This window comes from Hippocampus guttulatus, chromosome 1 (assembly GCF_054856545.1).
Source record: "Hippocampus guttulatus isolate MCC_2025c chromosome 1, RoL_Hgut_1.0, whole genome shotgun sequence".
NCBI lineage: Eukaryota > Metazoa > Chordata > Actinopteri > Syngnathiformes > Syngnathidae > Hippocampus > Hippocampus guttulatus.
The window spans coordinates 5694636-5977719 of record NC_141261.1 but is presented as its reverse complement, the minus strand read 5'-3'; the positions used below and the strand labels follow the sequence as shown (position 1 = coordinate 5977719).

Below are 283084 nucleotides of genomic sequence, written 5' to 3'. Positions count from 1 at the left end.
CACCAAAGGGAACTGCTTTGCTTGCTTCTTGTGCCAGCTGCAAGCTACCCAATTGCTAGCTATCTAGCCACCGAATGGCTAGCTGCCATATGCTTGTCACTTGTGAGCAAAAAGTAGGGTTTTCTTTGTGTGAATTATGTTTTGAGATTTTACGTTACATTAGGGATTGATTTTTACACTTGTATAAAAGTGTGAAATAGAAGAAATTGGTTAGATGCATCAGCGGCGTTGCCCCTATTCATTTGTCATTGAAGGAACGATTCAAAATCGTTCTAAAACATTCATAAAATATAACTGTAGATGTAAAATATAAATGTTACACTGAAAGAATGAACTAGCATATGTGTTTTTTCTGGTTTTACATACAAAATAATAGTTTTGTACTATGGATGGGTTGGCTGTAAAACTGAATTGTCCTTCTGGGACTAAGAAATGATTCTGAATTTGAATACGAAAGCCAAAATATAACACAAGTGTTGCCAAAAGTCAAAGTAAAGGATGAATCCAAACAACAAATCAGATGTGATTTTTAAAAATTGACACTTTCAAAAGACGAAAGTGATGCATGAAGGTCATTCTAAGGTCAATCAAGGTTCGGTAGTTCACAAGATCACAACTAATAAGAAACTGTCACATTACCATCTTTTTGTTCCTTCCGTTGTCATTCCCGCGATTCAAAGCAGCATCGCTCACTGAGCTGCCCCGAGCTGTCCAAGCTTGAGAATTGGGACTGAGAGCTAAATGACAACTTTCAACAAGCCTTCGCCAAGTTCTCTGCTTCAGCTTCATGTACTCACTCATTTCTCATTTCTACCCTCTGCCTCTCTATCCTCTGAAATTCAGTCTCCCTGAGCACTCTCTTTCTGCGGCTCCGTGTCGAATGGCGCCCGCTAAGCTGGTCGGAAAATGACAGTGTGACCAAACATGAGGAGAGGTGAGAGTGAGAGAGGGAGGAAGGCAAAGAGAGGGCGGGAGAGAGCTAGTAGCCAATCCAAGTACATTTTTTTTCCACTCTTTTTTTTCCCTCTAATACCTACACAGAGGCTTGTTAATGTTCATGTTTGTCCCAAAAGCAGCACACACAGCGGAAATCATTCATCTTTCATATTTAATATTTTCACAATGCAAATAACATTTAAATTATTTCATATTCACGTGGCCACTTGTTGCTAGCGAGTAATAATAATAATAACTTGTGTGGGGCTTCTCAAAATACTGAAAGATGCTTTTACACACCAGAAACTCCTACTATGGCCAGGGGTGTCAAAATCATTTTTGTCACTGGCCACATTGTACAGCTCGTTGCGGTTTCCCTCACAGGGCTATTATGACTGCGAAATCACATAAATGTTTAATTGTGTTACTGTAGTTACCATAAAAGGTGGTGTAGCAACAAAATAAATGTATGCAATATCTCAAAATTGTTATTGTTTTCATATATGGAATTTTGGTAGAGATTTTAGTCACAATCATGGAAGGGGACACACATGATTTGCTTTCGCTGGCCACATAAAATGATGTGTCGGGACGGATCTGGCCCCCCGGCCTTGAGTTTGACATCTGTGTACACCAAAAACAACACTTACATTTATGAGATCTTAGCACTAATCCACAATTAAGATACCCTTCCATGGTGCACATTTCTACAGATGCCTTGACTGTTTACTTTTTCTGTATGTTCTTATGTCTATGTTCATAGTATACTGCCCCCAGGTGGCCAAGTTGAGCACATCAGCAGGAGCAACATCATGACCAATGAATTGAAGCAAAAAAAAAAAAAGTGACAAAAACGATGTCATTCTTAAAATTCTGTTAAAATTATTGCTGTATGTTTTCATAAAATAAAATTTTTATTTTGTTGTTTTTTCCACATTAAAATACATGTTTTCCATTTTTGGGGAAGGCTGAGATATATTCATGGGATTTAGATCAATTTCAATGGGACAAGATGATTGGAGATACACAAGTGTTCTGCGTTATAATCGTAGTCAAGGAACGAATTAATAATGTCATATCGCAAGCCCTCACAAACTGAAAGACACCTTTCAAAGCATCAATACTTAAGCACTGGGACTGAAAACACGAGATTCTGAATCATTGTGATGCTACGCTGGCTTGTCATGAATAGAATAACATCGCTGCTGCTGCCATGGTGACCGGGTATCAGCTACTTAAGGTCCATATAGTATAGCCTTTTGTATGTGTGTGCTCATGTCTCCAAAGAAATAATGTATGTGTTCAGCAATTGACTTTTCTATTAACCATAGCGCAGTAGCTTAATTGTTTTATAACACAGGTGTCAAACTCAAGGCCTGGGGGCCAGATCTGGCCCGCCACATCATTTGATGTGGCCCGCAAAAGCAAATTAAACATGTCAACTTCCATGATGCTGACTAAAATCGCTACCATAATTTTTAATTCTCATATGGAATAAATAAGAGACAAGCATTTTCCTGTCAACAAACCCCTCATTACAGTAGCAAACAAAAGTTGAATAAACCGTTATTATCGACTTTTTAAATTTGGTTTCAGTCATAACGGCACTGCTATTGGGTGAAACATCATACCAAAGTGCAGCTGCGGTAAACCGGCGGCAACGTCTTGTCTTAGTTGATCTGAACTGACCAGATGGAGACAAGTCAGACAAAAAAAAAAGACGCTGACTGGCAATAAAGTCCATCAGAAGAATTCCACCTATGTACAAGTGTGAAACATGCCGGTGAGAATGCAACCTCAACGTTTAAATGTCAATTGCTTTCACGCCTATTTTAGTTAGCTTCTCTTCTCATCTCTGTTCTTAACGCTTTTTTCTCATAGGCACTGTGTAAAAAGAAAGTGAGATGTAAAGTACTGTGGACATGTTTTCTCCAGACATTTCCTGCTTCGAGTTCAGCGCTAGCTAACGGCCGTTCAGTTAATTGGATGTTTGGATTTATTAGCCCTATAAAGACATACAGTATATGGAATTGGTAATCTGGTCCCCCATTAGCTGTGGAGCTTTTGATGCACGCAGAAAAAAAAAACACACATCCAATGTGACGGAAAGGAAATCAAGTCTTAACTCTTGCGTGTTTTGTTGTTTTTGTTGCTATTGCTTTTAATGTTGTTCTCTTAGTGCCTCGGTTGCTCGGGTCCTCCTGCGGCCTTTGCTAATGCACTGACTCTTCTGGGTGACATGGCAAATATGCAGTGGTCACAATGGAGAGTGACGTTTAGTGTGTGTGTGTGTGTGTGTGTGTGTGTGTGTGTGTGTGTGTGTGTGTGTGTGTGTGTGTGTGTGTGTGTGTATTTGTGATTGCCAGAGGAGACAAGCTGTTGAATCAAGCGGACACAGAGAAGGCTTTATTGCCCTTGTCCCATTTCCTTGCATTCCCATCTTACATCGACATATCAAGTACATAAGCAATACATTTGACTGAAGTCTCCTCCCCAGCTTGAGCATTTCAGGATTGAATGAGAAAGGAACAAGAAAATCGCTTTTGAGCAATACTTATTCCAAATGAAGGTGCAGCTCCGACAAGGGAAAAAGAGAAGAACGTAAAAAGAATATGCTTTACACAAAAGTAAGCAAGACTTACAAAAAGTTAAAGACGCATTACCCCTGTGTCAACATACACGCCGATCCTGAAGATAACCGACAGCCATCAAAATCCTAATAGCTGTAATGGTTCCGAAAGTATGAGCAGCAGCAGGGTGTGTAATCATATTCCCCATGGCCTGTTATCGTTGTGTCTTCATCTTTACATGAATTCAAGCAGACATTAAAACAAAACTGCGTGATCATAATGTAGTGTGTCAGAACACGGCACGCATGCGTCTGTGGATGTTATAACCTTAATGTAGCGGGGTGTTTAGAAACTGCTAATCCCAGCCAGTGATGGAACTAATGAATCTCAGGCCCGGGCAATCTATTTTTAACTCCAAAAATCTTCAGAACTTCAAGCTTGCATCTTCAAGCTCTGACTTAGCAACTCACACCTCATTAGTATTCTGTACGACACTTAGCATAGCTGCAGACAAATCTCCTACAGCGAGCAAGCCTGGGGTCAATGCAGGGCTACGCAGAAAGTGCTTGGAGTTGACAGTTCGAGAACGAAATAGGTTTGTGCTGCTTTTCCTATTGCACTCACCTCATTCTTTCATCCACCAGTTTAGTTTTGGACAACATCTCATGTACTTTAGTTAACCGGTTATCCCATTTTGGTAGAAGGAATCGTTTCTTAAGTTAGAATATTGGTTGATTGCTAACCTTTTCTCCACTGTGCTACCTGTGGTGTATAAAAGCAGTCAAAATAAACAGGCTGAAACAGAGACTGGTGCAGGACACACACACACACACACACACCGTATTTTCCACACTATAAGGCGCATCAAAAAGCATTCAATTTTCTCAAAATCTGACAGTGCACCTAATAATTCGATGCACCTCATATATTGGTCAATATTCAGATTTCTTGGACGTAGTATTTCAAATGTTCTGTAAAGTGCTTTGTTACAGCTGCAGCGGTTGTGAAAGCTCCATAAATAAAGCTGTATTGTATTGCGTTCCTTTAGTGTAGCTCCCTCTAGTGGATGCACAACTTAACTGGAGCCACTATTGCGGCTTTTACTCTATGTGCCTTATAATGCGGTGCGTCCTATATATGAAAACAGTTTTAAAAGAGGCCATTCATTGAAAGTGCGCCTTATACTCCGAAGCGCCTTATCGTGCGGAAAATACAGTACTCAGTATTTCTTTAGTATATGAAGTTTGAAATCTCTGTTTTACTTTGTATTAATTGGTTAGGTCAAACAATTACACAAACTCACGCCCCTGACCGATATGCACATACTTTTAAGAGTGATGCGTATTGTAGACGGTTTAAAATTCCATGTCCTTCTTAGGTCTTATCTCCAACCTCTGTCATTTGATCTTTTTGGATGCTAAATGATAACAGACTGCTCCATATAGTATTTACACCGTTACTTTTTTTTTAAACCTCAGTTTACTGCCTTTTGGCCGATATTTAAAATGTATTGGGCTCTTGAACAAATTTTCAATGAATCGTGTTTTTACATCGACATATTTAAAAAAAAATCCTCACAGTGAGAACATCGGTCCAATGAGCTGATCTCTAACAAGAGCATCATAAAACCCTTGTGTATGGCGACCATCAAACAAGCTGAAAACGGCTACTTAGCCATGCAAACTGCATAACTAAGGACCACAAAAAAAAACAACAACAACTTAACCACACAGTCTAAAGAATAGAATGGTGGGAAAGACACGATATCCACAACATTCAACTTGAACTTAAAATACTGACAGTTTTTCAGCGCTGTCTCCTCGTGCGTGTGTAGATATATAATCAAGTGGTCAGCAGACAGTAAAAAAATGAGACTATCCTGGTAAAGTTCATGTGTGTGTCCCTGTATGCGTTTTCTCCCACCAAAACAGAGGCTGCAATCCAAACAGTAGCCTCTGGCAGTACAATGCGGCGCCTCTCCAAACCACACTACTGTACGTCCTGTATGAGTAAAACACAAAATTTCTTAAAGCTAAAGCAATGGCTGATATCTTGTCACCCGGGTTCAGTCTACTGTGTGTGTTATTTTAAACGGAAGGCCTCAGGTGGAGGGATGCTTTGGGGTGGGCTGTGCTGTGCGCTCTTTAACCCTCAGCTGTGTTGGGCGCGCCAGTTCATGCTGCCACAATGAGGCACATACATATATGGACTTACTTGGGGCATACCCCCAAATTAAGTCCAACAATGCAACTTCTAAAGTTGAACGCAAGGCGTTCCAGTATGATCTCAGGCTTGTTCCGCTTTTTTTTCTATGTATATAGAAATTATATGTTCTCGGGTCAAACTGTCGTGAAACTATGCAGGCAGTGTTTTCATTTCAACAATCTTAAGTGTCGTACAGGTGTAAAAATAAGTTAACCACTGGAAATTTTTTTAAAAGTGCTATTTCTTTCTTCATTGTCATACAAATGGTAGAAGATAGACAGTAATGTGCAAAACCAATAAATTATCACTTGCTTCACATAACACACAGAAAGTCAAAGGAAAGCAACATAATAGCAAAGTAGGAATTTCACAGGTTATGCTAACATCTGTCTTTTTACTGGGAATGTGACAAGAAAACACTTGAATGTCGAGTCATTTTCAAATGATCTTTATTTTAACTTTGCTGTTACTTTGCAACTAGTTGTTCATTAGTTTGCTTCTAAAATATATTAATATACTGTCAACACTGTAAGACAACATGATAGAAAGCAGACGTAAGGAACCGGAACTTAAGTCAAAATGAATACTGCACACCTAAAGATACTGTATGTGTGTTTGCATTTTCTCAACATGTTTGCGTGTTTTTCAGTGGGTACTCTGGCTTCCTCCCACATTCCAATTGTTCGGTTAATGAATGTGAGTTTGAATGGTCGTTTGTCGACAGTAAATAGTAGGTGCCCTGGAACGGACTGGCAACCAGTCCAGGATGAAACACGCTTCCTCCCAAAGTCATTTGGCATAGCTAACGGCTCACCATCGAACCTGCAGGGAATTGGGTCTTTGCTGACTTTGATTGTAAGACAGCGAAATGCTCAAATTTGGCCCGATCATGAAATGTGTCTACTAAGCTTCAGGAGAATGGAAGATGAGTGACATACTGGCAGTGTAACGACAGCTCAGGGTCATAAGATTTGACAGATTGAGCTCTCAGAGGGCCTGAAAGTGACCCGCTCATCTATTTTGGCCACCCAACTGACGCTGTGAAACCTTGTCACCCTGCTGGTCATAAATCATCATGAGATGTTTAGCTCTGTCAGATTAACGAAGAAGTGGATGAGGTCTTTACAAAAAAAAAAAAAAACATCACTTCAACAGCCATGTTTTCATTTTTGTGCAGGGGGGAGTAGAGTTCGCTGTGTTTGTGAATTTGATAGACACGATATGCCTCGCTGGGCGTTCAACCTGCAGCAGCTGCCGTGCCCCTCGGACACATACGAATGTACAGCCGTGGCTGCAAAGGTTGCCCACGTCACATGCGTGGCCGACAACACCATCCGCAATGGAGGATCTTGCGGTTTACCTGTATGAATCAGCTCCGTAAATTTGACACACCACAGAAAAGGGGATTGTTAACATCCCTGCCAGACTTCAATGATTTAAAAAAAAAGTTCGCAGTAAAATTGGTCGATTAATTTAACCCTTTCATGCACCAATAATGATAACTGTCCGCCATAGTAACCGCTGTCCCTGAAAGGGTTAACACACACACACACACACACACACACACACACACACACACACACACACACACACACACACACGGTATAAATACAGTATATGGGAAGCACTATGCTCCAGCACAGAGACAGCCGATGCCACTGAATCACAAATAGCACAACTTGCGCAAAGCCTTGAAGTAAGCTTTCAACAGGGCCCAAGAAGCGCATCAAGAGGCCAGCCAGGGAGTACACCTGTACTGAGACAAAACAAACACGCTCAGCAGCTGACCAAACACACACTTGCAAAAAAAAAGAAAAAAACCCCTCCCCCCAGCGTCTTATTTATAACCTCACGCTTACGGCCGAGAAAACGCAGACAGACAGTAGCAGCTGGTTCGACCAGTGAAGTTTTCAGGTCACATAGGAGGAGCACTTCAAGGAACACTTGAAGTCTTCAATTACGTTGTGGTTCTGTGATAATAGGTATTGTAATGACACTTCGTTCATGCATATTTCAGTGAATTCCTCAACTATTTGTAGGGGATAGGGACAGGGCCCTGTTGCGAAAATCTGTGAGTAATTGACACCCCCTACAAGGCCGGTACACTGTAAATACAATTGCATTGTATGAATAGTCTCATGTCAATGCTGTGCAATAATAATCCATACATCCATTTTCAACAACGCTTATCTTGAACAGGGTCACGGAGAGTTTCTGGAGCCTATCTCAGCTGAATTCAGGCAGAAAGATGCAATAACTATCAGCCTGTATAAGAGACGGCAAGATGATCCGACTGGTTAGCACATCTGCCTCACAGTGCAGAGGTGATGGGTTTGATTCCGGCTCCGGCCTTCCTGTGTGGAGTTTGCATGTTCCCCCCATGTCTGAGTGGGTATTCTCTAGGTACCCCGGTTTCCTCCCATGTGGCAGGCTAATGGAACACTCTAAAACTGTATCTAGGTGTGATTGTGATTGCAAATGGTTGTTTCTCTATGCGTGCCCCGCGATTCACTGGAAACCATTCCAGGGTGTACCCCGTCTACTCAGTGGCGGTTCTGGGGGGGGGGGCCAACGGGGGCCAGTGCCCCTGTAGCACCGATTCTGGCCCCCCTGTGGCCCCCCCTCCGAGCGTAGATTACGCAGTCGTGCCGAGTCGCCGACGCGAAAGGTGGAACCAAAGTGCGTGATTTAACATTCTAGTCGGACCCTTTAGTGCGCTGCGCCACTTAAAAATGAGCGGGAAAATGAGAAGCAGTCCGCAGAGAAGGAAATTACCACGACACGAGTGCTATTTGCGTGTGTGCGTGCGTGTGTGTGTGTGTGTGTGTGTGTGTGTGTGTGTGTGTGCGCGCGTCTGTGTGTGTGTGTGTGTGTGTGTAACTTTTTTAGTCTCCCTTTTTATTTTAATTTTTATTTAACAGGATCAATATATATGACATTGCCTTTTAAAATTTGGATGATTATATGCATGTAAAACATCTAGCTTCCGTGTATTTGCAATTTTTGTCCCCGGCAGGCTGGTACCATATCATCCCCTGGCTTGAATATTCTCAACAGACGTATTGTTACGCTTGCAGACATTTTAGACCTCCTAATACTGTTTTTTTCTCATCACTGTAATGTTATGACTACAATTTCAAAGTCTGAAGAAATAAAAAGTCAAATAAGATTTTGAATCTGTCTTTTTAGCCCTGGGTTGAATGTGCCCCCCCATCAAAACCCCTGGCCCCAGCCCGGCCCCCTCAGTGAAATTGATCCAGAACCGCCCCTGCGTCTACTGCCTGAAGACGCCAGCGACAGTGGTGAAGACTGGTGGATTAAAGAATAGATGGATGGATGTACCGTATATGAGACAGAAAGAGAAACAGCGCCATCTCGGGGTAGACTGTTTAAATGCAGAATCTACCCGGCGCATGCGCAGTACAGTAGTTTGTAACGGGCAGACGACCGAATACTTTATGTCCGTCCATACTATAACGTCAGCTACAATTATAATGTAGGTGGGCGGACCACGCGTTAGAACCCGATAAAAAGGCTATATTTTCAAACCATTCGAATTAACAATGTCTCCTTAACGCCTTCTTTCACTCGTTTGTAACACTATTTATTTTGAAAATCAAATGACTTGGCTTGATTCGAAGCTAATGGATTGAATTGAACGAGAGTCGTACCTGGCGCCTCGTGGAGTTAATGGAGCTTGACAAACAGGTGCAGTGAGGGAGCACAAAACAGACTCAGCTTCCTTGAAGTTTACCCGGAGACGAGGAAAGGAAAGAGGGTCGTGGCTCGTGAGGGGGCAGGGGAGGGAGGTCGTCCGGTCCAAGGTCTTGCTTGTCTTCCCGGCGTGTGAATCCACAGTGTGATGACGAGAACGCGCAAAAGGGCACGAGCACGGACCAAGTTGACTCGTGTACAAAACAATATTGGAAGCAAAAATGCCTCAAGATTTGATTGGCCAAAGCTATTATAAAACTAACGCTTTGTACATGTATTGGACTTTTGAGTAAAATTATGGGATGAACCTAAAATGCAACCAGAATTTGACTTTGTCTAAATATTTGAATGCGGTCCACGTTACTTTGTACAACTTGCTGCTCCCCAATTTACTAAATATTCTCTGGTGTTTCTTGGTCTCATGATGTTAAAATTTGAATGCATATTTGTGGTTAAAAAAAAATCACTCTGCATTCATGATGATGCTTCTCTAAATTCTGTTTACATCACCACTTCCTTTCTCATGGGAACCATACTGAGCTGCTCATTATGAAGGAATTTCCTCTGTCCACCAGGGCTGTCACTTGAATTATAAGTACAGTAATTCAAAACATTTGAGATGGTATAATACCGTTTTTACGATTGTATTTTATGTCTCACACACTCGGGTGGCAAAGTACTCACATTCTGTCATTATTAGTACAAATACTTGTGTAAAAAGGACGAGTCAAAGTACAAATTAAACTCCTTTAGAAACAAATGCAGACTCGAATGTACAATGTTAAAAATGCATTTTTACTGTCGGCGATATTATTTGATAGCTTGGAAGGACAAATATATATTTTTTAATGTTTTTAATTCTGCTTTTTATTTGTTGTTTTTGTGACATGTACAGCAATGTGGTGCTAACTTTTTTTTTTTTTTTTTGCCTTTTCAATGTGTTATACAAAATAAATTGGTATGGTATGGTATACGTTGGCGTTGCGCCTTACGTCTATGAACAGCTCGCTTCTCTTTTGCGAAGATCTTCAACAAGATGTCGCACTGTGTCCGTGGGGATTGTTGGCCATGCACGCAGAAGAACCTCAGTCCCGTTCTCCCAAATTTATTAAACTTGAACGACAACACGATGAGTCACATACAATGTGGTACATACGGATATTTACAAACGGGAGTCTTGCACAGTGGTTATCATAGGATGTTAACGCTACAGTACAGGCCTACGGAAATAAATAGAACCAATATTTTTTGATTTCCAGCGTAGCAATCTCTTGCAGGTCACTATGTCTTAATTACAAGATGAACAATAAATAGCACATATATATACTGTATACATATAAGATATGTTTAAACCAGACTGGAAATAGCAGATGACAGTACTGTAATGTACAAACCCATTTTCTTTTGACGTATTGTCTTCACATACAGTCGATCATATTTGCAACACGATGTCAAATAGAGGGTCTGCTTGGACAAATTGCAGGCTCTGATCAGGTTGAAACACTCCTCATATAGTGACGGGGGGGGGGGGGGGTGTAGTGGGAGAGTGTAAATCAAATCCTGGTGCAGGTCAATGTGTTAACATTGAAAATGATAAGGCTATTTTTCCACATTTTCCAAATTTTTCCGTGAATAATATTTAAATTTTCATGATAAAATTTAGACATGAAGAGCCATATGTATGAATGCGTATAATTTGGTGTGTCCCTTTAGTCTTTAATTTCACTGAGCTGAATCCACATCATGCATCTATTCCCTTACAACATGCAGTGTTCTTCCCTCCTGATTGGTTGGTCAGGATTTAGGACAGAAGAATCACAGCGTGAATTGTCATACAACAAACACGTTACTGCCGGTCCAAACCAGACTGGTGACTGCTCAGCTGAGGACTTTCGTGAACATGTTCTGTCAGCATTTGGACTTTTCTTGGTTCTCAATGAAAGACTGAAACACTTGCCAGCTTTTCAAATATTTTCCAATGAATTTACACGGATGATGAAAATTAGTTTGTGAAATTCTCCAAAACAGTAAACATTGACCAGTGTGCATAACAGCAGCAGTAAATGCGCCCTGCAATGGCAACAAACTGAAGCGTCACAATATTAAAGCACATAAATGATTTACCGATCTATTCTTCTTTTGCCCTTTAAGAGGAGGGCTGTTTGTGGGTGATTCACTTTATATGCCGCATGAAGACACCTACGAAGACATTTGCTTTAAACAAAGCGCCGGTATCAGAATAGGGATGACGAGGAGCACTCATTGGCGGAATTAGCTCCCGATTCCACTTTTGTGCTTATTGTATATCAGATCTGCTTTCTACTTTCCAAATAACGCAAACCACACATAAAAAAATCAAATAAAAACAGAGCATTGTTTTTTTTAAACTCTGTCCTGTCGTGTATTTTGGGTAGACGTGTCAGTGTAAGTCATTGGACGGCATATTTTGATGATGTCTGATTTGTAGTGACCGGGAATATCTGATCAGTCCCTTTACGCTGCAGTCACGCATTTATATATACATTTTTTTCAAACTTGGGGGCTGCTGCAGATCTGAAGATATCCAATTCCTCGTTTTTTTTTCTGCTTACACTGACATGCGTATCCAAACCGGGTCTCGTGGGAGACAGAAAATCTGCATTTGGTCAGCGAGGCCATACATTCATTGCCTTTCCCTTTCTGTTACATATCCGTGAGGTCAACTGGACGGCTCACTCCTGACTGGAATCAAAACACATGCAAATATTTGGAAGCTAACCCGCTAAGTGACATGCATGCTGTGTACGTGTGTGTTGGTATTTTGGGGGCGGGGAGGACTTCTGTTAGGTGCAGGCATTAGGGACACCGTGGCCCTATTTACCACATGAGGCCCTTTAAGAAGACGACATGTACAGAAGGGAAGTTGTACATTAACACAAAAAGATGCTGGTCAAAAAAATCTCAACTAGAGTATAAACCACCACTTTTCTGCAAGAGTTCGAGTCCAAAATATCCCAGGGGCAACTTGATTAGTTTTGGGATTGCGGCGTTTTTTATTTACAAAAAAATAAATTCCTGCACTGACTTAACTGTTGGCCGCCCGCCTATTCGAAGTAAATGGGTGGGGCTTAAAGAAGGAAGAGGAGAAGATTTATCTACTTAAAGGACTACAAAGCTAGAGGTCACCATCGTCATCGTAGTCACTGGCGATGCGGTGGGGGAACGGCTAGAGGAAGGCAGCATGCAGATTGGTGGGGTAGACGGTGTGGTTCCTCGAACATGTACAGTGTTTGGTCATCACCTGCGGAGAGAACGACGAAAATAAATAAAATCATTCTTGGGACAAATTGATCATTGTATACGTGCACATTTTAGATACCCCTCAGATAATAATAATAATAATACAGCAGAACCTGAATAATATTGAATGGAAAACCTCAAAGACTTGTAAATGATTAGCTCCGCAAGTGTCTTTTTGTTCTTCTTTTTTTTTTTCTGTGATACCACCACAGAATGGTACAATATCATTATTGGTGAAAAAAGAAAACTGATAATGTACAATGTACATAGATCAGGAACTGGGACTTCATGTGATGAAGGAAAGTGTTCCCCTCGTCTCTGCCCTCGCTGCTTAGCACAATATGGTGAAAGTGACGTTAAGTTGATAGTATTAAGAACAGAATATGCACCCGAAAGTGAGCCACATTTATTTTGAAGGTGCAAGCAGTTAACACAATCCGCGCAGTAATCTCGACTTTCACTAACTGCAACCTTGCTCTATTGCAGTTTCTTTGCTGTCGGGAAGGAGAGCCACGGTTGGGAGCATGCACTTTTCAGCTGTTTATAATTCAATGAGCACACTTATGCAGAAGCTGCTATCGGCCACGGCTCACGCCCTGACACTCACATGCAGAAACACCTTAGTTGAGCCAAAGGCTAACTACGTCTATCATAATCAAGTGTTTGTAAATAAGGGTAACGAAGGTAAACTATTAAAACTGCTTTTTTTTTTTTAACAGTATATGGTCTACCTCAGAGGTGGGCAAACTACGGCCCGCGGGCCGAATCCGGCCCGTTGGTCTTTTTAATCCGGCCCGCCGAAGGTCGGTCTACAATTAAGGTTCGATGTGAATGATTGCATTCATTTCAATTGGACTTGTAATGACAGGCATTTCACCGCCAGGTGGCACATTGACTTGAAGTTGCAGAACACTGGGGGGGGGCGGGATCTTTTCGACCACCTAGGACCTCTGTATCGCTCTACTTCTACTGGTCTGATCACAACCCATCTGCAGAAATGCACAGGCTAAAATAGGTCATCAACAACACTGTCGTCATTTTAAAAAAGTATATTAATACAGTACGTTCATGCTTTTGTTCTGTTGATGTTTGATATGGACTGTCAACAAATGCAGTTTTTTTTTTTTAATGTACCATAGCTCGTGCTGACCTGGCCCTTCCGTCAGATTTTAAAAGTCAATGCGGCCCCCGAGCCAAAAGGTTTGCCCACCCCTGGTCTACCTACATCATACGTTTCGCATATTGTAGGTGGGTCTTGAAAATATATCCCATGATGAACAGGGGGTTCATCGCACTGCTACATAGATGTACCATTACTGGGTTTGGCGAATCCCGAAGAATTGAAAGTAAATGTCGATCATGTCAAACGTCTGCATCTTGTTACCTTGGTATTAACTTGCAGCTGTCTCCTGGTGAACGATGAAGTGTCTATTTGAATCGTCCACCTCGCTACCACAGTGCACATCACTCCTGTTTCCAAACACACGAACACCCAATAAAACGACACCTCCAACAACTGGACAAAATTGGTTACTTCATTTCACGAGCGGCAGGGGGAACTCCGGCTCCCTCCCACATTCCGAAACATACATTTTCTGGTTAATTGAAGACTCAATTGTGGGTGTGTAGCTCGGTGGAATAGCATTTGACTGCAGATCAAGATGTCTGTACTCATGTACTCGACCCTCCCTCACGCTCTTGCAAATGCCCTTATTGTGGAATTAACAAAGTTCTAAAGTGTATCTTAAACTGTGCATTGATGGGACTGTGAATGTTTGCTTGTCTGTATGAGTTCTGTGATAAACTGGCAGGCAATCCAAGATGTACTCTGCCTTTTTGACCCGAATGACGGCAAACAGTTCTGCATCACGGTAAAACTACAATAACAAACCTTTTGTTGAATGAATAGCTCCCCGACCTTATCAATCTGATCATTATTGTGGAAGCATTTTTTTTTTAAATACAGCTCTTGTATTGGATCTTATTGTTCGACGGTGCCTAATATTGAGGATGTCAGTGTTATATTTTTACAGTGAAAAAGTTCAACAATATCTTCACCTGTTGTCATTGATGTCTCTTGAGTCACTGATGCCGTTTCCCGCTAAAACAAAACAAAAGTAGTTTAACACATCATTTCTGAATCAGTGAATTCAACGACTGGGGAGAAATCATATGATGGCAATTCAAGACCGCAACATTTAACTGAACTCTTAATAATTTTACTTTGAAATTGGATGGGCGACAGTATTATGAAATGTTTGGCTACATTGTACATGAACTGCATTTGCATGCTTACCGTTGTCAATGTTAAGTGGGAAGGATTCCAGTATGTCGCCATTGTATCTGCCCGCTCGGTAGCCCAGTGCTGTCGAAACTCTGCAAAACAACAAAAGGGAGCATCACGATAAATCTGTTCCAAACCCGACTTGTCGTGAACTTAACTAGACCACTTGGTGAAAAGGTGGTCTTTGGCAAGAGACAGGACAAAATACTGTCATTTTGAAACACACGTGTTGGTCTGAACAGAGTTCGGGTTGCAGTTGATGCTGGCGGAGTTGTTCGGCGTCAAGTTGCTCTGAAAGACGGCGTTGCTGTAGGTGTTGGCCTGCTCGGTGGCCCGGATGTACGAGTAGAATGGGTTGCTGGGAGAGCAGACGGGCATTTGCTTCGGCCTCACGGGCTTGGCTGGGAAGGAAAGGAGTAGGATTGTACATCATTTGCTCCGCACATTCGTGAAACATCCAAAAGTGTGCATCAAACTGGTAGCTCTTCGGATTAATCAGAACGCAAAAAATAGCTCTTCGTTTCACAAAGTCTTCGTTTCCTTTGCTCTATGCTCATCCAAGTTAAGACGGTTCACACAACTAAACATGCACGTAACTAATGCCAGCTTTTCTTCCAAAATTTTGTATGTAACTTGAAAAGTCCGTAAATAAAAGTTTTTGTAACTCATGGTTCCACTACACGTGTTTTTGTAAATGTTAAATACAAACAGCATGGGAGAGATGCATCTCCATTCTCATCAACCTCTAGAACCAATACCAATTTGCGCGGCATGAGGGCGTCGTAGGGCGTTTTTCGCCCTCATGGCGTCTTTTATGCGGTCAACTTCCTGCTGGTAGCGACGGCGGTCCATCATGGCGCCCTCCTTGGCATCCCTCAGTGCAGTCTCCAGGGCCTTAACTCTCTCAGCAGTAGACCGAAGACGTTTCTCCAGCTTTGGAAGCTCACAACGCAGATCTGCATTGTCACGAACCAGCTGCATGGATGTGAGGAAGGAGAGACGGACAATCTTTCTTTTTTTTCTGTCCAAGTCACTCGATGGATGTTGAAAAAAGAAAAGATGCGCCACGCGTGTTCTCACCTGTTTGTGAACCTTTGTAAGTTGGTCCAGGTTATTCTCAAGAAAGGAAATCTTCTGCTTCTGGGTGCAAGACCCCCCGCTATCATCAGGTTCCATTTCGGAACTCTGGAAATTGGAGTATTCATGGAAGGAAGCCAAATATACCGTATTTTCCGTACGATAAGGAGCACCGAAAAGCATTGAATTTTCTCAAAAGCCTTATAATTCGAGGCGCCTTATATATGGATCAATATTCTGCTTTCTTGGACGTAGCATTTTAAATGTTCTGTAAAGAGCTTGTTACAGCTGCAGCGGTTCTGAAATCGCTATATAAATAAAGATGTATTTCATTGTATTGCATTCTCTTTAGCATAGCTCCATCTAGTGGATGCATAACGCAACCGCAGCCACTATTGTAGCTTCTATTCTATGCACCTTATAATGCGGAGCGTCTTATATATGAAAACTGTTTTAAAATCGGCCATTCATTGACGGTGCGCCTTATACTCCAAAGTGCCTTATAGGGCGGAAAATACGGTAGTCATAATGGAGATCAAGAGTTCCATCATTTGTAAACTACAAGAAAGATCTTCCACGATTTTTGAAAAGAAATTAAAAGGGCAAAAACATAGTCGCTAACCCTGACCAGCCACTAAAATGGATGCCCTTGCTATTTCAAAAAAATGTTTGATTCAAATGTGTCAGGGAGGTTTTATTCAACAATATATTTATTATTTAAGTTGTACTTTGGGAGAGGGTTAAAAAATACGAGGAAAAACAATGCGAACCTGTCTGATTAGGCCATTATGATGTTAACATATGACTTACTGGTGATTTTATCACAAAGTCTTTCATGAAGGTGTGCAATTGGATGTGAAGGCAAATGATCATAGTTGTGCCTTGGTGGCGGTCTTCTATCTTGGCATTATTAGATACAGGTATTTTTGTACAGGCAGAATTTTTGGTTTGCATGAGATCGTGCAGTTGTACCTAATTATTTCTGGCTAGTATTGTTGAATCCTTAAGACAATATCCTGACTTACTTTTTTAACCCGCGACGTGAGGTCTTGAACAAACAGCTTGCGAAGGTTGTGGAGGGTCTGGAGTTCACGGGCCTTAGGCAAGAACGGATGGAGAGAAGGTTAGAGGGCTAAACTTAAGAAATCGAATATTACAGAAAGAATAGAAAGGAATGGCATGTTGATTATGTATGAACAAAGTCCTTTGAAGACTAAGCCTAGTTGCAGGTTTACTCACGACAGTGTCTTCCAGACCCTTCAAATCCTGTTTAGTCTGCTCATGGCGCTCGTGCAGGAATCTGACAGTGAGAGGGAAAATATCATATAAAGTATTTAAAGGCAAACAAACAAGATAATACAGTATGAAAGACTTACGAGAGCTCCTCCAGGCGCTCGCTCTTGGTATTGTCCTGACTCTTCAGACGCTCAAAGTCGGAGCGAACCTGAGCCAGCTCCAGCTCCATCTTGGAATTGCGACTAGGCATGACACGTGTTCTATGAATGTCATGTTCTACGATGGCAAGCATAGCAATGCGCATTCATAGCGCAAACAATATTTTGCACGTTAAAGAGTATACAGACTCGGTGAGTTCGTCGATGAGCCTCTGTTTCTCATTGATCTCATCACGCAGACGCGCCAGCTGCTTGTGATGGAGGCCACGGTGAGACTCGCCCTGCTGGCGGGTGATCTTCTGCAGAGTTTCATATTGAATTGGAAAGAAAGAAACACGCACGGACAAAATTGAATTCAAACAGAACGTCTTCATCCTTTGTGTATTTTCATGCAGAAATATCAGAGATGTTTTATTAAGACACCTGGTAACTGTTGTTGAATTTAAAAACTATACATCGTATGTCTCCTTAAACCTTGGACGTCAACATGCGAATAACAAAACTGCCTCACTTTTTTTTTCTTTTTTCTTTTTTGCCAGAATCAGAATCTGATTTGCTCTTTGGATAGGCATTTTTGCAGCAAGTGCAATGGGGTACGGTGAGTCATTTCCTGCAAAAACTTGACTTTGGCAAAAGACATGAGGTGGGTGTATTTTTTTTTACCTTCACATTTCCATCTTCAGTCTCTCCCTTCTCTCCATCTTTGTCCTCCAGAAGAGAATTATCTTGTAGAAGAGGAGAAAATGGGAAAGAAAGGGTTGGACACTGAACACAAACACCCACACAAATAAAATGATGGTGCCGAGGAGTTGTTTTTGTGGAAAGATATTCATCCAGGGATGTTCACATGCACTCGAAACCGGAGTACCCGGAGAAAACCCAAGCAGGCAACATGCAAACTCCACACAGGGAGGCCGGAGGTAACGCGGAGGACGTGCTAACCAGTCAACCACTGGGCCGCCCAAGCCATCCATCCATCCATCCATTTTTCAATCCCTTTAATCCTCACAAGGGTCGCGCGGGGGGTGCTGGAGCCTATCTCAGCTGTTTTCAGGCAGTAGGCGGGGGACACCCTGAACCGGTTGCCCGCCAATCGCAGGGCACACAGAAAGGAACAACCATCCGCGCTCACACTCACACCTAGGGACAATTTAGAGTGTTCAATCAGCCTGCCATGAATGTTTTTGGAATGTGGGAGGAAACCAGAGTACCCGGAGAAAACCCACTCTGGCACTGGGAGAACATGCAAACTCCACACAGGAAGGCCGGAGCCGGGATCGAACCTACAACCTCTTCACTGTGAGGTCGACGCGCTAACCACTCGACCACCGGGCCGCCCGCCCAAGCCAGTGATGTGAGAAAAAAAAAGACTCAAACGAATGAAGATGAGCCTGAAGCGTTTAAGAGTTCTTTTGCCTGTTTACATGATCATGTTACACTGAGTGTGTCTTGAGCATTACCTTGGTCTTGCAGCTTGGCCAACTCTTCGCTAAGAGAGTCGTGACTCTCCTCCAGCAGCCTCTTCTTATGCTCTACGCTCTGCATGTACTCAGTCAACGAGCGGATCTTAGCTTCATGCTGCAATGCAATGTTAGCATTCGCAACAGTTGCACGATAACCATGGCAGAAACCTCTTTGATTCATGACACCAGTTTCTTTCTTGTCCCCTCGTGTGGGTCTCACCTGAGAGATGAGAAGGTGGCAGGAGGAGAGCTCTCTCCCAGTCTCCTCCATCTTGCGGTGGCACTCCAGCTGCATGTTCTCCAGCTGCCGGCAACGTTTAACCATGCTCTTCACCTCCGACTTGATCTTGCTGATGTAGAGGCGCGCCACTGTGAACTCCTCCTCGATGGCGCCGCTGATCTCCACCGGCTGAGCGGAGTAGGAAACATATTCCACATTTATTTTTTTAATCATGTCTCATATTTGCAGTCAAGACGTTGAATGCCCTAAAGGTCAAATAATTCGCATTTGTGGGTGGGTGGTGCAGGGATAGTTTTCTGAAGTTACACAAAGAATCCATCCTTCTATTCATCCATCTATCCTTCATCCAACTCACCAGCTTGATTTCGCCATTGCCCACAATGGAGCTGAACTCGCTCAGGTCCCTCATCAGCCCATTGAGCACGTCGGCTATACGTTTCCTCTGCTGACCGCTCACTTCCTGCATGCGAGATAGCTCCGCCTCCAGCTCCATCAAACTCGCCTGGTTCAGAGAGCACAGTTTGGGGTGACGGAATGTAGCCGTTGTTGTTGTGACCCATCTGTAAAGGTAATCTAATCATATCAAATACAAACTACAATAGCTCGTGAAATATGAACGACGTCAATTTCATCCACACACCTTTTGGAAAAATATATCATAGGCCTCAGTAAACACAAATAAAAATAATTCTGTACTGAAGACACTCTTCATTAGTGTAATGATGTCATTTCATTTAATTAAATGTTATCTTTTTACAATTTTCATCTCGTTCTTCGTTAAATGGATTGGCATCAGTTTTGTTTTATTGCCTCACAGTGGCCATGGACATCTATTGGACACATAAAGAGGACATATGAAAAATGGACTTTTTCATTTCTTGTGTACAAATAGCCGGGTCACTGCGGTGCCTGCCTTTCCAAAAGTCATGAAAACAAACAACAAAGGGTTTTTTTTTGTTTTTTTTTCCGGCAACCAAAGCTGAAAATGTGTTGGTGAGTGAGCTGGGAACTGTTTTAAATTCTAGAGGAAAAAAAGTGTGACTTTTCTCCTTAATGTTGTGGCGACATTCATCTTGTCCCATCAGAGGCCGCCACCACAGCAGGTCACACGCATGATTTGTTTGTCAGCTTCTACATTAAATGCGGCCTGACGCAACAAACTCTTTTTTTTTTAATATCCATGCTTGGGACTGGGTCGACAGTGGATGATGATTAGGGCAATGACCTGGAATCGCACTTGCGCCGTCGACACAAAAGGCACCAGCAACCAGCGCAGTGTGTCTGCTTTATTACCTTAACAAATGTACACACGTCTTGGTAAACGGAGCATATTTCTGTCACGCTCCTTCTCTTGAACGTACCATTTTCTGGGACAGCTGGTCGGCCAGCAGTTGGTTTTGCAGGCCTTTCTCCTCCACCTCCTGGCTTTTTTGGTCATAGTTGATAGCCAGCTCCTCCAGAGCCTGCAGCACCTCCTTCACCTCCGCCTTTGCGCAGTCGCTTTCCACTTGCAGCCTGCCGAGTTCCGCCTGCACTTTGTCGCCATCCCCACGCGAAGACGCCAAGAGCTGCCGGTAAAGATGACACACGTAAGAAAGAGGACTTGACGATTTTTTTTTGTGTGCAAATCCGCGTGTGTAACTTAGTGTGTACCTCATCCTGATCCAACATTTGTTGCTTCAGTTTCTCCACCAGCTGACACTGCAGGTTGATCTCATCGTCCTGTAATACACATCACATCTCCGTGACAACACGCCGCAACATGTCCATCCATCCATTTTCTCTCACATTTTAGCCTGTGAAGGGTTACAGAAAGCTGGACTTTATCCCAGCCGACTTTGGGAGATAGGCAGACCACAGCCTGGACCAGTCACCAGTCGATCACAGGGCACACAGAAAGTTTTAAAAAATTTGCATTCCAGTGGTCCCTCATTTATGATGATGGCTACATTTCAAAAATTAAGATAAGATAAGTTAAGAAAACCTTTATTAGTCTGGCAATGGAGAAATTCCCGATTCACAGCAGCAAAGTTATGAAAGGAAGAAGTAGAACAACAAAATATAGGAGCTGCTGGAAAGGCAGCCACTCACGCGGCGCCATTTTGAAGTCAAAATAAAAATAACACAACGCAACACGGAGGACACAGACAGTCGTGCAATCTTCACCACTTTTCTGCATACACTTTGTTCTCTACCCACAAAAAGCAAAATCCGCGATGCAGGGGGTTGTCTGAAGCCAACCCTCACATGGTTTCAAGCATTCTAAAGGTTTGTTCCCCTTAATAAATGCAACTTTTAAGATGCAAAATGAAGAATAAATACTGCCGCCGTGAGTCTTTGTACTTCCGACGGCAGTTCGAAGAAGGAGACGAAGAAGATGGAGAAGAAGACGCATTAACCCACCAGGATTTTCTAACTTCGCGACGACGACGCGGGATTCTGGTTACGGTAAGCCATTTCAAGCGAAGGAAATGTATTTAGAAAGCGGCGTTTCGTCATCATCATGTGATGCGGGAGGGAGAGCGTGCTCTGCTACCATGAATTTCTGATTACAGCCAATAATCATCAGCTTGTGTTTCAATTGTTTACGACTGCCTGATGCGCTGGGCTCAGTAACGCAAAATTTTGGGGCACTGTGGATCACCAAACAGCACATTTCCACAACGTTCTGAGTAGTTTTTGAATGGTTTGAGTGAAGCAGCGCACTCAAAGTGTATTTAGCACAGAGAGAGGGAATTACAGTCTTTATTTCCTCTCGAGCTAATGTGCCAAGAATGCCAAAGGCTACCTTGTCATCCAGCTGCTTGTACAGTTTGCGGATCTCCTCTTCATATTTTTGGCGCTCCTCCTCAGAAATACGGACCACAATGGAAGAGGTGTCATTATCCAAGATGGGCCGCTCTTCCACCGACTCATAACGGGTCACGATCTCCGGTTGGGTCCTCTCCGTCTCGGGTACATCCTCTCCTGGAGGAAGTGACAATGGCACGGATTTAGGGAGTGTCAACATTTTTCAAAGAATGTTCACTTGGTCCGCGGCTGTTCCTAACCATTCCTCCAGCGGTTGAGCTCAGCCTCCAGCTTTTGGATGCTGTCCTTCAACGTCTTGTTCTTCTCCTTCTCCTTTTCGTACTTCCTCTTCCACTGCTCAGCTGTCAGTTCCAAGTTGATGGAGGCCGTGTTTCGAATAGTCTTAGCACTGATGTGCATCGTATGGGACAAAAAGAGGCGCAATGAGATGGTATTTTAATGAGTGAATACAAATGAATTAATGTTCAAAATGTTGAAATGAAGAATTAATTTCACAGTTAAAGAACCGATGAAGTCTAACTCAAAGCTACTGATATGGAGTGTGTACCGGTTATTTAAAGAATAATTTCCCAGTGAGTAAAAAGAAACAATCCGTATCGTTGTACCGTTGTCCAAACATCAGTGTGGACTTTGTCTCTGCGTCGTTATAGCTGGAGGGTGAGCAGCAGATGAACATGGTGGTGCGACAATTCCCCCCGAGAGAGTCCTGCAGGATGCGGGTCATTTTGCTGTCACGGTATGGCACGTGGCTTTTCTGGGAGAGAAGAAGATGTGCACGTCGTCTTTGGATAAGAGGCAGAAACAAGGAGGGAAGTGAAAAAGGGAGAGTCATGCCGGTGAAAACTCACCGTGCCCTCAGCCAAGGCCGAGATGACATTTCCCAGGGCTGACAGAGACTTGTTGATGTTTTTGGCCTCATCCAGCACGGCTCCTGCAGCCCCCGTCTTACTGACCTGGCGCACAGAGCGTATGGTCACAAGTCAAATACAGCACTTGACATCTCCTATTAGGAGGTGATGTTTGTACATGAGTAGATGTATTTTTTGTTCCGTGTTTGAACAAGATTTAGAATGCTATTAACCCTTTCCTGCACCCTGTAACCTGATAACATGATAAGCTGTCCACTGCGGTAACCGCTGTCCCTGAAAGGGTGAAATCAATTTCAACAAACCGTGAAACGTGCATTTAATTCATCAGCACAATGGCCAGGTCTAGTTAGCACTGAAGTAGTTCAGTATGGACTGCAATTTTTGTAAAAGTCACTCAACCTTAGTTGGATGTTTGATTTTCATCAAGAATATTGCTTAGAAGGTATACTACAGTATAAACATTCACATACCGGGCTGTTTCTCCTTCCTACTATTAACATCTTACACTTATTGCATAGCTCAGGGTGAGCGACTGTATCTACAACTATCTGGCATTCTTCTTTGGCTTGGGAATCGTTGATGTTGAGTTTTAACTCACCTTCTCGCTTCCTGCCAGGTCCACCAGATAGAGTTTGCCGCAAAGCTTCTGCTCGGTCTCCACGTGCTCCTGCTTGATGTTGATGAGGAAGATACTGTGGCTGCGAGAGCTGTGCTCATTCATGTCTGCGCAAATACAGAAATAACAACAACAATTATAAACATACTGTAGATATATATCTTTATGTATGTATATATAATCCGCAGACTCTGCATCACTGTTGGCACTCCACTGATCGCTGTTTAATGAGTCTTATATATTTCTATATTTGATGGTATACTGTATATGTAATAATGATAACTGATAATAAAAAAAATATTTAAAAAAAGAAAAATGTGCAGTTACCCCAAGGAATTTTGCTTATGTGGACCCTTTTTATTTTTTATTTTTTGCATATTCCCGGGCAGCAGTTGAATAGCCATTGCAGATGGACTACTATGGAATGTGATACTGGCTGTTGGAGGGAAGCCAATTGACTTTGGAGCATGGCTAAGGTGCCCCCGAGCAATGCACCAAACTCCTGACTTCGGCGTCCTAAGCCATCTGCGAGAGGCAAAAACCTTCCCTGTAGCCCTGATCAGGCTAAGTGTACAGAAAATGGATCGATGATGTGGCTTCACAATGTCACTCTGGTATTTCATAGATATTTCAGAATTACCGTGAATGCTGATGAACTGTGAAAAAAAAAACCCAGATCCTTAAAGAGAATACATTCAATAGAGTCTGAGAGGACTCTTTTTACACGAACTAAACTCATCAAATCCCAAGCCGTAAATGCAGCAAGGTGACCTCACCATGCAGAGGATCAGCAGGACTATCTGACTATGTTTTCCCAGAAACAATGTTCAAGTTTCAGAACTCAGAACACTGTCCTTGCAGCACAGTGAGTCAGCATGAGAAGACTGTGATGACAGCAGCATCGTTATAATTGACTGTGGATTGTGACACTTTCACAAGCTTTGGAGTGTGTCTGCTCTATCGTCCTCTGGGCGTGCAGTGAGCGTGTTGCCGTAGCAACGTGTTCTTCCCATCCACTGAACGTTCTTGATTTTTTCTAACACACAAAACCATGTAATCCATAAAGTACATATGCAATCCCTTGGTCCTAATCAGAGTGTTCATCAGCCTTGTGGTTTATGGATGAGTCATCACAGTTCCTCAAACACAATATCAGAGGGACACATAAACTGACTCCAATAACGTTAAGGCTAAATGACAAGAACGGATTGTATCACATGAATCAAAGAAAACACATGGTATTTGCTGTCAATGCCCGAGCAATTACCGTATTGGCCCGAATATAAGACGGTGTTTTTTGCACTCAAATAAGACTGAAAAAGTGGGGGTCGTCTTATATTCGGGGTCTAGACATTATACCCATTTACGACGCTAGGTGGCGCCAGATATCGTTGAAGCGAATGCTGAACCAGGCCAAAGTGAGCCCCTGTCACGAAGAATAAAAATAAAAATAGCGGTAGCATGAAGAAGAAAAATAAAAATCGCGGTAAGAAAGAAAAGAGAAGAAAATAATAGAAGAGATAAGAGAAAATGGAGAAACGTCGCGACAGTCTGGAGAAAAGTGGGTCCAAGATCGGCCTGGTTAACCGGCAGCTGAGGAGAAGTTATGATGTAATTTACATTTCAAAAACCAGAAGCCATTCATTTACGAATGTGATTGCACTTCAGTTCACATATTTAAATGTTCAGATATTAAGATTTGAATGAGGCAAAATAACATGCTTTTTCTCTCAAATATATTTTTATAATCATTTGTTTCAGATGTACTGTAATTATTTTCTGTATAAAAATTAATTTGGTGTTCAAAAAGTCTTATTTCAAACTTGAGTCTTGAAAAAGAGGGGGTCGTCTTATAATCAGGGCCGTCTTATATTCGGGCCAATACGGTAGTGGGTGTGGTTGTCTTGCCTTGTTATTTTTGTAGTGTTGAACAGTGTAGATGTTGACAAATACTTTGGTCTCTAGGTAGGTAAGCAATTTGCGCCAACGTGGATGAGTCTGTTTCTGTTGCTGACAAGCTGAAGAAGACACTTACTGGTAACGGCAACATGGCGGTTTGATTTGCCCTCGTCAATCACGTCCATCACCTCATCCGGGCTGGAGACAAAGCGCTCGGTGCATCCCTGAGGATTGCAAGACCAGGTTTAACATTTAATGGATGATTGCGGGATGACTCGTACACTGTATTCATGTTCAAAGCCTAGTTGTCACACACCTTGACATATGGCACACGGTTTTTATCCTCGTGGACAGACAGGTTGGTCTTTGTCACTACGAAAAAAAATGATTTCAAATGATGAAATATTGCATGAATGCTGCTATTTACTGAATATTATTTTAGGCACTCACCATCCAGCAAGTCACGAATTTTGTCCATGTAGATTTCAAAATATGAAACCTTTTAGAGACAAAGTAAGAGAAAAAAGATTATGCCAGATGAGCAGACTAGACAAACATAAAACCAATCCAACAGATGGCAACATTAAAACCTTGATGTGGAATTCCAGGTTTTCATCCATGGCAAAGATGTGGTTGAAGATGTCCTCTGCAATGCGAGGGATGATGCCCATCTGGTGAGGGTCGTGCAGCTTGCCCTGGAACAGCAAGTTACGTCATAAAATGGGCACAACTGTTAAGACTTGAACTTTAAAAGGACACTTGGATGGGCTGAAAAATGGGACTTATCCCAGGTCTGGAAGTAATAATAATGGTAGCACTAAAATTTACCCCCAAGAAGAACCTTTTTTTTTTGTGATGCCTCAAGCCACAGATTGGCACGCACCAAAAGGGGGCGTGGCTTGTTTTTTGTTGTTGTTGTTTTTTTTCATCTTAGCCTGTCTATGTCAGAGAAGCGGAGGCATTGTACTGTACTAAATCATTTCATATAGTAAATCATAGAACTTCTCATTGCACATAGAACTCACTGTAACATAACTTATCATTGTAAGAAAAGTGGTGATTTTGTATACTATGCCAAGCACATATGCAGTCAAAATAAAGTAACTATGCTATCTGTACCTCCATGGTGTGAGTCTTGCCAGAAGAGGTTTGTCCATACGCGAAGATGGTGCCATTGTAGCCACCCAGCACATCTATAAGGGTAGAAAAATTCAATAACAGGGAGATGTGAGGAAACACATCTCACTAATGCTAGATACGTTGATGAAGTGGTTTGGACGCGTACCCTTTACAATCTGCTTAGCACAGGTGTTGTACACTTGCTCTTGGGTGGTGTTGGTTGGAAACACTCGATCAAATACATAGGACTTGCCCTGCAAACAACAAACATGTGAAGTTGCTCCTGTATGTCATGAAGAAAGCAGCATGAGGAGACAGACCACAGCGTGGTGAAACAAAACCTATGCGAGACAGTAACATGGGACTAAAAGGTATACAACAAAGCCATCTTCCAATAGTGGACCAAAAGGAGCAAAGTGGAAGCAAGGAAGTAACTGTGTGTATCTGTTAAGTGTATTGACCATAGTGACCACTCCTAAGACCAGAATCATTTCCTTCGTGCTGGTGAATAAGCTAAAACCCATGCTAATTGCTAAGCTAACCTCACTAGCATATTATCCATTGTCAATTTGAAATGATGGCGGCCCGGTAGTCCAGTGGTTAGCACGTCGACTTCGCAGTGCAGGGTTCAATTCCAGCTCCGGCCTCCCTGTGTGGAGTTTGCATGTTCTCCCCGGGCCTGCGTGGGTTTTCTCCGGGTACTCCGGTTTCCTCCCACATTCCAAAAACATGCATGGCAGGCTGATTGATCACTCTAAATTGTCCCCAGGTGTGATTGAGGGCGTTCATGGTTGTTTGTCTCAGTGTGCCCTGTGATTGGCTGGCAACCAATTCGGGGTGTCCCCCGCCTACTGCCTGAAGACAGCTGGGATAGGCTCCAGCACCCCCCACGACCCTAGTGAGGATAAAGCGGTTCGGATGATGAATGAATGAATTTGAAATGATGTCCTGTTTTTGAAAAAAAATAAAAAGCGATGGAAATTATTCTTTTTTAAAATTGGATACATCAGTTATTTGAAAAAAAATCATTGACAGATCAACCAACTATGACAACGATCCTTAATTGCAGCCCTGAAATAACAGTGTGGCTCGTTCGATATGATTTGAATGAACAGTATGCAAAACGGCATTGGCCATCTGTGATAACTGTTCACTGTGATTGCCTGTTAGTTCGCGAATCAGTGCATTAAATTAAAGTACTATATGAAACAAAAAAGCAGAGCCACTGCAAAGAAAACTGCATTATCTAGTAAATTAAGCTCAATAAAATGTGGCTTTTTACCTCAATATTTTCCGGCTTAATTATGAGTGCAATGGACATTGTTCTGCATATGTGTTAATTTATTTCATGATACCCTGACTGTGGATGGAATGATTAAGAATGGCTAAACTCGTGCACCCAAGTCAGGTTTATGTACACGCGTGCGCGCGCACACACACACACACACGCACGCACACAGTTTCATGCTTGAAATTTAATTGTGTTCCCCAGACAAAATGTCCACAAAGTCTGTTGTCAACAGTTGTAAAGCTCAAAGACAGAAAGACACGCATCTACAGACACACGTTAATAAGGCCCATAGACATGATTAATTGATGAGGGGCCCTGCGTGCACAACAAGGCGACTCCCTTTTCTCTTTGATTTTTTTTTTTTTTTTTGGCTTACCGCGACAACGACAGTGTCATCTCCTTGGAATTTGGGCAGAAAGAGGTCCCCCCGAATGATCTCGGACTGGTTGAGAGGGCGAAAGCGACACAGCACTTTTATGTTGCACTCGGCTGGGACGTCGGCCATGGCGCAGGTTGGAGGAGGAGGATGAAGAGGATGAGGAGGGGGATGCTGACGAAGATGCTGGTGGCGGCCTGAAGCCGAGGCGTCGAGAAAAGAACAAAACAAAATACACGACAAGAGATCCACACGGGTCGCTCCTTCTTCTTCCAAGGAGACTGTAAAAAAGCTTCGGTTGCTCTTTTTAGTTTTTTTCTAGACTATTTAAGCGTCGAAAAGGCAAACGAAGCCAGCGGCGTTTCCGTGTCGCAGTGAGCAGGAACGGCGCTAATTAGTCGTCAAAACGCCAAACGACCGGCCTACATCATTAAAAAAACGGATGAAAATGTGCCCTCCGCTTCTCTGAAAGAGATATAAGATGTCTGCCTTTTCTGTCTTTTGGGTGCGTCAGTCCGGCTGAAGGTGAGCGATGCTGTTGGAAGGGCAGTGAGGTAGAAGGGTACTGTAACGCCCCCTGTCGGCGAGGTCCGCTACGGGCGTGGCCTGCATCCTACTTAAAGTGGTACCCACAGATAGCTTTCCGATGAAGATATAGATTTGAACAAGGATGCGTACCTGACGTCGGCGCCATATTGGGTGTGGAAAAGCCGAGGATCGGCGGCGAGCTCATTCAGAATTCGGCCAACTCGTGATGCAAGTTGTGATTTCCTAGGAATGCTGTCGAAACGATCAGTTGAATATGTAAACACTTTATTGAAAAAATGTTGCATCTGGACGGATTTTGATATTCATCATTTTCCTTAATTGCCCTCGTCAACATTTATTTACTAATCGGTTTACTATGAGATGCAAGTACATTTTGGTCGACAATTTTTTTTGCGCTGAAATATTTCGTGTTTAACTAAAATTCTCCAAAGTACTTCCATTGATTATTGTTAATAACTTAGCTAATATTTCTCATTCTATATGGGTTTCCCAAAGCTGAAGTCCATTTTCAGTAATTGCCATTATGACATTTAAATGAAAGTAATGGCAGGATATTGCAAATTTCCCCAGTGTGGAACAGATAAAGGTTTTCTTATCTCATATTATCTTATCTTATCTTCACCCATCCACCATCCAGAACACTTATCTAAATAAATAAAAAACATTCTTCAAAACCAGGTCAATTAAGGTCCCCAATAACAAGCCACGATCAGCCTGCATTAAAAATGGTATTTTGCATCAGGAAGGACATCTAGCAAAATGAACCAAACAAATCCTGTGTGTAATCTGTTGTAGCAACGTAATCTCCCAATTGTATTCGTGTGTGCGCTGGGTGCAAATGCGTGAATGAGAGGCATCAAGTTTTTGTGCCCTTTGTACTAGGTTATCGCTTTAAAAGAAGTTCAGTCCATTGACTTGCATTGGCTGTTTATGGGCAGATGCGCCACATTCAATATGGCGGATTCACTGGCTCATCAATAGACCAATCTGCTCAAGGCAGTGTCTCTATATGTATTTTTGTGGTGGTACCCACCTCGTCACCATGGCTCAGCATCCTTCTCATGCAAAAGCTGCAGCTCATCTTGATTCTCCAGGGAAATTAGACAACGCAACCAGCAGGCGGGGTGATGCAGCGTCTCGTCATCAGCATTCATACTGAAGCCATGATTTCAGTTAGGCCAAATGAAACAAGAATGTTAATGGAAGACAACAACAACAAAAAACACAATATGTAAAAATACTATCAGCAAGCAAAATTAAACTCCGGCATGTTTGTAACATGTCACATAAATCTGACGCTCATTTAATGTGGTTAGGTTCCTTTCTTTTAAACGGGTCATGAATATTTCAGATAAAACGTAAAAGAAAATGTTCAGGAAGTTAGCGGTATCTGTGGTAGGTTGTGTCTAACTGGTAAAGAGACTTTATGGACACCCTTTACATTGGTTATCACTGCAGGTGTTGCTCACATTTGAAAGTCATTCGAGAAATGCAACAAACGAGGAGCGAGTCCATAACACAGTGCCCTTCGCAGAATAAATCTGCATCAGAGGTTATATATTGCAGAGAAATTATCTTAAAGCGTGTTAAAAGGTATTTCCTAAGACCGTCGATGCCAACAAATGTAATCGTTAAACCAGTTCAATGTGTTTAATACATCGTACCAGTCAAAAGTTTGGAAAAACATGAAGTGATCAAGGGCAAAGAAGTTTAGATGTTAAGCACGTGTGTAAAAATGAAATCAACAGCAGTTTCTGTAAATAGTTTTAATATTAAATAAAAAAAAAGACTCCCATATAAAAAAAGAAAGCTACGGTCCACAATTTAATCGCCTTTTTTAAACATAAGTATTGAAAGCCAGGGTGTAGTATGAGAAAAATACTCCCAGAAAATTCACAATTGTTTGCACTCATCTCTTTTCTCTAAACCATATAAAATAATAAAACACATTAATTGTACATATATACAAATCTCCAAGTGAATAGAAATTGCATAATTTGCTTTTTTTTTCTTCATTTTTTTGTTAAATACAGCGAGAGATGACAGTATTTTGAGGGGAGGGCAGTGTAAGGATATTTTCTACAGTTAGGCAGACTCATCAAATCCACATGAGCTATCACAGCTCTGGCTTTTAAGAATCCCCATTTTGTTCATGACAAAGGGGGAGGGGCTACATGACGGATGGCCGTCTACTCAAGGGAGGAAGTAAAATAAATCCAAATACGGTGGCTTTATACTATAAGAGAAAAATAAAAATCATACATCTACGTTTCCAGCACCATCTGAAAACATTAGGAGTGTGCCTTCAAGAGTCCTTTCTTTCTTTAAACAGAGGGTCTCATGAGAGGGTGTCATCCATGACATGACCAGAATTCCAACTAAACCACGAGTGAGGGGCTCAGCAATAGCTCTGTTGTCCAACACAATCAACATATTAAAAAAGACACACGCACGCACACATACATACAGCTACATACACACTTTCCACAGAGAGCATGGTTCAAGTAGACGGGCTTCATTGCGACTCACAGTAACAGATACATGAGAACAGTACTCTTGTTTTGTCTGTGTAAAAAATAAAAATAAAAAGATATGACGCTAACATCGTGAAGAGAGCTGTGATCACACCAACACAACCATTATTGTGTTAACTAGACCTAAGAGTGAGAAAATATCCACATTTATTTTTAAAAATTTCTTTTAAAAAATGGTTTCCCCCCAGTCTGGAGCTCGACCGATGCTGTATTTTTCCACTGGTTTTCATGGCATTGGTTCACATGAACAGCATGATTAGTGCAGTTGACTGAGAATGACACTAAAAAAATAAAAATAAAAAAATCATAAGTGATGTGGGTGGATTGGGATGCATGGGTGGAGTCAGGAAGTGAAGTCTGATTGGTGGAACAGCTGTGACTGACAGCTCCCTGCAACAATCACTGCCTCTGAGACCTCACCCCTCGTCTCCTCCTGCCTCGGACTGATGTGTCGGGCTTCAACAGGGCCGTCTGCAACAGGAAGGAGGGGAAAAAAAGGCTATTCAAGCTTCAAATGTACATTACACGGTGGCGAATATTTATCAGTTGGAACAATAAATATAGTTATATATAGAAAATAAGTTAGCAAATTTCCCCTTTACAGAACATTTCAATTTGAACATGGGATTTGTACATTTGGGGAAATATTTGGACGAGACATAATTTCAGCAGTTTCTACACATTATGATCAGAGATTGTACTTGTTCACACAATAAGAAAGATGACAAATGTTTGGGCCTTGGTAGACTTTTTTTTTTTTAAAGTACGTAACTTGTTTCCATTATCTCCCCAGACACTTGCACAGTACTCTACTCTCACAATAAAAAAAACTGTGAATAATACGATCACCTTTGTCCCTTGAAAGGCGCTGTACAAAAATACATACAAGATGTTTTTAAAAAAATAAACGTTTCAGGTCTGGTGTCACAAAAGATATATTTCAAACCAAATTACAGGTTCCACCTTCAAATTGGGCCAGGTGATCACCTAGCGCGTCTACAATTACATCCTGAGCCCTTTGCTTCGTTCAATGCGTGAGAAGAGGCAAGAGCACTGCATGGCTGCGTCACCATGACAATGCGCCTTCTCAGAATGCCAGCTCTCTGCTCACCTGTCCTGGCTCCGTGAGATTTTTTTTTCCTCTTTCCAAAGCTCAAGTTGGTCATCCAAGGGACCCGTTTTGAAGAAGCGGACGACAACAAGATGGACCTGACAGCGGAGCTGTGGAAAATCTTTGAAGAATCCTTCCAGGAGTGCAGGTGAATGCTGGGAAAGTGCCTTAGATTCCAGGGTGATGACTGGAAAACTTGTAGTTTGAATTTGAAATACAACTTTTGTGACACAAGTCTTGGAATTTTTCGGATACACCTCAAATAGTATTTTATTCAACCACACTGAAGGAATTGTTTATGTCACAAGGATACTAAATAAATAGCGCCGAGAAGGTCAGGGTTAGTCTAATATTAAGCTTCTGTGATCCTATAATCAATTAACGCTTGCATCAATTGTGCATCCAGTGTGCAGCCGCCAGTTCCGGCAATAAAGGAGTCATACCGTAGTAGCCTTTGTTTCTTCGAGTGCTGTTGTAGCATCCACGTCTCTGAAGTCCTCCAACACATTCTGCAGCCTGATGCACAAAATACGAATCAGTGAGACATTGACAGGGTGGAAAAACATGACGCTGAAAGCTCAGCTCAAGAATCACTGACAATGCAACTTACGTCTGTTTTCTTTTTCTCCCTCGACGGACTCCAGACACAGTTCCTGATTGTTCCTTGGTGAAAAATGCATCATTGTGACATCGTTGGTCAGATACTTAAAAATGCACCATTACAGTCCAACAGTTGATTGAACATTGCAAAGAAAATAAAAGTTCAAACCACTAACATTGAGTTTTATAGTAATAATCCCTGATGAATCAATGATGCTACAATCGCAACAGCCAGAGGATGCCAGACGATGTACACTGATGACAATAACTGTACTTACTTGACATTGATTACTACATTTCTATTAGCCAGGGCTTTGGTGCCATCTTGTGGCACATTATGGGGGAGGGCAAGTAAAAAAAAAAAACTCTTTACAATAATACATTATGTTCTGTGTGTCGCCACTGGTCTTAAAACAGCATTCTGATTAACCATTTCATGCACCAATAATGATAACCTGTAACCTGATAACCTGATAAGCTGTCCACTGGAGCAACCGCTGTCCCTGAAAGTGTTAATATGACGTTTTTGGAATATGAACTCAGCAAAATAAATAAATAGTTAATTAATTTAAAAAAAAAAATTCAACCACTTTTTAGCCATCTCTGAACATTTTGCCACTTCCTGTCAACTGAAAATGACATCGCATTTGCCCAGGGCTCAAATAACGACCAATCACAGCTCATCTGTTGTCCGAGTTTGGTCATGTAACATTTGCAAGTTGAGGCATGATTGTTTGTTAACGGAGGCCTGCGCAATGTGGTGTCATTTTCAGTTGACAGCAGGTGGCAAAATGGCGGCCCTTGAGATGGATTAAAACCGGTGAATTTTGCCTGATTTAAAAGACAAACGGCAGACACTCACCCTTCCCTGTTCACTGTGCAACAATGTCCCAGGTGCATCCTTATGCGGTCTCCCACTGCAACCATCCCCAGGACTCAGATAACCTGCCTGTCTATCCACCCCAGTACAGTCCGTCTTGGCTTCCTCCAAGTATATGGATGGTAAGGGGGGCTCTGGATGGGTGTGTCCCTCCACCATGACTGTTTTTCTTTGTAGAGGCGATGTGGCCACATCCTCGGTGGGTTTGGGCGTACCCTGGGCTGGAGAATGAGCTGCCGCTTCCAAGCTGAGGCGTGACAAGTCCGGGTTTCGCAGGGAGCAAGCCCGCCGTGGGCTGAGGGAGACCGGGGCACTCGCCTGGTGCTGAGTTGGGGCAGGTGTGGAGAGAGTGTGGTGCTCCATGGGGAAAGTGACAGGCGGTAAGGCACAGAAAGGTGATGTAGGGTCAGACGGCCCAGAGTGGACCCCATCTTCCTGCTCTTTAGCGTTAATTTGAAGGAAAGAGGTGTAAATTGTATCCATGAAAGAGGTGTAGGGGTCAATAACTGGCCTGCCATCAGACCCTCGATGTGGCGGTCGGCTCGTTTCTTGGGCAGGTGTTGGAGGCGGACTGGCAACCTCTTCAGGAGAGATCTGAGAGGCTGGAATGTCACAGTGAGGGGCGGGGCTCTCCATTTCCTGCAACGAGTCGGACTTCTCTCCTTCAGAGGATGGCGCAAGATTCAGCTGAAGGGAGAAAGGCAAAAAAATACAAGTTTCAATTAACTGCGAACACAGTTGGTAAGGCTGGCCAAACTCTAAGATTTTACCTGTGATCGTTTTGAATTCCATCTCACATTGTCTAAGTTAATTGTCAGTGACCGAAAGTCACATTTTATGAGTGGTCACACCATATAGACCGACTCAAAGACGTGCATTAACTTCTCACAACTGTAGGTCAGGTTAGTTGTTGCTTAACGGCAACTACATACTGTACAGTGCTGTCAATGTTGAAAGCCCACTTTCAAACGGTTATCGACTGTCAAAACAGATCAAGCAAGATGGCATTTCCTTTGCCCGTGCCCCCACAAAGCTAAAGTTAAAAACAAAGCAATGTGCATCTCTTAACAGTGTGCGACGATCTGCACCGAAAATAAAGAGACCCATAGTTTTGTGTAAGTATGCCTCATGTGTTCAATGAGCATATTTGACAAAACAGATTAGATCGAATTTTTGAAAAACATGTCAGTTACTTACCTGAATGTTGTTGAGCAAGTTGATGGTCCCATCAGGACCTTGCAGGAGAGGCATCCCCAAAGATGAGGTCTGGACTGAGGGCAGGAGTAAAGAACCGGCTCCGATACCCACCATGTTATGGAGCCCGGCAATGCCAGAAATGTCTCCTAGAAAGCAGTGTTCCATAAATAATTGAATGGGATAATAATCGTGGGCCATCTATCCTCAGATGTATGTTACTTGTCACTCACCTAACACAGCAGGGTTAAGTAAAGTGGGAAGTAATTGCTGGAGAATGGGGTTTTCCTTGCCTTGAAGAGAAAGGGGGATGAGGGTGTCCACACCAGCATCTGACAGTTCCTGTAAGATCGCAATGCACTGATCAAAATTAGGTCGAGGGCCACAATAACTAATATTTTATAGGTATGCATCAGTGCTTTGGATTTGTCGTTTCATGTTTATTTCATTTTGACTTTAAATTCAGTTAGTTGCAATTAGTTTAGATGATTTGTTTTTTTTTCCAGTTCAATGCTTGATTTCAGTTATTGCTGCCAATCCTTGAGTAGGTTCAGAGCGCAATTACTTTTTTATAATGGGACGGGCAGGCTTGAATTTTTTTTTTTTTGGTGTGCCTTAACTTAAATTGGTATTTAGAAACTGCATTTTGTATTTCCTTGGTAGTCTATGTAATATTAAAATCTGTTTGATGAACTGAAACATTGGTGTGTGACAAATATGGAATGAACACAGAAATCAGGAGGGGGGCAAATACCTTTTCACAGCACTGTCACGCTAACAGTATCTATCGAAAATTTGCATTTTAAAATTAAAAGAACAAAATAGAACTGCCATTACAGGTGGCAATTGGTGGTGGTCTGCAATGTAAGAGAGATACAAATTACTTTTTATGTATTCACGTGAAAGCATCACGAACAAAAAGGCAATTTTGGAAAATGCATGATTAATCGATAACATGAAACTAATAAGGTTAGAAAATCAGTGTAATGGAAGGAAACTACGACGAGCTAAGAGGAAAGAACCTCAGGACACGGGCAGCCTACCTGAGGTTGGGTATGCTGAACAGGAGTTAACTGGGTATGGGGTAAGTCAGCTGTGTTTAGAGCAGCTGTAAGGAGGGCGGGGCTAAAAGGCAGGAAGGTAGCCGGGTGAGGAGGAAGGAGCAGGGACTGCAGAGCTTGGACAGACCCTTCCGCTCCAGGCGGGAGGGGAAGACCCTGGGTGACTTCCAGAAGCCCCGAACCGTGAAGAGTTGAAGGATCCAAGAGAGCAGCGGCCTTATCCAACATGAGGCCCTCCAAAGAGGCGGGGATCTGTGGCGGCTGCTGAAGAGGAACCTCCAAGCTGACCTGACCCACCTGACTCAGTCCAGATAAGGGTAACAAAGGCGCCTGGTGTTGCCCGAGCAGCAAGGACGCCATAAGCAGAGCTTGGTGACTTGGTTTTTCTGTTAGCCCCAAATCAGATTCCTGTCCTGTGGCAGAAGCTGAGGCTGGAGGTGGGATTGGGTTTAGAAGGCCCAACAGATTAAGAGGTATGTCCCCTTGCACACCGCTCAACAGAGGCAACAACGGAAAGAGAGGATTACTGTTTATCTGTTGCTGCTTCTGTTGCTGATCCTGGCTTTGCTGCTGTGTCTCGGATTGGATCATTACTGGCTGTTGCTCGACAAGATTTTGTGTTGCAGCACTGGAAGGTGTCTGTGCATTTTGCCCACCCAACCACAGCCCTCCGAGGTGTAATGAGGACAGGACCGTAGGGTCCAGGATGGATGGCAGGCCTCCTGTGGAAGACAGCAGCTGAAGAAGCTGATCTTGGTTCATGAAAGGGAAGGCCTCTGCCAGAGGTAAAGGGGCGGTCGAGTCGCTCATCGCCGAAGGTGTCTGAGGACGGTCCTCCCCAAGCTGAGAAGAGGCGACGACCTCCGAACTGGTGGGTGTCAGAGGTTTCGTTGATGCGGAGTTCTTCAAGTCTCCACGTTCAGAGTCACCGGAACCTGGAAAAGAATAAGCAAAAACATCTTCGCCACAGTGTAAATGACTTCATCAATTCCCACGACCTTCGTGAGGATGGGATGGATTTTAGACACACACACCATATATGTATACAATAGAGCTAGCTAGTACTGGCGATATAAACAAAATATGCAGTGATAACATTTCAGTTTTTATTACCACTGTCACTAATACTGTATTTAGTGTCTTAAAATCAAATTAGCTGTCTTAAGACACCTGTACATCAGAAGACTGAGATTTGGAAAAGACCCTTGGAAAATTAACATCTGACACCTGCTCACATTTCAAGACATGTTAGAGTTTTTAGTCAAAGCCCGGTCTAAGACTGAAAATTTTGCAAGGTCACTATTACAAGATTTGATTCTTCAGCCATTTTATCCCTTCAAGGCAACTTTTTTCTCATCATGTGACTGGTCGTTCATCTTTATGTGCACTGCGTTGCTCTAGCGACCAGTCCTGGGTGTACCCTGCCGACCACCCGAAGACAGCTGGGATAGGCTCCAGCATGCCTGCGACCCTCGTGAAGATAAGCGGTTCTGAAAAGAGTTGGCTGGCTGGATGCTCTTGGTATATACATAAATCCTGTGAAGATTACTCACCTGGAGAGCGATTTTCTTGGGAAGACATCACTATATCTGTTGTATGGTCAGCTGAGCTGCGTTCCTCCTGCCGTGCAGTGGAGGATGCTGCAAGAAGGGCTAGAACATGATTGCTGAGATCAAGAGGCTTTGGCGAGGTGGATAATGCCACAGAAACGTCGCTTTGTGGGTGACTCGGGTCTGCTGTTGACCGATCATTACCGATCATGCTCTGTGGCGATGCTTCTGGTGAAAGCACCCGGGAAAAAGTGTCAGTTGCTGGAATATGATTCTCAGTTGGATGGTGCCTGTCAAGTGGAGTAGGGGCCACGTGTGACAGAGATGGGCTGCTGCTGTTGTGTAAAGCTAAATTGGAGCGTGACAACATTGAGGATGTCGAAGAATGTCTTTGTGGAGGACTTAATCTCAGAGACTGAGATTGTGACTGCACTGAACTGAAATGAGCGGAGGTGCGAGTGGGAGAAAGCGTTTCTGGAACCAACAATATCATATTAGTGTTACTGGTTCGGCATGGTGACGGAGGCTGCGGGCGGTTGCCGCTGGAATGAGGGGATATAGGAGAGGGCGATGGTGTGGGGCTCTGCGTCTTAGTGTGTCCACCCCCTTCTACAGACAAAGATCCCAAATGAGCTGGAGCGGGGTTAGAAGCCGAGGCTGCGGCCTGAGCATTCTGTACACTGAGTAAGTGCAAAAGAGCAGAAAGGGGCTGAGTTGGAGGATCCAAGCTAAGGGATGTTGGTGCCAAGCCTGTAGTGATATCCAGGCCTTCTGCCTGTCGGGGAGTTCCAGAAAGATGTGCCGTCTGTTTGGAAGTCAAGAACTTGGATGTCTGCCCCAGTGGCAGATGATGGTGGCGCTCGGGCGTGCCGCTATTCGGGTTCTGCGCATCTGAGGTAGAGGCAGAGACAGAGCGAGGGAAAGCCAAAGATGATAGGTTCAGAGCAATAGCGGAGACGCATTCTCCAGGCTGGGGCTTCTGCGGCCCATTGGCCAGCTGCTGGGTGTCTTTGATCGTGCTCAGAACAGTGGGAGATCGCCGCCGCCTTTTCCTGTGCGATGCATTTTGCTCTGTTTTAGGAGGCAATTGGGGCAAGGAAGAAGCCAGGGACTGGGCTAGGGAGTGGGGTGAAGGAAAGAGGACAGAAGACGCTGCTGCTAGAGCGGGACAGTGAGGCCTAAAGGCAACAATAGGGGAGGAAAGGTGGCTGTTTTTTAAAGTGCTGTTTGTTACCTTGGTCGACTGTCTTTGCTGTGCCTCTGTCACGATTTCCAAGGAGGAGGACCCACTTGTTTGGCTGCAGGCCACATTTGAGCCCTGACCATGAGTTACCTGGCTAGCCAGCTGAGCTTTTGCAGCCGCGGAGAGCAGACTACTTGCAGGAAAAGAAGTTGAGGCCGGCAGCTGGCCCTGGTGACTGTGGTGGTTCAAAAACGGTGCCGCGATAGTGTTGGAAATCCCCGCAGGATTCAAGCCAAAACCTGGTGGGGCTGCGCCGAGACTTGCTGTACTGTTTGCGGGTTTCAGTGGGGGAGCATGAGGACTGTGACTGCTTTGGTTAGTCAATGTGCTGGGATTTGTAGGGTTTGCGAGGCGGTGGTTATTAGTGCTACCGTTGCCAGGGTTCTTAAACTGCTCCAAGATGTCTTCCAGCTTAAACTTGAAGATGTGGGGGCTGGGGTTTGGCGAACCACAAGGCAGAGGGGAGTGTGGAGAGGAAGAGCAGGACTTCCTCCTCCGTGACAAATTACTTGCCGTCAGCCCTTCAGCCGCTGCGGTGGAGATTCCGCCCTGATCAGAGACATGAGAGGGGGAGGCCGAAGGGTAGTGGGACCGCTGCTGAGGAGACACAGAATTCATGTGAAGGACAGAGGGAGAGAGGATGGGGGAGGGCGAGAGGGGAGAGCCTCCACATATGACCCCATGTGGATGCTGCGCTTGAGTCTGTGAAACTCTTCCTCCAATGACAAAGCTTTTAGGAGAAGAGCAAGGAGGTGAAGATAGGGGCCTTAGGAGAGGAGAGGCTGGAGTTTCAGGAGTTTGGGGCAGTTTTTGACCTTGACTGACATTTTGAGGGGTGGGAGTGCGGGGTGACCTTTGGGCAACGTGGTAAGCGGGGCTGCTGGAAGTGGTAAAGGGCACCGTTTGAGAAAGAGGAGGATGGTGATGCCTCCGTAAAGCATCAAGGGGATGGTGAGAGTTTCCGCCTGTGTGAGCACCTGGGGAGGAGCCATTATAAGGATAAATAAACTTGTGAGAGGAATTGGGGCTGGCACTGGGGTTAGGGTGGGCGTTATTCTGAGGTGGCGCAGGAGCCGGACGAAATCTAGGATGGTAAATGCCTCGGTCCTCTTCTTCATGCTCAACAAGAGCCCTCTTTGGGATGCAATTGCCCACTCCCTTGCTCACCTCTGGAAAAAGAAAAGCAAAATGTTTGCTAATTGAAAATGATCAAATGTATTGTTGTGTTCTGATGACAACCTAAGTGGGGCCTGACCAAATAATCTGCCGGCCAATGACATTGGCGGATACTAGGCCTTTTCAAAATAACTATTGGCTGGAATTTAGCTTTCCTATTGCTTTCTTTTCACATCCAAGATATCGGGGCGCTTAACAGTGAACCGCCAGGCTTCCCATTCTTTCTCCCCTTGTTGGTCATTGTTTTGTACATGTTCCTCTGGATGGATTATAACTGGCAAAGCGAATTCCTTGGTTGGTAGGACTTACCCGGGTTATGAAGGTGACCAAAAGGCAGGTGTGACGCCTGCATACTGCGACACAGAGCGGCCATTGCCACCACTTTCCTACGATGGTTACACAGTTTGGTCATGTCCTGCTCTGCTTTGCCTAGGGGCTGCTTGTGCTGCTCTACCTTTACCCCCAATGTAAAGTTGAAAACCTGTTGGAGAGAAAAAAAAATAGACCATGTTGCTGTACTGACACTAAACTATATTCTTTGCGAGTTAAAAATTACAAAATATTTCATAGCCTGAACAACTCAAGGCAAATAGAAAAAAAAATCCAATGATTTAGATGAAAAACATTCAACACCATAAAAATTCCATTGCAAATAAGTGTGGAAAATATGGTACTTTATTGTGGCGGTACATCCTGCTGCCTTTAGCGTAGATAGCGCAGGTTTGATCTCCATTCAGCGCCCGAATAGCTAGCCAGAGCCGGTCCCAAACTCAGGTTAAAAAAAATGAATAAAAATAACATACATCACACGAGTGACTTGTGTTTAGTGTGACGCTTGGTGTGGCAAAAATCATCAAAATCTAATTCCCGAAGTTAATGAATACAATTTTCCAATCAAATATTGCATTCAAAATCATATTCATAGCGGACATTTAGATCACAGGTTGATCCAATGTCTGTAAATTTCCGACGATGAATTGCTGATGCTCTTCCTTGGAGATCTCCTCCCAGACCAAAATCAGCTCATTAATCAGCACTGCGATGTAACAATACACGAGGTCCCAGAGGTACTGGGTGCCATAGCAAACACGATCGCCACTGCGTGTATGGATGTACCCCCTTGAGGAGCTGTGCTACTTGAACAACAAACGTGAGCGACAGACACTGCCTCACGCTACTAATGACAACGACAAAGGTCCGTGGCCACGCCGGGATTGTCTTGACAATTGCCTCTTTTTTTTCCAGATAATTATAATTTGCACACCAGCAGTTGAAATTGGTTCAAAATGGTTACGATTGTAGTCATCTGAAATGACTACAATCGCCACACACAGCCATAAATATCCTCTTGTTTTGTGAATAGTCTATTTTGCTCTCGTTTGTCAGACTTGATCCTGTGAAGGGAATTAGTTTTTTTGCTCAAAGGGTCTTCAACGGTGCTCAGGAAGGAGACCATTATCTCTTACATCAGACTTTGACTAATTGAGCTGCGCACAGTCAGTACGTTTTTCCATCTTTTTGCCCATTCTTGCAAAATACACAATAGCCCGAGCAAACAGATTTACCTTGCTGATGACAAGCGGGCACTCCAGACCACATTTACATGTGCCATCAGTCAACAGGTAGGTCTTCACCTCATCCAGGGATGACAGAGAAGTTCCACTGGGACTACATAAACATAGACATATGCACATGTAAGTAAGTATCTCCCCTCTGATTGATATCGGGGATGGATTAAGAGGTTCAAGTCAAAGTTGCAGTCATTTTGAAACACAACACAGATCTTTGTTGTTTCTGTAAATGTGTGATTCATGAAAACAGAAGTGAATTTGATGAATTTATAGTTATGCAGTCATGTAAAATGTTTAGCCACAGTGTGCTTCTGTAACTGGAAAGTAGGAATGGCCAATACCACTTTTTGATCTCATAAACCAATATTGTAACCTTCGGCCAATACCGAACGGATTGTCTTTGCCACCTCGTCCATTGTACAACAACTGCTCACGTGACGAAAACACATGGCAACCATGGCAAAAGCTCATCTGTCACGCAAAGTTGAGTATATAAGCGATAGTTTGGGTTTAAGGATTGGAATTGGATCGGACTCAATAGCAATCCAGGTGATCGGATTGGGACTATCCCTACGAGAAAGGCGCCGAGTGAAAAAGTGTGTGGCTTGGCTGCCCACTAAGGAGTAAAGATGAGTTTTTTAAAAAATGGTTCATGACAAATTTGCTTCACGAAAAATATTAATTAAATAAAACGGACTGCACGCACAATGAGAATGACACAATTTGGATGATGTTGCCTGGATACTCAACATTATCTATCGACACATTTTCTTCTATATAATCAACACACCTGACATACACAACCTGGCCGCCATGCACTCTCCTCTGCCAGCCGATTGGGACATGTACAGCAGCGGAGACCACCTCATCCTTGTCCCCACTGCCAGTGTCACTTCCTCCCATCATTCTGTAGCTGCAGCCTGCCAGCGGCTTGGTACATTAAAAAAAAGAAGAAGAATAAAATAAAGTCAAATTTAAAGACTCAAACCATTACGGCTCTTTGACGGGTGTAGCTACAAAGTCGAGCAACTTTAAACTTATTTTTGTTTGAACCAAGTTTGGGGTGGGGTTGCTTTTAATGTGGTACAGATTTTGAACAATGATCTCACATGAGGCATACACGCACACACGCACACATATGTAGTGAGCTATCAGCACACCACACAGAACAGCATTTTAGCCAGCATGAAAGTTTTTTATCTCTTTAGATTAGAACATGCGAAGAAAATGCAACTCATGTTACCCTGAAATAAGCGGACTAATTTAAACCATCAATAATCTACAGTATGTTCAAGTACATTTGATGCTATTTCTATGTACTGTTTTAGAAGTAGCCGTGGAGAGTGCAGTGGTACACTCGCCTGACTTGTGTGCGGGCAGTGTGGGATTGCTTCCCACTCAGTGATGGTGGCAAGGTGGGTGTGGTTATTTGTCTCCTTATGTGTCCTGTGACTGACTTGCAACCAGTTCTGCTCCTTTGTATGCCTTTGCTTTTGCGCTGTCTGCTTTGTCAATCAATTTGTTGCCTTTTGATGACGTATAGGACGGATGATTGTAACCTGAGCATCCAGTCTGCAGTCGTATTGGATAAATATCTGATATATATCCACATACGAAAGAAGCCTGGGTTCTGAATTGTACTATATTGTTATACCAACCTATTGTACTATATGACTGACATGAAAAAAAATTATGTATGATTAGATGCCTCAAGGAGATGCCCCTTTCTAGGGAAATAGGGGTGTGTTTTTTGCAGCCTGCAACTGCCCGCATTCAGAATTCTGATTCACCAACATGCACAGCACTGAGAAAAAAAACTGTCAAGTGCACATGTGACATGAATCCATGTGCACAGAGTAATCACATTTCTATGATTTTATTAGTCAAGGAGGACCATCGTCTCTGTACTGTCAATAGTTTTATTATGGTGACAGTGTGAGCGTAGAACTCACATTACAGTTCTGAAATAATTACGAGTGTGAACTTCGGAGGTCCCACTGTAATCACTTGAGGATTAAAAAAATCTTAAATAGAAGATGAAGATATAAATAAAAATACCTTGTCATCTTTGTGAGGCCAGGCTCGGGTTTGGCTAGGGTATTGACTGTCGGATGAACATGCTGGTGGGTTAGAAGCACACAGACTGCCAGTTAACCTGACCCAATGTCCAAAGTGTCCCCAGCAACCAGGCTGCACGAAGAATGAACGCTGCAAGACGTTTATTCAGTTCACATCCAAGGAGGAGCTGATATGAGGATGATGATCCTGCAACAGAAGTGTGGAGGTGGATTATGTAATATGGGAAGTCCCACAGTCGCAGACCATTTGGAAGATTTTTAAATACACGTTTTAATTTAGATCATAAATATTAACATGTAATGGTCTGTCCTCACAAAGAAGAGAAAAACATGGGAAGTTCCTCACATGTTGCCGCTACTTTTAGGTGGGAGGGTGTGTTAAAATATAGGCCTGTTTTAGTGGGTGTCCAGTCGCATAAATAAGTCGCATGTAAAACAATTACTGCACACGTTTTAAGAAAGCAAGCACGGGTAGACGTGCCTGATAAATGGAATAATTCAACGGTGCAGCATTACATGTCTGAAGTGTCGAGTCGGGGTAAAAACAGAATCTAAACACTACGGCTGACACGACAGGCTAAAATGCTAGGCTAACAGCTAAGCTAGCAACCGCGTCCACTTTGTGGTGTTGTCGTGACAGCTGTCAGGCGCACTAAACTCTTGCACATTAGCTACGACAATATGCACACGCGACTGTGCGACAGACACACAGTTAGAAATACGTGAAATTGATTGATCACTAAAGCACGGAAATGTTGCAGGCACGACAGGGGTGAACCTATCTACCTTACTCGGCGCCGGGCTCTCTGTGTTGGCGAAGTTTTGAAGTCTTCCCTTTGCTGGCTCGCGGGAGAATCAAGTTAGCTGGCTAGCTAACGACTGCTTTTTGACGGACACAACGTTGACACAAACATCAAGAAACACTCCCAGCGTAGTTCGCGTAAAACTGCGACGAGCGGCCGACGTGTGAACAACGTCTGCAAGTTCAGTTTACAGACAAAGGGCAATAACGCCGCAATTTGACTGCGCCTTGGGTAATGGAGGCTAAAGCTAGCACAGAGACTAGCGAAGCATAGCTAGCTGACTGAATTTACTTGATTTGGAGTGTCCCGACAAGAGTAGAGGCTGCCCCGCTGACTCATGCAAGACGTTGTTTTCGTCTCACTACTTCTCGGCCGTCTTGCTTGCAGATTTATTCCCATAACCATCGCGAGCCATGTAATCCAAAATTCACAGTTGCCTTGTTTTTTTTGTTGTTTTTTTTTTTTACATTCCCAGCCAACAAAATAAATAAATAATGGAGTTTTCTAACGCGCATGCGCACTCTGAGCTCGAGGAGTATTGTACCCAACATGCAACGGGGAGCTTTGTCACCTTCCAAGTGGACATGGGCCATGCAGTTAGAAATAATAACTGCGCTTTGGGATAAAGTCGTGATCACAATAATGACAGGCGAAAAAAATATTATTTTATAATGAGTGAATGCGTCTCAAGCATCTGAATGCTTGAGACGATAAGCGTTTGTTTATGAAATTGTATGTCTTACAATCTCTTACATATGAAATTTTGAATGAAGATTATAAAGTTCACAAATCACCTTTCTTTTCCAACCCCACTTCCATGTTTGTTTGTGCTGCACTGGTAACCCATGTAATCTAATTCCATTAATTACTTAACAGATGCTGTGATCCGATTGTTTATTATTAATAATGAGTGCGCAAATCAATAATAATAATTAGTAAAGTAACTATATTGCAGTTGAGTCACAAAGAGTAGTCTACTGTGCAGACTGATAGTGTACTATGCTTATCATATTTATAAATAAGATTAGTGACTATGGAAATTGGGGAGTGGTTTGCACATTGACCTCACAGTGCAGAGGTACCGGGTTCGATTCCAGCTCCGGCCTTCCTGTGTGGAGTTTGCATGTTCTCCCCGTGCCTGCGTGGGTTTTCTCTGGGTTCTCCGGCGAGACCATGCAAATTCCTCACAGGAAGGTCGGACCTCGGATTTTGAACACCCAACCTCAGAACTGTGTGACCATGCCACCCAAACAATAAACTGTCTTCCAAAAACAAGTGAGGTCCATCGTGAGGAGTCTTGCTATCCTTTTGTTTGAAGGTAAGTCCAAGTCTTTTATTTTCACGCTCTTCTTCTTTTAACACCCCTTATAAAGACCACTCCCTCATTGGGACTAAAGATCACAAAAGCCTGAAGAAAAAGAGGAACATGTGCAAAGCGGTCTTTCAGTACTGTATTGCAATAAAGCCCCCCAAAAAAGAAGCTAAACGCACACACACACACACACACACACACACACACATCTCAGGGACAGGAATATTAACAAACATTTTTGTGCCAGAAATAGCCAGAAGGCTATTTTTCATCTGCAGTCCCTAGACAGATGGTCAACCTTTAGACTACGAATAAAATACATCACAATAACAATAATGACTTTTACTAAAAGTACAGGTTTCGGTCGGTTTAATCCAAGTTGTTATTTTCGAATCTATAGAGGTTCAAACGGTACAACAGAAGAATTTCCAAAAACTGAGGCCCTGATTGGATGGCAGTAATTGATATTTGTGATTTATTTGGCAGTGAGTAGAAAAGATGGATATGTTTGTCGGCTTGGTTGGTCAAACATGTCGAAAAGATGAAAGGGGACATGTGACGGAGATGGAGGGATAGAGAAGGTATCTAATTTCTCCTGATCCCCGGACCACAGTCTGAGGTCTGCAGCTGTCCCAAACAGTCAGCTTGACACATGAGTGCTCAGCTTGGCATTTACATCGTCATAGTCGGCCATCAACTCACATGAGGACTCTGGGAATTGGAAATCGCCGAAAGCAAACTATGGACATGCAAAGATTGCGTTAGCATGAGCCAAGAAAAAGCATCGCTTGGTCAGGTGGGTTATCGGACTCTGATCCACTGAACACCCCCCCCCCCCCCCACACACACACACAAATCACTGTAGTTATTGACAACAACTGAAGGACTTGGGAACGGAAACTTTCAACGGAAACCTCTGCTGTGACCTTCCACATAAAGGTATGCCTGTCCCACCTTCCTTTTTTTTTTTTTAAATGAAAAATACAGCAAATGTCAACACATCGCACATGAACATATTTTGTTGTTTTGTTGCTGCAGTAATTATGTAACAAATTGAGAAGAGTGCAACAGCAACAAAAAGAAATTTTTTGGTCGTTCTATCTGCTTTGATAACCTGGCACCCACTTTAGTTCTGATGAGATTCAATTTCAGAAGCCTGGAATATTTTAGGTCAAGTGCACAAGTGCCGTATGAATGTATGTCTCATGGAAAAGTCATGTCCAACTTTTTTTTCTCTGATGTCATTTGTTGCTGCTTTGGAAGGTGACCTTTAGTCCTTTGAAATGTTCCTAAAAGCAAAATGGATTAATGTATGCATTACATTATTATGATTATTAGTAGCAGTATTAACAGAAGTTTTACTTTTGTGCTATCTGCCATTAATTGTACAAGGTGTAATTATTTTGATTTAGTAGAAAAAAAATGAAAACATTTAGACTTCCTCTATTTGCATGGCCAACATTTTAACTCTACACAGAAAGGTTGGAGCCAGAATCAAACCCTGCACCTCTGCCCTGTGAGGCAGACGTGCTAACCAGTCGACCACCATGCCGCCCAATAAAACTACGACTAATAATACTAATAATAATAACCAATAGTATATAAGATGAGGTGGCCCGGTGATCCAGTGGTTAGCGCGTCGACCTCACAGTGCAGAGGTACCGGGTTCAATCCCAGGTCCGGCCTCCCTGTGTGGAGTTTGCATGTTCTTCCCAGGCCTGCGTGGTTTTTCTTTGGGTACTCCGGTTTCCTCCCACGTTCCAAAAGCAAGCACGGTAGGCTGCTTGGAGACTCTAAATTGTCCCTAGGTGTGAGTGTGAGCGCAGATGGTTGTTCGTCTCTGTGTGCCCTGCGATTGGTTGGCAACCGGTTCAGGGTGTCCTCCGCCTACTGCCCGGAGACAGCTGGGTTAGGCTCCAGCACCCCCCCCCCCCCCCCCGCAACCCTTGTGAGGATAAAGCGGATCGGAAAATGAATGAATGAATGGTATATAAGATTAAATACATCTACTGTCTATCATTGTAGGTGTAGCAGTGGTGACAGAACATAATGGACCAGTGAGTATACTTCCGGGAATCTGTTTCAGTTTCATTTGCCATGGGAATAACTGAAGTATCGTTGTTTGCTTAGCTTCCATTTGGCTGTCTTTCTATTCACAAGAATACAATTTTTTAATCTATTTAAGTGTACTGCACATGCGGCTTTCTGTTCATATGAGAAGGTATCGAATTCCCTTGTGATCATTGTGTGAATAAATGAAAATAAATGCAGCCTTCAATTTGAAGCCCTTTCTGGGCTTTTCGGGAACACCATGTCATGAATAAAGTCTTGTTGATTTTATTTGTTTATTTTTAATCAGGAATCCACTTCTACAAATCTATAAAACTGAATTTACAATTTTGTGTTAAATACATAAAACAGGAATACTGGCGCTATGATATTGTTTTGTCTCATCTACCAGGGAAGATGACAAAAACTCGGTGGATATTCATGACAATCCTCCAGCACCTGACAATGTTGTAAGGGAGGACGGAGACACGGTGAGTGACAGGGTGACAGTGCCAAGCCAACACAGTCAACATGGGCGCCCGCTTGAAAATAGCCAGGAACACGGGGCAGCGTCAACTACAAAAATGTACTGACGGAATTATTGTGCCACTTTTGAAGACCTTTTCCAAGAAGACATTCTGAAAATAACCAATAGCTCAATAAACATTCTGACTATACCAGGTATTGGTATTGGCCTTATTTTAAGGTATTGGGTTTCGTGGAGGCAGCCGACACCAGGCACCAATACTTAAGGAGAAAAAAAAAATCGGACATTGTTTAAATCGAATTTGGCCGTGGTTGGCGCTCTACCGTGTCAGTTTTAATGCAGCAGCATATCATCATTTGCGTCAGAAAGGTTTTCCTTCGCAATGTTTTGTCACTGTGTTAATTTGTAAACATTAAAAGAACTAATCTGTATCGTGAGTACTCAAAAAGTGAATACCTGTATTGGTATCGGTACCTGTATTGAATACCTGTATTGGTATCGGTCTGAAAAAAGTGGTATCAAACATCCATCATTACTATATATTGTGTGGGCTCCAGGTATACTTTATATATGAAGAGGAAGTGGAGGTGGAGGAGAAGGAACCAGAACCTGCAGAACCTGTCATCCGTGTCAATGACAAGCCCCACAAGTTCAAGGACCACTACTGCAAGAAGCCCAAGTTCTGTGACGTCTGTGCTCGAATGATAGTCTGTATGTATTGGAAAATAATGACAACATCTTTGCTTTTCTAACCTGAAAGCTCCAATGTATTTCGAACATGTTTTGTTGATCTTACAGTGAACAACAAGTTTGCTCTGAGGTGTAAAAACTGCAAGACCAACATCCACCATTCATGTCAGTCCTATGTTGAGTTCCAGAAGTGCTTTGGCAAAATAGTAAGTCTCTCTTGTCTGTGTCTTGACATGTAACACACTGGGAATTAAGGCAGGACAATGGTGGAAAAAAAATAATAATGCAAATTATTTTGAGTGAGTTTGGAATCACAATTAATAAAAGGATTATTAGTTGACATTAGCAATTGAAAATGCTCTAAATATGAAGAAAATGCTCCACTCTAAGTACCACTCAGATGGAATAAAAATACCTTTATTCTGCTGTTTTTACTCCTGGTATTTGTTCTTCAAATGTGACTATTAAATTTTTGTCTCTGTAGCCACCAGGCTTCAGGCGGGCGTACAGTTCCCCTCTGTACGGCAGCGACCAACCAGATCCAAGTGGGTTTTTCCTGATGTTAAATCATAAAACATCTGTGATTGCCTGTGAAGTGGGATTTTGAGACTTGCATTTTTGTCTCCAATATTGCTCTTGGATGCACAACCTGCATAACTGCTGTCATCAATCCATCAACTATCATCAGACAATCCAAATCGGAATGACCCGGTCTTTGACACCCTAAGGGTGGGTGTCATCATGGCGAATAAAGAACGCAAAAAGAATGAAAATGACAAGAAAAATGTAAGTGACCTGTTTTATGATTATGAAATGTCTCGTTTGTCCAACACCGTCAACGCTTTCCAGTTCATAATAAACAAACGGTCATTCAAAGAAAAGAAACGTACTTTTTCTACAAGATGCTGATGATGATGGAGGAAGAGGAAGATGACAATCAACAACCCAAAGAAAATGAGGATGGAGGAGAAGGTACAAAAAAAAAAAAAAAAAAAAAAAACAAGGTCCCACCCGAGGTCTTATCAGATTCACTTTTAAACATGGAACACAGCATGGAATTGATCATACTGGCAAAACCTTCATGGAATGAGTCTGGTGTCTGGTGGTTATGCAGGGAAGCCTGAAGAGAAGAAAGAGAAAGGAGGAGAAAAAGCAGATGACAAGGTAAGCTAAAAGAGTTGCACAAACTCATTTTTTTAATTTGAAATGTTTTTGGAGTTCACCTTGGAGTTTGCATTGTTGTGGCATGGCAAGTTTACAACACACAATGCTTTTTTTGTTTTTTTTTTAGAAAAGAGACATGAATACATGTTCATAGACTTACAAGCAGCATGGTGGAATAGTGGTTAGTTTATATGCTTCAGTCAAGACGACCTGGGTTAGAATCTGTCTGTTTTGAAATCATCATTTCTCATCATGCACAACGAGTTTTGTATTATATTTCTCCATTTATTAGTGGTATTGAGGCCACAATGTATTTTTTAAGCACATTATTATTCAGCCGTTGGAATTATTTTGAAATTAAAAACACAATTGTATCTGTGCTCCATTAAAAACAGCAAAAAGGAACCTTTTCCCAGTCACACTACTACTTGGCTCTCTACCGCTTCAAGGCCATAGAAAAGGATGATCTGGACTTTCAGTAAGTATGACAAAATTAGTTCATTTATATTCAACTGAGCTCTAAAATATCAGTATGCATACAAACCAAGGATATCCTGTCTGTTTTCTGTTAGCCCTGGTGATCGCATCACAGTCCTAGATGACTCCAATGAAGAGTGGTGGAGGGTGAGGTCAACCTCTTAAAGTCAATCCAAGCTTTTCTCTCTCTCTCTCTCTCTCTCTCTCTCTCTCTCTCTCTCTCTCTCTCTCTCACTCTCTCTCTCTCTCTCTCCAAAGGGTGACACAACCCATTATTAGGTTCAGGGGCAATTACTTTTTCACATATGGGACTAGTAGGTTTGTACTTTATTTTATTTTTGTATGCCTTCATAAACTAAATTGGCATTCAGAAACTGCATTTTGTATTTCCTTGCATTGTCTGTGTGTGATATTAAAATGGGTTTGATTAACTGAAATCTTTGCGGGTGACAAATAAATTAATAAGGAACAAAGAAATCAGGAAGGGGGCAAATACTTTTTCACAGCGTTGTAAGTATAGTATCGACAATGGCTGCGTGGCTGTTGATGATGACAAAATGTGCAAACAGGAAGAACAAACACAATGAAATAACGCTGAGCAGAATTATCTGTAGAAAATGAGTGACTTCATGAAATGAAATGCTCTTCAACTTTACAGGGAAAGATGGGAGAGAAAAGCGGCTATTTTCCCACCAACTACCTCATTAAAGTGCGTGCCTCAGAGAGGGTTTACAAGGTCACGCGCTCTTTTGTTGGGAACAGAGAGATGGGACAAATCACACTGAAGAAAGACCAGGTAAGAAAACACAAATTTAGCATGCTACGGCGTTGTTCACCTGTCATGATGGCAAATATCTACATTGGTATGTTGCTAAAGGTGCACCGCAAGAGAGTGTGTTGCAAGTGCTTCTCATCACCAGGCCGTGGCGTTGTTGCTCTACCTCTTTCAGATTGTGGTGAAAAAAGGTGACGAGAAAGGTGGCTACTTGAAGGTCAGCACTGGACGCAAGTTGGGCTACTTCCCCTTAAATCTGCTGCAGGAGATCACTGTGATATAAGAAGGGGGAAAAAAAAGATACATCAAAACACTTGTGTGCAAATGACAAAGTCAAAGAGTCAATGTTTTTATTCTGGCAGGTGACCTACAGCATTCTGTATATTTTAAATATCAGAAAAGAGTGAGTAGCCATTTATTTGTGTTATTTTAGATAGTGTTGCACCAATACCGATACCGATACCAGTATCAGGAGGGGCCCTGATGCGGCATTAAAACGCTGTCATCAGTGTCTGAGAGTACTAACAAATGTATATGTAGAAAGATTGAAGTTGGTTGAATGGAAAGACAACTGGAAAACGCTGATTCCTCTGATAAATTTTCAAAATCAGACTGGTCAAATTAAGCCAGTTTTGGAGTCTTTTACAATCACTACCAGTATCGCAAAATAAAATTTCGCATCTCGAGTTGACCAGTGAGAGCAACCATCAACAGCATCGCTGTTCACCGTAGTTCGGAACACATAACGGACTTAGCAACTATCTTGCCTCTGTTATCACACTTGACCGCCTGCACTCAGGCTGTACACAGCATACAAATGTGACTTTACACGGTAGGGGTCTATTTGAATCACACAATATAATATTTTAGATGTCCAAATGTTGCACCTTGCTTTATTACAAATGCGCATTCATGAGAATATCTGACCCATGTTTCACTCTCAACAATAAGAAGAGCGATGGAAATAGGCTGTTGATTCAACACATGTACTGTATTCTGTTAATATCTGACTGCAGATACTTCTTAAAGGATGATTTAACTATGAACTATGAATGAGTTTACATCCATGTGAGGATGCAGTTTGTTGGAAGTACTGTACATGAAAAAAAAGTTATTATATTTTAGGGGGTTTTTTTCAAACGGCGTGATATTGGTACGGTATCGGCTTCGGCCGATACTGCACGAGTATTGGAATCGGTATCGTGGGCAAAAAATGGCATTGGAACAACACTAATTTTAGATGTGGATGGGGGGTTTTGATTTTCTAGTGTGGTCAATGTAATGTTTTCATGAACAGGGGCAGCAGGCACAGTTAATTAAACACACCAAGCATCCATCCATTTTCTACACCTGCCCTACCAGCGACCTGTTGTCAGGGTAGGCAAGTGAGGCAGTGCCCCTTCCTGCATGTGAAGAGAAAAAAAAAAACGTAAAATGACTACATTATGTTTTAGTTCTACGGTCCGTGCTTTTTACATAGATTTTCTTTTCAATCTAATAATTATGAATGATTTCATCATTAAAGCAGCTGAATTTGCATATGTCGTGTTCAAACGCATGGGAAGAGCAGCTGGGAAAATCACCGGAATCATAGCTCCCTTTGCGCCTCGAGCAAGTAACACACGTGTCAATTAATCCAGCAGTTACTGGCACGTGAGCTCACACCGGAGACATTGGTGTTTCTGATTTCATCGCCAATAAACTGCGGTGACATACTATTCCAACCTTACAATGACTTTTTTGTTATAATTATTGTCTGACTTCATAGGATGGCTGCATCAGTAAATGAAACCAAAGGCATTCATTTTGTGGTGTTGATGCTTGACACATTTGTATCAGTTACTCAAATATTAAGCAAGACTTGTCTAGTTTGTTCACGCAATGGCTTTTCCGCATTCTCACCGACGGATTTGTCATAACATTAGCTGACTTGTCAGTCTAATTTTTTACAAATCCTCTTATATGGATGAATCCACTTTATCAGGCTTACGGTGGTTTAAATGTGCAAGGACAGTGAGTGGCTGCCGGAGCAGAGCCCACCAGAGACGTGTGTGTGTATGTGTGTGTTCAGTGGAGAAATACCTCACTTTGAAAGCGTGGGGGGAGGGGGGGGTGTGTATTGGAGGTTCAGTCTGTCACTGCAGAACGTCCTCACTTAGTCTTGAGGCTTTAACTGAGTAAAAGCCACCTTCTTGAGTCACGCTTGCTCTCCGAATGGATCTTTGGTTGTACAAGATGGTGTCCGTGGGTTTGAAGTTGATCATCACCTGCCTGTGGCTTCTCCCTTCAGCGGTGAGTTAACAACCTTGACTCTTATACGTCAGAGTTTAAAACAATATTTTATGTTATATTTTTTTGCAAGCTGTGATTGGCATTTATGAAATAATTATTCCTGGAATGGGCTCTGATTTAAGTTTTGTGATGAAATTCCTCTCAGGTTACAATGAGGGACAAAGGCTTAAGTAGCCTTGTTACCTGGAAAATAACCCTACACTTGAACAGTCTGGTGCAGCATTTTTGTGTCACTATTGTTTTGCAAATTCACAAGTGGTTAAAAAAAAAAGCTATCTGATGCAGATAGTTTACTTCGTGCAAAAAAGATTTACCGGTATATAATCACAAATGCTTCTATTTTTTTTTCATCGTTTATGTCAGAGCCTACCAAGTGTTGCCATCTGAAAAACGATGTGGCTCTGGGGCTAGATTTGCACTGCCAGTGGCACATTTAATATTATTTGTTGTCAAGTAGCATAAGTGGGCTATGCATCATGGCAGCAGAAATACTTATAGAAAAAAAAACAACAACAAAACATGGTCTTTGGGCACCTTCAGATCCAAGTCAGGCCTCCAGAAAATGCAAATAAGAATGTGATTCACACCGACAAGTGTCGCGTAAACATACAGATTGGGTTTATACCCGTCAATGCAAGCTGGACTTCATCAAAATATGCCGATTTGTGATACAAAATATAAATTGTACACCCTGCGTCTACATATAAGACATTTTTTAAATCAGTGTGAAACTTTTGTTCAGGGACACAAAAAGCCATCTTTGATTAAAAACTGCTGTTGATCAGTGTCATTAAAGGTAATTTGAGCAAATGTATTATTTTAGAAGCGTGTCTCGAAGTGTTAGCCCTTCACATTAATCAGAACCCAAACAGGAGCTCTCACTTCAAAAATGTTGGAGACCCCTGTTTTGGAGTAATTTATTTTTAGTCCCCCCGCCAACCCCCACTGTCAGATGCCAAATTTGACAAGTGAGCTCCCATATATGTTGCCTGGCAATCAGTGGTCGTACAAACATGGTTGCTTGAGACAAACCTTTTCTAGCCACTGACAAAATAATATCCAAAGTAATTATACATCTCAGGCCTTCTTTAGGTATTCATCCCCCGTCCCCTGCCGGTGTTGGGCTGACTCCGAAAAACTCTCACTCCGAAAAACTTTGCGCTGGCATGGCGTCACAGATCCACTGACATGGTTGTCACATTGTACACTCTAATTGGGCTCGGTGAGAGCAGCCCATGTCGCGGCAGCGCCTGCCTGTGACACAGCATACAACAGCGGATGTGAATTGATAACGTGGCCAAGGTGGCTGGAGGTGATGCCGTTTAATGACATCCCGCATGAGACATGTTGATTCCAAAAATATCGAGGGGAATGCAAACCTACGATGGCTGTGGGCAAGTTTTCACAGAAGAAGTTTTGCTTCATTGCTTCCATCCATGCATTAAAATGTTATACCTGTCTCTCACACCGGAGTCAAACTTTTACTTGCAAGTAGTTTTTAATGAGAAGAACTCCAGAATGAGAAGTGGATTTCATGCAATTCATTTGGCAGCCTACTCATAATTCTGTGTTTTGTCAGCATTGCTATTTTAGGTTAAAAAAAAAAGTACCGGTACACTTTTTCCATCAGTACACAATATTGGTCAATAAGGAGAAACGGGAATCACCCTTCAATTTTATTCATATTTGTATATTACAATAGATACAAATTAGATGGCTTCCTCTTCTTCTGGAGTGATGCTTCATTAAAAAAATAAAATAAAACTCATATTCGTTTAATATAGTGCAGAATTTCAAATACAATTCATTGTCAAAAGCAACAAACTAATTTGTTGATCAACTCTTGATTTTTCCCTATGGGGAAACAATTTTACATGTTTTTTTAATGATGCATTACAAACAATTGTAGGTTCCGTTTTGTTTTGTTTTTTGTTTTGTTTTGTTTCAATTCCTCTGGGATTTGCTACTGTTCCAAATTGCATGGCCAGCCAGATCAGATGTTCTCACGTTCTCATATTTCATCCAATGTATATTCATATAACAATAAGCTCAAAAACAGGGGTGTCCATTCTGCAGATCGTGAGCTACCAGTAGCTTGCAAAGATGGTGTCAGTCGATCGCATGGCATGAACTCAATCACTAACAGCCCTACCAGTTTTCTGCTGTTGATATAGCTGCCTGTCATTGGCAGTGACTGAGTTAAAATTAAAAAAAAGAAAGAAAAAAAATAGACTCACGCCAATCATTAGGGCAGCCAATCATACGCCTGTGCATGTCTCACCGTATCTTTTTTGGAGTTCATGCAGTGATGTGGGGTACAATAACATATATCGTACATATAAATAATACATAGTAAAAGTTCAAATAAATAAATACATAAATACATACATACATATATACATAAGGTAGGGTAGCGGTACGGTCGTCGACTGGTTAGCACGCCGCCCTCAGAGTGCAGTGGTCCAGGGTTCGATTCCGGCTCTGGCCTTCCTGTGTGGAGTTTGCATGCTCTCCCCGTGCCTGTGTGGGTTTTCTCCGGGTACTCTGGTTTCCTCCCACATTCCCAAAACAAGCATGGCAGGTTAATGGAACACTCTAAATTGTCCCTCGGTGTGATTGTGACCACAAATGGTTGTCCGTCTATATGTGCCTTCCGATTGGCTTGAAACCGGTTCAGGGTGCACCCTGCCTACTGCACACCCTTGAGAGGATAAGTGGCTCCGACAGATCACTTGGTCGTGGTCATTTTATCAGTAGCCCTCATATTGAAAAAGTGTGAGCACAGCTGTCACTTTCTTTTGTGACAAGTAATTGTTCATTCATGTTTTGTTCCTCAAAGGGCCAAGAAACAACCAAAGCCTCCGACTTGCCTAGCCAACAATGGAGAACAGCTGAAGTAGAAAGAGGTGCCGCTGTTGGAGCGGCATTGAAGGTGAAGCACATCTCCAAGGACTTACAGATCATCTCCACCAAATACAAAACACCCGCATATGGATCTCTTGGTCCGTACGGCTGGTCACAGAACGTTTCTCAAGTTCTCGACCAACAGCTTTACAATCCTCAGTCCAAACCTCACCCAAAGGTTTCTCCGAAATCCAAGAAGATTTTGGGCTGGGGTGACTTTTACTTCAATGTGAGGACATTAAAATTCAGTCTTCTAGTGACCGGGAAAATCGTGGACCACATCAACGGCACGTTCAGTGTCTACTTCCGCCACAACTCTTCTCATTTAGGGAACATATCGGTCAGTATTGTTCCACCTTCGAAAGCTGTTGGCTTGGAGGTTCTGGATCCAGGACTGCCAAGTATTCAGACCAGGAATTCGGTACTGTTACCAGATCTGGCTTCCCCCTTGCAATCCACAAGCTCCGCCTCTCCAGATAAGCACAAGCAGCAGCAGCAGCAGGACTTAATGGTGACGACTGAACTCAACTGCCGCATCGAGTACCAGAGAACAAACCGGTCCAAGAAGACCAAGCCCTGTATGTACGACCCGGGTCAGACGTGCTACTCCGAAAACACTCAGTCCCAGGCAGCATGGATCTGTGCTAAACCTTTTAAGGTGATATGCATCTTCATCGCCTTCACTGGTACTGACTACAGACTGGTGCAGAAAGTTTGCCCGGATCGCAACTTTCAGGCAGACCAGAACCATCAGCACTTTGGATGACTGGTTCAAGCTGTTTGTTTGTTTGTTTGTTTATTGGCTGATGAATTAAACTGTTCTTCAGTTTTTAAATTGGTTGAATTGACAGTGTAATGATCCATTCCACTGAATTATTGTAATTTGTGTCTCCTGAAAAATAAAATGATTGTGCAATAACATCAACTGTATTTATTTTTAACAAAACAAAATGTCCTGCGCATTGATCTGATTGCATTTGAATACAATACAGAAGATTCATTTTAGCTACATTTACCACTGAACATTTTGGAATAGTCCACTAGTCACATGATCCTCTGGAAGTAGCATCGTTCAGATGCTCTGCAAGCCATGAGAAGGCTAAAAGTAAGTTCACTCATTTACTTTCCTTATGATTACGATATTTTAACTACCACTGGGGCAGTTCAAGTCTCAGCACACGTGTGTGCCAACAAGCTATTTCATGTATCTCTGTATTCGATACATTAAAAAGTGCCTCCTGATTACCTTCAGTCCTGTTATCAAACGTAGGAGTTTCAATATAATAAACAATTACATATACAAATAAGGGCGGCTCGGTGGGCAGAGAACATATATTAGCAAGATGGATCGATGGGAGCGGGATTTGAAGCACACGCTAATTTAGCTTGACTAGCACGACGGCTTGTTTTCCCCTCTTCCGGCAGCGTTTCCATGCTCCATACGGTGCAGCCGTGAAAAGAGTCCAAGTGTAGACTCCCTAAAACTTGGCACGTCTTCTCTCGAGGAAGTAAGCTGCGTAGGGGCGACAAAAAACGAATGAGAATGACAAAAACAAAGACAATACTCTGCCACTAGTCGGCGCCATCTTAGTGAATCGCTGACATCGATCCACCTTCCGTTACACCTGCTGTAAATTGAGACGACTAGAAAAGCAAAAAAAAAAAAAGCAAATACTATTAAATACGGTGTAAATATTCAATATAAATATTGTGTCTGCCAAGGTTAGCTTTATTTAAATGAATGAGAAAGGAAAAGCTATATAATGTTTACGAGTTGTATGATGCATTATTGTTCTATCTTGTCGCTTGGAGAGCTATTTTTGTGCAATTTGTGCGTCTGTACATGTGGGTTGTTTCAAGTGTGTAAAAAAAATTGGATCCTTGATAAACATTTAACTGCACAATTGATTTCAATGAGACGTTGTGAAGGTATGGAACATTTTCCAATGAAGAATTAATTAAATAGTCATAGAAATCTTGTGGGGCGGCCCGGTAGTCCAGTGGTTAGCACGTCGACTTCACAGTGCAGAGGTACCGGGTTCAATTCCAGCTCCGGCCTCCCTGTGTGGAGTTTGCATGTTCTCCCCGGGCCTGCGTGGGTTTTCTCCGGGTACTCCGGTTTCCTCCCACATTCCAAAGACATGCATGGCAGGCTGATTGGACGCTCTAAAATTGTCCGTAGGTGTGAGTGTGGGCGTGGATGGTTGTTCGTCTCTGTGTGCCCTGCGATTGGCTGGCAACTGATTCAGGGTGTCCCCCGCCTACTGCCCGGAGACGGCTGGGATAGGCTCCAGCACCCCCCGCGACCCTAGTGAGGATCAAGCGGTTCGGAAAATGGATGGATGGATGGATGGATGGATGGATAGAAATCTTGTTTTGGGTTGGTCCCGTCATTTTACATCGATATCACACGTTAGGAAGCATCAGTGAGTTTATCTCGGTGTGTGTTTGATAGCTGTGATTATCTCAGGTCAGCAAAAGGGGAAACCAGCGCTGCAGACTATTTTGCTTTGAACGACGGTTGACTGTACAGCCTGCTGCGCTTTACGTAAGACGTAATACAGTACACCAAAGGCTTAGGAAACATAATGACGCCAAAAGATGAAAGGAGACACACTTCAATTATGCTGCAACAATAATTTCTTGTGTTTGGACAAAGCAACACACAACTAGAAGCTAACTGACAAACAAGCTCGAACATATTAACCATAACAAATTTTCATTATCTTCCATAAGCACGTCAATGAAGAAAAAAAAACACATTTAGGCTTGAGCTGCCTTTTATTCAGTGAATTGTTTAGAACTTCAAAAGGTCCATTAGTTCCACTCCCCTTGTTTCCAACCCCCTGGGTGAAAGTGTATTATGCGGTGTGATGAAAGTGTTTTTGCACAGGCTCGCTTGCCATGTTTACCAAAGACGCAAGCTGAGCAATCACGCACAAACAACAACAAGAGGCAAAACGTTTTTAGTTGAGAAAAACATTGGCGGCAAAATGAAAAGTTGCGCTGTATTCTGCTTAGCAATCGTCCTTTCAATTTTCATTTAGTCATCAAAAAAGTTACTGATTATGCTGTAATTATAATCATAGTAATAAAAAAAGTGATTGATTTTCCTCAATTACATTTTTAGGCTGAGATCAACAATATTAAATGAAAAATAAACCACAGGACTGAGTTGCTCCGGTTTACATGCCCCATGCAGCCGTTTGGTAGCAAGTGTCAGTAACGATTACATTAAAACGTTTGCTTTCTTGCTGCCGCAATAATTCAGGACCACGACCGCCATCTTGCAAAAGATCCATCAGTCAGCTTCTGCCTTGAACTGACTCAAAGCGGCACACTGACATGTCAAGTGGTTTCATGCACGATGGTACTTGACCGCCACTTTTTAAATTTTTTTTTAATTGCCTCACATTGGGCAATACCTGTATGTGGCATTTTATGTCACTCGGGCAAGTTTTGAGGCATGAGACATCTCTGGAAAGTTGGATGCAGCAGAGGAAGTGCAGTGCCAGAAAGGATGAACACAAGTGTCAAAACTGACTGAGAGGTTGAGATTGTTTTTGGGTTTTTTTACTTCCTTTTCCACAGTTCCACCACACCATCTGTCTCGCGATTGAGATTTGACACATGGTTTCACTCTGAGTGTGTGTCGTGATTTTGTTTAGATTACATTTGATTTTGTTCCATAGTTTTGTGTCCTCGTGTGCTTTTGTCTTCCTTGTTTGGTTTTGTTCCCAACAGAACAATGACATACTTTTCCACTATAGATAGCCGTTATTATATAGCTGTAAATTTCCCCAGTGTGGGACAAATAAAGGATATCTTAATCATAATCTTAATCTGTGAATCCACTGTGACTATTTTTGGTGGTGTGCTGCATTATTTTTGTTCCCCCAATGTCAAATATGTACCTTGGCTAAATTAAATTTGGGAAATAATGATTTAGAGGATGCTGGTATGGCTTAATCCCTCCCAGTATTACTGCAGGAAGGACTGGAGTTTCCCTTTGCCATCCAACAAGAACAGCTGGAAACACCCTCACTCTGCAGGAGAATTCAAACTCTGCACTTCAAATGTGCTGCAGGTTGCTTCTGTAGAATCCTTCAACAATAGCCAGCACTTTTGGGATTGTTTTTATTTATTTTTTTCCTTTTCAAAGCTGTGGGGGCATTTTCTGTGTCTTTGTGGCTCACTGCCACTGTCCCAGCCTTGGTGCAGAACAGTCATCTAGCTACTTTGGTCAGTCACACCATCATGCAACCAGACTGCTTTCAGATGAACTCGAGCGCCAACTTCCTGACAGCTGAAGAAGGCAGGTTTTTCGTTATGCAGACTGTCATTGCATGCTGTGGAGGCCTGGCGATGAAGGCTACGAAACAAAAAATGTAAGCTTAACCTTATTTCCTTTAAGTACTACTTTTGTACTACAATTGTGGGTTCAATCAAACAAGTGGGTGCCGCTCATATCAACTTTAAACATCTAAAATAATTTTTGAAATGTGAGAAAACACATGATGGGAGGGAAAATCATCTTCACTCTAACTCCAGTCTACGAATTTCTTTGAAGGCTCTTTTGCTGTGAATGAATGTAGCACATTCCACTTAACAGTGGCATTACCAATGATATAATAGATTAGAAGCAGATAAAGAAGTAGGTCATCATCAATTTCCCCGCAGAACTTGACAGCTCAAAGAACTCAAAAGTAGTGCTTTCACTCCAATCCCATGGCACCAGTGCCACCAGTAGGCGGAGCTATCCGCCAAGACCTTCCCCTGTGGAGAGGCTACAGTAAACGAACTCACTGACCATGTGGCTGCAGGGCGCATCAGATTGCTCCATGGGAACATATTCTCCCATATATCAGAGAAAAATGCTGCTGTGTACTCTTTTGCTACGGAAATATACCTAAATAAATAAAATAATAATAATTAAATGATGTGGAAAAACAATTGTAAATAGCACTGCGATTTATCCATTTTGTATTTATATTGCACTTAATTGAACGGTGTTTGTTTGTTTTTTCTTCTTTCTTCTTTCTACCCACATTCTTGCTGCTGGAGGCTCTAAATTTCCCCAGTGTGGGACAAATAAAGGATATCTTATCTTATCTTAAATTCTCCCATCGATTTCATTATTTCAAAAACCCACTATTATTTCCAATAATATGCAAAACAATTTTGTCACATCAATTTTTCTTTTTTTTTTTAGGCTACAGGAGGCTGCCATGCTTCGCCACCAACTTTCTGCTACGGATACAGAAAGGAGACAAACTTGGCGAATGTAGTTCCTCAACATGACAATCACAGTGTGCGAAAAAAAATCACGCGCTTACTTCGTCACTTAAGGGACTCCTAGATGTCGTTTGGGGTGACATTTTGCTTGCACTGAGGCTGAAAGAACTGGTGCTGGGCATTTTGATGCGCTTTAAAAATAGGTCATTGAATTCCTTTAGTTCACCACTAGAGGACACTAAATTATACACACTGTTCCTTTAAATTACCCGAATGTATCGTAACTATAGAATGCATATATACATGCTCCTTCAAAGTAGCCTGTTCGATGAGTTTATATGTCACTGGCCATGGACTCAGACTCAAAATTTGTGTTTGCTATTTGTATTTACATGAATGAACAGGGACGAAATGACCTCAAATGAGTTGCTAATTGCACTTTACCCGAAAAACACTTCATAGTCCCAACAAATGAAAAATCAAATTTGATTAAACTAGTAAATGGTAATTGCAGTTCACTTATGGAGCACTTTGGTGTCTGAAGTGCTTTATAAAGCCTCATTCATTCACATTAGAATATGTATGTATTGAACCAGAATGTACGCCGACGTATTGACGCAGCAGCGTTAACATATGGAAAGGTTTTCTGTTTTAGTTTAAAACAGATAACTTCAATTTGCACTCGTGGCAAATCCAGGTCGAGCAAGTGAAAACCCTCCCACATTTTCGCTTAAGCCACAGGTGCTTCTACTCGATGGGTATGCTGGTATGACGGCATGAGAGGGCAGCAGTCAAGTTACAAAACCAAAGCCGTTGATACACTCCCTAACTGGGTTGTATTGGCTGAGTTTGTGAACTTAATGCTCATCCATCTACCCATGAACTGCTTTATCCTCAGGAGGCTCATTGGGAGAGCATGCAAACCCCACACCGGAAAGCCGGGGCCCGAAATCAAACCCGTGACCTCTGCACTGTGGGGCGGACGCGCTAACGAGTCATCCACCATGCCGGCCTTAATCCTCATAAATTGGCCAAATATTCCCTATATACACGCAAGCGCTTCCAGGTGCCCGAATGTAGCACACTCCCACGCATGTGCACTCCCCACACACATTTATGTACATTTTCAAGTAGTATTCATCCTTTGCCGCCCACTCTGTTAAAGTGGGTTGTATTGTTTGCTTTCCAAAAACAGCACAAGTACCTTTAGGGGTTTGGGCTTTTTGTCACTAAGCCCCTTTTCAAATTCTTGAGGGTGCCATGCAGGCTTTGTTGCTGGCTTTGGCAACTAAACTCCACTGCTTATATTGCAGCACTTGAAATTTTTAAACATTCGTTGTTGTTTTTTTAGCATGACAACATCAATGTACATCTGTGCTGTGATTGTGAATTGATGGCAAAGTGTGATTTGCCTTGAAAATGCGAAAAAGAAGGAGGCAGGGATCTTTGTAAATGATCAACACAGAACCAGCATGTTACACTGCTGGCATTTCCTGTGGTCATTTCCTTTCAAAGAAATAACATTTGGGAACAGTTCAAAGAAAAAAAACAGATATAAGATACTGTAACTAGAATTACAGCATCACACTAGGAAGAAAATAAATAAGAAATTTTCACGACACCATATTTGCTTACTTAAGCCCTCAGTTGGTGTTTTATTCCTTGTAAAAGGAAAGAAAATGGGTTTCATTTGATCTTGCCGGCCATTTTATGTAACCTTTGTTGTCATTGCTGCACCACCACCCCTTTGAAAGGATATTGGTTTGTTTCTTGCACCGCTGTTGTCTTTACAGAACGTGCAGGACTCAAGGTTGTGTGTGCGTGTGTGTGTGTATATATATATATATTTGGCATAGCATTAAAAAATAAATCTACTCAAAGCTAAAAAAACCACTATGAATTCATAAAAACTATCAGAATTAAAAGAAAAAACTAAACTCCAAACTAAATGAAAATTAACTACCGGTACAATGAAAAATCTGAAACTATTATTACCCTCGTACTAGGACTGCAATTCCTTTTTTTCTTCCTTTTCTTCAAGGAGCTATCAATTCAAATCTTTTTCACAAAACCAAACCAAACAAAATTTTGAAACATTTCTTGAATGTGATAATGAGTTTTTTTTAAAATATCTCAATGAAAGAAATGCAAAACCTCAAGTCCACTGTATGCTGCTGCTGCCTCGTGGAGCATGTAATAATTATTTTGCCCCCAAAATGAATGGACCTTTGTTCCATGCCTCATTGCTTTGCATTCGAGCTCAGCCTTTCCAGTTTTCCTCCCCAGTGGAATTTGTCACATCCACAGAGGCTGACCAGCTGAAGCACGGATCAAAGGTCGGGGGAGCGTTCAGTCCGGTCTTTGGCAAACACACATAAACAGACGCAAGGATGCACGTCCTCAGAGATGCACAAGCAACATTACAAGACAAATAGTGTCTCATCCCGCGTCGCATCCGCGCCTGCTTCTCACGACCTGACTGCTGCTTTGACGCGGCATGTGGGCGTCCCTCAGGGAAGACTCCTATACCCGCAGACATTCTTCGTGCGTAAGCTTATTTACCTCACTTCAACTCCACTTGAGATAAAAGGAAATACTTCTCATTCAGATTACTCACATTGTTGTTGTTGTTCTTTCGGGGGGGGGGGGGAACAAATGTGATAAAAGAAATTAGCCAGAGAAGACAATTAATCCTTTATACGGCAGTATTGTTATTTTACACACATTTTTCAATGGTAAACATGAGCTGGTAAGAACCAAAATTTGAGAGTGAATGATTTTAGTTCAATATTAATTGCACACTGTTTTAATATTCAATTTGGAGGCATTAAAGTACTGCTTAAATTATAAACTGTTGATGAAGATGGGAACAATGGTAGCGTAATTGCTACTATGTCAGCCTCACGCATCTGTGTGCGTGTGTGTGCCAAGTTTTTCCAATGTATCAACAGCCCTGTCCAGGGGGACTGCTGCATCTCTTTTTCTGATCACAAGAAATTTGAATAACAAGCGTGCTGTGCTGTACACACACCGCTCTGGGTGGTAAACACAGACACACACACACACACACGCACGCACACGCACACACAGTTAACAGATGGACCTATAGCGTATCGTGGAAAAAGATTCTTATCTGACACCAATCGTTGACTCCAGTCAAATTCAGTTGGGATCGAGTGCATCTCACACAACTGCGTGCGACAGAAAATGGATGCTTGTACGTTGCTTCTATCAATGACAGCCTATTTAAATATTCAACTAATAACTCTGCGGCTGTTTTCATGAAATTGCTAATCAAATGAATCTGTGAGTTTTGTAATACACACATGAAAGAACCTAGCATTATGTTGCATGCTTCCAACTCGGGGCGGAATTGAAAAATGGCTCGCTCGCGGTCATATTTTCAGAAATACTGTCGTAACAAAGTCACAAAGATGTACTCGGTTGTATAGTTTCACATTTATTGAGTGGATAGGCACTACAGAGACCCAACTCTTTGTATACTGTTCAAGCAATTCAGAAATCTTTTTTTTCCTATAATATGTCCCCTTTATATATAAATCTGAAAACTGAATTTAATAAAGAGTGAGTAAAATAAAAGAGGAATATTTTATTTTAGATATTTTTATTTCTTCCTTAATAACAAAGTAACAGTTCTGAAACATTTGAAAAGAAATTAAATGTGAAGTGGTTACAGTATGTGCATGCGAGTGTTTAGATTGCCTGGGCGTGGCGGAAAGAATTCAGAATTCAGGTCCATCCTTCTTCAGATTTTTATAGTCAGTATTGATGGTCACAAACTAAGGCAGAAAAGAGGAAGTTTCACAGGTTTGTTAGCATTGTCTTGATACAGTGTGTGAGTGTGTGGTTGCTTTTTTTACCTTGTACTTGTATGTGGGGTCAAGTTTATTCCAGGGCTCAGGGTTATTGGTTTTATCCCAGCTAAAACAAAGATTGATGTCAAAATATTAATCTCCGATCATCTTTAAATTGACAGTCTTTCAAAGAATTGAGCTACATGCCATCCATCCATCCATCCATTTTCCAATCCGCTTTATCCTCACAAGGGTCGCGGGGGGTGCTGGAGCTTATCCCAGCTATCTTCAGGTAGTAGGCGGGGGGACACCCTGAACCAGTTGCCAGCCAATCGCAAGGCACACAGAGACGAACAACCAATTTAGAGTGTTCCATTAACCTGCCACGCATGTTTTTGGAGTGTGGGAGGAAACCGGAGTTCCCGGAGAAAACCCACGCAGGCACGGGGAGAACATGCAAACACCACACAGGAAGGCCAGAGCGGGAATCGAAACTCGTACCTCTGCACTGTGAGGTCAAAGCGCTAACCACTGGTCTACCGAGCCGCCAAGCTACATGCCAATCAATTAATTCATCAATCAGGAATTGGAGTAGGTCGCTTATTTCTCATTTCTTCATCTAAACAACACATTCTTTTTACACAATTCACTGACGCCATGCTGCGTAAACTAGGTCAGGGTCCTTACGTGACATGAGGTCCTTTGGCCAGTCGGACCAGGTATAGACTAGCACCACCCATTCCCAAGCAGATGAAGAAAAATTGGGGGATTAGCTGAGGGAGATAGACAACAGCGAGAAAACATGTCATGAATCTTCTCTCTGTGAAGGGCACATACGAATGCTCGATTATCATTATTATTATTATCATTATTAGCATCACTATGACTATTATCGATAAACAATCCTCTTCATGTAATCATCATCATAATGAAAAAAATATATATGTACAGTGCTAATAATTGTATTAGAGCTGTGCCTAATATTTTGGGTCTACATCAACTGGTTACATGAGACAGTCAAAATTGTGCAAGCATGTGTAAAAGCAAAATATTACATTGAGACACAGTACAGCTATTTGACAGTACAGCTATATATTGCATGTATTGCGCAAGTGATCATATTCTTGCGGCTGGTCTGTGTATACTGTACATGTAGCAATAATGATAACACACATATATATATATACTGTATATATATATATATATATATAGTATATATTTTTTTTTTTGCAGAAATGAATGAGATTACTCACACCAGGGTGCTTCTTGGCATGCTCTACTGCTGTCCGAAACATCATTGCACTGCACTACTTTCAAATAAAAGGGGGCGTAAGTCAGCTCCTTGCGTTTGCTCCGTCCCTGTTAGTCGGTTAGTTAGGTCTCATCTAGACCTGTTGCACGGAACAAGGAGGTAGGGGGAGGGAGGAGGAGTGGGAGGAGAAACAGGTCCTTTTCTATCTGATTACAGCTGGCTCAGATCTCTCGTTGGTGCCATTAATTTTTTTCTGTTCAAGGTCTTCATAACTCGTGCTCATAAAAATTATTAGATTTGAATTCTTATCTTATGTGGATGCTGTGTAGTCACGGAAGCTGCTGTAGCGAGTCAAAAATCTTTGCGCCCTTGCTTCGTTGACTTCAGGGCCCTTTGGGAGCAAACTGGAGGAAATGGGAAAGCGCACAAACGACGGTGCCGACGTAGACCCTCTCACTCACGACGTATCAGTTACAGAGACAGCACAGGAAGATGTGAAGTCTCACGAGAACTGCAACGCAACAGAGAGCTGAAAAAACAAATACAAAGAGAGGCAGGAATGAAGCTCCAGCAGCTTAAAAATGTCAAATAAAAATCAAACAAAAGAACTTAAACAAAACTGAAAAAGAGCTTCACTCGATACTCAAAAGAACAAAGATATTGAAGATATGCTGACACAGCATTTAGTTTCTCCACGACAGCAATAATCAAATAATCAACACACATGCACACACACATGAAATCACACTCACAGTTAAGTACTCGTAACCTCCACAAGTGATTCTACCAAAGTATTCCAATCACGGTCAAATTATTTAAAGTGGTCATGATTACTAAAGTACTGGTAATCCAAAACAGAATTCAGGACTGCACCCAATATCTTACGCATCTAATTAGGACTAATCAGAAAGAAAACAATGCATTGTGTTTGTTGCAATGTTTTTGGAACACTGTCAATCGGAGTTGCTGCAAGAACAAACAGAAATAGCCATTAGTCTTTTCACCCTTCATTTTATCCCATCTTTGCAATGGGCAAGACTGAATAAATTACACTATATGCTACAGTTTAGTCCTTGTGGAATTGTGTGCAATCGTTCCAACACTCATATTGGTCACTGGAAATTTAATATGGCACCTCATGGCAAATAACTCTACGGGGATCTGTTAAAATATGAATTGATGCTCTACAAAAAGATGGCCTTGGCCAGGGTTCGGCACCCCCCGTGATACGATCCGGAATAATCCGGATAGGAGTGGATCCCACAAACGTATTCTTTGACAAAAATGTTTATTTACAAAAAGGCGCAAGGCCGACAAAGTACAAATAGGAATAATGACACAACATGTAATCGCCTGTCAATGACAAGAAAATTAAATCATGAGAAAACACAAAATCGCAATGTGAATTAGTAACTTCAATTCTAATACGGCAAAAACAATTATGACAAGAACAAGAACAGAGAAACAAGATTGTGAGTGTCTCGAGAATTGCACTTGGTATGTGTCGTGAGCAAGGCAAATAATCGGACAACAAGTGACCGGCATGGCAGTCCTTAATTGGTCCACTGATGATTCAGGAAGGGTGCACCGCTGGAGGGAACGGCCTCCACTCCAGCAGGAATAGATGAAAACCATGACACCTTGCTCCTGAGCTCCACGCGTCTCTTTAATCTTTCTGATCTGGCTCCCTGTCAACTAACTGAAAATGACATTACAGTTGCTCAGTCACGAACAATCATGGCTCACCTGTTTTCTGAGTTTGGCCGTGTGGCATTTGCAAGCTGAGCTGTGATTGGTCGTTAACCGAGCCATGGGTAACTTTGATGTCATTTTCAGTCGACAGCAAGTGGCAAAATAGCAGCCCCGCAGAGATGGATAAAATTGGGTGAATTTTGCTGCTCAATTCCTATTCCACAAATACAATGTTAATCAAAACATCGGGTTTAGACTAGTGGGGGCGCATAGAACAAATTATTGTAAAGTATTGTTTTGGGCTGACTTCCCCTTTAAATACAAAAGAATATTGGAGAGTCTGCATGCATGGTTATCCAGTTACATTGGATTTATAGATATTGTCTATGTAGAAATTGTTTTGTGTACATGAACAGACGCCGCTGTCTCGTTGTGCTTGCATCATTGCGGTCAGCAACCAGGTAGTCTATGTCTAGTGCTACCAGTTGTTGTGAATGTTTGCCAGCGTTCCTGTTGTTAAACTCTTGTTCTGTTTTCTGTTTTTCTGAGTGCCTGATGTGACCGCAGCACACCATTAATCCTCCTAAGTGACATAAAGAGATCCCCGTTTAAAAATAAACACAACCTGCATGATGTAGCAGAAAGCCTTGCGCTGAAGACCTTGTAATGCTGACACGTATTAGTCATAGCAGTTCATCAGACTTAAAAAATAAAATAAAATAAAAAAAGAGGCGGGGGTCCAAGGGGAATTATAACGCAAAAGGGAGTCCAAACTAACACTGCATCTGAGGGAGAAAAAAAAAAGTATCAATTGAACCTAAAATTTTGCAATGTCATGAATTTGCATCAGCGGTTTTCTGTGACAATTGGTAATGCCATGAAGGGTTGTAGGCACAGAAATAAATACTTGCACATAAATATGGCCTTGTTTTTCTATTTTTAATCAGCCTTGTTAAATTTGTGCCAAACATCCTGCAGTCTCAACTCACAAGACTGGTTTGGCTACGATTAGCCTCCCTGTGCCCCCGCTGAGTGTGTGTGTGTGTGGTTTGAGGAAAAACAGTTACAGGCTGGCAGAGGGTTTGAAGCTCGATCGGTGGCAGTTTCACACTCCTTAACACTATTAGACTGCAGATGTCTGCTGGGTTGACAACATGCACTGGCTGTGTCAAGCAAATACACCTGCAATAAATACCCCACAATAATGCATGTGTGTGTGTATGTATATATATATATATATATCACTGCTCTATGCAACTTATTGGTTCTCACCAGTCTGTCTCGGTTCCTGCACTTCTCCAAACATTTAGTTTTTAACTCCAACCTCACTTGATATAAATTGTAATACAGTAAACCACCATATATACACAAGGAGGAAAAAAAAGCTTTGCCGTTGTTTTGTGGCATTGATAAGCAATTATTTACTTTATTGAGGAGGGGGGGGTGTCAATTACTCCCAGATGTTTGCTATTAGCAGCCGAGCTTGATCTCAGTCCTGTGAATAGCAGGGCAAACATTACAGACAAATATTGACTCTGCCACGATTTAATTTTCTTTGATGACTGGCTGACATACGGTGAAATGTGGTGGCCATTTTTAATTTCTTGCCCTGTAAAGAACAATGCAGCTTTTGTGTGATCCTGCGCACAAATGCATAAGCGGTCCCAGTTACCATTGTCACTTTAGGATGAAACCATGGGAACATCTGAAGTCAAAGAAGAGGAAGTTGGAGAGGACGTAACCATTCTGACCAGTCCGGAAGCTTCCGTCGGCAAGGTAACAGAGGGCTCGGCCTGCCGAGCGTGAAGCGTCTTGTTGATCTTGATGGGGAAGAAGACGTTGGAGGCGCAGTGCTCACTGAGGTACTCGCCTCCCTTCTCCTCGTAGTCCTGCCGACTGATCCATCCCGCCACTCCTCTTCCACCACAACCGGGAGGGTGCTCCAGGGCCCAGTCTCTTGCCCCGAGCCATGCGCCCAAAGTCGGCTGCGTCGCCAAGGTCACCTGGGGGAAAGAGCCCCGTCATTGAGAAAGCACATCATTTGGCCAGCAATATGTGTAAAATAGGAAGTCAGACATTTTTGACGAGCGCAACCATGAGGAATTGAATACTACTCTAAATTTGTACTTCCGCCACAAAATGGTGGCACACAGTACTGCTTGATTTCACTTTCCTTTTTTTTTTTTGCCTTTTTCCTCACTTATAGCAGCTTCTCGTGTATCTTCTCGCTCACTTTTTGAGGGCCCGTGGTGAGAAGGAAAGAAACAGAAAATGTGAGCACTAAACAACAAACTCACTGCAAGGTAAGCATGTCCAGTGATGGAAGACGGATTCTGGGAAGTTTGCTGCCGCCATCTAGTGGCCATCTAGTCAACAACTCGTCCCGGAAAAAAATGCCTCAGATCGGACATTTGTAAATCAAGTTACCGGTACAGTATCTGCATTTTCACTATTTTCCTTACTTGATATGGAAAACACCTGTTTTAAATCGTATTAACAAGTAAGTCAGAGTATCAGCTGCACATTAGGTTGATTCCTTAACAAAAAAATAGAAAACAAAACCAAGAAGCCAAAAAGACACTGTCACAATTTTTTTCACATGCATCGTTCTATTAATTTGATACACCGTATATATTCAAAGAAGATTAAAAAAAGATTAAAATATCGTAATATGTCCATATTACGACATTTTAATCTGTTTTTAAATTATTTCAACACAAACAGTTTGTCTGTCTGGAGAGCCTGCCCGACCATTGTCAAATTAATATTTCACTATCGCGTCGTAAAATGTGTCTGAAAGCGAACCGTTGTGAATTTCGACAAAAAGAAAGATGTGTACTCATTTTTGTGAAATACTCAATAACCCTGAGAGCATACACACAAAGCAAGCCTCATCATCAATTTAGGGTAAAAAAAAAAAAAAAAGAGTACAGTACTGTACCTTGAAGTGAGACTGGAAGGGTCTTATGGCCAGCAGCTCCCTCTCCACTCTTTCCTTCATCCCGGGATATTGCATATTTCCTCCGGTCAGGAACACATTGCTCACCAGCGCCTCCTGCTGCTCAGGAGTATACCTGAACATCGACAAGAAGATAAGCAAACAATGCTTGAATCATGCAACTGCCAAACCAGCTAAGAGTGTGTGACATTATTTTATTATTATTGGGGTTTTTTTTGCATTGCAACCTTCTAAAACTGTCATTTTAGATAGATTAGATTTGAATAGTTTATTCCTCCTGTGAAGGATTTACGACATCATTACCTGGCCAACACATACTGAAGCGTCTCCATCATTCCCATCTGGTCTTCTCCAGTCAGTGAGGGTTGGAAGAGGATCTCTGGACAGCGCAGACGCTCGGTGCCCACAAACAGTTGGTGGTATTCTGCCATGTTGAAGGCCGGCTGGAGAGAGGTCGTTATTTAGTCATCTTTACAGGTGATCGAAAGTCATCTTGACACGTTTCCATACACGAGGAGAAATGGGAGTAATGTCTTAGAAAGTAATGATTTACTTGAATATTTCCATTTTTTACAGTAATAACTAATTGAATGTGCTATTTTTCGCAGTGAAGTAATCTGACTACGGTGACTTTGCACGGTCACTACTCGTTCTTGTACAGCAACTAATAATGATGAAATCAGCTCAGAATCTTACTAATTATTTACAATTCACTATCAAACGGTAATGCCACTAACTGCCTCTTGGGTGCAGCAGAGAGTGACATTAAAGGTTAAAAAACCTTTTTTGTTTTTATTCTAACACTCATGTTTATTGGTGCCAATCACCAATTAAAGCTTTATTTGCCGGTAAGTAAAAGTAAAAAATGTCTGAAATATTAAATGTCTTTGTTGTTCTTTGTTTTTCAATAAAAGAAGGAAATTAAAAACCTCAAAACAGTATTTGCATGGCTGTGAGCTTCTGACAAAACCAAATATTGTATATCTTTTGTGTAAACACTTTCAGTGAATTCCAAAGAATCCCCTACATTCATAAAAAAATGCCCATTTGGAATAATAGATTAAAGTAATAATACGTTATTTTTCATAATCTAGAAAGTCCCACCCTACCTGGACCACATTTAAATTAGGTTTTTCTGTCAACGTGTCCTCAGAAAAGTCAGGATACATCATCACGATGCCGTCGCCCTCCTCCATTTGCTGCTCCAACTCGGACACCTGGTGGGAAGAGTGAGCAAGACGTCAAGTCAACCAGAGCTCCACAGGGCATTTTGAAAACTTCAGGACCGTCTCCGTCCGCCTCACCTCTGTCTTTCCCTCGGCGCCGTCGCTGTGCAACAGTTTCTGGCGGCCCTGCTCCACGGCCAGCTGCAGTTTGCTGATGTATGACTGCAGCTCCTCAGCCGAGTCCATGTTGAGCTCGACCAGGCTCTTGTGGAATTGATCCAAGAAGCCATCCTCCAGCAGCTCCTGCACACACACGCGCACACAATGAAAACAAGTGCTACCAAAAATGGACGAGAAGTTGAGCGTGTAGACAGACGCCACGTTTCTTACCTGTACGCCCATCAATCTGTCCAGCCTCTCCTGATCCTGATGGAGTTTCTCACCGCGACGTCGAGCGTTGCTCTCCTGAAGCCGCCTGAGCTGCTGCGCTCTCCTCTCTTGCCTCTCTTCCACGCTCACACAGCCTCCAGGCAACTTACCCGAGAAGGGAAGTTGCATTCGGTGAACTTCGCGCTCGTAAAATTCCGGGCTGCGCCACTTTTCCAACTCTGGAGATGAGCGCAAGACAATAGAAACAATAGATCGTCATTTAGCTTTTGAGGGCGTGACAGAAAAAAACGAGGGTGTAACAACGCTTGAAATTCACTCTCTCTCTACTCATGAACACACTGCCTCCCACAGCACCTTCTTGATAATCCACAGCAGTGTAGCTGTGTTCATGCAGCAGCTCTTCCATGCGGCCGAGTGTGATGGCAGCCAAGTGACCGGGATATTTGAGCTGCAGGAGCCTCTGCAGGTAGGCTGCTGCCTGGCCTCCCGCCACATTCACACGCTTAGAGTTCACCGCATCCAATCTAGAGGGGAGGCCGTGTCAAAATAAGAGCGACATTAGAACAATTAATGCTAATCTGATGAGTTTCTGATAAAAAGCCATCAGGAAAAATACAACAATTCAGCTTTTACTCTGTTTTGAGCGACACGATCGAAGAGGCGTGACTTCAACATTTTATTTGGGATTGTGCCGGTAGTTTGCAGAGCTGTACGATACTGCATCATCCCAAGACCTGTAAATCAATGTACCACCATACATGATCTCAAAATATTAGGGACAGCAGTTCAAACTGCAAACAGTCCACTTCCACAAACCCCAGTGGAACTGCAAAGGTTGCATGGTGGTTATCTTTTGATTTGCTGGGATTTTGAAACATTTTCCCATGGGAATTCAATTGAGATGAAAAACAAAACATCTGTTCCAGGTTGGAGCTGCCATGAGCATTTCACATGTACAGATCATGTCTTGAGTAACTTGAACATTCCTGTTTCACACAGACGTAAAAAGAATTTGAAAAATCTGGAGGAAAAAAAAAACAAAACAAAAAAACAATAAAAGCATGACGAAATGTAGACTTTACACAGAGCGGATAGGCTGGATCGAACGGGCTGATTGTTTATATGTTATGCAAAATCTGTGAATTAAATGTTTATCAATGTTTTAGGGAGAATTTTTACGCATTTCAATGGCCTTTAATTCTACATTCATTTTGGCTATTCGTGGTCCCAATCCCCTGTGAATGGTGAGATTTGACCATACAGTAAATAAGTCAGTCTTTTATAGATCAGATAGATTGGTGCAGCCTCTGATCGGATCAATTACCTTTTATCGTATTCTTTTTTTAACTTGCTGATCGGTAATCTGCCTATATGACCTCTGAAAAATGTGGCCAAATTTCAAATTGTCTCAGGGATATTCAAATTGAGAGAATTAACAATACAACCACAATAATAATGCATATTGTTAACAGCTGTTTACATGTGTCAATAAAAACTGGGAATATTACCCCAATAAATATTTCTAAAGAATTAAAAACAAACACATTTTAAAATTAATCGCGTTTGAAGGTAATTCGACAACAAACAGAACAGGGTGATGAGAGCAGAGCCTCACCTGCCATTGAGAACAGGCAAGATGTGCGAGCAGTGGTACCCAGAGGACAAAATGATCCCGGTCTGTCGTGGCCGCAGGTTCTTATGATTGTTGGTGTGAAGGAAACTGTACAAAGCGTCCACTCCGTAGGAGACATGAGGGACGCCATAGCACTCGAATAGCAATTCCGACATCATCTGGCGGCAGTGCAGAGGGTTGCAGGGTGCCTCAGTCAGCACAATGGGATGCTCCACACGGCCCTAAAACACGTGGAACAGGAGGACAGGACAGCTCAGATCATGAGGAAACAGCAAATAAAGAAATTAAACACTGTCATTTGTAATCAAGTCAGAACCTAATGTAGTCAATCAGTAATGTGCGCTAACACAGTAGTAAAATCATATTGACAGTAAATTGTTGTGTGAATTAAAACTTATGGTCAATAAATAAATAATAGAGAAATGAAATTTAAAAAATATATAAAAATAAGGCCGAGAAAAATGTCAACCAATCCGGATAACTTGAACACAAAAACAGGACATCATAAAAAATGTTTAACCGAGGCTTTGTCGATACTACTTTACGAAATCTGACAATTGAATTGGCAACAGGAATTTTTTTGGTGAGTATTGTAGTTTATGGACAGTTATGTGTTCATGCATTGCACACAGATAGAGTTTAATGTGTGGAACGTAATCGCGTATTTAAACTCAATATTTCCCCAAAGAGCAAGAAGTGAACCCACTGACTAGAACGACAGCCAAGGTGCTCATGGCACTAACCTCGGAGGTGATGCCCAGGTGAGTAAACACATGGTCGAAAATCAACTCCTGGATTTCGAAATTGACCACGACATTCCGGTCGAACTGACTCTTGAGCAGCCACCGTAGAGGCTCCAGATTGGGAATGTCGTTCCCGATCTGGGTGTCGCTCCGGGCAGCTCCTCTGCTGCGCGCCGCCACTGACCGAAAGAGCAGCCGCGGAGAGTCCAAATCCATCGTCGCCCAGTCGGCCCTGGTCTGGAAGGAGCCGTTGTCGATCACGATCGGGGTCGCTGTCCCACATGAGGTTACCAAGGGGTCTAAAATCGGATCGGGAGAATTTTTACAGTCCCGAAATGAGAAAATTTGGCATACCGGCTGTTGCTGTGTGGCCATTTTGGAAGTGTGTTACAGCAAAATAAATCCGAGTGGAACTGAAAGTGCAAGTTAAAATTTCCATTTTAATTGACAACGCTTGCCTGAATGATATCTATTAAAACACAGAGATGGTGCAAAACAACGTACAAACATTTCTTTTGTGTACTCAAGTCGATTTTTCACATATTTTATTTTTACTTTAGTATTTACTTTCATGGCGACTTTGACATGACTTACTATGTTACGATGAAATATGTTTTATTTTTGTTGTTTATGTTGATGCAAGCTAATGCTAAGGGAAAACAAGTTTCAGGATTTTAAAAAAATCCAACAACGGAATAAATTAAAGTCCAAAACTTTCTTTGCATAAGGTCACACTCATTTGCCATTTCTATACACATGGTGGAAAGAAACTGTTAAAATCTGAAACTGGGATTGGCATTTTATTTTAACACCATACTACGAAGCAAACTCCACGTAGGAGCCCGGAGCTGAAACGTCATCTTCAGGATACCAAAGGGGGGTCTGGCACAGTGCGTCATTCAAGATAGGACCGCCACGACATGCACGGAGAGAACATGCAAATGCCACACAGCTTCTGGACAGAATGGCAGACATTTTAATCAATTGTCGACTCTGCAGCACTTTTAACTATTCTTAATTCAGTAAAATAACAAGATTTTCCAAAGCTGCACATATTGAAATGCATTGCATTACACTCCAACGTGATATGTCGTGCATTTGTTCGGAACATCAGTTCACCTTCAGGCTCTTTAGTATGAATGACAAGAAATCTGGAATACAGAAAACAGTATTGTTGTTCACATTTATTTTCCTGGGCATCGCTGTCATTTGAGGTACAAGATTGAGTAGAAGATGATGAAGGCAGGAAAAGTGTCTGTGTGTGTGTGTGTGTGTGTGTGTGTGTGTGTGTGTGTGTGTGTGTGTGTGTGTGTGTGTGTGTGTGTGTGTGTGTGTGTGTGTGTGGAGAAGGAATACTGTATGATAGTGTGTCACCAAAACATGAGCACAGTTCACTGCTCAGGCACAAAGCTCTAAGTGACTGCTGTACCCCCCCACCCCCCCCCCACCCCCCTTCTTGATGCTAATAAGCAGATCTGGGTCAACTCACCCTCTCAAACTCTCACAGTCACACACAAACACATTGACATACTCGCTTACGGACACAGAACATGCTTACTTTCCCTCAATGCATACTTTAACTGTGCATGCCCTCATGCGCGCGGACACACACACACACACACGCACACGCGCGCGCACACACACACACGCACACACACACGCACAAACACACACCCAGGATGCACCCCTTGAAGATCTGATATAAATGTCCATGCTGCTTGTACAGCTTGGCACTATTGTAATGCCTCCATTTTGTTGAGGGACAAAGGGACAGTTAGTCTCCAACGAGGCGTGCGGGGTAGCAGAGGGCAGAAGGAGAGCTGCACAAACGGGAACATTTTGCACTCAATTCACAAAAAAAGGCTGGGTGTGCTGTCATACAATCCACAAACATGGTGGATGTGACGCACACACGCACACAAGCGTATACACACACACACACACACACACACACACAGACATACAGACACACACAGACCACGAACATGGTGGAAAGTCAACTCCTAATTTTTATTATACTACTTTCCCTTAATCTTTATGGAAAACGTCATTGAATCAAGGAGAAACGAAAAAGTGCTTCCTTTTCGGAAAGGACAGCATTTTTTAAAACTAAAATCACGGCACAACGCTAAGTATTGCTGACATAAATCTCCAACATGAAACTCATATTTTACAAAGAATGTCTAGAAAAAGGACTCATTCGATCCACGCGTGCGTCATTCTCACCAAAGGTGACAATCACTTAATAGGCTAAAATGATGTTGATGTGAAAATTCACTCGCCCTTAAATGTGAAGTTGATGTTTAATTTTCTTATGGTGTAAATGAGGCGGTCAGCTCATTCGCCTCACAGTCTGTGGTTCGGGGTTTCAGCTCCAGTCTTTCTGTGTGGATGAGATCAAATGACACAGAAAATGTATAGATGGAGCAACTTAATCATTGGATGTTAAGTTCATAACGATTCGAACAACAAAGCGTTTTTGAAGTGAATTGAATAATGCCATATTTGGTTCCATTTGGTGGACAGACTTGAAGGTTTGACTCAGGGCACGTTTTGATATTTCAGAGCCACACTGCAAATCCACCACCGCCACCTCCCCTTCAACCTCCGTGACTTTCCTCCACACCCTGTCATGTCTGTGAGCGCACATACCCACGCATCACGCACACTGACACGCGCACGAGCACGCGCAGCACACACACACACGCACACAAATCGCTATCTCTCCATGACAATCAAAACCACACACTCATTCTGAGACCCCCTCCACGAGAGAGTCTGTCACTCCAGCTTTCTTCACGCTGTGGCTCTTCGAGCTCTATACTTCCTTTTTTTGGGGCCAAAGGGTGATTCATGTGTTTATGCACCTGTCACTATTCATGCATTTACATGTATCAGAATGTATGTGCAGTCATAAGATGTAAAGCTCACAAATATTAGGTTCCGTAAATGGAACATTCCACTGTCATAAATCTGTCATCTTTTTAACGAATAAGTAAAAAAAAAAAAAAAAAAAAAAAAGAGCTGCTTTCCGTAAATTTAGTTGTACGTGAGAAGTTAATTCAATATTATTTTACTCATATCTATTTTTGTTAATTTCACTTAAAGATAGATTTTTTTTAATAAACAGATCAAGCATTCAGAGATAGAGAAAGCGTGATGAGAGAATTACGTTTCTATGAAATAACACACACGCACACACACACACGCACAGACACGCGCGACCCACGCCCGCTTGTCCAATTACTGTGACCATGGCAACTATCAGAGATTATTGCTCCCAGTCAGCAGTGTTGAGTCGCAACTAAAGCCCTCCGTATCAGGCCTCCACACAGGCGCGCGTGTGAGCACGCTCATACGGGGTAGAATTAATCCTTTTTGTAGCGACAGAATGTAAATCAGTCGCCTTGGTAACCAATTTAAAAAGACTTTTTTTTTTAAAGAAAAGAAAATCATCAAAGTAAATCTGGAACAGATTAAAAAAAATCTTCATGTTGAAGAAGTACCCAAGAATGTGCTGTTTAATTTCTAAATGATACAAAAAATGTTGAAATCATACAGTATATACGATTAATGGTTAATTGTGCATGTATTTAACTATTATTGCTTTTCAATTCCCGAAATAATCTGTGCTCATATTTAATTATTTTGACATTGCGCGTGCACATGTGACATTTGCAGGCGATCCAGTTTGTGCATGATGTGATGGTGAAGGAAGGGGGGAGGGGAGAGATGCCTGCAGGACTCTCCCTATATCTCCTCAGCGCACGCACACACACACACACACACACACACACACACACACACACACACACACACACACACACACACACGGACGCACGATCACACGCTCACACGCACACATTCACGCGTGCACGTAGCCCCAGACGTGGGTGACACACTAACAAATCAACTCTGTGTGAGCATGACCACAAATAGCAGCTGGGCCATGCACAGAAGCCAAAGCATGCAAGCCAAGCATGAAAATATGCACAACTTTCTCTTATCCTCTGGCTGCTTTCTACAATTAGTCACGTCCTCCTCCGTGTGACTATTTTTATTTTGATTTTTTATTTAATAACGCTGTTAATGTTTTATTATTATAATAATAATTATTATAATTATGTATCAGGTCAAACTCACAACAAGATCTTCCTTGGCTTGAAAACGCACGTGCACAAAATGAATGCCTTCTTCGTATTCCCCCTGACCCCGATTTTTTTTTTGTACAAGCAAGCTTGGGGAAAAATGATGACAGTTTTGCCCAGCCTTGTCACAGCAGATTATGGAGCGGAGATGCCCAAGAGACACCCTCACACTACGATCCATCCCACGAGCGCATGTCGTAGAATAAAAGAAGAGTCCCAATTATTTTTACATATTGAAGCGTATACTTAATACACAAAACAAAATATATTTTAAAAAAAATACGCCTTGGTAAAATGTACAATCCGTTGCGGGATTTTGCCCGTGTGCGTGCATGAGCGCGGGTGGGAGCTGTCCACGGTGCCTGCTTTCTCGCTGCGGGCCATGTTCATCATATCAGCAACGAGTTGCATCCTCGCAGCCTGCTGCTGCTACATGCTGCTCATCTGCAACCAAGATGTTTAAATTGCGAATCTGCAGAGTGCACGCATGAGCAAACGCCTCGTTGAGAGAAGCCTTTGTTTCTGGTTGATTTAAAAATTGCGCGGAAACAGGGGGCGAGTCAGCTAAGAAAACTGCAGTATCGCCCTTCCCAAGGTAAAATGCGAAAAGCCCGTCTTTCATACTTGCAGACACGAAATAATCTTTAAAACAATATTTTTTCTTAGTGTTAGACATAGGACTTTATAGAGCCAGCGGTAAGTGGAGTTCAAATCCCTTCCAGACGTCTTTGCAGGCAAAAGAACGGCAATGTGGAATATGTCCCCATAAATTTTCATATGGCATGAATGGCAAGATGCGTACAGTTCTTTAAAGAAAACATGAGGCATCTGGTGAAACACATTTATTTCATTTGTAATTGGTTTCATTAAACAAACAGGAAAACAATAATAAGGCACCCACCCGTTCAATCGTAAGTCACATTTCAATCAAAATGTCAATATTTCACAAATTCTGCCAGGTTATGTGCATTTATGGAGAAAACTCCTCATTGAAATAAATCTATGTAGTACAGGTATCCCTATAAATTCAGTTAAAATATGATTGACATTTTTTACTTGCGGTAAATAGCAGTCTTGCGCGCAATCATCTCAATGCTCGCAGTTTTATGGCCTGAATGATACTAAATCATATTTATATATTCTTTCCTTCAAATATGTCACAGCGTCGTTCCAACACTGACAATACTGACTTTTTTTTTTTACTTTCCACGTGATTTGTCGTGACTGACCGTCGTGACATTTCTCTCTCTCTCTCTCTCTCTCTCTCTCTCTCTCTCTCTCTCTCTCTCTCTCTCTCTCTCGTTATTCGCTCACGACGCAGTCACACATCATAGCGCTGCACCAACAAGCTATTAAATATATATTTGATTATTCCACAGATTTTTTTTTTTTTGCGGGGACAAATGAAGACATCTTTCAATTTGGATTTTTTTTTCACTACAAAATATTTTAAGGTGGGGTTTGGACAATGGAAGAGCGAACCCAGAGTAGAGGCTAAGGATTTTTGAGTGCGTGTCGGTTTTGGGACTTGAGGACAACAGGCATGACTTTGCAGCATCCGCAGCACTGAACACAGGCTAATAATCCATCATTTCGCTCTCTCTTCTCCACCGAGGCCATTTTTGTTTTCTGGATTAAATATTTCGAGTAGAGAAAATGGCTCACCTGATCCGCCACAAACTGACCAACAAGCTGACCAACGCGGCCCACACGGTCTCCAACAAGTCCCAGGCCAAGGTCAGCGGGGTGTTCGCCCGCCTCGGTTTCCAGGCCGCCACGGACGAAGAGGGTTTGGGATTTGCCGAATGCGACGACCTGGACTACGACTACAGGCAAGGCATGCAAATGGACGTCATCCAGGGGGACGAAGAGGGCGGAGAGTGCGGCCTGGAGGACGGGGACACTCATTACCAGAGGGACGGTACCGGCCACAGGCCCCAGGCCCTTAAAACTGAGGGATCACTGGTTGAGGACAAACCCAAAATCACGTCTTGGGAGGCTGGGTGGAACGTCACCAACGCCATTCAGGTACGCGGTGTGCTTGTGAACGAGCCCCCCCCCCCCCCCCCCCCCCCCGCCAGGCTGCGACTTCAGGAGTCACCTTGAAGGCATTTCACACTTACGGTTTAAATATGCCATTCTGAACCCGCGCATTTCATTGCTCGCTTCAGAAGCAACCGTAAATGAATCCGATTGCATTTATTTTCAAGCGATTGTCATATTTGGTGTGATGAGTGGGCGTTCAATCGCAGTCAAGATGCGTGATTTCTCTGAGCCAATCAGCAAAAAAACGAATAATAAAATAATGAAAAACAACATATAATATAAGTGTCTTAACACATAAAATAGTCAAGAAATGGTGGCGTTGTAGTATAGATAACGATGAAAAAACCTGATAACAGCACATTATTTAAACGCATAAAACCACTCTTCAAAATTGGTTTTATACTCCCCGGAAATCCACCAAAGCTTTCATTATTATTATTATTATTATTATGACTATTATTTTATTTTTATTATGATGGAACACAGTCGTAAATGTAAGCGTCGGAATGAAATCGCTAATCTTGGCAAGGAGGTTAAGCGTAAAGGCTAATTATGTAAATCCTTTTATCAGTGAATTCAAGGTAATGTTTAACATCCCAAAGGGCCTCTTTTGTCACAGAGCCAGCAAGAACACAATGAATGAATCCATATAAAAACAAACAAAATATAGTCCGTTGTAGAGGCTCATCGTAAGAAATTCTTTTTTAAAAAAGAAGAAATGAAAACTGGACTTTTCCTCGGTTTGATTGTAGCTCAGGGGCGGTTCTGGATCAATTCCACTGAGGGGGCCGGGCTGGGGCCAGGGGTTTTGATGGGGGGGCACATTCAACCCAGGGCTAAAAAGACAGATTCGAAATCTTATTTGACTTTTTATTGCTTCAGACTTTGAAATTGTAGTCATAACATTACAGTGATGAGAAAAAAACAGTATTAGGAGGGCTAAAATGTCTGCAAGCGTAACAATACGTCTGTTGAGAATATTCAAGCCAGGGGATGATATGGTACCAGCCTACCGGGGACAAAAATTGCAAATACACTGAAGCTTGATGTTTTACATGCATATAATTATCCAAATTTTAAAAGGCAATGTCTTATATATTGATCCTGTTAAATAAAAATTTAAATAAAAAGGGAGACTAAAAAAGTTACACACACACACACAAACACGCGCGCACACACGCACACACACACAAACACGCACACACGCGTGTGCGCACACACGCAAATAGCACTCGTGTCGTGGTAATTTCCTTCTCTGCGGACTGCTTCTCATTTTCCCGCTCATTTTTAAATAGCGCAGCGCACTAAAGGGTCCGACTAGAATGTTAAATCACGCACTTTGGTTCCACCTTTCGCGTCGGCGACTCGGCACGACTGCGTAATCTGCGCTCGGAGGGGGGGCCACAGGGGGGCCAGAATCGGTGCTACAGGGGCACTGGCCCCCGTTGCCCCCCCCCCCAGAACCGCCACTGCTGTAGCTACTTGCAATTCAAATGCTTCCTCTCGTCTTTGCCGTAGTGTGTGACACTGAGATGACATAAAGTGTGTGTGGGTGTGGAGCTGCTTGCTCGCACGCTCCGTGACCACCCCCCCGCCGCGCTGGTTTCGTCCGCAGGGCATGTTCGTCCTCGGCCTGCCCTACGCCATCCTGCACGGCGGCTACCTGGGCCTCTTCCTCATCATCTTCGCCGCCGTGGTGTGCTGCTACACGGGCAAGATCCTCATCGCGTGTCTCTACGAGGAGAACGAAGACGGCATCAAGGTGCGCGTTCGCGACTCCTACGTTGACGTGGCCAACGCGTGCTGCGCGCCCCGTTTCCCAGCGCTGGGCGGCCACGTGGTCAACGTGGCTCAGATCATCGAGCTGGTGATGACGTGCATCCTGTACGTGGTGGTGAGTGGCAACTTGATGTACAACAGCTTCCCGGGGCTGCCCGTCTCGCAGAAGGCGTGGTCGGTGGTGGCCACCGCCGCTTTGCTCCCCTGCGCCTTCCTCAAGAACCTGAAGGCCGTGTCCAAGTTCAGCCTGCTGTGCACGCTGGCCCACTTCGTCATCAACGTCCTGGTGATCGCCTACTGCCTATCGCGGGCTCGGGAGTGGGCGTGGGAGAAGGTTAAGTTCTACATCGATGTCAAGAAGTTCCCCATCTCCATCGGCATCATCGTGTTCAGCTACACCTCGCAGATCTTCCTCCCCTCCCTGGAGGGCAACATGCAGAAGCCCAGCGAGTTCCACTGCATGATGGACTGGACCCACATCGCCGCCTGCGTCCTCAAGGGCCTCTTTGCCCTGGTGGCTTACCTGACGTGGGCCGACGCCACCAAGGAGGTCATCACGGATAACCTGCCCAGCGCCATCCGCGCGGTGGTCAACCTGTTCCTTGTGTCCAAGGCGCTGCTCTCCTACCCGCTGCCTTTCTTCGCCGCTGTGGAGGTCCTGGAGAAGTCGCTGTTCCAAGACGGCGGACGGGCCTTGTTCCCGGACTGCTACGGGCCAAACGGCCAGTTAAAATCGTGGGGTCTGGGCCTCAGAGTGGGCCTGGTGGTCTTCACTTTGCTCATGGCCGTCTTCGTCCCTCATTTCGCCCTCCTCATGGGTCTGACCGGCAGCCTGACGGGCGCCGGCCTCTGCTTCCTACTGCCCAGCCTCTTCCATCTGAAGCTCCAGTGGAGGAACCTCCTGTGGCACCACGTCTTCTTCGATGTCGCCATTTTCGTCATCGGGGGCATTTGCGCCATATCGGGCTTCATCCACTCCATCGAAGGGCTCATAGAGGCATTCAAGTACAATATCCATGACTGAGAGCTTTGAGGCGCCGACCTTTTATGCCCCGCCCCCTTCCCTACCCGCCTCCTCGTCCCGCTCTGCTCCCCGCTTTGTGGGTCATGATGACAAAGAAGCCCACGAGGAGGATCCCGTGTGTGAATTTTTTTTTTAATTTTGCCTTTGTGAAAACGTGCAATAACAAACTGTACAATCATGGTGTAAAATAGGCTCCTATGGTAAAATGGACAGAAGGACACAACAGGGGTGTCCAAAGTTGTGAAGCAGTGAAGCACGGCCCAAATTAAGTGTGTGTGTGTGTGCGTGCGTGCGTGTGTGTGTGTGTGTCTGTGTGTGTGTGTGTCTGTGTGTGTGTGTAGTAATATTTGGGCTGGGTTTTGAGTTTATTGACAAATACAGCAAAGCCTCAGTTTAAGACAACGTAAACCGATTTTGTCTGCAATGCGGAATGGGGCATAATTTGATATTGCCATTGTGGAATATGAGTTGTGCAGCAAAACCCACCCGTTTTTCTCTCTTTCGGAGGGCAGCCATTTTGCCACTTGCCGTCGACTGAAAATGACATCACGGGGCCGAAGGGCTCGTCGGCCAATCATGACTCACTTGTTTTCTGAATTTGGTCATGTGACATTCGCAAGCCGAGCCGTTATCGATCGTGACCCAAGTCCTGAGGGACTGTGATGTCATTTTCATGTTGACAGCCAGTGGCAAAATGGCCGCCCTCTGAAATGACTAAAAACAGGTGGATTTGCTGCTTAATTCATATTTGACAAACACAATATAAATCAGAATACTGTGTTTAGACTAGTTGGGACTCGTAGAATAAAGTATTGTAAAGATTTATTTTTTTTACTTTCCCCTTAAATGAACATATAGCGATAGTTTTTTTATTTTTAAATAACATTGCACAATCATGAGGTATTATTTATCTCTATGCAAGTGATACAAACTGTATTCTGAAATATCTCCACCCTGGCCAGAATTTGCATGAGGGTACGAAAAAAGCCTTTTATGTCTGAGTGTGTGTGTGTGTGTTTTGACAGCTGTATTCGTGTGGACAATGCCCAAATCTTTCCACGAAAATTCCAGTCCAGTACGGTTCACCTCATGCTGAAAAATAAATCCAGATCTGGATTTTGTTTCCACTTCGGGGGCCTAACGGTGGTGGCTGGTGATAGTCTCAGCTACCTAAACGGTGTGACATCATCTCAAGGCAGCCAAGCAGAATTCCATGTGGTGATGGTGAATGACATCTTCAAATTTAATGGATCACACATTACAATATTTCTAGCGCCACCTGATAGTACCATTCCACGGCGGTAGAAGTGGTATTGTGCCAAAAATTTGATACCCTTTAACCACTTTTGGCAAGAGGAGCACTCAAAAGACTGAACTGAACTGCGTGGTAGAAATGGGCAAGCACCCTTCAGTCAAGGTGGTGCACATTAAAAAAAACAAAAAACAACTGAATATCTTCTGTGTAGTTTGAATAATACTTCTCTTTTGTCAGTTTGTTTTGTGCTTTTATTTTTTCCACCTCGGTAGAGCTCGTCGGTTTGTTTGTTTTCTCGGTGTTTCCAACGTTTTTCTGGATGGAGTGAATTTTAACGTGCAAGCAAGTGGGTCCTTCTCGTGTCATATGCAAAGTATTTGTCGGACGATATTCTCTCCCTGTTGAACCTGTCGTTTGTGATTTAATGCAACTAATCATGGTGTGTGAGACAAAGAGTATTTGTTGAATCAAGAGATAAATAAATGTAATATTTTATGGCTGGCGATTCTGTTTGCTTTCAAATAGTGGGCCGGAAGTCATCTCTGGACTGCTATGGCCTCCTGTTTTTTTTTTTTAATTTGTTTTGGTTGCTTGGTTGTTTGGTTCCGAACAGCTTATCCTCACAAGCGTCGCGGCCTACCCCAGCCGTCTTCGGGCAGTAGGCGGGGGACACCGTGAACCGGTTCCCAGCCAATCGCAGGGCACATCTAGACAAACAACCATCCACGCTCACACTCACACCTAGGGACAATTTGGAGTGTTCAATCATACTGCCATGCATGTTTTTGGAATGTGGGAGGAAATCGGAGTACCCGGAGAAAACCCACGCAGGCCCAGGGAAAACATGCAAACTCCACACAGGGAGGCCGGAGCTGGAATTGAACCCGGTACCTCCACACTGTGAGGTCTATGTGCTAACCACTGGACCACCGGGGCGCCCAGGGCTGAATTTATAAGCCATAAAAAATGAGTTCCTACCTTTTTCCCCCCGCTACATAATTTGACTTGGGGACCCAATAAGAAATGATCCAGGGTCTTGGTACAAGTCTAATTGGCTGTTTTTATTGAAATTAAAATAAAATACTGCCCATATTGGAGGCTTATATACATGTAATGCAAGAAACTGTTAATTTGATGAAGAATTAGAAAGTTAGCAGTTGGACCCAAAGTTCCTCTTCTATTTAGCGCGTGTTTTGTCTTGGCCACCCACATAAATGTGCAGTCATATGTTGTATTAAGTTTCACTTCTCAGTTCTAACTCATACAGGAAGCGTCACAACGTCTTCTGTCAGCTGATCTTCAAACGTACACCCGTTACTACCCAGTCCACGCCTTAAAAACGAGTGCACCCAAATCAAGTCATCCGCTGTCCGTTTGTTGTCACGCTCACATTCCTGATACAAAATGCTTGCATGTGTGCTCATAGCGCTCACATTTATCTCTTGCGACTGCGGAGAAAATCCTGCAATACAAGTCATCCTGACCAACAAAGGACTTCAGTCTGGTAAGATACTGCTGGTAATGCAATTCAATCTCAAATTTTAAGGGTGACATATTATGGCAAATTGACAGATACTTTCAAATGATGGCTAACATCTGTCTCCTTGCCTCCAATGTCTGAAATCCAAGTGACTCGACTTTTCAATTTCTCTAAGATATGAGCAGGCCCTCTGACAATCTTTTGCTTTGACTTGCAAGCGCAGGCTTGAGATACGAGCACCGTATGGTTGCCGTGAACTCAATTCAAACCACGTGACAAATAAGCTTCCGCTTGGAAACTAGTTAACAATTCAGCAAAGACTTCAAGTTCTTTATTGCCATTCCCCAGTGAGGTTGATTGTCAAACTAAACATCAAACAAAGAGAATTAAACTTTGTGTATTTACCTTGTAAAACAGCCACATAATGGATAGCTTTACAGTTTATTGCTATGTAGCATCAATGTTGTGGTGTTATAACCGTTTTAGTAACCCATTGAACACATAAGGTAGATATATAGACAGATTTCTCGGTTGCATCCCAAGATTTTGTGAAACTGTTGTGCATGTGCTCTCTCTCCCAGGTAGGCATGTGGCTGCAGGGTGGATTCAGGAGAAGTTGGAACACGTCACCCTGCCTGACATTAGTGGTAAAATACGTGTCGGTTTCCTGTTCCACATAGGTTACAAGCTTACTGGGTAAGATGACATCTTATGAGGAGTTTGGATCAAAAAACGCATTGTGCTACTTTTGGTGCAGAACTTATTTTTGTTGTATTAAAAACATCCTTATCATACATGTATCATTAAATATCATTGAATGTACTATATTATAAATTAATAATACATGCTTCTTTTTAATTCATGAATAAATAATAAAATAATACATTTCCAGTATTGGATTGTCAATGTTGACCAGGGTTAATTCACTCAAGTGAACAAAAACGAACACAATAACGAAGCAAACATTTTCATGAATGACATAAAAAAAAAAGAAGAGAGTGCTTCAAAAAAAAAGAAAACTAACTGAAACTACATTTTACATTTACAAAGGTAAATTATTGGTCATAAAAATATACACTACACAGTAAAATATTTAATGCATGTCCTGTATTTGTGGATAGATACTAGCCCTGTGTCTCTCTGCCTCTTCTAGCATCACCATAATAAAGTCTGACTTTCCGGAACCATCCGTCGAGTTCTACCAAGGCTTCTCCGGCTTGAAAACGTCCATTGAAGGCCTCAATGTTGCCCTCACAGGAAGCTGGGAGGCCCACAGTGGGTTCGTGTGAGTGGGAGGATTAATTTATTCCATCATTAAGCACTGGTCCATAGTCAATTTATTACCAGGTTGCACAGACAGATTGATTTTTTTTTTTTGGGGGGTCATAAACATCCTGATCGCCAATATACATCCGCTGCCCCCCGCAACGCATATTTCACCACCATATTTTAACACTCATTTTCTGTAACTGTCAATGAGACTTGCACACCCATCGCCCTCTCCTTGTCTCAGGTTTGAAGAGACCTATCTATCTATAGATATAGATATAGATATAGATATAGATATAGATAGAAGACAACAGGCAGCACATTTGGCTCCAGTGTGCCTCGATACTTGGTGATGTTGCACAGATTCAAGTCCCGCTGTCCCACATGTCCTCCATGCTTGATAGTAGGCAAGTATTAGCATTACTTGTGCACTTTCAGACACGGAGGTGGATCTTTTGACATGGCCTTGTTTGGAGTGGGCGTGGTCTCCATAGTGCAACTCGGGAGGGATGCCGGTGGACGTCTGTCTTTAACCAGCGTGAATTGCAACGCTCAGTTGGGCGACTTAAATACACATTTCTATGGCAACAGAAGGTACTACACTCAGATCACATGAATCTTATTTCACATTTGGAGTGAAATGTAAAGAAGCTGCAGTCTCGCATGTCTACAGCTGGCTGCTCCGCCTTGTTGAGGGCCACTTCAAGAAAACTCTCAGAGGTCAAATAGAGAACATGGTGAGCATTTCTCTGTTGATTGTCGCCTTAACCAACATTTATTAAAACGAGGCATATACATATTTTACGTTTGAAAAATTATCATGGAGACCACCTGATAAAAATGTCACAAAAAGTGGAAACACGTCTTAATAGCTTTCCAGTGGAAAACCATTTCATTGTTGTGCCTGTCTTTACATGTTGCTGTCATAAAGACGGATAAACAATTTTTTTTTATTATTTGTCGTACTGTAAATAAATTGATTTCGGATCAATTAAGTGAAATTGAATCATTCTCCCGTTACACTGATTGGGAATCACTCGTCTAATCCTCCCAGATTTGCCCTGCGGTGGATGAACTCATTGCCAACCTGGAGAGCCACTTAAAGGACATGAGAGGTATTGCAGCATGCTCTGTGATATTTACTGGAAAAGCGGTTTTACTTCTTTTCCCGAAATACAAAAAAGGGAACATAAACCCCAGGTTTTTAAAGTAGAAACGAACAATTTGAATGATTAAAACTCTCGTTGAAGTTAACTTTCAGGTGAATCAAGACCTCACTTTGGATCTCCCTCTCATTGGCCCGCCTGTTGTCAGCACTTCGAGCCTTCAACTCGGGCTCAAGGTCAGGAAACATACGTAAAAAGTTCTTTCATATTTTTTGTGTTATTGTTGGTCAATTGCCTTAAAAAATACTATAAATTATTTAAACCAGGAGTGTCAAACTAATTTCAAATTGTGGGCCACATACGGCCTCGGTAGATGTAATTTTGTGATCCTGTGGGCCTTATCGAACCTCCTAGGGGTTCCGGCCCGTGTGCCGTATGTTTGACACCCCCGATTTAAACAGTTAATGACTGTGCCTCGGCAAATATTAAAACAATAATGTATTATTATACTAATAATCAAATTATGGCTATTTTTTTAACCTGTGTTTGACATGTATTTAAAGGGACAATTCTACAGTGTCAAATGTCCGAAGGAACCCCCGTTTGTGGCCATGCCCTTCGCCACACCTGAACAGCCAGCTTACATGCTGTCAGTAGGCTTGTCTGACTTCACCGTCAACTCAGGCTCCTTCAGCTACTTCTCAGCTGATTTACTGCAGGCTTTCATCAATGACAGCATGGTGAGTTCACCTGAAAGACAAAAGTGATCATTCGAGTTTGTTTCAAAGACATCATCCAACAACGCACTGCTCCAGGAGCAACAATAATTGTTTGGGTTTTTTTCTTCAAAATATTTCATATTCAAAAAATAACTTTGCTTTCTCTCCTCAGATACCCCCAAGCTCCCCCGTACGCCTAAACACAACCTCACTGGGTCCCTTTATTCCACAGGTAATTTGGTCGCTTTAAAATTACACACTTGACTTGTACTGTGCAGAAGGGACGTGCAGAGGGGGTGGGGGGGGGGATGGGATGGGTGCCGAGCCCTTGATACCCAAACTGCATTTTTGCACGTGCTTTTTTTGGAAAGTCTGTTTAGAGTCTTATCATCGTAAAATATGTTTCTCAGCCCATTACATATATTCATTGCTAGCCATTAAATAGATGTAATGGGGGGACAAAATACTAACTTGTTGATTAATTTTTTTATCCTGGACTTAAATTATCCTCAGAAGAGGATAGTTCGAGCGTGGTTTTTTTCCCCCTCTCCCTACCCAGCGTTTTCCTTTCTGAATTCTGATTGTAATTTCCCCATTGCGGGACAAATAAAGGATATCTTAAAATTCTCACAAACAACTTTGACATCTGGGTAAGAAAATGGCAATCGGCTGTTCTCATCAACAACCTACCACATCATGTCAGACTCAAGCACATTTCCAAGCACGCACCTGCTGCAGGTATGCATTTTAACCTGAAAATGATTCTTCTGCAGCTTCCCAAGATGTTTCCAGATTTACTGATGACACTGCAGATTTACGCCACATACTTTCCCGTGTTTTCCTTCCGCTCCGGTGCTGTCGTGCTGAGCTCATCTGGTGGGGTCAAGGCCTTCGCCATTCAACGCAATGCCACTCTGACCCCGCTGTTTAAACTCCAAGTGGTGAGCGCTTGTTTCTTTCTTGCATTTACTGGTATAAAAGTCCTCCTCTTTGTGTTTTAAAAAAATCAGCCCGTGAAACTTCTCATCTCTGTAGAACACAAAAAGGTCATCTACTATGACTCAGTGTTCCAGTTACAAAGCAGCCATCCCTAATAGTCGGGCCTGCCTCCGTTTTTGACCTTTCTCTGCATTTCTCCATAATAGCCATATGCAACATTCCCACTTGAAGCACACAGTAAATTCTACTTTTCAGGATGTCCCCCCCCAAAAATGATTGTTGTTTTTTTGCACCTTATTTCCTGTGAAATTGGTGATAAAATCCTTTTGAATATGTTGTTGGAATGTCTTTAAATAAGTCCTTCTTTTTCTCAACATAGAGCCTGTTTAATTTTATTTCCCTGTGACATGTAGTTGTTTCGATATTCATATTTCAAAAGGATGTCAGTAGATTCAAAAACATGATTCCATACAAAATCCATCCATCCATCCATCCATTTTCCGAACCGCTTGATCCTCACTAGGGTCGCGGGGGGTGCTGGAGCCTATCCCAGCCGTCTTCGGGCAGTAGGCGGGGGACACCCTGAATCAGTTGCCAGCCAATCGCAGGGCACACAGAGACGAACAACCATCCACGCCCACACTCACACCTAGGGACAATTTAGAGCTTCCAATCAACCTGCCAAGCATGCTTTTGGAATGTGGGAGGAAACCGGAGCACCCGGAGAAAACCCACGCAGGCCCGGGGAGAACATGTGAACTGTGAAGCCGACGTGCTAACCACTGGACTACCGGGCCGCCCTTCCATACAAAATCTTTTTCTAAAATGCATTCCTATGGAGAAAAGCAAACTCAACGCAACCGGTAGTTTAATTGATAAATGCAACAAACCAGTTAACCGACAGTAAATGATGAAGTGTTATCATGATTTTTTTTTTTTGGGGGGGGTGAGGTTCAAAATGGATGATGAAACAAGTTCATCTCTCCATAATCATTTCTTTTCACTGTGGTGCACGTAAAATGCAACGAGCAGTTGTTCGGAAAAAAAAAAATCTTGTGGGACACTGAAGCATATTTCTTTTAGGACTCAGACTTCACTGGCAAAGTGTGGGTGGCTGATGGACGGCTGAAGGGCTCGGTGACAATGGACAAGTGAGTGCAGCAATGCCCTTAAGATTTCAAAAGTCAAAGTAATGATCAATAACGTAATGAAGCGGCCTCTTTTCCTCAGTTTCACTCTGAGTCTGGAAACAACTGAGATTGGACCGTTTAAGGTACTGCTCCACCAGGCAAATCATCCGGCGTAATAGCTGCCTCATGACTTTTGCTTCCCTTTGCAGACTGATCCTTTGAAAAACATGACACAGACGATAATAGAGAGGACCATCCTGCCACAACTGAATGGTGAGTTTTGATATTTTCCCAAATTCATTGAGGAGCGCCAAGTTTACACCAACAAATATTGCAGGACTGTTGTTTATGTCAATGTTCAGTGAGCCAGATTAAAGACCGGAATGAACCGTACGCTTTTGTTCTTGGAACCATTTTTGCATTTGTGTTCCAGAGAAACTTGCCACAGGCTTTGCGTTACCTCACACAAAACACGCACAGCTGGTCAACCCAGTTCTGACAGTAGAAGAGGTAGGTACCAAAAGTAAATGAATGGAGATAATTGTCTTTGGACTGATTTTTGGCTCTTTGCTCCTTCAAACAGGGATTTGTAGCTTTCAATTCGGACGTCACGCTGCTGGAGAACGACACTATTTTCAACTGAGTACAATCCTGGCCCGTTGTGACCATGTGAAAAATCACAACGCAGTATTCCCATGAATCATATTCTCACATTTGTGCTTCTTTCAAATGTTTTTTTCCTATTTCATAAATCCACAAAATGTTGAGGCTGCAGAAAATTGCTTTCGCATTTGCATCACAAATACCACAGTCAATTCAACAACTACAAACAAGATGGCTATAGATGACAACAATGCTTTTTTTGTTTGTTTCCAATGTATTATGTTGATTTTAGTGTTCTTGGTTGTGTTGAAAGGTGTCTTTAAATAAAATGCATTTTTTTTCTTGCAATGTATCCCACATGATACCTACATTTATTCATTCTAATAAAAGCACAATTAAGAGTATCACTGTTCTCCCTTGTGGGCAAGTTAAGTTTCATCAAGCTTTTTGACAAAATAACCATAAGGTATAGGCTTACAAATTTACCTAGATCTACTTAAGAAGGGCTGGTAAACAACATCATCAACAGTTTACACATTAAAGAAAGTACAAGCCAGTCAATTCCACCGCCATCATCATGAAACAATGGCATTCTTTTATTTTGAAACAAAGTCAGTGTGCTGTTTTTCCTTTTTTTAAGCTACATGTTCACATTCTTGGAAGGTAACATCACCGTAATATAAATATAACCCTATTTACAGCCGTTTGTTCTTAAAACGTTCCCTGTAAGAAAAGCATCGGAGTTCGTTAAAGGTGCTTCACTGCATGAATGGATGGCTGAGCATGACAGAGACCTTCATATGAAAAATAAAAACTTGAGGCTCCTTTGGAAAGGGAAAGAAAAACAAAGCTGCCGTTTTGTAGACTGAGACCATCTCAGGATACTTGCAACGTAGACTAAAGCATGTTAGCTCCCCCAACTGGCCCCGACAATAGGAATACCTGCACAACCAAACGTACCGCATGTTGTCGCGAACCATTGGCACTTGAAGCTCTGCATGGTGAAGCTAGAAACAAAAGCACAACCTGGATGGCGGCGTGTGAACATGAACGTAAAGACTCGAGGTTCGCTCAGCCAGCTTTCAATTCTTCATATGCCACGTGAACTCAAACTGAAAAATCAGCTCTAACACATGAGTGAATGGCACCGCGGAATAAAAGAAGACGAGGAATCCGGTTATCCAGACGGAAGGAATACTTCTGCTAACGTCCCAAATGTTCTGAAACGCTCCAACCATACAGAGAGGCATTTAAAGATAAGAGCTGTTGACAGTGCTTTCATGACGTTTGTTAAAAAGGGGATGAGAGGTACTGAAGGAGTGAGCTTGTGGCACAATGTGACTAAAATAAATCACAAGAACCAGCGTTACTTGCGCGTCGGCCTCGTTGGCTTGCTTTCTCAGGCACACACAATTCCTCACAATTTTCCACACGCTCGCATACAAACACAACGCAAACACTCATTCTCAAACTCACTCCCACGCGCACAAAAGTGGCTCGGAAAGGCTGTGGTAATTAGGCTGTACTGGCTGATGAGGTGCGCCACCAATCAGAGAGGCGGGTCACTTCATGATGGGCGGAGGCCCGCGATCATTTGTCCGCGACAGCCGCCACCATGGGCACACGTATGCTCCCGCGGGCCGTCGCCGCCAGCTCCTCGATTTCCGTGTTTAACCGCCGGATGACCCATTCCATCGCCTCGCGGCCCTGAAACCGCCAAACGGGACAACGGGTTAGGGAAAACGAGATGAGGTGAGAGAGAGAGGCGATAAGGAAAGTTTACGGGTCATCCTCACCTTGCCGGCGTTGACAGACATGGTTTTGGCCATAAGGCCCTCGAGGTAGCTACTCAAACTGACACCTTTCACACTGATCAGAGCCTCCTGCGTCAGCACCGTCCTGCTCAACAACGGAGAGAATACGTTCGGTGGTTATTAAACACCCCGTATCATTGTACATGTTACATTTTATTATGGATAAAAATTAATTCAAATGTAACCACAGGCAATTTTGTGAGTTCAAACCACCATCTCACAAGAAATCGATGTGTTGGAATATTTTCACCCGATATACGGTGCCCTCTAGAATTATTGGCACGGTTGGTTAAGATGTGTGAAAAGCCTTAAAATGAATTGAATTTTTACTGCACGCACATTCTCAGACTGAAAATTGGAGACATGGTTTACCAGACACCAAATCAAGCCCCTCCTATAGCCATCTCAGTCCCCAGACCTTAATCCTACTGAAAACCTGTGGAGTGGGCTAAAGTGTAGAGTTTAGAGGAGAGGACCCAGGCCACCCACTATTGATTTTTTTAAGACGTTATCCTCCTCCAACACACCTGATTCAAATGATCATGATCGTTATCAGGCTCCTGCAGAGGATGCAATCGGTTAAAATCGGAAATCTGAGTTTTAATGTGTGTGTGTGGGGGGGATTCAAGACCATGTCGCCCAGCACTGTGATCCCTGTAGTGAAATATGAGCATGTCAACATGTGAAAGTTGACATGCCAACTTTAGGGGGACCTGACTGTAATCTATTTGCAGCTTCAACATGACGATTGTACACTTCTCAATCAGATTTTACTGCAATATTGCTTCTTTTTTGGAAAATAATGGCATGATAACCCAAGGATAAATGATCATCATCATAAGTCAAGGGGACTGTAATTTGCAGAGGTATTTGCATAGAGCTGGGCCTCCATTCATTTTGTTAGTATCAAAAAATGAGTCCGAATGTGCATTGGCAAGTATTCACACTCAAGACAGAAGAAGAAAACGTACTTGTCAGGATGCTGTGGATGAGGTTTATACGTCAACTTCTCATCTACAGAGACCAGGTTAGTGAAGGAGATCTGAAGACATTAAAAAAACAGTTTAAGTATCTGTATCAAGTCAAAATTATTAGTGGCTTGTAGGTCACTGATATCCTAAATTCATTTTTTTATGTCAACAGGAAGGTGTGTCTCAATAAATTAGAATATCATGGAAAACAATTACATTTGAGTCATTCTCCATCCATCCATCCATCCATCATCTACCGCTTATCCGGGGCCGGGTCGCGGGGGCAACAGCTTTAGCAGGGAAGCCCAGACTTCCCTCTCCCTAGCTACTTCTTCCAGCTCTCCCCGGGGGATTCCGAGACGTTCCCAGGCCAGCTGGGTGACATAGTCTCTCCAGCGTGTCCTGGGTCTTCCTCGGGGTCTCCTCCCGGTGGGACATGCCCGGAACACCTCACCAGGGAGGCGCTCAGGGGGCAACCGAATCAGATGCCCAAGCCACCTCATCTGGCTCCTCTCGATGTGGAGGAGAAGCGGCTCGACTCTGAGCCCCTCCCGGATGACCGAGCTTCTCACCTTATCTCTAAGGGAGAGCCCGGACACCCTGCGGAGAAAACTCATTTCGGCCGCTTGTAACCGGGATCTCGTTCTTTCGGTCACGACCCATAGCTCGTGACCATAGATGAGGGTTGGAACGTAGATCGACCGGTAAATTGAGAGCTTCGCCCTTTGGCTCAGCTCCTTCTTCACCACGACAGACCGATACAACGTCCGCATCACAGCAGACGCTGCACCGATCCGCCTGTCGATCTCCCGCTCCGTCCTGCCCCCACTCGTGAACAAGACCCCAAGATACTTGAACTCCTCCACTTGGGGCAAGATCTCCTCCCCGACCCGGAGGGGACACTCCACCCTTTTCCGACTGAGGACCATGGTTTCAGATTTGGAGGTGCTGATCTTCATCCCAACCGCTTCACACTCGGCTGCGAAACGCTCCAGTGAGAGTTGGAGAGACCCGTTTGAAGGAGCCAACAGCACCACATCATCTGCAAAAAGCAGGGATGCAATACTGAGGCCCCCAAAACGGATCCCCTCAACGCTTCGGCTGCGCCTAGAAATTCTGTCCATAAAGGTTATGAACAGAATCGGCGACAAAGGGCAGCCGTGGCGGAGTCCTACCCCCACTGGAAACGATTCCGACTTACTGCCGGCAATGCGAACCAAACTCTGACATCGGTGGTATAGTGACCGAACAGCCCGTATCAGGGGGTTCGGTACCCCATACCCACGAAGCACCCCCCACAGAACTCCCCGAGGGACGCGGTCAAACGCCTTCTCCAAGTCCACAAAACACATGTAGACTGGTTGGGCGAATTCCCACATACCCTCGAGGACCCTGCTAAGGGTGTAGAGCTGGTCCACTGTTCCACGGCCGGGACGAAAACCACACTGCTCCTCCTCAATCTGAGGCTCGACTTCCTGACGGACCCTCCTCTCCAGCACCCCTGAATAGACCTTACCAGGGAGGCTGAGGAGTGTGATCCCTCTGTAGTTGGAACACACCCTCCGGTCCCCCTTTTTAAAAAGAGGGACTACCACCCTGGTCTGCCAATCCAGAGGCACTCTCCCTGTTGACCACGCGATGTTGCAGAGGCGTGTCAACCAGGACAGCCCCACAACATCCAGAGCCTTGAGGAACTCCGGGCGGATCTCATCCACCCCCGGGGCCTTGCCACCGAGGAGCTTTATAACCACATCGGTGACTTCAACCACAGAGATAGGAGAGCCCACCTCAGAGTCCCCAGGCTCTGCTTCCTCCAAGGAAGGCGTGTTGGTGGAGTTGAGGAGGTCTTCGAAGTACTCTGCCCACCGATTCACAACGTCCCGAGTCGAAGTCAGCAGCGCCCCATCCCCACTGTACACAGTGTTAGTGGTGCACTGCTTCCCCCTCCTGAGACGTCGGATGGTGGACCAGAATTACCTCGAAGCCGTCCGGAAGTCGGCGTCCATGGCCTCACCGAACTCTTCCCACGCTCTGGTTTTTGCCTCTGCGACCACCGAAGCTGCCTTCCGCTTGGCCAGTCGATACCCGTCAGCTGCCTCTGGGGTCCCACAGGCCATAAAGGCTCGATAGGACTCCTTCTTCAGCTTGACGGCATCCCTTACTGCTGGTGTCCACCAGCGAGTACGGGGGTTGCCGCCACGACAGGCACTAACCACCTTACGGCCACAACTCAGATTGGCCGCCTCAACAATAGAGGCACGGAACATGGTCCACTCGGGCTAAATGTCCCCCGCCTCCCCCGGAACATGGGAAAAGCTCTGTCGGAGGTGGGAGTTGAAACTCCTTCTGACAGGGGATTCCGCCAGACGCTCCCAACAAAGCCTCACAATACGTTTGGGTCTGCCAGGACGGACCGGCATCTTCCCCCACCATCGGAGCCTACTCACCACCAGGTGGTGATCAGTTGACAGCTCCGCCCCTCTCTTCACCCGAGTGTCCAGAACATGCGGCCGCAAATCCGATGATACAACTACAAAGTCGATCATCGAACTGCGGCCTAGGGTGTCCTGGTGCCAAGTGCACATATGGACACCCTTATGCTTGAACAAGGTGTTCGTTATGGACAATCCGTGGCGAGCACAGAAGTCCAATAACAAAACACCACTCGAGTTCTGATCGGGGGGGCCGTTCCTCCCAATCACGCCCCTCCAGGTCTCACTGTCATTGCCCACGTGAGCATTGAAGTCCCCCAGCAGAACAAGGGAGTCCCCAGCAGGAGTACTCTCCAGCACACCCTCCAAGGACTACAAAAAGGGTGGGTATGCTGAGCTGCTGTTTGGTGCATATGCACAAACAACAGTCAGGACCCGTCCGCCCACCCGAAGGCGGAGGGAGGCAACCCTCTCGTCTACCGGTGTGAACCCCAATGTACAGGCACTGAGCCGGGGGGCAATGAGTATGCCCACACCTGCTCTGCGCCTCTCACCTTGAGCAACTCCAGAGTGGAAGAGAGTCCAACCCCTCTCGAGAGAACTGGTACCAGAACCCAGGCTGTGTATGGAGGCAAGTCCGACTATATCCAGTCGGAAATTCTCTGCCTCACACACCAGCTCGGGCTCCTTCCCTGCCAGAGAGGTGACATTCCATGTCCCAAGAGCTAGCTTCTGCAGCCGAGGATCGGACCGCCAGGGTCCCCGCCTTTGGCTGCCGCCCAGCTCACATTGCACCCGACCCCTTTGGCCCCTCTCATGGGTGGTGAGCCCATGGGAAGGGGAACCCACGTTGCCTCTTCGGGCTGTGCCCGGCCGGGCCCCATGGGTGTAGGCCCGGCCACCAGGCGCTTGCCAACGAGCCCCACCTCCAGGCCTGGCTCCAGAGGAGGGCCCCGGTGACCCGCGTCCGGGCAAGGGAAACCTTGGTCCATATATTTTTGTCATCATAAGGGGTCTTTGAGCCGTGCTTTGTCTGGCCCCTCACCTAGAACCTGTTTGCCATGGGTGACCCTGCCAGGGGCATAAAGCCCCAGACAACTTAGCTCCTAGGATCATTGGGACACACAAACCCCTCCACCACGGTAAGGTGACGAGTCATTCTATTCAACTCAAATAGGCCTTATGAATATTTTCTCATGGGTATAATGCATCTATGTGAGTTTCCCTTTTGGATTGAACTACTGAATGAACCTTTGTACCGTATTCTAAAGTATTAAGATGCACAAGTATGTAAGTGGCCACTCACATTTGTAGATTTGAGCTCAAAGATCTTCTGTTTGGGGTCCACTACTGAATGTTCTTGGACATAAGTGCACGTTCTTGTTAAGCCAATGATCTACAGGGAAAAAGACATGTCAGAAAATATTCCTATTATGATTCAAGTCCTTTTTTTTCATGAAAATGTGCACTTACAGACTTGGCGATGGCGGGAAGACCCCACTCTGTGCTGAGCAGTCTTTTACTGTGTAAGCGGCCCTCCGTGTCCACATGTCTGTCCAGAACATCCACACCAAACACACTAGGGTTCATAGGGTTGGGGTACTTCTGCATTGCTGCCTTGGTCACCGTCTCCCATGGGTGGCTGGTAAAACACGTGGAACATTATGTCAACTTTGAAATGATGGAAAATTTACTTTTCATATTTTCAGCAATGTGCTCATGCTTTTAATACATAGCAAAAAAAAAAAACATCCTCCAATGTCCCCAAACCTTTGAGCAGAGTAGTTCTTAAAAAAAGAACAACTTCCGGATTTTGTTAATATTATGGTCGAATTTTGACCATCAAGTGACATCTGAACATTTCATGTTTTTTAACTGTTCGTGTAATGCCCAGTAGAAAATGAAAATGCTATAGTGTTTGTATTGGCAATTAAAGGATTAGAGTCTCGCTAAAGAGCAAAGCATACCTTTAATGTGTGGATGGGAGGGAGGAGTATTTATCGTTATCGGTCACTATTCCAGTAGAGTACAATGTGTTTCTGTCAGCTGTTTACAAGGTAAACGCCCCCTGCTGTTACGTCTCGCCAAGCAGACTGTTATGTAATAGTGGTTATGTCAGATTCTAGTTTAGTAAATTATCACATTTGATCATTTAATAAAAAAATTAACATCTGCATTTTTCCAGACTAATATTCGATATGTGGAAAGCGAAATTCTGGATAGCTAAAATGCTTGAAGCGCAAAGCTAACAAAGAGTTGCCGAACTTACTTAGCGTTTCACTCCGGAGGCTTCCCAGCTACGAACCGACTGGTTGTGACGCCAAGCTGAGCTACGGCCTCTGTCGTAACAACACCAACAACGACTTGGGAAACTTTTACCAATGCTTTCTTCAACTCAAGTTGTCCGACTTAACTAAAGTGGCTAGCCTTCCGGTTATAAGGACGCGGCGAAATAAACGATTTTCGATAGTGGTGTGAATATGTGGCTGAGCGCGCGGCAAATGTGGCGAGACAAAAAGCACTCACTTGAAAATATGTTCTGACGCCCAGATCTTCATTTTTGTCGGCAGGTTTGTCTGTCAGACCTCGGGAACCGGGCCGGCAAAAAGACAGCGTGACCGCAGAAAGGAAGGAGAAAGGACGGGAAGTCGAAAGGGACAAACCTAACATTGTGGCCTCAACTCACTGACTCTCTCCTGCGGTTGACACTGGGACAACTTCAGTTTACAGTATTTTACAGTGTGCTACTGTATTTGGTTTTAATTACAGTATTGGCCGACCGTATTATTGGAATGGAAAGTTGCAAGTTATTCTAATTCAAAATTTTTATTTACCAGCTGGGCTCTATGCCAGCCATTTTTATCCACCTCATCCACTTTTGTAACCATCTTAGCTATGGTAATGCAAATGTTCCCAACGGATTTTTGTGCGGATTTTTCTGATTACGTTACTTTGATTGTCTCGATATGTGCCCTGGGACTGACTGGCGACCAGTTAAGGGTCTAGTCTGCCTTCTGCCCAAGTCAGCTGGGATAGGCTCCAGCACCCCCGTCCCCCGCCTCCCGCCTTCTGTTCAGGGTAAACGGTGTAGATTGTAGAAAATAAATAGATCTATTTCATCCTAATTGCCATTAGGTGGGACTGTCCTCAGTGTCACACACTTCCTCGTTGATATACGATATACATGTGTGTATGGATTCGGTAATGGATGCATGGATGAATTCATATATAAATTCGTGCTCACAGTCAAGAGAGCGGGGCGAAAAGATTTCAATTTGGCAGCTCACTTTAATGACGTCATCACGCACGCGACAGACCTGCCCTTGACGCCGAGGCTACACCAAATTGCCAAGATGGTTGCATACTGGAGACAAGCGGGACTCAGGTAAAAAAAAAAAGAAAATTGGCATTGATTTTTATGTATTTGTCTTCAACGATTAATGTATGCATGATTAGTTGTACCGTAATGTCTTAGTCTTCATCTTTTGATGGAGCTTTGCTAGTTAGCCGCCATGCTAATGCTGTTGAAGTCAGCTTGCCCACACATTACGTGTTCTGGCTTTTTTTGTTTCTTATGTCGGCTATTCAAACAATGCCGTGCTCATGAGTTAAGAGACACCACCACACATTGGCATAGCTTGTTTTTGTGCATAGCTTGACCTTTAGCGTGCCGCCGACCGGCTGTGTCTGTTTGTCCTCTGTGCAGCTACATTCGCTTCTCGACAATCTGCGCCAATGCGGTGCGGGCCGCCCTCAAGCCGCAAGTGAAAAGCGAAGCGATGAAGGCGGCCGAAGCCAGCGTCAAAGTAGTCAAGCCCAAAACAGCATGTAAGTAAACATTTGAATACGTGTAGCATTCGCTCTTCGTAACTAATGTCATATATTTGTATTCATCAATTATTCCTACGGAGAACCAAAGGGGAAAAAACTTTGCGTACCCTCGCAATCATCGCGAGATAACGCAAAAGAAACGTTTTTTTTTTCTTTAGAATGAGCTTTCATGAACTTCCGGGTAATCTACTGGGGAAACCGATTTTATTTTACTTTGAGTGAATTTAAATGGAAGAAGTCTCCTCCGTAACTGTCTACGACGTGCTGCCGTTTCTCAGACAGATGTGAATCGGAGCCAACAGTCATCTAACTAACCCGGAAGTACATGAACGCTCATCTTTAAAAATGTGTTTTCTCATGGGGGAACGCAATCTTTTTTTTTCCTTCCATGTCATTTTAGGGGCGCCATAGTTTCCCACCCTGAATTGAAGAAAAATCTCACGGCACAGCAGAATCACTTCTCTAACATTTTTATACGTAATTTGTCATGTTATCATATGGTTGATGGCTCATTATCATGGTACAGACTGATTTTCTGTCTTTACTCAGTAAATTTGGGGGAATATAAAAGAGGCTAACCGTCATGTTAGAAAGCTCTCCTGAGAGAGCCTTATAGCAATTGGTTTATATGAGGACTGTGGATATCTTTGTGGACATAAGATAAGATATCCTTTATTTGTCCCACACTGGGGAAATTTACAGCCTCCAGCAGCAAGAATGTAGGCAACATACTCACGTTAATCAGAAGGGAGTGCAATCCTTTGTAAGATGTTTACTTTAACCACAGATCTGGTACAACTTGTGTTCCTAATGAAGCGTCTGTTGTAAGCGTATTGTGATAGGCAGTCTGCCTAATCAAATTTTTCTGGTTTGAAAGTTCAAAAAAATGTATCGACCAAATGATTTGATTGAGCATTAGTAAAGAATGAGGTCTTGTTTTTTCTGTATTTCATACAAACTACTAGTCAAGGTAGCCTCAACCTGTAGTCACAATTGTGGATTTGTATTTCATGTTCTGTTCCGGGCATGCATTTCATTTCCCTTTCTGTCTCTGCAGGATGTGTTCCTGTGATGTAGACCACTTCTTGCAACTGTCCGAAAAAATGGAGGACAATGTGGTGTCTTGAAGAGACGGGATAACAACAGAATGGCAATTTCTTCCCTATTATTTGTAATTAAAGTTATATGAAAGCAGATTCATTCAAAGTATTCAACGTGTATTATTTTCTTTAATTTGTTTTGAAATGCTTTTACAACTGATGAAAACTTGGGACAAATTATTTTGTTAACATTTTAAACTTTGAAAATGTATTTCAATGTGTAAGACCTGCAGTTCAAAAGTTTGTACAAAGGAAATCCAAAACCAGGAATTAAGGCCCTGCGTTTTTTGTTTAAAAAAAAAATACCGATCAATTCCTAACAGAAATTAAGGTTGGGCATTTGACTTACATTTCCCTAACAGAGCATGGGGAAATTTTAACATTGTTTTGTGTGCATATTTTAAATGGAGGAAAATGCAAAGACACTCCATTTTGCCTCAGTTGGTTCAATTGTGTAATTAGTGGCATACAATCTACAAAATAAAAGTAGTTAGTCATGTCATTGATTATCACTTTCAATCCCTATCAGAAATGCATGCAATCAAGTGGGCATCCGGTAGACCACCCGGTCATTCGTATTTTGGGTTAATGATGAAAACACCTGAAGTGTTCGTGTTCAACGTTTTTCTACGGTTTATCAGGTACGCTTCATCTTGCTTTGTACAAGTCCCACATTGTTATCCACAGTCGACACACAGAAATATCCACTATTTTTCTACTTGAGTGCAGAACAGTTGTCAGTTTTCCGCAACGGGTGAAAGTGTGCCCATTGAAGAGCAGAAAGTTCCCCACTCTAGTTGTCCCTATCTCTGGTCATCTTGATCATGGTCTCAGGGGATCTGTAAAGGAAGATGAGCTTCTCAAAGAGAGTCTCTTCCAACTCCATCTCTCCGGTCTCGCGCACCACAAAGATGTCCGTGCACAGCTTGAGGACACGGTCCACGCATGGCAGCTCCTCGAACATGATGGAGCGCGAGATGCCGTTGAAGAATTCCCTCACGAACTTGCCGATCACCAACACCACTGACATGTAGAGGCCCACGATGCTATGGAGTGAGAGGTAAAGTAAGCATTGCTAGGTGTATTTGTCTTGACTTGACATACAATTAGGATTTTTGCCCCCAGGTCAAAATGCTGGGGCCTCTCCAAACAGGTGACCTACCCGTGTCCAGCCAAAAAGCCCAGACTGGATGGACTGACTTTGTCACTAAACACCACGATTTCAATGCTGTCACACTTATGGTCAGATGAGATAAGTGTTGGAGTACACTCCTGTACTATCCACCACTGGTCTGCTTCCCGCTGCGAAGTCCGGTTGACCTTTTGCAGTTTGATAGCCAGGGGTTTGAAGAAAGCCAGGAGTTCTGGACGGTCAGTGTGGCCTATGGGGGAACATAAATGGATTTGCCATTGCCAAACCGTCAGAAGTACTCGTGGAGCAATATGTTTATTGTTTTGATTGTCGTTAGCAGTAGGGAAATACTGTGGTGGGGTGGTTAGTAGATCTTAGTGGTTGTGTCAGCCTGGCTACCCCACAGAAAATCTTCTGGTTATGCCCTGGTTAAAACTGAGCAGTCATTGTAAAGGCAGAATGTTGCAACATCAATTACTGTATACTGTACTGATTCTATTGTGTAAGTGAAAAATCAACATACACACTGTCCCTTTAAAACCACAGTCTTTTGAGACACAACTTGATTATCTCAACTTTTTAGGATGATGAATGACAACTTAAGTAATTTTAGAAACTTACATATACACATGACCAACCGATTGACTCTCAAACAAAAGTCTGTTAAGACTGTTTTCAAGACATTAACTTACCTACATTCATCCTGGTGGCCATTTTGGACTCTGGTCCTTTGGGACCTCTGAGGAACTTGGGCAGCAGAGAGTTAATGATCCTATCAGGACAGAGAAAAAGCACAAGAGTTATATTACATTTCATTTACAAAATATACACTTGCGTTTGACTGTGACTCACACATGTTTGCTGCTGTTGCCTTTGAGCATGTGGACTATTCCTTCCTTCAAGGCCTTGTCCTCAAACTTCACCGTGTGTTCCCCCACCGTCTCAGCATTCATTGATATGGAGGCATTTCTAAAACAGTATAGGATATAGTATGTAAGATGCTCGATATAGCTAAATAAATTCCAGCACAATCTTAGTTGAATTTGCCCTTGAGGAATTGTAATCATAATAAAACAGGCATGAAAATGAGTACACTTTTGGTGAAGTTCGCTGTTTTGAAACCAAAATAGGTGACCTATGCAAATCTTGGGGATCCAATGAGAAAATAATTTAGGGTGGGTATGGACGAGATCAGGACGTATACCAAAGATTATCAGTGAATTGCGAACATGTGCGAGCAATTTATGGGAATTCGATAAAAAAAGAATCTCACATCACTATTTATTTTGTCCAAAAAGGTATTGGAGTGTTGTTACCGGATTGGTTTGTGACGTGCACAAGCAGTTGGCTCGTGCAGATCAAATTTTTGGGAAACTGAAAAGAAGACCCCTTACCGATTTAGAGTTAAAATACTAAATACTTGGAATTTGGTCAGTGATCATTTCAATAACCCAATTTTTTGGGGTATATTTACATTACACTGGAGCTCTGTTGACATAACTGTAATGCGAGTTACAAGTAATCCAGCATATTACGAGAAGAAGGTGTCATAGATGCACAAAACATAAAACGGCACAAGAGATAACTTAATTATTTCAACAAGCCCCCAGTTGAAAAATTGTTCATGCTAGCTAGCTTGTATTGCAAATGGTAAATCACAAATAATAATAACAAAATAGTATGACATTGATTAATGTTGGCGCTGTGTTCTAAAATCTTGACAACATTTTCAAGATGTGTGGATGATGCTGAGACAACGGCACTGACTGGAAGCTTCAGGGAAAGTTGGCTCAAGCTAATGACGTCAACTTTAAGTGCTAGCTAACTTTTCCAGAGTGATTAGCTAGCTAACACATTTTAGCTGTCACATTTTAGAATACCATGTCAAATTAATGTCGTTAGCGAATCTTCTCCACTTTCCTGTCATATGAAACATTTACTTAACCCTTTATTATTTATTAACTGTATTAAAGTTATACAGTTGCACATTTCATGAGACAAGTTGTTAGTCTCATTTCTTCTGAAGCAAAATGTCAGTGTGTATATTGCACAGATATGTTAGTATACGCTGATACTGTCTTTTGATTCTGCTTGATTCTTTCTCAAAATGCATCACATTGATGTTTTTAAATATGAAATATTCAAACTTTTCTTCCGGGGAAAGGTGCCCCCAGATCTCCCTAGAGGGCTCATATACTGTTCTTCTTTTTCACCTCTGACTCATTGTCATGCTTGATAAAACATGCTCCCATGTACAGTATCTCATTGGCATAGCTCAACGAATGAAGTAAACATATGTTGTAAATAACAAATGACTTCCAGACCAATAGTAGAATTGTATAATTTTCCTTGGCACAAGTGGTGGTCTCTTGCAACACACTAATGTGCCATAGCGCAGTGGTTGGAAATCACATATACAAATTCAAATGGTCAGCCTGACCTGAGCAGTGTCCAGCGCAGCGTCATGTGTAAATGAGGGGAGTTGCTGAGTTCTTCAATCATGGCCTCGCGACTGGCAGGGCTGATGCTCCAAAGCAGGCTGGCATCACTCTTGATCTTTGCAACAATAATGTCTTCCGCCTCATAGTTCATTATGAACTGCATAGCAGACTTGAGGAGAAAGAATAAATATTACCACTCAGTCATTATTGTGAAATTGTGCTCGGTGTGATACACTGCAGTATATTACGCTTGACACAGCAAACCTCATTAGATTGTTGCAAATGCAAATACATCCATTTTACTTACCACTCAGCCTGTTTAATTCACGCAATTTAATTCATCAATGGCAGATTTTGTTGATGTATTAAGCTACTCAGAGGATAAAGTTTTGTTTTGTTTTGTTTTTTCAAACGTTGCATGGAAGTCAAATGGATCGGATAGGAAGTTCATTTATTTGTTAATCACATCATAGGGCAAGAAAGAGTATAGCAGTTATCAGGGCTCCTAATGGGTTGATACCACATAAATCTAATAAAAATGCTGAGATTGCTGGTTAGTGAATACAAGTTAGTGCGAATCCCAAGAAGGCTTCTTTAATGAAATGCTTGCTTTTTTGAAAAAGAAGAAGAGAAGATCATCTCACTGGGTAGGTTGCATAGATTTTGGTGAGTCGGTTGAATGCTGCTTCTGAATATGAAACCAAGTTCTGCTCCTGGGCGCTCATGGTGAAGAGAGGCTACAAACACACAAACAGAGGGAGTGACCCATGATAATACACTTGTGACCACTAATCCAATTATGCTTGTCATTTCACATCAGTTGAGAGTAACAACAAATACTGTTCGTGTAATTCTGTTCAAAAAAATACTTTGAGCAAAAAAAAAAAAAAAATGCCTCTCCTCAAATCATGGCCTTTTTCTGTAATTAAAGCGCCATCCATTTGAACAAATGAGTTTCGCACCTCAAATAGGCATCTCGTTTTACCACTAACTAACACCTTCTCGGTGCCCAGTACTCTCTACAAATGTTCCCGGCCACTACTTGAGGAAATATAACAAAGTGAAAGCCAAACAGCAAGGATCTTAATTCCTCCTGACCTCATATCCGGCAATACTGAGCTGTATGGAGACATCAACAGGCTGATTTGTGACACCGGCTGCTGATTGGATGAGAGACATGAAGAGCAGTGGGAACCAGATGATGCTGATGAGAGCAAAGATGAGGAATCCTCCCATGCCATATTTCACCACTTTCTTCTTCTTCTGTCCTGGTGGGTGGGGGAATTTCTGCAACAATGATCAATCACTTAATGAGGAACTAAAATAGTACAGAGGAGTTTGGGGTGGGGAAACATTTCGAATTTTGTTGTAGAACACGTTCACATCAGTTGTTCTCTGATGCAACTGCTATTACTGTACACTGGTCAACAGCAAATTTGAATCAGAGATTGGTTCACGTGTCCCTAAACAAATGCAAACTCCGGCAAATTCTTTCAAGTTACTTTGTCAGACTCCCTCCAGCACTTGAGGATGAATATATTGGCATAGATGTCTTCCACACAGATCCAGCTGGACAAGGACAGAGTGGTATCGGTCCAGACCCAGTCCATCACGGCCCTTAACTCCGTCAGGAAGGGGACCAAGCGAAACCTGAAGCAAGCAAGAGAAAAATATCATTATATAATGTCATGTAAAGCAAGGAAACCACATGTGTACCCTTGAAAGAGGAACAGATTGAGGTAGTTGAAGTTCTTGGTGAGGAAGTTTCCCAGGATGCGATTTGGGTAGCCACACTTGATCTGATACGCCGATAGGCCAAAGTAAATACACTTGACAAAGTACCACAGCTGGGCCACAGGGTTACGGTTGAATCTCCTGTGTGCAGAACACAAGATCAGTGGTTGTTCATTATTCCAAATGAATACATTAAACCTTACCTCTCAGTGACCCCGGGTAGGATAAAGAACATCCAGAAGTGTATGCCAAACACCAACACCACTTGGAAAACGCACTTTCCCAACAGAGACTTCTTCAGGTAGAGGGCCCGGTCCACTATCATTGTACCGAACTGGATGAGCAACATGACCAGGAAGGCTTCGGGAACTTGGTCCTCAGACAGGGACTCTGTGATGTCCGCCGCCGCAGAGTATTTCTACATGTACAGATTCGCGTCAGTGATACCCAATAAGTTCTATAGCACTGCAAACGACGACCACAGTAATAAACAGACAAAACTATTCAGTATAATCTTTTTAAAGTGACAACATATAAATATCACAGGTGAATATATTCCTAGTAGTGTGTATGGTGGTAACTTACCCCAAAGGCCCAGTATCCATATATGGTCACGATGAAGTTAACGACATCAATGAGAAACATGAGGGCGTAGACGTCACACACGGGACTATAATCTGGGTGGATGATGTCATAGAAAAACTGCCTTATGGGTAAGTAGATGTGAAGGGCCCTGAAACAAATGAAAACAAATAATACATGACATCTATCTATCTATTCTTTTATCCAGTTGTCTGTCCATTTAGGTACTGAGTGGCACACGTGTGCTTTTGAAGAAGAGGTTCATTTTTAGAGAGCTTTTTTATCAAAGTATCACACACTTGGCGACAAACTGACATGGCATTTACAACGATTAAAGTGGAGGCCACTATATGAGGAAATACTGTATCTAATTGCAAAAACATGGAGAAACGTTTGAGATCCAATTTCCAAAAGCTAAAAGCATTATCTTTCAAACTCACACTTCAATGATGGTGGTTTTAACCTGCAGCATCTTCTCTCTGATCAGCTGCCTGGTCCTTTGTCTCTTGGTCAGAGGTGGTTTTTGCCGACCTCGTCTCTTCTTGCTGTTCTCTCTCTTGGGTTTGACTGATTCCAAAGAAAAATAAAGAAATCATCATGGGAGGAAAAATAAGATGTCATTCAGTAGCAGAGCAGACATACACAACGTCCAAACAATCCTAAATTGCATCAACAAGCTCAGCATACAGTCTTGTAAATTTCGTCACTAAAATTCATGTACCGGTATTAGTAGGACATTCATTTAAAATAAAAACAAATGTTATAAAACAAAAAGTACGCGCCAGTTAGTAGGGGTGAACTCCTTTTAACACTTGTGTGACCATTAAAACTCATTCAGTACCACCCAATTCTAGACCAAGTCTGAAAAGACGTTTAAAAACGTCTTTGGGAGTGAATGAGTTAAGAGCGTGGAAAAATGAGTCGTTTCTCATTACGCAGTAACGATTCCACTGCAAGTGTAAATTACTGACTGTCAGTCAGTAATTATAAAGTAAACGTTTTTAAGCAATGTGTCTTCAGTGTTCACCATCTGCAGAGTTTGCTTTCTTCAGCTTCTGTAAGATGGAGGTGGTGGATGACTGGAGAGGGAGGAACTTGAGTCGGCGTGTTTGTTTCTCCTTTTCTCCTCCTGTAATTTTCTTCTTGTCCACCTTCTTCTTTAGCTTCTTGAAGAAATCGGGCATCTCCACTTCCTTGTTGTCCCACAGCCCGTGACACTGCGCAGTCATGGACACAAGTACAGTATCTTTTTTTAATTTTACTGAGCACTTGATTTTATGTGTAATTTAGCTACTTTCCTGATTACTTGATTTTAAAAGTAACTAAGTGAGATGACAAGTTACTTTATTAGTTTCTTTCAGCAGATGTCGACAACCTCATTGAACATAAAAGTTACTGTCGTAACACGTTACATTACTAGTTGCTCAAAATGACAGCCATTATTGAAGTAATGGGGTCAATGGTTGTCAAACACCCCACAAACTACAGTATGTACAAAAGTCTTGGGACACATCTTCACCAATCACATGGCTCACATACTATAAACAATGCCATTTAATGTCACATTCTTTAGTCAATTTAGAGCCGAGGCCCCCAAACCAAGAAAGCGCAGAACTGTAATTGTGCTGCCCATCACAAATAATAAGAATATGAAAATAAAAGTATCACCCGCATGGTGTTCTTCTCTTTACGTAGTTGCACAGTATACAGCTGCAAGCAGAGACAGTACAAAAAATACATTTGGTATAAACAAGAAAACGTATTTATGTTCACCTTGAGAATGGAGCGGTGGAAGAAAAGAGCAAGCAGTTGAATGAGGTCAAAGAGGACGTAACCATCCTTCTTCTCCACCCCGATGATGTTGGGCAGGGCAAAGGGACGTTCAGCATTGATGCCTCGGTAAGCTGAGGTGGTCCAGGGGAAGAAACCGAACTGGAAGAAGTACTTCACCACTACATTGAGCTGAAAGAAACATGGGTCGATCATAACTTTGGGTGGGATCCATCAGACAAAATAAAGTGTCATTGATTAGTAACTTCAGTGGGATATTTTAAAAATTACAAAAGATAAACATTCGATAATAACATCCATAAATTCATTTTCTATATTACTTGTCCTCTTTAGGATTGCGGATGTGCTGGAGTCTATACCATATGATATTGGGGGAGAAGTGGAGTACATTTTATATCACAGAGCACAGACAGCCAAACAACCATGAACACATGTTCTGTCACATGAGCTTTCACAACAAAATATCAATTTCAAATCTGTTTCAAAACACTCAGTGAGATTTTATAATCTCATTGAGATTATAAAATAACATGAAAACCCAGCAGAGGAATCAAGGTATTCTCGCGCTTAGCGAGTGGCAATGCAAGATGGCTGCCGATGGCTTCACTTCTTTCTACAGCAAGTAAGTGCAAGTAAGGACTATACATCAAACATGGATTTAAAATGGAGCCAAAGAGAAAAAAATCCAATCTGTCACTGGCCAGAGTATGGCGTCCTGGAGACTAACGTAAGTTATTTTAAACTAAAAAGGAAAACCTTTCCATGGGTTGATCGGATTTCCTAATAAAAACACAAATATAGCAGGGTCAATTGCCAGGAGTGGTGTTGTTAAGAGAGTACCTCAGTGTAGATGATTGCAGTCATCCAGAAGCGTTTGGTTGGCCGGGGCACAGACAGCATGGCCCACATGAAGATGAGGATGGGCAGGATGAGGGAGAGCAGCGACGCCGACACAATGTGATTGAGGATGATGACAAAGTAGCACAACATCTCTGATTTAGACACCATGGTGTTGTAGAGGGCAAAGATGAGCTTCAGTGGCCTTGGAAGTGTCAGGAAAAACTTGTCCGACTCTGAGATCTCATCATTCTCAAAAATTCTGTGGGAAGGGGGTGAAGGGAGGTGAAAACATGAACAACTCTAAATAGCAGCGTTTGCTTCTGATTCGCTATTCTTGTGTTGACTGACTTGTTGAGCAGCAACTCGCTGGCAGTGAGGTTCCTACTTTCCTGACTTAATGGTCTTGGAAAATCAGAGCCATCCATACTTATTTCTGTGATTTCCTCCCTGAAGGAAAGAGAAGTGCATTCTGGGTACTCTGGGTCATCATCTTCCTGAATTTGCTGGAATTTATCATCTAACTCCGCCCACTCCACACCCTCATCTTGTTGCTTCATTTCATCAGACTCCTCTTGTTCATGCCCTTTTTCATTTTCATCTTCCTCTACATCCAATTCTTTTTCAATGGGGTTTGCCTCAAGGCTGCTGAGAGAGGAAAAAAAGCATTATTGTAGCAGTTGTGATGACATTTTGGGAGTAAAATGGTATCGACTTTTTTGCAAGTCATGCATTTTTTTTTTAATGGGCTTAAGGGTTGATGAAACTCCATCACGAGGTAGGGCAACTACACACTAATCATGCTTCCGACCACTTATTTTAGACAACGTCATCCAATTGTGGAGTCGTGTAAAAACGTCAAATGGGACCTGCTTGGAAGAATATGTACACATTATAATAAAATATGTTATAATATCAAAGGTGGTAGTGGTGTTTTACAGGCAGTCTGAAACGGGTAACAAAAAGCATTCTTTGAATGTCAGAAAAAAACACAATCACTGTGCTAATTTTAGTCTCTCAAGTGAAAATAAATCGAGTGTACTTTCTCGATGTATATTTTTGTTTTGCGCCACACACATGCAGGCCTTCCATCCTCACCTCGGTGAGACTTCATCAGCATCATAAGAGCTCCAGTCAACATTGGCAGATTTCAGGAGTCTCTTTCTGAGATGGGTGGCAGCCGCCGCCACTGGAGGTTCATCGAGCTCCTCCTGGGTTGGCTGCCGGGAGCCCAGCATGGTTTCCTCTGTCATACAGCTGACAGGCAACAATGGGAAAGGGCAATTTAAGTCAATCAACAGCATCATACAACGAGAGTGATCTAGGAGTGGAACAAATGTTTTTGATTTGATTTGGATCTTTAACGAACATAACTTACAGTATGTGTTTTGATACATATATTTTACAGTGTATTGAAGGAAAGGTACACATGCACATGAGAAAATAACAAAATGTAATATTTAATTTAAAATGTTTTTCGTAAATAAAGTTATTTTCCCATATACTGCAATTTTTTTGTGTGTTGAATTTGCTCAATTGTATTTCGTCAACTAGTTGCAAGAAATTTAATCATCTGACTCCAGATACATTTCTAAATAGACTATACATGGCGCCGTGGGCACCCACAGCGGCTCCTCTTGTTTTCTGTTGTCTGTTTGAGTGTGGAAATTTCATCTGTGCTGTATGATACCGGTATTTGACAATAAAGTTGTACTTGATACTAATAAAATATTAAACATAAGATGATAATAAAAATATTCCTGGGTCCAGATGTTTTCATTTGGTCACTTGATGAAATAAAACTGGGTAAATTCATCACACCATTTTTTTCAGTGTAGTTCATGAACTTAACATGTTTTAAAAACAATTTAGTATCAGCAGTGAATCTGATTACGATGTTTTTGCAGACGACAGTTTAGGTAACGAAAAATAAATAAATGACTGATTGGTGTCCCTATGCCGATTCTTCCACCCCCATTTAACCCTGGAAGAGTAACCTTGACATGACCCCACTGCCAGCAATTCATGTTTATTTAATGACCAACACACCTCTATGTACAGTACAGTACATGTACTGTGCAGTAGTGTACATACATACATTGTAGTATACCATATCGACATAATTTTATTTAATAGGGAATACATTTGCATTCTCTGCTGACCTAATTGCTATCAACAGTACTGGCATAAATGTATTTTATTACATTATGGGATTCATTTAGTAAGTATTTCACATGCCAATAATGGCACATACGGCAATTTAAGAATCCCAGGTTAGGAGTGTGTGGAGGCACTGTACCTTGAGACGCTGCTAGCCCAGGACATCTTGGAGGCCTGGCTCTTGAGTTTGACATAGGCGTGGCGGGAGGTGGGCGGAGCAGCTGGCGATGAGGGAGGAGGCAGAGTGTCTTCTGGGTCTCCATGGGAGGAGGATGTGTTCTGACGGGATAACCAGCTCTCGTAATACCGCTTCACGCTCTGCTGGCTCACCTCTTTGCCCTGCAGAGTGAGCGAAAAAAAGAGAAACAGCGTGTTGTTGTGTTATTGTCCATGTGTCGGCTTGTGTCCTCTCACCTTCTTCTGCTGCTGGCTAAGTAATGCTCTCTCAAAGAGCAACACTTTGGAAATGTCCAGGTTATCTTTGCAGAAGGAGTTGAGACCCTGAGTGAGGTCATCGAGAAGCGACTGCAGGAACGCGAAGCCGAATTTCAAAGTGCTAATGAGGCGCTGTAAAATGTTTTCTGGAAAGAAAAGTGCACATTTTGACACGTTGTTTGTTCACATCTAGTTAAATGGAAACAAAACAGTCAGCTCGCTCATGTCTTATTACCTTTATCATCTTCGCCTTCCTCTCTTGCTGTGCTTTCCTCAAGTTCATCTTCACTTGAGTCGGTTCGATCAACACCTAGAAGAAAGGATTTTCCGCATTTTACCATATTTAAATTGAAATATTATTAAACATCACTACCACTCCAAAATAAAGTGTGTGAAACCTTTGACGGCACATTCCGTTAATATGAACCCTAATAGTACTTGATTCATGAACATCCCTGAACAAGATTGAATAAACATATTTCCTGAAAGTATGTTGATTACAATGAAAGTTATGGTAGTTTTTGTTTTGTTTTGTTTTTGTTTGTTTTTTTGCTGCAATTAAAGGGGAAGTTAAGTCAAAACCTTTCCTTGCAATAATATATTGTCTGCATTCCCACCAGTCTAAACATAAGATTCTGATTGATACAGCGCTTGTGGAATATGAATTAAGCAGAAAAATCTACCCGTTTTTATCCATCTCCCAAGGGCGGCCATTTTGCCTTGGACTGCCACTTGCTGTCAAGTGAAAATGACAGCAAAGCACCTAAGTGCTCAGATAGTGCTCATCATGGCTCACCTGTTTTCTAGGTTTGGTCATCTGACGTAAGCAAGCTCTTAGGCACGGTGTTGTAATTTTTGTGTCATAAGTCTAAGGACCAAGGAAATGTTTCCAACTGTTCCAACAACCCCAAATTGACTTTTACCTTCAAAATCCTTGAGTGAAACAAATACCGGTATTTCACTCACCACTTTTTAGATGTTTTGGCTTTTGAGGAATATAAATGATCTCACATTTCTTTAAACTGTTATGTTTAGTGCTAATAACAAGTCCCCCCATTTTTGTGCCCAAACTCCTCACTCTGCTGTGCCTGAAGCTCTCTCTTTTCTCTCTTCTTCTGCTCTTTCTTCATTCGCCTCTTCTCTCTGCTCAGGTCCTTCAAAGCTGTTTTAGAGCTGGTGACCCAGGCATTGTAAGCCAGCTAAGAATAAGACGTGCATAAAATACATTAAATGTTGAGGAACTTTTGACATGGAGGTTTGTTTTTCCCCCCCCCCCCCCCCCTTTTTCTGTTGTCTTCTGGCTTCAACAAACCTGAAAAGCAGATTTCTTCTTTGGGGGTTCCTCCTCTTTCTTCTCTGGATCCTCCTCTTCCTCCTCTTCACTGTCACTCTCAAACAGATGGTAGCCACAGTTGTTTTCCACTGTGTGATATAGAACAATGTCACACGGACAACACCTAGAGCAGCATCCCTCCAGTACCTTAGATCTACCATTTTCTCTGTCGTCATTATTTCCCACTCACTCACAGGGTACATACAGACAAGCCACCATTCACACATGTTTTCACGTATGAACAATTTAAAGTCATTCGTTAACCCAACAACATGCAACTCATAGGTGAAGGTTTGATTCCAAGCATCAAGTTACTCCAAACACCTTTAAAATAAATGTGCACACCTGTTGTAATATTAATGATGCATTTGTACGACACTAAAGGGTGTGTGTAATCGACTATTCATTGTTCTGTTATCTGTTTGTGTGGCATCACTTTATCATGTACCTCCAGGCCGTGAGACCCAAGGCTTCCACCATTTCCCTGCATCCCTCTTTGCCTTTTCCTCTTCATCTGGAAGACATTGATCAGTCTGTCCATCGCTATTTATATTTGTAGAATGCTATTTCAGTTGTTGTGTGAACGCTGAATGACAAGCATTCATCAGGAAGCATGTAACCCAAATATGTGTCAGAAAACAATCGCATTCATTATCGTGTGATACCCAGTGTCTCAGGCCTCCGATCAAGCGGAAGCCCCTCTTTGTCTGCTGGCGTTGGGCGACTCTTCTGTTTGGATTTGATCTTCTCCATCCTACAGGCAGATACGGAAAGTTTACTAATGTTTTGTTTGTAACAATTATTACAAATACAAAAGTATTGGACAACCTGGCCATTCCAGCTACAGGAAGGATTTGTAGGTTTCCCAAACCTCGGAAGCAGACACATACAACTGTCTAAAACATTTGTAGTGTAACTACATAGTGTAATTACACTGTAATTACACATTTCAGTGGAGAAAAATTAAGATTTATTAATTTAAGGTTTTCGTCCCTTCCTGCATCAAATTCATTAATTGATTAGAGGCGTGTACCAATTAATTCGGTCCATATACTCTTTTAGGAAAAATGGGAGCATGAAGGAAACAGATTCGCTGTCTTATTTGGCTATTTGCTTTCGACTTTGTGTCCTACTGTTTCTTCAGTGTCTCCACAGATTTCTTCTCCATCTCCAACCGGGCTGCAACTTGCTTTTTCACCTTGGCCTCAAACAACTCAGCACCCCTAAGAGGTCAAGAGAGACATTTTGGAAAAAGAAAATGTTAATGTTAGTTCAAACAAAAATCTATGCTGATATCCAAACCACCACGATCTTTTCATCAACAAATAAACCACATAGGAAAACCAGGAAAGCAAGCCATTGCCATTAAAATTCACATTGTTTTCTGACATGTATCCAATTTTTATACAAGGGTCTATATCATGGTCTGGGAGGCCTATAGAGCTGACAAAAGGCCAACGACACCCTGTAGTTAAGCTAATGAACCACTACACAATCAGTGGCAACTATTTGCCAGAAAGTTTTTTTAATGTTGCTTTCCGAAAGACCATAACAATTCGAAAACCTTGTTCCTGTTCCAAGTATTATTGGTTTATTATGATAAATATGATTCTTATTTGGCAGACCTGGAGGCCAATATCTTGGCAGACTTGAGGTCTGCCACCACATAGAGGAAGTAGTAGCTGAGGAAGACCCTCCTCTGTGCTAATAGGACGGTGAAACAGATTGCATCCCACACGATGCCGGCCTCGCCTTCGGGCAACTCACACTCGTCATCCGGCTCGGCTGAAAAACACAAAAAGAACAATATTATGATTACATTATACAGTTATTAGACATCTATCCGTTCATTTTCTATACCTCATATTGTGGTTGTGTGGGAGCTGGATGTTTTCTCAACTAACTTACATTAAAGCTGGCCAAACTAGTCACCAATGGCAGGGCATTAAAGCAGATCTTCTAATCACTACTTCACAATGCTGCTCTCAATGGATGTACAATTGAATCTTTGTTTTAATCCTGAACCACAGTCAATGTCATCTTAACAGAAAGAGTGACATTTCTGCACCATCACAATCCTTCAGGCCACACACACAGATGTACGATAATACCATGGAACTTCGAAATAGAAGTCCTACATTTGACCTAAAAGTCACTTTTTTATCAAAGTTAAAGAATGCTGTTTGGTTGGTATTAGTGTTTACATGGGGAAGTAGTTTTAGACTTAAGAATATTTTTAAATGAGTCACAGTGAAATATAGAGACATCAAGGTCAATCAGCGGCAACATAGACACTCACGGACATCGTAGCCTTTTATGGTGCAGAACATGCTGAAGGCCTGAATTAACCAGCAGCCATTTTTCAACAGGCTGCCCAAGTAGGCACAGGAGCCGAGCTGAAGAGAGAAATTCAAGAAACAACGGCGCATTACATCTCGAAATGCAACAAACTAGACATATCTATTGACACATGCCTCACGTTCAGTTAGGGTTGTACGAAAACACCTTAGTTATCCACTCAGTATTCATCTTATCATTTTGGACAATTGTGGTGTGGGCAAACAAGCCCAACTGTGTTTGTCTGTCCTCAAAAATGCTCATCCGGATAAATGCACAGAAATTCCCGCATGCAAAGTAGGAGAACAACTCTATATTTCTTTCACTTTTCACTTCCTGTTTAGGTCGAATGACCAGGTGTCCCAATAAATTTGACCAGTCATTGTGATCCCTCTAGAATGATGGAAAATTCTGACTACTTATGCCAAGAATGTTATATCGGGATCCAAATGTTTTCACTTTGGTTAACATAATAATACATGAATCCTACGACATTACCAGCAGGCGTGTACAGTACTATTTGTTGGGTAACGTAGTGTCTGACAAGGTCAGTGAACTCACAGAAAGGAGGTTCTTCATGGCGATCACAAAGCAGGTGTAGCCAATGAGCCAGTCCCACAAGCGCAGGATGTATTTGACAGGCTGCATCAGCACACTGCTTCCAAACAACATGAAGTAGAAGCAGGCCACCAGGTAGCCCATACAAAAGATGTTGATGCGAGTGGTGCCCGTGATGAAGATGAGGCACAGCACCAGCCAAAAGAAGTAGCTGAATACGAACACCTTCACCATGTCAAGGTAAGACCTGGGTACAAAGATGTATATATATTTTTTGTTTTTTGGGGCGGGGGCTGTCTGACCAGTTTGAGCAATCAGCAGTGTGCACCCTGACAATAACAAGACAGTTGATGTGAATACTGTGATGAGATCTCGCTACATGTCGTCGTCAAAACAAAACATCAAGTCAGCATCAAGTCTAAGACATTGGCACGACAAATTCTAGTGTGTTGCAGGGAAAATGATGAACGTTGACACGGCTGTATAATTTCTGATTCTTATAAAATTATGACTTATTGTTAGAGTGCAGGAAAACCCCTCCATTTCAAACTCATTACTCTTAACCCTCCTGTTGTCCTCATTTCCTGTACACACCCTGTGTCCTCTGGGTCAAAATGACCCATCTTCACTAAACCCCCCAAATAAGCAGCTAAATTGAATTTTAAACACAAAATGTCATATTACTTGACGAACCAACTTGTCCTTCACCACATTATGTGTGATATAGTTCTCCCTCTTCACTTGGATTTCTATAGCTTAAGAAAAGGAAAAAAATGTGCGAAAATGAGTTACGGATGCATTTGTATTCATTCCAATGACTAAAGTTTCTTTCTTTCTTTTCCTCCAGTAAACTATTTAGGACAATACAATACAAGACAAAAATATGAAAAACAAGATAACCCATTCAACTAATTAGCACATGTAGCGCAGTATGCAAGTGCACAGCCTCTGCAGATATATTTCTTTCACCTATAGCACACAGTATGTGTTTTACAGTCCTTCTTTTGAGGGCAGAACTGGCATTTCTTCTTCTTACTTGCCCTCGCTGGGGAAGTGGCTGTGGAAGGTGGATCATCAGGTTTCTCAGGAGCTCCTGTACGTTTTGTTCTGCATGCCTGCCTTGTTGGTTGTATGCTGCTGAGGACCATGTTATTTTGCCATTTTTTGAAAGGAAAGTCTGTCTTTCAGCTTCAGGAATTTCTTCTTGTTCTGAAGATGATTCATCATACTCTGGGTTATATTCCTCCCCATCTTCTTCTGATACATCCTCTACTTCCTCTTCTGAATCAGTTGTCTTGCTGGACAGCAGAAAAAAATCAGCTCTAGAGCCTCTTCAATGTCATAATGCACACTCATGGCGTCAGCACAGAGAGAATTCGGAGTCCTGTCATCTGTAACACCTTTATACCCCCTTGAAATCCACAAAAAAAGAGTTCTGCCATCTTCGAGAACGGCACCTATCTTGCCTTGTTTATGTCTGCTACTGTCTCGTTCACGTGTTCTACTAATTGATCTGAGACACAACTTAAACATTGAAACATTCTATGGTGTGTAAATAACTTTGTGACCTTGATTTCAACCCTATTTGCCTCATGGGTCATTTTGACCCGAAGACCACCTTTGTACTTTTTTTTGTACAGCTTCCATGGAAATGTGAATAAAAAAAACATTTCAAATTTTCTGCAGTTGGGGCCAATCTAGGAAAAGTCATAAAATTTCAAGTTAAAAATATATAATTTAGGGGGTTTTTGGGGCGTTTTTAACACAGTGACGGGTCATTTTGACCCGAGGACAACAGGAGGGTTAAAAAATAAATAGCTCATCGTCGATTGTATTTTGAAAAAAAAATGCTGCAGAAGTCTGCATGTACATGCACATGCAACATAAGCGCTCCATAACTTCCACTAACAACCCAGTTTAAACTTAGCTCTGACATACAAAGTATTGTGGCATCCCTCTTGGATTGTAGACAGAGGACAAAAAAAAATGTGAGAAGGTGAATTTGTGACTAGCTAACAATGCGAATTGATGCCGATTTGTTGAATTGAACTACAATTTTTTTTTCTCATAATGTTCATTCTTTTTATTTCCAGTATGATCCTAAGACTCAATTGCACTTTCTAGCTATTCCGGACCTGCAGTGAAGGAAGTTGTCCACAGGTATGAACTGGTTGCAGCAGCTGGGGTCAAGACTGCGGCTGATCTCCACGTTGTCGCCAGCCAGCAGTCGCACCGCTGCCCGATTCTCCTCCTCAAACACCTGCCACTGCAAGGAGGAGCACAGCAGCAACAGATGGTCGTCTGCATAGAGGAACCAAAGAGAGAGATAGGAATTTATCTGAAACAAAGTAACAACTTCCACTGGTTCTATTTTTAGATGTTAAGTTTTATGTGATTTTTTTTAAGAGTTAAGAACAAAATGACAAGACAGTTTAGAAAACCATCATAGAAGATAGAAAAAAACCCCAGATTTTCTTTCTTTTTTTTGAGAACTCTGCTTAGCAAAAAGAAGAGGAAACATCTACATAAACATGGGTTTAATTATCTAATGTGTATGTTTCTTTGACCCTCTCTGCGTGTGCTGGATTACACAAAAACTTTTTTCAATCAAAACTTTGTAGAGAGGTCGATATACTCACAGAATATGAATAAGGGATTGGGACTCATGGCAAAATCTGGCATATAAAACCATTTGATGACATTTGAGGTCAAAGGTTGAACTGCAGTCCTCCAGGGGTAATCTAAAAGGCAATACAAGCAAAAACAACTCAAATGATCATTCATCCATTTTTCTGTGTTCCACAGAGCTTGTGCACGTCAGCGTCACGTGTGAAATGGAGCCTATCCCATCTGACTTCTGGTGAGCGACCCACGTCGACAAACTACAATTCAGTCACATTCACATCTACAGACAATTTAAAGTCTTTAACCCTTTCATCCACCTGATACCATGATAAGCCGTCCACTGTAGTAACCGCCGTCCCTGAAAGGGTTAATTAACAAACCGTGTGTCTTCGATTTGGAAGCCTGACACGACAGAAAGATTTGAACCCGTATCTGAGGGAAACTGCTATTCCTATATAATACTGTACATCAAATCAAACATAACAAAAAATATGAGATGATAATAAGAGAGAGTCACCGACAATGTAGTGGAACACTAGCCTGACTTCACTGCAGGCCGTCGGGGTTCAACGCCCGCTCAATTGACTGGTGACCAGTCCAGGTTGTAGTTTGTCTTTTGCCCAAAGTCATCCAGGTTAGGCTATAACTCACTCGCAACCGAATTGAGGACAAGCACGACAGAAAAAGGATGGCTGGAAAATCAAAAGGATTTTACAGTAATAGAATCGAATGGGGCAGTGTCCCAATATGTGGCAAAATAGCATGCTACTTTTTCAAATGCAATAGCGTTGTAATTCAGTAATTGTAAACATGATTCATCGTATAATTCGTATTGTCTTATATTACAGTGCTAATTTTTAGACTCTATTTTGTCCAACTTGCCACCTCCCTGTGTCCGAGAGCCATTGGACTCTAGTTGCCAAGGAATCAGTGCAATGACACTAATGTTAACCATTATTGTCATGGTACATGAAATTTGCCAAACAACAGATATTCGTAATATGTGACGCGAAGAGAAAAAATTCCATCGTCATAGACCGATGCGCCTGAATTCTGACGATATTTTACTGTGTCTGGATCTGTGCGATTCCGCGCATTCACTTTTCTTTAGAAATTCGGCCGTACCAACACACAGAGCAGGAGGGATTCCGATGCAGATTAAGTACTGCAGCACTATGAGGCCCGCTGTGAAGCAGCAGTATTTAGGCCACACCTCCCCGATCGCCTTCCTGCGTCGCCGCGACACAACAGCCATCAAAGCGCCAGAGTGAAGCATGGCGTAGAAATCCATCCTCTGACCAATCACGTTCACCGCCACAATCAAACTCATCTGAAAGAGTACAGTACATGAAAGATTAAGATGTTAAGGAGCTACTTGAAATGGACCGATAAGGACAATACTTGTCACCGGACTGAAAGCTCACCTCTAGTCCAAATTTGTAGAAGAAGAAATTGACAAAGTATTTAATGCAGGGTCGGATGCCATGGTCCAGGTGCTGCCTGGTGATCCCGTGGAAGAGGATGCTGAAGGGTGGCGGCTTCAGGTTGTTATGGAGACGGAAATAGACCTGGTGCCGATGGACAGTCGCTTCAAACGCCAGCAGACCCAACACCATCAGATGATTCTAACACGCACGAGATGACGATACGATGATGGATGTCATGGATGAACGGTATATATGACTACACCATGTGGACAAAAGTATTGGGACACATAGGGTGACATTGAGAAGCAACGGGAATTTGCGTTAATGTTATTGTAGCACATGGAATCCTACCCTGAGGCAGGGAAGGATTCTTCCTTCACACTTGAGCAGGGCGCCGCACCAGTAGATGGGATCTACGGGCTCCATATAGAGGACGGATCTCTTCAGCAGTTCCATCATGTTCCCCCTCATTTCCATGCCAACTTCCAAGGTCGAGGAGTTGGATGAGACCAGGTTCTGAGACAGAAAAATTGGCAAATTGAAAATGATAAGTTATTTGTTCTTAAAAAACGGTAACAATCCATTCTATAGGTGTCTGATCTCTTCAGAAAAGCTTCGAGTTAATGTATTTATTTATTCACTTACCTTGATGTTATTGAATATATCTCCTTTCTTTTTAGTAAAGCATTTAACTCATCTATCCTTTCCATTTTTGTCATAAATATGTTAGCAATGTATGATTTTATCCATCCATCCATTTTCTCAGCTGTCTTCGGGCAGTAGGCTGGGGACACCCTGAACCGGGTGCCAGCCAATTACAGGGCACACAGAGACGAACAATCATCCGCGCTCAGACGGGGACAAGTGTTTAACCAGCCTGTCATGCATGTTTTTTTGGAATGTGCAAGGAAGCCGGAGTACCCGGAGAAAACCCACGCAGGCCCAGGGAGAACATACAAACTCCACACAGGAAGGCCGGAGCTGGGATCGAACTCACAACCTCTGCACTGTGAGGTCGACGCGCTAACCACTGGACCACCGAGCCACCCCTATATGAATTTATTTCAAAGAACTTATTCTCTTTTCTTTTTTCTTTTTTTTTAAATCTTTAGTTCGAGCTCTTTGACAAGAAAGAGAGTATTTTGGTCAAGCCAGGAGATTCCATCAGCCAAATGATTTCTTTTTAACTGATCTTTTTAGTAAAGCTTTTTCACCCTGTGTTGACTTGACTTCATGTATGACCGGCGTTCTAGAAAAAATAAAGCTTGATTCGGTTTTATCAGGTTGACGTCTCCATCATTCAAAGTGGCAAACCGGTAGTGTGAAATACTACGACATCACCCACATGCAAGAGAGGGACTCACTGCTGTGCAGTTGGAGGAGTAATCGAGGGGTTTGATGACCTTCAGCTGGTAAAACATCTTGCACACCACCATGACGCAGGCCCACACGGCGGACACGCTGGATGCCGTGGGCCGTAACCGTTGAAACGGGATCGCAAAGACCCACAGAACCAGGAAGAGAAAGTTCATGAGCGAAACCTGTCAAGATGAACAATGGAAAAATGATCACAACCATAAATCTTTTAACAGTTGTTTATGCCTGTCCATTAGTCTGTACTCCACCTCTTTCAAGGACACCCAGATGATACCAGAAGACACTACTTTGAAGCCATGGAGCTCCATTAGTCTCCAACTCAGCTCCTGAAGTTTCTGCAGGCCTAAGACAGCCTGAATGAGCAGCAGGCTCGCCCGGTTCACAATCACAACCCACTTGTCCTCACAACTGCTGGCCATAGTGTCTGAGAGGAAGAGAAAAATCTGTCAGTGAAGCTGATGAAAGAGCCACAATTATTGAAAGAACATCAGCCATTTATAGTACTGACAAAAAAAAAACAAGAATAACAACAACAACAACAAAAACAACAATGTGATAGGACAAGCAAATCAAAGCATTTATTTTTATGTTGAATCATCTGTCAATTTACCATACCACTTCCATCAATCACTTAATGCAGCTTTGTCTATAGAGCGCTTTCATAGATGAAAATCTAACTCAAAATGCTTCACATTAATAAAATCCCCCCCCCCCTCTGAACTTTATATTGATTTTGGAAAAGAATCACACAGAGCCTAGCAAATTGTGTTACCTTCTTCCTTCATTTCTTTCTGTCCCTCCTCGCCACCTGCTTCTGAGCTCATCTGGAGTTCAATGATATCCAAAGTCTCTTGGCTTTTCCCACTGCTTATGTTCTCCTTCAGAAGTCTGAAAGAAAAAAAATAACTTCCAAAATCGAACACCCTGAAGGTTGGAAGATTTGGAAGACTTTTGAAGAAAAATGCTTTCAACGTTGCACAAAAGCTTTCGCAAGACATTCGGACGTCTTTTCTTTTATCTTTTCTTTTTGACATTACTCAGTTTCCGTTTTCTAATGCTTACCTTTCCCGGAGCTTTTCAATGTCTTGTTTAATACTGGAAAGAGAAGAGGAAGAGAGAGAGAAAGAAAAGAGAGAGAGATTGCATTTCGGGCTCATTCATCAGTCAAAAAATAATTCAAAATTTGCATGTTTTAACACTTGCTATAGTGTAGAGATAATTAATTTGAATAGCTCTATCCTGTACACACTTGTTAAAAATAAAATGTAGAATATGGACATTTTTCATGTTATTTTTGTGCACAATTGAATTTTCAAATGCTTTTTTGTTTCGCTTTTACTTTTCTGCTCTATGCAGCTTTTACATGATGGTGTCTCTGGTGCAAAATCAATATCATGTCACTTCAGCTGAAAACATGCAAGAAGGAATGATGACTTACAGGTCAGAAATCATGGAGACTGAATTTCTGAGTTCTTCTTCTCTAAGTAAAGAATGGATGAAGAAAAAAAAAACAAGGGCATTTAATAGATGCTTTTTTTTAAACTACGGGGACCCTAAAATAATGAAGATTAAAAAAAAGTTCAAAAAAACTACCCTCACACACCTGGGCACTTGTCTGACGGGGACATTGTCGATATCACTGAGGGTCAGGAAGTCGGAGTTGAAGTAATGCAGCTGGAGAATACAAGCCAATAGGAAGGCCGCGGGAAGTAGGATACGGGCAAAAAGCTCCACCGTGTCAAAGCGTTCCAAACCCAGATCTCGAAGACTAATAGAGGATACAAGGTCAAACTCAAACTCAAAATCTGTGTGTCATACACTTCTACTCACCCATCCTCGGACATGCCCATGATCTGTCGGAAAAGTGCGGACACGCTTCGGAATTGGTACATGTAGATGACGATTAACACCAGCATAGAGTAGCCGACCACCACCGCCCAGAACATCTTCAGGTAGCGACGCCACAAGTCAAAACGAACCTAAGTTACAGAAACATAGCAGGACATCATAACATGGCACCTGCATTAATGTAAGCTTCTGTTATATTATTATTATAATTTTATGTTTGAGCATCATATCCTTTCATGTTAAAATTACCTAAATTACATTCTGTTGTTTAATAATTGCGCAGACTTGTTTTTATGTTGATAGCTTCTGATTGGCTGTCGAAGTAAGGAAAAGCAGGAAGTAATTTAGTTAGCAGGAAGAGCGTGTTTTCGATCGTACTGCGGTGCGGACGTCCTTTCAATAAAGCTGCGTTCAAACGGAGTCAGTCTCTCCTTTTGTCGTTTCGTAAAGTAGAGATATCCATTCAAAAACAACGAACCCCTCAATTTACATCATGAATAACACTGGGATCCTTTTGAAATACAAGCTGAAAGGAGAGCTTTAATGTGGGACCATGTTGATGAAATAATACTGCACCATATAAAGTTTGTTGTAAATATTGCAATGCTGCAAATACCGGTAGCTACACTACAGTAAACGATGTAACGGTCCCCTGGCCCAGGATGTTTATTTTATCTGCATTCCCTAAACGTTTTTTATTTTCCATTTCCATGTTGACAAATTTTTCAGTAAGCAAAGGTAGACAGACAATTGTCACTATTTACTTTTTACATAGCACGTTTGTGAATTTCTTTAAGAAGAAACGGGGTGAATTCATTTGGAAAAACTGTCAACGAATCAATGATGGCTCATTAACGTTCCTGTTTATCTTTCAAGGAAGTACCGTCCCTATTCCTGAAAACAAATAGACCACAGGGTTGCTGACAGTATCCAAATGGAGAATTAATGGTGTCTTGTACCCACCACCTTTGCAGCCATTAGGCCTTTGTGTGCTAAGTGTGCAGCGTGTATCTAAAAGGTCAGCAGAAAGATAAGAAGGGCGAGGAAAACCAGGAAAATGAGAGCGAAAATGGATGTGTGTGCATTTATCAGTTGAAATCAATAGAGAGGGCCACTTTGGGTATGTTTATGCCTTGCCTGGGTTTAGATACCATTGAAGACCTCCTGAAGAGCTGAAACTTTGTAAAAATTACTTAGATGTCAGTCTCATGAGGGGAAAAAAGAGCTGCATCACAATTTCGGCCTTGACAAAAAATAGGTAATACTCTTTTGACTGACGCTGTCAGAGATTATCGTGGTTGTGGCTGTGGCAGTGTTGTACAACTGTACTGCGTCATTCTGATTGAGAGACATTTCTAATATTTAGACACTTATTCAGGTAACCAGAGCAACTCGAATAACACATTGGGGGTTGGATCACAGACCTGGTACAGGACGACGAAGGAGAGGAAGAGAACAATGTAAAGAATCTTGTAGACAACCACCTGAGCAAGTGATACAAAGTCAACATTAGATATGATACATTTCTATTACGATCATATTTTCTACGCATCTATGACCACAAATTTGAAACACGGTAGGCTTTATCGTTATGACTGGCGTAGCTCTGCGCAAAGATGGGTTAGACGGAAGACGTGCTGTTGGTAATTTCACAGATGAGTATAAGCCAATGGATCTGTGATAGGGAAGGCTGGCCGCCGTGGGAGGGCTCACTGTCGTCTTCAATCAAGGCCAATCAAATGCGGCTAATTAATGCGCCAAGCACTCGAGTTTCAATATGGTGGAAGAACATCTGCGCTGTGAGGTGGACATTTTTGACATTCCGTTCGTGTGCCGCCCCCCCCCCCCCCCCCCTCATAGCTGTGCCGCCCAGTGGAATGATTTTAAAAGTATCATAAAATGATTCAGAGGATTTGAGGCCCACTGCTCACATATTTCTGAATGCAAAGCGTCGCATTTGACCAGAATGTCTCCGGTGCGCCAGCCACTTCGATTAAGTCTGAACAGGCGTAAGGTTTAGATCGACTCTCTGCCACCAAACTGCCACTCTGCCAAGTGCATCTCCATGATTATAATTCTGCTGCACCATCGCACCCAGCTTGGTTGAGGCTGTTCTGCCAAATTAGCGAACAAGTGCAGCGAGACTTGCGTCGATACAAAAATCAGGATCCGCCGGCATTAAAGAAGGCATTAAAATAAAGCCTTCTATGTGCATTGTTAGCCTACTGTACACCCGTTAGCCCCGTCAGATACTTGTAGCTTCTATTCTTAATTACAGTAGAGTAGAATAATTACAGCCAACTAGTGGCCACCATCTTTTTCCTGATAGGAAAAAAAAACATTTGAAATGAGGCCTTTGTTTGTTCAAGTTGACCAAGCACCGAGAGGTCGTCACTCTTTCAAGTTAATAGATACCAGTACGGCATTATTCAACCAGACCTAGCAAACGGCGTCAACTGTGTTAAACATCTCATAATCGTTAAAGTTATGTGCTATGAACTAATTTCTTTAACGTGAGTTCTTTGGACTGTTTATTAGTGCATGCATACCGTTCCAGAGAAGCTGACCACAAAGAACATGGAGCAACAGAAAAGGATCCAGTATTTAACCAGGACCCCTTTCACTCCTGAGATGAGCATGGCCACAATTGGTGACGGCTGGTTTTCTTCTGCTGAAAAATAAGAATCAAACTTTTAACACACATTAAGTGATATGAACTCTCGGTGACAAACAAAGAGAATGAAATTACGTTGAATAACTTTGATTTCATCAAGTGAGCTGGCCTTCAGCCTCTGCTCCTCTTGTCTTTCCTGCAGCTGCTGACGAAACATCAACCAGAAGCTGAAGCTGTAGAAAACCTGCATACATAGCAACACTTCAGTCTTGGCAAAGATTGACGTTCTTCTCCACTTCTTCTTCTTCACTCTAAACAACACCCCATTTTAGATAGCCCTTCTTTCCGGGTGTCTTTACATTACCTTAGGTCCCAAGTGGATGCAGGGTGCAGGGTGATAACTATTCAGGTCAAAATCCGCGATGACAGCCGGGGGCAGACCCGGGTACAGCTCAGCCCGGCTCAGGCGCAACCCGCTGACAAAGCCCAAAACCACGAGGACGGTGCTGTATACAGCCAGGAAAGGGGCCGACATCATGGCGTATCGCCGTCGGTCTCGCATCATCCAGATGATGCAGGACCATACCAGCAGGGCAAAGGTCAGCCAGTTGTTGTAGGTGATACTCCACACCTTCAGAGCAGACAGGATGAATAGCACAAAAGTATTGCTGAAGTTAACTTATCAGGGTGGTTTTTGGGCGGGGGGGTTTGTTTTTACAATTTTTTTGGACAGCTTCCATATTTCAAAGCGCGGCCCCGTTGTTGTGCAATGCTTTCACAAATACATTGGCTCCGCACAGTTCAGTGCCAATTTAGTGACAAGTTGGCTATATTGAGCGATGTTTCAGAAACCTCCAGTGACTTTATTTAAAAAAAAAAACATTTGTGACTTTAAATCCCATGAAGAAACAAATTACATGAGCAGAATCATTATTACATTGTTTCACACAGCTAAACAACATTGATTTGTGTTATTTCTGAGGAAGTTGCTCGAAGCTTATTTGGTATCCATAGAGATAAAGCGAAGTCCAGAAGAGAAAACAACGAATAATGTTATTTTCATTTGCATTTTCTCAAGCGTTGTAATCCCCGAAAGCTTCATCCTCTTTTTTTCTTTTTTTTTTTTTTTGCGTTTCACCGAGAAGTAATTACGCCAAAATGCAAATTTAAACATCAACTCTTTTACTCTTTGAGAATTTCATCATGGAAAGAGTTTATCATCATTTGTTTCCGCCAACATGTGGCAATTAATCTACCATTAGAGTTTGCTGGTTCCACAAAAAAATAAAAATAAAAAGTAAAAATTAGAAAGCTAATGCGATTGTTTTTGCTTGTTGTTTATGTAAACATTATGTCTCATTAGGTATAGCCAAATTAAACACACAGGCACGGTAAAGTAACCATTAGGCTGATGGGTTGACTAAATGCTCAAGATTATTTGATTCAGGCTATTTTAACAGTTTCAGAGCAACTGTGCATTCCGTGGCAATGAGTCCATGAAATTTCCTGGTCAGGCTTACTGTACAGCGGACTAATGACATAATTAGAACACTAAAATCCATATTAGATTTACTCCCTTGGACATTTGGGAGCACTTTGGGGTTGTTCTAGATACATCCACTCAATTACGAATCTATTTATAATTCATAGTTGATCGCTGACTTCCTACCATCATGATGATGAGGCCGCTGACATAGCTGTGTTTTTGGATCAGTCTACCAAAGATGACCAAACCACTTGGCCCTGAGTCGGGAGGAGTCATTTCGGTAAGACTTGCCAAGGACTGGCCCGTCCTTTCCATTTCACTTTGGCTCTCTGTCTCAAGTAGAAGAGATGAACAAAACAGGGAACAATATTATCAGCTATTTTTAACATCCAGGGCAGCAATAAACTAAAAAAGGAATGAAAACATCCTTTGATGTATTCGATTGTGTGTACCAGGTGTTGGCAAATTTATCCCTTCATACTGTGGGAGAGGATAACAGTTGGTATATCCGGCACCCCCCAGCAAGCTTCCTTGATCCTCTCCATAGACACCTTGCCATGAATGATCCCTCATTAAGATCATTGGCTTTCGAAAGAGAATATGCATAGTGGTGAAAATTAGGACCATGCAAGTCTTGTTTGTGTGGACGAAAGAACTCTAAATTCTAACATTTGCACCTCATTTGGTAGATAGGGTTCCTCTTCTGTGCTGCTCAAAAGCTGAAATTAGGGAAAAACAAGTTCAGGATCATTTCTTTGAACTGTTTCGACATACCAGTACCGGTAAATGTTTGGATGGAAATAGTGCCAAAATTACTAATTGATAGCAAATCACTTTGGGTAAACTTCTATTTAAAAAAAACGAACATAAGTCATGCAAATCCTAGTCTATGCTGTTTGAGCTTTTGGCCTTCCTGAAAACAGAGACCTTGTTAATTGGCTTTGAAACCTCCTACTTGTGATACAAGTCCTGGAGCCTTTCTGGCACGCCTGCTATGTGCTTCCCTCCTCCATTTTGCACTGTATTGCACTATTTTTGCAAATGTCACATTAGGAGCATTTGCTAACACGCAAACTTGAGCTTATTTTGGTTGTAGTCAAGAATTATATGAATTAAATTCCATGTAATGACTCTACAGTGGTGTCTTGAGATATACATTGGTCTGTTGCTTACATTTGCAGAAAAAATCCCTCCCTCCCTTGTTTCTTTCTGACTTTCGGGTTGAGTGAACGCTGGCGCGTTTTGGCTGCCGCTGCTCAACCCGTATTGTTTTGTGTTTTTTGTTATTGTAAAGTGTCCTTGGGTGTCTTGAAAGGCGCATATAAATAAAATCTATTATTATTATATTATTATTATTTTAACCAAAATTATAATGGACTGAATAATGATATAATAAGTGTGATACAGTAACATACTTTACTACTTAGTTCATTTTAAGTAGTATATAATGTTTAAAAAAAACAACTATTAAAACACATTATTGAATGCAAACATTCATTACAAAAGTGATTATTAAAGTATAAATTCTGTCTGAAATGATTGATAATTCCCATTTAAGTGTATGTATAATAAAACAAGACGAAAACCTCTTGGGAATCAACAATGAATGCCGCTGTAAACACAAACTGAAAAATATTCAACAGAATTGGATAGTTCAGTAGTACAAGCATGCATGCAAACAAGTCATATCAAAACCAAAGAACGCGATTTGAAGTAACTAATTCAGGATCAACCCATGGTATACAGACAGTGTGTGGTGTTTACATCATGCTTATCTCCTGAGATGTACACCACTCTGGACAAACTTGGTGGAGTATCTGGAGTGTAGAGTGCACTCTCATCACAGTCATCATTATCCTAAAGAAAAAAAGTAAACACAACAATTGATAACCTTGAAATAAATTTATGCTCAACAGGCAGTGCTGTTGTTAAAAATGTTTTTAGTGTTTTAATTACAGTGATACAGTGTCGTATGGAGTTGGAATATCTATTAATCAAAAAAAAAATCTGTGCTCTCAGGTATTCTGACTTCCTAGTTCCAAAAATATGCATGTTTAATTCGTTGAAGGCGTAGTTGTGTTAATCTCAGAATGAATTTGACCGCTGACTCGCCGGGGTGTATATAATAAGAGATACGCATAAGAGATATGCGTCGGCTCACTCATGACCATGAGCAAATACTGTATATACTTTATATCTTTATACTATAAAGATACAGAAGTGCAATGTCACACTCTATCCAACAGATGGTGCTGTTGTTAAAAAGAAAAAAAACACTGGTAACTTCTATTTTACATCTTATTTCAAATGAGAAGCATTGTTTACAGTATAAGCAGCCTTGTCTTCTTTTCCTTTTGGTGACTCTTGTCTCATAATGATTATTGTACTAGTGGGAACATTTTAATTTCATGAGCGAGCATTACACTACGTTTTTCCCCTGTTGTCTATCCCTGCCTTTTCTCTGCTGTGTGGGGCGGTGAAATTAGTATAGCTAGTGTAATTATTATTTTTTTTACTATAGGCTTGGTTCAAAAATAATTGTGCCATACAAATTCAGGATCAGAACCAGAATGGGAATAGCTATATTGTCATTCAATTATTGTCTTTCTTGTCACAATGTGCAACTATGTGGAAGAGACAGAATGCATCCAAGAGACAAAGCTGGGAAGCGGAAAAAAAACAATATCAGACTAAACTCCTCGAAGGGAAGCAGAAAAAAAAATCCCAGACTAAGCTCAAAGAAGGGGAGCACAGAATGGATTTGGACAATGTGTTATGATGCTCCTAATTTTTTTCCATTAAGTTTTTGAGATGATTTGTTATAATTATCGAAAACATGTTTATTTACCTTAGCCAAACAGCACAAAGATAAACACAATGTCGACCAACCTCCTCTGTGATATGGACCCATTTGTGCAGCAGCGTAACCAGAGTGTAATACAGCAGCAGCAGGACAAAAGGGTTGATGAAGTCAGGCCAGCTAACGTTGGGCTGCAAACCGAGCATGTGCGGGTCAGAACTGTTGGTTCGAATCACTCCTGTCATTCCGAACAACCTGAGACATGGACAGACATCCAAGAGGATAAGTAAAACACAACAATGAAATCTGCAATTAAATATCAATACACTTTTTGGATAGAGGCGTACCTTGCATATATATCATCAGGTGGCACCATCTGCTGGGACAGGGGCAGCTGGTAGACGTAGAGCGCTAGAAGGTGCCCTCCACTGAAGATGGTCACCATCACACAGAGGGCGCTGAATAGGAGCAGACTCATTGATCTGCCAATCACCCACCACCACACCAGTCCGAGGAATGTCCCAAAATATACACCAGAGGTGAGGGACGGAAGAATGATACCTGGGCATACACACATACAGTATGAAAACAATGTAATACCTGTAACATTCAAGCGTTCACCAGAATGCTAACTTTATGGACAAATATATTGCTGTCCTGTTGTTTTGTGCTTCGTCATGGGTTTTGTTTATATCTTATTTAGGTTTACTGTGGTTTTCACGACTTTATTTGTGTCATGATTCGGTTTAGGGACCAACAGGTGGCACTGTAGGGCTCCCCCGGCAGCTGCGCACCTGTTGGCCATTTGCTAATTAAGGCTTTAAAAGGACTCCCAGCCCGAACACTCAGTGTCGGGTCATGTGTGTTGCTTCTTGCTACTGTCATGTGTGTTGCTGTTTGCTCTTAGTTTCTGTCATGTTTAGTTCATTGTTATGTTTTAGCTTTAGTCATAGTTTTTGTTTGATACTTTGGACTTTGTTTGTTTTGGATTTAGTTTTCTTTGTTTTAAATACAATTCTTCAAATACACTCTGCTCCTCCCTCCTGCCTGCTTTTTGGGGTCCACCACCACCTCGCAACGTGACAGAATGACCCGACCACCTGGACCCCGCAGGTACTAAGGACTGTTCCCTGTTCCACCATGTGCCTGGCGGAGCGCGTCTGCGGCCGACACCCCTTTCCCCTTTCAGGCAGCGCTGGTGATGCGGCTGTCCTGTTTTCGTCTCGTCAAGCCGCGTCTACGGTGGGCCGAGCCCCGTCCGCGTCTACGTTGAGCCGAGGCTCGTCACGTGTCTGTTGGAGTTGAGTCACATTCACGTCGACGACGAGCCGTGCCACGTCCACGCCCACGTCAGGCCGAGCCCCTGTTCACGTCTGGCTGTTCCATGTCCCCCGTTACGTCGAGCTCCGTCCACGTCAGGCCACGCCCAGCCAAAAGGATTGCCGTCGCTTTTGCTCCTGTTCCCTGGCGAGGTGAAGGTCACCGTCGCTTATAGTTCCTGTATTTCGGCGAGGCGAAGGTCGCCGTCGCGTTTGTTCCCGTTTTGCGACGAGGCAAGGATTGCCGTCGCTTTTAGTTCCTGTTCCCCGGCGAGGCAAGCTTTTGGACAACTTTGGGACGTCTGGGATCCGTCCCTTGAGGGAGGGGTACTCTCATGATTCGGTTTAGGGACCAACAGGTGGCACTGTAGGGCTCCCCCGGCAGCTGCGCACCTGTTGGCCATTTGCTAATTAAGGCTTTAAAAGGACTCCCAGCCCGAACACTCAGTGTCGGGTCATTGTTGCTCTTGCTACTGTCATGTGTGTTGCTGTTTGCTCTTAGTTTCTGTCATGTTTAGTTCATTGTTATGTTTTAGCTTTAGTCATAGTTTTTGTTTGATACTTTGGACTTTGTTTGTTTTGGATTTAGTTTTCTTTGTTTTAAATACAATTCTTCAAATACACTCTGCTCCTCCCTCCTGCCTGCTTTTTGGGGTCCACCACCACCTCGCAACGTGACAATTTGTGTTTTGGATTTAGTTTTTCCAGTGTACCCATGCAAGTATTTGTTGTTATGACATTTTGTTCAGTACTCCGTGGCTTTCCTGCCTCCCAGGTTTCTGGATCTTCTACCATCACGCACAATAGAAGCTGTTAATGACTGCAAAGGGGGACCAATTACAGATTTCCACTTTCTAAAATTATAATTAGCCATGTCCCAATTCTGTTGTCTTTACAGTGCACCTGCTGCACTTTACCTGCTAGTCCCAATAGCAAAGTGACAACCACTTTCCCTGCTGTGTTCATGATGGCTGATAACAGTAGTCTAAAGCCGGCCGCAAACATCAGCAGCTTCCGAACAAACTGAGGTGGAACGGATTCAACCGGCACCGTGCTCTCATCTGAGCTGTCAGAGGATTCACTCCCTCCTTCGGACTCCGTGTCAGAGGTCTCCGGGTCCTGCCAGACCACAAAGAACCACGGTCATGTCCCTGCTGATTTCTGACTCACTTTACCTTCCTGACTCCTTACCTCAGAGTCAGAGGGAGGGATCCCATTTTCATGGAGGTTGACCTGAGGTGCAGCTCGTAGTAGCTTTTTGCAGAGTCTTTGTATTGAGAGAGTGGAGACTAGAAGCCCCACATCTGGTGCCAGGAGGCGGACAATGTTCCCTGGCTCGACCGAACTGAATCTAGGAGCAAAGATTGATTTACACAATACAAATGTTATTACGTTTTTTTTTGTTTGTTTTTTTAGGAGGAGAACTTATAAACTTGACCACATCTCAATTTGTATCATTTGGAATTCAACCAAAACATTAGTGGCAAAATAATCAAAACTCACCTCATGCACCTTACAAGACATTTATGCCAGCATTTAAAAATAAACTAAGTACCGCTAAGTGTTTTTTATTTGTCTTTTGCTTTTCAAGCTGTTGTTGCAATAGTAATTCCAAAAGAAGGAACATCCTCTCCAAGGGTTGTTAAGAGAAGGACAACATGATCTGAATATACAACACAAGTTACCGGAAGAAAGCGTGACAATCATCATACACCACTGCACTTGTTATCAAAATTAAAATGAGGTATTTTATTGTAAACTACACGTACCATATGATGGAGGGGAGCAGGGGGGGGGGGCGAATAAATTAAATATATGAGATGCAGGTTAAGTTAAAATGTACCTCCGGTGGCCTGTTTCAAGGTAATGATGGGGAAACAGATAATTTCTTGTCGGCAAGTATGGCTGCGAGCATTAGCTGTTATGACGTCTCGACAAAAAGGCTCCATGAACTAAATATTATAAGCTTGCTTTGATTCAACCAGCGTAACCAAAAACGTGCTTGGATGCAGTTTTTCTTGGTAAACGCTATGTATTTTTCTTTCTGACCACCACAAGTACACTTCAAGTTGGTGTTTAAATGTTTGTCTTTGTAATATTCACAGTGCTTAACTTTTTTTTAAGCTTGAGTAAATGTTGAAAGCCAGAAGGCCTTGAAAGTAATCTCATACCTCACAATGCCCACATGGTAGAGGAAGTCCTCCCAGTAGCCACTAACTGTTGAAAAGATCATCAGGTGAAGCACAAAAGCTGATCGAGACACTTTGAGCTGGCAGTCAGTGATTTTGGAATACTGAAACAATCGCTCGTGTTTTACTCTACCCTGTGGGGTGATGTAGGCAAATGGGATCTGCATGAAACATTGTAGCGTGAGGAACATCAAACTAGTATAGATGATCCTCCGTAGGAATTGTCCCGTGTTTCCTATAGAAAAAAATAAAGAAGTGGTATGTAAAGTGGGGGACAACATTCTTTGATCCATTTTCAAACACCATGTTATCCTGTTGTGGGGTGCTGGAGCCTATCCCAGCCGACTTCAGGTGAAAGGCAGACTCCATCCTGAACTGGATGCCAGTTAGTTGCAGGGTGCACATCGGGATGAACAACTGCACTCACATTTACACTGAGTGGGAAGTGAACCCACACTCCCTGCACGCAAGTGAGTGAACCACTACACCATCAGTGACTTCAGGGTTGAACACATTTAAATGAATTTACACACAATAATTGCAAGTGTAAAATAAGCGGCAAGTGTACACCCACTAATAAGTTGACAGTTAACCTACACCTCAATTGAAGTACAAAAACCAGTTTGAAAAAAAAACCATTATGGAAAAAGTAAAAGTACTACTTCAAACATATTGAATTACCTAAAGTACATGCATACTATATGTACTTATAAAAATATATTTCCTGTCAATTACATACATTACCCATTCTGACAACTTGGCACAATGAAAAAAAAACTCACTAAATAGTTACCCCCTTTACTATGCTATACTACACTATACTTCAGTGTTCATATTGAGAAGAAGAAAAAATAAAACATCATGGAACATGTCACATTTTGTTAAGAGCTACAGCATGTAGCAGTGGCTCAATTTGAATGCAATCAAAACATGTTCTTATAGCTTTGCTAACGTTGTGGTCAGTATAATTTTACCCGTGTATTATTTTGATGAAAGCCTATCACGGGCATCTTTTTAAGAAACTGGGAAAAATGGGTTTGACATTTACTCTCTAGGCACAAAAGTACAGAAGGAGCCGTTTCAATAAGGGGTGTTAAAAAAATTCTAAGGGTCAAAATAGGCAAAGTAGCAAATTTATGTTCGAGGCATGAGGACATACTAGTGTATATGTTGTTATTAGTGTTAAGGTGGCGTTCTAGTGTAGTTCAATCATGTTCGGGGTTTTTTTTTTAAATGCAGGTGTGACATAGCTATTATAGAATGGCTAATGTTATTAGCAATGTAGTTTGTTGTTAAAATTTAAGAGCGGATGTTTTAGTCTTTTCATAACAGTTTGGCTTACATAATAATGGAGTCAGTTTGACCCTTTAACAGAATCTTTTGATATTTAAATATTGTCCCGTACCCCCCCCCCCCCCCCCCCCAATGCCTTGTATTGGACTTTGAGAGGTCTCACTCTAGCTTGGGAGTGCATTTGTAAAGAGAAAGTTGAATCCATTCTACATAGTATTAATGATTCTGGCTGAGCCAGCAAGTTTGTTATTGATGTTCAGTTTTTTTTTCCCTAAAAGCTTCATATCACTTGAAACGCTCTCCTATAAACCGTATGTATGCATCATACGTAATCTCGCACAGACACACACACACACACACACACACACACACACACACACTGGTCTCACAACTTGACAAGCACACTTACAATGCACATACATGCAGGTCACTGCAAACACATTTGGCCACTTAGGGTGAGGTGAGCTAGCTCATAGTAGGAGGGTGAGCATCATTGTGGGCTGGATGGAGCTTTAAGAGACTCAAAGACTGAAAGGCAAACAGTTTTTAGATGGACAGTAAAAGAATGGTAGAATGCTGACATTACATCTTTTAATTCCGGGCTGTAATTACCAAGCTATGTATAATTGATTTGACGATTCCAACCACATCCCCTTTACAAAGTGCGTGTGTGTGTGTGTGTGTGTGTGTGTCTCAGTGGTGGTGGGGGGGTTATTTTATTTTAATATAGTCAGCAAAACATAAATTCTGGATTTTTAGTACAGCTCTCTTTTATCATAGTTCACTTTTTCAAGTTGTAACAATGAGCAAAATGAAAAAGCTTGATACATGTTGAGGTACGAGTTTAAAAGTCACAATAACATTCTGTTTTAAATTGGCTTGAAAATAAAATCATAATTTAAAGGTTTCATCCTAATAACTACACCTTATTTTTGGATACTACACTCTGCTCTGTGAGCATTAACGCAAATATTAATGTGTACTGATTCAAAGAGTCCAAGTTTGAGTTATGTGTTTTGTTTCATTATTAACAGTGGTTGACTTTTTTTTTTTTTACATACTTGTATTACGGTAAAAAACTTTGAATAATTAAGATGCATGAGGCTCATCTGGGATGCACAAGAATTACGCAGTGTTTTTTTCACAGTTGTAAAACAGTTCTAACAGTTGGTGGTTTTGTGATCGCTACAGTTTGACATTGGACGACATTTTTAAAAATATATATTTCCATTAAACATGAAAATTAAGTTAATTGAAGACTTATAATTGTCCATGAGTTTCAATGCGATTAGCTGGCAAACAGTTCAATGCCCCTCACCTAAAATCAGATGGGAGAGGGTCCAGCTTACCTGTGACCTTGATTAAGACAACAACGGTAGAAAAATGATGGGTAGATACAGAAGATGAATAATTCTAAATTCCAAATGTAAATTGGGTTTTCAATGGGAATAACTTTAAAAGTGGGAGGACTCTCACCTTTCATTGTGAGCAAACTTGGATTTGGCATCAGCGGCAAGGTGAGTAGAAACAGGAAGTAGACAACAGACAGTCCATTGTATCGGAAAGCGGCAGCTGCATTGAGAAAACAATTTCATTTCTATTTAATCAAGATCAGCCGCTGGTGCTCCACACTATTTGCCATTGTGCCATGAATTGTTTATTCATGGAACACTTTATTTTTAATGAGACCAAATACTTTCAATTGTTTCTTATGCAAGCTTTGATTATGCTAAGTCATTAAAAACATGCACCGTAAAAATATAACTAAAAACAGGCCATCAAAGTTAAGCAATGCCTGAGGAAATGGGAATTGTATGCTTATTTATTAAAAAAAAAAAAAATCATGGTAGTGTGTGTGCGTGTGTGTGTGGGGTGGGGGGGAGTGTGTGTGTGTGTGTGTGTGAGAGGGAGAGAGAGAGAGCATTTCATTTCTCAAAGATTCGATTACAACATACAATATTTATTTTACTGCCATATTAGTCTTTTTATGCGCTAGTTCTCTGTGATCTATGATTTAAAGAGGACTAATTTTGTGCACGTGTTTCTTTGGCGTTTATTACTATAATATTTTTAAAGCAAAAAAAATATCTGAATTATTTATATATATTGAATATATATTTATTATAATAAATATAGAATATTTATATATATTCAATTGAAAAAATAACAAAGCACCATGCATGTAACAATACTAATAATAATAATAATAATAGTAATAATACACCACATCACAACTCCAGTGAAGATGAGTTGCAAAGATGTATGGACAATTATAATAAAGATAATAATCGTCATCATAATAATAACTAGTATTAGTATAATATTATTATTAATAATTATTATTGTTATTATTATTATTAATTATTAGTATTATTATATATTAGTTAGGGCGGCCCGGTAGTCCAGTGGTTAGCACGTCGGCTTCACAGTGCAGAGGTACCGGGTTCGATTCCAGCTCCGGCCTCCCTGTGTGGAGTTTGCATGTTCTCCCCGGGGCCTGCGTGGGTTTTCTCCGGGTGCTCCGGTTTCCTCCCACATTCCAAAAACATGCATGGCAGGCTGATTGGACGCTCTAAATTGTCCCTAGGTGTGAGTGTGGGCGTGGATGGTTGTTCGTCTCTGTGTGCCCTGCGATTGGCTGGCAACTGATTCGGGGTGTCCCCCGCCTACTGCCCGAAGACGGCTGGGATAGGCTCCAGCGCCCCCCGCGACCCTGGTGAGGATCAAGCGGTTCGGAAAATGGATGGATGGATGGATATATTAGTTATTATTGATTATGAATAGTAGGAGCAGGAATAGTAATATAGGTCTGATTTATTTCACAGAAGGGAGCTTAACAATACATCATGAGTTCAATAAAATGTTTAATTCATATTATATTTACTTGTTTAAATTTGTGAACACTCTTTTTGTGGGGCGGGAATATTATGATTATTTCTGACTCGTCATTAAAAATCAAATGTGTGTATTAAAGGTAAATTCAGTTTGAAATTCGTCATTTCTGTCAAAAGTAGAACACAGTGAGTGTTTACTGAATTCGAAATAGTCAGCATTAACGTATTACATGATGCTGGACGATCTCTTCTCATTTTGATGACAGATGAGCTAATACGTTTGTGAAGGACTGGACACATGCTGATTAAGACATTCAATATTGTTCGGCGCCCCTGCAAGTTAGGCATCCCTGCATCCCTTGAAAGACACTATAAAGGATTATTGCCATTGTTTCCTAAGGGAAACAATTGAATGAAATTAAAACAAATTGGACAATGACCACTGGCTGGATTTGTATCCTCTTATATTTTGGAATACATGAGAAAGATCATCCATGCACGGTGGGATGCATCGTGCTTGTCTTTAACCATGCATATAGACGCTTGTAAATTCTGAAAAAAATACAGTGAATTGTTTCGGTATTTCCTCTCTTTTATTAATGATTTCTTTCTGGCTCAAGCATGGTAAGACTCACCAGCTAGCAGGGTGAGTGGCAGCAATAAGTTGTACAGCATCCCGACCACCAAGTCCCCGGCCATGACTCCTTCCTCCTTTCACGATGCTTTTCTTCCTCACTTATATCAATGATGTAATTGTCGTCACAAGCATGTAAATGTATTGAAAATATTCATGGTCGCACAAGAAGGAGAGACTGGACCGGAATGAACTTTGAGATTCTCGGAGCCCAATGGGCACGAGAAGAGGTCTCCTCTCGTGTATGAGGATGAAGAGCACCTCTGCTCTTTTTCAGTCCCTCTTTTCCCCTCCCTCACCTCTCTCTATCTCTCTTTCGCTCTCAAACATACTAATGGCTTGTGACCAAACATCCCCTTTACTATGCTGAAATTGGGGCTAATCTCCCTCCAGGGAATGTCTGCTGTCATTATGTCACCGACAATCATAAATATACTGTAATGCTCGTAAAATAGAGTGACTTGGTGAATTGTTATTATGATTGTCACCCTTACGGCATTTGTCTCATTACTGTGAGTGTTCACTTTTGTCTACCTTTTGAGTAGAATAAGTTAATTAGCTTCCTACATTTCTGACACCAGGCTCATAATCACACTGCACTTTTGTTTGCTTACAGTGGCGTAAGGCTGGCTCATCAAATTTGAGCTGCAGGGTGAGGGGAAGTGTATCTAATATTCATGGCTGCCGGCCATTAAGCACCGGTGTGATGACAGAGGAATGATCAATGTTTGGATGAGCAAAACTTCTTATTTTAACTCAATATTTGAAAATAAATGTCACCCATTCGAACGACGAATGTGAATTGGGTGGAAACAGGGTTGTGACTGGCCATCTGGCAGACAGGGCAGACGCCTGGTGGGCCGATATCTTTTGGGGCTGATGTGGTGGTATTTCATTATTATTTTCCTTTTAAATTACCCCCTCAAGTCTAGAGTCTAAGTCCAAGTCTAATATAAAGAAACATTTAGCTGATCTTAATTTACTCGAAAGTGCCATTTTATTTGCCGTTGCTTTGTTTAAAGCCCCTATCACACTGAGCTTCGCATCATTGCGAGTGTTTTCGAAAGGAGCAAATGTTGCGTTCTCATCAGGTTTCAGTCAAGGACGTAATGTAAATGTTCACCAAACTGTCGTCACATGTTCATCAACAGTTTTTGTGGGGGTTATTGTCGCAAATTGCATTATTTAGTCAATTAAGATCGCCAAAACGTTACTTGTTATTTAGGCTTGCTCCTGCTTGTGTTATGAGTGTGCTGAGCAAAGTTCTGGATATGAGTGCATTTTATTTCACAAAACCCTGAGGTTAGTGTTGACAATGTTTTTTTAAATTACAAATGGGATTGCAAACATAGGAATGCGTGCACACACACAAGGGCATGCCAGCACGATTTTTTTCTTTGTGCCAGTCCAGTCCTGGCTTGAAATTTCATGCTGCTGCCGTTGTTAAGTGTGTGCCAGTGTTAAGTAGTTCTGTCATTTTAAGGGCATATACACTCTATGCAAAAAAGTACTGATACACACTTCTTGATAGACAAATCTATCACCACTTGGCCAATAGCTCTTTCACTGTTCTGGAAACAGTTTTGAAAAGACACTTTTTTTTTTCTTGGTGTAAAAAGAAAAGTGCGTAAAGGAAAGCTTGGATGAGTTTGGAGAGGAAGAACAAGCCCGTTTAGAGCACAGATTGGACCCTAGCCACCTGAGCCTCTCTCAGGGCTGACATTAGGCCCAGGTTTCAAAGCAAACATGGCGAAGCGGCATTTAGCTGTTATGGTGCACGCAAATGCAGTGAGGTCAGCCCCAAGTATAGATGCTTTTAAATCCAGGTTAAAAATAATGCTATTTTCACATCCTTTGATGAAGATCTTTCAAACATTTTTAAAAGGAATTTCAAAATAAAGTCTTTTAGGAATTTCAAACGGCTACCTTTGATTTCTTTCCTATACTTTTCAATGCCTTTAAATAATTTGTTTGTAAATATGTTTAAATGTTGTCAATGTACGTTGTTTTAGGAATTTGAATACGCTTCTTTTGTTCTCTTTGCTTTGCCTTTGAATGTCTTCAGCTGTTGTTTTTGCTTTTGCTTGTGTGAGGCACATTGATTTGCTTTGCGTATGAAATGTGTGAGATAAATACATTTATTTATTATTTTTTACTTACTCTGCCTCTTCTGGATGAATGGGAAAGAAGTGAAAAGAATCTGCTGTGAAGGGGAGACAATCTCCTTATGTTCTTCATTTTTTACTTACTCTGCCTCTTCTGGATGAATGGGAAAGAAGTGAAAAGAATCTGCTGTGAAGGGGAGACAATCTCCTTATGTTCTTCATTTTTCACTTCCAGTGAGTCAAGGTCACATGTGCCAGATGTATTTATCGTTACAAATATCATTCTTGTACTGTATATACTGTAGATCTTAAAGTCATGCTTAAACAACCACAGTCACCTCTGCTATTTGTGTCCAACAGTGTTCGAATCTAAATCCAAAATAGTTATTGTGCTCAAAGCAACCCTAAGGAGTCGAATTCAATTAGTTATGACACGCCCGGTTGGCCACCACTGGCTGCAGGTGATCACATTACATTGCTTGTCCAATCCGTGCTGCGGAAAAAAAATGTGTTCGTTCAGTCGTCAACGTGTGTCTGTCGTGTTAGTACGTCATTTGATTTCATTTTTTTTAATATTAATATTATAATTCTAACTATGTCGAGCAGAAATAAAGAAAGTGGTCAGACGAATATGTACAACATGGATTCACATGCATCACGTAATGTGATGGGACTCAGCGTCGTATCTGCATGATTTATCATGCCAAATTGAGCAACTCAAAACTGAAGGAACACTTCTTGAACCATATTTTTATTTTTATTTATTTATATGAAGGGTTTGGTGAATGCGCATATGAACTGGTTGGGTTCGGTACCTCCAACAATGAAGTGGTTGGGTTCAGTACCTCCAACAAGGTTAAGAACCACTGCTCGAATACTTGAGGGCTCCTGTTCAGGTGAGAGTCGAAGGATGCGTTCTTCAAAGAATTGGAAGAGTGCTGCCCCCTTCTGTTGAATTCCAGATCACACTTTTTAGTTTGTTTGATGTTCTTAAATGTGCAGTAACTCAAATTAAAACTATTTGGCTTGGTAGGTTGTAAAGGGAACATTCCGTAGTAGAATAGTCCAAAAAGGCTCTGGCTATAGCCAAACTATATATATACTGTATATATATAAACTATATATATATATAAGATTGTGATAGCGGCAGAATGCAAACCACCGTTCATCAAAACATTAGGTACGCTTGCACAATTTAATGAGATCCATTTCGAGATCTGTATCAAAAATGTTGCTTTTAACAGTTTTGATTGGCTCTGTCAGACAGGTATATTATAATAAGTTCAGTATTGTGGCTGTAGTTTGCAGTTAGCATGTCTGCCTCATTAGTCTGAGGGTCAGGATTCAAATTTAGTATTGTTCTCCCTGTTCCCATATATTCACTTGTTTCTGGTTCTTCCTCCTGGCGGCTTCCTCTCAGATTACAAAAACATGCATGATAAGTTCATTGATGAGTGTGAGTCGGTGTGACTTTGAGTGTGCATGGTTTCTTGCCAAAATGTGCCCTACAATTGACTGGCAACCAGTCCAAAGTCTACCGTGCCTCTGGTCGAAGACCCACAATCCAAATGAGCACAAGCACGGTAGCACTAAAAATAAAATTGATGGATGGTTGGATGTATGTGATGTCATGTACAATTGTACTACAGCTTTTTTTCAGTTGCCTTGTTAAGCTCCATAAGAATGTGAAAAGGCTAAGATGCAGTACCGTTCTAAACCACAGCAACCACCAACCACAATAACAAACTCGCCGCCATTATTAAATTCAGCAAAACTGTTAAAGTGTCAATCAAAAGGGGACATTATTACTTCTGTCAAGGAACCTAATCTAGTTGTCTTTGGGCAGTAGGTGCAATACACCCTGAACTGGTTGCCAGCCAATCGCAGGACACACAAAGACAAACAACCATTCATGCTCACAATCACACTTTGAGACCATTTAGAGCGTTCAATCAGCCTACCATGCATGTTTTTGGAATGCTGGAGGAAACCGGAGTACACGCAAAAAAAAGCACACAGGCACGGGAAGAAGATGCAAACTCCGCACAGGAAGGCCAGAGCCTGGAATCGAACTCACAGCCTCTGCACAATGAGGCAGATGTGCTAACCTGTCCTTGACCGTGTAGCCCAACCTTACAATTGATAATCGATACTGTATTGTTATACTGTACTTGCATCAAATGGTGTTCAGAAGTTATACAAGTAACATTTGCCTCGCGACAAAAAAGATTTTCCTCTGGAACTTGGTACCACATCGCTCCAGTCTTTGTCAACGGCAGGGGTGTCCTTTACTGTCATTTACTGCCCATAACTTGTTTTTGTTATCCTATACATGTTTAGTCTCATTTTAAAGGAAAAGAATAATTGAGCCTGCACTTCGGATAATCTTTTTGAGAAACCCGATAATCAGGCTTTTGCTGACCTTGAAAAGAAGAGAGAAAAATGTTCAAATCAGGCCCATTTATTGATATGCGTGTGCAGTACCCTGCTTAAGGTTTACACAGTAATGTCCAGGTCCCATGTTCATGAAAGCAAGACCAGGAGGACCAATACAGACTTGGACCTTGGTCTATCTGGAATGCCAAACACGACGAGTCAGCGATTCCATTACTCCTCAGCTATCATGTTGAGGAGGACAGTCACAAAAAGCAAACTAGGTCTTTAGAAAGGGTACACACACATACTGCCATAAGGCCAAATATGAGCAGTTTCGCTCAAAATCAGCAAAGAGTAGATTTTTGAATGCATCTAAAAGATTTTCTGAAGCAATTATCCTGTGATTTTGCACTTTGATTTGCTTGGTGGAGGCAAGCAATCATAGATGGTAGATCTGATCAATATTTATGATGGCAAATCCCATTGTGTGTAGTCAATACTAAGTTTGACCAAGCCATCACCTCTGTGATTGTGATGTGAAATGAAATGACATGACAATTAGGAAGCATAACAAATAAATAAAGGAATCTATTCAATTCAATTTATAGTCGGATTGGGTTTGACCCTGAAAGTTAAATTGTATTTGAACACGGCACTGCAAGACCTTTAGACAACCATCCATTTCATTGTCAAAAGAGCAAGTCTGTGCCATTAATGCAAGGAACAGAAAATGTAACTAATTAGCCTGTCCGTCAATCAATGATGACGTTCATTGTAGCTGTCCAAATTCATAGGCTGCGTCCTCCAAAAGGCCGAATTTGTTGGCTACATGATGTGACTTCCGGCACGACTCGACTACATGCGGGTGTCCAAATTCATGTTGCCTTTGAATCCAGACTTCAACTCTGGCCCTCATTTCCATGGAATCAGAATCAGAATCACCTTGATTGTAATTGTATAGCATTCAACGAAATTTGGGTGCCACTCCTTAGTGCATTTCGAAATAAAATAAAATAAAATAGAATAAAATAAATACAAAACTCAACAACACACAACAACAGCAGCAGTAGTGGTAGTGTGGACTGAGGCTTATATTGCACACAGGACACATATTGCACATGAAATGAAATGGCTCAGATATTGCTCATTATTGCACAAGTGAGGTAGTGAGTTTAGGTTTAAAATGCAGACGGGTCCCCAGCGAAGGCTGCTTCAGAGCACTTTTGTAGGCTACATTCCTCCACAGCCAGTTGTCCTTCGGAGGACCTAACTTACCAATTGGAACACAGCTTATGTCTAAATTTCCACCATGTCTATTTTGAATCAACGAAGCTGTTGACATGTCAACTACAGCCGCCGCCATTCAGTCTCGCTTTGCAGCAATTCACATCTTTTCGACTGACAGCACACAGTCAAAGCTAGTGTGATAGAGCAGAAACCTAGAATCATCGTTCAAGCCACTGACCATATTTTCTGACCTTTGTTTTAAGATGTCAAGTTTTTGCCACCCGGAAGTAGGTGTGACGTCATGGTCAGCAGGTCACATGACCATAAAACCAGCGGCCTCTGCTCCCTCACTTACAGCGTCACCGCCTCTCTCTCTCCTTCCCAGGGTTCAATGAGCGCGGCGTGGCCCCACCCCGTCTCTCCCAGAATCTTGCCTTGCCTCAATGTAGACTCCTGTTCTTGTGAAAGAGAGCGAGAGAAAAGTGGGAGGAATAGAAGAAAAAAAAGAATAAGCTCCAAGAAGATTCACTGCTTCCCTTGCTTTTCGACTTCCACAAGCCTCGGCCGGCAGCAGAGCGGCGACGGCGGCGGAAGAGGAGGAGGAGGGCGGCCTAAGCGGCGCGAATGTGCTGCTACGACTAGCTAGCTTGTGTCCTTTTTTTCCCCGGTGAATGTTAACGCACATGCGGTGTGCTGACCTGTAGCTTTTTTTCGACCGAAACCATAACTATGGGGGAGTAATATGCATGTATGTGTACGAGCGTCCGTGTGCGTGCACCTACAGGCCTCATGTAGGCTCCCCTCAGCCCAACCTGACAGCCAGCTGCTTTTCACCCTAACAACAAACCTGGAGACATTTTGAGGCTGCCCCCTCCACCTCCACACACATACACACTTAACGCCTCCATTTTCTGCTTTAACTGCGACTCGGGATTCTTCACATGCTGGATTTGGATCCGAACCGGCCAGAAGAAAAGTGTCACAGTGCGGTATCATTTGTGATACGAGGATCTGATAATACTACGCCTGGGACAGACGCTTGAGACCCATGTAGGAGGGCCCCCTCTTTTGGAGGAGAAAACCCAGCAACCCGAAGAAGGGGTAGAAATCGGACATCTGTTCGGAACCGGACCAGAAGGCTGTCGCTCTCTGGCTTGGCTAGCTGAAGAAAAGTGGTCCGGAAGCAATGAAAATATAACACATGAAGCTGTGGTTCGTTTATTTTTGACTGGTGGACCCTTTAACAACAAGAGCCCCGCTGAACAGAACCAATTGGACCTGTAAAAAATGCGTGTTTTGAAAGGAGGCTTGGGACCGAGCCGCGCCACCATGCGGGTGAGCGCCACACTCAGGCCGATTTGCGCTCCCCTTCGCTGGCAGCTGTGAGACGCAAGACCCGGGGTTGGACTGATGCACACAGGGCTCCTCTTCTGCTCCTTGCTCTTTTTCTCCGAGATCAACTGCCTCTTTCGTCGTTGATGTCGGTTCCCCCGCCCAAGTTATCGCTGTCCGTTGACAAGTCAAAAGTAACGTGCAACTGAAAGGGAAGAAAAAACTACGAAAGAAGAGAAAAGGAATCCGGCCTTGTCGGTGACGTTAGCAACATCAATTGCTCCAATTTTTCGGACAACAAAACTCCTTCCACGGACATAAATTACAAATATTCACAACCTGTGCGGAGGGGTTCCACCATCGTTTCGTTTTTGTTTGTTTTTTGCCCGGCCGTTGAAGGACATTTCTCCGTATTTGTGGCTCTCCTGTCTAACACTTGGGTAAAACGTGGGCTCCAGACTGGTCCACGTTAGAGCTATTTCTCCATTTACCCCCACTCGTGTGTTCCCAGACCACCTTCCCCTTTCTTCCTCTCCTTGGACTCCCCTTTTTTGTTCTGCCTTTCCCAGCGGGAAGATGGGTTGTTTGGGCAACAGTAAGACGGAAGACCAGAGAAATGAGGAGAAGGCCCAGAGAGAAGCAAACAAAAAGATAGAGAAGCAGCTCCAAAAAGACAAACAAATCTACCGAGCAACACACAGGCTATTGCTTTTAGGTAAGTGGTTTTGTTTCTTAGTAGCAGAGCAAACACTTGGAAAACAGTGATGTTCCAAAAATGAGCCTACCAAACTATTATCCAGAGGGTGATTGTCGACAAGAAGGCAATCCGTTACAATAATTTTCGTAATGGTAGCAACTGTGGTGTTTACTAACACTTGTCTCATGAGATGTTACTGTTTTGGTTATATAGTAGCCACCTCTGTAATTTGACTGTCGTTAGCACAATTCTTTGTAGAAGTGAACAGACTCAACATGTAGTTTGTGTGTTGCGAAGTGGGCTGGGTCTCCACATTACAAAAGAGTTTCTTGAAGGTCTCCCCTCCATTAACTCCTCCTCGTGCCATGTTAATTTGGAGGCCTGTCACCTCAAAGTTTTGGTCGACTTCTATTAAAAACCTCAGCTTATTTAATGACAAACATACCATGGAGGGTGCATTCAGCACGAAAGACACACCCATATTCATGTTGCAGAGGAAGTTGTGGCGACGTGAACAAAGCAGAAGGGCAGGATCCAAATGACAATAAAAATGCGCTTGGCTGTCAAAAATAAATGACATTTCCCCTTACATTTGTTTTGATTGCACCTAATAGCAGTCATTTTGATATTTAAAAAAAGCTTTAAACTCATACAAAGCAGAAAATTTACATCTCGTCCTGAACTGCTGAGTTGTTTCAAAAGTTTCTGTTCTGAGGAGCTGGACATTTACTGCATGATGAAAGGCCAGATTACAAAAAGAAAGACAATGATGAGACAGTGATGCCATGACATCACCGCAAAGCATTTACTAGTGTCCAATCTGGTAGTTTTTATCTCGTCTGTATCGACCCTTGATCACATGATCGGCATTTTGCTTGGTTGCCATTTTGGAGGTTAAGATCTGGATGATAAAATAGGCTTGGCTATTCCGAAAAGATTAGGAGACGTGTTCATGTTTGTTTTCTCTGTTTAGCCCTACTCAGTTAATATTAGCTCAGCTATTAAATTTTACAATCTAGTTCGATGTGCTAAGAAGTTGACAGAATCGAGAAACTTTGGATGCAGTGGCAAAGATGTGATAAGATGACAAAGTACCGGTCGTTATAAACGGTAACAATCTCTTCACACTTGACAGACTGAAATGGTCCACTAGCATAGAGAAATGAGCAATTGATTGTAAACTTCAAAGTTCTATTGAAATGCTGTCTGCAATTTTATTAATTATTCAATTTAAACCGCTACATCTGGGGGTGCTGAGAAAATAATTTATACATCTATTTTCAAACATTAAAGTGCTGGTGGGGCTTTACTAGTGCTGCACAGATTTCTGATAGGGCTCTAGCACTCCGTGATTCTAGCATTTGTACTTGTTGCACTGGTGCGCCCAACTTTTTTTTTTCTTGGTTACACTAGTGCTAAAGTTAGTTGCCTCAACATTTTTGACCACATCACATTTACAGAGCTGCCAAACTAGAAATTCACTCCCTGAACAATTCTTTTTAAAAAAATTCTTAATTTTAAAATTGTGTCAAGAATGTGACAGCAGGACTGCAAGTGTTTTATTGTATGTATATTTAATGTTAATGCTTCAAAGAACAAATCACTAAATTATTTACTGAGAAGTGATCATTTCTACGATGCACATCGCACACAAACGCACACACATTAGCTCACGTATCAGTGCTAATAGGCATTTTCACGTGAAGAAGGGCCAAAATCAAAACAAATGATTAAAAATATTTCTCAGCAAAGCTGGACTCGACCTAATCGTGCTCATTGGTATTCCAACAAGTATTACTATTATTATGACAGTCACAGGAGTGGGTATTCATCCATCTCTTTTATGAATACCTCATCAGTCTGTGCATTATTGAACATCATAATAGGGCAGTGAAACGTCATTTTGTGCTGCGGTTGTCCTTATGTACAATTAGATTGACGTGTCGGAAATCTGAGCATGTAGCCAGGTTTCCGTGATTAATAAACAGTCCTAAACATAGCGATTTCCTGCTAATTGTAGTTCCAGTTCACCCATTTTTTTCTTTGGATCTGGCGTTGGAGGGAGAGCGGCTCAGCAGCAGAGATTGGGTGGCAAGCCATGTTAGCCTTTAGCTCGGCAGCTCTGCTTTTGTTTACGTTTCCTACTTTGCCTGCCAGACCTGACAACAATCCGCGGAGATTCCGCTCATTGCGCTCTTTCTCTTGTCCAGGATGTTGCAAGTGCTGTGAAAAGTCACGCGAACTTGTCAGTTTCTACTGTCATCCGATGTCGATTAAACCCACACAATTATCATATCCAGTGGTGAAGATCTAACAGTTAAAAAGGAAAACACACGGCTCGTCATTACTCTACGGAGGTCGCTTGAAGCCGTCACCCAAGAGGTGGGGGCCGTAACCGTTGGGATAGGTGACCGCCGAGGCACCAGCTGTGGCTCTCATTTAAGTGAAAGGGACCCAGCCAGCGGTGCGTGCGCTCTCGAACACCCCCCCCCCCCCCCCCCGGTTCAATATTTATAGTAAATATTGTTTTTAAGATAAGATAAGAAAACCTTATTTGTCTCGCAATGGAGAAATTCCCAATTCACAGCAGCAAAGTTATGAAAGGAAGAAGTAGAACAACAAAATATAGGAGCTGCTGGAAAGGCAGCCACTCACGCGGCGCCATTTTGAAGTCAAAATAACAAAAATAACACAACGCAACACGTAGGACACAGACAGTCGTGCAATCTTCACCACTTTTCTGCATACACTTTGTTGTTTAGAGTCGAGGAGTTACAGTTTTGTTTTTAGAGTCGAGGAGTTACGTTTGTACAACCGATCTTTTTTTTTTTTTTTTTTTTTTTCGGTGAAGTTTGGGCGCACCGATGTGCTTGTAGGTATATTTCACAGCTGTAGATCTACAATATTTGTCCAAATATATTGATTAAGGACATGGTGTTGACTACAAATTCCAATTTCTGACTCGGAAATGGCATTTTTCAATGTTAGTGAAGTCAGAGGGTGCAACCATCTAACAAAAACACATTGTGTTGTTTTGGTGGGCTAAAATGTTGTTTAAGTACCGTGCTAATGTTGCTGAAGTTAAGCAACAGTGAACACCCTAATTCTCAGGAACTCTCGCATCGATTTATTGTTTATTTGCCCCCACACAGCGTGGTAATTGTAATTTTCAGCAATGCCCAAGTGAATGTATCATGAGAATTAAGTAAACGAGAGAGGAAGTTGGCTGTCAGATAATTTTGCAAGCAGGACAGTTACGTTATCACAATAGTCGAAACCAGCGACAATTAGCTCGTTTGGTGGTGGCCGTTATAGACCCCTCTTTACCCTACCACTTGAAAATAATTGTGAAATACATGAAGACGAACCTGGAATTGAATGCACGGATTCTTAAAAATCACCCAAAACCGTTCTTTGCATTGAATTACTTTGGAAACAATGTCCAGTTTAACAGCTAAAATGGTTGTCTCCATTTAAGTGGGAAGTTTTACTTGAAAACGGAAATGTTTCAAGATGTGAAGAGTAACAAAATTTGCCAAGGCAATAATCTCAGTTTATTTCTTGGCCATTTTTTTTGGTCTTTTTGCCCTAATTCCAAATTAATGCTGTTAAACAGTCAATTTGGACTTATTGCAGTCAAACGCCGCACAGTAACTCACCATTATTTTAAGATGGCTATTACTGTAACTTCCAAACTACAAAGCGTGCAGGATTAAAAGACACAACATCTGAATTTAGCCGTTAAACAAAAAAGTGCATATTTTCTATTGCCTGCTTGTTTTATAATGTGCAGGTCTCCATGTTATAACATGGAATATTTTCAAAGAAAGAGGTCACATGGATGGATTTTTTAAAATGTTTTTATGAACCTAAACGCCAGTTAGCGCTTAATTCCAGACAGTGCCGAACACGTCTTGTTACATGCACTGAAAAAAAATTTGTTGAATGTACTGTATTGTATTTCATCGTGTGGTTACACAATATAAAGTCATCTGGATCTAGATCATTTATTAAAGCAAACCACATCTACTTACAAAATGTTTGTATAACATTTTTTCAAGTCCTGTCCCAATCCTGGTGAAAACAATTCCCACTCTCGTCCTGCTCCCATTCAGAATCACTCCCATACTGCTCCCGTTTTGGAGGTCAGCTGCATTAAAAATGGCTGTGCATCTGTCCCAAGTTATGTTTGTTTTTTTCTCCCTACTGGATAAACCCCAGCTGCTCCTCTGAACATTTTATCTAGTACCTTCACAGTCCCGTGATTAAAGGTAAAGTTCACTCCTATCTGCGGGATTCCCCAAAAAATGTCACCCTCTGTTGTGCAGTCCTCTTCATTGTGAGGCACTTTGAAGCCTTTTGGTGTCAGTGGATATTTTAACACAGCTCCATGCTGTCTGGATCCCCTGGCAAACTTCAGCAATATAACAGTTGCTCTTGTAAGTGTTAAAAATGAATGATCGCACAGTGATACTGTAAGTACAGTGAGTCGCAATGTGTGTTACAGGGATCGAGAGTTGTGTTGCATAAACGGGGGGTCAGCAGGTTCGCTCCAACTGAGTACAGGTTCCTCTGTGTTTTTGTCTAAAGAGAAAAATAGTTACAAATGCCAGGGCACAAATCTCACCACTGTAAACAGTCTTGTATGGACAAAAGGACTTAGGAACTCGTACTCTTGAAGCGAACCTTCTGGCCCCGTTTGCTCAACAGAATTCTCAGTGAACAATCCCGCCGTCGCAACTCCATACATCATCACTGTGCGACTTGTGACTTAATTAATACTTGACACTTCTCGTGCGGCCAGTTCTGCGAAAAGATTTCGTCATCCAAGCCTCCCATTAAATTGTGCAAATGACTGACAGGAAGTTTCAATATGAGCACGGACTCGGGACAGTTTCATTGGTCCGCTGTGACGTGTTCAGTCATTTTGTTGGTCAGATGTAATGGGACTGTCTAAATCTATTGACAGCATGAAGTTTGTTAGCAAAAATCCATATATTACCCGTATCAAATTTAAAGCCGCGGGGGTTGGTTGCACCATGGGAAAACTTGACATTTTCTTGAATGTGCCACTGTATTATTTCCCACAGCAATTCTCTCCATTTCACCTTTTTGTATTGGAGGTCAAGAGTGTGCATACTGTTTCTTCACCAAGTGACATTACCAAGTACTGGCCCAGCATGCATTAAATTCATGGGTAAAAAAATCAACAGCTTGAGTAGACTTACTGTTAAAGTGTTTTAAAGCTGCTGCAAAGATGGAGTACAGTACTTGGCTGCAAGCAGTAGATGATCTACTGATTTGTCTATTATTTTTGTTGTCTAAAGAGCAACAGAAGCAGTTATGACTAGTTGAACTACATCCATACATAGCCACTATGACTTCTATAGGGAGAATTTTTATATACTGGCATGGTATTTGGCAAGCTTCCATTTGTACAGAGATGTTCTACTGCCACCATGGTTCATGTTGGACATAGCACATTTCACAGTTGTCCTCCTGGTTTTTTTCTTCTTTTGTACAGCACAGGAAAGGGACGCTAAGATGGGAGAGACATGGGGGGGGGGGGGGTGCTGATATAATGACATGAGGTCATCGGTCATATTTCAGAGCATGATGTTATGAGTTAAGTTGGAATGAGCGGCAGCTTGCTGAGCCACTAAAATGCCCAAGCGACAAACAGGTCCATGTTCTCATCATGTGCCTGGCCACCACAAATTCATCTCATGAGTGGAAAAAGGCAGAGTGCAAAACCGCTGCTGCTAAGTAATGTGATTGGCTTCAGATGATTGTTCTTAAAGATATTATTCAAATAGAACAGGTCGTGCAGATAGGAAAGATGGGAACATTTTGTTTGAGGCAACTCAAATAATACAAAATCCGCTTGGCAAAATACAATTTTCAAATTCAAAAATGTTTCCCCACGTTCTGTTTACTGGACAAAGAAGTACTATAGCATCGGGGGAAGTCTGCCGCATGCCAGAAGCAATGACTACATAGCCAGTTGGCCACCAACTTTTGATAACTATTCGAAGTCACTTAGTTTGGCCGGATATTTAAATCACCGAAACAGCTGAATTCAGCTTGTCACTCTGCCGTTAGAAACCCTCAAAGTGAAAATTCAAAGACAACGGGGCTTGTGAGGGAATATAAGTACTGTAATAATAAATCTGACTTTACCATGGTTGTGCCCAGATAGTTGTTCCGTTACCTAGAAATAATTTGTCAACATTTACTCAGTCTTGAGTTTTTTTTTTTTCAAAACGAAAGTTAGCCCAATTAATGATAAAATAAAGAATGAATGGAGAAAGAGCTGATCAAGTGTGTCGTGAATTCAAATGATGGAGTGGTAGTACGCGAATTTTAATCAGCACCGGCACAGATCTTGAGATCTCAATACAATATAAATTCATAAGACCACCTTGCTTTGTGATCAGATTATGCACCTATTCATTGTTGGCCAGCACATAAATGGCGTAATGGGTCATCACTTATGCCACATTATTACATCAGGGCAATTTCACTGAGATGCTATGATAGAAATAATAAGACACTGGTGCAGTGACCCATGTGGATACAGTATATGAATTATTTCCACTGATTCCGCATCTGCATGTTTTTTTCTCTAGTACATCAAGTTTTTATAATAATATGCCATTTGCTAATTTATTTTGTAATATTTATCAAATACAGGTTTGGGTCAGCAAGAGGTGTCTTTTTTTTCTGTAATGTCATAGCTCAAAATTGTAATGTGTGGTAAAATCCATATTGCACAAGCTTTTATCGGTCAAATTTAAACAAAAAAATGAAAATATCTCAGGGTGCCACAGTGAGCGACTGGTTAGCACATCCGCCTTACAGTGCAGAAGTCGTGGGTTCAAATCCGGCCTCAGCCTTCTTGTGTGGAGTTTGCATGTTCTCCCCGGGCTTGCGTTGGCTTTCTCCGGGTACTCCAGTTTCCGCCCACATTCCAAAAACATGCAGGGTAACCGAACACTCGAAATTGTCCCAAGGTGTGATTGTGAGCGCAAATGGTTGTTTGTATTTGTGTGCTCTGTGATTGGCGGGCAACCGGTTCAGGGTGTCCCCCGCCTACTGCCCGAACAGAGCTGGGATAGGCTCCAGCACGCCCGCGACCCTCGTGAGGAAAAAGCGGATTCGAAAATGGATGCACGGAAAATATATCAAAAACCTTATGTGCTAGGAAAAGAATCAAGACATTTTTGAAATCTGCAGTAAAGATATGTTCAGGGACACATAAAGCCATCTCTGATCGAAATTATCTCTTGATCAGTGTTGTTATACCACAATGAAATGCATTTTTTGTGGTGTGCAGTCTTTCTCGTTATAACCTCAACATTTAATTCTCTTGTCTTCCAGGAGCTGGTGAGTCAGGAAAGAGCACAATTGTGAAACAGATGAGGATTCTCCATGTCAACGGCTTCAATGCAGAGTGAGTATAATACTGGTGTAGAGGGGCAGAAGCTGCTAATCATCTGAGTCTCGATACATTGCATCTCGCTGCCATAACTACAGTCATGCTTTCTTGCCATGGCTTTTCTACTCTTATTTTTAATACCATCCACAAGAACCTATTCCCAGTTTGTACAACACCAACCGTGTTCGACCAAAGGTGGATGAGATAATAAACTAATACAAGAATAACATTACCTACCGATTTGGTTGAATATTGCCGAGAACAAACAGCAAGGCATCACATGCCACCCCAAGTTGGTGGTGGAAAAGTAGGCGCATTGTCTGATGTTAGCACCGGCTGTTTTATTTTGAAAGTCAGCTCACAGAGGCCTGATTTACTCAGATCCCAAAATAGTGGACAGTAAGTTGTGTGTTACAGATTGCGCACACTGCTGGTGGGCGTGTTGCGCATGATTTACTTAGACCGCGTTCTTTAACTCAGAACCCAAAGAGTGGGTGCTAAATTGCGTGTTTGCTTCTTTTTGACCAATTGCATGCGCTGCTGGTGGAAGCGTGGCATCACTTTCATGCAATTCATGAAAATCAGGCATTTAAAAATTTGCAGAATCGAGATTAAAAAATATTTGCATGCAATTAAGAAAAAAAAAGCTTGCCACACACTTATTCATATTAGGCAAAAGGTTTAGATTATATGGTGTTCATGTGATTATCGACATGAAGGTATTGCAAAATTGTTTGGTCAGACAGTATTAAAAAGGTAAGAGGTGTAAAAGTATCGGTGGTGATCATATATTTGATAGAGGGTTTTGCACTTACGGTGACTCTGGTATGAACCATTGAAGTATTTGCGAGAATAGCGTTAGCGCGAAAGCAAGTTTGAAGTAGGTGCAACGCTGAATCAATAGCTAATCGATGATGACATTCAAGGGTAATTTCATAATTGATTAATCATTTTGAGGTCGTCTTTAATTTGATATTGTCCAACTGTTCAATATTTCAGCCTCTCGCGTAGTACATATTCTCAGGTTTCTGTAGTCCTCCATGTTTATTTGGAAATCACTGAACAACATTTTTACCCCTTTCCTGACCTATCATGGACCAAACCAGGAACAGAATCCTAATCATTTTATGTGCATTTTCTGCACGGTCAATTTGAAATAATGTCCTGTTGTCCAGCATCGTGCCGTGGTGATAACTTGCAGTGCTGCCTTTGGTCTCCCTTTTACAGCAGAGTTGAGTACTGTGCACATGAGCAGCTTCTGAATTAACTCTGGTGGTTTCAACCAAGACGTAGTCATTTGCAAATTTGTAGTTTTCAATCTGCACCTGAGGCAGACCAGCGTATGACACAGCGCATGACTCCTCAACACTGCGAGCTGTGTGTGCACACTGAGCATGAATACGTGAGACTGTGTGACTGTCTTTATTTACCGCATTCACAAACGCATCGGGAATCATCACTTCCGGGCAGATATGTGATGGTGCTCGGATTGGCTGCTAGGGTTCATAGTTTCACACATCTGATCCTTAGTCCCAGTTAAGGAAAGTTTCAGAAATTGTTCATGTTGTTTTGTGTTATGGATTAGGGTGGTAATCGTTTTTCACAATAAATAAGTAGCTGGGTGAAATTATTATTATTTTTCTTCAAAACGGATCTTTCAAGTGCTAGAATCTGATTATTGAGTTATGAGCCAAACTGTCGCCAGCGTTCTTTTCTTCTTTTCTTTTTTTTATTTTATTTTAGATGTTTAATTCTGTTTACCTACCATCGATCGTGACATTTGGAAGATGTGGTGATCATGTTGCCGTTATAGCAGTGGGTTACAAACAACTAGGGGTGGGGCGAACTCTGAGATGCATCGAATTCGAACCACCAGACAGACGTGTGATGCACACTAAAGCTGACACAGATCTCACATCCACAATAATGTCCGTAACTTTTTTTTTTTTTTTTTTTTTTTTTTACACAAAATGTATTGTCACATTATTAATCGACGAGATAGAGATTCCAGTGTGGACTGGTTGTAATTCAGGATTCACACTAACATCTTTCTTGCCCCATCCCATCAAGTTAAATAACAGTCAGTTCTTGTGGAATCCTGTTCACTAACAAAGGATGATCAACCCTGACATCCTGCATTGCACCTGCGTAGCAGTAAATATTTTTGTCAAAAAATATTACAATTTACACAATTGTCACATGAATGAGTTCAACGAGCACCAAATGTGTCTTTCTTACTCGAGCTACTGGTCCTCATTTGATTCTAAGTTTTAAATTGCCTCGTTTGTTTCTTAGTTTAATCGTTCACAGACACACCAGATTCTCTTTGCAGTCATACGGGTTTGTGACAAAAGAAAATTTTAATCTTTTATATCAGTAAGACCAATGGTGGAGCTTGAAACCCCCCCACTGCCACCAACACAACCACCGAAGCAAATCGTGTTTATCAGTATGTAAAGAATTAAGGGAGTACTAACATTTTAAAGTCTTCAGAAAGCAGGCTTAAATGCCCCTTTGTTTCAACTAGAAACAGTTTTTAAGAAAAAACTACGATCAGGTGACCATGAAAAGCAACTGAAATGTGCACAGTGAAGACGCTGCCTTTGAAAATTTAAAATGATCACAAATTTGGCCCGTATTATGCTCTAAGGTACTGTACAAGACAAATTCGATGCAACTTTGTTTGCATCTAAAAAGAAAATAAAAATCAAGCTCCCTTTTCAACACTTCTTGGGGGGTTCAAAATTGAGATATCCCGCCGTGCCGGCAAGAAACATCACAATACTTCATGCGAATCATCAAATCTAAAACTGGACAATCGAGGAGATTCCACTTTACGTCACATTTAAATGTAGATGCAGAATCCCTATTTTTAAACCAGCCAGAGCACATTTTTCTGAGAGGATCTCAAACAGACATGCCGTGATGCGATCACATAAAAATAGGGTCATGAGTAATGCGGAACCGGTCCATTGTCGCATACCCAAGTTGTATACTTTAACATTTGCTCTTGTTTGCTACTGCAGCATGTTTAATCTTGGCCCTCTGTCTGTCTGTCTCCCAGTCTCTCGCTCTCAGCCTCTTTTGCTTTGTCTCTGTCTCTCTGCTCTTGCTCTCGCACTGTCTCACACACTGTGTAATGTTTCACCCAGCATGCATTGTTACAGACTCCACCTAAGACAGGACTGAGTTTTTGGAAGACTTTGTCATGGGTACAGTCAGTCCTATACCTGTAAAGGCATTGCTAGTGATGTCTAGCAATGCCAGACAATTTTGATTCAATATGATACCGATTACTTTTTAAGTATGCTTCAACTTTACTTGAACTCTACTTAAGACGAGCAACTATTTCATTCAAAACAACATGAGAGAAGTGTCAATAATGACTAAAAAATAAATAATTCACAAACTTCAATCAAATTGAACATGAGAATTTTCTTTGTCAAACACAGATTTCCCGACTGAAGAGCAAATAATGATAAGCATTTAAGCTAATTATATATTTAACTGTTGAAAAAAAAGTGGCCTCTCTTACTTTAAATTTCTACACGTTTTGTTGTCCATTCAATTCAAACCCCCCTTGCATAAAGCCTGCTTGTATAGCTTCAATCTTGTCCTGTCAGATTCCGATCAGTCGGAGTGTAGCAGAGCGCGCTTGGAGTCCATCTTTAGTATCGCTAATTAATGGGCGTTGTCGATACCCAATTGATACCGATATTGCTATGTTGATAACACAGAATCAATATGCTGTTAAGGTATCGCTGAGCTTGCGGCAGGATGGAGAGAGGAGCAACAACATAGCAGCATTTGACGTGTCAGGGGGCGTGGTTGCCAAATTGTGTGGCCTTTGTTTTGATATCCAAAGGACTCAACCAGAGTGTGCATTTTTCACTCTGTGGAACGAAACCGAAAACTGTGGTCTGGTCCCGTGTCAAAATGACACAGTAAACACATGGTGTGTTGTTCTGTAACATTCATGGTGAAAGATAGTGACTGAATCTCTCCGGTCGCCTTTCTTCGAAATATCTCTCACAGAGAGCGAAAGAGAGAGGGGGGGGGGGGGGGGGTTTTCAAATGTCTTGTACCAAAACACAAAAGAAAAAAAGTGGGTGAGACTCGACATTTCTCGGTTTGTGGTCATATGTATGTGCCGCATGCAGTGGGCAAAGCACTCAACATAAAATTAGCTCCACACCCTTACAGACACATTTTTTGACTAGACAAATCACAAAAAACTTCATTGTGTAATTTTGTAGTTGATGGTTGGGCAGGCACTCCAGAAGCCCCAATCCAAGACGAGCAATTAAAAAGTCAGTTTTCAGCCCTAAGTGTCAAATTTGAAATCATGGATTCCTTTTTTTTCTTCGCATTTTACTGGAGAATTTTAAACACAATATTTTTTTTCAATTCGTCCTCTTTCATTACAGCTTATTGGTGAGACTTAATCAATGAATTTCAGTGTGAATAAGAATGAATCATGGAAATGTTGGATGGGCTTCTCTTTGTTGTCATTGCCCATGTTACACACCTTCATGCATTAACTATCACATGTGTCTGTTTCAGAGAGAAGAAGCAAAAAATTCAGGATATCAAGAATAATATCAAAGAGGCCATTGAGGTGAGTGCTCATCAGCCACTAAAAGCAGTATAAAAAACACTAACGCCAGTGATGGGAAAATGTAGCTTCAAATTTAATGATATGGCAAGTCAGTGTACTTTCAGCCCAATGTTGAACAGAGAATGCCATCCAGAAGAGTCGGACAAAAAACCCCCACACACACAACTTGTTCATAAAGAACATTCAAAGCTTCATTTTCCTATCATTAACAAAAAACGATTTTCCGTTGTACCGGTTTCACACCGGAACGGCCTCGCTCGGTTCATAGCGTTCTGGAACCTGTAATGGAAAAGCAGCTTGAAAGTGTTTCATACATTCTGGATGGATGGCTGCTGAAGTTGAGGATGAGGAAAGAGGAGCGTCGGCACAAAGCGCCGATGCGTATTTGGAACTGAGAGTCGCCGCTTGGAATTGAAACGGATTTACATGGGACAGGAGAGTGAACCAATTTCTTTTTTTCGTCAATGGACACTACAGCTTCTTGTTTACTTTGAAACTTAGCTTGGAGCCGACATGTGCACATTTTGAGCATGACATCTCTGATCCACTGGTGAAAGGACACTTTGATACTCTCCTTTTCGTTTAGAAGAACTTCAAACACAGTGTATGAGGGAAAAGTGGTTAAAAGATTGCACGAGTGTCCGTGTTTTTCTGTTGTGTGTTGTGTTAACTGTTTTGTAAAGCGCTTTGTTACAGCCGCAGCTGTTGTGAAAGCGCGATATAAATCAGGATGTATTGTATTGCATTGTATTCATTTCGGCTGCGATGACATCTACTGCTTGTACACGTTGAAATGTAACGTTGGTCTGCTTCTTGGGTTTTTACGACAGACAATAGTGACAGCAATGAGCACTCTGATGCCACCAGTGCAGTTGGCCTGTCCAGACAACCAGTACCGGATTAAATATATCCTCAACCTGGTCAACCAGAAGGATTTTGAGTTTCCAGTTGTGAGTATTGCGCTACGTTATAATCATAATCACACCGATAACAGAAGTATGACTACGTTTTGACTAATGACTACTGAAAATAAGCGGGACACGTAATGGATAAATGGATAGATGGATGGATGGATTTTGTGACCGAAGAAATATTTGGTTATATTTAACGTTTGTTGTGCGGCAATTTTCACAGATTTTATTTTGTTGCAGAACCTATCCTTCATATTTGGTTCTTGCACAGACTTGATCATTTTAGTGTGTTTGTACAAAGTGCAGTAATTTAGGCACAGATGCTAGTGCTAACACAACAGGAGGGGTGTGCTTCTGTTCCAGAACTATTTTCATCCAGTGATAATCAGCAGGTCTCACCTTGGGACCTATACTGTATTTTACCATGGTTTCAACCGCACCCTCCTTAGCTTCCAGAAGTCACTTCATCCAATTTGTATACCGCTTCTCCAGAGTACATCATGGACTAACTGCCAATCAACCATTCACATGGAAATCAAAGTGGCTCTAAAAAACACAAATACACAGAAAGAGCATCAAAACTCCATACAGGTTCTCACCCAAATCTGCAGACTGCGTGACAGAATTACTAGGGCAGGATTCAAAAAATGGATTAATCGTTTTGAATAGATTTTCCTTTTCATAGCACAATATCAAGTCATAACATCATAAATTGATATAAAATTGAATTTTACTTCAAGGCGTAAGTGTTTAAACACTAAGACTGACCAAAAATAAATGAGGCCACAAAGCATTTCACTTCGGCCTCTTGATTTAGAGCACAAACACGGGAGGAACGTGACTAAGGTGCATCTATAACAGTATAAAAATATAAAGACTATAAAATATAAAAAGGCCCACACCTCACAACATACCAAGGACTGGGGTCTCTGTCATTTCTTATCCTAAATGTACAAAATTCTGTATTTAAAAGCTTTTGATCATATTTAGGCTTCTTTAATAAGAAATATTTCAAAATAAAATGATTTTTTTTTTTAAAAAGTCCTATGTACAATGCATATTGTACCCACTTAGATTGCGTCGGCCACCCACTTCTGGGTTGCAATCCACCACTGGAGAATCACTGCAATTAGACCACTGAACTTTGTAGTTTGAGAAGCATCATCTTTACAAACCTGTGTCATGTCAATATGAAGCTGTTGGATTCATAGTCACTGGCAGGTGAGTTTTATTCAGATCACGTTCAAGTTTTGCATTGAAAACAGTATTTGAGATGTCAAAATGGAACAAAAGTCATGACGCGGACACTGGTGCTATCCCCTATAGGCACTTGTTTTATTGTAAAATTTGATTCAAACTCTACTGTATTTTTGTCATAATTGTGATTGATCAGTGTCAAGCGGAAACACTCATGTAAGTGTATGCTTGATGGTGAGCAGCTCCCCTCAGGTACGTGTCACCAAATCCCAGGTGATAATCCCTTGACAAATTGTAGCAAACACTAAGGTGTACTAATGATCACTCGATGATACCTGCGTGGGCCTCATATTCCTCAGTAGGATTTTCTCATTATCTAATTGTCCAAGCCAAGAGACTGTTAATCAGGTGCCACTTCTGGGACCTCCTTGCCCTTGTTAGTTGTTTTATTTGTCTGTCGATCTATCTACTGGAAAATCATTGCAGGTTTTTTAACAGTTTTTTAATTCCGTGAGCAAATACATAACACAGTCGTTTTTTTTTTTTGTTTTTTTTTAATCTTTGAACAAATTTTAATTGACACCAAGCACTGATTGAATACCAAGAAAACTGGCAATCATTAGTATAACACAATTCCTCATATTCATTTGACGGCTAAAGTTGCGTGCATTCCCTCTTGTTGCTTGGTAGAATTTGTGGCACCAATTAGAATAAAAGTTAGCTCGCCTTTTTTTTCCACTTCGGTGTCATGTGGTGCGGCACTGTTCCACTTCCCCTGTTATAACATTTCCATTTGCTTGTATGATTCTATGACAGCAACAGAGTTTCTTTCTCTTTTGAGCTTCATCTCCTGCATCACCCATTGACTTTGGGAAAACATGCTCATCAATACTGTCCTCGCCATGTGAAAAAAAAAAGTTTTTCCAATTTCCTGGTGATTATTATATGAATGTATATACCTGACTTACTAGCACTATATCGTATGTTTCATGTAAGCTGGTCAGGTTAGTTGCAGTAGTTGTAATTGAATAAAGAGGAAAGAGGATTCCACACATGGATAGGGGAATGGAATGAGCTTTTTTTTTTATTGTTGCTGCAAGCACATGACATGATTATGAAAGAATTCTATGTTGTTAAACACATGATGAGACTGCCGTCATGGTTAGCTGCTCTTAAAAGGTTGTGGCCCATTCGTGTGACAGTCTCTCATCGTTCCAAAGAGGGGGGGAAAAAATAACTGAACGAACAAAGTCATTCCAACAGAGAACAGTGGAACCCTACCATTTGTGTTCAGGACTGATTCAATTCAATTGTATTTATAGAGCACTTTTGAACAGCCTAACCTTTGCAAATTTTAGCGAATAATTAATGCTTCCCTAAAATTGATTACAATTGCCCGAATCAACAGTTAAAAACCCATAAATAAATAAACACTCCAATGCAATAAATATCATTATGTACATATTGTAGACAAGTGGTCTCCAAACTTTTTTGAAGCTGGGAGCTAATTCCTGGGTACTGATTAATGCGAAGAGCCTCCAGTTTGTCACACACTTCTGAAATGACTAGTTTGGAGAAAGGTTACCTTTAATTTTGCCATAATTGTGTTATTATGAATGTGTTAGTCCTTTATGTGAAGATACTGATTGTGTTAATAATTTACAGTGTCATACTGGCCCAGGGCCATCGGGCCACCATTTATGTCTGACTGTCTTTGTCTTAGTGGGGAGTTAGTTACTAGTTGCTGTTTTGAAAAATAGTTCCCTCGGGTCATAACAGTTCCTCTCTTTTATAAATGAGCTCCTTTCTGTTCTGAGCCATGTTATTAGTGCCAGCGGTGCACGTTGCTTTGAACTGAGCATTAAACACGGCTAAATCAATTAATCACTCACCCGAGTTTGTGCCATCTTCTGTGAGCCAGAGCGAGTTGAAATCAGACAAACACAACATAAATGAAGGTATTTGAACGAAAGATCTTCAATAACACAACATTCTTTTTGGTTGAGATTACTGCACGCTGCACACAAAATATGGGGCCTACTGTCAAGATATTTGATGTTTATTTATTTATTGCGCTGGAGAAACTTCCATGGCATCCTTCAAAAGTAGTGAAGAGAGAGTATGCTGTGCTCTCTACAAAACATGTGTAAGGGCAAGTAAGAAGTCAGTGTTATGTCTATATTCAGTGTTGTCTTCGTTTGTTTAGCCCTTTTCTTTCCTCCCAACCTTTCTTTGACTAGGGCTGGGCGATATGGCCCAAAATTCATATCACTATCAATTGATAGCCTTAAACTTAAATGTTAGCACTCCCTCGTGCAAACAAAATGATTATACTCCTGAAATGTAAACTGAAAACAGTACAACTGGCTTTTAGTTTCTTTTTATAATTCATTCAAATTACTGTGTCCATGGATGAATGAGCCTTACCGATTCTGTTTTCAGCTGTATTAGAGAAAAACCAAGTCTCAAAATAACAAATAACGTAGCTGATGGATTCGGTCAGGTTTCTGTTTTGTGCAATGTACTATACTTATTTTAATTTAATTAATTATTTTAATAAATGGGATTTTAATATCCATGTGTGCTGTCCGGAAAAAACGCTAGCAAAGGACTTCTTAAGACTTATCGACTCTTTTAATTTCTTGCAGTATGTGACCAGCCCGACACATGAACAAGGTCATATTTTAGACCTTGTCCTTGCTTATGGTCTACCGGTGTCAAATCTGGAAGTCCTTGAAAATGGGATTTCTGATCACATGGCAGTTTTATTTGACGTAGTCTTATCGCATGCTGCTGTGAAATCTGCCGCTCCTAGTTTTAAACGCCGAATTTTTAACCCTCGCACTGCTAGTTGTTTCTCTGATGCCTTTAATAACCTTTGCGTACCCTCGTCTAACACAGAGGAACTCACCTCTTGGTTCAACTCATCATGCCGTGCCATCCTGGATTTGGTGGCTCCTTCAAAAACTGTGCTCCCAAAACCTAAACCCGAGCCATGGTTTAACGACATTACCCGCGCAGCTAGGCAGGGGTGTCACAAAGCCGAATGCAAGTGGAAAAATGACAAATTGCATGTCTCTTATCAAATTTGGAAAGACTGCTGGCGTAACTACCAGCTCACAGTAAAAGAGGCCAAAAGAGAATATCTGTCGGACCTTATTCAAGCTAACCGTCACAACCCACGCGCACTATTTAAAACGATAGATTCTGTACTCAAACCCCCCTCTGCCTACTTTCTCGGATTCTTCACCCGAGATGTGCAACAGATTCTTTCAGTTTTTCATTGATAAGGTCTCTACAGCTAGGACTCCGGTCTCAAATACCGCATCTGACCCCTCTGTCCATGTTCCATGTTCAGCTGTGCTAAATTCTTTTGAAACTGTGTCCTTGGCACTTTTGGAGGATGTAGTTCGCCAGACGAAGCCATCTGGCTCCCCTTGCGACTCTCTTCCCCCGCACTTCTTTCAGGAGGTTCTCCCGAGTGTTGTCGCATCAGTCTTGGATATCATCAACAGCAGCCTCTCTTCTGGTGTAGTTCCCCAACAGTTTAAACATGCTGTGGTCCAACCCTTGATCAAGAAACCTGGTCTTGATCCAGATGTGCTGTCAAGTTTCAGGCCAATTTCCAAACTGCCTTTCATTTCCAAAATTCTGGAAAAAGTGGTGCACATGCAGTTGAAATTTTTCTTGGATGAACATAACATCTTGGAGGTCTTCCAGTCAGGTTTCAAGACGATGCATAGCACGGAGTCAGCCCTGTTACGCGTTTCTAATGACATCCTCCTGGCAAATGACTCTGGAGACCACGTGTGTCTAGTTTTATTGGACTTAACTGCAGCATTTGATACAGTGGATCACAGTATTCTGCTGACTCGTTTGCAGCACTTGGTGGGCATTGGTGGCAGTGCTCTTGAGTGGTTTAGGTCCTATTTAGCTGACAGAACCTTCTGTGTCAGCCTTGGCTGCTCTGAGTCACGCACTGCTCCCCTGTCATGTGGTGTTCCACAGGGCTCAATTCTGGGGCCTCTGCTGTTCTCGCTGTATCTGCTCCCATTGGGTTCCATCTTAAGGAAACGTGGTATTCCCTTCCACTGCTATGCAGATGACTGCCAGATCTATGTCCCACTGAGCAAGAAAGACGCTTTCTCATTAAGGCCACTCCTATCCTGTCTGGAAGAAATCAAAACCTGGATGGCACAAAATTTCTTGAGATTCAATGAAAAGAAGACAGAGGTGATATTGTTTGGTCCCAGTGGCCCTTGTACATTCCATCCTGTAGGCTTGGGCCCCCTGTCTCCTTATCTTAAGTCAACAGTCTCAAACTTGGGCCTTAAACTGGACAGTGATTTCAAACTCGATCGGCAAATTGGTGCCGTTGTTAAATCCAGCTTCTTTCACCTTAGACAGCTGGCCAAAATAAAACCTCTCCTCTCACATGAACACTTTGAGACAGTAATTCATGCCTTTGTCACATCCCGGCTCGATTACTGCAATGCCCTTTACTTTGGAGTCAGCCAGTCCTCCATTAAGCGCCTTCAGCTGGTCCAGAATGCCGCTGCTCGCCTCTTGACTGGTACTCGTAAGAGGGAGCACATAACTCCTACACTGGCATCCCTTCACTGGCTCCCCATTCATTTTAGAGTTATTTTCAAGATCCTCTTATTTGTTTTCAAATCTCTGAATAATCTCGCGCCACCTTACCTCTCTGAGCTCATCCGCCCCTACACACCTGCCCGGCGCCTCAGGTCTGTGGACCAGACCTTATTAGAAGTACCAAGAACTAAACTGAGGCTCAGAGGGGATCGAGCCTTTTCTGTTGCTGGTCCCTCTCTCTGGAATGACCTCCCACTGAACATTCGGCAAGCCTCCTCGCTGCCCATCTTCAAAACCCTCCTCAAAACTCACTTGTATTCTTTGGCATTCGACTCGGCATGACTTAGATTTGTTCTTGGTTTTACTGTTTGGTGCTTTCTACCGCCTTTATTACCGATTTGTCTTACTGTTTATTGTGCATGTTAAATTGCTCCATGTACAGCACTTTGTATGCAGCGATGGCTGTTTGAAAGTGCTCTATAAATACTGTTGACTTGACTTGACTTAAACACGTTTTTCGGGTTGCTGCTGAAACAATTCAAATTTCTCCAATGTGGAAGTAATAAAGGTTCTTATATTTTAAATATATGTAATACAACGCATATACTTTTTTGTCACACTGAGCAGTGTGCACAGGAAGGGGATACAAAGATATCATCAACATGCATTACTGCGATTGAGTCCAAATCTCCACCCGCAGGCAATTTCATACCTTATATTCAATATACCCTCATTACCGCATAGCCCTACCTTTGCCTCTATTTACATTTGACAGACGTGCACACAGGCGTCACCCAGGCACAAAGTACCCGGTACTCGCTGGTGGTGTCAACAAGTTAGTCAAGGGGCCCACCTTTCGTTTTCCAGTGAACGTGTTTAACAGTGGATGCCTCAAGTCATTGAACAGTAAATGGGCCAATTTGAATCAAGTAAACCTCACTAAATTTGGTAATTGGAAGAGATTCATTAAATTGCGTGGCAGTTTAATTTGAATGTGTCTCATGCAGTTTGTTCTGTACGATCGAACATTGGTTTTATGTAGCCAATGCTGCCATCACGTTTTGACATTGGGCAGAAAAAGATGTATTGACACCCAAACAATTATTGGTATTGAAAAAGATTGCATTTAATAATAACATGTATTTTTCATTATTATTTATATGTATTCCGATTGGATGGAGATGTGCATTTCAGGTTATATCTGATTGACCGAAGCCGGATTCCTCTATTCAAATTTACAAGCGACGCCGGCTTTATGGTGCAGTCATGACATAAAACTTTATTATTAGCATTATTTATTTACTTTCGGTTTAAAGCGGCCCCAAACCTGGCTATTGTTGATATTCAAGGAAGTCACCACTCACTGAGGAATGCAGTCCGTCTTTAACTAATCTCTGTGTGGGACACACAGAACTGGCTAAATGGTTTAACACATTGCAAACAATGTTTTGAAATTCTTATAGTTTCAAGGGACACATTTTTAAATCGGGGCGGCACAGCTCAGTGGGAGAGTGGTCATCACCCAACCAAGAGGTTGGGTGTTTAATTCCCACCCATTATGACTTTGTCGAAGTGTCCTTGAGCAAGATACTTAACCCCGAGTTGCTCCTCCTGAAGCTGCATCATCAGTGGGTAAATGAGGAAACTGTCTAAAGTGCTTTGAGTACCAAAAATAGAAAAGTGCTATGCAAGTGACATTTACTATTTATCCACCAACGTTTGTAGTTGACCTAACGGAGTTAGCAGACTTTTCGACCCTGTCTTTTTTTGCCCTTTTAAACCAGCCAGAGTTTTTCCATTGAGCAAACAATGAAAGTTCCTCCTATTCAGTTAATGTATGCTTTGTGTTGCTCTACCTCTGCAGGAGTTTTACGACCATGCAAAAACACTGTGGCAGGACGAGGGCGTCAAGGTGTGCTTTGAAAGATCCAACGAGTACCAGCTCATCGACTGTGCACAATAGTGAGTAACCCAACATTTAAATGACATGCATGCAGTTATGTAGACCAGGGGTGTCGATGTCCGGTCCTTGAGACCCCGTATCGAGTCTGTTTTAGATGTCTCCCTCCTCCAACACATCAGATTCAAATGATCAGGATCGTTATCAGGCTTCTGCATAGCTTGCTGATGAGGCTGGATAGGGACCTGATGGAGACCTTTATAATGACCGCTAATAGAATGTTGACATGGCAACAAGATAGAGTTGCAGCATTAACACTTTTTTTTGGTCTCAGAAAGTAGCTCAGTGTAATTTTTACATGCTATTTTTAGTTCCAAATACTGTAGGTTGTGGAGGGGCAACATGCCTTAACACTTCCGGTACATGTTTTTTTAACACAGTATTTGTAAGGCATTCAATTTTAAGGGTAATTTTATAAAATGAGCTTGAATTATGTTGAAGTATTTTGGGACTATTGGGTTAGTAAAAGAATCAACTCAATGAATGTTTCTGATAAAAGCTAACTGAATGCGTCACTGTTATGATATAATGAACAATTTTAGTGAGTTTGTACAGACACACACAACTCAGAACAGTTATTCAGTGTTGGCTGTTGTATCTAAAAATAAGATGCAAGCAGGATTTGGTTAAAATCCAAGGGATTACATTAAAAACGTAGCAGCTAAATGGATCCTCAACAGCTATTTTTTCCTTTAGTGTGTAGCTCATTGTCATAAAAATAGGATTTGACTCTTTGCTGACACCTAGTGACATAACTGAATATTTGCGGTCTGTCCTTCATTGCTATTATGAGTCAGCACGTGCAACTAACAAACGCTTCCAGTTTTACCCTATCATTGTTTGAAAAAAACGCAACTGGTATTGATCATGGTGAAATCTTGACCAGTTTGAGTCACGATATACAAAGTTTGTCAAAACTTCATCTTAATTTATTTATGTTCGACACACATGCATTCTGCCTGGGTGTGTTCACCTCTCTCAACATTATCATCATGATGGTCTTCACAACATGATCATCAGTACTTGTCTTTGTGAGGATATTAGGGCATTGTGATCTGATCGGGTCGCTAACAAAGACTAGAATATTCTGGAGCAATCTGGCTTTATGTAACGTCGAAGTCCGGGAGCAAACATGGCTGAGGCTGAGTCATCTGTAGGCCAAAGGATGCTGAAAAAGAGGAGTAGGTGGAGGAGGAGATGGAGGGCTGATATATGAAGACTTGACACCTTGCAGTCTTGAATGCTTTTCAGCAGTTAGCTACAATGTTAAAAATGTTAGCTGCGTGGAAATTTGAGCTTGAACACTTGGATTTGTTTGATAAAAAAAAAAATCTCTCCTTGCCAACTCCGCTGTTCCTCCCTGTGGGGCTTGCGGTTGTACAGTCCAGTCCCTTGTTCCTTCTCTCCCTCTTTGCTGTCAGGTCCAGCACAAAAGCCAGAGCTTCTCCTCCTCTTCCTCCTCCTGTCTGTCTGTCTTTCCTGGAGCCACTCCAGCCTCACCAGATTGGGAGCTGATAGACTATTAATAGCACCTGTGGTTGTGTCTCCGTGGTAACGATGCCGGAGGCTGCAGCGCCGGGGAGCTATTTTTGAAATGTGCTCAGTAATGTCAGACAGACGCCACTGTGCCTCTTGTCTCTCTCTCTTTTGCACCATGTCATCACCCCACATTGTCTTTTAACAACTTCATCCACTTCCATTGCGTCTACACACACAAACTCCAAATAAGGTCCTTCAGACTCAGTCCGGCTAAGCAATACATTTGAGTTCACTGCCAGCTAAGTGTTTCGCTTGCCATTGCCAAAACTCTCATTCAAATGTTTGTATTTTAAAGTTCTTTTTATTCTTTGACTCTTTCAGATAAAGTGTGTGGGGGGAGTGATTGAAAATATTTTCAGTAACATTAACATTGACTCTCATGAGAATGTAAAAAGGAGTTGGTTGCTGGCGTGAAAAATACAACGAATACTAGAGCTGCGAGCAGCTTTAACCCTGAAGAACCCACGGGGTCAAATTTGGCCCCTATAAATTCTGCTACTCAAATGCTGCCCTTAAATCCCAAGGGTCAGATTTGGCCCTAATCCTAAATTAGGATTAAAGCATTGAATATTTGAAAAAACATATATTTTGGTGTTCAGTGAACATCTAGCAGTCTTAATTAATAATAATTAATGTATAATTCATCATTTTCTAAAGAAGAAAATGGTTCTTGGGTTCTCCAGGGTTAAAGGGCCCTCGCAACTGTGGCCTCGTCAGGGTTCTTGCACATTGGCGTACTGGCACGTCGGGGTGTACTGGCCCCCAATAAATAATTACAGCTGTCTAATAGTGCTCCTTGCATTGTCTCTTTGCTCAGCTTTTTAGACAAGATTGACATAGTGAAGCAGAGCGACTACACTCCAACAGACCAGGTGAGTCTTTGCTCACCACTCACACGTTGCTTTTTTAGCTGTCTTTAACCCAAAAAAAAAAAAAACATTTTTCACTGCAAGTTCATTGATTTTAACAACTATTCAATTGTTGGTTTTTTTCATACCAGGATTTGCTGCGGTGCAGAGTACTGACATCAGGGATCTTTGAGACGAGATTCCAAGTGGACAAAGTTAATTTCCAGTAAGTCAAAATCACAAATCCTACCATGGGTTTTAAACAATTTGTCACCTCTGAAATTAGATCATAAACAACAATCATCGAGAAAGTTGCATCCACATTTCCTTTGAAATCCTGCACAGTTGCAAGAAATTACAACTTGATCTGTTGACGTTTGACAGGGTTCGAAGCGATTTACCCAGTAAATGGGGAATTGCAGTTGAAAGTAAATGTTTGTGAAATGCTCACATTGTGTCTCATTCTGATGGAACATGAACACATACATTTGTAACTGTTTGAAATGAATTATAAAAATTAAACCAACAAGTAATAATCTATTTTAAATGTCAGACGAGTGGGAGGACAAATGTGTTGTATCCTACTCAGAGGCAACAGAAAAACTTGGGAAGCGGGGGCACTGGGTTCAAGACACACGGTCACCAATGAGGGCAACCCATGTTCAAAAATTATATTTTCACATTACGATGTTGGGTTGCTACATGTACAGTGAGTCGCACAATGAAAACGCAGAATTATTTGTGCATTAAGATGGATGCCCACACTGGCGTCCCTCACAGTGCCAGGAAACTTAGCGATATTGCGAACATGACCAGAGAGCCAATGTTGTTTATGCCACAGACCGCAGTCCCTATCTTTTGTGTTACCTGTAGCTCGTAAAATGTGAAATGGAGGAAGACATACATTTGAACACCCATTTGACGAACAGAGTTGTTAATTTCTCAAGGTTTCCATGTATAGACATTAGAGGCTGACATTTATTTGGGAATTGTGTGGGACTCGATATGCGGTCGTTTCCATTCATGTTTGATTACTGGTGCATATACGTCATCAGCTTTCAGTCGCACTGTCTCACCAGCTCTCCAGTCAGTCATCGGGCTGGCCGCGGTGCAAGTGTGGGCACTCGCATGAATGCGTTCTCATTAGGGGTGGAACATATTTTAAAATCCGTTTAAACAGTTGTGTTCGACTATACGTTAGTTTCGGATTCATTAGTGAGGCGTGGCGGTTAACAGCTATCGTCTTCAGCGCTCTTTTTGTTCAATTTCATTGTTTTGTTTATGCACTATGGGCTCTGTGAACGTTTGCTATGCCCACCAGGCGCTTAAAGAGATTGCCGACCGGCACCAAATATCCGTTTCGAGTGCTGCAGTAACTGAATCTTGTTCTCTCCAATACTGGTACATCAAGGGAACACACAGCTCGTTGAAATCGCTGTACATTTATGCGAACACCTCAGTCTATGTTGAATGGCGGATTTAGCTATTTGGGCTTTTATTTAAGTGAGTATTGATAAGGTGCATTGGGGGGGGGGGCCCTTTATTGAATCAAGGAACCCAGTTTTCATAAATTAACAAAAACCTTGACGGGTAACCAGCAAGCCAAAATATTTAAAAAAGTATGAATTATGTATTGAAATAATGAACTTTTCTCCCATTTAGTCAAAATGTATTTAAAATGTACTTTTCCCTGACACCATCCAGCATTTGAAGTGCTTGAAAGAAAATGTTCAATTTTAGGGAGATCCAGAAGTATTATTTTGAACAGCGATAGGGAATTTCAGTTCATTGAACTTTTTTATGGTGATTTATTTTCAATACAATATTCGCACAGCTTACTCAATTCAGTCAATTTCACCAATATATGACTATCCAAGAGAGCCACGTGGTATCAGCATTTCACCTCTGAACCCTACTGTATCTCTGATTGACAGCATGTTTGATGTTGGTGGTCAACGAGATGAGCGCCGAAAATGGATCCAGTGCTTTAATGGTAGCGTGTGGCGTCGTCTTTTTTTTTTTTGCCTCTTGATTCGCTCGCCACAAAGTTATTGACGAGTTTGTGACTTCTCTGTTTTTCATGTCTTCCTCCTGGCAGACGTGACGGCCATTATCTTTGTGGTGGCCAGTAGCAGTTACAACATGGTGATCAGAGAGGACAATGAGACCAACCGTTTGCAGGAGGCTCTCAACCTCTTCAAGAACATCTGGAACAACAGGTGAAGGGTTCTACAGGGGGAAATTGCCCAAAGTCAAAAAAATGAAAATCTAAAGCTGATTTTTCAAGACAGGCACTAAGGTCTGAAGTTGAAAAAACAAAACAAAAAAACAACAACTACTTGCCTGCGTAGGTAATTGAACATCACTTTTTAAAATGAAATTTCATACAAATGAGAAAAATGACCACCATTAGCAGAGCTGCCAATTATGTTACAGGTTGTCTGTATTTTGTTATGGAAATCACTGAACACTAGCGCATTCCTCGTAACACTGCTTGTTCCGGATATGCAACAAAAAAAGAGAAAAGAATAGTCAAAAACATCAATAAAAATATTAGACCCCAAAAAAATTAATAGGTCACATTGCTCAAACGGGTTGAAGCGAGCAAAAGTACTACGTAGATAATTGCAACAGACAAACAGACTCCTGTCGCTCATTCAATGTTGCCATTGGGAAATTGTCTCGCCGAATGTATTAACTTCAAATCTCTTTTGTAGTACCGGCTCACTGGCAAACGTGTTGGGTTGAATCGCTGCACATAATAGACGGCACGCCACAGAATTGGCTGCAGGAGCTATTCCTTTGTCTTTAAAATGTCACAACTTTGGATGACATTTCCACCTTGAAAAGCACCTGCTCTGAACGATTGTATATACCAATTACACAAATACGCGTTTAAAGAATCCAGGTATCTTGAAACAAGCCAAGACTGGAAACACGTAACCTAACCATCCACACCGTTCCACTGAAACCTCATCAATCATCAAAGCTGGTCCAAAGCCTTTTGAAAGATAACCAGTCTTGGACAACTTCTGCTTCTGTCCCTCAGAAAACACAACCAAACCTACAGTAAGAGGTGGTTGTCACTTTTGGAACACAAACACTAAACTATTAACTTTCACTGGCATAACCATTTTTGCCTTAGCATTTTTTTTCTTTTTGCAAATCAGTAACAATGTTCATTTGCCCTCACGCAGATGGTTTATTTGTTGTAAATGCAAACAAACTGTAAACACTTTGAGTTATGGTCATTTCGTTTCATAAAACGGTGAATAATTTTGGCCGTATTTGTATATAACGGGATCCTGAATGCCTTTTGAATGTATTATAGTTACTTTCCGAAGTCACTTTCCCATCTGGTTTGTGAAGTATCCTGCTTTTTCTCTTCAACTATTACATAATTATATGTGAGGGTTCCCTAGCAACAAATGCCTGCACAACAGCATCAAATGTCCATCACGTCATTTATTTACAACATCCGGCGGCCATTAAAGTTACACAACAGTTGTGGATTACCAAAATGTTTGCGTTTTTGTAAATTTTCTGTTATTTGGCAAATAATCCAGTGTTTTTCTCAGGAAGTTGGGAGTTGGCTCAGAGTGTAATCCAAAGTGTTGTGTTCTCTTCAGGTGGCTGCGAACCATTTCTGTCATCTTGTTCCTAAATAAACAGGACCTCCTTGCAGAGAAGGTGCTGGCAGGGAAGTCCAAAATTGAGGAATACTTTCCAGAATTTGCTCGCTACACTACACCTGACGATGGTGAGGAGTCCTTGTACAAATCGTCTCCAAACTCACTAGACACTATCACATAAAATGTTAGCATACAGAATATATACTATATCAGCTAGTGTTTGAATTAAAAAAAAAAAAAGACGTCTCTACCTCCCTGCGGGTATTTTTGACCCATTGTTCAAGCACAAACTGCTCCAGTTGTCTTTTGAGCTGTGTCAATTGGGTCATTACTGTGTTACAAAATCCATGAACTGTGACTCTCTAGAACACAGGTGTCAAAGTCAAGGCCCGGGGGCCAGATCTGGCCCCACCAAATCATTTTATGTGGCCCGCGAAAGCAAATCAAGCATGTCAAGTTCCATAATGCTTGCGAAAGTGTGAATCAAAATGTCATATGTAATCCAGAATAACAGTTATTGTTGTTGACTTCTGATTTTAAATTTGTTCTGCGCTGTGTATGTAATATGTGGAGGTGATTCAACATTTGTATGGTTTCCCAAAATTCATAACGGCCCTCCAAGGGAAACCGTAACTACAATCTGGCCCGCCACAACAATGAGTTTGACACCCCTGCTCTAGAATAACTCAGTTGTATGTGTGAATGTTTGTCTTAGTTATCCACTTCTGTGGTCTGTTGTTCTTGCAGCGACACCAGAGCCTGCAGAAGATCCCCGTGTCACAAGGGCCAAGTACTTCATAAGAGATGAATTCTTGGTGAGTGTTTCTTGGTTGTTCCATATTTAATGACATTGATTCCTCAACTGACAAACTATAAAGAAAAAACAACTCAGGCACTCAAGGACACAATACTATACATCTTTATTAATGTAGCGCTTTCAAAACAGCTGCAGTTGTAACAAAACACTTTACAGCGCAGTTAACATAGATTAAATAAATATGCTTATATAACACAACGCATAACATAAGACATGGACAGTCATGCAATCGCAACCACTATTCCTGCATATATGCCTTGTTGTTGGAAGGAATTACAGATGAAAGAGGAGAGATTCAAAGTGTCCTTTCACCAGTGGATCAGACATCATGCTCAAAATGTAAACAAGAAGCTGTCGCGTCCATTGACGAAAAAAGAGATTGGTTCACTTTCCTTGTTCCATGAAAATCCACTTCAATTCCAAGCACCAACTCTCCGGTCCATATGAGCTCCATGCCGAGGCTCATCTCTCCTCATCCTCAGCTCCAGCAGCCATCCATCCAGCATACTTTACACCTCTTTTTAAAATACAATGAAAACTCTACACAATCCATTTTGTCACACTGGTCTACCTTTTTCTAATTTAGAATAAAAAAATTAAAACAACTACAAGAAATAATGGAAGTCTAAAAAAATGGACTGTCACAGCATCATTAAACCTTGTTTTTATCCCCCCCCCATTCTGATCCACACAATCACAGACTCATTCAAACCTCCACTGAAGAGGTTGCACTGTAAATAGATCATCTGATTTTTTTTCCTCTCGAGAAATGTCGATTGGGTGGATTTTAATTCAAATTATATTTTAGTTGCCAATAACAAAGGCAAAATACTGCTTGACAGCTACCACAAGAGGGCGCTGTTGATTTAGTCTGCCAGTGAGCTGTCGCATCCCTCCAGACTCAATTATGCCCATGGCGGCTCATAGAAAAGTTCTCAATTGTGCATCAAGAATAAACAACACAAACGCAGCACAAATTGAGCTTTTGGAACCGAACAACATTCGTTTGACTGAAATAAATGCATTCTGCATGCAGAATCTGATGCCCTGCTTTGCTGATTTTTGATGGGGTTATGCGCTGAAATGGAAGCTGCTGAAAAAGATTTTTAAAAAATCGCTCTGACAAATAAATTGAAAAGTTTTTTTTTAATGTCATGCATTTATTATAGAGGCTATTCATAGCAAACAAAAATAACTCCACAAATAAATGAAATTGATTTCCAATACAGGAATTAGGTACAAGTTGTCCTTCTGAAAAGTATTTTCCTTTGATTTTAATTCATCAATTGATAATCAATTACCTTTTTCATTGCATTCGGAAAAGCACACTCAAAAAGAAATGTTGCCATTTTGCCACTTGCGACTGAAAATTACATCATAGTTGTTCAGGCAATGACCAGTCATGGCCTATCTTGTTAACATTACATGACCAAACTCAGAAAATATATATAATATTGTCAAGAACATTTTGGAGTTGACTTCACCTTCAATTTGATCATGTGCATTGATTAAGTTGTGGTAACTTGATGCAATTTTCCCATCTTCTTCTGATACATAAATTGTCAAATACACATCAAATGAACACATTGTAATCATGAGAAACCGATGTGTGCGACATGTAGGAATTCAGCAAATTCAAAGGAGGGTTTTTTTTCCCTTCAGTATACAAACTCAGACAGAGCTACAATCTCCTTCGATTACTGAGATGATGTCACTCTGTTCCTTCTCCAGAGGATCAGCACTGCCAGCGGGGACGGGAGGCACTACTGCTACCCCCACTTCACCTGCGCCGTCGACACGGAAAACATCCGCCGTGTCTTCAACGACTGCCGAGACATCATCCAGAGGATGCACCTGCGGCAGTACGAGCTCTTGTGATGGGACGGCAAAATAAAAAGGAAAAAGCAAAACAAAAAGAGCAAACTTGGGAAAAACCCTGAGTCTTTGAACTCTTCCACAGACATGCCAAAAAGACACTTAAAGCAGTACATGATGCCAACTTCCCCTCGCTGCTAACTCCATTCTGATGGACGAGTCTGAGGGGGCGTGGTCTACAACCCACCCTCACTTTGGCCACTTTTCTCCTCTGTCACACAAGTCTGGACTGGAATTCACTTTACATTTGCAGCCGCTTGGAGTGTTGCCACTTTGATGGAGCGAGAGAACTGTTGCGCACAGATGGGAACAGATCTCGTATATGCTTGACAGAAATACAACTATCATGCTCAGATATTGAATCGAACTTCACGTGAGATCATGAATACACACACACACAGAGCAGTCTTTCCTGTCACATATGCATATTGTGACATTCAAAGGTGACATTTGGTCACACGCTCTTGGATGGATCCGATCTGCATTTAGCGAGTCGCAACAGAAATCCACAAACTGTTCTGCGGAGGAGAACCTGTTCATCAAAGAGCCACTTTTTTTTAAATGCTTTGAGATTCAACCCATTGGAGCCCAGTTACAGCGGCGACAAAGGTTTAACGAGCAAAGAAGGCGGTGCGTTCCCTGATGGCTTGTCCGCAAATGGAACAGGTGGGCCTCCGCCCCCTGCTGGAATTTGAAATGAACACAAGAGACAAAGGAATGGAGAAAATAAGCCCTCCAGTTGACTACAGAGATCATACATCATGCATTTGAATTGAAGACTTGTATGGGACTTAGCAAACAGGGCAAAAAGCATCCAGTACAGTATCTAAGTTAAAGAGAAAAGTCTTTTGCCAACACAGCTGGGTTTTTTTCCTTACTTTTGGGGGTCTGTGTAGACTTGTGTGCCATTGTGCCCTGCGTGCTTGCTCGCTTTCTCTCTCTCTCTATCCCCCCCCCCTCCCTCCCTCCTCCCCCAACCACCCATTTCCTCCTCTGACTTGCATCTGCACTGAAGAGGGGAAAAAAGAATATTTAAAAGGAGGAAGAAAATGGCAGAAAACAAACAGGACACTATCTCCTTCCTCTGCCATCCCTCCCCATCTGTTTATTTTACTTTACTGCTGAACTATTATTCTTGTACAGACTTTAAAATGTATTATTTTGTACAACTTTACTGAGAAAAAAAATAACTTTTAGAAGATCCCTGTGCCTTGATCACGACTGTACGTGTGTAATGAGCTAAAGTTGGTGTCATTCTGCGCTGTATAGCTTGGCCAATTAATCCCCCCTCACTTCCTTTTCTTTATCTTCATCCCTCAGGCTGCCCCCCCCCCTCTCTATCTCTCCCTTTCTCTGAGGGACATACAGTATGTTTGTAGCTCTTTTGTTGGTTCAATTCTCTTCCTTATATTCCCCCCTTCTGTTATGATTTAAATTTCTATTTTTGGATACATACCCCCCAAAAGGATGAATATATGAAATGTATATGAAAAACAAAAGTATTTTATTAGAATCATATTGCAAATTGTACACTCAACAGTGTGCGCTTTATAAGTTAAATCGTTTGAACTGAACTGTTTTGTTTTGTTTTCTCGCATACATTTTGGAAGGTTTTAAAAGGGAAAATGAACCGATGCAAAACATTGCCTTGTTTGTACACAGGTCATATTCTTTTGCTACCAAAATATCTCCCAGAAAACAACCAAAAATATTTTTCACTTTATTTGTGGAGGGGGCAGTGGGTGGGTGCTTCTTCCTAGCCTGCACATCAGAGTCATCTCTCATTTTATGTATGCGTCATTTATGAGTCTTCTGAATTGGAGCTCTTGAGAAATAAAGATTTTTGCGGGGGGGTGTGAAGACAGCGCCAGGTCCGTCCTTGCACATGCAATGACACAACACGTTACATGCAAGCTTCACTGTTATTGTGGCAGCCTTTCTGCATCTGATATACGTTCGTCATTCAAAGAGTTGAGCATGAAGGTCCTCAAATGACTTTCTGGCGGGTGCCCTGTTTAGACACCGAAAATCATTTCAGTCTGCTTTTATAAGGATACAGTGAACCTCAAAAGTCAAGTTTTAGAACACTACTTGACCGTTCATAATTCACCTTACTTACGACCATAAGGACATGCAAAAAAAAAAACGTTTCCTAACCTTTATAGAGCCAAGCCCTGCGTTACATCGACCATGGCGCCGGCACGCGCTCCCTAGTGTCTTATTTGTTGTCATCTTCGTTCGTTTTTGGCGACCCGGTGTCGCTTACTTACTCGAGAGGAGACTCCCTAAACATTGTAGAGTCTACAATCGGCCTTTTTTTTCGGAAACCCATAAGGTTTTCCGGAGTTAAAAGCTGTGCGGGGCGGCTGCCCTGTACGGAGCACGTAAACGCCGCCGGAAAAGGCCGAAGCGAGCCGTGCGCTCGTGAATCTACATCAGCTCCCATCGATCGATTTCGCTGATCTTCGTTCTCTGCCAAACAAGATAGATGAACCTTTTCCTCACAATGACCCACAAACCGTCGCATGTTTTGACGTGTTCTGCTTCACCGAAACCTGGCTCAACGACCGCCACCCGGACGCCGCGCTGCACCTGCCCGGCTTCCGCCTCTTCCGAGCTGATCGCGACACGCAGCTATCGGGGAAAACAAAAGGTGATGGAATATACTTCTATATCAACGAAGAATGGTGCGCTGGCGTCACGAAGCACAACGCACGCTGCAGCCGGGACTTGGAGCCGCTCTTTCTAAACTAAGCCATACTACTCGCCACGGGGGTTCTCCTTCGTACTCGCGGGTGTTTACATCCCATCGCCAGGTACCGTGAACACAGCACTTCAAACGCTGGCTGACCAAGGAAACAAACTCGAGCTAAAGCATCCAGTCACCCATCATTTTGGGTGATTTTAATTGAGCACAACTTAACCGTGAACTTCCCAGATATAAGTAGCACATTGATTGTTTCACCAGAGAAAGCAACATCTGCACTATTGCTACACGACACGTAAAGACGCACACCGAACTGTTGCCCACGCAGCACTGGGCTTTTATGATCACTGTTTTTGTTTGTTTGTTTATTGATCACCCACATCCCTACATACAGGTACAGACTCAAATGTGTAAAACCTATTGTCAAGATTGTTAAGAGATGTAGCGATGAAGCAAAGCTGGCACTACAAGAATGCTTGGACTGCACCGACTATTATGGCGTCTTTCAAACTTCAACTGGCAGCTTCGACAAATATACATACACTGTAACATCATACATCAGTGTTTGTGAGAACGTGTGTACTGTACCAACAAAGTCCTTCCGCTCCTTCAACAATAACAAGCCATAGTTCACTGGCAAACTAAGGCAGCGAAGGCAGCTTAAAAGCAAAAGTGGCCCACTTTAGAAGTGGAGATAAGGCACTGTATAAACATGCCCGAAACCAATTGACAAAGGAAAACATGGCAAAGAGAAGCTATGCAGAGAGGCTGAAAAAAACAAGTTTTCTGCAAACTAATCTGCATCAGTGTCAAATGGCCTGAACGCAGCTTCAAACTACAGGACACCATCCTCTGTGTGGACTTGAGCGCTGTGCTCAACACCACCATCCCGGAACTCCTCACCTGCAAGTTTTTTACATTAAGCGTGTTTGACTGTTCCGTTTTCATGGCTCTCAATTAGCCAAAAGCGGCCAAGAGGAAACGTTACAAATTGATATGAAGAGTCTAACTGAAGAGCGTAAATTGCCAATTACAAAACCACACAAAAATCCCCAACCTCAAGAAGTTTGATCACATTTACATTAAAACTGCTAAAATAATTCCAAACTGCAAAAGGGAAGTGATGTGAACAGAAATTACCAGGGATGATAAACTGTACCGCATGTAATAATGTAATGAATATATTCAGTACTGTAATAATATTCGCGGTCCCGCCCCTTCACCAAGTCCACCTTGTCCTCACCACCCTCGTTTCGCTGCTAGCATAGTTAGCAAATTAGCTTCCACCAGCTGTCGGTGGCAGTCGGTGAGTGCGGGAGGCAGTTAGACCGGGTGCCCATTTCACATTATATCCGTAGTCGTAGTCGCAGTCCGCCCCCTTCACGCCTCGCAGGAAAACGCGAACGTCAGTTTTGTTTCTTCCGGAGCCAACCAGCTGCAGGCTCGCCTCTCCCGGCTACCTGTGATCCAAATTGTTGCCGTCGCCGCCCCGACAAGGAAAAAACTCTGGGACATGGCCAGACCAGAACAAGTCCTGGTGCTGGAGCCGCAACACGAGCTGAAATTCCGAGGTAACGCCACCAGGGCAGGGCCGGTGACGCCTCGGTGGCTACAAGCTCAAGTCGTACAACACTGGCCCCTGCTTGGCCTTTTCGTGTCCGCCAGTCGTGTTCATTGTTGTTATTTGTCAAGCAAGTTGCACATTAATAGCATGCATGGTGTACTTTTAGGTTGAAATGCCAACTGTGTGCTCAAGTTTACAGGCTAGTATCTTAATATCCGTGTTGGCTAGTTTAACTGCTAGCTAGCTGTCATTGCAGCGTCAGAAAAGGCCTGCCGTCCATAACATTCGTTTACTCGTGAGGCGCAGCCTTTATCAGGCTTTAAGCGCTGCGATTTCACTCTTTTTGACGTCCGCTTTTCTGCTGCTTTGTTAACACCTAACTGCCTGACAGTTAGGTGAGTCTTTCCAGCTCTTTCTATAGTCCTGAGTTTGTAATCATTTACTTTCATCCTCGTTATTATACTCAACCTAATGTGCGATTTATTCATATTTTAAATAAGCACACTAATGGTGGTTGGAGGCTGTTGAATAAAAAAGGAGGATTATTTTCGGTTTTAAAGTATTGACCTACAAATAATGTCCTATTTTTTTTGTCCTAATCTCATTGAAGAATAGCATATTTGCCCTTCGTGCTTTTAGGAGACCTGATGATTGATTGCTCTTTCTCACGCAATGTGTCTCTCTTTTTGGGTGTGTGTCCCTTTGTGTGTGTTGTCGTGGGTATGCGTCTGCACTTGGGAATTGTGTATACGTGCATGTCTGTATGTCTTCGTGTGTGTGTGTGTGTGTGTTTGTTTTCATCTCCAGGACCATTCACCGATGTTGTCACTGCCAATCTGAAGCTCACCAACCCTACAGATAGAAATGTGTGTTTCAAAGTCAAGACAACCGCACCTCGCCGTTACTGTGTTCGCCCAAACAGCGGCATCATCGACGCTGGAACCTCCATCAATGTTTCTGGTCAGCATTCACAGTCGTGTCGGATATACTGACACCCATTCGGCTTTAGTTTGATGAATTAGTCTTGTTAGTGTAATGTTTGACTTCAAAGCACAACAAACTGAGTGATTGATTTCAGTTAACAGTAACCGAAACAAATGCATTCAACTAAACTGTCACTATCATGTAAGCCGTCATTAATTGGTTAAAGATTCCATTCAAGTCAACAGAAATGGGCCTTGATGATTTTCATACGAATTTTTACTATCGTTATAACTAATGCTAGATTATCAATAGATTAGTGATAGATTTTAACTGATTCTGTCCAAATTTGTGTCACATTGTCGCTGTAAGAGCAGAACTCCCATCGTAAACAGAGGATCCCCTGTAGGTTATTTCAAGTATGAGTATTTAATTATATGAGTAAATAAAATTGACATTCCATTCTCGATACAGTTATGCTGCAGCCTTTCGACTACGACCCCAATGAGAAGAGTAAACACAAATTCATGGTGCTGTCCATGCTGGCTCCCTACGACATGACTGACATGGAGGGTGTTGTGAGTATCTGCACCAGAAAGCTAAATAATTCAGATGTATTCCACTGAACTGGATGACCGGTCTCCATGGATGTCTCAGAAAAGGATATAACACATACAGTGAAACCTCAAAGGTTGAGCACAGTCCATTCTGGGACGGTGGCTGATTTCTGGTTCTACAAATTTGGAAACCTTTAGGAAATGATGGATGTATGGAAATGATGTGTTCTGGAATCATCCTGTTGACTTCATAAAATCTTGCAAACATTTTGAAGTAGCTTGTTGACATCAAAATACTACAGTCACTGTTAAACGAGAAACAAAACACTCATTTTTTAGTATTAATGTTGAGTCATGAAGGTGTAATAGAAATATATCGCGGCTGCGCCTCGTGCATCTTTTTAATGTTAATAATCGCTGGGCAAGTGTAAAAATAAGTCAACCAATTTTAATCCATCCATTCGTTATCCGGACAGTTTCTCTTCACAATGGCATGCTGAAGCCTATCCTACCTGTCTTATATCAGTAGGTTGGATACACCCTGAACCGGTTGCTCGCCAGTCTTAGTGCTTACACAGACAAAACACCATTCACATTCACACTCACTATCAAAATTGTTGAATGTTCAATTAACATACAATACATGTTTTTGCAACGTGGGAGGAAACCAGAGCACACGGAGGAAACCTACACAGGCACAGGTAGAACATTCAAACTCCATTCAGGAAAGCCGGAGTCTGGATTCAATCTCTGGATCTCTGCACTATGAGGCGGATGTGCCAACCATTCTTCCACCGTGCCGCCCCCACTGTTAATATAAACAATTTACCCTTTCATGCACCAATAATGATAACATGATAAGCTGTCCACTGTAGTAATTTCTGTCCCTGAACGGGTCAATTAAATACAATAGGGCGGGGGGATGAAACAGGAAGTCACTAATTTTCTTTAAGATAAGATCACCTTTATTTGCCCCACATTGGGGAAATTTACAGTCTATAGCAGCAAAATTGGGGAGGAGAAGAAAAAAAACAAAACAAAGTGTTGCATGCACAAAATAAATGTTTCAGAAACTGTACACAGTATAAATATAAGTTGCATATATGCATCTTATGCATACATAAGGTGGCTGTGCTATTTACAATGGTTACAGCAATATTGCATTTTTGGAATATGAATTAAGACGCAAAATCCACCTGTTTTTGTATATATCTCAGGGGGCGGCCATTTTACCACTTGGTGTCGACTGAAAATGACATAAGAGTGTCAAAGGACTGAGGTAATGACCAATCGCAGTTCTGTTTTCTGGGTTCAGCATGTGGTGTTCGCAAGCGGAGCCCTTGGGTACTCTTGCCATTTTCACTCAACAGCAGTTGGCAAAATGGCCGCACCCTAAAGTGTATAAAAACGTGTGTATTTTTGCCACTTAATTCATATTGTGGGACTGGGAGTCGCGGCTTGGAATTGAAGTGGATTTACATGGGACAGGAGATGTGAGCCAGTCTCTTTTTCGTCAATGGACGCTACAGCTTCGTGTTTGCTTTCAAAACTTAGCTTGTAGCAGACGTGTGCACATTTTCAGCATGACGTCTCTGATCCACTGGTGAAAGGACACTTTGATCCTCTCCTCTTTCATCTATAACTGCTTCAGACAACAAAGTGTATGCAGAAACGTGGTGAAGATTGCACTACTCTCTGTGTCCTATGTGTTGTGTTGTGTTGTGTTATTTTTATTATTTTGACTTCAAAATGGCGCCGCGTGAGTGGCTGCCTTTCCAGCAGCTTCTATATTTTGTTGTTCTACTTCTTCCTTTCATAACTTTGCTGCTGTGAATCGGGAATTTCTCCATTGCGAGACTAATAAAGGTTTTCTCATCTTATTTTATATTCCACAAACACAATATTAATAAGAATAACGTGTTTAGAGGAATGGGGCCGCAAAGAATATTTTTAACTTGCTGTTTTTGAGTTGACGCCCTCTTTAATTGATTGTAAGAAAGACGTGCAGTGAGTTTGCTTTTCTCTGTGTCCAGTTGAACAATATCATGTTGGTTGTTTACTAATCTGTCATGGGCTGGTTTTGTCCCTTTGTTATGATGAAATAAACAGTGGAAGGAGGCCAAGCCTGAGGAGTTGATGGATTCAAAGCTGAGATGTGCCTTCGAGATGCCTCTTGAAAATGATAAAGCGGTAAGTGCCATCTGGCCTCACATTTTCACCTACTCATCACCATTTTGATTTACCACACGCACTTTCACACATCCTCACCATTAGCGACTCTTCACCGTATCAACCATAACCAACATTATTTATTTTCTTTGCCCTTTCATTTCCGTCCGCACGTCTCTCCCGCCTTTCATCCCTCTTTCTCTGCAGCATGAGCCCGAAAGCTACCACACTGTGCATTCCTCTACCTCTTCTGTTAAGACGGAGTACGCCTCACTGCCAGTGGCGTCCAGCGGCTCGCTGGATGACGGAGAGGGGAAGAAGATCATGGAGGAGTACAAGCGACTGCAGGCAGATGTGCAGAGACTACGGGAAGAGAACAAACAGATCAGGGTGAGATATGCTCACCTTTTTTTTTATTAAAGAAGAGTTCCCACAAAAGTAACAGCACCACTAACAGAAGACCCATCTTTGAACCACCGTTACCAAGTATGCAGACCCAGCAAAGCAAAGTGAGGTATTTCCTTACCTGTGCTTTCACACAGTAAAGCGGAATCCCACTTTTGGATAAATGGATACTTGATGATCTCAGTGGCATTGCTTTGAGACAGTTGTTTTAAAAAAACTGGTTGAAAATTGATTAAAATCTGTTGGGTATTTGCATCATACAAAAAGAGGGAGCATGTAATGCGTTGTCGCCTCCATCTCGTCATTGATCCTACCTCAGAAGAACCTTTAATCGACTTCACTCTATTTTGTGACGTTTACTTGCTGTTGTTTGGAGCCTAAAAGCGTGTCTCAAAATGGATGTTTTTGAAAACGTCAAAATTCGAAGTTTTACTAGCGTTAAGGCATTTTAGTATTTAGGTTCCACTGCACCCTCTGGTTTGCCAGTCAAAAGCTTAGTTTGCTATTCGCTCGTTTGCCAACGTATTTTCTTATTAGTGCTCTCTGATGCCCAAACTATTCCACACCCACTCTTGGGTTTTTTGTTACATGCTCATGTTGGTTTGTGCGCGTCCACTCTCTCTCCATGGCAGGAGAATGACGGGCTGCGGAAGAGAAAATTGGCGGCGGCTGCAGCCGATTCCTCCCCCTCCTCCTCTGTCATGGCCTCCTTGGCCACCAGGGACGAAGGCCTGAGCACCCGTGTGGTGGCGCTGTGCGTTCTCTTCTTTGTCATCGGAGTCATCATCGGCAAGCTGGCCCTGTAGACGCACAGACGGACAACACAGCGACGGACGGACAGACGGATGGCTGGTGGCCTGGAAGGACACGTGTCATTGACGGCAACTTGAGGAGGTCTTCTCGGCTTTACATTTTCTCTCTCGTTCTTATTTTTAACCTTTGAGGCAATATGGTTCTGCCTTGTCATGGCAGGGCTAAAAAAAAAAAAAGAAAGAAACATTGGAATGTGTTCTAAGAAAACAAAGAAATTAAACCTGGACTTTTCTCTCTTTTGTCTGTGTGTGTGAAATAATCACCACCTTCAATCCAGCGGCTCCGTCCATCGCTCTCGATCCCTAAGAGCTTGCACAGTTAGTGGTGATGTGGCTCAAGGCTTCCATTGATTCCCAACTGATGTCACTTCAAACAAACACATGCTCTTATTACTGATAATCTACACAGAGATGGAACACTAGTGAAGTGAACCTTTATATTCTGGACTTCAATTTTATGTATGTAAATGTGTGTTTGTACGTTGAGGGTGAGAGGGTGGATGCTTGCATAAAAGAGCACATGTCAGATATCTTGTGATAAGTTATTGGGGCTTTTTGTCCAGTCAGCTATCAGAACCATAAAGAGAATCTCCTCTAGTCATGTGATTCAAAGGTGTATTTGGTTTTCCCAGGCTGCACTTTGCCAACAATGGCCCTCCACTTGTGTACAGAAAGAACCTAGCCGCTAACTCATTAAGAGCCGTAAACTTCATGCAAAACCAATGTGGACATTTTCAATAAACACTTGTATGCAACAATAGTTCAGTCTGTCACTGCTTCATATTTGACCGTATGCATCTGTATTTGTATAGTGTTTTCTGCTAATTCAATTTCAAATTAAACATTTGCATGTTTGTCAATATGTGTGTACACACAATTGCAGGAAAATGAACCCTTTGGAATTACCTACTTAGATTTCTGCATTTATTGGTCACAAAAAACAAAATGCAATCATCTTAACTTGACAAATACCACACAAACACTTTTAATTTTATTGGCTACCATGTAAACATTCACAGCTTGTAAGGTGAGGGGAAAAAATATACACCCGAGGCTAAATCAGTCCTTATTTGGCAGCGTTGGACAGCGCTAAAGGTAGCATTCTTAACCACACAGCCAAGTATCTTTTTTTTTTTATGTATTTGTTTTAATATCTGTCCGTAGTGACTCCTCCCCGGGAATGACATCATGCAAAGCTATCACAGTGTCATAAAAGGTGCTATGCAAGGATCTGCTTCAGTCAAAACGCTTCAAAGCACTTCAGTCCTCCCAACAAATGGAGGCAACTCTGGCCCTTGTACAGAGCATTTGTGGGTCAGTCCAGAATTGGAGGACGTTTTACCCCTCATCAAATTTGAAATAATCCACATACAAAGTACGGAAACATGTTGTTTCTGCGTACATTTACTTGTCCTGAGACCAAATATATACAAGGTATATAAAAAATAAGAGAAAAGAATGCTTAGTTTTAAAATTTCCAAATTAGTCTGGTGTACCCCCTAAAATGCAATTTTTCTCTTGTACCCCCGCCCCCACCCCTATGATTGATTCTCAAATAAAACTGTTTATTGAAACTTACATTTCATTTATTTATTTAAAATAAACATTTTCAATAATTATTCATGGACCATATGTCCCACAACATGCACTCAACCCTGTGACCATAAGCTTTTTAGCATGGTAGAAGAGGAAAGCAGAAAATCAATACACTGGAAGTGACATAATATCCATCCATCCATTTCCCGAACCGCTTGATCCTCACTAGGGTCGCGGGGGGTGTTGGAGCCTATCCTAGCCGTCTTCGGGCAGTAGGCGGGGGACACCCTGAATCAGTTGCCAGCCAATCGCAGGGCACACAGAGACGAACAACCATCCAAGCCCACACTCACACCTAGGGACAATTTAGAGCGTCCAATCAACCTGCTATGCATGTTTTTGGAATGTGGAAGGAAACCGGAGCACCCGGAGAAAACCCACGCAGGCCCGGGGAGAACATGCAAACTCCACACAGGGAGGCCGGAGCTGGAATGGAACCCGGTACCTCTGCACTGTGAAGCCAACGTGCTAACCACTGGACTACCGGGCCGCCGCGTAATATGTTTTCTAAAATAATGGATAGAGCAAAGGTATGCCCGCTCTTCTATTTTTCACATTTTTATGAAATAGTTAAACTTGATTGAATGTTACACTCTTCCTAGCTGTTATGCATATGATCAGACGATTCTTTTAAATGTTTTCCTTCACTTATTTATAATAAATAGACGACTAAATAGCCATCCATCCATTTTCCTGCCCGCTTCTCCTCCCTCACAAGGATTGCGGGGCATGCTGTAGCGGAGCCTATCCCAAAAGCCGGCTTTTTAGTCGACTGGTTAGCGTGTCAGCCTCACAATGCAGAGGTGCAGGGTTCGATTCTGGATCTGGCCTTCCTGTGAGGCCTTTGCATGTTCTCCCCTGCCTGCGTGGGGTTTCAAGCCAAAAACATGCATGGCAGGTTAATGAACACTCATCCCTTGGTGTGAGTGGGGATCGTTGTTATTTATGTGTGCTCTGCGATTCGCTGGCAACTAGTAAAGGGTGTACCCCGCTTAACTTTTCTTGTCAAATTCTAATTCTATTTATGGATTTTATTATGGAAAGTAGGAAAACTGTTCAGAAAACGTTTTGAATGACCCTAACAGTTTGTATTTTGGAAGAGATTGGTAAAACAGGGTATTTTATAATGGGAGAATCAATAGGAGACGGAATGAAAACGGCGGGAATTCACTCTTCAGCATTTCCGAAGTAGACACGTCTGAAAAATGGCACATTGCGTTGATATTTTTTTCATTTTACAAACGTCCGGCAGGTGAAGAAAGATCGCCAGCACTCATTCGGTGTCGTCATCGAGAGCATGACGTCAGCCGGAGCATGACGTCATCGGGCCTTGTCCCGGAAATAGAGAAACATCAACAATCCTCAAGGCTGGGCGAAGTGTCAAGAGTAGCCAAGCAGCGAAGTAGCAAAGCCCAGTCAACGTAATAGTTATAAAAATATATATTTTAATACTGTATTAGCGTGTAGCATCACAGCCATGTCCTTGTTCGGTAAGATATTTGGCGGGGGAGGCAAAGGGGGGAAGGGACCGAGCGCACAGGAGGCGATCCAGAAACTCCGTGAAACCGAGGAGATGCTAACCAAGAAGCAGGAATTTTTGGAAAAAAAGATTGAACAAGAGCTGCAAACTGCCAAGAAAAACGGCACGAAAAACAAAAGAGGCAAGTTATCCGCTCGCTTTTCTTACACCAGCATCTCCTCCATGTACTGTTTTAATAAGCCTGCCTTTAATCGCTGCTGGGAGTTAGCATATTAGCCGAGTTGGCTAATATTACATAGCGGCCATCGTACTTGTTGGCAGCCTCACCTGGCGACCTATTGTCGGCCCTGGAGGAATGAACATTCTGGCCCATCGTAGTCTATTTACCCTAGTTTTGCTTTAATCGGGATTATCGAAGTGAATGTATCTCCGATCACTGGGCATGTTTATATTAAACGAGGCTACATACGTATGGTAGTCCTGTAAATTTAAACTAGTCGACTGAGATATTAGAGACAACAGAAAAACGACAAAATACAAGCCAAAAAAGACGAATTGTGTTAGAACAAGGGTTAACGGGTGTTAGGTAACCGTGTCTAAAGTAAATGCGATGACTCATAAAGTAATCAAAGTTCAACACTGATTAGCCTACTCAAATAAGTGGTTCACACCCTAAACGCGTTTACCTGCTCGTAGTTATGACATACTCTTAGTAGCAGGCTTGAGAGGTGACTAGAAATACCTCAATTTGCCCGACCACAATCCCATTTCCCATATCCTATATGGAATGGTTTCAACTCCAGTATCGAGGTTCTATGTGCAGGTGCAACTATCGAAGTTTAAATGTTGGTATCGTGACAGCACTGATTTGCGGACTATAGATTAGTCTTCTTATTTTATTTGTAGTTTCAGGCACTGATTTTCAAGCTTTGGAGGTCACGTGTGTTTTCTGCCGGTCAGCATCTTTGCCTCAACATTCTAGAGATCTGCTTTCAAATCTCGGCTTAGGCCTTCATGTGTGGAGTTTGCCTGTTCTCCTATATTGTGTTAGTTTTTTCCTCATACGTCAGCCTCCTTCCACATTACAAAAACATGCATGTTGAGTACATTGAAGATTCAAAATTGTCTAAGGGTGTGAATGTGAATGTAGCTGGTCATCTGTGTGTCTTGGAATTGACTAGGAAGCGGTCCAGGGTGTACAGTACCTCACCTCTTGTCCAGTCATTCACCTTTGATAGGCTCCAGCTCACACACAACCCAAATGAGGACAAGCGCGATATAAAACAAATGTATCTGTGTTCCTTGCCATGTTTATCGTAACACGGAAACCAACAGAAAGCAACATAATGAAATGTGATAATAAAATTTGATTTTGACACTCTTGTTTCTTACTCTCAGGAGGGAACAACTTAAAAGTGATGTTTAATTACACATGAATCACCCGAAACAGCTGACCACTTAATAACGTTAAAATAAAATAAAACTATTCACCTCTTGGAGATACGTGACTGAATATTGAAGAGAGAATATGAAATGTGTACACTACACACTTTTGTCATGTGGAAATAATTGTTGGTTCCCACTTTTTTTAATGAAAGAAAAACCCACAAAAAAGTCTGTACGTGTATGGTTCCCTCACTTAATATTTTATTGCACAACCTATTAAGGGAATCACTTCCAATCAAACGGTTGATGTAACTCTCAGAGTGTCTCTACAATCGACAAGTATTTTGGTTCACTATTCTTGAGCAAATTTACTCCAACCGTCTCATGTTCGAAGGCTGCCTTCTCTAGACACTCTTTGTTTCGGCCTCTTTCTTTGGGATGTCCAATAGTATTTCAATATGGACTCTTCAAAACAATTAAATGGTTTGACTTTAGCCATTCTTGTTTGGTTATAAGCTGCATGTTTGTGTCTTTATGCTGTTGGAAGACCCTTGACCTGCAAATGCGATCAAGGTTTCTGACATTGAGAAGCACATTTTGCTCCAGAATACTTGGATAGCCATATGATTTATTGACATCACCCTGTGCTGATTTAGCAAAGCAGCCCCAGAATGTAATTGATGCTAGTTTTTGTTTCACAATAGGAACAGTTTTTTTTTTTTCAGATGGAAAAACCAACAAATGCGACAGTCATCACTGAAATAACTTAGCCACAATGCTCATTGGGCAATATTGTTGAAACAATTGTGGGTATAATCTCCAGGTTTGAGACACATTTTTTGGACAATTGTTGTTTGAACTCCAAAGTGTACCACTTTTGGTGCCTTTAATTTCCCCTGTACTTATTTGAATAATTGAGGCCTTTTGCCATCTTGCTCATATCCAACTGCTTCAACAAGAGCATGCACTATTTAGTTGTCTATTATACTGATCATTCCACACTTGATACAATTTTTTGCTCAGGCAAAAACGCATTTGTGCATCTGTCATACAATTATATTCTGTCGTCACATTTTAGCGCTGATGTGTTGTTCTCGTCCTCTCTCCTTTCTGCAGCGGCTCTGCAGGCTTTGAAAAGAAAGAAGCGCTACGAGAAGCAGCTGGGCCAGATCGATGGCACGTTGTCCACCATCGAGTTCCAGAGAGAAGCTCTGGAGAACGCTAACACCAACACTGAAGTGCTGAAGAACATGGGCTTTGCTGCCAAGGCCATGAAGTCTGCCCATGAAAACATGTAAGTGAGAGCTGCTGGCCACACATTTTCATTGAGTGATTGAATCGTTGATTGACGGAGTACAGGAGTAACATATCAAAGTTTGTGTTCCCAAAAAGCTTGAGAGTCGCGTTGTAATCAATATATTTTTTCTTAAGAATTCTGTCTTGTTTTTGACTACTTTAAACTTAAGTACAGACAGTACTTAAGCTAGGGATGTATGATACCACTTTTTTTCAGATCGATACCGTACTCACCGATACCAAGTAACCAATACCACTAGTACTTTTGATGGATAAAGTTTATGTTGAACCAATCTCAGATAATTTTAAAGCAAGAGTGTTTATTTATTTCTGAGAAAAAGGAAGAACAGTCACCTGCAGGGAAACCAATGAAATTCGTAACTTGACCTTCCACTGTATATGTAATTTTATTTTAAAAGTAACTTAAATCAGGAAGACAATCAAGACTTTTCCATTTGCTTAATGTTACTGAGTAACATTGCAAAATCTACTAATATGTACTCATATGAAACTGAGTGGCCCAACCTGATTGTCAAAAATAAAATATAAAAAAAAATGTTCACAAGTCTGTTGCGAGTTCACATGCATTTGTGCTCATTGTTGTTTCAGGGACATTGACAAAGTGGATGACCTGATGCAGGACATAACTGAGCAGCAGGAGTTGGCCCAAGAAATCTCTGATGCCATCTCAAAACCTGTTGGCTTCGGAGAAGATCTGGATGAGGTGGGAAGCACTCTCCGACGGCATAGCATTTGTGATTTAATTACACTTTTTAATGGGATGCATTCAGAGAAACTGTGAATGCATTCTTTCTCTACAAGACAGTCACAGTCAGTCGATTTTAGCTATCCACTGTGTCCAGACATACAAAATGTATTTTAAATGGACGATCTCAACAAGGCAATTCTGAAAGTGGACCTAAGCTGCCCGTTGAAGAAAAAAAATCGGAATTGTGTTGCTCAAACCCTGCAGTGTACATGCAGCATAAAACGTACTGATTGCTGGTGTCGCTCGTTGTCTTCGTCAGGATGAACTTCTTGCCGAGCTGGAGGAGCTGGAACAAGAAGAGCTGGATAATACTCTGCTGGATGTCGGCGCAGAGAACGTCCCCCTTCCCAACGTGCCTTCTACTTCATTACCTTCCAGACCTGGTAAGACCTATTCAAATGAGCTCCTTTTTATTGGACTCTGGGAAAGATGCTCTTTGAGACCAGTGATCTTTTACAAGATTTTAAAAACACTGCAAGGGCAGAAATATGACAGCCCTCACTGCGAGCATTTTCTCAGACTTGATAAATCACATTCAGAAAACAGACAATAAAGTAACATATTTTAAAGATACAATTTCATTGTCTACTACCTTATCATTCTCATGTAGTTTTAATTCTTAAATGTATTGTACTATTAATGACCAGTATGGCCAAAGTACCTTCAATAAGTAATCTGATTACTGACTTTCGCAGCTTCTCGTGGACCGTTTGCGGACTTAAAAGAAAAAAAAAATCACACTTTTTTCACACTTTTAAATGTAATTCAAATACTCTACTGACTACTTGATTTTAAAAATAACTAAGTTGGTTTAAAAATTACATTCTGCTGCTGCATAAGGAGGGCGGCCCGGTATCCAGTGGTTAGCACGTCGGCTTCACAGTGCAGAGGTACCGGGTTCGATTCCAGCTCCGGCCTCCCTCTGTGGAGTTTGCATGTTCTCCCCGGGCCTGCGTGGGTTTTCTACGGGTGCTCCGGTTTCCTCCCACATTCCAAAAACATGCATGGCAGGCTGATTGGATGCTCTAAATTGTCCCTAGGTGTGAGTGTGGGCGTGGATGGTTGTTCGTCTCTGTGTGCCCTGCGATTGGCTGGCAACCGATTCAGGGTGTCCCCCGCCTACTGCCCGGAGACGGCTGGGATAGGCTCCAGCACCCCCCGCGACCCTAGTGAGGATCAAGCGGTTCGGAAAATGGATGGATGGATGCTGCATAAGGCAAATTTATGGATACATGTTAACAGACAGATCTTAATGGCGGACACAATAACACAATATGAGGCCTACGTACGGACATAAATAGTCATACTCGCAAAGCTAACATTGCACGGAATTTAGCAAAGTATGCTAACTTAGCCATGCGTCTGATATTTCGGACAGAAAAGAGAGCTTGAACGCTCTGGTCATGGAGTGACGCCGCTTAACTGCTCGACCCTCCCCTTTCGAGTCATCGGAGTGGGGGGGGGCAGCTGGCCTGTCATCATTAACTTCAAAGAGGCGGCTTGTGAACTCTCTAAGCAGCCAATATGTATATATTGTTTATATATTACAGCCACTTACAAGTTCCCTAAAAAAAACATTATGCTCTGTTATATGTATTTGTGTTGTTCATCTGATAATCTTCTATTTCTTTCTTACCCAAGCAGCAAAGAAAGAGGACGACGAGGATGACATGGGCGACCTGAAGCGCTGGGGGATGGAAGCCATATAAACACATCACGCAACGCATCTCGCTTACCTGTATCACAGACGGAGCTGAAAAGAGGAAGGAAGGCACGGATGGACTGCAAGGATGTTATTTTGTTTGTGTTGGAAGAAATCACTTGAACTCAATTTAACACTCCTCCCCTCCCTCAGCCCCCACAAAACAAGCTGAAATCTTGTCGTCTTTCCTTACCCGAGTCTTAGAATTTCCTCCAGTTGTTCACCTACAGGCTTGCCAATGGTGGCTCTGTCATATAGCAAAGTCACTCATATTTTATGAGAACCTGTCACTGAGAATTCATTTCAGTGTGACATTGTGAAATGACTAGTATAAACTGTCTGCATACTTTTCCTTTTCATTTTCCCAGCTTGCGGATTGTAAAAGAGATGTCGCAGGGTGAAGTTATGATCTCTTTTCTGTTGAATTCAAACCCTGGTGTTTCACCCCGATCTATGTGCTTTGTCCTAAAACCACCCCTGCCTCCAATCCTAAAATAATAACAATAATAATAATAATACCCACCTGCTCACCGGTGAGTGGTTAGTTATTTTCTGTAAATATCCAACACGTGTCTCCTTTTCTACTATGAAACTTTCTGCCGCCACGAGAGCCTCTGTTTCAGTTAAGTGAAGCATGCAACATAAACTGAGATCTCAGCAAACACAAGCATGACAAGAAGAGGAACAAGTTGAGAGCATTTCAACACTTTCACCCTGATTCTGGTTTTCTCAATATTAAGGTCTATGTTTCAAAATGTTACGATGTTAGAATAATATGAATACCAACTATTGTCACATTTCAACTTTATCCACAAGGGGATAAAAAGATTGTCACTCTTTTGCATCGTTAACACTGGTTACATTTTGTTTTGAGTTCCAGAGTGTTTTGGCGTTTCAAATTCATGGTGTAGATTTCTTTACATTATCAGGAAAAACACAATGAAAGTACAGATGGGCAAGCATGTATGCATTTCAATCTTTTATTTATCCAGATAAGAGTATTATTTGCAAATTCATTAAAAGAAGACATTTCTTGTATTTGTGTGACCTTTTATTTTTAACAAAATTGTAGTTTGGTTGTAACTATGTGCCGTGGCTAAGTCACAACCTCTTTATTATAGTTTTCAGAATTTCAACAGAGTTGCCCTGCGATGGTGGGCTTAATTTGAGGATATTTTAATTATTTTATTTGAAAACTGAATTATGAAGGTAAAGGTACTGTCTGTCAGTTACTGATTTACCTATAGATGCATGGAAATGAAAAATAGACACTAAAATGTTTGTTTCGTGGCAGTTAGTTACAGTACAGTATAGGGAAAAAAGGAAAATGATTTTCATATTTTTTGGGTACTTCCGCCGATAAGCAATGTCGCTTGAGAGAGGCGTCATCAAACGCTGACGCATGCGCTTTCCGCCACTCGCGCTGACGCAAGATACCTGCCGTGGAGAACCGATCGAGAAACAAAAAGTAGTCCGTTTTAAGTCACCGGCCCATTCGCAAACATGTCCGGAGACGAGGTATGTAATTCCTGGCTTCCTTGTCTTTCACACAGTTAAAGTTATAGACATTCTACAGTGCACTATGTGAGTTGAGGGATCAGATAGAGGAGATGAGGATGACTTTGGGCCTCGGCACCCCTCCCCGTACCGTTCTAGGGCTCACATGGTCGGTGCAGAGCTAACAACGGGGCGAGAACACAAAACCAACTCGGCGATCTTCACTTTTTTGCAAGATCACACATAACACATTGTGATGAAAGCCACCTTCCATAATGGCTTGTCAATATGGATTGTCACCGCTGCTGGAAAACTGAAACCGAATGGAAATGTTCAGTCAGCTAGGTTAGCTAGCAATAGCATTAGCCTCAATATTGCACATCTTGAACAACAAAATATATTTTTTCTCGTGTCGAATTGCTGACTGTTATTACCAAATAAATACTGTGACTATTTGAAAGTAACAGAAGCGTCGATATCTAATCCTAGCAGACCAAGAAAAATACTGTGAGATTAAATTTAGAGAAACACGTAATTACGATAATAAAGTTGAAATCGTACGACGGCAGTGATAAGAAAGTGTTAAGACTGTTGTTGTCATGTTAATAGAAACAAAATAGTAATTTGCACTTAATCCATACTGTTCCCCAAATAAAGTCTCATTTTCATCATTTGAACTATGAGTTATTTTGTGATCATTGCGTGACAAAAAACATGTTGTAATAATGTTTGATTTTTTTTAAAAGAACACACTAGTAACATATGGAGGAACAAGATTACAATTCTGAAAACCTGTTAATCGGGCACGTAATTTAAAAACATTTACGTACTGAATGTGTATGATGGACAGTCCCTCCCACCCCCTACAACCCAAATAATAAATAAAATACGTGAAAAACCAATAACAATTGTAAATAGCACAGTCACCTTATACCAGTTGCATATATGCTCATATCTATCTATAGATACTGTATATTTATATTGAACTTATATTGAACTGTGTACAGCTCTCTTTATCTACATTTATTTTTGTGCTTGCAAACACTTTTTCTTCTCTCTACCCCCAAATTTCCTATTGTAGACTGTAAATTTCCCCAATGTGGGACAAATAAAGGATATCTTAAATCTTAATAAAATAACCAATATTTTGGTTCCTTCACTACTACAACAATAAATATATGAATTACAGGCATAACATTTGACGGTTTTACAATACGTTGTTCTTTAGTATTTGCCTCATGTTGTAATGTGTTTTTAAAAAAATCAACAATCAATAAAAATATCGGCTGATTTTAAAAGCGATAATATAGGCCAATTAAATCACCAGGGCCATAATTATGTCATCACACAAGAATAAAATTGTAACAAATATTGAAGCAAATATTAGCATTAGCTCAAATTCCCACTTGTCTCCTTCAGATGATATTCGACCCCAACATGACCAAGAAAAAGAAGAAGAAGAAGAAGCCCTTCATGCTGGATGAGGAAGGAGACGGGGTTGGAGGAGAAGAGGTGAAAGAGATGGAAGTGAAGGAGGCAGAACCAGAGGCTGGTGAGGACAAGGACCTGGACATGGATGAAGATGACAGCAGAAAAAAAGGTTAGAATGTCATATCTGTGTTTTAAATATGAGATGTACTACGGCACCCCTGAAGTTTCAATATGAGTTGAATTCGGAATATTTAAGATTGCGTTACTATTTCCAGAAACATCTGATGATTTGAATGACCTGAACTTCTTCAACCAGAAGAAAAAGAAAAAGAAACCCAAAAAGGTGTTTGATAACGAAATTGAGGAGGGGATGAAAGTAAGCAATGTCTCTTTTTCCCTTTTTTTCCCATCATTTCAATTTAATCTATTTTTTTTCCCGAGTTTAAACGAGTTTTTCTTTTTTGTTCAAACCAGGAGCTTAAAATTGAAGGAGACCAGAGTGATGTTCTCGAGGAGGACAACCTGGACCTGATGCTCCCTGCCAAAAAGAAGAAGGCTAAAAAAGTCGACTTTGATGAAGGAGAGCCTCTTGAAAAGGATGACGGTAATTTGTTTATCAGTTCAAAACAATTCACTTCATGTTGATCATACACATCAGCAAGGCCACAGGGCCACCAAAATCTCAAAAGATTTGAATTTATTACCAATAAGCATCCATAAAAGGGCGACTAACAAAAGTACATTACATGTATGTACATCTGTCTTTCTTTCTGTTTGTCTGTATGTATGTCTGTCTTTAAAGTTCGCACCAACAAGCCAATAGATTAGGACCACTCGCACAAAATAACGACATCCCCGACCCAAGAGCGATCTCTACAGATTTGTCTTTTTGTTTGGGCCCGTCACAACTATTACTATACTGTATTCACTTGTCGCTTGATCAGAAAAAAACTGCACACGATTTTTTTTTTGCTTGTTTTTTTTTTTAACTCGACAAATAGTCACTGACACGCGTGGTTGTTAATGTACGTCGTCAACATTCACTCACGCTGCTTCGTTGCCTTTTGCGTCAGTGAGCCTGCTCACCGTTGTGCGCGAGTTGGCTCTCGCTCCAACACACACATAAACACTGGGGTGGGATGGCTTTTGAAACTCTTAAACAGTTTGACTTGCATGTGCCCCATCGGTTCATAGGCGCACACAACTCTCTGTCTCATTTATTAGTAAGCCGCAACAGTAGTGCTAATAATAGCCGTGTAGCACAAATGCTAGCCAGCGGAACCACGTACACGAATGGGCTCACAGACCTCTCCGCGTCTACGTTGCTCTTTTTGTGTCATTTCATTGCTTGTTTATGCACCATTCATTGTGCAGACATGCGTTACACCCACCAGGAACCGAAAGAGCCTGCCGACTGGCACCAGATATCCGTTTCGAGTGCCACAATGGACAGCGAGACCAGCGCAATGAGTCTCCCGGCCAACTTCAAAATCAACCACATCATATATGTGCTAGCAGCGGCAGCGAGAGCTAGCGATTGCTTTTCAAAGGCAGTTTATTAGACGTAAATGATGGCACACTTTGATGCTGACCGCCTGACACGGTTGTCATTGCTGTTGATCACTCTTTAGCAAACCAAACGTACTCAAATGTCAAATATGCTGTTTTTGACAGCGAAATCACTGCTGTTGTTGACGTCACTTCGCGGACAAGTGGCACGTTTATGAGCTCGTACGTTGCGGTACTTGTCATGCTCACTGCAACACTCAGTAAAATACAAAATAGTTTTTACACCATCATATCTTACCTATTTATACAGCCTGTAATTTAAATAATCAAATAACGTGAGTTTAATGCTGTATAATCAAGTGCAACTGATGTATTGGTTCAAATTAAATAAATCCAATGTTTTTTTCAAACATTTTTTATTGTTGTTTAAAGTGTCACTTTTTACTATTGTATTACAATTATTTTCTTTTTTCACTTGTCTCTATCCCTACTTTTGTCTATTTGACTTGTAAAGCGTCGCAAGTACCCTAAATGGTGCCCTTTGAATGAACTGTGTAGTATTTTGTAGAATTTACCATATTTCTCATCTGCATTATTTATTAGAATGTAATGAGTCAATTGTTTTTGTGTGATGTCATCCAGCATTGGAAGATGATGAGGGGAAAAACAATGATGGCATTTCATTCAGCTCCACCACAGGACCAGCCTGGGCTGGCTCTGAAAGAGACTACACGTACGATGAGGTAACAACACACACCCCCACACAAATATTTGGTACAGCGATTTGGTATTTAGACACTTGTCATGAAGATGTTTACACTGGAACTTCCAATTGTTTTTATTTCAAAACATTTTTTCTTCCCCAGAGGAAAAATTGAAAAGTGTTCCAGAGCGAATCTCTTGTACTCGTAACATTACCGACCATTTTTCATGTACCATTTGAATTTCCTTAGCTGTCTTACAACTGAAAAAAATTATATCACTCAAGTCTTAATGCCCAGTGGCACTCGTTAGCCTTGTTCGCATGTTGCCTGAGCTTCTGCTCCTGTTTGTGAATTTAATTTGTCAGTTAATCTAGTGCTGCAACTACTGCTTGAATAAATTAAATAATTTGTTTACAAAAAAAGGTGAAACAAAATGTCCGCCTCAAAAGTCTCATTGCATAGCACATGTAACTAACGAACGGACACTGCATCCACGATCTCTAACACAAGGTATCGTTGTTAGCTAGCTTACAACCACTACTTAAGGGTACTGTAATGCCCTTACAAGTGGTCAAGAATAGACCCAGCTGCTGGTCCACTTTCAGTATTGAACAATTAGAAACAACATAAACATCATCCACTAGCTGCTGAGTCTAAGAATGTGAATTAACACCCATTGTCACACAACTGTAAAAAAAAAGAAAAGAAAGAATGTATTGTGTGTCAATTGTCTCTCAGCTCCTGAACAGAGTTTTCAACATCATGAGGGAAAAGAACCCCGACATGGTGGCGGGAGAGAAGAGGAAGTTTGTGATGAAGCCCCCCCAGGTGGTGCGAGTGGGGACCAAAAAGACCTCCTTTGTTAACTTCACAGATATCTGCAAACTGTGAGCCTCCATCCAGCCTAAATCTTACAGTGAACTGCCCGTGCGTCATCTTGTACAAATATCTCCAATGTATGTTTATGGTCATTTAACTGCAGGTTGCATCGTCAGCCGAAACATCTTCTCGCCTTCCTATTGGCTGAGCTCGGAACAAGGTCGGGGTCGACATGTGCACTGTTTCACATGTATTTTCAGTTCAAGTAGTAAATGTACGCTGAAGGATAAAGGTGTGACTTGCTTTTGTTTCCTTTCAGCGGTTCCATTGACGGTAATAACCAGCTTGTGATCAAAGGAAGATTCCAACAGAAACAGATCGAAAACGTCTTGAGGAGATATATCAGTAAGTAAAATTAGCACATCGCAATGTCCCACTGCAAGACTTGGGATGTTTTTGGTGTGCAGAATGTGTGTCTGTTTTTTTGAGCATGTTTACAACTTTTACCTGTACTTGGGGTCATGACATGGGCCAAAAAATGAAATTGGCTTCTTTAATCTGAAGGAATTTATTGCCTTTTCCTGTTAGGGAGTAGAAGAAATTAACCAACTTGCTTCCATATGAGGTAGAGGACTGCTTTCATCCTCTTGTGTCTGGGATTACAAAAGCAAATTCTACAAATTGTGACATGGACCTGAACTGCGTAAATGAAAACATACAATACCCTATGCCTGAACATTCGGAAATGCGAACAGACACAATGGAGCGTTAGCTAAAATTTGATTCAGAATAACTCCACCAAATCCATTATGTGCCCTGTGTGCAATAGTATTCGGCATTGTATATTTTTAAAATCGGACGATTAACTGGTAATCTGTTTTTTTTTTCCTGCCAAAATCGCCCTTAAAAATTAATATCGATTGAGCCATTGTAAAAATCAATTTAAAAATTGCAACAAAGAGGGGGCATGAACACTCTAGACTACAGGTAGGAACACCGCAGATTAATTTGTGAACCGACGAGGGATCACTGTGAACCACAACGAAAGCTACTGTAAATCTCTGCGTATGCTATATACTTAAGATCATTTCAACAGCAGTTTAGCTTGTTTATTAACAATTTTTATCTCCCAAGAATGTTGGGTGTTGGTAAATAAATAATTACCGAAGCCTGTTTTTCTAGTGAGCAATTGTCATGAACCAAGTATACAATGTTATGATTGTCGGGTGAAGTAGGCCATAGCTCAACTCCATTTATGTGCTCCACCGCCCCACCCCAACTCACAGAGGAGTATGTGACGTGCCACACATGTCGCTCCCCCGAGACCATCCTGCAGAAAGACACGCGCCTCTATTTCCTGCAGTGCGAGACGTGCCACTCGCGCTGCTCCGTCGCTAGCATCAAGACCGGTTTCCAGGCCGTGACGGGCAAGAGGGCGCAGCTCCGCGCCAAAGCAAACTGAAGGGCCATCACGAATGGGTTTGCCTCCTCCTCTCTTCTCCTGGCTTCCCCTCACTCCTCGTCAGAAGGGTCAAGGCTGCGTCAGGAAGCTTCCACTATTCTGAAAAGGACTTAATGCATTGAAGTGCAGGTGGATTGGGCTTGATCATGGTGTGCTGCCCCAAGTGGGCGGGAGGCCGGATGTCTAACATCTACGTTGCCTAATGCGTTTGGATTATTTTGACCCTCTACATTTTTGCTGTAATTGTTGATTCCTGCAATAAAGTCTGATTTATCAAAAGTTGCATGTTCCCTGTTCTTTCCTCTCACGGTTTAACGCAGCAGTTGGTCCATATCCATGGTCTCAGTTGTAAAATCTCGTGTGTGTATTCAAAAGTGATGAGGTGAATCAGAATCAGAATCATCTTTATTGGCCAAGTATGTAGAACACACAAGGAATTTGTCTCCGGTATAACACGCTGCATTAGTATCATCGTAAACAACAAATCATTGAACCATTTTAGAGTAACCAGTAGCAGTATTTGTAGTATTTGTAGTACAAGAAGAAAGCATAACCACCATATTTGTGAAAGTAAGCAAAGGCATGATATGTTGTGGTTGTTAAGAGCTTCAAAAAATTTGTGGACTGGTGGACTATGAATTACTTTTGTGTTGCCTAAAATCCAAACTTTAGTGGTTTGTATTAGTGGTGAACAAGACAAGACTGCTATTGTTCTACTAGTGTCCGTATCAACCATACTGCCAGACCTATGTGCAGTGCCCATACACTGAATCAGAATGTATGATTAATATTTATTTAATGACCTAGCTGAATTTTAGGTCATTTTGATCTGAAAATAGTCCAAATCAATTATTTTAGGTTTCCATAAGAGCCTATGTTGGATTGATTATTTTTAGTCATCATACATTCGCTTATGCCTGACATGATAAATTGATTATGCTTGCAAAGAAGAACGCTTATGCTTGCAATCATTAATTGACTATGCCTGCAATGAAGAACGCTTCTGCTTTTAATAAAGATACATACTTTATTATGTACTCACATTTTATCCATTATATACTCACTTTTATAATCAAGAATGCTTGGTGCACTGTGTGGAGGTTTAGGGACGCAACCACCTTTCCGAGGACGTGGTTGGGACGAGATAAGTGTTAAGACTAAACAGTGAGCAAGGGTGAACAGTGAATGGAGCCATCAACACCAGCTGCGGCGTGATGTTTTTGTGACAATTGCACACATGTACGTAATTTGCACTCACATACACACACATAGTCAAACAAGTTCAGTGTGTGTTCAACAGCCCCTACCCTTTAGGTTGGACACACCTATGTAGTAGCTTTCCCAATAAATGAGGAGGTGAAGGGGGAGATCGTTAGGGTTACGTGCGGAGAACTGAAACCGAACGCTTCTCCTCGTTCCCTCCTGGTACCAGAATCGAGTCTCCTGTCTCCTCCTTTTGTTTATTCCTGAGTGTGAAATTGGATAAACCTGACAGCCTATCTCATGGGTTGATGAATATTTATCCTCAGGGGCTCCATTTGATTTTTAAAAATGACACATGGCCCAGGTCACTCATAGATGAGGTGGGAAAAATTTTAAACTCAAATGCCAATGTAAACTACCGGTAGTTTATTTTGATGATAACATATTTTCATTGTTATGCATCAAAGTGGTGAAGATATCACAATCCGCTGCTCAAAGAAAAAATAAATATACAGGCCATACTATAATATGCAAATTACTCATTAGCAAAAAGATTTGAAAGGCCAGATTGGATTTTGCAAATACTGGAAGTACAAAGGTGAGCCTCAAAGGCTTTCGACCAAACTATATGCCCTCTCTATCCCAGCAGGATGCTCCTTCAAAATTCGCATTAATCTATTATTGATCGGCGACATACTGGCACCTTTTTTTCGACCGGAGGACGGTGGTGTGTGGCGGGGGCGCGTGGATGCTCGGGGCTGCCGCCCCGTTGGCCCCGCCCTCTGCACACCCCTGTTCCACAATCTTGTATCTTGAAGGAAAACTGCAACTATTCTAAATTCGATTGTGACAATAGTACTCACAAGGACATTTTTTATATTTACAACGCTAATTCTGGATATAAAGAGTTCAATCAAAATTGCGTTTTAATGTGAAGTTTGGATGCCGGAAGTGATTTGCTGCTCGGATTGGATTGGATTGGGTTTGAGAAAAAGAATCTGACGTCATCGACCACATTTTTTTTAATCGCTCGTTTTTTTCCCCACCTTCCTCAACACGGCTAAAGAGCAGCGGTAAAAAGCGTTCGCGAAAAGGGTTTCGACCGATTCAACATGCCTCGCGTTTATATAGGACGACTTGGCTACCATGTTCGCGAAAAGGACATACAGCGGTTTTTCGGCAGCTTTGGCAAACTATTGGAAGTGGATTTGAAAAACGGGTGAGAGTCTTGCTGTGGCCTAGCTTGCTTCAACGTCAACCAAAATGTCCGAAGCGTTTCCTTCTTGTCGGCCACCGAGCGTCTTCTACTCATGCTCGCGTTTGGCAAACAATATTAGCATAATTTGCATACATGGTTAAGTTTAAATGCGTGGTTTGCACTGCCCGTATAGTCTACGACACGGTCAGTCAGTTCTGGTAACTATAAACGGGACGTTTTAGTTCAACGCCGCATGGCCAATATGGCGCGTGGAGTTCGCTACAATGCTAAGGTTAGCCTAACGCGTGGAAGGTCCCAGCAAACGTACTTTTGATTTGGTTATTTTTGAGATACGATGTCGTCACGTATTTCTGTCAACAGATACGGTTTCGTGGAGTTCGAGGACAACCGGGATGCCGACGATGCCGTGTACGAGCTGAACGGCAAGGATCTGTGCGGCGAGAGGGTGATCGTCGAACATGCCCGCGGGCCTCGGCGGGACCGGGATAGCTACGGTGGGGGTCACTGGGGTGATGGGCGCAGTAAGTGCAGTCTGTTACAACAATACCATCTTGACTCCTTCGCCTCGATGGGAGGTGTGGATGTAGACTGCACACAGTATTTCTCGGTTCTCTGGTGCGAGCGAACGTAGACTTCACAGAAGGCCTCGTTTATAACGTTATCCTCGAATGTCCTTTGGATTCATGTGTGGAAGTTTGCTAATCTATTCAAACGAGAATTATAACTTTCACAGTTAGGATGGCGCTTTGGTTTCACGGTCCAACCAATGGTTTCAAATTTTTGTTTGATTGGTACAGTGGAACCCCAAAGCAGGGATGGCACTACTCAGTGAACCCACGCTATAACACAGTTCACCTTTCATGGCTTCGGTGTTTCACGGATTTGCTGATGTGCTGGAGTTTTTTTTAATTTTTTTTTTAATTCGGCGTCGAAAATGCGTTTCGTGACACACGGAGCTATCTCTGATGAAAATTTGTTGACCAGTGTTATAAAATTCTAGGAATTTGCATGTAAGTATACATTTAATACATCTTAGAAAGAGAGAGGTATTTTTCGCAATATGAAACATTTTCCAGGTGTTTTAATAACATGTTCATATTCAGGCTTGATATTTTTTTCACCCAAACAGCTCAAGGAAATATTTACCAAAATATTTCTGCAGTCTATTTCTTGCCATGATTGAGTGCACCAGCGTTTATCACGCTGCAAATATTGCTTGGCCAATGGCGAATACGATTTTGTTTAAATCCGCAGCCAGTGGGCTGAATCTCACAGACGCATTCCTTTTGGCGCTTGGCTGTCTCCTCTTCTTCATCAATTGGTAGCCAGTCTCCACTGCGGTCAGCTTTTTGATTCTTTGGTGGAACCAAGGTCCAGAGCGCCAACTAAAAGCATTTTAACGTGTGTCAGTGGCACGTGAGTACATCGCCAACACAAATTGACCCCCACCCACAATCGCAGAGAAATCACATAGGACATTTGGGATTTTTGAGGTTCCACTGTATTTGCCTGTCCATACAGAACTATTGTTTTAGTTTAGTTTTTGGGTGTTCATCTCTTTTGTTGTCGTATGTGGTGGTCAGCCATACGAGCAGTTGATTTTATTTATACCTATTGTCTTCCTTTGGATCTTAAATGATAGAACTTGTGAGTTGTTGTGCCTCCCTGTCAAGTTGAAGCCACTCTTTGTCACACTTTGTTATACCTGTTTTGTGTCATTATTTGTTTGGGAGGGACAACAATTTGCGAGACGCGCCCAAGAAATGGTGAACCAAGACTTTTTATATGATCGTAGCAGTTATTATGGCCCATGAGAGAAGCTTATTAAAAAGTTTTCTGTGTGGATTTGCTTTCCAGATTTGTGTGCCTCACAATTGGTCACTGAAGTCACACCTGGATAATTTTTCATTGAATCATCTGTAGTAGACTAATATTCTCATGTGATGTGTATTCATTTTTTTAAACATCTATTTTTATATTTAACATTAACAAAGTCCTTGATGTTTCAATTTGAAAGAGTCCAGTTGCGGGCTGAGGCTGAGAGTCCATTGAGGCTAAGATGACTGGCTGTCCTGTTTGGCCTTGGCTTTCACCTTTACAATGTGTGTGTGACCTTTGCCCCCCCCTTGATCCTTGGCTGACCTAACCGGAAGCCATGATGACATCAGCCTTTTGCCAATAGACCAGGGGTGATGGTGAGGATTGCCGTTGGTTTCTATGTTGACAGCAAACACATGCGGAGTGGCTCTAGTACTCAACTTGCAATCGTACAAATGTTGTGAGTAAAGTGTAAAACGAAACATTTGTTACCTAGCCTCAATCTTACCTTTAAATTTTGGCAACGACCAGAACCTCCCATATGGATGCCTCCTGTGTGTCTTTGTTACAGGGTTTGGAGGTATTGAAAGAACATCACTGTCCTTTTTTTGTTGTTTTTGTTTTATGCCACTAAGCCAAAATCCCGTACACCAGAGTAAGAAAGAGGCTTTGCATTGTCGGGGAAGGCTGCAGTGGTGTTCTTTGCAGCAGATCTCAACCACCAAATACACAAAGATCCAAACTTTGTAAAGCTCACGCAGTGGCTCCGAAGCCTTGTGATTAAGTTATGGTGCCAGGGTGACCCTGTTTTCATTACATGCACACTTAAATTATCCTCATATCAGGCAAGGCTCTATCACTACCTTGACCAGTTAATTTTTTGAAGCCACGGTGGTGTTTCTGACTATGTCCACATCATGTTGTTTTTAAAGGCGGCAGTTACGGCAGCCGGAGTCGCACAGGCAGGGACAAGTACGGCCCCCCAGTTCGTACAGAATATCGTCTGATTGTGGAAAACCTGTCAAGCCGTTGCAGTTGGCAGGACCTCAAGGTGCAACTTGAACCATCGCTTTCCAGCTGTTTTTGTCAATGCCGTTGGCCTTACTCTCCAGTCTTTTCCAGGATTTTATGCGTCAGGCAGGTGAAGTCACTTACGCTGATGCCCACAAGGAGCGTGCCAATGAGGGTGTGATTGAGTTCCGCAGCCATTCAGATATGAAGCGTGCTATTGACAAGTTGGATGGGACGGACATCAATGGCAGAAAGATTCGTCTGGTGCCGGACCGGCCTCGCAAGCAAAGGTCCTACTCTGGCAGCCGTTCCAGGTGGGCACTGCTTCTCAGCTACTCTTTTGTTTTTGATGCAAAAATGAATTAATATATTCGAATGTATGTACTACCCATTGCAGATCTCGAAGCCGCCGTCGCTCCCGCAGCAGGAGCCGTAGGAGCAGAAGCTCCAGAAGTCGCTCCAGATCCAAATCTAGGTGAGAAAAGTCATATTTGGCAGTCCCGTGGATCTTTTGATGTTGGAATTTCCAGAAAAACAAGAGCCATAGCAAATAATGGACATGGAAAGTTCCAAAATATAATCTTTAACTGTAAGAAACATTAACTTTAATAAACTACTATGAAAATACTACAACCATAGGTCAAGTACTGCAAAGAACTTTATTTTAAAGGGGAAATAAAGTAAAAAACAAAACAATTTCAATGTTCTATGCCCCCCACACTACTCATCTAAACACGGGATTCTGATTACTATTGGATTTGTATGAACTAAACGGCAAAATCTACCCATTTCTATTCATCTTATTTTGGCACTTGCTGAACCACGGCTAAAGCCTGCGAACGTTACATGACCAGACCCAGAAAACGGGTGAGCCAGAGTCATTTCCTGAGCAACTGTGATGCCATTTTCAGGAAAATGGCCGCCCCCTGAGATGGATAAATACTAGTATATTTTGCTGCATAATTCATATTCCACAAACGAAAAAGTATCATTGCAAACTGCAATAAACTGTCAAGATATGTTGGTTTTGTGCCCTACTGACTCACAAAAGTGTGACATGATGGGGTGTGTAACTTTAGCATTCATAAATGCCCTCCCCCCACCCACCCCTAAAACCAGCAAATTCCAGATTTACAGAATTTATGTGGCTTTAAATTTTAAAACATTTCATGTTTATGTCTTGAAGAAAATGAGTGCAGTTGTAAACATCAGTAAGTATGTGTCACCTCAAAAACCCTTTTGCGTTTTTGTTCCTTACAGGTCCGGTTCGCGCAGCAACAAGAGATCTGCAAGGAAGTCTCGCTCCAAGTCTGGCGAGAGCAAGTCGCGCTCTCGCAACCGCAAGTCCCGTTCGCGATCCAAGTCCAAATCCCCATCGCGATCTCCCGAGCACAAATCTAAGTCCCGCTCAAAGAGTCGTTCCAAGGTGAAGTCTGAGCGGGATTCCCGTTCTCCATCCAAGGAGAAGGCTGATGAGAAGTCCCGCAGTCGCTCGGCCTCCCCTGTAGAGAATGGAAACGATGAGCGCGAGGCCAAATCTGCATCCCGCTCTCCTTCCCCGCGGGAGGACGATCGCCGTTCCCCATCCAGAGAGAGGCGTTCAGCCTCCCGCTCAAGATCTCGTTCACGGTCTAGATCGGCATCTCAGGATTAGTACAGAATTCCCACCGAGTGCCAGTCCTTTGCTGTACATAACAAGCAGTGTTGACATTCTGGTGCCTGTTTCCCAGATTGTCCACATTGCTTTTAAATCACTGTTTTTGTTGTTAGCCGCGGTAAAGATTCACTGCATCATCTGCTGGGCCCCGAGACATCCAGGTGGCTTCCAAATAGATGTGCAAAGTGACTTTCTTTTCATTTTCTGGGTTGTGCTTGTTGTATGCATTAGTCTTCTCCCCAAAACATGTACTCTTTTCATGGAGAATGGGCAGATTTCATTAGAACTGTTGTTGAATGAACTGTTGACAAAGTCGATGTACTTAGTAGTGGTGCTCCAATCAATCCCGATTGACCCATTTCCATAAAAAAAACTATGTGATTGGCATATGTCAATGGGTGCCTTTCATTCACCATCAACAAAAAAAACCCGTCACCCCCCCAGCTTGTACTTTCCAGCTTGCAACCAGCTCGAGACCAGCCTGTGTGTAGTATTGCTTCCCCTCCTTTTAACGTGCAGCCAATGCATGTGATCGGAATTGGTATCATCTAAACTCGGTCAAGCATAATCTGTATCAGAATTGGCAGCATAAAACCCTGATTGTAACACCTCTAGTACAGTACACAGTGCTCTCGTCAGAATGACAGTCCAGTACTTCAGATATTTCAGAAGCTTGCGATGCCCCCACCCCTTCTGTTTAGAACCGAAGAGGAACGTGTATACAGCAGTTTGGAAGGTCGACTTGGACTTAGACTCTCAATTTAGGAAAGAATTGTGTGCATTTTTTCCTTTATACTGGCAACTCAATTCTATTGGTATTTTTTTCTATAAGTGTATGTTTATTAAAGGTCTTAAACTCACACATTGGTCTGTGAAGATTTTAGTTTTCTGTCGGTATGACCCACATCCTGCTAATTATATAGTATAACAAGCACTCCATCACTAATAAAGCTCTATAAGAGATGAAAAGGAAATGAAAACTTCATAAACACTAAAAATCCAATTTCGACCGTCACAAAGCGGGGGGGGGGTTCCGTCAAAGTGTCGACTGCTTCATGCGTCCGCGCATGCGCAGTGAGAGGCCGGGGGCCGCAGGAGAGCAGAGCTGGTAAACCCAAATTTTCACTTCCAAAATTGACCCACAGCCGCGAATTAGCTTAACATTTAGTGATGTCCTGCGCGTATGTGAGGTGCCGTCGTGGTAACGATTGATCTAATACACACGTATTTCTCGTTTGTGTTTTTCTTAAGCGGCGAGACGATTTAGCTTTATTAAGGGCACCATCACCCACCAAGCTTTTAGCATAAATTTAAGAAAATGGCACCGGTTTAATTGTGGTAATTGATTTAATTAGTTGAAAATAGTACAGACCGCGTTGTTTCTGCTGTACACACAAACGTTACTCCGAGGTATACAAAAAATATATTTTTTGATAAATGTCACCGGAATATGTCTCATCCTTCGTTTTTTTAAAGTCGTTTAAGATTGTCGGTACTGTTTTTTAGCCTTCAGCTTTCTACAACCTCCGCCATTTTAACTGAAACGTGTAGACTTGGTAAATTAATGTAATGATGTGTCATTATTATTGTTGGTTTATTTTATTGGAGGTAGTGGCTGTTTTAAAGTCAGAGAGTGTGTGCTCAATGTCCAAAATAAACCTCGTAAATGCTGTAGTGACTGGGTTTACGGGAGCAGGGGGCGAGGGTGTCTTCTCAATTTAGTTTTTTTTTAAAAATGATACAGTGACATTGCTTAAATGTGGACCATTACAATTACAGCACCGCAGCTCTTAATTTAATACTAAAAAATCCCTTAAAACTGTTGTAAATCAGATGCGATTATTGTGCTAATATGAATTGATCATAAATCATCTTGTTAATCTGAAGGCTTTCCAAAACAACCTTAACATCCTGTGTATTTGGGGGGCTTTGTAGATATTGAATTTAACATTAGGTCTAAGAGATCTCCTCCAACTATATAATCAATATTATGAGTCTTTGATCATATTTAAAACAGTGGAACCTCAAAGGATGCTGGTCGACCTGTGATTTGTTCAACGTACAAACACACACACACAGGAAAGCGCTCTTAATTCTCAAGAAATTCGTCAAGCTTTGCTGCGATAGTTTTTTTTTTTTTTTAAGGAAAAATTCTGAGTTGTGGGACTGTTTAGATTCCACTGAATTTGACTGAGTGAATGGCAAAGGTTAAAGCTGCTGTCCATTGAATGTGGGCATTCTGTAAGGTTCCATGTGTAAACTTGCAGACTAGTAAGAGTCCTTTAAAATGCAAGGAAGCATGTTTGGTAGCCTAAACTTCAGACAGAGTGGACGTTTCTTTTTTAATATGCATATAAAACCGCCTCACGCTTTGGAAGGTAATGAAAACAAGTACTCATTGTCATTGTGTTGCAGCACTCCAAAGTAAAGCAGAGAGGGCCATCATTATGAGTGCCAAAGTCAACATGGAATGTCCTCCCAGAGAGCCCGACTGTGCCTCGGTGGCCCCACCGGCCATGCCTACCCCTTCGCCAGGTGAAGCCATTCTCCTCTGCGGGGTGGGTAGTGGGGACAAGAAGCCTCGACCTCAGACGCACACTACCACAGCTCTGCTTCTACCAGGTGAAGCCTGCAATACTGTAATTTTACATCCTAAGTTGGACAGTAATAGCTACAGTAAACGGCACAATTCCAACTCACACGTACAGAAAGTCAAACTTAATGATTGAAGTACTGACTGAATGAAACACACGACTTTACTGCTTGCTCACACTGTATATATTATGATCTGACCCTTTCTAGTGCTTAATGTGTCAATAGCGTGTGTTCCAAAATATTTGCACATGTACAAGCAAACCTCCACCTCTTGCATGTGCAGGGAGGGGAAAAAAATCTCGGGGACTGGGAAACTTAGTTGGAATTAACGGATCCTGTAGAAATTAATCAGGTCATCACACTTCCAGTTGAGAGCGACGAGTCGTTTCCCCCGTACACAACATGACAAAGGACAACCGGCCAGACTTCAAATCACCCCCGATTCAAAAGTGGTCAAGCCGACTCGCAATTCAGCTAAACAGGCACAAAGCACACATACTTAACTAAAGAATTTTGACTTCAATGTTGCATTTATAATAGTTCGGTGTCACCCATCAACTGAAATTACACAACCAAATATATATATCTTTTGATCTAACAGTATTAAAGTAGATAATACCAGCCACACACTGATTTTGTCCAATCATGACTTGGCAGTTCGACTGGGCAAAGATCTGCCATTTTCTTTCCTTGTAAGTGATGGATTGGACTACATGGAAACATATAGCCAAATGCAAAGCAGAGCTGCAGTGTTGTTGTACGTCATATCAGAATTATCTTCTAATAACCAGCCCATACTGTTTTTTTAGTGGAGTTGGTGAAACCAAACCTACAAACTTATCGGTGTCATTTTGATATATAAAAATACAGCCAAGTTGTGCAGTGTAAAGTCATGTGTTCACAGGTTAAATAAAACACTTTGAGCGCTTGAAGCCAATGAAAACATCTCCTGAAGTAGCCACTTGTTGCTAAGCAGAATTTATAACAAAATGCAATACAAAAAATGTTATGTGCCAGTTGCTCACATGACTGTTTCCTTAGCAACATGGGATCAAGGGCTGCTATGCACCACACTGCAAAGAAATGAACAAAGAAAGTCAGAATGAGCAGGACAGAAAAGATCAGAAATTTCCTCCAAAAACAATTTTAATAATCATTTTCAGACAAATATAATTCAGTAGTTAATTCAAATTGAATCACAGCATTTTTTTTTCATTTACCACAGCACCATCTTCTGGAGCTGGTGGGCTTACTTTCCCCAAGTGCAAAACGGTCACTGTGTACTCTTTTACAGCTCCAGCTCCGAGCCACCAAAAAGTGGAGCTGACGCCGACTATCGCAGTGACGGATCCAAGTAAAGCAGGCAGGTCCACTGAGGCAGTCAAGCCCACTTTGACTGCGCAGGTGGCGGGGGCTTGTAGCATCGTCCACGTCCTCGAGTGGAAGGAAGGGATGGCCATCCTGCCCGGCAGTAACCTCAAGGTAGACTGAGAGAACTCATGTTCTTCATGAGTGACATTTAATTTGATACTGTAATTTAGTTTAAGTAAGTTGACATCATTAAAATGCTGGCAAACAATAATTTCCAATAAATAATTAGAACGGGTGTATTAAAGCAGGCAAGAGCCTGGCATCGCATTAGTAAACATGGGTATTAACTACATAACCAATAAATATATAATTAGATAAAAGAAAAAACAAACAAACTGGATAATTATAGAATCTGTGTGCATGTGTGTGCATCTGTTTCTGTGGTTGGTTAGTTCTGTGTCAAAGATGTAGGAGCACTAAGTACATTGATCACACCAGGCACCCCCAGCAGTACCAATGAACCAGCAGCAGGGACTTCTGATAGATTGATCAATGCAGAAGGCTCCCCACTGGATAAGCTAGGTAAGCCATTTCTGACACTGCAATTTTGCCCTTTGCGCTTCTGGGATAACTAGAAAATAATATACTGTACTTCATTCATTAGTTAGTTTTAAAATACGACGATTTAAATATGTTTTTGACCAGACATTAGTAGCAAGGTAGAGCAATAGAATTGCTGGGATTCCAATTTTCACTTATCCGCGACCCTTGTGATTCTAAGCGGATCAGAAAATGGATGGATGGATGATATAAACAGAGATGGGGACTTTACCCAATTTTTTCCGGTCCGTCCTATGACCTCCGACCGTGACCTGGGGATCCTTTCGTCATCGTCCTTCCGGCTCAAAATTCCAAACTATAACTATATCACAGGTCTTGTTCATTTGTGTTATTATTCAGATGTGTCGGCTCCTGTGGTCCCAGTGAGCGGTGCAGGTGTGGAGCCAGAGAGGTTACTTCATGTCAAACCGGAGGTCCAGATGGGACTCGTCCAGCAGAACCATGATCCCAGAACTCAGCGGATTTACACAGAGGAACTACGCAGAGAGCCCATGGTAGATAAGTACGTTGATGCACCTCCTACTCACTCACTGACTCACTCACTCACTTTTGAGAGGCACATGCAGTTAGATGCCTTCCGTGGTCCTTCAGGAGGAGTGTTGGTGTGGAAAAGGTCCCAGCTGGTGCGAGGGTCTCGTCTTTAAATCTTGATCAGCTGAAACCCATGAGGAAGAGGAAGAGAAAGGAATATCTGGGCCCCTCTGATGAAGACTCTGACATGGAGGGCATGGTGGGAGTTGTTTTTAAAAAAAATTATATATATACAGTATATATTTTTTTACTGTCACTCGTATGTAACATATTGGAAATATATATTGAACTTTTTATATTGTTGTATCGGGGCTTCATGAATATGGCACCGCCTGTGAAATGCTTTTGTCAAATACTCCAAGGATCAAGAATTACAGCATGCGTTTACCCTCTTTTTCTGGCCTTGCTGAAATTAGCTTGTTTCGATGGGCCTGTTCTTGAAAATACTGACCAGTAAGCCAGTACTCGGTCCCCCAAGACCATGCAACAGCATCAGGAAGCACCATATCCCTAAATGTAATCCAACAATAATAATCCATTTTATTTTGACGCCTTTCAAGGCTAGGCAAGGCATTTTTATTTATGTAGCACATTTGCTACACAACTCGATGTGCTTCACACAACCAAAAGCACAGCACCAAAAAGAATTTACAAAGAAAAACTGGAAATATTTGTAAAACAAAGAGAACAAAAGTAGCTTATTAAAATGACAAAAAAAAACATACTTTGACATTTGAGACACTCAGTCACGCCTTATAATAACGAGAAAACCTACAATAGATTAAAGTTCAAGTGTGACGTAAACTTGGCCAACAATATTTTGAGTAACACTTGGAACGAAAACTATTTCAAGCATACTTGCTTGTTACAAGCGCTTCAAAGACTTCTGTTTTGTCAACTGTTTAGCTCATGACAAAGAACTTGCAAAAAAGGCACGTGTGATGTTTATGAAAACATTCGATTCAAACTACAAGACGTGTACATGGATGGAATCCTGTACGAAAGCATTCAAACTATGAGTGCATGAATGGAATCCTCTGTAATGGTTTGCAACTAACAATACTGCCGATGTAATGTGTGGAGTGGCCTCCAATGCAACCGAACTACCTTAGCAATGACAATGAAGGACATCAACGCACTTTGACACGTGCTTTCGGTGCTAGCGCAAATACATGGACCAAGTAGGTAATCCCATCATGCACAATTTACAGGACGGCACAGCATTTAATTATAAAGAATAACGCTAAAATAATAATCGCACCCTATATAGCCGACCATTCTTCCAATCCCGATGGGTCTCGTCTCCACTGCATGTCCAGCCTTTTGGGCACCTTTTCCATATCCTGAGCATCTGGCTCATAAATATTTAATCCAACATTCATCTTGCGAACAACCTCGTCTTACTTCAACTCTGGATCCGCTCAGATAAGTTTTAAATGTCACTTTCCGAATCGATTTCTGACTGAATTTGTACACTTTACATAGTGAGCCCTGCTATTGTTATCTTTGAAGTGACGCCACACTTGCGGGTTTGACGCTTGTCTGAATCTCACTTCGGGAAAACGATTACTTTACTTTTACGAATTAGAAGTGATATTTTCAGGCTTTATTTAATGTATTTTATTGAACTACTTTTCTCGTGACGTAAAAATATTTAATTTGGCATTTTCTAAAATTACTTAATGCTCGACCTTTAAAGAACATGCTATTAAAAATGCATTCAAAAAATTTAAAGTGTAAAATATATTTCTTAATATAATGTAATTAACATAGCCATTTGGATGAATCAGAAGCTGAAGAAATACCCACGCTCGTTATATTGTCCATACTACTTCATGGAGCAGTCTAATTGGTAAAACCTTTAAGATAAGATAAGATAACCTTTATTTGTCCAAAATTGGGGAAATTTGCAGTCTACAGCAGCAAAATTGGGAGGCGGGGGGTAGAGAAGAAAAAAACAAAAACAAAGTGTTGCATGCACAAAATAAATAAATGTTTCAGAAACTGTACACAGTATAAATATAAGTTGCATATATGCATCTTATGCATACATAAAGTGGCTGTGCTATTTCCAATGGTTACAGGTTTTCACGCATGTTTATTCAGCAGCCTGACAGCAGTCGGTAGGAACGAGCGGCGGTATCTATATATATATATCTACAGTATATAAGGAGAACTAAAAGGAAGTTTACATGAGGAATAACGGACGGATTGCTGACTTTAGTCTGGATATTCAACCGTAACTTGCTGTTTTTAAACTTGAAGTGTGTAGACATTTTTCATTTGCCGTGTTTACAAATTGATTTCTAATATTGATTATTGACTGATAATCGTTTTTTTAGGAGGACAAAATGGAAGATCTGAAAGCAGATGGCAGATTCATCAGAGGAGGTGGGATTGCTAACCATTTTATGCATTTTGTCTGCAGTTTCTTAATCCCATTGCTTCCACCGGAGAGGTTATGTCAATTTGTGTTCAACTGCCCATCAGTCGGGCAGCATATTGATGTAGTGGTTTGCGCCTCTGCCTCACAGTTAAGAACCTCTGGGTTTGAATCTCAGCTCAGGCCCTGTGTGGATATACAGCTGACAAATGTGGCTTCATTAGAATTAAATGTCCATAAAATGATTAAAACTGAATATGTGCAATCCCACTTAACCTGCTCAGAATGTTACAAATTAGGATTAGTGTCATCAGTATAATAATTCTTAATAGCGGAGAACTTGTAGTCGGATCAGTGAGGTGAGTGGGGGTCATCAACTTCTGAGGCTGACTGTACGCGGAGTGCTCAGCAGAGAGGAGAGGACCATATTTAGACATCTGCGTAGATCTGACATCGTCCTGTGCTAAAAGTAGAAAAACTGCTTCAACGCTACCAGTGAAGTGACAAAGCTTACTGCTAGATACTGTAAAGTGCATTTTTTTGACAAGCGTGCCACAATTAGCCCAAACATCTGATGTTATGTAGACCTTACCTAACAAAAATTTGCACATGATCGGTCCTTTAACAACATAATATAGTTTAGCGTGAGTTCTCGTGGTCCCTGCAAAGAACATTACATAATTTGGCCACTTTGGTTTGAAGGTGGAGACATGAAGACGGAACACTGGACGTGGGCTCAGTATCTACAAGAAACCAAAACTATCGCTGCACCTGACAAGCTTTTCCAAGAGGTACCTTTTCACATTGTTGATATTCACATTTGTCCTTAAAACTCTTTTCTTTTTCTTAAAAAAAAAAAAAAAAAACTTATTCAGTTGAATGCTCATGGTTGGATGACATCTGTCCTCGTCATTGCAATCGTGAAACACATTCAGGGATTCATCATAATTGCTCATTGATACATGTTATGGTAGCACATCATTTAGAATTTTACTTTCTATTAGCCTAAGCCACAGGCGTCAAACTCAAGGCCCGGGGATCAGATCCGGCCCAGAACGTCATTTTACGTGGCCTGAGAAGGCAAATCATGTACGTTGACTTCATGTTTCTTGCAAGTTGTCTTCACTTTTAACCATACTGAGATATGAGATATTGCAAGCATTTCTTATTACCAATCTCTCCCAGGCCAACGGGAGACTGCTCCATTTCTCCATTTACTTACTTGAAACAATGCCATCCTGTGCTCGACTGGGCCATCGAGTCGCGTGACTGAATCCTCCCCGCTGAAACCCCTGAATGAGGACTTTGATCACTTCCTCCTACTTTGCAGCCAATCATTGGACCCATTGGTGTTTTGTTTTAAGATGGAAGTAGCGGTAATACTCGATTATGTAATATTGATGACGATCTATAATTGCCCATTCCTTGTATTTAATTAGCACTGCTTCCTTCCAGCAATAATTTGAACGGCTCTCAATGGGTGACTTTCGTGTCTTTCCGAGTGGAGTTGCTTATTCTCCCTATGCCAATGTGGGTTTTCCAGTTTCCTGTGGTGCATTTCCAGTCAGCTTTTGAGTCATTCTAATGACACGATATCTGGATTTGGGTCCTTAGGCGCTACCCTGTTGCTGCTCACTGATCTTCAGAGATGGGTTAAATGCATACATAACCATTGAAGTATCTCTGTATAATTAATCTGTGTGAAACATTTTCTCTTTGTCCAGACTCAGAGGGCGCCCGCGGTCAAGAACGGCTTCAAACAGGGCATGAAGCTGGAGGGCATCGACCCACAGCACCCATCCATGTACTTTGTTCTTACTGTGGCCGAGGTAAGACATGCACTCTGAATTTTTACCACACCTATCTTCATGGCCAACATTGTCATGTCAGGCTCAATTGACTTCATTTTTGAAACCCTTTGCGAACCGCTGCTCTGTAGCACTTAGTGGCAATGGAGCTTTTTGACTCATGTTATTATTCAGGTGTGTGGCTACCGTCTGCGCCTCCATTTTGACGGTTACTCTGACTGCCACGACTTCTGGGTGAATGCCAACTCACCTGATGTGCACCCTGCAGGCTGGTGCGAGAGCACACGACACAAATTGCACACTCCTAAAGGTCAGGGGTGATGATGGTCTTACCACAATCAAAGAGACAAATAGAATGTCAATTATTGGAACAGCCTGCTTTTGGGCTTTTATTTGGATAGCACTCCCTCAATATTATTCCATTGATGTCTATGTCATCACCACTCCCACAGGTTGTAAAGAAGAAGAGTTTACATGGACTAACTATCTAAGAATGACTAAAGCACACGTGGCCCCCAAAGAGCTGTTTGCCAGTCCTGGAAGGGTAATTCCTACTAATTCATCAGATGATTAATATTCATATTCATAATATGATAATATGGATGAGGTTATTGATTCACATTATACGAACAAAACTCTCTGGATGCACCTTTTATTCATTGAATTAATCAGTCATTTATGGGCTAGATGAGAAAGCTTCCCTGAAGTGTAATTATTCATCAACCTCCAGAAGTAAGGGAACACGCTAAAATTAATATTCCACTTACTGACAATGGAGGCTGCAATTAAAGAACCCATTACGTTATTATTTGAACTTTGAAAATAATTTGTGCATTTCAAAAGAAAAATATCATATACTAATAAAAAAATACAAATGTTTAAATGATCCTGTTCCATATTACAGGTATCAAATCTTCCAAATGAATTATTTTTTTCTGTCTCAACATGACGTAGCAATTAGGGATGTTCCGATCCGATCATGTGATAGTGATATATTTATATAAAACATACAAATTGATGTGCATACATGTCTCTATGTATATTTCTCTCTATGTATGTTACTTATAGACAAATCTGACGACGCTCTTTTTTTTTCGGATCGTCACTCAGTATCGCAGATACTTAAAACCAAAGACTCGGATTGGAGTGGTAAAGAAGCGTGATCGGGACATCCCTTGTAGCAGTTTGTCCACAGCAGTTTAATAATTGGAAAACACATTTAGAAGTTGTTTTGTTTCTTCTGCTTACTGGTTATACTCTTTCATGCCTGCCCTTTCATAGATTGACACCAAGTGTGACTTTGAGATTGGGATGAAACTTGAGGCCGTCGATCGCATGAACCCATCCCTCATCTGCGTAGCAACCATCACCGACATGGTGGACGACCGCTTCCTGGTGCACTTTGACAATTGGGACGACACGTACGACTACTGGTGAGCCTCAAAAATCCAGATTGTGTGCCAACGTAACGATATTCTGTGTGCTTCCCCAAAGTTTGCCTTTAGGTGTGAGTTTTGTCCTACTGGTTGTTAAATATGTTGTTATATCTGCAGGTGTGATGCCACCAGTCCATACATCCATCCTATTGGTTGGTGCCAGGAGAGAAATCTGCCCTTAACACCACCCCAAGGTGAGAACATCATTATTTCACTTCTTACGTTTTTGTTTTTGTTTTTTTTTGGTTTACCTGTAAATATTGAATTCCTGTTACATCGGTCATGCCTTCCCTCAATGCATCTTTTCTGTGTTGTTGTTTTCTGAGCTCTTAACATGGCATGCGGCGTATGGAAGATACCATTTGCAGGCATCAACATACACTTTACTATTTAAAATAGCACATTAACACTACACTAGTCCTGGTTGGCTGTGCACTTAAAGTAGGCACAGACACACACACAGAGCATTGAAGAGTTGTTTGTTTTTTAATGTGATATCATTGGGATTGGGAATGTGTATTTGTTTTGCTCCAGATTATCCTGACCAGGGAGCATTTTCCTGGTCCCACTACCTGCATGAGACTTGTTCTAAGGCAGTTGCAGCTGACTCATTTAAAACGGTGAGAATGTGACTCCCTCAAAACTCTCGTTCAAGATTGATGGAAGGAAATTTCTTTTGCCTGCCCCTCTTGTTTTATTTATTTATTTATTTTTGTCTTGTTCGATTAATATTGTCCTATGAATGACTGGCAACCACTCCAGACTATACCCTGCCTGTCACATAAAATTACCAGGAACCATTAAAAAAACAAGTGCTCAAGAAAATGGAAGGACGGATGGATTTATTATTATTATTATTATTATTATTATATGTAACAGATTGAAGCACAGGTACTAGTTTGTTGTAATAACAGTGTAGTTAGTAATTTTGAAACAAAAACAACTTTTCATGACCTTAAAAATCATTTTGCACTTTTTTCCAGAGAATGTCAAACATGGCTAGTTGTACAGTAGCCTCCCAGAAAAGTCATTGACCCCTGTCTTTATCTTCCTCCTACTGCGCACTAAACCCACCAAAGCCCTTCTTCGTGTTAGATAGCAACAGCCTGAAAACTTCATACACTTCTCTTCGCGGTCACCGTCAGTGTCACTGACAACAAGAGACAAATTTGACCATGAGCCAAAACTGTCCTATTCATCATGTAGCAGTGCACCCTTTCATAAACGATTGGTAAGAGTGGAAATTTTTACACTGCCCCATCCTTTCGGCATGCACCGGCAAATCTTACAAATATTATGTGTTTCTCTTGAGCTTCACTCTTGGTATGCAGCCAGTTTTGGTCCACAATTTCGTCATTCAAGCCTCCTACTGAACTATGCAAATGACTGATATGAATATTCATTATGAGGGTTGACTCAGACATTTTCATTTTTGCACTGTGACAAACAATGACAATAATCTATTGGTGGCATCAAGTTCGTCAGTAAAAATATGTAAGTAAACTGCATTACATTTAAAGCTGCAGGGTTCAAAGCGTGGGGAAAAAAGTCTTGTCTTACAGTACAGAAAGTATGGTATGTACTGTACTTTTTTTTGTTGTTGTTGAACTGTGACTGCTGTGGGTTTCTTTCATTAACAGAGAGATTCTAACAATTTTGTCCATGTGTATACAGCTACTGTATTGAGCTAGCAGAAAAGTCAGATGCCTTGGAGTTTTTTCATGTCCTAGTGTAATCAGATACAACAATCTTCCTGTAAACATGAAGCGCCCAGCCCATCGCTTCCAGCCTCAGATGAAACTGGAGGCGGTCGACAAAAGGAGTCCTGGTCTCATCAGAGTGGCAACGGTGGAGGAAGTCGAGACTCACCGCATCAAGGTATTTTGTTTGTGTGTGTGCGTGCGTGTATGAGCTTTGTTACAGTAGCCGCATTTTTTTGTTTTTCCATCAGATCCACTATGATGGATGGAGTCACATCTATGACGAGTGGATGGACTCGGATCACCCTGACATCCATCCAGCAGGGTGGTGTGAAGCCACCGGTCACCCGCTCAAACCCCCACCACAGGACGCCAAACCACAGCAGACACATGGTAAAATGTAAATGTTGGAAGAAGTGAATTAAGTGACTACACCATCGTGCTGGTTGATACATCTCAGCATATCAAGGCAATCAATCCCCAGATGCCATTCAAATATGCCCTCTGGTGGTTGTGAGTAGAATAGTTGTGACATTTGAGCAATCTGATGTTACAGAAAAAAAATCATAACAGCATACACTTGTGTCATGATGTTTAAAAGACAAGACCAAAAATGTTTAAAAAATCGTCAGGGTTGTTGTGTATGTCTGTTTATCATATCTATTCACTTAGGTGTGAGGGAGCCTCCCACTCTGCCCCAGTCAACTTACACTCCTTCTGTTCCCTGCAAGCCCATCAGCCACACAAGAACCAACAAGTACAACTTTCACAACAGGTGAACTCATTCTCTGGATTCATTTTAAAGATGCTGGTTTTCATAATGCGCAGGTTCTTATGTCAAAAGCAACAAATTTCACTAAACGGACACTATCCTTTGAAACAGGAAGTGTCCAACCCCGGGTTGTGACGGCTCAGGTCACGTGACTGGTCGCTTCACGGCACATCACTGTGTTTCGGGATGCCCATTAGCTGAGCGCAACCAAGGTAGACTCAAGGTGGAGCTGTCAGACTCTGAGAGCAAGAGGAGTCTCTTTTTTGGCCAGAGAACCAAGAAGACACATTATCGTGGCAGGTAAAGGTGTGTGGGTGTGTGTGTGAGTTTGCATGAACTTTTACTTTTATTTTTATTTTATTTTTCTTGACCTTTTTTCCCAGGATTGGACGTCCACCCAAATATAGGAAGAACCAGCAGAGAGACTATCAGAGTAAGTTTAAAGTTTATAATTCTTATATAGTAGTTTGTATTAACAAAAGTCTTGCGTCTGGATAATTTTTCATACTTCATTCCATAATAAATTTGTTCATTGTATTTAATTGTACTTCTTTGGTGTTATTTTGTTTCCTACATTTTCTACTCTGCTGCATTTTAATTTTATTGCTTGTATTCCTTAAATTTAGTTGTTTCAGTCAAGTAACAAGTATAAATTAAACAGACAATAAGATAAAGATTTGGAGTAAAATGCTACAATATATCACAGGGTATTGCGGAATGTTATGAATTGGGTACGGCACTTGATATACTGTATATGGAGCATATAATCAAAGTACATAATCTGGTTTGTGTTTTGATCATCAGACATTACATCTGAGTGTGTCTATCCGTCGTTGTTTGTGTCGGCTCTGAGCGGTCAGTCAGACCGTACTCTGTCTCTGTGCTGGGAACAACACTGTAAATTGCTACCTGGCGTACTGGGCATTCCCGCTAGTCAGGTGGCGGCTTGGAGTGTGGAGGAGGTGAGTTAATGATTTTTAATTTCTTGTCTTGAATACTACTTTGACTATTTCGAGTAACTAATGTGATCTTTTTTTGTGTCATCTACTCCAGGTCTTCAACTTTGTGCATAATCTAATTGGCTGCGAGGACCAGGCCCGTCTCTTTAAAGACGAGGTATGATGCCCACATCTGTCTGCCTGAACAACAGTACAGTGGAACCTCTAAATCAGAATGTCCCATAGGTCACACTGCAGTTTCCGACTTAAGCTTCTGACCCTGGACCCTATTTTCATTCCCAGCAGAAGTCTAGCACAAGGCACATTCTAACTGTGTGCATGGGTGGCGTTTTATTTCTTTTTATACTTTGCTTGACTTTGCACAGGATGAATTTGGCATACTGGGGCATTTGGGCCATTCTGTGTTAATAAAGTAATAAGTACCGTAGTTATAATGTGACATTAACTGAACATTACACCACTAATAAGCACAAAAACAAATCTGCACTCATTCTAGCACCGGGGTAGGGAACTCTGGTTCCTCGATATCCATATCCTGCCTATTTTAGATCTCTCTCTACTCCAAAACACCTGATTCAATTGGCCATGATCGTTTCAGGCTTCCACACAGCTTGCTGATGAACTGATTATTATTATAGTTCCCTCCCTACCCCTGATCTGGCAACTCTACAAAACCTCTCAGACACAACATGCCTTGAGGTAGGAGGAGAAAAAAAAGAGAGGCTGCAGGAGTGAGGCAGCTAATCGGCCTATCTTTTATTGCACTGACTTGCCTTTCAATTGGAGTTCACTGACATTCCTGCTCCCAGGCATAATTGAAAAACCTCTCTTGCTTATTGGTAGGTAGACTTCATATCCGAAGTTGTGTTGACTGCTTGTTTGTGTGCGCCATTCCCTACTTCAACTCCATCGCACGGCAGATGATTGACGGCGAGGCCTTTCTACTACTGACTCAGGCTGACATCGTGAAGATCATGAGCATCAAACTCGGCCCCGCCCTCAAGATTTCCAATGCCATCCTCATGTTCAAGAGCACGGATGAAGCTCTCAAATGACTCCGTTAGGGTGGGATCCTCGGTGCAATCAGTCATCACGTGCCAAATTCATTGTGCAAGGCAAAAACTCCTTGTCTGAGCCCTTTTTGTGTTTCGTGTCCTGTGCCCGTCAGATGGTGTGGGGTGGTGTACACGTTGAAGTAAAGGACAATTTAGGAAGGATCTGACAGACACAAAATGGATACCAGGGTGAGTTAGGGAACATCATAACATTTTAGTTGAAGGAATAGTTGCATCATTCTACTGGTACTTGCGCAAAAATTGAGTTCTTTTTGCAATCGGTAACATAATATCAGTGACAAAATGCTGTAACAAATTGTAATTGAAAATGAAAAACATACATATGTATTCCAGCAGCAGGATCAGAAATATTTCAGTTAGGTGGTTGAGTCCATAACCCATACTGGAATAGCAACAGTGCTTAGCACACACCAACAGAGAAGCTGTTAAACATATCAACCACACTCATGAATTCATGAAATGCACCCACACCAACCTTGCCCAACACACTCGAAATGCAAGCAGGAACAAAACAAAGTAAATAACAACATTTGTGTGGAGTGTATTGTAAAAAATAATAACACCAATTTTAAGGACAATTGCATATCATTGAGTGATTTGGCTAACCAAACATTGTCATGAAATTCTCATGAGCAAAAAATACAGGATAGAAAAAGAAAACAAAACTCATGGGTAAAGTTCTGCAATATGAAGTCTATACATTTCCCCAAATAGTACATTTGTTTATAATTTAAAATACATGAGAAGAGGACCTTAAAAAACCCAAATGCATATTAAATCACTCTAGCACTATTGCGTGAAAAAGATGGAATTTGATTCTTTTCCAAACATCGCTCAGCCCTTATTTTAATCAACTATACATTTACAACATCATATAGGATGTTTTCTCAAATTAAAAAAAAAAACCAAACATATTTATTCATTTTATTTCTTAAATTCTTCCTTTAAGTGTAAATTCAACATGCACTCTTCACATCTTTCTGTCTTTTCCAGTTGAATGATTCCCATTCCTAACTAAAAAAAATCTGTGCACCTGAAACTTTGGGCAGGTTGTCAATGTTATTGAATAGAAAATCATTTTGGGTGTTTTTATTGCTGCTGTGAATTGGGAATTTGTCCATTGCGAGACTAATAAAGGTTTTCTTATCTTAATTGAAACGTGACATCCGCTGATCAGCAGCATAAAACTGCAGAGAACTTGAATTTCTAAAACGCACAACCATTATTTAAGTCGGGGATTCCCTCGTTCACAAAAGCACAATCAGTGTTCTTAGCGTTTTGGTTGACATAGTTACCAACTTTTTCATTGCTGTAGCAACTGCAGTGATCCCTCGCTATTCCGCGGTTCGTTTATCGCGGCTTCAGTGCATCGCAGATTTTTTCAAACATATTCATAAAAGAAAAAAAAAAGTTTTTTCCATATACATGGAATACAGTACTGTGTACAGTATATGTTGCTCTATGTGACTCGCTGTTGTTTTGCAGCTTCTCGCGGACCGTTTGCGGACTTTTTGCGGACTTTAGAATTTTTTTTAATCTGTATATGTTTATTGGTCGCTGCTTCACGGATTTTCGTTTCTCGCGGGTGGTTTTGGTCCCCATTAACCGCGATAAACGAGGGATTACTGTAGTTAAAAAAAAAAAAGTGACTTGTGAGTTTAATTTTTGTCAGTGTTCCCTGTAGCCCATTTGAGAGGCACTGACTTACCCGTACGTGCTGATCACATTTCTGCTGATTATCAGTGTAAAGGAGTTACTAGGAAAAGTAATATTGAAGAAATCTACATTCAAAACAACGGTGACATGGCAGCTTGAGTAAATACCATTTCTTAAAATTGAATTCTGAGAAAAGCAACATGACAACGTTGAAATGCTGTGTAAAAATGAGGAGTGTTGACAGTGAGTAAAAGACATAATGCAGTAAACTAGGCCGGCCATTGAAGCTCTTTGAAGCTTCTTTTCTGTGCAATAATAATAATGATAACAATAAAAAGCTATTTCTGTATTATAATCGGAAAAAAAACAAGAATCACTCACTGAGCTCTAACTGAAAGTTTGTGACTGATGTATTTTTCAGGTTTTCTGTAGTATTTGCCTTCTTTTTTTGTGTTTTGTGACTGAAATGTGTCTGACTCTGAGTTATCATTTTTGAAAAAAAAAATTATAGAACTTTTATGACATTAATTTTATGCAACAAAATGTATTTGTGGATGCATCAGCATTGGAGCACAACTGTGAACCCCAAATGGGATTAGAGTGTTAAAATCACTATAAACAAGTTTACCTTAATAATGTGTTCTTTGACAGGATTACACTTGTGTCATTGTCATCATTGGATTTTGTGCATTATTTCACTGGAATGTTTTAAGGGCTCTTGGCTTTGTGTGTCTCTAGTGTGTGTGTGCGCGCGCATGTGTGTGTGTGTGTGTGTGTGTGTGTGTGTGTGTGTGTGTGTGTGTGTGTGTGCTAAGATGGTGTTGAACCACAAATGTCATTCAAATAAATGTTCAAAGTTGACTATCCCCCCCACCTTTTTTTTTTTTTTTTGGAGGGGGGAAGGCTCACAATTATGCATGCATGCCCACATAATGAGTGAAATGTATGCTGTGTCCTTCACTATTGACTATAAACGTACTTTGCTTCGAGCATATCCCCTATTGACCGTATTGTCATCAACACACGGATGTGTTGGTGCTTCTTGTCTCGCTACATTAGCTTTAGCTGCCATATGTAAGCGTGCAGTATGTAGAAGCGAAGCTCTCTGATTGAACATTTTCTCTTGATTGTGTGAATTATAGGGCAAATTTTCTCATATGAAGTCATTTGAATGTATTTTATCTGTTTGGATTTTTTAAAACAAAAATAGTAGCCGATAATGATATTCCATAATTCTTCTCACTTCTTTTTGTGAAGGAGAAGTGAACCACACAAGTCCAAAGCATTTGTCACACTCAATGCCGTTTGTTTGTATGAGAGCAGGGAAAAGACATCCACAGTTCTTGTGAATGTGAGTGACACCAGTTTTTAACAATTTAACTTTTAAAAAAAAAAGAGGGAGTGATATAACACAGCGTCGTAAAAGAAAAATAGATCTTATTTGGTAACACAATTATTAGTGAAAACAAAACAAGCAAAATAACTACCACTGAAAGTCAAAAATTGCTTAAAAAACAATAACTGAATTTACATTTTGTTTATAAAACGAATCAAACTAGCAGGAACGCTAATTGTTGTGAAAATGTCCTTCATTTTCATCTTTGTCAAGACCTTAATGGTTTTTATTACAAATGAATTTATTTCAGTATTACTGTACAGTCATCCAGAAGAAAGAAAAGTCGTTTGGGAATTTTAGTTTACTTTATTGCACAATGCCTAGTGAGCTATAGTTTTTTTAATCTTGCACTCCACAAATATTGCCATAATTATATATTTTAAAAAAATACTAAAACTCAGCATTTTCAGAAAATATATCCTGTATAAACAAATTAAAAACAAACATCATGGCTCTAAAAACTAGCGTACATAAAACTGCATTAAAAAAACTGCAATCAAAATTAAATAAAAACTTGTCATGAAAAATCCATTACCATTACCCTGTCTAGTTACAACATTGCCTTTTCAAACTCTTCTTGTCATTTTTTTTTGTGGTGACTGACTTGAGAAACGCAAGTAGTTGCTCCTCTGCCGGTGTAAATATTAAAAATGTTAAACTTGTGAATGAATTTAACATGCATGTTTTTGAAGTATGGGAGGAAGCTGCAGTACCCAGGAAAAAGCCACGCAACGCTGTACTGTGCTTTGACAAACAAGTTCACGACAACCAAAATACAGGAACGCCTCCCATGAAATTGGACACATGTCACGTCTCCTGAGGTTGAATAACTATCCATCAATCATTCACTCTTGAAGTGTACAACTGACCCGAGATCAGTCAGTCATCGGCAAGCAGCGGCTGCTGCACACATTTTGGTGAACGCCTTCACACCGTAATCGTCTTCCTGCACTCACAGGTGAGCACTCTGTACACCTTACGCATACTGCTTATGAAATACACGTTTACATATCCATAAAAATATGCTTTCAAACAATTTTTTACTGCTAGTTGTCAATGCCTTGATATTCAAGTTGTTTGCTGATTTTTTAGGCTATTGCTGTTAGATTTAGAAATAAAGAACTGATATTTAGTCGGGCCTTTTTTTCCCCCAGGTTATTTTTGAAAATACAATTGAATGTCAAATATTGCTGGGTAAAGTTAAACTTTTAATCCAGAGTGATATTCATGCTTCTTGGTGATTCAAAGATTACAAGAAAGAACAAAACTTTTGGACAGTGTCTTTTATACTGCAAAGGTTTGTAACCTAACCTTCCCTCCAGGCAGAAAGCGTTGCTTATTTTGAACATTCAGATTTCATTGCTCTGCCTTTAGTTATTGATATTGACCATAATGTTTTGCATTGTGTTGTAATGCCTTCCAATGCCTAAAGTACCAGAAGACTTTCCTATGTTTTCCCTTCCTTCTTTTTTTAACTCATTCACTCCCAAAGACGTTTTTAAACGTCTTTTCAGACTTGGTCCAGAATTGGCTGGTACTGAATGAGTTAAGGGCACTTTTTAGCGAGAAAGATGATGATGACTGACAATTCTGTGCATGTGTGCATGCAAACGCGTATGTGTTCTTGTATTTTGTGACAGCTAAATGAATGACCCAATATTTAGCATGTAAACACAAACTCTGTATCTCCAAATGCCCTTCAATTCGTCTCTGCTGGTCCAGCATCTCCTACCGTACAAACCAGACGGACCCGCTCTGCACACACTGAGCTCAGCATTTCATGGCTAACAAACAATACACAGCAGAAGATTAGAGCAATGTTTCAGTCTCATGGCATACCACTACACAACAATGTCTCAAAAGGTATGTATACCAAAATAATGAAGGTGTCATCTAATAGGCAACACTTGGATACGAAGGTTAATTGTACCTTAACGCTATCTAGGCACTGTAAGTCAACGGCAAAAACAGATGACGAACATACGATCCATTATTTGTAGTAAATTTTCAAACCAATTAAGAAAAACTGGATAAATACACTTGAAGATCTTTCACAGCCACCGCACCGTGGTTAGGAATCACTGGATTACACTTATAATTTGAAGTAAACATCTCTTGGCTCTTTTGTCAGATCGATCAAACGGATGTTGGGTTCCCATTGCGACTGGAATGGATAAGAGCCATGGCCCACTGTAATGTGAGTTTGAGTTTTACTCCTTGCAACATGACAACGTTTAAATGCAGTGTAAAAATGAGGAGTGTGGACAGTGAGTAAAAGACATAATGCAGTAAAGTAGGCCGGCCATTGAAGCTCTTTGAAGCTTCTTTTCTGTGCAATAATAATAATGATCACAATAAAAAGCTATTTCTGTATTATAATCGGAATAAAAACAAGAATCATTCTCTTAAGCTCTAACTGAAAGTTTGTGACTGATGTATTTTTCAGGTTTTCTGTAGTATTGGCCTTCTTTTTTTGTTTTGAGTTTTACTCCTTGTCGAAAAAAAGTTACACTTTATTCTTACCTGATGCAGCTACTTAACTTTATTTTGTGACATGGTTAATCAGTAAGCAAATAATTCTTTCATTGTAGCAGAGAAAAGGTATTAAAATATCAATGTTTTATTTGGGTACTGGCCTTTTGTTGAACTCCCTAAAGTATGAGGTTGAATTCCACGTCATTCATCTGCTGGGCCGTTCAGGTTCCAAGAGGGCACTCAACTGAAATAAACAAACTATTAGTTATCTCTTCAATAAATTACCTACAAATGGAGGCCCAAGAATGAGCAGCCAAGCAGGTTTAGCAGAATGCCATGCAAGGTTGGGTTAATTGAGGTCAGCGGTTATGCTAATGCATAGACCCTTGGACAATCGGATGAGAAACCACGCAGGCTAGCTCAAGGTTCCGACTGATAGCATCTTGTGTGCCATCTAAAATTACATAGGAAACATACAGTACTCTCATTTGGCTCGGACTCTATTTAGGACACTGGTGATTAATGCACAGGCTAAAGCAAAGGCTATGATAATGACAAAGACTCCCTTTTAGGAGACTCCCAAGGACACTGACTGAAACATTGACAAGGACACTGCCAAGGACACTTGCTTTGATCATGAATGCGACATTTAACTTGGAGGCTCGACTTAAAACTTTAGCTAGGACATTGGCTTGGGAACTAACAAGGACATTGGCTAAGACAAAGACCCTATTGAGAACACTGTCTAGGAAACGTAGAAGGTGACTGGTTAGATTCTGACGAGCACACTTGCTTTGTTTGGCATTTGCTAGGATGTTAAGAAAACCTTTATTAGTCTCGCAATGGAGAAATTCCCAATTCACAGCAGCAAAGTTGACTAATACATTGACTAGGGTCCTTTTAATAAACTGGATAGAACACTGACAAGGACACCGACTTGGTTGCTTGCAAGGACATTGGCTAATACATTGGTTAAAATAATGGCAATGACTCTATTTAGAACACTGGCTAGGAGACTCCTGCTAGGCAATGGCTAGCACACTTGGTATGGCATTGGCTAAGAACACATTGACTAACACACTATTGACTAAGGTAATGACTCTTTACTAGAACACTCATTAGGTGCTTGCTAGAACATGGGAGGGACTCTGGCTAGGATGCTGTCTAGGACACGGACTATGGTATTTGCCAGAATTCTACTTAGGACAAAAAACACAGATGAGAACACTTCTGTGACAATGGATAGGAACACTGACCTGGAGACGCTAGTCAATTCTCTCAGGACAGCGATAGCAAATTCACTAAATTGAGTGATTCATTAAGAAAAGAAGAATACTGAAGTAAATGTAATTGTTGAATGAAATTAAATGAAATTCCGGTTGTAATGTATATTGGTACTAAGATTCTGGTGTCTCTGCTTTCAGTTATCACTTTTTGTAATAGAACTTGAGGGCGAAATCTGATAGCACAGAAATGTTAACATAATGATAATTTATGCCGCTCTAACTCCTGAACTAATTATAAAATTATGCTTATACCGTAATGAAAAATAGAGAGTGCTTGAGTTACATTTCGCAGAGAAGCTAAGCATTTGAACAATGACAGCATTTGTTTTCATGCAGCAGCTTTTGTGTTTTATAAGGCTTTTTTTTTTTTTTTGCACCTATTGTCTTTCAGCTACGGTCGCCATCCTCTTCCCCCCACGATGACGTCAACCTGGGTCCTTCAGCTGACCCTCAGTAAGTAGCTCCACCCTTACAAACCATGTGAACCTTCTCCTTCAAGTTGTCAGCATGTTTTCAAGGGCACTGGTTCTCAAAATGGGGTCTGCAACACGTAAATTGGTGGTCTCCAAAAAAACAAACAAAAAACAACTTATAATAAACTGTTGTATGATGTTGAAAACAGTTAAATCACTTAAAACAGAGTGGATCATAAAATATCAACATCATCTTTCTAGCATGTATGCAGTCATGAGCCCTCTACATAGAAATTGTATTCAGTAGTACAATTATTGAGCAAAAACAAAGCACATGAGTCGTATCGATAGCGTTAGCTGGCATACTAGCCCTAAATAACATCATAGCTCAAACTGTATGACATCACACATAGGCAAATAACCGTGGACTAGCACTTTCCACTAACAGTATCCAGTCATTAAACTCACCTTTCAGCATCTTTATATGTTAGGTAATCCAAGCAAATTGTAAAGTCAAGGTAGACTGCAGGATTAACATTTGGTAGTTGCATCGGGAGAGGAGTAAAAACATACTTTCAGTCACTTTTGACTGTACACCAATGAGATGCCTCGGGTGACTGCCAGCAAAACAGAACACCTCAAATACAGATGGAAAAAAAAACCACTACATGCCAAACTGCAAATATATCGGGATTGACTGCATTGAATTAATTTCAATCGAATTACCTGAGTGAGGTTAAGCGGTTCAGAGAGTTAATGGATGCGTCTGTTTCTTTCATTTAAACACATTCGGTTGAAACATAAAAAACAAAATTCCCATGGCATCGAATGGTGCACATAGTAGCCCTATTTGATTGGCCTTGCGATTATAAAGGGTCCCGAGAAGAATGTGTCTCATGTAACAGGTCGTGGACCCAACATTTTTGAGAACTCCTACTCAAGGAGTTTATTTTGAAATTGCTTTGAACCCCAGAACCCTTCACTGACACATACTGTTACATTCATAACATGAATTCATAGAAACATACGCCTTTACATGTCATTCCAAAAAAACAGCACCTGTTTTGCAGTTAATTGCACACCAAATGCTACTAAATTCTCATAAAACAGGATAGCACACAGTGATAGCTCATTATAAGTCAGTTTTGTAATACTCTGGTATTTCCAATAAAATACACTATTAACTGACTACATACAGTACAATCTTGATTCAATTTGTAATTCAGCTTTAGTGCACGATTTAAAGGTGTGTGGGTGTGTGTGTGTGCGTGTTTGTTTGTGTGTATGTGTGTAATGCTGCGCACTGAACATTAGAAAGCCTTCAATAAATAACTCTCTGTCTTGTTGTAGTGCCAAGCCCACTGACTTTGACTTCCTGGCTGTCATTGGCAAAGGGACCTTTGGAAAGGTGATACTATTACTTATTCACTTCATGTTGTAATGAACCCATTTTGACCTTGGGAGGCCACTCAATGAGCTACTTGGACATTCAACATTATTTCTTGATATATATGTATTAAATATATAGATTTCCCATTCTTAAGTATTTTTATTATTGTGATCACTGATTATGTGTGTGACAAATGACATGGTTATTTTGCCTTACAAGGAGAAGTTACCAAATTTGGTTCCTACAGTAGACTAACTTAATGCAGAAATACCAGAGCTGAGATTTGGGCCCAGAACTGCAGAACTGCGACATGCTAACCAGTGGGTCACTGTGCTGGCTATTTCTTCTTTGATATTCAAGTATTTTCATTATTATCTCACAAGCTACTATGTGATAAATGACACGGTTCTAACTGCGTTCCAGTGAGACCGGTGCCAACAAGTTTAAATTTGCAAATATAGTTGCTTCGGGTATCGTGTCTTTGTTTATAATGACCGTGAATCCTGCAATGATTCATATGCAGTAGAGGACACAAGATGTATGCACTGATGCAATTTTCAGAGGTCATGTTGTTGTACAGTACCTAAACGTGACAAGAGAGAGAAGGAAAGTCGCGGTTGACGTTGTGCACGCAATGTTTTCATGAATCATTAACTGTGTTGTCACTTAAGGTCGTCTATCACCAATGGCAAAGTAACATCAAATGTTACCAGGCAATTGTTCAAAGACAAAGTATTATGTTAAATGGTTCCTTCAGCGGGAAGTGTGTTTCTATTTTTTTTTTCTTTTTGAGAAACCAAAGCCAAGAGCTTGGTGCCTTCCTCAAGAGTGCATTGACAGCGAACTACATCTCTCTAAAATGCAGTCAGTAACTTTCATATTTTATTTTCCAGTTCTTTTTTTTTTTTCTAATGTTTACACACAATTCCTTTGGGTGCTCCCACTTCCTTCGTCGCTTATACCAAAACCATGCATGTTAGCTTTATCAAGTGTGGCCAGGTGGTCGACTGATTAGCCCGTCGGCCTCACAGTGCAGAGGTGCATGGTTTGATTCCGGCTCCGGCCTTCCTGTGTGGAGTTTGCATGTTCTCCCTGTGCCTGTGTGGGTTTTCTCCAGGGACTCCGGTTTCCTCACGCACTCCAAAAACATGCGTGGCAGGTTAATGGAACACTCTCAATTGTCCCTGGGTGGGTGTGTGAGCGGGGCTGGTTGTTCGTCTATGTGTGCTCCGCGAATGGCTGGCAACCAGTTCAGGGTGTACCCCGCCTACCGTCTAAAGACAGCTGACAGCAGCTTTATCAAAGACTCTAAATTGCCCTTAGGAGAAAATTTGACTTTGAATTGTTGTTTTCCGACATGTATATGGCCTGCACTTCGCCATTCTGGGTGCACTGTCACCCAAAATCCCCTACGATAGGTTCCAGATCCTCCCCAACCTAAATAAAAACAAGCACTATGTAAAATAGTTTTCTGGATGGAGATACAAAAATGAGGCTCACATAAGATAAGATAAGATAAGATAAGGTACCGGCAACCTTTATTTGACCCAAATTTGCAGTCAACAGCAGCCAAATTGGGTTGGGGGGGGGGGGGGGGGTTGAAAAGAAAAACAAAATGTTGCATGCACAAAATAACTAAATGTTTCAGAAAAAGTTGTAACAATGTAACAACTCCAAACTTTGTAAATTGCTACTGAGATTTGTCAGCAAAAGTCATAGTTGGATATTGCCTTCATGTCCTTCTGGCTTAACGTGATTCAATTTTGTCAGTGTCAGGTGTTCACACAGACATCCGAGGGCTTCTGCGGCCACATCCTGGCCGCCGAGCGACCATTTGGCGCTGTCAAGTGTTTGCTAAACAAAAAAAAAAAATCAACGCACAAACTTTTCAATGCAGGTCCTGCTCGCCAAGCTCAAAGCCACCAACCAGTTCTACGCTGTCAAAGTGCTGCAGAAGAAAGTCATCTTGAAGAAAAAGGAGGTGAGTGCCTAGTACGCCAGAGCTGTACGTGTGGTACAATGAGGTCATGAGATATACCCTTATATGAATAATTTAGATATGAAAAGGGCCTGAAAATAGATGACATTTTCCAAAAGTTACACTAAAAACTCACAAGGCATTTTTGATATTTCGTGTCAGCTTCTGTGTCTGACACCAAAATGAATGAGCATTGCTCGTCATACTGTACTGAGCTGCTGTTTTTGTATTACCAAATTAGATGGAAATCTTTAATATCAGCCCTCACCTTGGTGAAATTCCAAATTAAAAACAAATCAAAAACAGCACAGTTAACACAATTGCTCAGATTATGTCACAAGACATATATTTCAAAATGTGAAACACTGCTCTGCCTTAACCCTCCCGTTATGTTGCAGGTCAAATTGACCTGTTTGGAAAATATAGAAAAAAACTAAATAAATTAAACTTTGTCTTATAGCCTCCATTTTTCATTTTCTTTTTTTTATTATAAAAACTGCATTGCATTCTGTGATTTCTTTTGGATGCTTGAACATTATTATTTACCTATGAACATTGTTGGGAAAAAGTAAAGTAATAGGAAGGTTAAATACAATATCCACATGAAAAGAAAGAAAAACATCGCCTTCTGGTGGGTCCAATGGGGTACTGAATTGCAATACAGTCCAAACAGAAGAGCTAAAAAACAAACCAAAACCAAATGCATGTAGCTCAACTCGTATGAAGCAGAGCAGCGTCCTGTGTTTTCATCAAAGTCTGGAAGCAGCAGCACAAACTCAATCTTATCTAATCTGCACAATGCTTGGTGCAAAGGACATGTTATATGACTCAAAGAAAAGTGAGAGTTCATCACATATACACACATGCAATCTACTTGGAAAGTAAAGGTCACATTCAATTTGGATCTGATCCCAATCCTGAAATATATTCAGACACTGTATCACTGCCAAATCGATCTGATCAGATAGAAAATTTTAAAAACTGCCCCAAAAAAATCAGTGAAACAGCAAAACTGTGAAAGGTGAACCACGTTATAGCGAGGGTTCACTGTATACTCAACACAGTCACTCATCATTACAAAAGAATGAAACTCAAAAGTTCTGATTAAGGTCAAATATTTGCACACATACCAGTACAATGGTCGGTCTCCTCTCTAGAAAAATAGAAAATTGTGATACTGACACTTTTGTAATTTGCTGTGCTCATGCAGAGGGTCAGCACAGCCAAAAATGCGTTTATTGATGCACTGCTTTTCCGGCTTTGATCTCCACGTCTCCTTTTGCAGCAAAAAAACATCATGGCGGAGAGAAACGTGCTGCTCAAAAGCCTGAAACACCCGTTTCTGGTTCGCCTCCATTACTCCTTCCAGACCGCCGAGAAGCTCTACTTTGTTCTGGACTACGTGAATGGTGGAGAAGTATGCGCAAGCAATCGAAGCAAGCAAATTGATTCACGTGCTGAGGGGCGCCTTCTTATGTGCTCGCCCTCTTGTTTGTGCAGCTCTTCTTTCACCTGCAGCGTGAGAGATGCTTCTCTGAGCCCAGAGCGAGGTTCTACACGGCAGAGGTGGCGAGCGCTATTGGCTACCTTCACTCCCTCAATATTGTCTACAGGTCAGACTACATTTGGATTTCTTAATGTTGGGACATCAACCACGACGTGTCAGCAATGCACACTTGCATTCTTACGGTGGATCGATATTTTTGTTTTCTTTGCCTACAATATTGAGTGAAGTCAATTGTGATGATCGAAAACAAAAATGATCTAGCAAGTGCAACCTAGATCATACGAAATATGAAGTCACACAGACACACAGGATATTTCTGTGGAAAAACAAAGCAAAATATGTTTTTAGGATTGTTTTCATCTCTCTCTCTCTCTCTCCCTCCCTCCCCCTTCATTATCCATCCATCCGTCCACCTAAAATATGATTTGGTGCGTCTGTGTGTGTGTGTGTGTGTGTGTGCGTGTGTGTGTATGCGTGTGTGTTTGTGTTCATTGCAGGGATCTGAAGCCCGAAAATATCCTCTTAGATTCTCAGGTGAATAACAGTCACACTTTCTCCTCCTGACACAGTCCGAACACAAACCAGGTGGTGTGTGGATCCCAAAAACGCAGACTCAGATAAACTGCGGGGCCAAACAATACTTACCGTACTTAGAGAAAAACTAAGTACCGACAATGTATAAACAGAACTCCTTGGCAAAAACAAGCCAGGAAAACCAGATATGAACAAAAAGTACTTGCAAACTGCACGGTAAATTTGACAACGGAAAATACTCAAAATGAAATGTCAAAAATCCAAACCCACGAAACTTAAAGTAGTCTAAAATTAATTCAAAAACCAAATACTAACTGAACAACAATCTAGCAAAACAAGATCGACTATGAACATGGTCAATAATCCAATAGAGTTTTGGGATCTCTGCAGTCCTTAAAATACTTGACTCGGCGTGATTGGGAACAAGACACAGGTTGTCTGACATGGGCGCGAGGGGATGCACGTACACACCACTGAAGAGGCACGCCCTTCACTCCAGCTGGTCCTAACACAAAACAAAACAAACAAAAAAAAAAGACAGAGCAAAACCATGACGCCTCCTTTCTCTGACTGACCGATGTTTTTGGCCATTTACATTTGTATACAACCCCGTGCTTGTGTTTGCGCTGTTGCAGGGCCATGTGGTGCTGACAGATTTTGGTTTGTGCAAAGAAGGTGTGGAGCCAGAAGGAACCACCTCAACTTTCTGTGGAACACCCGAAGTGAGTTGAATACCGGATGTCAAGGAATATTAAAACCCAAACGTATAGGGATCATACTCAGATCCAGAACTAGAAATTTAAAAAAAACAGCAAGAGTTTGTTAAAACTTTTTTTTAAATTACAGATGTATCTCTATTTGAGCATGTTACATTAGATTTTCCACAAAACGGTTCAGATTCAAACTGGTGCCAAATGTGAAATCTGGATCAGATCCAGCTTAAATTCGGTTTGCCCACACATAGCTACCTCAGCAACAAACGAGCACATTAAGAGCCTGCAAGATTTGACAGTTTTGATAGATGTGGTGCATGAAAAGTTGTGTGTTGATTTTGCAACATATTTTCTCATTGCTTCTGTTTTTGTTTGGTTTCTGGTCTGAATTTGGATGTTTGCCACCAAAAGTACTTAGCGCCAGAAGTTCTTCGCAAGGAACCTTATGACAGGACGGTTGACTGGTGGTGTCTTGGAGCTGTGCTTTATGAAATGATTTACAGTCTGGTAAGTGTGTGTGCGTTGTGTGTGCGTATTTGTCTGGGTGTGTGTGTGTGTGTAGGTAATAACATCTGCCCATTCTCTTCATGGTAGCCTCCTTTCTACAGCCGTGACGTTGGAGAAATGTATGACGGGATTCTCCATAAGCCTCTGCTGCTCCCACCAGGGAAGTCTGAGGCTGTGTGCTCCCTGCTGGAGGGTCTCCTGCAGAAGGACCAGCACAGACGTTTCGGGGCCATCGCCGACTTTGTACGTACCTTTAAATTAGGAGGGGGACAAACTAGTAGATATCTTAATACTTAGAAACATCTCGCAATTCCAAATACAGTTGAATTGATTTTTTATTTTTTATGTGTTGTGTTCTAAGTTAGAAATCAAGAACCACACTTTTTTCTCATCAATCAACTGGGACGACATTTACCACAAGAGAATCACTCCTCCTTACAACCCCAATGTGGTGAGTGTCAGTTCACTAATGTATTTTAAAAGGGAACTTGTGCCACTTTATGTCTGCCCTACAATAACAACATCTCATCATGTTGTCACCTTGGCAACCCCACCATTTCTTTCAAATAAAAAATAAATAAGTCTTCAAGTTTTTTCATACCACTCCCAATTGGAGTTTACTTTCAAACTAAACATAAAACAAAGACGATTAATTGCATGTTGTGTATTTGAAACAACCACATAACTTTGCCTTCCGCTAGCGCGATGCTAACACACATCATGCAAACCCCGTAGATGAGCTCACAAATAGCATCAGTGTTATGGGGTTATAATCCATTCAGCAATGGATATTTGAACACAAACAATGTGCCTAACGCATGTAGACTTACAATAGAACAATACTTAAAGGCATATATTCTTTATCCTTTAAAAAAAAAAAATCAAATTACTGCAAGTTACCAAATCACTTACAGTATTTAAGTGAAGCTTTCTATAGATTATACTGCTGCCCGGTGGCCAAATCACACATATCAGAAGGAGTTGCAATGAATTAAATCATTACGCATTCACTGTTTAATTCTTTACGTTGCATTTCATGATGTTATTTCTTAGGATTTCTCAGAAGAACAACTCCTATCTCATCTATATAACCTATATAACTTTCGAAATATCCTTCCTCACGTTTAGAGGGGCCCTGCTGACACTCAGCATATCGACCCAGAGTTCACCAGGGAAATGGTTTCTAATTCTGTGAGCCGTACGCCGGAATTTAACGCCAGCACGAGTTCCAACAACGCCTTCAACGGCTTCTCCTACGTGGCCAGTGAGGACAGCTTTCTGTAAAAGGAACTCACTGGTTGAAGGGCTAACAATGTGGCCCTTCGTGTTATATGACAATGTAGCTGACCGCTGCTCAATGTAAGGGTTCACGATGGAGCCATTTTGTAACAGAGTGCGTGGACTTGTTAATCCAGTCTAGTTTTATCTCCTCTTAAGTACAATAGGGAGGAAGTGTTGGTGAATGTAAATATGTGATCATTCTATTATTGTTTCTGTGATGGTACGCAAATACTGTCAGTCCAATAGTGAGGACAGTGATTGTTTAATGCCCTTGTTCTTCTGAACCAAACTCATCCAAGCATGCCTTTCTGCACTTTGTACACCTAGAACAGAAAAAGGGCCCCCCCAAACAGTTGGTGGCTTTCAGTTGTCTTGCTAATGTGAGGAAGTAACAGTCAAGGACAACAAATGGTGTGAGTGCCTTTTTTGGGTAGCATCTCTGTAACATCCTATTTTTCACAATAACTTTTGGATGCATTATGCAGAGATGTTTCAATGCCAACTGGCTCAAGGTGTTGTCTTTTAAGCGTGTGTCAGCTCAGAACTGCTAAATGTATTCCTCAAGCCACAGGAAGAAGAAAAAGATTTTGAGACTTGTCATGGTGGCTGAAAAACAATTAAACGGAGAGAAAAAAAATTTCAAGGAGGAGAAAAATGGTTCCTTTGTCATAGCCTTTTCTATCTATCCATTGTGCTTTAGAGTGCAAGAAAGCACGTAGGTGGGTTTGGACCTCAATAACCAAACAAATAAATCATTTGTGGTAAGTTCCATTTAATATGGAATGAACAATGATCATAATTAATTTGTTGTTAGAAAATGCTGTAATTGGTCAGTGTATACTGCAAACTGTTTGTAATGTGTACTCTCTCACTAATGATTTCTGTATTGTGCCTTGTGAATGTGATGTTAAACAATACATTGTAAATGTTTATGAATGTGGTTCATTAATGTATTGCTTTGGAGCAGTGCCAATTACAAAAATTCAGATTCATGTCACTTGTAATGATTAGTGGTGCTTCAATTAGCGGGGAGGAAGAGCATGTATTATTATTAATATTATTATTATTATCATACAGTCCATTTCCTAATCCGCTTACATCCCCACACGGGTCGTGGGGCGTGCTGGAGCCTGTCCCAGCCGTCTTTGGGCAGTAGGCGGGGGACACCCCGAACTGGTTGCCAGCCAATCGCAGGGCACGCATAGACAAACAACCATTCACATTCAGAGAGAATTGAGAGTGTTCATTTAACCTGCCATGCATGTTTTGGGAACGTGGGAGGAAACCAGAGTACCCAGAGAAAACCCATGCAAAACCGGGGAGAACAATGCAAACTCCTCACAGGAAGTCCAAACCATGGTTTCGAACCCTCGACCTCTGTGAGATGGACGTGTCTCCACAACTCCTTTGTGATTCACCTACCAATCTGGCTCTTGGCAGTTTGTAAATCTTGGCCCCTGCAAATACAACAGGTCTGTTCAATTGTGACTAAATTGCGATAAGATAATATTTGTGTATATGCTTTGTTCAATATATTTGTTTGGTGGTTTTAGTATTATACGTCTTTGATTCGATTGAAAATCATAAATATTTTTGTCAAATAAATATACCCCGTACTGAATCGTAGCTCTCGCTCTCTCTCTCTCTCCCCGTATACAGGTACATACAGTACAGTATATGTATACATATCAAACTACTGTGTTTCCATTGGAATTGTTTTCACGCGCGGTGTAAGGAAACGGGTACTCAAAGAACGAAAGTGTAGCTGCAAGTTACACTAGAGTTCGACGGATTCCTACATTGTACAAGAACTTTTACATGATGTTTTGGAACAGGTGTTCATTCAACCTCTTTTTTGCTGACTCATATATTGCCTCGCAAGTTGTGTCTTCATTTACCTCAACAAACGTGTAGCTTTCGGTTTGTATGATTCCAAGTTTTCGAAAAGCAACACGTTTTTTGTGGTTGCACGTGTAGCTTTGGCCACAGGCGGCGCTACACTCTAATGTGAGCATTACAATTTGCATTTAGCAGTCGAGGCATGCGTGTTCGTGGGAATATGCTAGGTTGCTATTTACCGCCAGGCTGGAAAGCCGATTTGGACAAATAAGGTGACTAATTTTCCCGTAGCATATGAATGGTCTCCATTAGTTTAATGTTCCTCGTACGAGTCGCGGCAATTCGATTGGTTTATGTCTGCTATTACCTACTATCTCGGTTCGTTTAAAGTGAGCTAACATTAGCTCACCGTCGTGGAGCGTCCCGAATATGCGTTAAGCTACATTAAAAATGTCTCACCACGTGTTTTTAACACGATGTGGACTCTTACAAATCAAAGAGGAATGGCAATTTTATTCTGTGGACAGAAAAAAGTCGTATACTTTTTCTGCAAACGTGTAAACACAAGTAACATGCTGAAGCGTGTAAAGTTATGATGATTCAAGGCACACATTTGGAGAAGTCTCCCGCCACACTACCAAAAATATATGTAACCAAAAGTTTACGAGTTTGATTACTGAAATAATGAAGATTTCGTTTTAATATCCTCAAAATCTATTTTCTCAATGTGAAATCCGAGGTTCTTTAATTGAATACAACCCTCGCATCACTAATGGTGTTGTGTGAAAAGCATTTATTGTACCTTTTGCCTCTCTCAAATCAAATCCGTGATCAGGATACGCAAATGCAGAATTGCACATTGCATGTGCTCCTCGTTGTGGGTTCTCCTTCGTCCGTCTTTCAAGTCACATTACATGATGCATACGGATTCATGTTTGGTGGAAGTGAACGGGTTCTTGGACAGGGTGATTTAATCGATCACAATGTTTTTAGCAGCTTCCATAGTCAAAGTGTCCCCCCACTGACACGCACTGCTTGTAGTAACATCGTCACAAGAGTCACTCTCAGTGTTGCAGCAGATACAAGTCAAGCCGTTCGATTTGATGGCACATTTTATCGTTTAATTGTTGAGCATTTAAACGTTAATTTATTATGGATTGTGTTTGCATACCTTACACATTTTGAAAAATATATTATTGAAAAAGGGAAAACTTATTTTCACTTCATCTGTAAAGAAAATATATCTGTGGAAGTTGATGCTTGGGGGGAAAAGTTGTAGTTTCAAAGCTTGTTATAGGGTAATTCAATCTCCAGTCGAGAATTAATGCCTCTAGAAAATAATCAGAGGAAAAATTGAATAAAATCATCCATCCATTTTCCGCCGCTTATCCGGGGTTGGGTTGCGGGGGCAGCAGCTTTAGTAGGGCAGCCCAGACTGCCCTCTGCTCAGCCACTTCTTTGAGCTCTTCCCAGCGAATCCCGAGGCGTTCCCAGGCCAGCTGGGTGACATATAGTCTCTCACGTGTCCTGGGTCGTCCCCGGGGTCTCCTGCCAGTGGGACATGCCCGAAACACCTCACCAGGGAGGTGTCCAGCTGGCATCCTAATCAATAGCTGGAATAAAATAATATTTTAGCGAAATGTGGATTTGTGTTTCGGCCATATCCTTAATTTTTTCCACATTAAATGGTGAAATGAAGACAAGCTAAAAAACTCCTTTTTCTTTTTCTTTTTAAGCAGCTGACATATATTATGCTTTCATCGCCTAAGTTGAAAAGTGTTGCCTCTTCCCAGTGTGTCAGCTCACTGTCAATGTGTGTTTGCAGTATGGCAGAACAGGCTGATTGTGCTCTGTGTTTTGACACAGACTCAAGTGCTGTGGACAAGGATAGCCCCAAAGTAAGATGGACTCTGGAAGAGGTGAGTGAAAAGCAGACTTTATTTAATTGCTGAATTACACAATGTACATGTCACTGAGTAAATTAGCAATGTAAGGCCTTATTTACACCGTATCCTCCATTTTGATTAAATGCTTATTTTGTTTGACTGTATTTCCATGTACACTTCAACACATCTGATATGGCTGTGTTTACACTGACAGAATAGAGGTTTCGATGTAAAGGGGTGTTTTTTTAATGTTTTATTTGTGTTGCTTGGATAGGTGCTGACATCACCAATTTTTTTTCAATGATATCAAGCCCTCCCATTGGTGCCTTTACTGTGTCCTTACCTTGTACACACTGCCATCATGTATATCGAAACGGGGCCACTCTAGACAAAAAAAAAAGCAGAATTGCGTTACTTGAAGTGCAGTGTTACATCCATCCTCATATAGGGCGAGGTACACGTGGATGATTATTATTATGCTGCTCGAATGACATGAATCGTGACTAAATATTATGAACTATTTTCCCCTCTTTTGGCAAACAGTCATTAAAAGTAATGCCTTGCAACTTTCTCTTCTGTGCAGGATGAAAACCTAAAAATCCTTGTCCAAAATTTTGGAGAACGCAACTGGAATACTGTGGCCACTCTATTACCAGTAAGAAATGGTTGGAATGAGTAAAACCAATAAATCCTTCAGTACTACTTATGTAGTACTGAAGGATTTATTGGTTTTGATCGAAATCTTGATTCTGGACACCGTGATCTTGTGATTTAGCTTTTTTTCCTCCTGTTTTTTTTTTTTTTTTTTTTTGGCTGCCCCTGACTGACCCACAATCTGTTGTCAATTATTTCTCACATACACACTGTCTCCGTCCTCTGCTGCTTAGAAAATCAATCTGAAGCGGCATGCCATTTGTGACACATCAACCAACCCAATCAGCTCTACCCTGGTTAAAAAAAAAAAAACTGCAGCAGTGCATCAATGTGATCCAGTATTGCACAGTTGCCCATCCTCCTTGTTTTGCTGGTGGCTCGCATGCACAGACTCTTATAAGAACGGACGAGCAATGTCAGCAAAGGTGAAGTCACCGGCAGCCATCTTACGTTGCTACTTGCTAAACCCACTTATTATGAATACATTGATTTGTCAGCGGCGTTTTTGTGTTATTTTCTGTCTCTACATCGAAAACGCCACCATGTATGGCATAAGGTTGGACAATTAAGTCTTGGAAAAGCACCACATGCACATTTCATCAGTAAGAATGCGATTTGAAAGTCTCTCTGAGTGTAACACACGCATTGATGAGAATGTTTTCAGTGAAAAAAAGAATAACAGAAATTTTCAGTATCAGTGGAAAGCTAAGATGGCTGCTCTCTGGCTTCAGTCGAGAGAGGTGTATTGATAGTCCATTCATATATAAGTCCGTGCTCGCAAGGGGGGAATGCTAGGCCCCACGCGAGCAGCAAGGCTTGCATCTAAGAGTCACGAGCCCCCCCCCCCCCCCCCCCCATCTCCTTTGAGCAGTACTAATTTCATCAATATGACACAAAAATAATCTGTGTTTTAAAATCAAAGAGGTGAGATGCACATCCACTGAGAAATAAGTTGGAATTTGTCTATTGTGTCCTGTTACTTGAAAGGGTAAGACAGAATCACAGTGTATGCGACGATGGAAAAATCTGAGCGTCAATGTGGCCACAGACTGCTGGACCAAAGAGGAAGATGAAAAGGTGAAGAAGAGCTTGGACACTAATACAATAGAACTTTTAGGGATTCTGGTGGCGGGGGTTTTACATGATCTTTTCATAAGAATAATTGTGTATTTTTTGTTTCCTTGAGCAGATCAGAGAGTTGGTGGGCCAGTTTGGCACCAATCGCTGGAGTCTGATTTGCAAGCATCTGAATGGGCGGATGGAGAATCAGTGCCGTGACCGTTGGCACACCCACTTGGAGCCCCTGTTGAAGAAGTACAACTGGACCCACGAGGAGGATCTCATCATTTACAAAGCCCGTTCCGTCTTTGGGAACCGCTGGGCTGAGATTTCCAAGCTGCTTCCTGGAAGGTAGGATGCTTTCTTGAGTGTGTGGTCACTTTAAGAAGGAATTTCTTGAATAAATGGCATCCATGTGGAACACGCAAAGATGTGGATGATGTTTGTGTGTGTTCACCATTTGCAGGACAGAGCATGCAGTGAGGAGCCGCTGGCACGGCACGCTCAAAATGGAAGCCGAAGTGGGCCAGGTCAAAAAGGAGTCGGACACCATCTCCGTTGATATTCAGCAGTTTGTGGAAGGAAAGGTATGAGCGCATCTTAAAAGCGAAATATCTTATGTGCGTCTTGTTGTTGGTGATGATTCTTTCTCAACTCACCGTGGCCAACATGCTTGGAGATTATGACAAACTCGCATTTTATTGTATCTTGCAGGTGAACTTCAAGTGTGACATTTTATTGGACACCTCGCCAGTAACTCCTGAAATGGTAAGCTCCTTGTTGCTTCTCGAGTATGAGATCCTGAAAACCTTCTTTGAAAAGCATGACTTGAATTCTCTCTTCCTTTTCCTCCTTGCTGGACTTTGCACTCTTTGCATTCCTGTAGGCCAAAGATATAAAAGAGCAGTGCAAAATCATCCAGAAGAAGTCCACGCCACCCACGCACACTCTGACATCGAGAGTGACCTTGCCTCCGAGCAATGCCCCCTTGCCCACCCGTCCCAGCTCGAGTGGGGTCACTGCCCCGGCACCAGCAGCAGATGCGGTGGATCAGAAAAAGTTTCTTGACGCTGCATTGAGGATGATTGCTGAGGACATGCTCCCACTCAGGTAAGTTCAGAACGCTGCTCACTCGAGAAGCCTTATTGTGTCCCTGGTTGGTTGGAGACTCTGGGATTAGTTGCTGTGTTGTCGACACAATGTTTGGGTCAGGATTTCTTTGCATGAATTAGTCCAAACCAAAACTCTTTCTTTTACATGACACCGTTTGGACAGACACAAAGCTGTTTGCAGTTTAGGCGTAGGTTTGTCAAGAACAGGTCCCGTTTCAAGAAACTTGTCATGGATAGCGGAAATTGTTACAATGCATATAGGATCAGTGTGAAAACCTTAAATTGGCACTAAACCGAGACCGAAGAACTTCTTGCCAGGAGCTAGTTTTGCAATGCTGCTCCATTGTTAGTTGAGGAGTCTTGGCCATGGGCAACGGAAAAACTACCAAGATTAAAGTTATTAAAGAAAGTGTATATTGACTTTTGGGACACCCCGTATTTTTTTTTCCAGTTGTTTGAGGTATTTAAATGTTAAGAGCTTTAGCTCTGAGCTTGCAAGAGTTGTCGTCGTCATTGGCCCCCGCCATCAAACAGAGAGCCGGTTAGAATTTTCCAAGCATATAAAAAAGTCATCGCATTTTCCTCCTCTTCCCACTCAGTTTCGTTGAAGGAGCCGGTTTCCGGTCCCTCATAAGCACCATCGGACCCGAATACCACAAGCTGTCCCAGCGTGCCGTCAGCTTGCAGCTTTATGACGACGTGGAGAGAACCGTCAAACCTCAGCTCATCCGTGATTTAAAGGCCTGCCTATGCAAATCCGAAGATGGAGAGGGCGCCATTCATGTGACCTGTGACCTCTGGGCAGGCACGCAGTCCAATCTGCCGGATGAGCCCATCGTCATTGTGCAGCTCCACTTCATCAGTGATTCGTGGCAGATTCGCCGGCCCACCGTGGCCTTCCGTCACGTGAGCCATAAAGACCTGAGCGGCGCCATAGCCAAGGAGCTGGAGGGCGTGCTGCTCGGCTACGGCATCTTCCCGCAGAGCATTGGCTATGTCCTCATCAACCACGCGAAGGAAGTGCTGGCTGCTAACAGCGTCTTCTGTGACTACAAGATCATGTGCCCGTCGAGCAGGGGGGAGCCCGACGGAGATGAGATAGTGGCCTTTCTGTCAGACCGGATGCCCGATTCCGAGTCCCCATTTTCTGAGCTCAAGATCGGAACCAGAATTGCTTGCGTGGCAAAAACGCTGCAGGTGGTGATCAGCGAGGCGTTGAAAAACTCCAGAGTGGTCGAAAACCTCCTCTCACATGTCCACAATGTTGTGGCTTTCTTCAGGGGCAGTACGTACTGGAGTGAGGTAGGAAAAATGCATGCTCATGCTATCAAATGATATTGCTCTCTTTTTATGAACAATTTATCCCTCGTTGTATTTATTATATCGCTCGTGGCTTTGAAAAAGAGTCTGAAACAAGATGGTGTGGTCATTTTATAGTTGGGGATTCAACCAGTCAGCGACGATGTGAGTAAGCACTGCCACTTCATAGCTTCGCACAGGGTTGGGAAACGTAAATGATGCGCACCCTAACCGCAAATGGCTAATGAACATTCAATATGAATGCATTTCATTCAATATGAATGTCCATTGGTCCAGTATGATATGTTTGGTAATTTCATTGGTCAGATGCGACGAAACTATGGGTAAAATCTATTGCCGGCTAGAAGCTTGTCAAAAATGACCAATAAAATGTGTCACATTAAAAGCTGCAGGGTTCAAAGAGTGTGGGGGGGGGGGGGGGGGAGTACAGTAAGTTACACATAGTTGACGGATCCAAATCAAATCGTGCCGTCTACTCTGTGTGTCCTCATGAAGGTTTTGCTGAAGGAGTGCGGCGTGTCTTTGTGGCCGCCCTCCAACCACTGTCGCTGGAACTCCATGATGGTGTCCTTGCGCAGAATGGTGCAGGAGTCCGCTTGGAACGGCATCCTCACCGTGCTGGCGCAGGCTCGCAGCGAGGCAAGCGACACGTCCAGCGCCCCGCCTCTGATCATGGTCAAGAGGGAGCAAGTGCTCGACATTCTGGCTCTCCTGGAGCCCTTCCAGGAAGCCTTGCAGGTATGGAATTCACTGACATTGGTCAACTAGCTGGTTGAAGAGAATGTGGGAGTATCTTTTTTTTTGGCCCGCTCTCGCTTGTAGGTCTTGTTAGGAAATGCATTGGCGATCTCATATGTCCTGACCTCTCTGGTCGGCCTCGATAAGACATTGGAGGGCTGTAACACGAACTACACCCACTTCAAAAAGGCCCTACGCACGGGCCTGCATACTCACTTCCAGTCCCTGATTCACCAAAAAGATGTGGTTGCAGCTGCCATGCTTGACCCCAGGAACAAACTGAAGGTATGTACTCTCACTCCAGAACCACTGAGCTGTCTCTAAGCCATTTGCTACCAGGCTACACAGCGATAATGAATACGAATATCATCAGAGTCTGAAAAGTTTTATTTTGAAAATCAGAGGTGTGCCTCTATAAAAACACGGTCTGATAGTTTGAAGTCCCTCATGCTCAAATTGCTGTTCTGTGTTGTTGACAGACTTTCTCTTGTTGTCCTCTATCTTTGCAATTTGTACTTTTTTTTTAAACTCATGAATAAGGTAACTTCAAAATCCTAGCAGTAGAACCCTAGAGCAGAGGTCCCCAACCGTACCGGTCCGTGGCTCATTTGGTACCGGGCCGCACAGAAAGAATACATGACTTACATTACTTCGGTTTTATTCATTTTGGAATCTGAAAGATGTTTTATTTTGAAAAATCACCGGATCCTCTGTTACCCCCGTCTACAATATGTCGAATGCGCGCTTCTCAGTCACGTGATAGGTTACCGCTAAAATGAAACCCAGGAGCTCGCAAAATGAGGGAAAAACAAAGGTCTTTGGGAAGGGGAAAAGGCCCAACCAGGAGACAGAGGAGCAGCCTACGGCTTTCAAGAAAAAGAAGGCTACATTTAATAGACAGTGTCAGGAGTCCTACTTAAAATACGGATTTATCTCAACGGGAGATTCCCACGCACCAAGCCTACTCTGCATAATATACGGCGATGGTGAGTCGTATTTTTCATGCACTTTGTAGTTGCGGTCTATCTTATTTTGAAGGCACGTGTAAACATTACCATAGCGGCCAGATAGGACGTTCCTCGTGTCGTGATTCGTGGTTATTATTATGTTTCGAAAATACCACCGTTTTCATGCCGATCATATCATATTATTTTGCTGTATTTATTAAAGGCCGGTCCCTGAAAATGTTGTCTGACATCAAACCGGTCCGTGAGGCAAAAAAGGTTGGGGACCCCTGCCCTAGAGGAATGCATAACCTAAGCAAACGTTTGTGCTTGGTGGAAACGACGCTCTATTATGATTTGCACGATAAAATTCTCACTTGTCTTGTGCAGACGTTCACTGATGGCCACCTTGAAGACCCGGCAGGCTTCCTCACGCCTCCAACAAAACATGAGGCTCGCACAATTGTGGAAGTTGTACTTGGGAGCCAAGCAGACTCGGTTAATCCTGCAGCGGAAGATCAGAAAAATGAGGTGGAGGGGAGAGAGGAAACAGCAGCCGCCATCCGAACGGAGGTCTCCAGGGGCAGCTCGGACGACAACTGTGACACCACTAATCTCGCTGGCGTCAAACGCAAGGCAGATGAGAACATCCCCCAGCTTCCGTCAAAGACTGTGACGTCAGAACTTGACGTGTACCTGTCAGAGCCGCTGTGGGGAAACGGCTCCATTTTGCTTTACTGGAAATCCGCCACTCGCTTTCCAAAACTGCAGGGCGTTGCCAAGAGACTGCTGGCAGTACCCGCCACCTCAGGGGGCTTCGACAGGCTCTGTCCGATGGCAGCTTGTATCGTACGGGCTAAACGGAACCGCATGCCACCTCACACCACAGAGAGACTCCTTCTTTATAAGAACTCTTTGAAGACAAAGACTGGCAGGAAATCCGGAGGGGTCACGAAACCGAGACTGACCAAGTAATCCGGTGATTCTGTCAGATTTGTAAACTGTGAGCAACTGATATACAAATTACTTATTTTTCTTAAGTCGGTTTTAAAAAATTGCAATCGTCAGACAGCCACTTGACTGTTTTTCATCCATGCATCCATTTTCTAATCCGCTTATTCTCACAAGGGTTGCGGATGTCCTGGAGCCTATCCCAGCTGTCCTCGGGCAGTAGGCGGGGTAAACCCTGAACTGGTTGCCAGCCAGTGGCATGACCATTTGTCTGTCCCCTGATCTGCCATTGGCTCAGCCAGACCACAACCAACCAAAGACCATCTGGCCCAAGGTCAGATGGGATCTGCTCCAGCCCACAAGCAACCCGAATGTGAACAAGCGCTATAGAACATTTTGTAAATCTTGAGTTTTGAGCCATGGTGTCCTCTGCCCATAATAAAAGAATTTGTCAATACGAATCTTTTTGTAATAATTGTTGAGTTAAATTATGAAGTCCATCGTTGTTCTTGCTTAATTTTAGGGCCCCTCTGCCTTTAAAATTTCACACATCATAAAAACTGTTAGTAGACCAGCATGGCACTAAGCCAAGTTTGGTGTCATTGTTAACTGCATTGGGAGTATTACGCTGCGGCACTGAATTGAAAACAATTGGAAGTTGCTCCTGAAGCCATCAAAGAAGTGGAACTAGGGTTGAAGATTTTTTTTTTTTTTTTTTTTTGGCTACTGCAAATGTGTGATAAAATCACCAGAATTTCTGTTGATTATATCAGCACTTTGTCCTAAATTTAGAAGCAATCAAACAAGAACAATGCAGAAAATACAATAGTACATAAAAACAACTGTTAAAATTGTTTTTAAAAAACAAACAATAATTGGCTTTGTAGCATTTTTTATTTTTACGGTTTTAAGAATGCCGCACCGGACTACAACTACACGGAGTGAATCAAAATCAAATATATTGGCCAAGTACCGGTATGTAAAAAAAACAACAACAAAAAAACCCGGAATTTACTTTCCCAGTAACAACAACCGGCCCAGACGAACATAAACAAATCAATGCCCAACAGGGGGAGATGGAACGAGCGGTTCGCTGTTAAGTACAGTACCTGATAACTTGATGTGAAAAGAAAACAATAGGACAGAGGAGGGGGAAAACCCCCCGACAGACTTCAACCATTCTGCTTAAGTGAGATCATGTTTTTTGTTTTGTTTTTTAAACAGAACGTATTAGTACTGTGCATACCTGTCAACTCATACGGTTTAGCCATAGTTCATACGGATTTTGTGGTGAATCTTACGCATATGGCCGTATCGCACAAATCATACGGATTCTGAAAATTTCCGGGTTTGGAGTTGGTGAAAAAAGTAACGCAGGAATACAAATCTGAACACAGTAATGCCACTAAGTACAATGATGATTAGACATTAACCAGACATTGTATTATGGAGATCTACAATAAATATCATTGAACATTTCGTGGGGGTTTTTTCTGCCGTTATTTTGACATATAAAATGCGTTGGTATGTTATAAGGATTTTTTGCTCTTTATAAGGATTTTTTTGGTAGTTTATACAGGTTGGCGCTCCGAAAAGTTGACAGGTATGACTGTGGTCCTTGGGCACAACCGGGTTTGTACCCCTGATTTAAGGGCTACGTTTAGCTTTAAAAGTTAAAATGGATTAAATTCGCTGTTTAATTGCACACGAATGCACCTGAGTTATTTTAATTTTCCGGTACAGTATTTATATTTTGGTGAGAAAAAGAAAATGTTGAACAACAATACATTGAATGAACTGTACCTTACACAAAACTTAGTTCGTCAGGCAGCAATTTCTTCTAAGGTACCATCATAAATAAATCTTTCACATTTATTTTAACAGGCGTTCAAGCCATGCTGTATTAATTCGTTTTTTTAATTAAATCTTTATTGAACAAGTCAGAATACAATTCTCAGCAAACAGAGAACAAAACAAACGTGCTACCAATGCATACACATTACAAACGTTTAAACAAAAAAGAAGAAAAAAAAGGAAGCCAGGGGATTTTTTGACAAAAATTTCAAATAAGGAGCATATAGCCAGAGTCTTAACAGCTTTTTTGTTTTTGGAATCCATAATAGAGCTCAGGTACTGCTTTGTTTCTGCTTCAAAAATTAAGAAAAGAGGTTTTGAATGATTCCATCTGGATTTGTGGATATGGAATTTAGCGAGAATGAGTATTAAATTTATAATGAAGGTTTGTTTTGTGTTTTTTTCCTTATTTTTGTAGAACCCAAATAGTACATTTTTCCAGTATAGCATAAAGTCAGAGTCAATATGTTCAATGATAAATCTGGATACAACTTTCCAAAATGTGTTGGTATACTGGCATTGCCAGAACAAGTGAACCATTGTTTAAGGGTACATTCCACAAAATGAACAATCAAAAGAGATGTCTTTCTTGAACCTAAGAAGATAATGCTTGGTGGGATAGTATTTGTGTATCATTTTAAAAGAGATTTCCCATACTTTATTAGTCAGGAGGTATTTGTATGGGAGAGACCAGATTTTTCCCCAGTCTAGATTATCAACAAAGCAAGACCAGTAGGTAATAATGTGTGGGATTGTTGAAATATCTTTTTGGAACAGGGATCGTATATTACGGTTGTTATTTCTGATTGATGTTGACGTAAAACAGGATTTGCCGATAGCAGTCATTTTGGGGTCCAGGGTTGGTGTGGAGGTTGTTCTGTCCACCCCTTTCAAGAGGGTCAAGATTCCAGAAGGAATAGCATCCATGACTGTAGCAAATTCTTTTGGGGTGACCGGTAGATTAAATTTCTTTAAAAATTCAGAGTAATTTAAAAGGTGACCTTGATTATTGATTAGTTGACTGACCAGGACTATTTTATTGTTGAACCAATTATGGAGAAATAATGATCTATTCTTGTATAATATGTAACGATTATTCCAGATAAAGCATTTATGAGGGGAAAATTATGTTTGTATTAATTCGGTTACTCTACTTATTCACGCAAATGGTGACGTCAGATGCGTGGTTCACTTCCGGGGTTATGCCTACGAGTTCCTGCACGTGTTTGGCAATATGTTCGTCCAACTTGTGAAACTAATGCCTCTCGCCATGTTCGTTTCTGTGTATTAGCCTGAACAAGATCAGTAACGGTACGCGTGGACGCATCGAACGCCTTTTCATCGCGAGGCTGTCGATCTAGTGGAAGGGTTCTCTTCGCCATGGCGCTGTACACGAAAGCCGCCGAGATCCTGGACAAGGTGGAAAAGCAGCAGGGTGCGCTCAAAACGCTCGTGTACGAAAGTAAATTTGCCAACATCAAGCAGCTCTTCGCTCTGGTCTGCGAGGCCCAGAAGTTCTCGTCCATATTGGAGGAGATCATCGTATCCACCAAGCTGCTGAAGCACACTAAGCTGAAGATGCCCTTGGCCAAGGTGTGTAAAGGAAGTTTTATATTTGCTTTCGTAAAGGGTGTTTCAGTGTGTTCCGGGCAGGGTTATAATAACTTTAGAATTTGTTTTATGTTTGCGTCGTGACATATCTTGTATGATGCAAAAAGTCACATGACTTCCGGCTAACAGCCTTTGCTGTCATACTGAGATAAATATATTCAAAATGAACCCTAAAGGCTCATGTAATAAATTATTTGACAGTCCAAAATGAAGGACATTTTTCTGAAACTATGGATAGTTTTTAAAATGTAGCTTTTCTTTTTTTTCCATGAATGAAAATGTTTTTTCAGCTTTATTATTAGCTATTTTGTTTGTTTGTTTTAATTAACTAAAATAACATTGGTTTGAGCCAGGGCTTTCAGGAGTGAATGGTAACACTTGAGTTTATTCTGTATCTCCGAATGAACACGTTTTTCCCCCCACAACAGGTTCTAGTCTTCGACCTGCTCATGGGCCAAGGCCTCAAGTGCGGCGGGTCCTGGAAGGCGCTGATCATGAAGCATCGCTCCAGATTGCAGGCGGCGCTCGCCCTTATGAAAGTCAAGAAGAAGGTCAGCAAGAATGAAGACTTGCTCGCCAGTAACGTCCGACAATCTGTTGGAGACCAGCTGCCCAGGTACGTGCGCGTCAACGTCCTAAAGACCACAGTGGAGGACACTGTGGACTACCTCAAGAGGGACGGCTTTACTTACAAGGGGGAGGTTATCAAGTTGGATGACTTGACACTAAAGGCCAGAGAATTTGTGAAGGACCTCCACCTACCAGAGGTACTGGTATTTCCACCTAAAACGGACTTCCATGACCACTTCCTGTACAAGGCAGGCCACATTATCCTCCAGGATAAAGCTAGCTGCCTCCCGGCCTTTCTCCTCAAGGCTCCGCCCGGTAGCCACGTCATCGACGCCTGCGCCGCCCCGGGAAATAAAACCAGCCACCTGGCCGCCCTCATGAAGAACAAAGGCAAGCTCTTTGCTTTTGATTTGGATGCCAAGCGTCTGGCCACCATGTCCACCCTCCTGTTGCGAGCCGGCGTCACCTGTCATCAGCTGGCTAATCAGGACTTCCTGAAGGTGGACCCGGACAGCAAGTTGTACAGCAACGTGGAATACATCCTACTCGATCCCTCATGCAGCGGATCAGGTCCAACAATGTTTTCCCACCTGTATTTAGCCAAGGCACATATTTTACTTTGATTAATTACATTTATTAACCGGCTGGATGATTTAGCCAGCTAATATTAGATTTTTTTTTCCTCTGTGAGCACATATTAAAGGGCAAAGTCTGGATAGTCAAATATGATGCCTGTAATTCCTATCTTTTTTGGTGATGGCTTTCAGGGACCAAGAAAGAAATTCCTCTATTTTTTCTCTTTTTATTTTATTAGCAAAGTAGTCAGTTATGGGAATTTTACTCTGACAAATATGTAAATCGGCCTAAAAAAAAAACCCCATATCGGTTAGGTCCAACACAGTACGAAACACACTGAAATAATGATCTTGCCACAATTTAGTTGCTAATTTATTTACTGAGTCTGCAAATGTTATTGTTATATGAATGACAACCTGTTGTTTTTACTTCAACTCAAAAAAAAATTATATACCTGTATATAATTTTTTAAATGATCAGTTTTTATAGGTTTTAGATGGAAGTGGGAGAAAAAGTTGATTGAAAAAAAATGATTTGCCTTTTTTGTGCACGTGCGTGCTTCAGGGATGGTGTGTCTCCAGGACCGCTCGTCTGCCGACCCTGAGAAGGACGCGTCCCGTCTGGCTTCGTTGGCCTCCTTCCAGCTGCGTTGCCTGAACCACGGCCTCCGGTTCCCCCGTGTAAAGCGCCTGATCTACTCCACCTGCTCCATCCACAGGCAGGAAAACGAGGAGGTCGTAACGGCTTGTCTGCAGCAGAACCCCAACTTCAGGTACGCGCTTTCAATCCAGTCCACCATGCCTCAAAAATTCAAATTTTACGACTGTCACTATTGAATCCTTTGACAACGGATTAGCGATGTGTTAACAACAGATGTGTCTCAAACTTTTCAGTGTAGCTTTCTTGCATTTTAACAGAAATTAATTTTTCATTTCCAACACTAGCTAGCAATGCTAAGGTAACTACGTTCTGACCAGCGATGGCAGATTAAAAAAATAAAAAATACATTACCTTGTCGCTGAGTGACCCGATGGATTTCTGCCTTTGACACGGGACCAGGGTTCAAATCGCAGTCAGGAATGATAACATCCTAGTGGGTATGCTCGACCCCATTTCCCAGCAACTCTCGGTACCAAACTCATATCAACTATGTCAAACATTTAATCACTGTTCTGACACCTGACATAGAAAATTCTCACTGTCTGCAAATGTTACCTTTCCACCAATAGTGGGTGGAAATTAACAGTGAAAAGATTATGAGGGGTTTAGATAGCCTACAATGGAAGTTTTGGGCCTAGAAATGTCTGCGGATGACGTACAATCGTGCCGGCAATGCCTTGGGCAAAGATTTTGCCTTGACCTATTTTTGTGATCGTCGTGGTCAAATTCTTTGACTTTTTGCCCCAGCCCATTCCACTTCTGTCCTTTAGTTATAGTTCAGTGTTTGTTTTTTAATCCCCCCCCCACCCCCATGTATGCTTTAAAAAAAACAGAAACTCACAAACAATGATCTCATTATTGCTTGGCAATTCCTACTCTTACTGGTTTGAAGGCAATATCTGCATGTTTGTTTTTTCCAAAATAAAGTACCGACACCAGGGCATGACCCCGTATAACAGGACTGGAGCCAGCCTCACTTCTGTCCCTTAAACAAATGCTCTCATGTGATTTAAAGCTATATGTCTTCCCGGTTAGACTGTCAAGTGACCTTCTATCTCTTGTGTCATGTGTCCCCCGCAGGCTGGTTCCTCTGCTGCCTGAGTGGCCCGAACGAGGTCTGCCGCCCCTCGCTCAGTGTCTCCGGGCAAGCGTCAACGGGACGCGCACGCATGGATTCTTTGTGGCCCTGCTGGAGCGGTGCAATGAAGCTGAGAATCTGATGCCACAGCTAATGGTCCAAATAAGGTAGATCATGTTGAATTGGAGAAAACTGTAAAGGTAGACATATCTTTCTGAACTTACCCTCTGAACTGTTGTTTAGATATAGATATGGATTAATTTCTCGGTGCCAGCAAAATACCCTGCAAGCAGATGGCGATACTGTAAAATTCTGTCTGTTGAGCGCACCGCTATTTCAACTGCACCCGCTAACTTGCTAAATTGTGCTTTTACTTGTGCCCCACAAAACATCATTGGCATCATACGTGGCACATACCTTGTTGGGTTTTTTTGGGGGCTCTAAATTTCTCCTCACTATGGCTTAAAAGAAAGTGAAAACTATGAGCAAGAGTGTTGTTATGAAGCCAGATCGTATTACTGTTGGGAAAATGAAGGAATAGCTAAATCTAAGAATTATGTGATATCACTCCTCCTGGGACGATCTTTGTGCGATTCCACAGACTTGTTTACTGTGTATTGACCATGGATAAAACTTGTCCAAAATGGCCGCCACTTATCACAATACAAGTGATTCCTAAAGTATACACATACAGGAATCAAAGTTTCTGTGGAAAATATTACCTTGGTTCGCCAACAGTGGAACGATTTAAATTCATGAACACATGTATTTGGCTAGCGAAAATGTCGAATGTACTTTGAATGAACATTTTTGGAGACACCAAGGTTAGCTTGAAGCCAGAACACTTTGCTTCTTATTTGGATAATTTTAACTATTGATTGATTGATTGACATGCTCAACCAAACACTGCACACATCCTAAAGCATCCACTCTTGCTCAATGCGTTTGTGCATTAAAGGCATCCCGAGATGACCTGCCCACCTGCTTGTGAGGAGTTCCATGAAGCCAATCCCAATGAAGCTGAAGCTTTAGAGTGCGAGGACAAAGCAACGCCTGCCGAAGTCAGTGCGCCGGGCGAAAAAAAGACCAGAAAGAGAAGAAGGAAGAAGAAGAAAAGCGCAGGTGTAATCATGGACTTGAACGACTGAATTGTCATTTTGTACACACCAGGATTTCACGATATAAGGTTTTTAAATACATTAAAAACTCTACATGTTACTAAAACTTTCAGTGCCTTTTCTAATGCTCCTCCGGTCAATCTTCCTTGCATGTGAACCAAATATTTCCTCATTGTTTAAACGTCTTTCATTTCCATCGATGAATCAATATTTTTATAGCACTCATCCATATTAGCTGCTGAACATTTCCATACTGGACCGACACCAGTTAGGTATTGGCAAGAAAAACTAATTCTGACTTTACTCCACGAATAGCTCAAGTTTGTGAGAGAGCATCAAGCAAATAAAAAAAACTCGGCGTGAACATGTAGTGCAGATTTCAAAATAACCTGAGGGGTGTGCTATAACCACATATACGAAGGAGCTTTATTTTTTGCAATTTAGTGGTGTGTGTGAGTGTCAGGTATATTTCCATTGTCTTTCTTTGTTCTTCCTGCTGTGGACCCTGCCCTCCTTTTTCACATTACACATTAACATCGTCCATTGTCCTCTCATTCCTCCCACTTTGCCTCGCCCTACTCTCGGCCCCCCCTTAATACTGTACTCTTTCCTCCAATCCGACAGGTGTTTTCTCAGAGCGCCAGCGATGTGTTCCTTGAGCCGGTCCATGGCCTCAAGGACCGACTCGAGGACCGAAGGGTGGTCCTTGGTCCTCCGCCTTGGCCTCGGAGTCAAGTCAAGTCCTTGACTTTGGCCTTGGGTTGCCGGTCATCGGATACAACGAGGGATTAGAGCCCCCAATCCTTCGTCCACAGGTATAAAGTGGGCCAGAGGACCGCAAAAATCACAAAGAAATCAAACAAAATCCATCCAGGGAAACCCACGTTGATAACTTTCTCTGGCGCTTTAAGAGGGGCGAGGCTGTCACTGACAGTCAGTTCAACGTGTAAAGAGCGGCATCACAGTTAGTTTCTATCAGTTGCAATGCATATATGTGAATGACAAAAGTAAATTGCACATTTGTTGAAGGGAATGTAAGGTGCTTCATGAAATGTTTTGTAAAAGATACGTTCATTAAATTTCAACATTTTCCAAATGTTCTTGTGCTTCTTTATATGAAAACAAAGGAAAGAGACATATTGTTTTGGTTGTTTATAGCAAAGTATGGTATAATTTTAATGGTCCGGCCCACTTGACATCTACCGAGGCCGTATGTGGCCCACCATGTGAAATGAGTTAGACACCAGTGATGTATAGTAAGGCGTTTTTAGCCCAAAAAAAACAGCCATGTATAGTAAGGTGTTTTTAGCCGAGAAAAACAACCATGTATAGAAAGGCGTTTTTAGCCGAAAAAAACCCCGACCATGTATAGTAAGGCGTTTTTAGCCGAAAAAACGACGATGGATAGTAAGGCGTTTTTAGCCGAAAAAAACGACCATGTATATAATAAGGCGTTTTTCGCCGAAAAACCCCCCGACCATGTATCGTAAGGCGTTTTTAATTGAAAAAAACGACCATGTATAGTAAGGCGTTTTGAGCCAAAAATCATGACCATGTGTAGTAAGGCGTTTTTAGCCGAAAAAAACGACCATGTGTAGTAAGGTGTTTTGAGCCGAAAAAAACGACCATGTGTCGTAAGGTGTTTTGAGCCGAAAAAAATGACCATGAATAGTAAGGTGTTTTTAGCCGAAAAAAACCCTGACCATGTATAGTAAGGCGTTTTGAGCCGAAAAAAACTACCACGTATAGTAAGGCGCTTTTAGCCGAAAAAAATGACCATGTAAACTAAGCCGTTTTTAGTCGAAAAAAGCGACCATGTTTAGTAAGGCGTTTTTAGCCCAAAAAAACGACCATGGATAGTAAGGAGTTTTAACCCAAAAAAACGACCATGTATAGTAAGGCGTTTTTAGCCGAAAAAAACTACCATGTAAGGTGTTTTTCAACGAAAAAAAACAACCATGTATAGTAAGGCGTTTTTAGCCGAAAAAAACACCCATGTATAGTAAGGCGTTTTTAGCCGAAAAAAACCCTGACCATGTATCGTAAGGCGTTTTTAATTGAAAAAAACGACCATGTATAGTAAGGCATTTTGAGCCGAAAAAAGAGGACCACGTATAGTCAGGTGTTTTTAGCCGAAAAAAACGACCACGTATAGTAAGGCGTTTTTAGCCGAAAAAAAAAACGACCATGTGCATGCAGTAAGGCGTTTTTAGCTGAAAAAAAAACGACCATGAATAGTAAGGCGTTTTTAGGCCAAAAAGATGACCATGTAAAGTACTGTATATAGGAAGGCGTTTTTAGCCGAAAAAAAAACGACCATGTATATAGTCAGCCGTTTTTAGCCGAAAAAAATGACCATGTATAATAAGGCGTTTTTAGCTGAAAAAAACGACCATGTGTACTTTGGCGTTTTTAGCCGAAAAAACACCTTACTCTTCATGGTAGTTTTTTTCGGCTCATAACACCTTACTATACATGGTCGTTTTTTTTCGTTGAAAAACGGCTTACTATACATGGTCGTTTTTTTCGGCTCAAAACACCTTACTATACATGGTCTTTTTTTTCGGCGAAAAACGCTTTACTATACATGGTTGTTTTTTTGGGCTAAAAACGCTTTACTATTCATGGTCCTTTTTTTGGGCTAAAAACGCTTTACTATTCATGGTCGTTTTTTTTCGGCTAAAAACGCCTTACTGCACACGGTTGGTTTTTTTCGGCTAAAAACGCCTTATTATACATACATGGTCGTTATTTTCGTAAAAAAACGCCTTATTATACATGGTCGTTTTTTTCGGGTTAAAGACGCCTTCCAATACATGGTCGTTTTTTTTTTCGGCTAAAAACGGCTTACTATATACATGGTCGTTTTTTTCGGGTTAAAACGCCTTATTATACATGGTCGTTTTTTTCGGGTTAAAACACCTTACTATACATGGTCGTTTTTTTTCGGCTAAAAACGCCTTACTGCACACGGTTGGTTTTTTTCGGCTAAAAACGCCTTATTATACATACATGGTCGTTATTTTTGTAAAAAAACGCCTTATTATACATGGTCGTTTTTTTCGGGTTAAAACGCCTTCCAATACATGGTCGTTTTTTTTCGGCTAAAAACGGCTTACTATACATGGTCGTTTTTTTCGGGTTAAAACACCTTACTATACATGGTCGTTTTTTTTCGGCTAAAAACGCCTTACTGCACACGGTTGGTTTTTTTCGGCTAAAAACGCCTTATTATACATACATGGTCGTTATTTTTGTAAAAAAACGCCCTCCTTATACATGGTCGTTTTTTTCGGCTAAAAACACCTTCCTATACATGGTCTTTTTTTTTTCGGCTAATAACGCCTTACTATATACAGTACATGGTCGTTTTTTCGGCTAAAAATGCCTTACTATCCATGGTTGTTTTTTTTGTCTAAAAACGGATTACTAGACATGGTTGGTTTTTTTGTGTTCGTGGACATGATTACTGGGCAAGAACAAGCTTAGTTGTATAAAAAAAAAAGAGGATCTTTGTTATTGTGGTTTCTGATAGTAATAATGTTGGGTTAGCGTTAGTGGCACTGTTGAAAATTACTGTTGAAAACATTGAAAAAATGAGAATATAGAACAATACTTGCCCCTGGTCTTAAAAGGATTTAGCATGTGCATGTCCTTTCTGCTTAAAGAGCAAAAATCCTATTTTAAATGTCTGTGATTGTGTGTTAGTCCTCTGGAGTGAAGGACAAGAGTCGAGAAAATATTTGTTGTTGGAATTTTTATGAATATATATTTTATTTTTCAACAGGAAGCCTGTTTCACATTTGTTTGCCAAGGCTTGTCATATATTCACATTTCAAACGACGTCACATTATTTGAAACATCGTGTACTTTTGTGCTAGATGTGCTGACCTGTTTATATTCCCTTGTCAGACTGAACATTGAATATCATTCATATGATATTCATTTGTGTCTGACAGCATGGTGTCAAAGCTGCTTAGATGGCACACATTTTGCAAGTGACTGAAATTGAGATTGAAAACTAGATTGTGTGTGTGTGTGTGTTTCTGTTCATTGTTGCATATATATATATATACATATAGGATTTGGCGTTCTCACCGCCACAGCCCGGGTTCGATTCCCGGTCAGGGAACCAAGCGGCTGGATAGCTCAGTTGGTAAGGTTTGGTCGGTTTGACGTACGGGAGACGGTGGTTCGAATCCCACTTGGGGCAAAAAAATGAGCACATAACACCATCCAGCGTGGGTCCTTGGGCAAGATCCTTCACGCTAATGCCTACCTCATACAATGATGAGAGACAATAAAACGAATGACATGCCGGCTCAGACGTCGCCCGGCCAAACAAGGTCTGCGTCAGGTGCTGGGGAACCGGAGCACCTTGATGAAAAGCCACTGTCCAGGATTAAACATCCAAGCTCCGTGAATACATCAAGGAGAAGGCTCCAACGGATGACGTTCTCAGAGAATGTCTCAGGGAACAGAGGATGAGGCGCTGGAAGAGGGACCATCATGGGAGGACAAGCCCCTACACGGGATGTACCACCGGCCCATAACTGAAGTGGCTGATCTCAAGAAGTCCTATCAGTGGCTAGAGAGAGCTGGCCTGAAGGACAGCACAGAGGCACTCATCCTGGCTGCTCAGGAGCAGGCCCTGAGGCCCAGATATACCACACCAGACAAGACCCAAGGTGTAGGTTGTGCAAAGAGGCACCTGAGACGATTCAACACATAACTGCAGGGTGTAAGATGCTGGCTGGGAAAGCCTACATGGAACGCCATACCCAGGTGGCTGGCATAGTCTACCGAAACATCTGTGCAGAGTATGGACCAAGGTCAAAATGGGAAACACCTCCGAAGGTGGTGGAGAATGACAGAGCCAAGATCCTGTGGGACTTCCAGATCCAGACTGACAAGACGGTAATGGCGAACCAACCAGATATCGTGATCATAGATAAAGGGCAGAGGAAAGCCGTTGTAGTGGATGTAGCGGTCCCAAGTGATGGAAACATCAGAAAGAAGGAACACGAGAAACTCGAGAAATACCAAGGGCTCAGAGAGGAGCTGGAGAGAGCCTGGAAGGTAAAGGTGACAGTCGTGCCTGTGGTGGTCGGAGCACTCGGCGCAGTGACCCCCAAACTAGATGAGTGGTTGCAACAGATCCCGGGAACAACATCGGACATCTCAGTCCAGAAATGTGCAGTGCTGGGAACAGCAAGGATACTGCGCAGAACCCTCAAGCTTCCTGGCCTCTGGTAGAGGACCCGAGCTGAATGAGGGACGGACACCACCCGAGGGGGGGTGAGACGAGGAATTATATATATTATATATATATATAAAACAACCTCAAGCTGATGAAATATTAATGATAAACCTGATGCATAGAATAATTCTAATATTATAATTACTGCATAGGGAGCTGAGATTACCAAGTCCAATGTGTCAGAATGAAAGCACGAATGCCACACACACTCGCAAAGTCATGGCAAACACCCATGCTGCAGTCTCTGTGAATATTTCAAAAGGCCTTTCAATTATTAACACATATAAAATATGCACAACACATGGATGTGGGCTTTTATGATGGTACCAAAGACCAGTGATAAGTTAGTTTTTCAGCCACTACACTGGAGACAAGATGCGCCCATCACCCCAAAGTCTGCAATAGACACATTTTTGAATGCGGGGTTCATTGTACTTTATTTATTTGTGCAATATCCTGTTATATTTTCCGAAACAGTTTGGTATTATCCGTACACAACACAATGATACTTTTATTCAAGGTTGGCGTGTCGCAAGAAAAAAAAGAACAAACTCAGACATGTATTGTGAAGAAAGCAACCTTTTATTGGTGTGAGGCCATCCTGTCCGAGTGAGGGCAAAAAAGGGTTTAAAAACAATTGGTGCTCTGAAACAAACCACAGTTGCCACTAGTGGGTGGGGCTTACAATTGAGAGTGGGTGTGGCGTCGCACCCAAGAAGCGAGGGGTTCCACAAAAACAATTGAAAACACATCATTTGACTTCTTTCACGTCCACACTACAGCAGTATCAGAACTTTCTCAGGGGAGGGGGGCAAGGAGGGGTTGTAAATTTGTTCGTGTGTGCGCCAACAGAATTGGGTTAGGGTGTTAAACAACATGAATTACTTAAAAAAATGTTTTTTAATGTAAAGGGGCTTCTCATGAGGACTGGAACCTTCACTTCCCTTCTGTGTTGGTTGTCATCATGACGAAAAGACAAGAGTTCACCTTCACCGGGGCGCCCCTCCACCCGTCCGTCCTCACTTGGCGTTGGCGGCGCCGCTGAGCACCTTGCGGACTGCCTGAATGATAGCGTCGCGGTCGATGCCGAAGATCTGGAGCAGCTCGTGGGGCTTGCCGCTGCGGGGCACCTGCGACACGGCCAGGCGGTGCACACTGAAGCCGCTTTCATTCACCACCGCCGAGCACACTGCCTCGCCGAGACCACCTGATAAGGAACACAGCAAAGACCGACTCGTACAAGATGTCTGCACGTATCAGCAAACCTACTGTAATATACGCGCATTTGCATACAGACACATAACATACATGCATCCGTATTTAGGGTTGTTAGTCGATTCAAATTTTAAATTGTAATTCATCGCATGATTTACGTAATGAACTTGCGGTTAATCGCAAATTGCTCACACATTTTAGGTCTGTTCTAAATTCATTCATCTGTACATTTATGATTCGATTTCTAAATTCACATTGTATTTATGTATTTATTATTTATATGTGTATTTTTATTTGGTTAGTTCATTTATTGTTAGCATGGACAGATTAAAAACAGATTACATTTTTGTATGATCATTCATTTTAATAATTCTCATGAAATATTTTGTGAACGGATTCATTGTAAATAAAATAAATTACTAACAATTTTACATGTACATTTATCCATCCATCCATCCATTTTCCGAACCGCTTGATCCTCACTAGGGTCGCGGGGGGTGCTGGAGCCTATCCCAGCCATCCTCCGGGCAGTAGGCGGGAGACACCCTGAATCAGTTGCCAGCCAATCGCAGGGCACACAGAGACGAACAACCATTCACGCCCACACTCACACCTAGGGACAATTTAGAGCGTCCAATCAGCCTGCCATGCATGTTTTTGGAATGTGGGAGGAAACCGGAGCACCCGGAGAAAACCCACGCAGGCCCGGGGAGAACATGCAAACTCCACACAGGGAGGCCGGAGCTGGAATCGAACCCGGTACCTCTGCACTGTGAAGCCGCCGTGCTAACCACTGGACTACCGGGCCGCCACATGTACATTTAATGTGACTTTATTCTTTTAAATATTGACAGGTACTTTGTAGTCATCTTTTCAGAACACCATACAGAATAAGAATGAATTTTTATTTCATTCTGAAAATAAATTATTTTACATTATTTATATGCACGTTTTAACTTTTTTTTTTTTAACCCCTATCTAAAAGCACCTCTAAAAATTCCTTGAGCATAAAAGATTGCCCAACCCCGTGTTAGAGTGAAGGGCACTATTTGAGGAGTACAAATGGACGAATGGCCAGAAGATAAAAAAGCTACAGTGAGTCAATAAATGTGAATGCTGCATCAAAAAAAATTAGTGTTGTAGCATGATGTCTTGGAATACTGGACATATGGTTTGAACATGTGTCATACCTTTGTACAAACATTGCACACAACCGAACAAAAAATGGCAGCACCAAGGTTAGCACTGACAACAAGAAAGGTGTCCTGGCTGGTCCACCTTACGCAGTATAATAGAAGGTTAAAGGATGTAGCGGCACAATAAACAAGCACACAAAGACATTTTGGACATTTAAATGCACGGCGCTGGTAATGTATGTAGGTCAGCGAGGGCCCACAGGCCGAAAGCGGAAATTAAAAAGCTCTGACGGGCTGTGCCGACTCCCATCCCCCCACCAACATCATGTACCATGGCCCCCCCCCTCCCCCCTACCCCTCTCATCTCCTTCCTTGCTCACAAGAATCACCCAAATTTCTCCACATCTTGTCACTCTGCCTGTAGCCTCCTTTCCCTTTTGTCTTTCGATCCTTTCTTTTTTGATTCATTTATTCTGCTTCAAGCCATTTTATTAACGAGTTGATGCGCAATAATCTCCAGGCGTTCTGCTTGAACACCTCATTCGCTCTTTTTCTGTTAAAATAGCTTCTAGCCTTCAGTAAGGGAAGAAATACAGGACATTTGGACATATACATTGACAAACACCTCCCTGGAGTATGTATAGCATATCTGTACCATTCTTTCATCAAAATCACACAAGGTTCAATAAATAGGAATACTTTTAAAGCATATTTGTTGATAAGATAGTATATTTAGCTCCTTTTGTGTCATGCAGTCAGCCAGCATTTATGGCTTTCAGCCAGCATTCATGGCCAATGGCGAATCCGATTTTCATTAGCATGACAACTAATGGGCTAAATCTCACCGACGTGTTCCTGAAAACAAGTGAGCACCCTTAACTCAAAGACAATACTGGTCAATAAAGATGAATTATCCAAATACATTTCCAATGAATACATTAACACTGAACACTGTGAATGTGGCACATCGACAAACACCCGCCCGCACTTCTTCTTCAATGCCGCTTATCATAAGCTAACGCTGTTATGAAGCTAATCTTTGACTACTACTCAATATAGCTCTACTTATTTTGCATCAATCTGTTACGTATTTCACCATATCACGCCAGTTCTGGAACTTAGTCGAGCCTAAGTGCCAAGTCTTACCTGGAAAACTGATTTGGGGTGTTCATCATGCTAATTGGCCACACTGAAATGTAACAGTGTGGTGGAAGTACCAAATGACTCGCAAAGACACCATCTTAGAAATAGGCAGATGCATCATGAGTATCCACAACAGTTGGTTCAAGGTCAAAAGAAGTACAATAAATATTTACGGCAAAATGGACAATACGTCATTGATTCTGTGTTATTGTCAGATAAACAAGTCCCAAACAGGATTCAGTAGACAATGCAAAAATGGCAGGTGTTCCACTCCAGTCCAATAGGGGGCGATATGTCAGAATCACTGAATTTGCATCAAAAATATGTCTCCAAATGGGATAAAACTGTCGTCACAAATCTTCGTCAAATCTCGCAAGACCTTAACTCATCAAATTATCACAGGAGTCAATTTGGACAGGGTTAATTTTTCTCTGCCTTTCTGCTTGTTTTTCACAACACCTAGTCCAAAAGACAGGGCGCCATCTCATGGGTGACGTCACAAGCCTAACAAATTAGCGAACAGTCTACTGCTCACCTTCATAGTAGTGGTCTTCCACGGTGATGATGCGTCCCCTGGTGGCCCTAGCGTTGTCAATGATGGTCTTGGAGTCCAAAGGTTTAATGGTGAACGGGTCAATCACGCGGATGTTAATTCTCTCTGTGGAGGAGAAGGGAGAGGATTCTTGAGTGGGTGTTTTTACACATCCAAAATACAAAACAAGGTTCTCTGTACGTACCTTTTTTCAGATGTTCGGCGGCCGCCAGCGCTTCGTGGAGTGTCACCCCCGCGCCAATGACGGTCACATGGTCGTCATTGGTTTTGTACACAACCTGAGATGGAAGGGAAGGCTAAAGCATTAACTCCATATCAAAAGACAGCGTTGTAGTGGGCAGATTTGGCAAAACTACTCACTCGGATACTTGTGTAAAAGTACTCTAGTAAAACAACTCAACTCAACTCAACTGTATTTATAGAGCACTTTCAAACATAGCTGCGTACAAAGTGCTGTACATGGAGCAATTAACATATATACAACAATAAAGCAATAAATCAGTAACAAAGATGGTAGAAGGCACCAAACAGTAAAACTAAGATCAAATCTGAGTCATGCTGAGTCAAATGCCAAAAAATACAAGTGAGTTTTGAGGCGGGTTCAGTGGTATGTTCAGTGGTAGGTCATATCAAAGAACAACAACGGCTTCAACTCGTACTTAAGTTAAAAAAAACAAAAAAATACTCTGAAATGTATTTCACTACAAAAGTCAAAAACACAAATGATTTTTTTTCTGGTCAATTATGTAAAATATTTGCTTTGATAAATTGGCAGGGTGGACAACTAGCTGGACAACAAATGTGTTAAAGCAGCATGTTCACACAATTATTCACTGGTAAATTATGTGACAACTTGCATAAACGTTGAAGACGATTAAAAGAACCGAATAGACATGCTTATGTTACTTTTTAAGGTCACAAAAAAAAACAAAAAAACTACAGTACACACCTTAGCCTGTCCAACATGGAAGTCCTCGTTGCAGTTATAGATGATGTTGTTCTCTGGGCGGCTTGTTCGGATGAAACACAGACCCTGGGGGGGAAAATCATAACTCCAATTTATACCGTGCCTTGAGGATCGAGAAGAAAACAATCCATCCGTCCATTTTTTTTCAGCGTGTGTCCTCCCTAGGTTTTCGGCTGAGCTGGAACATATATACCCTGCACACTGGACTAGTCAGCAGCCAATCACAGGGCACAGATAGCCAAAACAACCGTTCACAATCATATTCACACGTGGACATTTTGGGTATGAAATGCTTGACACAATGCACAATTCTCCAAGTCTAAATTTACGGCACGTCTTTATGATACGGATATTACATGTGCCATTATCATGATGACGATATTTTTTGGGATGATATATTGTGTAGCCCTAGTTCGATTAGATGTGCTGTACACAGCACAGGTGTCAAAGTCAAGGCCCGGGGGCCAAATCCGGCCCCCGCGTCATTTTATGTGGCCCGCGGGAGCTAATTATGTGTGTCAACTTTCATGGTTCTTGCTGAAATCTGTAGGGAAATGTCAAACTGTCATGGGTAATAAATAACAGTGAGATTTTACACCGGCCCTCCGAGGGAAGCCGTAACGCCGAAGTGGCCGGCGACAAAAAATGAGTTTGATACCCATGGTATACAGGATGCAAGAAATCCATTTAGCATTTTAACCATTGTTACCTTTGTGTTAGCCGAAAGCTCCACAGCCTTCTCAGTGGAGACACCGTCACTAGGGTAGAAGACGGTGGCCCCGGGAATGGCTCTGAACATGGCCAGATCCTCCAGACCCATTTGAGAGGGACCGTCCTCTCCTACACACGCACACAAACACACACGTGTGAAATATCATGAAGAGTGAAGCTCACATATGCGCAGCGTGCCAGCAGACGAGCATGCATTCAGGTCGTGAGCATGCGGTATACCTGAGAAGGTGGAGGAGGAGAAGGTGAAAGGGAAGGAGGTGGGGAAAGAATCAGATCGCTTCCGTGACTCGTGGGGGGTACACGGGGAGGGAGGTTGCTGATTCCAGAAAGAGGAAGAGGAGTAGGAGAAGGTGATAAGATGGGAGGTTCAAGTTAAGGATTCTCGGGAAGCTTTTACAAGTGGGGAAAAAAAAAACTGGCTATAAACCCCCTGAAGACTGTCTAGTTAGTGATTGGCTGACCGATGGAGACGCCGCAGTGGGATCCGCACAGGTTGATGTTGCTCTCAGAGATGGCGGCCATGCGCAGCTGGTCGTAAGCCCGGGAGAAGAAGGTAGCAAAGGTGCTGGCAAAGACCACGTTGCGGTCCCGCACGGCGCACCCGATGGCCACGCTGACCTGTGAGAGGGAAGTGAGGCGGACATTTTGAAGCGGCAGCCCCACTGACGTTCAACCATTTTCTTTCAAGGCTCCATCGTAACCACAAAACCTCTACGGCGCATATGAAGTTTCTTCTTCTCACCATTACATATTGATTGTCGATGCAATGTATTACAAAGTACGATTGGTATGAGCAACGATGCAATAAATATATCCATCCACCCATTCATTTTCCAAATCTGCTTATCCTCACAAGGGTCGCGGACGCGGCGGAGCCTATCGCAGCCGTCTTCGGGCAGTAGGCGGGGGACACCCTGAACCGGTTGCCAGACAATCACAGGGCAACATAGACGAACAACCGTCCGCGCTCACAATCACACGTCGGGACAATTTAGAGTGTTCCAATAACCTCCCGTGCATGTTTTTGAAATGTAGGAAGAAACCGGAATACCCGGAGAAAACCCACGCAGGCACGGAGAGAACTCCACACAGGAAGGCCGAAGCCGGATTCGAACCCTGCACCTCTCCACTCTGAGCCGGACGTGCAAATCAGTTGTCAACCGTGCCCGCAATAAATATATTCATTTTAAAATAAAAGTGGCTAGCAGTTGAGAGTTTAGCAGTCTCTTAATTTCTTGCCTCCGTGGGTGAGGAATTGCTCACTTTAATGTGTGAAAAACAGAATCGAATTAAATTGTACAGTAGATACAAATCTTTGTATCTTTAAATATGTCATCAATTTCCCCGTTGTGGCCACAGGTTGGAAACACTCCCGTGGATATCATGTTTCTGAATAATACGCGCAACTGTGGTCACAGGAACATCAAGCTGCTTGAAGAGGGCATTGTAGCCTTTACCTTTAATCCGCTTGTCTAGACTTTTCTTTCTGGGGGTTGACTGTGTTTTAAACGACGATTCTTTTGTTGTAAACTTCCTTCTGTCGAGTTCAACAGTATTTATGGCTGTACTGCTCGTACAACTTGAGGCAATGCATAGCAGAGAAAACCCATCCTACCATGTTTTGCTCAGCGATGTAGCACTCCACGTAACGGTTGGGGTGTTCGTTCTTAAACAGCTCGGAGAAGGTCGAGTTCTTGGTATCTCCGTCAAGCGCCACAACACGCTCGTTGTAGCGGCCCAGCTTGGCCAGAGCCATGCCGTACGCCTTCCGGGTGGCAACCTGGTCACAGACGCACAGAAAGACGAGAGGATGCGGATTCAAAGGACAATCACAGTCAGGCTTGAATGTGTTAAAAATGAAACGGAATGGCAACAAAATGGTGTCCTCTTGCTCAGTTTTGACATTGACGACAATTTTCATTTCTCTTTTTTTAGGTTAGCCCCGCTACATATAGCAACTGCAACTCAATTGTGCTTGTGTTCACTTTTGCATTGAATGACAAAATGCGTTTTTGACCATACGTTTAAAAAATCTCACGTATTTCAGCCAGTGTGGATGCCAACAAAAATTGTACGCCTCATCTTGCTGACCTTCTCTCCAGGTTTGTAACTGGGTGCACTGGGCATGCGGATGTTGCGCAGGCTGACGGGCGCGGCGTCCTCGACGGGCGGCGAAGGATAGAGGCGCTTGTTGCAGCTGACCATGCGGCTCTGCAGCTCCTTGATGACGCTCTCGGCCATGTCTTTGGGGAGAGGCTTCCCGTGCCAGCCCATCTTATCCTCGGCCGCTGAAAGGTACACTCGTCACCACGGTAGTGTACTTTGCAGTAGCGTATTTGCATCACACTGAGAGCCGTTTCTCATATTTTGACCAACGTGTGACATTTTAGAAAATGATCAGAATATTAGGAACGCCACTCAGTATATGGCAGTAAGGCTCTACACCACTGCAAATTCAGTTTTCATTTTCATCATTCATATTTATGTTCCATGCCACTTTTCCAAACGTTATGGTCAAAGAGCGACAGGGCGAAAATGCCAAATTAATAAAATTGGGCGTTATTGCGTTCAAAAAGGCAGGATTTTCTTATATGGCGCTTGTACCGGGTGTCATTCGATAGCGCGGATGTACCGAATGCTTTGACGGATTTTGTCCACATGTATGCCGGCTCATGCATAAAATCAAGCTGACACAACAGGCTGCATTCAAGGTCAAAGGTTAGAATCACATGGACCACGCAGCCTAAGAATGTTATGATAACTGCTCCTACCCATTTTCTGGAGCCCCCAACCGCACAATAATGTACATTCCCCTCCTTCATAATAACAAAATGTTCGCACAATAGGCTATCGGGGTGTGTATTCTACACATTCTTGGGGATTAAAAAGAGGGGATGGGATTAGGTTGGGGTCAAGGTCTCCTATTCATTTTGACAACGAATTGAATGTAGATGTTATTATTAAATGAAAATAGTTGTCAAATATTACCTTGTATGCCCTTGCCCTTGGTGGTCTTGGCGATGACGGCAAGTGGCTGGTGGCGGGGCTGATTCAGGACCTTACACAACTCTTCCACACTGTGTCCGTCCACAATGATGGCATGCCACCTGAACAAGTACACTCAAACTATCAACACTGTTTTGGATTTAGACAATTTAATTCGGCACGCGCAAAAAGATAATTCTTATCTATTATTCAACATGAAAAATAATTTGGATATTTTTTTCTGGAGTATTCAAATTTCTTGGGATGATAAATTTCAGGCTTTTGTTATATTTGACTCCGTGTGTAGTGAGTCTATTCATGCTAAAATACCCCCCAAAAACCACAGAAATTTTAGTATGCAAGAACTCGCTGGATAAAATATTCAAAGGGTACATCATTTCACAGTGTAACAGGCTCACCCGAAGGCCTCGCAGCGTCGTTGGTACTTCTCGACGTGGTGCTGGAGAGGCGCCGGGTCACTCTGGCCGAGCCGGTTGATGTCCAAGATGGCCACCAGATTGTCTAACTGGTAGTAGGAGGCGAAGGCCATGGCCTCCCACACCGAGCCCTCAGACAGCTCGCCGTCACCCAGCAGGCAGAAGACCCGGTAGCTGTGTGCAGACGACCATACACACAGAAACCACATGAATGGACCATCTGTTTTTTATTCATTCATTAATTCCAAAGGATTTTAAATGATGCGCAAGTTTCCAAATAACAATTCTGTCTTCGGGTTTATGTGTAGATTGGCTCACTTGTTTTTATTTGGGGGGGCGGGGGCAGGTGTAATTTGAAATTTGCAGCATTCTCTCACATAAGAGTACTTGTAAGTTTCATTTAGTTCAATGACCGTATTTTCCGCGCTATAAGGCGCTTTGGAGTATAAGGCGCACCTTCAAAGAATGGCCTATTTTAAAACTGATTTCATATATAGAGCGCACCGCATGATAAGGCACAGAGAATAGAAGCAACAATGGTGGCTGCGGTTGCATTATGCATCCACTAGATGGAGCTACACTAAAGGAATACACTACAATACAGCTTTATTTCAATCAGGCTTTCAGAACCGCTGCAGTTGACACAAAGCGCTTGACAGAACATTTAAAATACCACGTCCAAGAAATCTGAATATTGATATGAATCCATATATAAGGCGCCTTGTATCCACATATAAGCCGCATCACATTATAAGGCTATAATCCATATCAGATCCAATATTCAGATTTCTTGGACGTAGTATTTTAAATGTTCTGTCAAGCGCTTTGTTTCAACTGCAGCAGTTGAAACAATATCCATATATAAGGCGCATCAGATTACAAGGCGTACTGTAAGCTTTTGAGAAAATCGAATGCTTTTAGGTGCGCCTTATAGTGCGGAAAATATGGTACATTTCAATTTGAATTGCACTGGTCAGCAGAAATTTTTAAAACAGAGATGGCTTTGTATGTCCCCAAAGGTATTATTAATTTTAAAAAGACTCTACTTTTTTTCATAGCACATCAGATTTCTGAGATATTTTTACTTGTTTTTAAATTTGACCTGTAAAAGCTAGCGCAAGACGGATTTTACAATGCGTTGTCATTTATGGCAAAAAAATATATATATATCACCTGTTCCTGAATCTAACCCTTAGTTTGTAAATATTACCTCATATATTACCACATGAAATATTACTTTGTAGTTATGATATTATTTTTATTATTATGATAACTTGATGGACAGGTTCAGAATCAGCGCAACAAATAATCTAGAAACGTTGATCTGCATCTCCAATTTAAAAAAAAAAAAAAAAATGTTTTAACTTTTTGAGCGAGATGAAAGTGGGTATCTTAAATAGTTTATAACGGTAGATGCCAAGTCACTCTTGGGGTCCTTTGGTTATGAATGGTGCGGTACCATTGAAACGCTATATTCTAGATTTGACTGCATCAATACAGAGGGGATCTCTTTTCTCGACATCACTCGAGTAGCAGAAGTTTGGAGCAGCTGGGGAGTCTTTCCGGCAGCTTTCTCTCCTCAGCACAATTTCAGATCAGGCCTGACGGGATGCTTTTTAAACACACAAAGGCACACTTCACCAGCGCCCCACCCACTACATCCTCGTCTTTACTCGGCTGCGTAATGATTACTGACAGCTTTCCGGTCAAATAGACACGTTCTTCATAAAGCTGCAAGATAGGCAGAGACACTCTGCATTCCAACCTCACACGCAAAGAAACAACAAAGCGCACGGAGGCTAAAAGAAAAAAAACAGATATAAGCCAAAAGGAATTCCACAAAGGTGGATGCAACGAGATGGAGCGATGTTAGCTGTACTCAGCGTTAAAGCAACAAAAAGGAAGAACAGCTGCGGTGGTTTACCAACAGCTGCCTGGGGTTAATCTTTCAATTGAATGCATGGAAAGAATAGAGTATGAATTTTTTTTCGAAACGCAGAATGTCAATACTTGGGATAAATTCTTGACAAAATGGATATTCTAAATGGAGTAAAATAGAGCAAAAAAAAAAAAAGGTTCAGTAACAAGTAGATTTTCATAATTTCTTCGAATGTCTACGTCTATGCTACTTTGCACACAAAGACCCCCATGCCCGCCTTACAACGGAAAACGTCAACAAAATCGTCAAAGAACAAATTTCCACTCAGTACGCAGCCATTGACTGTACGCGCTTCACTCAATAAACTCGTTTTTTGACATTCATTACGGTCGATTATTGCAGCATCATCACCCTCAAGTCTGCTGCATTGGACACGTTCATTCATGCATAAGTTATTTTTTTTTTTTCGTACTGCTTGAACAACCGCACCCTCGTTTTGGTTGATCATTTACTTCACCCTTTATAAACATTTCAAAATATTTGGGGTTTTCCTCAATTCATCAATACAGTACAAGACAATACAGATATACAATACGGATAAGCACTTAAACACCGGGAGATATTTTTAAAAATTTGCATTATTATTGAATTTAAAAAAAATAAATAATAATTTACCAGAACAATATGAATAACGCAAGTAAGAAATCATATGGTTCTACCGTCGAATAGGGAGGCATGCGGCATCAAACTGCAAGCTATCAAATGCAATTCCTTGACCTATAAAAAGCTACAGACCACTAAAGTAGGTGATGCCGGGTCTCCATGGTAACGACATGCAGTCATCTCCACATGGTTACAGGGCATGACACCCTCGCGTTCATATACCAAAAGATAAATAAATAAACACAAATTTAAAAAAAGGTCTCTATTCTCTTTATTACAAGCCGGTAGAGTATCCTAGTGATGTGAAACTGTCGTGTTTATGCAAAAGAATTGAATTTCCATGAAATCAGTGGTTGAAGCCTATTTTGGGCTTTGGAGCCTTTATGTTGCATTGAATTAGAGTGATGAGCTTCGCTGAGTATCAGGGCGGGGAAAACCTATGCGGCCTTCTCCACCCATGTACTGTACGCATGTTGCACACACAGCCGAGCAAACAGTAAGACAGGAGACACACCAAAATGGAAGGTATGTACCTTTGCATTTTGGAGGAGGTGTTGGGGGAGTGTGAAGCAGATGGGGAGACGGGGCGTGGAGGGAGTGCACTTGCATGTGTGCTTATTAGAGCAGAAGCAAGTGAGCGCTCACAGCATGGACAGAAAGAGAGAGTACACTATGGCATTCCCCACACTGTTGTTGCACAAAAAAAACAACAACACACTATAGCGTCTTTAGGATGCGCCTATATGCCTTGTAATGTCATTCATTTTATTTTATTTTATTCAAAAAAAATGTTTCCACCTGGAACCTGATAACATAATAAGCTGTCTACTGTAGTAACCGCTGTCCCTGAAAGGGTTAAATATAAAAGTGTCAGCGTTAATGTACATGGTCGGCTTAACGAATGTCAATCCAGAGCGCACCTATCAAGGGTGTGTTTGTTCCGACGCTGCGGGCTAAAATGTCACGTCAACACAGTGGGCTTCTGTCAGTCAAAATCTCTTACACGATCAGGATGCAAGGTCAATTCATGAATTCATTTTTCAATAATGAGTGAGGCCAGTTGGCAATTCATTTTAATTACCGGTAATTCATCTTCGGGAAGAATTTTTGAAACGCTCAAAAAGTTGTTTTCCTGAAAAGATCTTTTTCTGCTAAAATGCAAATAGCACAAATTACATTATTTCTGCCCAAAAACAAAAAACATGAACATGTATTTCCTATAAATGAATAAATATGTGTCCTGGGATTGGCTGGCAACCAGTTCAGGGTGTAACCCGCCTCCTGCCCGAAGTCCGCTGGGATCGGCTCCAGCACGCCCGCCACACTCACTCGTTTGACCAATATAATGTTACAAGACAATAAACTGAGAGTTAAAAAAAAAAAAAAGGAATGAACAAAATTGCCAGCATTCTCAATATTTTGCAACCGTAGCTTGTGTGTCTACCTTTCAACCAAGTGGGTAATCAGGTTTTCGTGTCGGTTACCTGGCCTCGTCGAAGTACTTCCCAGAGTAGGCCATTCCGCAGGCAGCCCCGAGACCTTGGCCCAGAGAACCTGTGGCCACATCCACAAACTGCTGCCTCTGTTGGCACAAAAGACAATTGGATCAAAACACATGCGTGGTTGTTTGAGTTTTCACATCACCAAAATATAAAAAGACGCAGTACATTATATCTAGGTTCAGAATCAGAATGAGAATGAGAATCAGAATCATCTTTATTGGCCAAGTATGTAGAACACACAAGGAATTTGTCTCCGGTATAACACGCTGCAGGTGCGGAGGCTCAACAGCTGGGTCATCTATATTAAATACGCTTTTCTGTATGGAATGTGCATATTCTCTATGAGCACATTCCAAGAAAAAAAATATATACAGTATATATATATATATTTTAAACTGAATACTCTAAATTGCCCATCGGTATGAATTGGAGTGTTTGTCTCCATATGCGCTCTGACCAGTCCAGGGTGTACTTGGCCCAAAGGTACCTGGGACGTGCTCCAGCTCACCCTTCACCTAAAGTGCTGGAAAATGGTCAGAAAGTAGAACTTCTGGGTTCCTCACCGGGACAGGGTGACCCTCAAGGATGGAGTCGACCTTGCGCAGGTTGAGCAGCTCATTCTCCTTCAGGTAGCCCGTCTCCGCCCACACAGCATACAGCACAGGGGCAGCATGACCCTGGAAAGATGTGGAAGAGATCAAATAGTCTATTCACCCTTGTTACGCAAGGACCCATAAATGCTAACTTATGAATGAGATAGTGGAATTTCATTATGTTGATGTTAATGAGGAATTTTGAACACCACAAATGTTCAAGTCTTGGGATGGCCTATTGAAGTTTTGAATTTCAACAGTATTTCAATGGATGCCGCAGAAAGAAAATGTGGTAAAATATAAATGGATTTTATTTGAACTATTTTGAAAGAAATATTGTTATCAACACAAACACCTTTAAGTGGTCCTTCAAATTGTTTATTTATACGCTGCATATTCTAGTACATATTTTGTCCGGTGACAGCCACTCTGGAGTACTGCATGTGCTACCTTGGAAAGGATGAAACGGTCATTGTTGGGGTTGCGTGGGTCTTCAGGTCGGTGCTTCATGGTATGAAAAAAGACCACAGACATGATCTCTGCAACACTGCAACATGATGTGGGGTGACTGAAAGAGATGAACAAGACATAAGATATGTGATCATTTGGTCAAATGTTAAAATAGATTACAACCAAAGCATGTCAATGTGAGAAAGTAAAAAAAAACAAACAAACAAAAAAAAACAACCCACAATTGCTATCAGTGGTGCACATTGACAATTTCTATGCTTTTATTGGGTTAATTCATGCCAGAGCACATGTTGTCAGACTTAAGAGAGGCCTCCCTCTCACGCACACACTGGATATTGTTGTTTTTGTGCATGCACACTCTTTAGACATCTTCAGGTTATTGCTCTTTCCATTTCCACTCTACATGCCAGAAATACCTCACCGCAGCCTTCTTCCATCAAGGCTTAATCTGTCCTGAAAAGGAAAATGTGATTAAATGAGGGGAGCCATAGCCTAAAAAATATTCAGTGAGTCCAAGGATGAAAAGAATAGACTATATTGGGTAGAATACAGTATGATGAAGAATACTTACGCCCCATAAAATAAATAAATAAACAACAACATTGGAAAAATCAAGGGGGGGGGGGGTACCCAAGAACTGTACCCAATAAAGTAGAACGCAAAGTATGGACAGGAAAACTAAAAGCCGTCTGGAAACCCAACATTTCTTTAACCTGTCACGACAAGGAGCTGGTAATTTATTAAGACGCACACAACTCGTGAGTAAAACCCGAGTTTAAAAAAAGAACCATGTGTTTTATTTTGAAAGTCTACCGGTATGTAAATGTTCGATTGAATGACAAGCGCTTAACGGCTGCAGGGACCGAAGCGTGTTAGTGAGACACGAGCTCCATTCGGCCTTTACTCTGCAACACGTCCCACGAAGTGCAGTGGACCGCGGACTGCATCGAACCGGACTTCGCTCCTCCTTTTCTCCTCCTCCTCCTTACATAACCCAACATGGAAGCGGTTCGGGCCACTCTAGGCTGGACCTAATCACGTTCTTCTTCATTTTAAAACCCGTTTGTATCAATGAACGGTGAGGGGAAAAAATATGACGCGAAAAAAAGATTTATTTTTTTTAGAGGAGGTGTTGGGGGAGGGGTAAAACACCATTAATTATATGAGACAGTGAACCAATGGAATAAAAATAATCCCTTGCAACATCAGTGTTAAAAATGAAAATGTGTGCATCCGTTGTATAGTAAAAAACATGTTCTATGCTAAATAAAGTATTTCCCGTTTTTTGGCCTCCAGGAAACATGACATTTCTTCTACTCATGAATAAAGTATTCTACAGAAGCAGAATATAATAATGATTGAGCACTCGCATGAATACACTTACTTAAAAATAATCTTCGGAACAAGGTATCGCCAGAAGATTACCAGCAATAGAGTATAATGCATTTACGTCCCATACACTTAGGTACAGCAGAATATATAAGAAACGATTTTGTGAACTTTTTAAGCATTTCTTCTTTTTAAGTATTTTAGGGATGGAAAGTTCAATAAAAGAATTGCATGACAGCACAAGCGAATTTTTAAACCACAATTTAGCCTGAATACGCAGTATAGTGCAGACAAATTCAATGGATTTTCATTCCATTACGAGTAGAATATATGTATAGTGAATTGCGTTTATCTCCCATTGAGCCAGCAAGCAAAGAACCGGGAGATCATCGTCGACTATTTTCTGCACCTGTCATGAGACAATGCTAATTCTGGATCAGTATGGCTATTTTTTATTCCACACATCTTTTTATTCACGCGTGGCCAAAGTGTACTAAATAACCACGTGTGTATCTTTATTTGGCGTTTTCGATTGTTCCTCGTTTTGATGAACAAGAACGCTTTTGTTGTTGGACCGTGACCTGCCAAGGTGGGATCCATTTAGATCTTACCCGCTGCCCGCCGCAGTGGTCGCCTTGATGGAGTTGATCCGAAGCCGGTTAGCGAGGTTCCTGAGCGCCTGCAGCGTCTGCTGGTCTGGTTTGTGGTAGTCTTCCATGTTGTACCCGTGTAGACAGATTAAGACCAGTTAACACCCCCAAAATGGTACCGCGTGCGCAATGGTCGACTGCAGGGGTTAAAAAGGCGGTCGTGGGTCTGCAGCAGAGTGACAGAAGTGAAACCGGTGAGGGAGGGTAGAGATTTGAGGCGGGAGTGGGGCGTGTTAGCAGGCAAATCCTATGAATATAGCTAATCTCGCGCTGAAAGCAGCCTGCACTCAGACTCCGAAGTCACGCACGATCACAGCCAATAGTAAAAGATATTTGGTTTGAGGCCAAAGCCACGCCCACAGCCACAGTCGACCCAGTTGCAGGTTTATGATGGAGTGCTGGGAATTTCGTGTATAATTGACGACAATTATTTATTTTTGCTGGGAGGGGGGATATTTTGTTTGTTTTAACGAAAACAATTCTTCAGAAAAAACACTAACATTCAGTCTGTGCCTTGTAAATGAAAAAATATGTCTATCTACATGTCTATTAGAAAATCCACAAATATTCGAATTGACGGGTTCCAAATCATGAGTATGTGGGGGGACCACTGCTGGCATCCGATGAGCTACGCACGGTACTGATTTAAAAGTACACTCGGGGAAAAGAAAGCACGGTTTGCCTAGTAACACAGACCGCTTTGAATGGAGAATGGTAGTCTATGCTTATCTTTAGGTTTGCTAAACCAGATACTGCATAGGGAACGTTCCCTGTCGGTTTTGCAAATGCTTAACCAAACCCAACGTTCGCCATCCCTGCTCTTGGGAGCACACTAATAGGTGTACGGGTGCGGGTATGCATGTATTCCATGCATACCCGCTGCACGATTGCAGCCATAGCAGATGACTTTATCTACCTGGCGACATCTGATGGTTGAACACCGAAACTGCACCACCAAAACTACTTGAGTTCAACTGCGCAAGAAGTCGAGTTAACCTCGTGCTTTCAACAAAAATAGCAATGGGAAAAACTTTTTACAATCTTCGTAAATTGTGAATGTTGCGTTATTCCAAAATGTGTTTTTTACTTTCAACCTCTCAAAATATTCAGAGGCATATGTGCTATGCATACACATATAGTTTTATTAATTTTGTGGGATTTTTTTTGCCCTCTATGGACAATAAAAACAGTACTGTGCTATGACTCTCCAAAGATGTATATATATATATATATACCTGTATATATATATATACCTGTATATATATATGTATATATATATATATACTGTTTATATACATATATATATACATATATATATACATACGCTGTTGTGAAAGCGCTATATAAATCTGCATGTATTGTATTGTATATATATAAATTGATACTAAATAGATACTGTTATATATATATATACTGTATATATATATATAGATAGATATATAGATATAGATATACAGTAGATACTGTTTATGTATATATATATATATATATATATATACATATATATATATTTCTTTGGAGAGTCATAGCACAGTACTGCTTTTATTGTCCATAGAGGACAAAAAATCCCCCGAAATTAATAAAAAACTATATGTGTATGCATAGCACATATGCCTCTGTCCATCTGTTGAGAATATTCAAGGCAGGGGATGATATGGTACCAGCCTGCCGGGGACAAAAATTGCAAATACACTGAAGCTAGATGTTTTACATGCATATAATTATCCAAATTTAAAAAGGCAATGTCTTATATATTGATCCTGTTAAATAAAAATTAAAATAAAAAGGGAGACTAAGAGTTACACACACACACACACACACAAACACGCGCACACACACACGCGCGCACACACACGCAAATAGCACTCGTGTCGTGGTAATTTCCTTCTCTGCGGACTGCTTCTCATGTGGCGCAGCGCACTAAAGGGTCCGACTAGAATGTTAAATCACGCACTTTGGTTCCACCTTTCGCGTCGGCGACTCGGCACGACTGCGTAATCTACGCTCGGAGGGGGGGCGACAGGGGGGGCCAGAATCGGTGCTACAGGGGCACTGGCCCCCGTTGCCCCCCCCCCCAGAACCGCCACTGCTTCTGATAGCAGGTATGCTGCAGTTTGGTGTTAGCAGCTTCCTGTTCTATCGCAAAATTCAACCGACGGGAGCGGCTTTATTGGAAGTGAAGAAACTGCTGGTCATTCTGGATGGTTTGGCGCGAATGTCCAACACTCAGACTCAAGCGGTGACTGAGCTCAACCGCAATATAGATGCGGTTTTGGAGCGACTCCGTACGATTAACAACATGGAGAAGTTGGAATCCGCGCTGCGGAAAGAGATGGCAAATTTGGCTGATCGGCGCCAGTGAAGAGATACAGGCCACGGACTCAAGGCTGTCTGAAATTGTTGGCGGCCGTCCCTCCAAAACAAATAACGCTATCTGGACCCTTTCCCCTGTATGGAAGTATGCATGGAAGCGAGTGCCCCCCACCATCACCCCTCTCCTTCTCGGCCATGGACTGATAAGCCGGGACTGTCTTCATGAGCAGACCTCGACGAAGCAGCTATGACCTGTACACGCATACACATACACAACTAGACAATCACATGCGCATACACATCCTTATTATCACCGTCTTCATTGCTCCGATTCTTTTCCCCCCGTGACGTGGTACGATCTGCGGAGCGCAAGGTGGTCCGTGCAGCTGGCCAGAGCTGCCGCGTCGCGGTCACCCCCCCCCCCCCCCCACACCTTCCCATTCATCATCCCCCTTATTACATGTTATGTCTTGTGACTTGTTGTAACTGTGTTAGAGGAATCTATGAGCAAAATTGTATCATGTTTAAAGTTTCATTTTAATTTGGGCACATCGAAACGTTTGGGTGCGTATCCAGCACCCCCCAAATGCCTGTGCATAAAGGCGCCGGCTACCTGGCCGGAGGGCCGTTGAAGTCCACAATTAGCACGTCAATGCAGGTGAGCGATCACGGGGGAGAGGGCGAAACTCGGTCACAAAAGGGGAATGAATAATTCGAGAACAGCGGTTGAACAACAAAAGACGGGTTGAGAACACCCGTCGCTGCCCAGGCGACATTGGCCATCCGCAAAGTCTGAAACATGTTAATACAATGTAGACCAGACAGAAAAGGCGCCAACGTACTGGTGGTTCAATGTTTAAAACAGGTAACCAATCACTACCGAGGGGCCGGACCGGGGGTGCGGTATGCAAATATCGGGGGCAGTGTTTTCCTTGTATGTTACAATCAAAGTCTGAATTGGCGGGAAGGGAGCTCGAGTGTGTCTGACAAATCTCAGACAAACTGTCATATGCTTATTTATGTGCTAGGGTCTTTTTTTTTATCCTGGACTTAAATTATCCTCAGAAGAGGATAGTTCGAGCGTGGTCCCCCCCCCCCCCTACCCAGTGATTTCCTTTCTGAATTCTGACTGTAATTT

General features: G+C 41.9%; 21 protein-coding genes and 1 pseudogene across 31 annotated transcripts; 15 read left to right on the top strand and 7 right to left on the bottom strand.

Moving 5' to 3' along the window:
• Window positions 1–10514: 10514 nt before the first annotated feature.
• LOC147210177 (kinesin heavy chain-like) lies at window positions 10515–28718 on the bottom strand. The gene is made up of 29 exons (XM_086106174.1): window positions 28145–28718; window positions 26644–26731; window positions 26478–26551; window positions 25949–26053; window positions 25809–25857; window positions 25675–25730; window positions 25495–25582; window positions 23442–23566; window positions 22823–22927; window positions 22580–22728; window positions 22214–22362; window positions 21952–22130; window positions 20817–20885; window positions 20525–20731; window positions 19519–19665; window positions 19143–19331; window positions 18920–19037; window positions 18123–18184; window positions 17649–17758; window positions 17442–17543; window positions 17305–17365; window positions 17091–17162; window positions 16069–16173; window positions 15747–15963; window positions 15215–15389; window positions 15001–15080; window positions 14763–14805; window positions 14089–14174; window positions 10515–12705 (listed from the first exon to the last, which is right to left on the bottom strand). Exons 1-28 carry the CDS (start codon window positions 28271–28273, stop codon window positions 14096–14098), a joined length of 3132 nt encoding a protein of 1043 aa, XP_085962300.1. The 5' UTR covers window positions 28274–28718; the 3' UTR covers window positions 10515–12705; window positions 14089–14095.
• A 1611-nt stretch (window positions 28719–30329) lies between these two features.
• mbd6 (methyl-CpG binding domain protein 6) lies at window positions 30330–44962 on the bottom strand. Of its 2 annotated transcripts, none has more exons than XM_086106172.1 (13): window positions 44786–44962; window positions 43672–43878; window positions 42404–42543; window positions 41608–41710; window positions 40352–40523; window positions 37627–40035; window positions 36056–37008; window positions 35246–35354; window positions 35016–35161; window positions 33801–34505; window positions 32949–33001; window positions 32782–32854; window positions 30330–31698 (listed from the first exon to the last, which is right to left on the bottom strand). In XM_086106172.1, exons 3-13 carry the CDS (start codon window positions 42517–42519, stop codon window positions 31627–31629), a joined length of 4911 nt encoding a protein of 1636 aa, XP_085962298.1. In that variant the 5' UTR covers window positions 42520–42543; window positions 43672–43878; window positions 44786–44962; the 3' UTR covers window positions 30330–31626. The 2 variants fall into 2 exon arrangements, with proteins under 2 accessions (XP_085962298.1, XP_085962299.1); XM_086106173.1 differs by lacking the exon at window positions 44786–44962 and adding an exon at window positions 44478–44771.
• Window positions 44963–46660: 1698 nt separating this feature from the next.
• stac3 (SH3 and cysteine rich domain 3) lies at window positions 46661–53133 on the top strand. Its single transcript, XM_086130117.1, has 13 exons — window positions 46661–46745; window positions 47832–47863; window positions 48268–48346; window positions 48900–49053; window positions 49141–49238; window positions 49517–49577; window positions 49721–49818; window positions 49935–50004; window positions 50147–50196; window positions 50592–50674; window positions 50769–50820; window positions 51332–51469; window positions 51624–53133. Exons 2-13 carry the CDS (start codon window positions 47856–47858, stop codon window positions 51729–51731), a joined length of 999 nt encoding a protein of 332 aa, XP_085986243.1. The 5' UTR covers window positions 46661–46745; window positions 47832–47855; the 3' UTR covers window positions 51732–53133.
• Window positions 53134–53625: 492 nt separating this feature from the next.
• On the top strand, window positions 53626–57534 carry LOC147210174 (neurexophilin-4-like). The gene is made up of 2 exons (XM_086130105.1): window positions 53626–53740; window positions 56580–57534. The coding sequence occupies exons 1-2, from the start codon at window positions 53663–53665 to the stop codon at window positions 57408–57410; spliced, it is 909 nt and encodes a 302-aa protein (XP_085986231.1). The 5' UTR covers window positions 53626–53662; the 3' UTR covers window positions 57411–57534.
• Window positions 57535–65319: 7785 nt separating this feature from the next.
• ndufa4l2a (NDUFA4 mitochondrial complex associated like 2a) lies at window positions 65320–67098 on the bottom strand. The gene is made up of 4 exons (XM_086106171.1): window positions 66948–67098; window positions 66382–66467; window positions 65761–65821; window positions 65320–65679 (listed from the first exon to the last, which is right to left on the bottom strand). Exons 1-4 carry the CDS (start codon window positions 66990–66992, stop codon window positions 65623–65625), a joined length of 249 nt encoding a protein of 82 aa, XP_085962297.1. The 5' UTR covers window positions 66993–67098; the 3' UTR covers window positions 65320–65622.
• Window positions 67099–67360: 262 nt separating this feature from the next.
• Window positions 67361–75904, bottom strand: actr5 (actin related protein 5). 2 transcript variants are annotated; one of them, XM_086106170.1, is made up of 10 exons: window positions 75530–75904; window positions 74769–75007; window positions 73508–73677; window positions 73154–73371; window positions 72902–73066; window positions 72707–72814; window positions 71901–72040; window positions 71580–71712; window positions 70311–70641; window positions 67361–67475 (listed from the first exon to the last, which is right to left on the bottom strand). In XM_086106170.1, exons 1-9 carry the CDS (start codon window positions 75902–75904, stop codon window positions 70321–70323), a joined length of 1869 nt encoding a protein of 622 aa, XP_085962296.1. In that variant the 3' UTR covers window positions 67361–67475; window positions 70311–70320. The 2 variants fall into 2 exon arrangements, with proteins under 2 accessions (XP_085962296.1, XP_085962295.1); XM_086106169.1 differs by lacking the exon at window positions 67361–67475 and having other exon boundaries at window positions 68218–70641.
• A 5085-nt stretch (window positions 75905–80989) lies between these two features.
• Window positions 80990–86279, top strand: LOC147210171 (vesicular inhibitory amino acid transporter-like). The gene is made up of 2 exons (XM_086106168.1): window positions 80990–81705; window positions 83339–86279. The coding sequence occupies exons 1-2, from the start codon at window positions 81334–81336 to the stop codon at window positions 84524–84526; spliced, it is 1560 nt and encodes a 519-aa protein (XP_085962294.1). The 5' UTR covers window positions 80990–81333; the 3' UTR covers window positions 84527–86279.
• An 828-nt stretch (window positions 86280–87107) lies between these two features.
• On the top strand, window positions 87108–93375 carry bpifcl (BPI fold containing family C, like). The gene is made up of 15 exons (XM_086106123.1): window positions 87108–87285; window positions 87843–87957; window positions 88415–88546; window positions 88969–89124; window positions 89204–89267; window positions 89585–89645; window positions 89781–89872; window positions 90200–90376; window positions 90528–90587; window positions 91129–91296; window positions 92378–92445; window positions 92525–92567; window positions 92634–92697; window positions 92858–92934; window positions 93008–93375. Exons 1-15 carry the CDS (start codon window positions 87186–87188, stop codon window positions 93065–93067), a joined length of 1437 nt encoding a protein of 478 aa, XP_085962249.1. The 5' UTR covers window positions 87108–87185; the 3' UTR covers window positions 93068–93375.
• A 209-nt stretch (window positions 93376–93584) lies between these two features.
• Window positions 93585–100918, bottom strand: LOC147210169 (PRELI domain containing protein 3B-like). Of its 2 annotated transcripts, none has more exons than XM_086106133.1 (6): window positions 100771–100918; window positions 99718–99886; window positions 99551–99640; window positions 95813–95883; window positions 94824–94926; window positions 93585–94734 (listed from the first exon to the last, which is right to left on the bottom strand). In XM_086106133.1, the coding sequence occupies exons 1-6, from the start codon at window positions 100800–100802 to the stop codon at window positions 94618–94620; spliced, it is 582 nt and encodes a 193-aa protein (XP_085962259.1). In that variant the 5' UTR covers window positions 100803–100918; the 3' UTR covers window positions 93585–94617. The 2 variants fall into 2 exon arrangements, with proteins under 2 accessions (XP_085962259.1, XP_085962269.1); XM_086106143.1 differs by lacking the exon at window positions 100771–100918 and adding an exon at window positions 100514–100700.
• Window positions 100919–101467: 549 nt separating this feature from the next.
• atp5f1e (ATP synthase F1 subunit epsilon) lies at window positions 101468–103275 on the top strand. The gene is made up of 3 exons (XM_086106156.1): window positions 101468–101629; window positions 101951–102072; window positions 103133–103275. Coding segments are annotated over exons 1-3 (156 nt in total). The 5' UTR covers window positions 101468–101597; the 3' UTR covers window positions 103135–103275.
• A 49-nt stretch (window positions 103276–103324) lies between these two features.
• LOC147210167 (piezo-type mechanosensitive ion channel component 2) lies at window positions 103325–141026 on the bottom strand. Its single transcript, XM_086129261.1, has 55 exons — window positions 140963–141026; window positions 136334–136435; window positions 136183–136228; window positions 135203–135362; window positions 134929–135130; window positions 133040–133253; window positions 132782–132947; window positions 131657–131749; window positions 130570–130611; window positions 130353–130477; window positions 130076–130244; window positions 128771–129037; window positions 128542–128650; window positions 128342–128463; window positions 127217–127276; window positions 125775–125923; window positions 125548–125712; window positions 125383–125424; window positions 125007–125039; window positions 124717–124832; window positions 124193–124368; window positions 123932–124108; window positions 122919–123083; window positions 122565–122765; window positions 122266–122470; window positions 121155–121256; window positions 120651–120816; window positions 118519–118762; window positions 117920–118016; window positions 117246–117405; window positions 116754–116843; window positions 116286–116374; window positions 116069–116134; window positions 115600–115709; window positions 115366–115486; window positions 114523–114597; window positions 114267–114433; window positions 113992–114191; window positions 112791–112949; window positions 112044–112340; window positions 111696–111954; window positions 110838–111026; window positions 110092–110281; window positions 109505–109631; window positions 109068–109215; window positions 108686–108900; window positions 108465–108623; window positions 108251–108398; window positions 107847–108035; window positions 107393–107485; window positions 106748–106917; window positions 105160–105276; window positions 105000–105079; window positions 104338–104557; window positions 103325–104221 (listed from the first exon to the last, which is right to left on the bottom strand). Exons 1-55 carry the CDS (start codon window positions 141024–141026, stop codon window positions 103969–103971), a joined length of 8070 nt encoding a protein of 2689 aa, XP_085985387.1. The 3' UTR covers window positions 103325–103968.
• Window positions 141027–147059: 6033 nt separating this feature from the next.
• gnas (GNAS complex locus) lies at window positions 147060–179990 on the top strand. Its single transcript, XM_086106100.1, has 12 exons — window positions 147060–148716; window positions 156079–156151; window positions 160700–160754; window positions 161585–161704; window positions 169320–169417; window positions 171772–171826; window positions 171955–172028; window positions 173737–173795; window positions 173901–174021; window positions 175432–175562; window positions 176182–176249; window positions 177983–179990. The coding sequence occupies exons 1-12, from the start codon at window positions 148578–148580 to the stop codon at window positions 178127–178129; spliced, it is 1140 nt and encodes a 379-aa protein (XP_085962226.1). The 5' UTR covers window positions 147060–148577; the 3' UTR covers window positions 178130–179990.
• Window positions 179991–180103: 113 nt separating this feature from the next.
• Window positions 180104–181663, top strand: LOC147210165 (uncharacterized; annotated as a pseudogene).
• Window positions 181664–182129: 466 nt separating this feature from the next.
• On the top strand, window positions 182130–188021 carry LOC147210164 (vesicle-associated membrane protein-associated protein B-like). 2 transcript variants are annotated; one of them, XM_086106112.1, is made up of 6 exons: window positions 182130–182404; window positions 183205–183357; window positions 183793–183896; window positions 185985–186065; window positions 186303–186434; window positions 187082–188021. In XM_086106112.1, the coding sequence occupies exons 1-6, from the start codon at window positions 182347–182349 to the stop codon at window positions 187253–187255; spliced, it is 702 nt and encodes a 233-aa protein (XP_085962238.1). In that variant the 5' UTR covers window positions 182130–182346; the 3' UTR covers window positions 187256–188021. The 2 variants fall into 2 exon arrangements, with proteins under 2 accessions (XP_085962238.1, XP_085962233.1); XM_086106107.1 differs by having other exon boundaries at window positions 182134–182404; window positions 186252–186434.
• Window positions 188022–190178: 2157 nt separating this feature from the next.
• LOC147210163 (charged multivesicular body protein 4c-like) lies at window positions 190179–196528 on the top strand. 2 transcript variants are annotated; one of them, XM_086106098.1, is made up of 5 exons: window positions 190179–190518; window positions 192840–193017; window positions 193629–193743; window positions 194048–194171; window positions 195433–196528. In XM_086106098.1, exons 1-5 carry the CDS (start codon window positions 190335–190337, stop codon window positions 195495–195497), a joined length of 666 nt encoding a protein of 221 aa, XP_085962224.1. In that variant the 5' UTR covers window positions 190179–190334; the 3' UTR covers window positions 195498–196528. The 2 variants fall into 2 exon arrangements, with proteins under 2 accessions (XP_085962224.1, XP_085962220.1); XM_086106094.1 differs by having other exon boundaries at window positions 195430–196528.
• Window positions 196529–196870: 342 nt separating this feature from the next.
• eif2s2 (eukaryotic translation initiation factor 2, subunit 2 beta) lies at window positions 196871–203191 on the top strand. The gene is made up of 9 exons (XM_086106087.1): window positions 196871–197008; window positions 198407–198587; window positions 198694–198794; window positions 198893–199022; window positions 200570–200670; window positions 201370–201518; window positions 201614–201670; window positions 201770–201855; window positions 202737–203191. Exons 1-9 carry the CDS (start codon window positions 196994–196996, stop codon window positions 202910–202912), a joined length of 996 nt encoding a protein of 331 aa, XP_085962213.1. The 5' UTR covers window positions 196871–196993; the 3' UTR covers window positions 202913–203191.
• Window positions 203192–205137: 1946 nt separating this feature from the next.
• On the top strand, window positions 205138–210680 carry LOC147210161 (serine/arginine-rich splicing factor 6-like). Of its 2 annotated transcripts, none has more exons than XM_086106081.1 (6): window positions 205138–205334; window positions 205695–205828; window positions 208085–208203; window positions 208275–208477; window positions 208561–208638; window positions 209424–210680. In XM_086106081.1, exons 1-6 carry the CDS (start codon window positions 205228–205230, stop codon window positions 209815–209817), a joined length of 1035 nt encoding a protein of 344 aa, XP_085962207.1. In that variant the 5' UTR covers window positions 205138–205227; the 3' UTR covers window positions 209818–210680. The 2 variants fall into 2 exon arrangements, with proteins under 2 accessions (XP_085962207.1, XP_085962201.1); XM_086106075.1 differs by having other exon boundaries at window positions 205695–205855.
• A 229-nt stretch (window positions 210681–210909) lies between these two features.
• Window positions 210910–227657, top strand: l3mbtl1 (L3MBTL histone methyl-lysine binding protein 1). 2 transcript variants are annotated; one of them, XM_086106057.1, is made up of 22 exons: window positions 210910–210928; window positions 212236–212355; window positions 213710–213897; window positions 214179–214308; window positions 214687–214849; window positions 214939–215077; window positions 217221–217269; window positions 217964–218052; window positions 218986–219090; window positions 219244–219379; window positions 219522–219613; window positions 220351–220502; window positions 220623–220699; window positions 221040–221125; window positions 222273–222383; window positions 222457–222598; window positions 222878–222980; window positions 223089–223277; window positions 223361–223410; window positions 223782–223939; window positions 224031–224093; window positions 224857–227657. In XM_086106057.1, the coding sequence occupies exons 2-22, from the start codon at window positions 212268–212270 to the stop codon at window positions 224989–224991; spliced, it is 2445 nt and encodes an 814-aa protein (XP_085962183.1). In that variant the 5' UTR covers window positions 210910–210928; window positions 212236–212267; the 3' UTR covers window positions 224992–227657. The 2 variants fall into 2 exon arrangements, with proteins under 2 accessions (XP_085962183.1, XP_085962190.1); XM_086106064.1 differs by having other exon boundaries at window positions 210911–210928; window positions 212236–212442.
• A 1260-nt stretch (window positions 227658–228917) lies between these two features.
• sgk2a (serum/glucocorticoid regulated kinase 2a) lies at window positions 228918–241774 on the top strand. 2 transcript variants are annotated; one of them, XM_086106049.1, is made up of 13 exons: window positions 228918–229022; window positions 230196–230261; window positions 232217–232278; window positions 233589–233646; window positions 235526–235609; window positions 236892–237023; window positions 237107–237219; window positions 237611–237647; window positions 238283–238369; window positions 238772–238867; window positions 238955–239110; window positions 239229–239318; window positions 239996–241774. In XM_086106049.1, the coding sequence occupies exons 2-13, from the start codon at window positions 230247–230249 to the stop codon at window positions 240149–240151; spliced, it is 1086 nt and encodes a 361-aa protein (XP_085962175.1). In that variant the 5' UTR covers window positions 228918–229022; window positions 230196–230246; the 3' UTR covers window positions 240152–241774. The 2 variants fall into 2 exon arrangements, with proteins under 2 accessions (XP_085962175.1, XP_085962170.1); XM_086106044.1 differs by having other exon boundaries at window positions 228933–229022; window positions 239233–239318; window positions 239996–240136.
• A 406-nt stretch (window positions 241775–242180) lies between these two features.
• On the top strand, window positions 242181–251112 carry mybl2a (MYB proto-oncogene like 2a). Of its 2 annotated transcripts, none has more exons than XM_086106032.1 (12): window positions 242181–242259; window positions 243854–243906; window positions 244457–244528; window positions 245515–245604; window positions 245717–245937; window positions 246053–246173; window positions 246301–246354; window positions 246473–246696; window positions 247298–248000; window positions 248514–248756; window positions 248841–249041; window positions 250091–251112. In XM_086106032.1, the coding sequence occupies exons 4-12, from the start codon at window positions 245536–245538 to the stop codon at window positions 250673–250675; spliced, it is 2421 nt and encodes an 806-aa protein (XP_085962158.1). In that variant the 5' UTR covers window positions 242181–242259; window positions 243854–243906; window positions 244457–244528; window positions 245515–245535; the 3' UTR covers window positions 250676–251112. The 2 variants fall into 2 exon arrangements, with proteins under 2 accessions (XP_085962158.1, XP_085962151.1); XM_086106025.1 differs by having other exon boundaries at window positions 242183–242259; window positions 243813–243906.
• Window positions 251113–253705: 2593 nt separating this feature from the next.
• Window positions 253706–259214, top strand: nsun5 (NOP2/Sun RNA methyltransferase 5). 2 transcript variants are annotated; one of them, XM_086106009.1, is made up of 6 exons: window positions 253706–254098; window positions 254545–255256; window positions 255827–256034; window positions 257003–257167; window positions 257959–258122; window positions 258743–259214. In XM_086106009.1, exons 1-6 carry the CDS (start codon window positions 253886–253888, stop codon window positions 258775–258777), a joined length of 1497 nt encoding a protein of 498 aa, XP_085962135.1. In that variant the 5' UTR covers window positions 253706–253885; the 3' UTR covers window positions 258778–259214. The 2 variants fall into 2 exon arrangements, with proteins under 2 accessions (XP_085962135.1, XP_085962143.1); XM_086106017.1 differs by having other exon boundaries at window positions 257959–258186.
• A 4727-nt stretch (window positions 259215–263941) lies between these two features.
• LOC147210156 (transketolase-like) lies at window positions 263942–279897 on the bottom strand. The gene is made up of 14 exons (XM_086105999.1): window positions 279595–279897; window positions 277634–277751; window positions 277154–277267; window positions 276573–276670; window positions 272529–272720; window positions 272113–272231; window positions 271216–271412; window positions 270740–270904; window positions 269586–269742; window positions 269102–269232; window positions 268375–268458; window positions 267610–267703; window positions 267408–267530; window positions 263942–264585 (listed from the first exon to the last, which is right to left on the bottom strand). Exons 1-14 carry the CDS (start codon window positions 279699–279701, stop codon window positions 264398–264400), a joined length of 1887 nt encoding a protein of 628 aa, XP_085962125.1. The 5' UTR covers window positions 279702–279897; the 3' UTR covers window positions 263942–264397.
• Between the last annotated feature and the right edge of the window lie 3187 nt (window positions 279898–283084).

Bases quoted from the DNA above. Each gene is read 5' to 3' on its own strand.
- mbd6 (XM_086106172.1), bottom strand. From the start codon at position 42,519: ATGATGGGAGGAAGTGACACTGGCAGTGGGGACAAGGATGAGGTGGTC. The intron at 41,711-42,403 runs GTGTGTTGATTA...ATGTTTATGTAG, and splicing joins GGCCAGGTTGTGTATGTCAG to TCCCAGTGGAACTTCTCTGT. The intron at 40,036-40,351 runs GTAAGTCCTACC...TTCTTTTTCCAG, and splicing joins TGGTCACCTTCATAACCCGG to AGGTGAGCAAGGGAGTGGGC.
- l3mbtl1 (XM_086106064.1), top strand. From the start codon at position 212,268: ATGAGTGCCAAAGTCAACATGGAATGTCCTCCCAGAGAGCCCGACTGT. The intron at 222,981-223,088 runs GTGAACTCATTC...CCTTTGAAACAG, and splicing joins AAGTACAACTTTCACAACAG to GAAGTGTCCAACCCCGGGTT. The intron at 223,940-224,030 runs GTGAGTTAATGA...CATCTACTCCAG, and splicing joins CGGCTTGGAGTGTGGAGGAG to GTCTTCAACTTTGTGCATAA.
- LOC147210163 (XM_086106094.1), top strand. From the start codon at position 190,335: ATGTCCTTGTTCGGTAAGATATTTGGCGGGGGAGGCAAAGGGGGGAAG. The intron at 190,519-192,839 runs GCAAGTTATCCG...TCCTTTCTGCAG, and splicing joins CGGCACGAAAAACAAAAGAG to CGGCTCTGCAGGCTTTGAAA. The intron at 193,744-194,047 runs GTGGGAAGCACT...TGTCTTCGTCAG, and splicing joins TCGGAGAAGATCTGGATGAG to GATGAACTTCTTGCCGAGCT.
- bpifcl (XM_086106123.1), top strand. From the start codon at position 87,186: ATGCTTGCATGTGTGCTCATAGCGCTCACATTTATCTCTTGCGACTGC. The intron at 87,958-88,414 runs GTAAGATGACAT...TGCCTCTTCTAG, and splicing joins ATAGGTTACAAGCTTACTGG to CATCACCATAATAAAGTCTG. The intron at 89,125-89,203 runs GTACTACACTCA...GCATGTCTACAG, and splicing joins CATTTCTATGGCAACAGAAG to CTGGCTGCTCCGCCTTGTTG.
- stac3 (XM_086130117.1), top strand. The intron at 49,578-49,720 runs GTGGGTTTTTCC...AACTATCATCAG, and splicing joins CAGCGACCAACCAGATCCAA to ACAATCCAAATCGGAATGAC. The intron at 50,675-50,768 runs GTAAGTATGACA...GTTTTCTGTTAG, and splicing joins AAGGATGATCTGGACTTTCA to CCCTGGTGATCGCATCACAG.
- LOC147210156 (XM_086105999.1), bottom strand. From the start codon at position 279,701: ATGGAAGACTACCACAAACCAGACCAGCAGACGCTGCAGGCGCTCAGG. The intron at 271,413-272,112 runs GTAATATTTGAC...TGTACCTTTCAG, and splicing joins CAAGGGCAAGGGCATACAAG to CGGCCGAGGATAAGATGGGC. The intron at 267,704-268,374 runs GTGTGTACTGTA...CTTCCATCTCAG, and splicing joins TCCATGTTGGACAGGCTAAG to GTTGTGTACAAAACCAATGA.
- LOC147210169 (XM_086106133.1), bottom strand. From the start codon at position 100,802: ATGAAGATCTGGGCGTCAGAACATATTTTCAA. The intron at 99,641-99,717 runs GTAAGTGCACAT...TTTTCCCTGTAG, and splicing joins TTCCCGCCATCGCCAAGTCT to ATCATTGGCTTAACAAGAAC. The intron at 94,927-95,812 runs GTACGTTTTCTT...GTTGTTGAGCAG, and splicing joins CATCCACAGCATCCTGACAA to GACGGTGCTGACGCAGGAGG.
- LOC147210174 (XM_086130105.1), top strand. From the start codon at position 53,663: ATGGATCTTTGGTTGTACAAGATGGTGTCCGTGGGTTTGAAGTTGATC. The intron at 53,741-56,579 runs GTGAGTTAACAA...TGTTCCTCAAAG, and splicing joins TGTGGCTTCTCCCTTCAGCG to GGCCAAGAAACAACCAAAGC.
- LOC147210167 (XM_086129261.1), bottom strand. From the start codon at position 141,026: ATGGCCGGGGACTTGGTGGTCGGGATGCTGTACAACTTATTGCTGCCA. The intron at 125,713-125,774 runs GTGAGTAGAAGT...ATCCTCTATTAG, and splicing joins ATGGGCATGTCCGAGGATGG to TCTTCGAGATCTGGGTTTGG. The intron at 110,282-110,837 runs GTGAACATAAAT...ATGACTGCGCAG, and splicing joins TCCACCGCTCCATTCTCAAG to TGTCACGGGCTGTGGGACAA.
- eif2s2 (XM_086106087.1), top strand. The intron at 200,671-201,369 runs GTAACAACACAC...ATTGTCTCTCAG, and splicing joins GAGACTACACGTACGATGAG to CTCCTGAACAGAGTTTTCAA. The intron at 201,519-201,613 runs GTGAGCCTCCAT...ATTTAACTGCAG, and splicing joins TTCACAGATATCTGCAAACT to GTTGCATCGTCAGCCGAAAC.
- actr5 (XM_086106170.1), bottom strand. From the start codon at position 75,904: ATGGCCACACAGCAACAGCCGGTATGCCAAATTTTCTCATTTCGGGAC. The intron at 73,678-74,768 runs GTGAGGCTCTGC...CCTCCCCTCTAG, and splicing joins TTGCCTGTTCTCAATGGCAG to ATTGGATGCGGTGAACTCTA. The intron at 72,041-72,706 runs GTAGGGTGGGAC...ACCTCTCTCCAG, and splicing joins CTAATTTAAATGTGGTCCAG to CCGGCCTTCAACATGGCAGA.
- LOC147210161 (XM_086106075.1), top strand. From the start codon at position 205,228: ATGCCTCGCGTTTATATAGGACGACTTGGCTACCATGTTCGCGAAAAG. The intron at 205,856-208,084 runs GTAAGTGCAGTC...TTGTTTTTAAAG, and splicing joins TCACTGGGGTGATGGGCGCA to GCGGCAGTTACGGCAGCCGG. The intron at 208,478-208,560 runs GTGGGCACTGCT...TACCCATTGCAG, and splicing joins TACTCTGGCAGCCGTTCCAG to ATCTCGAAGCCGCCGTCGCT.
- mybl2a (XM_086106025.1), top strand. From the start codon at position 243,814: ATGGCAGAACAGGCTGATTGTGCTCTGTGTTTTGACACAGACTCAAGT. The intron at 245,605-245,716 runs GTGAAGAAGAGC...TTCCTTGAGCAG, and splicing joins CCAAAGAGGAAGATGAAAAG to ATCAGAGAGTTGGTGGGCCA. The intron at 246,174-246,300 runs GTATGAGCGCAT...TGTATCTTGCAG, and splicing joins AGCAGTTTGTGGAAGGAAAG to GTGAACTTCAAGTGTGACAT.
- LOC147210164 (XM_086106107.1), top strand. From the start codon at position 182,347: ATGGCCAGACCAGAACAAGTCCTGGTGCTGGAGCCGCAACACGAGCTG. The intron at 182,405-183,204 runs GTAACGCCACCA...TTTCATCTCCAG, and splicing joins ACACGAGCTGAAATTCCGAG to GACCATTCACCGATGTTGTC. The intron at 186,066-186,251 runs GTAAGTGCCATC...CTTTCTCTGCAG, and splicing joins CTCTTGAAAATGATAAAGCG to CATGAGCCCGAAAGCTACCA.
- sgk2a (XM_086106049.1), top strand. The intron at 237,024-237,106 runs GTATGCGCAAGC...TTGTTTGTGCAG, and splicing joins ACTACGTGAATGGTGGAGAA to CTCTTCTTTCACCTGCAGCG. The intron at 238,370-238,771 runs GTGAGTTGAATA...TGCCACCAAAAG, and splicing joins CTTTCTGTGGAACACCCGAA to TACTTAGCGCCAGAAGTTCT.
- ndufa4l2a (XM_086106171.1), bottom strand. From the start codon at position 66,992: ATGATGTTTCGGACAGCAGTAGAGCATGCCAAGAAGCACCCTGGT. The intron at 66,468-66,947 runs GTGAGTAATCTC...TATCTCCCTCAG, and splicing joins ATGCCAAGAAGCACCCTGGT to CTAATCCCCCAATTTTTCTT. The intron at 65,822-66,381 runs GTAAGGACCCTG...TCTTTGTTTTAG, and splicing joins GCCAAAGGACCTCATGTCAC to CTGGGATAAAACCAATAACC.
- gnas (XM_086106100.1), top strand. From the start codon at position 148,578: ATGGGTTGTTTGGGCAACAGTAAGACGGAAGACCAGAGAAATGAGGAG. The intron at 169,418-171,771 runs GTGAGTAACCCA...CTCTTTGCTCAG, and splicing joins CTCATCGACTGTGCACAATA to CTTTTTAGACAAGATTGACA. The intron at 173,796-173,900 runs GTAGCGTGTGGC...TCCTCCTGGCAG, and splicing joins ATGGATCCAGTGCTTTAATG to ACGTGACGGCCATTATCTTT.
- LOC147210177 (XM_086106174.1), bottom strand. From the start codon at position 28,273: ATGGCCGACGTCCCAGCCGAGTGCAACATAAAAGTGCTGTGTCGCTTT. The intron at 26,732-28,144 runs GTAAGCCAAAAA...TGTTGTTTGCAG, and splicing joins ATGACACTGTCGTTGTCGCG to GGCAAGTCCTATGTATTTGA. The intron at 20,886-21,951 runs GTAGCCTTTGGC...TGTGTATTACAG, and splicing joins ACAAGCAGCTGGATGACAAG to GACGATGAGATCAACCTGCA.
- LOC147210171 (XM_086106168.1), top strand. From the start codon at position 81,334: ATGGCTCACCTGATCCGCCACAAACTGACCAACAAGCTGACCAACGCG. The intron at 81,706-83,338 runs GTACGCGGTGTG...TTTCGTCCGCAG, and splicing joins ACGTCACCAACGCCATTCAG to GGCATGTTCGTCCTCGGCCT.
- atp5f1e (XM_086106156.1), top strand. From the start codon at position 101,598: ATGGTTGCATACTGGAGACAAGCGGGACTCAG. The intron at 101,630-101,950 runs GTAAAAAAAAAA...TCCTCTGTGCAG, and splicing joins TGGAGACAAGCGGGACTCAG to CTACATTCGCTTCTCGACAA.
- nsun5 (XM_086106009.1), top strand. From the start codon at position 253,886: ATGGCGCTGTACACGAAAGCCGCCGAGATCCTGGACAAGGTGGAAAAG. The intron at 254,099-254,544 runs GTGTGTAAAGGA...CCCCCACAACAG, and splicing joins TGAAGATGCCCTTGGCCAAG to GTTCTAGTCTTCGACCTGCT. The intron at 258,123-258,742 runs GTGTAATCATGG...CCAATCCGACAG, and splicing joins GAAGAAGAAGAAAAGCGCAG to GTGTTTTCTCAGAGCGCCAG.